Source organism: Python bivittatus, unplaced genomic scaffold (assembly GCF_059951505.1).
Source record: "Python bivittatus isolate LINGU-HERP-01145 unplaced genomic scaffold, Pbiv_v1 ctg000480_np1212, whole genome shotgun sequence".
In the NCBI taxonomy this organism is placed as follows: Eukaryota; Metazoa; Chordata; class Lepidosauria; order Squamata; family Pythonidae; genus Python; species Python bivittatus.
This window is the reverse complement of record NW_028277075.1, coordinates 26,384,945-26,621,868: the sequence shown is the minus strand read 5'-3', so window position 1 is coordinate 26,621,868 and position 236,924 is coordinate 26,384,945. Positions and strand designations below refer to the sequence as shown.

The 236,924-nt window shown below is 38.0% G+C and overlaps 6 protein-coding genes across 12 annotated transcripts; 4 read left to right on the top strand and 2 right to left on the bottom strand.

The window, feature by feature from the left end:
- Nucleotides 1–4,003: 4,003 nt before the first annotated feature.
- ZNF106 (zinc finger protein 106) lies at nt 4,004–51,970 on the top strand. Of its 3 annotated transcripts, XM_088145519.1 has the most exons (23): nt 4,004–4,194; nt 5,757–5,811; nt 11,441–11,526; nt 13,484–13,545; nt 20,717–20,911; nt 23,963–26,053; nt 27,532–28,165; nt 28,897–28,966; nt 29,311–29,465; nt 29,559–29,619; nt 32,790–33,155; nt 33,918–34,707; nt 35,113–35,168; nt 36,117–36,262; nt 37,513–37,647; nt 38,410–38,526; nt 39,047–39,238; nt 40,768–40,830; nt 41,329–41,448; nt 41,989–42,060; nt 43,534–43,605; nt 45,768–45,914; nt 48,147–51,970. In XM_088145519.1, exons 3-23 carry the CDS (start codon nt 11,473–11,475, stop codon nt 48,201–48,203), a joined length of 5,655 nt encoding a protein of 1,884 aa, XP_088001645.1. In that variant the 5' UTR covers nt 4,004–4,194; nt 5,757–5,811; nt 11,441–11,472; the 3' UTR covers nt 48,204–51,970. The 3 variants fall into 3 exon arrangements, with proteins under 3 accessions (XP_088001645.1, XP_088001644.1, XP_088001646.1); XM_088145518.1 differs by lacking the exon at nt 5,757–5,811; XM_088145520.1 differs by lacking the exons at nt 5,757–5,811; nt 20,717–20,911; nt 23,963–26,053 and having other exon boundaries at nt 4,025–4,194.
- A 913-nt stretch (nt 51,971–52,883) lies between these two features.
- CAPN3 (calpain 3) lies at nt 52,884–83,697 on the bottom strand. 2 transcript variants are annotated; one of them, XM_088145511.1, is made up of 23 exons: nt 83,119–83,697; nt 82,002–82,071; nt 81,668–81,786; nt 80,904–81,037; nt 79,951–80,119; nt 77,848–77,970; nt 75,956–76,039; nt 75,512–75,597; nt 72,690–72,767; nt 72,345–72,505; nt 70,809–70,978; nt 69,742–69,753; nt 66,847–67,055; nt 66,118–66,154; nt 65,355–65,468; nt 62,766–62,837; nt 60,897–60,954; nt 59,974–60,038; nt 58,428–58,496; nt 57,849–57,927; nt 57,563–57,679; nt 56,784–56,842; nt 52,884–54,007 (listed from the first exon to the last, which is right to left on the bottom strand). In XM_088145511.1, the coding sequence occupies exons 1-23, from the start codon at nt 83,407–83,409 to the stop codon at nt 53,981–53,983; spliced, it is 2,403 nt and encodes an 800-aa protein (XP_088001637.1). In that variant the 5' UTR covers nt 83,410–83,697; the 3' UTR covers nt 52,884–53,980. The 2 variants fall into 2 exon arrangements, with proteins under 2 accessions (XP_088001637.1, XP_088001638.1); XM_088145512.1 differs by lacking the exon at nt 65,355–65,468.
- An 8,349-nt stretch (nt 83,698–92,046) lies between these two features.
- On the bottom strand, nt 92,047–119,876 carry GANC (glucosidase alpha, neutral C). Its single transcript, XM_007428604.3, has 24 exons — nt 119,729–119,876; nt 118,324–118,386; nt 117,112–117,220; nt 114,505–114,632; nt 112,590–112,772; nt 112,313–112,361; nt 111,901–111,967; nt 110,753–110,849; nt 108,143–108,323; nt 107,738–107,888; nt 106,714–106,952; nt 105,873–105,999; nt 105,432–105,511; nt 104,741–104,884; nt 103,868–103,964; nt 102,121–102,222; nt 101,172–101,415; nt 100,197–100,261; nt 99,680–99,756; nt 97,740–97,814; nt 96,689–96,802; nt 96,222–96,334; nt 95,079–95,182; nt 92,047–92,755 (listed from the first exon to the last, which is right to left on the bottom strand). The coding sequence occupies exons 1-24, from the start codon at nt 119,752–119,754 to the stop codon at nt 92,643–92,645; spliced, it is 2,748 nt and encodes a 915-aa protein (XP_007428666.1). The 5' UTR covers nt 119,755–119,876; the 3' UTR covers nt 92,047–92,642.
- Nucleotides 119,877–122,177: 2,301 nt separating this feature from the next.
- TMEM87A (transmembrane protein 87A) lies at nt 122,178–153,661 on the top strand. Of its 4 annotated transcripts, none has more exons than XM_088145515.1 (20): nt 122,178–122,443; nt 125,227–125,287; nt 126,784–126,881; nt 128,251–128,367; nt 129,887–129,934; nt 130,024–130,071; nt 130,395–130,554; nt 131,906–131,967; nt 134,523–134,706; nt 135,230–135,329; nt 136,227–136,320; nt 137,069–137,144; nt 142,665–142,769; nt 143,307–143,365; nt 143,708–143,811; nt 144,020–144,093; nt 145,461–145,519; nt 146,777–146,832; nt 149,543–149,573; nt 151,501–153,661. In XM_088145515.1, the coding sequence occupies exons 1-20, from the start codon at nt 122,291–122,293 to the stop codon at nt 151,540–151,542; spliced, it is 1,731 nt and encodes a 576-aa protein (XP_088001641.1). In that variant the 5' UTR covers nt 122,178–122,290; the 3' UTR covers nt 151,543–153,661. The 4 variants fall into 4 exon arrangements, with proteins under 4 accessions (XP_088001641.1, XP_088001642.1, XP_088001639.1 ...); XM_088145516.1 differs by lacking the exon at nt 137,069–137,144 and adding an exon at nt 141,215–141,287 and having other exon boundaries at nt 122,191–122,443; XM_088145513.1 differs by having other exon boundaries at nt 122,193–122,443; nt 145,458–145,519.
- A 3,558-nt stretch (nt 153,662–157,219) lies between these two features.
- Nucleotides 157,220–191,554, top strand: VPS39 (VPS39 subunit of HOPS complex). The gene is made up of 25 exons (XM_007428600.4): nt 157,220–157,586; nt 161,299–161,364; nt 162,988–163,052; nt 164,287–164,329; nt 164,817–164,911; nt 166,171–166,269; nt 167,445–167,537; nt 167,905–168,088; nt 169,654–169,774; nt 169,942–170,062; nt 171,406–171,535; nt 176,237–176,379; nt 176,840–176,983; nt 177,753–177,894; nt 180,105–180,191; nt 181,841–181,914; nt 183,113–183,211; nt 183,474–183,591; nt 183,889–184,017; nt 184,874–184,976; nt 185,701–185,746; nt 186,939–187,088; nt 187,653–187,787; nt 187,994–188,085; nt 189,563–191,554. Exons 1-25 carry the CDS (start codon nt 157,514–157,516, stop codon nt 189,636–189,638), a joined length of 2,628 nt encoding a protein of 875 aa, XP_007428662.1. The 5' UTR covers nt 157,220–157,513; the 3' UTR covers nt 189,639–191,554.
- A 9,216-nt stretch (nt 191,555–200,770) lies between these two features.
- On the top strand, nt 200,771–229,225 carry PLA2G4F (phospholipase A2 group IVF). The gene is made up of 20 exons (XM_007428599.4): nt 200,771–201,158; nt 203,232–203,304; nt 205,010–205,146; nt 209,821–209,946; nt 210,559–210,599; nt 211,576–211,618; nt 212,441–212,504; nt 213,938–214,107; nt 214,188–214,301; nt 214,631–214,668; nt 214,909–215,044; nt 216,800–216,936; nt 217,878–218,100; nt 221,253–221,367; nt 221,940–222,077; nt 223,500–223,607; nt 225,288–225,482; nt 225,805–225,971; nt 227,300–227,486; nt 228,280–229,225. The coding sequence occupies exons 1-20, from the start codon at nt 201,048–201,050 to the stop codon at nt 228,504–228,506; spliced, it is 2,550 nt and encodes an 849-aa protein (XP_007428661.1). The 5' UTR covers nt 200,771–201,047; the 3' UTR covers nt 228,507–229,225.
- Nucleotides 229,226–236,924: the final 7,699 nt, after the last annotated feature.

Genomic DNA, 236,924 nt, shown 5'->3' with positions numbered 1-236,924 from the left:
GTCCCTTGATACCACATTATTTCTGCGTATGATCCATTTGAAGCCATCATCTAATCAGCAATCCTATATGCTCCAATGGAATGAGCATCCAATTATGGATCCAACTATTTCTGGCTCTAATATGATGCAAAAACTTAGATCCAAGGCCCTGATTCTCAGGGGCCTATGTGAATTGTTTGCATGTGCTCAACCTGAAGCCACAGATAAATCACAGATTACTTATATCTGTATAGAAAATGAATAGTGAATCAAATCAATGATTTGAAGGTTTCTGGTACAACAGGAACAAAAACATCCTCTTGATGTCACATGTAGGAGTGGAGTGTGGTATTACCAGTATGTGAATGATACCCAGTTGTACATCACCACCTGAACTGTGTCAGAGATGTCAGATTCTGGTTTTGGTGTCTGGAAGCTGTTGAATGGGATGGAACATGTTAAAGCTGACCCCAAACAAGACAGAGTTGTTGTTTGTTCGTTGTGATGCTATGTCAGTCCTGGTACTGTCTCTGGAGGTGGAAGCACCATTCCTGAAGGGACCAATCTGTAATTGGCTATTCTCCTGGATTCATGGCAACTGCTGGATGGACAGGTGGAGATCATAACCAGAGTGCCTTTGGTCAGCTTTGGTTGGTATGCTAGGTGTAGCCCTACCTGGAGTATGAGAGCCTTGTAACAGTTATTTATACTCTTCTCTAAGCTACTGCAATGGGCTCCACATAGGTCTACTTTTGGAGACCATTTGGCAACTATAGTTGGTACAAAATGCAGTGCCCTACTTATTGGCTTGCACTTATCAACATGAGCATATTGATCTATAAAGCCTTCTGTAGGGTTTGATGCCTAGATTCTTGTAGGACTGTCATCTCCAGCTAGAATGGACCCATCCAATATGCTCTTCCCAGGAAAAAACTCGAACTGTGGGAAAGCATTCTCTTAGAAGCTAGACTTGCTTTCTCTTGGCAGCTTTCTATAAATTGGTTAAAATGTAAAAGGCTCTTCTGAAGAGCATATGGTGACTAATTACATTGGTGCTATTTATGTGTATTGATATACTGTTGTCCTTTTTGTGGATCCATTTTATTTATTTTTAACTTTATTTAACTTCTAATTTAACTATGTTATATGTATACTGTAGATGTCTTAATTTCATTATGTATTGATGGTAGCTATTAGGAGTCCCTGAAGATTACAGGAGTATACAAATGTAATAATTAGATAAAAGGACTGGATAATATAAACAGGGAACAATTATTTCATGGTGTCAAAGTACAAATAAATAACATGAAGTGCTGATCCTCGAAGAGCCTCATAATTTTAATAGAGCATGTTTTTAATTCAAGCAATTTTGAATAAGCTAATTGAAAATAATTTTTGAAAAATATTAATCAGCTTCTAATATACCACTTTAAAATGTGGTGCTGGAGTGGATAGTATCCTGGCAACTCCTGGCACTATTAAATAGCAATAATTCTTTTCATTTTTTTCCAATGTGGTTTCCAATCAGAGTTTTGAGCCATAAACTTTTCTGATTGACCTGGAAATACTATATTATATGAGAATGAATGAGGAGGATGTGACTATTTGGTTTCCCTACATCTCTCAGTGATTACTGAATCCCCAATTGCTTTCTCCTTCAGAAGCGTCTTTCTAGATTGGGACCAGGTGTTTAGTATAGCAATGGCTCCAGTCTTTTTTGGAGAACGGGGTTCAGTGGCCATTGTTATTACTGAGGGATTTTTTTTCAACCCTCCAGCGATTAGCACAATGAAAGCTCGTTCAAGATCTCATTTTGTTCACCCTACATGAAATTCTGCTGGGAACTTCATTTGGAAGCTTGGCTTGAGCTCAGCTTCTCTTTGTATCTTCTGATCCCAAACAGATGGCAGAAACATTGAGAGGACAGATCTATCCCAGCGCTATGTACTTCAATATGGAAACTGTATGAATCATGAAATATACAATGTCAACCTCTTGACAATGGCTTCCTTTCAAAAATCTTTTTTTTCTATGACTCCTTTTATTGGCAATTATAGGCTTACAAAGTATTTCAAAGTTGCAGAACTTCAGTATGCTACAGTACCTAGCCAATCTTGGCTGATCTTGAAAAGCTAAGCATGTATGGAGTAAATTAGGACTTCCCGTGTCCACCCTTGTAGGCTGGGCATCCTAGAAGAAAGCAATGGCAAACCACTTCCACATATTGCCAAAGCAAACTACATAGTTCTGCCAATGCAATCATCAGGAGTGGAGATCAATTTCTATGAGTCCACACTTTTGTCTATTAATTTTATTTGTGGTATGTCATTAAAAGAAAATGCAGATTATTTACAGGTACAGAAGAAATGAAACCCAATAGTTTTCCAACCCCATTATGAAAAGACTAAGATAGGGGTTGTTGAGAAGATTAGTTGTTAAATCCATGAGAAAATGGACATTTTCAGGTGAAATTATTTAGAAGGCAGGCATTTGGGGAGGAAATAATGAAATATATGTGCAATTTCTATCTGATCATTTATGGGATAAGTAGGAAGGTGGAACTTACCTGCCCACAGATCAGGTTAAGACAAAAAGGTATCTATGGACAAGTGTTCAATTTATTTAAAAACTTAATTTCTGTGTTTATTAAAGGATTACTGTTAGATAATGATCTGTTCTGCCTTTAAAGTTCTTGCAGAACTTCAGTATGCTACAGTATCTAGCCAGCTAAATTGATGGTCATAATTACAGCAGATAGTAGCAAATTCTACCATTTAACAATAGACAAAGCCAGTGTGGTATAGTGGTTAAGGTGTTCAGCAGGGAGTCCACCCTCAGTGATGCAAGCCCCCTGGATGACTCTGGGCCAGTCACATTCTCTCAGCCTAGCCTATTGCATATGTTGTGGCTATGTGAAAAAATAGGAGGAAGGAGTAGTATATATGCCACCTTGAGTTTCTAAATTAAAAGCAGGATATCAATAAAAATAAGAATAATAATTATACGTCCTGAAAGAAATACTATACTTCACTTTATCAATCCTGAATCTTTCCATATTTATTTTCAGTGGATACCTAATACTCCTTCCTCTTCCTATTTTCCCCACAACAACAACCCTGTGAGGTGAGTTGGGCTGAGAGAGAGTGACTGGCCCAAAGTCACCCAGCTGGCTTTTATGCCTAAGGCAGGACTAGAACTCAGAGTCTCCTGCTTTCTAGCCTGGAGCCTTAACCACTAGACCAAACCACTATAAAGTTGGAAACAATTGCATGTAATCTATCAGTATGTAGGAAATCTCTGCATGACTGTGATTCATACTTCAGTGTTTTGTGTTCACTATGATGTTGGACAAATTAGTTTTATACAAATTGTGTGTATTTCCGTGCTATCTAGTCTGGGCTTGGAAACTAAGCAGGGTCAAGCCAAGCAAGTACACGGACGGATGATCAGCAGGAAATCCCAAAGCTGTAAAATACACTGAGAAATTGAATAAACAGGAAAGGCGATGGCAAACCACTTCCCGCTCGTTGCTAAGATAATTATACAGATGTGTTCATAAAGCGACCGGGAGTTGAACTTAATACAAGGGAGTTTCTCGTTGTATTTAAAAACACTCAAAGGTAACCTGTGTTACTGCTGTGTTAGCGCTAAACCTTTGAGAACTTGCTACATTGATCCATTTTGTCTGGAAAGCCTTCATTTTCATTGCACATTGTCAGCTGCTCTTTAGTTTAAAGCAATGCCTTTTCATTTGGAAATAATCTCCTTTGCTTGCAAGGAGCAAAGGGGATTATTTCCTCTACGTAAATCTCATTCAGAAGCACTCGGAACGGAACTAATTGCCCGATATACAAGCCCAACACAGTACTGCTGCCAAAAGTACCCCCCTAAAAAACTACATTTACCAAAATGCATCACGCTCTGTTTCTTTGATTCACAGGGACTCAGTAGGGCTCATTTCCTGTTTCTATGGTATTGCCAAACCTGCTTCACCGAATTGTAAACTGCTATTCCCAGAATGCATACAAAAAGAGGATTTGGTTCTCTGATTGGTTGAGGCCATGAAGACGCTTCCCGTCCTGTGGCGCGGTTCTCTTTTGGGTCGAGCTTGTAGGTCTGCGGAGGCGGCGGCACCGGCGATGGGCGGGGTCTCGGTAGCCCATCTTGCTGGGTGATGGGCTCGTGCTTCGCGGCTGGATGAGGCGGATACGATCTGTGAGTACCGGGAAGTACGCTGATACTGCTTCGCCCTTCAGCGTGTGAGATAAAAGCTGAGCTTAAGTACCGGACTGGAGGGTTGTTGATTTCTAGCACTTGTGTGTGTGGGTGAAGCTTCCTTTGGAGTAGGTTGGAAAGTAATCATTGAGGATCGGTCGATAAGGAAGCAGCTTCCAAAGTTTGAAAAGCAACCGAGTACCTAATACTGTAGCACAATGAATCTCCGTTTGTGTAAGAAGTTAACGTTCTTCGTTTTTATATCAAAACATTATAGGAAAATACAGTGGCCTTATATAAACTTCAGAAATGTTGCAAAAGTCGGTTTCCTTCCACTGGAACTTTCATAACTTCTGTGCTGCATGCATAGATGGGAGCATCCAAGAAAGAAGAGCACAATAAATGTTTCTATTTGGATTGCAGTAAATCCAACTGCATAAAACTGTGCTGTGGTAAATGATTCTTTGTGCATCCTGTTTCAGAAGTTCTTAGCAAAGCACACTGGAGCCAATTCAGGTGTTTAAGAATACAAAGAAATAGTAGAGGAAATCACTGAAGGGAAGGCAGTAAATACTTAAGAGAAATTCCTTGTATTCCCAGTTCACACAGCAGCATAAATATGGGGATGGTGGTTAGTTTTGCTGGATCACGCTCCCAAAGACTGGTATAATAGCTGAATACAATTTGGAAACTTTCTTTAGAGTTCCATATGGGCTATATTCATGTGATATACTGAAATTAACCAACTTCATTTTTAATTTTACGTGTTGTGTGAATTCAGCCTGTGAGGTTAGTTTATGACTCAGTGTAACTGCAGACTCAGAAAATTAGGTTAATTGAGTCAGTAAAGGACAATGTATCTATGGGTAGGTGACTTGTGTTATAGAATGTGAGGAAGTGCAATCTGGAATAATAGTTTTCAGTGTAACTTATTTCTCCTTGTTTTCAAGAGCATCGTAATCGCAAGGTATGATATAACATTGAACTACTGTGTCATCATAAATTCCAACATCATTAAAAAGTTGCTTGTATATTTAAATATAGCCATATTTTTAAAGATCCTCATTATTTTATATACTTCATTTACAGTTCATACTTTGAAAAGTACTACATAACCCTTTTGAAGTGTGTGCATACTTTAGTATATTTTGATTACCCTCCTCACAGAATATAACTTGAGTGGGTCTAAATAGCAATTTATGTGTGATTATTCAATCTTAGCTGTTACTATGTGTGTGCATTACTGTTTACAAAATCCAGTATGTTAAATACATAAAGGAAAGATTGCCTAAATTCCATTATCATTATAGCCAACCTGCAAAGTATGCTAAGGCAAAAAGTTAATGGGTACGTATGCCACCATTGCATGCTGTATTTTATTAAAAATGTAGACTTACCATGTTGTCCGAATCCCAAACAGCGATTGTACTGTATTGGATTCAGGTGAAACAGTAAATCTCAAATCATTTTAAGTGCAGTGTGTGATAGGCTAAAATGTGGTTCTCTTTCTGTGCTGAGCTCTTTGGCTAAATATGCTGATACTACCATCATTTCTCCTTCAGGAATATCTTTGCATGGTTATTCAAGAGGATGGAAAATCCCATGGTCTAAATATAGGTACTGTAGGGCAGGTTTTTGTATGTTACCAGCACTTTTGTGATCTGAAAAAAATGTTCTATGAGAAGATGCCTTATAGCCTGTTTTTACTTAGGCCCGTGAAGACATTATTGAAGAACTGGAATTGGACAGTTTTGCAAACCCTCTCTTTTATTAAACTTAACAAAAGTGATGGCTGTTCCTACTTCATCAAATGTACATGAAAGATAAATATAAGGATTTGAAAAATACTAAGAGATTCCTCGTCTTCTGGAAATACAAGTGTATTCTCAAAATAAATCAGAACCGTGGAGCCATTAAATTTCCCTTTAAAGGCAGTTGTTTAGGCATAAGATACAGAGCTTATGACCTGTCAGATGTTCTTGAAATGCGTACAACTGCCAGCATCCATCGCTATTAGCCCTGCTGACTGGGGCTGCTGGGAATTGTGCTTTAGAGGGCCACATTTCCTCACTTCTGTCCTAGGCAAATGGTGCTCATAATTTATTGTTCTCTTTTTGTCCCAGGCTTGCAGAATAACTAACCATGACTACCTCATACAAGGATAGTACAGCCTAGACTAGTTCTAGAATAGAAAATGTATAATTGGGTTTTGAACTTGTTCAAAATTTACTCATTAGTTTTTCTTTAAATTTTACTCCGTTGTAGCTGTTCTTTAAGTCAAGCATTAAACATATGTATCCCTTTACATCTCCTTTTTTGTCTATTTAAAAGGAAATGGGGCTAGGCTGCAAAATGTGTCCCAAAACACCATAGTGCCCCACCAAAATAAGGCACCCATGAAATATATAAATATCAGCAGTTAAATGTTTTGTAGAATATAGGAGCTATGCAGGAGTGATTCTAGATCATCCCAGATTTGTCAAGAGTTGGGTGGCATACAGGTTTAATAAATTATTATTATTCTTTGCTCCTTAATTCAGTTGCTGACTGCAGGCTCAGGATTTTTCTATTACTGTTAGGAAATGGCATCTGTCTGCCATTTTTCTTTCTTTTCTTTTTTTATGCTTTCCTCTTTTCTGTTGTTTTTTGCTGTCCCGGTGCTATTCCTGCAGCCCAGGTGGCTTGGAGTCCATTGTATCCATATGTCCTGGGCCTTCCTGATATAGGAAGTGTACCTGTAATATAATTTGGAAGGGTGTCCGATGGACTCATAGGGTATCACAAATAGAGCAAAATTATGTTGTGCAATAGAGCACTTAAGGAAAAAAAAGGGAATAATTTGAACAGCTGAGACCTCTGTTCTCCTTTGCCTTTTTCTGATTTTTGGGGGGAGGGGTGTCAGTTCAGGAATCTGAAAATCAATCTCATACTTTCCAATAAATGATTTGATGATGACTCCATGAAGCACATGCCATCAGTGTACAAGAAGTTTTTAATTTTGCTTCCCTGGCTGCCATCCTTTAATAATAGTGTGTTTTAGATTAATATTTCTTCCTTTCCTTCCTTAAGAGAAGGACAAGTAGATGCCTCTGATGACATGGTTGTGTTTTATGTTACACATTATGGAGCCACAATTTATTTTTCTCTACTGGTGGGTAGACTAGCAAGAGAGTTTGGGAACCTTAATTCTAGAGTGCAGGCTGAGGAATCCCTTTGCAGAGGAAAAAAAATTACTCTTGCTTTTTCATAGTGACAGCCAATAGCAGTTGAATCTGGGTAGTATTTTTAGCCCTCTCTCGTAAGTGGCTGAGGTTGACTGGGCAGCTAATGGAATCCTTAAGCTCTTCTTGCTGTCAGGCATAGTTAGATACACTTGTATTTCTAATTAGCCAAAGCAGGTGTAATTTTAGATCTGCTTGGTAATAGTCACTTCAAATTAGCCTGCCAACTGATGGAATAAGCTAAGCCTACTCTACTGACCTTATTAACCCTTTTAAGCATTTTACTTCCCCACTTGAAGAATTAATGCCTAAATGAATTCCAGGAATGCTGAACCAGTGTTGAGCAACATATGAAGCACATTGATTCATTAACTACAAAGCAATGCTGACATAGGCCATTAAGACAATAGAAGAGATTGTACACCCACGAGGAAATCATCACTACTCCATATCAACATTTTCACCTCTACGTTTAAGAAAAGTTCCATATTCTTTATATTAAAATAATATTCTAATATTTAGAAATTTACAGAGGTGTTTATAATACTGTCACTTGGACAGCATTCATTTTCTTCTGGGAGTCGTGGTACTTCTGCTGTGGAGCTCTTCCTCTCGAAGTTTTTGCTTCTTTGCTTGTGGGAGACGTTTCTCAGTATAAATATGTATATGCATGCTATTATTCAACTTCATAATAAGAACTGTGAGTTTTACTTAATTTAGTACATAGTTTTATTTTTATTGAATGCCCTTTCCATTTATACATCCCTCAGCAATCCTCTATATAAGCATGCTAAAAAAACAAACCCTGAGGCTTGTTCACCCTTTAATAAAGTTTAGCAATACTTTTTAAGTATATTTTGTGGGCATGGGATTATAACTGGTGCTACCCCTTTGTTCCCCCCAAAAATAACGATTGCAGTTTTTCTTGTAAAGAAAAAACAGAACTAATGTTTACTTAATGTATTGTCGAAGGCTTTCACGGCCGGAATACAATGGCTGGTGTGGGTCTTCCGGGCTGGGCAGGGTCACATCATCCTGGGCACAGAGAGAACTGCTCCTGTCTATGCTCCTGCTCTCTGAAGATGCCGGTCACAGATGCTGGCGAAACGTTAGGAAACAAAACTTCCAGAACACGGCCACACAGCCCAGAAGACCCACACCAGCCATAACGTTTACTTACATGAAGTATTTCTTCCTTTTCAGAAACAGCAGTTGCAGTAGCAGGAAATAAATTAAACAGCAAATTTAAACTATTAACTGGTTTACAAAAACTAGGCCATACTTTATCCCTGAGCTTAAGAGCTCAGACATGTGCCTTTTCTTCATAGTGCATGGTGGAGGAGGAAGAGGAAGTGACCTCACAAAGTCATCACCTCCTTCCCCGTGTCCATCCAGGAACACAGGATCTGTGCATTTTGACTGCATTTTTCCCACAAACCCCTTCTCAGTCAAAACAGTTCCTGTAAATTTTTTTTATTAAACTAAACCACCCAGAGTCCCATTTTGACTCGAAGGTTCTCAAAGCTGTCTTTTGGTAGAGGCTTGGTGAGAATGTCTGCAGTCATCTCTTTTGTATGGCAATAAGCCAAGTCCACAAGTCCATCCTGGATGGCTTCACGCACAAAGTGATATTTGACTCCAATGTGCTTCGTTCTTGCATGGAATTTCTCACTCTGTGACAACTTCAGGCAACTCTGGTTGTCTTCCATGAGGCAAACGGGCTTCTTGCGCACTAAACCAAAGTCTTTTGTCAGTTGGTCAAGCCAGGCCATTTCTCTGCAAGCTTCTGTAGCTGCAATGTATTCCGACTCTGTGGAAAACAGGGCTACACAATTTTGTTTATAACTGCCCCAAGAAAAGGGACCATTTGCAAACATAAAGACATAACCACCTGTGGATTTATAGTCTTTTGCATCCCCTGCCCAGTCAGCGTCCATGTAACCTATTAGCTTTGGATCGCTGTCAGCTGGCAGTTTTAATTTGCAGTTTGCGGTACCTCTTAGATATCTGACAACTCTCTTAACAGCTGTCCAGTCACGTTCAGTGGGAGCACTTACTTTTCTGCTTAGAATTCCCACTGCATTCGCTATGTCTGGTCTACATGTTGTGGTTAGGTACAAAAGTTTCCCTATTACTGACCTGTATCTGTTGTTGTCAGGTAAAAGTTCTGATTCTGACTCCCAAACACACGAATGTGCAACAGATTCGGAATTCTCCCATGCCAAAGCTCAAAAGGTGTGTGTGTAGCTCCTTCGGTTGGCAATCCGTTCTGGAGATATACAGCAGTTGCGGCTGCATCTCCCCACATGCGCTGGGGTAGAGATGTGTCTTTTAACATGCATTTTGTCATCTCTATAACGGATCTGAACTTTCTTTCTGCAGTTGAGTTTTGTTGTGGTGTGTATGGAACACTTTTCATATGTTTAATTCCTTCCTCTTCCAAGAAGATTTTCATCTCAGGTGAACAGTACTCACCCCCATTGTTAGTTATGAGAACCAAGGGTTTTCTCTGGAATTTGTTGTTTACCATGGCAAGGTACTTTCTGAACATCTCTTGTGTTTGATTCTTTTCCTTCAGAAAATACACAACACAATATCTTGAAAAATCATCCAGAAATATTAGAATGTACTCAAAGAAATTCTTGTCATGACAAAAATGACTAGAGGCTCCAGAATCTATAATCCATTTGTTTGACTTGGTTTCACAATTGTTGACAGACTCTTTCCTTGTAAAGGAAAACTTCCCTCACTTTTCCCTTTCCTATCATTTGGTCTCTTAAATACAGGGAATCTTTGTGACTTTGGAGCTTTGCAAGCTTTAGCTATATGTCCTTCCTTATTACAATTAAAGCACACAATTTTCTTTTGTGTCACTTTCACCTTCATTTGGAATTTTGACATATAGTTTGAATCATTGGCCTTTTCATTTCTAGTGGGAGGTTCTTGTCTCCTTTCCACACACTCTTCTCTCAGATGGGCAATCTGTGGTGGTTTCCCATCAGTTGTTCCTGGAAGAAGGATTTACAGTGGTACCTCAGGTCATGAACTTAATTCGTTCCGCGACTCTGGTCGCGACCCGAATTGGTCGCGACCTGAATCAAATTTTCCCATAAGGTTCAATGTAATTACAGTTAATCCGTTCTGAACCATATGTATTTTTTTTTTAAACCACAAAAATATGAAACAAAATACAGTACAAAGAGAGAGAATGCTAACCTTGCTTGAGGTGACTTCTGGCATGGAGGAGAGGAAGGCGGGTGGGGAGGCGGTTATTGCTTGGAGGGAGAGTCCCCCTCTCTACAGGAAGCCACGACCACGTGTCATGGCAGGGAAAATGGCCGCGGATCCTGTTCGTCACCCGATGCGGAGTTCGCGGACGGAAGCAAAATTTTGCGAATGGTGCTGTTCGTGACCCGAATTGTTCATGAACAGAAGCATTTGTGACCCGAGGTACCACTGTACTTTGCTGCTTCTTGAAATTGATAAATTGATAAATGTATGACTGGTATATCTGTTGGCATTAGTTATTTACCATGGTTAGATGAACTGTTTATTATTTCTATACTGCAAGGATACGTTTCCTGATTCCCTCAGTTCTTCTTTATCTAATCTTTGCTTTTTCTGTAGAATCAAAAAGAATAAAATAATTACCAGGCAATATTTTAAAAATGTAATTAAATGACATCATCTTTCTTCATTTTTTGTTGTAGGAAGGAAGTTACTGCTAATCTGAATTCTATTTGCTATGTTTAAATTCTTCAATGTATTATTGTTCTTCTAATCAAATCCATGAGGCTCTGAATCCTGACTTCAAGACTGATGGAGAGTTAATATACGAGGCTGCTGTGAAAAACATATCTGAGTCAAGGGGGTGTTTATGTCTTCCTCTAGACATAAAGATGTGAATAAGAAAATGGAAATAAAATAGTTATTGAGCTGAATAGTACTGCCCTCATTATAAGTGATATTTTGAAAAGTTATAAAGTTGGCAAAGAGTTAATGAATATTCTGTTTTCTATTTGTAGGGACAGGATAAGATCTTTCTGAAGAATTCACTATGGTCCGAGAACGAAAATGTATATTGTGCTGCATTGTATACAGCTCAAAAAAGGTAAGCTAAAATTTCAGCACCATTCCAAGAAACCTTCATTTTATATATTGGTTAGAAAATGTAAAGCCTACTTTTCCAGAGTATATTCAAGGTACCTTTTGTTGATCATAACAATTACCTTTTAAGTTCACAACAATAAACAGCAATAATCAATACAGCCATACCATAAGATAGAGGTTTTTATTTTTTTTTCCAGCCCAGGGCCACACTTGATGTTTGGATAACATGCTTGCAGCTGCCCTCCAAAAGTAGGAAGAGGCTTCTATTAATTAAATACAGTTAATACAATCACTCCCTAGATTTCACCTTTTGTCACAATAAAAAATAGAGTTTGATGGCAACTTCTTTAGTGGTTCTCAGAAGCTTTCAAAGGTTGTCTGTATCTCTGGAGCATCCAGTTAAGCATCTGTGCTCTAGAAAACTCAAAATGATATAGAACTAGTGCCTTGCTGGAACAAAACAAGATACAGCAAAGAGGGAAACAAATGTCTCACAGTGCAATGTGTTTCATGTCCTGCCTGCTGCTCAGAGTTTATGTGTTCCTACCAGGCGTAATAAAGATGACAGCAAAACACAGACAAAAATTCTTTTACTGATTTCATTATCTGAGCAAATCATTTAGGAAATGGTTCTGTAGGACTAGCATTACCTAATGTAAATGCAGAAGAAAGGAGATATTAGCAACAGCTCTAATAGGGAATACTAATGTTCAGATTTTCAACCATTCACTTGTATCTTCTTCTCTAACTGGATGGCTCCTGGAACCATCAGCCATGGTATCTTTCTGGCCTGCCTTCAAGGGTTGGGAGTGGGGGGCATTGTATTGTGGGGTTCTCCTTCCTGAGTGGGCAGTGGTGGGTGGAGGAGTCAGTGGTGGATGGAGGAGAGGTCAACCCTGAGGCTTCTTGGGTATGGATGCCTCACAGCTTGGCATCTTCTCTGCTCCTGTCTAACAGCTTCCTGAAACCTGGGGAAGGTCATCCCTCAATATGAGGTTAGTTATCATAAGTATGCTGATGATACCCAGCTTTACATTTTGACCCCAGGTCATCCAGGCAATGCAGTCTTGATACCTAGTCTGGATGGGAAGGACAAGCTTAGGCTCAGTCCCAGCAAGTTAGAATGGCTTTGAGTTAGGAAGCCAGCTGACTCCTTAGTTTTGGATGGGTTTGTGCTCCCCCTTTATTTATTTGTTCAAAATTATTAGCCAAACTGATTTGTAACTTGTGGGATCCTTCTTCACTCACTGCTCTTATTCAAGGAGCAGATGGGCAGCTGTGGCAAGGAGGGCCTTTGGAAAACAACTGGTGTCCAATTATGACTATTCCTGAAGTGGGAGGCCCTTGACTTGGTCAGTCATGCCTTACTCCCCTTGTTTGGACTATTTCAATGCACTCCACATGGGGCTGCCCTTGAAGACCACTGGAATCTACAGGTGGACCAAATGTGGTAGCTTGAGTGGTTATGGGCCTTTCATGATTTGCCCATATAATACCTCTACTTCAGAAGCTACAAATCTTGAGGAATCGTTCTAGCACCCCAAGCCTGTTGATGCTTCCTCCTTGTGCTTATTGTGGGAAAAATGCAGTCAAAATGCACAGATCCTGTGTTCCTGGATGGACACATGGAAGGAGGCGGTGACTTTGTGAGGTCACTTCCTCTTCTTCCTCCTCCACCATGCACTATGAAGAAAAGGCACATGTCTGAGCTCTTAAGCTCAGGGATAAAGTATGGCCTAAAGTATGGCCTAGTTTTTGTAAACCAGTTAATAGTTTAAATTTGCTGTTTAATTTATTTCTTGCTACTGTAACTGCTGTTTCTGAAAAGAAAGAAATACTTCATGTAAGTAAACGTTAGTTCTGTTTCAGAGGAAGAAATGGATATGTAGGTGAGAATTGTTCAGGTACACATAAATAGCTTCCTACCTATTTATGGCTTCTCACTTTGACTGTTTTAGGAGATGGATGAGCACATGAGAAGTATGCTTCATCACCGGGAACTTGAAAACCTCAAGGGGAGGTATGACTATAACAGTGACCATTTCATCTTTCTTCACTTTAATCCAGTACAACACAACTCTTATGATGTGAAATAAAATCTCTATTATAATACTGCTGCAATTAAAATGTGTTTTAAATTTTTTAATATGTCATAATGTTTAAAGTTCCCGTAATTAATTGTGACTGAATGGCCAGGAGATTGTGAGAAGTTGTGAGGAGGCTGAAAAAGAAATAGGAGAAATTCTAGACATAAAGAACCATTAGATGGGATAGAAATTTATTAGCAGCTTATCATATAGACAGTAACTCAGTCAAAGAGACTCCACCTTAATTAACTCAGAAATAAAAGAGGGCTGGAGGTTCCTCTTGCAGTTTTCAGGATTCTGTTTTTAATGCCACAGTACTCAATTTCTTATTGTCAAATGGGCTTCTTCTACTTGGTGCCCTCCAACTGAATTAAAATTCAACTTCTAAAATTGGGCAGGAGTTCTGGGAACTGTAATCCAACACATACTTCAAGTTGGAAACAGAAAAGTATAAAATATTTTTAATAATATAAACATATCTTATAAAAATATAAAACTGAGTCTAAAGTCACTCATTGCACTAACCCAGTGTTTCTCAACTTTGACAACTTTAAGGTGTGTGGACTTCAACTCCCAGTATTTCCCAGCCAGCATGCTGAACCGTAACTCAGTTCAGTACAGAAACTCAGCCTTCCACTATATGTTTTTAAAGTATATTCAGCAACTTGGTGCCTTCCAGATATAGGCATTATGGTGTAAATTCAGGGAGTCATACTCACGATGTATGGGGGGGGGGTACCTAGTTGGGAAAGACAGCTTTAGAGTTAAAAATAAATAAATAGATTTTTTTTTTAAATAGAGTCATCCAACAGTCACCTCTTCTTGAATCCAGAGAAGTCATTTTTGTTCACTCTTGAAACTGAATCTTACAACAGATTGACCTTGTTCTTGGCAATAAGGATCCATCTGTTGCATGGCTGAACAGCTGAAGGGTGAAGGCTCTGATAGCAGTGTCACCAACATTAACTTTAGCTGTGTAACATGAGCTTACAATTCCAGCTAATTTTTAGAATAATAATTTTAAACAACTGGTTCTTATAATTATCAGTTTTAAATTGATTATGTACCATCAAGGTAGTGTTGACTCTTATCAGCCTCATAGATAGTTTTATGCGCTGTGTGTATAATCTAAACAGCAACATCAGGAAAGCTCTTAATTTAGCTTTGTATTTGGGTTTCCCAACTTCTGCAGTTGCTCTCCTCCTATTTAATGTTCAGATTTGGGCAGGTATGAATGTGACCCATTTATATCAGTGGGTGTGGCACATTGGGATGTGCCTGCTTTATAGAGTGCAAGGAGGCCTCTCCATCTAAATCCAGAAGCAATTCAGTTTTCATTAAGTTCTTTGGATATCTGTGATATTTGACAGCACCAACATCTGTGCAGAGAAGATTCTTAAATGAATGAAAAGCCAATCCATTGATAATGCTAGCAAAAATTCACTTTTTCCAGTATCAATTTCCTTAAAAAGTTCATACAATGCTCGCAGCTGAATATTAAATGTGAAACTGGGGAAGATTTGTGTTGGTACATTTCTAGATCACAAAAATCGATAATATTATTTCACTTAGTGTCTGCTTTGTTTAAAATTAATTGAAATGTTATAAATTTAAATATCTCTCAAATACGCATTTGAAATCAATAACATTTCTGAGTTAATTCTATCATTTTGGCTGGGATCAAGATTGTTATTTTTGGTACATTTGGTTCAGGGATATGCCTAATGAAACTTCCTTCTTTTTTTGCTATGAATTTATTTAGACAATTTATATGGCCACTTGTCTTAAAAACAGTATATAACTCTGGGCAGTGAGCAACCCATTTTTTAAAAAAAGAACAGTATAAAAAAAACCCCATAACCAGACAAAGTTAAAATAATCCAAGCAGAGGAAAAAAAGGCATTGTATAGCAAACTCGTAAAACAAACAGCGTATAGTGGGCTCCCCTAATATTTCAGCCTAACGCCTGGGGAAAAAGCGATATCTTCACAGCCTTCCGGAAGGCCAAGAAAGTTAGGGCCCTCTGATTCTCGGGGCGGGGGGAGGCTATTCCATGACAGAAGACGGATCTTCTGACATTTTTTAAAAGAGGCCACCATGCAGATCTCCATGCCATGTCACATCCTGCTGTTGAGATCCTTTTTTTCCTCAAAAAAAGTTGATTTGCTGATTGTGGGGAGTTGCAGTGCAGATCTCCAATCCCATGGGCTTGCAAGTTTGGGATGAACTTAAGAAAACTGAGTGTTTGGTTATATAAGAATTAGCATAATGTATAGAACTCCATTTGAAAGCCTTTTTTAAAAAAGAGGACAGTGCTTTATTTAACTATCAGCTGATCCCTCAGTGAAGCATGTAGTCTCATGTCTTGTGGGTGGGTAAAGGATTTTCCCCCCTTGGTTTGTCTTTCACACTTTCCAAATTGCAGAGGTGGAAGAAGATTCCTAAGCCTGTATTTCCTTTAAGAGAAATTCTTCATAGAATAGTGAAAATGATTGTAGCCCAGGAAATGGGGGCTTCTATCACATCACTAAAGAATGTTCTGGCCAGATGGTTTCGCAGCTGTGCTATGCCCACATAATAAATTAATGCTGGCATGAAGCTTTAAAGTAAAACACAATACCCAAACTATGCTTGTTGTCCCTTTAAAATAGATCAAGAAAACATTTTTAAAAGCTTGGTACAGTGGTTCTCAATACTTAAATATAGAATGTGTAAGAATGTAATCTGTGTTTCGGATACTACTGGTTTCTGAATTTTTTTTCTTCTCTTCAGAAAGGTTTATTTAACCTTGTAATTTTAAATTTGGAGTTCTGAACTCAGTTTCATTTTTACCCCTTGCCATTTGGAAAAAGAAAAGATCACAGAACTCCAATTCACTTTGCAGTAAGCCACCAATTTCTCTCTGAAGATTGTATTCCCCTCCTGCCTACTATCTATCTATCTATCTATCTATCTATCTATCTATCTATCTATCTATCTATCTATCTATCTATCACATTTTTCAACCGCCCATCTCCCCCCAATGGGGGAACTCTGGGCGATTCACAATAAACATTAGAACATAAAATATATAAACACATAAAACCTTAAATTAAATTAACATAACTAAAAAGAAGAAGGAGAGACCAAGGGGATGAAAACCAGAGGCTGAAGGACGAGGCCTCTATGGGGCTAGCCATCCCCATGCTTGAGGAATTCTCACCCCACCCCAGGCCAGGTGGCAGAACCAGGTCTTCAAAGCCTTATGGAAGGCCAGGAGTGTGGGGGCTAATCGCACCTCCAGGGGCAGGATGTTCCAAAGAGCAGGGGCTACCACAGAGAAGGCCCGCCTTCTGGACCCTGCCAGTAGAAGTACTTTCACTGAGAGGGTCCGAAACATGCCCTCTCTGTGTGATCGGGTGGGATGGGTTGAAGTCATAGGGAAGAGGCGGTCCCTTAGATAACCTGGTCCCATGCCATGTAGGGCTTTAAAGGTGATAACCAACACCTTGAATTGGACCCGGAAGCAAACTGGCACCCAATGCAGCTCGTGGAGCAGAGGCATTATATGGACCCTCCTTGGGGCATCAACAATAGCCCATGCGGCTGCATTCTTGGACCAGCTGTAGCTTCCGGATACCCTTCAAGGGTAGCCCCATGTAGAGCGCATTGCAGTAGTCTATCTGGGAGATAACAAAGGCGTGAGTGACTGTTCGAAGGGCATCCCGATCCAGGAAAGGGTGTAACTGATGCACAACCCGAAGTTGTGCAAAGGCCCTCCTTGCCACTGCTGACACCTGCTCTTCAAGCAGGAGCCGTGAGTCTAGGAGGACCCCCAGATTATGCACTGGGTCTGTCTGGGGCAGTGCCACCCCATCCAGCACCAAAGATGACAAAATCCCAGATACAGAGGAGCCATTAACCCACAGCCACTCCGTCTTACCAGGGTTCAGTCAAAACCTGTTGCTCCCCATCCAGACCCTTACAGCCTCCAGAATCCGCAAAAGGGTGGCCACAGCATCACTTACTTCACCAGGGATGGAGATGTATAGCTGCGTATCATCAGCATACTGATGATACCTCACCCCATGATGACGGATGATCTCGCCCAGCAGTTTCATGTAGATGTTGAAAAGGAGCGGAGAGAGAACTGAACCCTGCGGCACCCCACAAAGGAGGGGCCGAGGATGGGACCTCTCGCTCCCTATCACCACCGATTGGGATCGGCCCTGGAGAAAGGAGGCGAACCAGCACAAGACTGTGCCGCCCACCCCCAATTCCCTGAGCCATCCCAACAGGATACCGTGGTCGACAGTATCGAAAGCTGCTGAGAAATCGAGGAGAGCAAGGATGGTCGCACTTCCACCATCCTGCTCCCACCAGAGGTCATCCATAAGTGCGACCAATGCTGTTTCCATTCCATCTGGGCCTGAAACCTGACTGGAAGGGATCCAGATAATCTGTTTCCTCCAGAACCCTTTGGAGCTGTGATGCCACCACTTTCTCAACCACCTTCCCCAAAAAGGGGAGGTGGGAGACTGGACAAAAATTGTCCAGCACAGTAGGATCCAGGGAGGGTTTCTTGAGGAGGAGGTGCACCAATGCCTCCTTAAAAGCAGCTGGAAACACTCCCTCCTGCAAGGATGTAGTAACCATCGCCTGGATCCAACCACATGTCACCTCCCGAGCTGCTTTCACCAGCCAGGAGGGGCATGGGTCAAGATGGCAAGTGGTGGCCTTCACAGTCCCCAGGATCCTGTCCACTTCCTCAGGAGCAACAGGGTCAAACTGTTCCCAGATAACTGGGTAAGAAGAGTCCCTCGGTGTCTCCCCAGACCCTGCCCCACGCTCGGAGTCTAACTTGGAACGAATCCGAGCGACTTTGTCCTGCAGATGCTCTGAAAATTCCTCTGCACGGCCCTGCAAATGAACCCCTCCATCCCCCTTACCAAGGAGGGACCTAGTGATCCTAAACAGGGCCGCCAGGCGGCATTCTGCGGACATGATAAGGGCGGAGAAGTAGAGGCGTTTCACCGCTCTTATTGCCACAAGGTAGGCCTTGAGAGCAGCTCTACCCTGTGTTCGGTCGGATTCAGTCTTTGTTTTCCTCCAGCGGCGCTCTAGACGTCTCTTAACCCTCTTCAGCACCCTCAACTCCTCCGTGAACCACGGGGAGTCTCGGGGCCGATGAGGCAAGAGAGGTCGCATAGGCGCGATCCTGTCCAAGGCCCCGGCCACTTCCCTATTCCAGGCAGCAGCCAAGGCCTCCGCTGGACCGTGCAGCAGATCCGTGGGAATATCCCCCAGCTCCTTCTGAAACCCTGATGGGTCCATCAGGCGCCGGGGGTGGACCAATCGCATGGGTCCAGCCTCCCTGCAGAGGGGGGTGGTATAGGAGAAACTCAGGGTCACCAGGACGTGATCTGACCATGACAACGGGGAAAGCTGTAGATCTCCCCTCAGATCACTTTGCCATTGCTCCGACAAGAAAACCAAATCCGGCATGTGGCCACTATCCCGGGTTGGGTCCCGCACAATTTGAGACAGGCCCATGGTTGCCATGGTAGCCATGAACTCCCGAGCCGCCTCTGAAGACCGCCCTAGGGACGGAAGGTTGAAGTCTCCCAGAGCCATAAGCCTGGGGAACTCCACCACCAGCCCCGAGATGGCCTCCAGCAGCTCAGGCAGGGAGGCTGCCATGCAGGAGGGAGGCTGGTACAATAGCAGAACTCCCAACTGTTCACGGGAGTGTCTCACAGCCAGAAACTCGTGGAGCAATGCCCCTGAAGGCCACTAGAGATTCCTGGATCACAATAGCCACCCCTCCTCCCCTGCCCTGGTCTCTTGGCTGGTGCCACACTGAGAATCCAGCTGGGCACATTTCCAAGAGGAGCCCCAGCCAGGTCTCAGTAATGCATGCCAGGTCTGCCCCCTCAGAATATATGAATATATGGAATTGTGGACTAAGTTTCAATTACGTCTTGATTTTTTGGTAAAAGTATTGCAGACCATAATCACAAAATACACTAATTTTGCTATTCGGCTTTTGTTATTATTTTTGTGAGTAGATTACCAATCGCCGTCCTTGAGCAACATTTTCAGACTTCTGATGTCATTTCATGAGTTTCTGTGATGGGTTGGGTACACTTGCCAAATTTCCTGAAATCTTTTCAGATTTTGCCCAACTCTTGCAGAAGAATACTAATATCCTGCAAGATTTTGGCATTCTCATACGAGATCATAAAATCTCATGAAGTTTTGGAAAATTACAGCCTTAAAAAATTAAAGTTAAAGAAAAAGTTTATTTTAATTTTAATAAGTTATGGGGGCTTCTGGCCCTATTTTGGCAGTGAAGAATGCCCTTTCTTCAAAGCATTACAAGCCTTTCAAGGTTGCTTCTTGCCCTATAAGCTTCCAACTCTGGAAACTAAATATGTAGGATTTTTATTTCTTGGCCACTTGTCTGACAGCTGTCTGTTCCCTCCAGCTGAAATAATTTTGTGTCTTTAGCATAATCCTTGCAAAGTAGAGAATGGACAACTTGCATCTTCTGAACCAAATAAAGTACAGTGAATTGGAGACTCCCTGCAGTCTTTGAATTCCAGGCCACTGTGCCAGTTGTCCCAGATTAGGTTTCACTCTGTTAAGATTGGCTGCAGAAGTTTTCTCTCCCCGCCTCTGCTGAGGAAAGCTGAGACAGAGCTTAATTCTAGATTCTGACACTGGTTTCCCCAGTGCAGCTGGCACCATGGAGGTCCTCTAGGGCAGCTACAGCTAGCTCTACAAGCTCCCTACTCGGCCATCTCCTACTCCACTATGTTTCCTTTCACAAGATTTTGAGTACAGCAATCCAAGAAGAATCCTAGATGACCCATTGCTTATTATCAAGTTTGTTACCTCTTGATTGTTGGAAAAAAATCTGAAATTCACCAAGAAACAGCCAAGTGAATTCAAAAGAAAAAACTTAGAAATCAACAGGTTTTATTTTTAACTTCACCCTAAATTACTAGCTCTTGTGCCTCATTGACTGAGGCATGGTCATTCAGAGGAAACTGAATTAAAATCAGCATTGTTTGCCATGCCTGTGGGAAGAATTGAGTGCCCACCTTCTCCTTCTTTCCCCAGGGAGAGCAATCATAAGTGCCAAGTGTGTAGGGTGACAGTGGTGGGCTTGTCAGCGTATGCCAAGCACATCTCCAGCCAGTTGCACAAAGACAACGTTGAAGTCCATGATGCTGAGGAAGAAAAAGAAGAGGCTGATGAAGAATACTTTGACAAGGAACTTATCCAGTTAATCCAGCAAAGAAACGAGCAAAACCGGTGAGTTTTTCCACATTTCATTAATATGCACCTTATTGAGTTCTTTATGGTTCTTTGAACATAAGGAAATGCTTTTGAAAGCAGAGGGGTGCCTTCTGTGCAGCCTCCAGTTGCATGTAGCTGAGAGAGTTCCAACAACTGACTAACTTGCTATTTTTAGTTTATGATTTTATAAGTGCTTGGTTTTGGAATAATGCTTTCTGAATTAACAACTGAACCTGACTACTATTGATGTAGCTTTCTCTATGTGAAATAGCTGGGGGTTTATTTTTGCCATTTATAGATAAACATACCTAATGTGGATATTAAGATTCTTCTATAAATATGCTCTCCAATCATGCCTGTTGCATTTAACAAACTTTTGTCCAGGTCACAGTAACTAATTCTGCCACATTTATAACCTATTTTATTACATCATAGAAAATAAATTGAAGGTATGCTATGCTTCTGGCTTAAATGCAGAAAGAGATGTTCACCCTTAGTTTTTATATATACGTGAAACCTAGAACTACAAAACTGGCAGGTTTTTTTAGAATTCAGTTAAATTCATTATACGTGTTTCAAGATGTAAATGCATTTCTAATCAATCTCTTTCACTCTAACATTCTGTTCTTTAAGATTTCCTGTAAAACTATGCATCATATTTCAGTCTTTGGAATAGAAGAGCCATGCAACTCATTCAGAGTAATGTTTCAGTGGCGGCAACCCGATGAGTAAAGTGCTGCTTCGCAAAAGATTGAGACAGTTACGTATCCCCCCAGGGTCTGGTGCAGCTCCTCTGCAGGCTTTCCCAGATAGTACATATGCACAGGAAAGTGCAGGTGCTGAATTCTGCTGTGACTGGCATTTAAGCAAAGCCTGGGAAGGCTCTCAGAATTGCTGAGCCAAAACTTCAGGACAATGTGACTGCCTCAGCACTTTACTCTTGACAGTGCCATAAACAAAACATCCTTTCAGACAATTTGCACAGAAAGACTCATGGCTTTCAGTTCATTATGTTTAGTAATATGCAATTTAAAGACTATGTATTTACTTTGGTTAAATTGCAGATCTATATTCTTCTATATGGTAGAAAGAATTTTGTTTGTGTGGTCACCAATTCTCTCCATTGTCCCCTGCTTCAGAGTGTTGGTCCTCCCTCCCTCCCTCCCTCCCTCCCTCCCTTCCTTCCTTCCTTCCTTCCTTCCTTCCTTCCTTCCTTCCTTCCTTCCTTCCTTCGGTTAGAGGAAGAAGGAGGCTATATATGGAAGAGAAGAAATCAATAGTGTACCCAGCAAAGTGAATTTCAACACAAGTCCCTTCCATTTATACAACAGACCTATTATTAAGTTATAAAAGAGCTATCCTGGTCAATCTTGTGCATTTATTTATTTATTTACACTGTTTATATACCCACCCTCTCAAAACAACTGAGGGCAGCATACAGATAGATCAGTGAATAGCAAATATCAACCACAAAGTATAAAATGTAATAAAACTGATATTTTTTAAAAAATCTACCTGACAAAGTGCCTGGATGAAAAACTCTGCACCTCCAATAAGATCTGACAGGGTCCCATCTTTTAAATAATGCCATCTTGGGACCCAGCCAATGTGCCTTTTTTGTTGCTGGGCTTGCCCCCAGAAGTATGGATGATCCTGACCCTGCCTGCTTTTCCTGCCAGGCATTGGGTCAGGAGGATTTGAGTTCCTCCCTGTTGTGATTATCTGTCTCTTGAATAACCTTGGTGGGCTTTTTTGTATCTGGTGTATTTTATTTTAGCATTCAGAACAGTAGCTGGAAGAACACATTTTTCTTACTTCTGTGGATTCAATAAAAGGTGCCAGAATTCTGTTGGTAGAATTAAACACAGGAAATGAGAAAAGAATTAACTTATTTAAATTAAATTAAATATTAAATATTAAATTAAATATTACTGGGCTGTAATTTTTCTAACCTTTGATCTAGTGATCTCCTTGAAATTGCGATGATCCACAGCTAATTGACTCCTATTTATGGAGTCTTCTCAAAGTTAAAAAAGGATATGGAACTTAAGACCTTCAGCATGCCCACAAACAGGGGTTGTCAGATGCCATAGTGCGAAATTTTCTTACTCTTACACCTCCAGTAGGTTATTAGGTTATAGGGAATGAGGGAGATAATGGTGTTGATTTCTTTCTTTCTTTTTTTAACAGTATAATGCGTTTCTGGAATTTGACTTCCTTTTTCAGGGAGGTATTATACTGCCAATGGAGAGAGAACGTTTCCCTTTTGACAGTTATATGATAAACTTACTGAGTGTTTTCTTTCTGGAGGAACCCCTGTCCTGTGGACAACCTGTTAGCACATTCCCACATTATGTGTGGTCTACGCAACTAATTGTTTTCCTATTGGAAAACTAGGGAAAACAGTTGGTTAAACCTGAATTGGCTTCATTTGGAGTCATTTCAGATCTGAGTGCTTTTCCGTAGTTCTTTAAATAGCTATTTAAAGGACATTGTACGCTTCCAGAATCTTTTTCAGTTAACCAGTGTATTGGAAATGGGAGGTGGAGGCAGTATCTCTCTTAAAGATTCACAGTATCTCTCTTTCTGTGCTATTTTCCTGAGTGTCTCAGTAAGGAAACATTTCCATAATACATAGGGTGTTCTTCCATCATTGTCTTGTCACTGATGACAGGTCATCTTAGTTTCATTCAGCAGTGGAATGTAATAATTTTGGAGCAAAGATTTATTTGATATGCTGGGGTAAAAAATAATAGCAGTCAAGGGTGATTTATATATGAAGTGCTGCTTCAAGTTCTGGCATATTTTTTTCCCACTAGAAAGTGAAAGGTAAATTCATGCTGACTTTCATCTGAACTTTAGTCTTTACTTCCTTAGAAGAAACTGTTGCTTGACATTAGTGAGCAAAGAAACTAACAAAGAACATACAACTGGATTCTTTAAAGAGATTTAAGACAGGATCTTACAGTTTTTACAACTTTTTGTTGTTACAAATTTGATCACTAAACCATTAGATGTAAATATTCGTGTTTTGATCACTAGATGTAAATGTTTATGTCTTTGTAGGGCAAGTGAATTTTGTCATGTAAACTGTGAAGCAGAAAGTGATGACAGAAGGCAAAGGCGACAAGATGACAGACTCTCTTATCAAGACCGAGATGCTTATGATACATCATCAAGGTGGCATCATGGACCACCACAGAGAGACTGGAACTGGGAAAAGGATAATTTCTTAAATCCCAAGCAAGGAAAATTCAACCACTGTGCAAGGAACTCTAATAACTCAAACAGACATCTCAGCAGCCAAAGAGGACGACTTGGGTGGCATCAAAGCAGCTCCAGAGGACCTCCAAATCGATACCATAATTATGGAAACACTGGAGGTGTTTGGCATCAGAATGCTAGAGGTGGAACATCAGGTTGGCATCATCGTGGTAGGGGAAGAAGTTCCAGTTGGAATTCTGAAGCAAATAATGTTTTTTCCAACTGGCAATCCAAAAATGCAGGGGGGCACTGGAAACCTGGTCAACAAAATGGAAATGGATGGAACATTGGAAGAAATAGAGTTGTAAACAATAGTTCCCAGATAGACAACATGGATGCTTCCTGGTTAAAAATAAAAAGTATACAGGAGAAATACAGTAGCGAAAATTATAAATGGCAATGGCAGGAGGGTCTGGCAAATTATACAGGTTTTGATAATGAAAATGACAATCCTGACTACTTACTAGATTTCACAAGTGATCAGCTATCTTCAGATCAGTTACTAAATTTTAGTTTTTCTGTGCACTCAGAGAGTAAGAACTCCAAAGTCAGTAGAAAGTGTAGTAGCCCTTCTCGAGAAAAGACTAACCGATGGGCTCCTTATCCTTCCCAGAAAACTGTAGAGCAGCAGCCACTGTCAGAAGAAAATGTAGCTAAAACATCAGAGAAAGCATTGTCTCAGCTGTCTTCAGAATCAGAAGATCCTAAAACTAACCACCCCAAAGTGAAAAAATGGGAAGAGGCTTATTCGGTATCCTCAAATAACAGTGTGGCATCCACTAAAGTTGCACCATGCAAAGGGCCAGTGACCTGTACAAGTGAAAACAAATCAGGTCAAGCTGAAAGCAAAAGTAGCAAGATGCCATCCTTGAAGTCCCCACTTCTGTCTATTCCAGATATTAAGTCTTCTCAGAGAAGAAACCCAAAGAATCTCTTGAAACATGCCCATGTCTTATTATCCTCATCTTCTGGGGAATGCCAGAGTCAACTGAATATGGAGACTAGCAATTCCTCAAATAGATCCAAGCTGACCAATAATGCATGTAATTATAACAGTTTAAAAGGGAACACACCTCTATTTAGCAGCCATGAAAGCCTAAACAAAGCATTACAAAAGGCCAAAGAAGAACTCCAGCACAGCTGTCCTCTTCAAAAGTCTAATTCAAGCTCTTATGGAGATACTCAAACTGATGGGAATGAAGAATGGAGAACTGAAGGTTCCTCACATGCTTTGAAGGTATATGAAGTCCAGATCGAAGGATTAGAGAATAAAAACTACGATGATAAAACAGGAAGCAAAAATACTTCCTCAAATTCTTATTCATCTTGTGGCCTTGCTGAACTTGATCATATCGTAACTAAAAATGGTAACTATTTAGAAGAATTGAATGGTGCTAATAAAAAATACACTGAATTCCAAATGGAGACCCTAGACACTTTGTCAAACTGTCCCAGTGAGTTGGATATTGATTTGAAAACAACTCTGGAAGAAGATGGTGATGAAGATGTTACAAAATCAAATGATGCTCCTGAAAAAGAAGACGATGGAGATAATTCAAATCACGAGCTACTGAAAGGTACTACAGGGCAGTCTGCAGGCCCTCTTCTTCCAGAATTGAGTAAACTTGGGTTCCCAGCTTCTCTCCAAAGAGACCTGACATGGCGCACTAGCTTAAAAAATAAAACTAGTTCTCATTTGCCTGAGCCAAATCTCAACAACGCAAGGCGCATTCGAAATGTGAGTGGTCACCGGAAGAATGAGACAGAAAAAGAATCTGGGCTGAAACCTACTTTGCGGCAGATTATCAGTGTGTCTCGCAGAAATGTAAACTGGGAGCAGGTCATTCAGCAAGTGACAAAGAAAAAACAAGAACAAGGCAAAGGTTTACCAAGGTTTGTGATCTTACCAGAGTTGAACATTCTTGCTGTATAGCATGTTTGCATTAGGTACACATATGCGTCATCTTTCAGTACAAAACTCCAGGGCAAACTAAAAATTTATTGAATAAATGTATTTATGTATTTGTTGCCTAATTCATCCAGTAGCCGAACATCTCTTGACAGATTGCAGTTATTAAAAATATTATAAAAATAGCATAATAAAGTAAATTTAATAAATACTATAGGAAAATTATAAAAGAGTAAAAAGTCACTATCTCAGTATAGTATAGGCACTTAAAATCAAATTGACTATGAAATTATAAAAATAACCTTAGGATTTATTTCCTAAAATCTAGGGAAGATTTAAAGAAATAGTATTATCTAACTAGATTAGGAGTCTAGGAATATGAAATGTATATAATCATAGATAGCTATACTTGATATTTTCCATAATGACATTTATGTTATTCTACCTCTCCTTTAGTTTGATTCACCAATTAACTGAAGGTTAAGAGCACCACTCTTATTGCAAGAGATAGCCTTGTATTTAAATCAGCAGCAAGAGCTGCAGTATAGTCAACCTACTGAGCAAGATTGACTATTTTTTGAATAGGTTTTTAGCATTTAAGATTACAATACTGTATATCCTTCTGCTTATATTGTGTTATAATTACGTAAAATTGATTAAAAGTTTTCAATCTCTGTCCTCCCACCTATTTCAGCAAAAATTAAGATGCTATTTTACTCTTGTATTGAAAAAAACTGTTAGCCCATCAATTGATAGATACAATACAGTGTTTAGACTGATTTATATGCAAGCATCCCTCATGAAATTTAACTTCATGAGGAGAAACTCTAACTGGTGAATCTTCAGTAACATTGGTTTGGTTCACATATAACCCTAGATCATAATGTGGCTTGTTTGCTTTTCCCCTTTAAAAAAACCTCTCTCAAAATGGGCCCTAGCACCACCCACTTTTGGAGGGCAGCCTTGAATGAGCCATAGAAAGCTCTTGAGGAAATGGAAGTTGTACTATTCTATGTTATGGCTTCCGATGATGTATGTGAATGTGGCCAATTCATTGAACAGTGGCTAAAAATATTGACTTGGCTTTATGGGGGGTAATTGTAGGTAAAAGATAAAATAATTGAGCTCCACAGTTTGGGAAATCTTGTAATATTGCTGAAGTATTCATAGATTAAATTAAAGATGCCCTCAAATCCAGCTGTACTCCTTGTAACTTCATGAACACACCCATGTAGCTTTCTGAGCAGCAGCAGGAAGCAGTTTGCCATTGGCTTCTTCTAGAATGCCCTTCTGACTTCACTACAACCAGGAATTTCCATGATGGTCTCCCATCCAATTATTAACCAGGCTTTACCCTGCTTAGCTTTTGATCCCAGACAAGGTTAGCTAGCTGAGAGAAGTGGTTGTGTCTTTTTTTTTTAAAAGAGATTTCACTAATAAGTGTTACATGATTGTGTTTTAGGTTTGGCATTGAGATGGTTCCGCTCATCCAGAATGAACAAGAAGGCCTTGAGTTGGATGAAGAAGCTGACCTCACCAATCTTGAAGGATTCCAGTGGGAAGGGATATCTATAGGTTCCCCAGGAACAGTTAGGAAACGTAGCCTCTCTGAAAGTAGTGTGGCTGTCGATAAGACAGCCAGCGTTTACAGTTTCTTTAATAATCAAGGCACAAGTAAAGAAGACGAGCCGAACAAATCTGGTTCAGTTGCCAACCCTGAGGATATAACATCTGGAATTCAGATATTAGAAGATACTATGCTTACTGTGAAACAGGAGTCATCTTCTCTTCCTTCCTCACCATTCATGTCTGACAGGACTGGTTTAATTTCAAGTAGAAAGAAACTCAGCCTCCAGACGACCCCAAATGTTAATCAACGCACAATCTTTAGTACAAGAGACGGCCAGAGAAGCCCTGACTATAGCATTAATACATCTGAAAACAAAGACATATTGGAATGTTCAGAAGAATGTTACACCATGGTTTCAGGCCTTGCAGACATCAATGCTTTGGATGCAGCTACTGACAGCAGCTATACATCAAGCAATGAGCAGAATGATAGCCAGGGGATGGGGAAAAAAAGAAGAGCAACAGGAGTATGTACTCTGAATATTACTAGAAATTATTTTGTTTTATTCGCAGCCATTGAATTCATGAGCCAGCATATGAAAAACGTCCATAAGCATAATAGTACTTTGGTAAAAGAACTCCATTTAGTATAGTATCTCACCTCAGCATGTTTATTTAAAGAGACTCTGACTAGACATGATAGTTACTAAAACAGCCTTCTCCAGCCTCATAGAGGTATTCAGTTTCACCTTCCCCAATTCCCCAATCATCACAGCCAATTGCCATGTTGAATGAGAGACCATAGGAGTTGAAATCCAGATTACAGAAGCTGGAGTATACTGGGTATTTAGCCTTTTGCTGTGTGTGTGCATAAGCATAACTTTATGCATAAGCATAAATAATTAGGTCATTAAAATATTGTACTGGCCATTCTCATATGGCCTTTATCCCTTTCAAACTAGTTCTTGTCTTTCTTAAATTCTTGCTAGGGAGGATATCAGTAATAAAAAATCAATACAGAGTCCTGGATACATTTGTGTCATAGAAGTGGATTGCCTGTGGATCAAACTGAGATCACACACACACACACACAAAAGTATGACACAATAATTTAATTTAATGATTAGTTTGATAGTTTAATTATTTCACCTGAACTAAATCTCATAGGAAAGAATTGGTACTAATTCTGAACATGATGTATAAAGTCTTAAAGTACAATGGCTTAGCTAACTAGAAATGCTGATCTTTTAATTTTCAGGAGGGATCCTCTCCTGAAATCCCAAGTTTAGAAAGAAAGACTAAACGAAGGAAGATCAAAGGAAGAAAAGGTAGGTGATTACAGTTTGTTAACATCTCATTATTGCCTTCAATTTACATTTTAGGAGATTTGTATAATAATTGTATTTCCTGTAGAGACACAGGCTTAGTTATCTTCATGGCCCTTCATGATTTCAGTAAGATATACACATACTTGTGCTGCAGAATGCATAGGAACAAGGTCTTCCCAAGACTGATAAGGTAAAGTTAACCATTAAGTGTCAGACTCGTCAAACACAATATGATCTGTACATAGCTTAGATGGGGCTCAAACAGCTGACTTACACAATTATCTTCTAAATGTCTCCCAAATGACATGTGTCTGCATCATGTTTTACAACATTTTCTCTTGCAGAGCATTCTCAGGTGGATCAACTGTTGGCTATTTCCCTGAGAGAGGAAGAATTAAGCAAATCATTACAGTGCATAGATGAAAGCCTCCTGCAGGTTCGAGCTGCTCTACAAGCAGCTTATATTGAAGTCCAACGATTGCTTGTACTGAAACAGCAGGTATTTCATAAGTCGGAATCCATTTGCTCTGATTCCCACAAGTTCAGAAGGATGTTATTTGCTGGTCCTTATTTAATCTCTTTTATTTTCTAGATATCAGTAGAAATGGGATCTTTGAGGAGCCAGAGGATTCAGATCCTGCAGGGGTTACAAGGTAACTTTTCTGATGTGGAGCTATGTTTAGCTGTGTTCCATCTGGATCTTGACTTTCGGTCTGGTGTATAGAACACGACAGTGAGATGTTCTGATTCCCATTTTCCTAAGTACATTCCACAGTTTGATAGGGTCACCAGAATTGAAAACCTTTCTGTAGTCAGCGAAGTACATATTTACTTATTTGAGGGATTCTTTGGTTTTTCTCAATTATCCAGTTTTCTGAAGCCAGCTTGAACATCTGGCATCTTCCTTTCCCATGTAGGGTTCTAATCTATGTTAGTCAGTCCTAAGCATTATTTTCCTAGCATGTGAAATTAAGGATATTGTGCAATGGCTTGCACACTGTTAAGTTTTCTTTCTTTGGCATTGGTATGTAGACTGATCTTTTCTAATCTGTTGGTCATTTTGTTATTCTCTAGATTAGTTGGCATAGTTTGGTTTTTACAGATTATTCTTCTTTGGCTTACCATATTTCTGTAGATATTCCATCAATTCTTGTAGCTTTCTGACTTGTTAATGACTATAATGCTGATGTAACTTTGTCTTTTAATACTAGGGGGTTTCATCAGTAGGGAATATCTTCTAAAGTACCTTGGTTGTTGACATCTGTACTGTACAGAATTTCATTCCTTCCATTTTTATCTTATTCAAATCAGCATAAGTGGTATTAGCATACCAATTCTCAGCATATCAATTCAAGTTTGGAATATCCTTCTGAGTTCACAAACCTTTTCTTGTTTTTCTGTGTCCATCTTCCATCTTTAATGCCTTTACAGATGTTGTTGTAATATTGCTTTTTGTCTCTTCTAACAGTTCTCTGAAATGCTTTATTAAGTTCCTTCCTGTTACTTTCATCTTTCTTGGCTTTAGCTTCTCTTCTTAAAAATTTCCACCATTTGTTCTGACATCCATTTTGCTTTCTTCTGTTTTGTTTCTTGGTCTTTGGCAATCTCTTTTCACATTCATCCTTAATAATGTATTTGATTTAATACCATAGTCCTGTGGTTCTCTATCAATAAGCTTCAGGATTTCAAAGCTACTCCTGATGTTACGCTTGAAAATCTTCAGCTCTTCCTCAGTAGCATGTTGAGTGCCATCTGACCTGAAGAGCCCATCGTCCAGCATTATATTGTTCAATATTCTGAATCCTTATATATTTAGTTTCTAAGCTTTCCTGTTACAGTGCGTCTATAATCAAAATATACAACATGTAAAATTATATTACTAAATAAAATAATTGTTTTATCATCAGGTTAATGAACTATTAAGGAGGAAGGGATCTTTTTTAAATCCTAATGTCTATTTAAATCCAAATATATATAATTTGCAAAATTACATAATTGGTATTTTTATATCATTTGTGGTCATTCACATCATCTTATTTATGTAATGGTGCAAATGATGTAAACTGACATGAATGGTGTAAATTCTTTGGACTCCTTTGGAAACAATATACAGTACCTTGTCTGTTGTTTAAAGGTGCAATTCAAAGTATTTGAATGGATTGGATCGAATATCTGCTAAATTGAGGTCCACAGAATCAAGAAACAAAAAATAATTTAAGAACTGTTTAGAATAAGAATATATTTTGAATATTTTAAACATACATATATGGCGGGGAGGCGGGAGGATTCTATACTTGTTTTCTATCTCTGATCTTTATTGGCTGAATAAAGATAAAAAATCTTTAATTGTTTTAAAACAAAAGTTATTTTAAAACAATTTTCTTTTGTGATTTAGTTACTTTGAATTATTCATGCAAAAGTTCTTGAATTCTGCCATAGCAAATCACCCAACATAGTAGTTAAAATCAAGGAAAAGAGATTAGCTAAACATTCTAGGTCAGGGACCTCAACATTTTGGGACATGTGGAATGTTGAAAGCATCCAAGAACTTTGTTACAAAGTCCCTGCTTTAGTGGGCATGTCCTGTCACAAAACACCCATTTACTAGAAAGCAACCAGGTGAGGTTCCTCACCATGATCACCTCTGGCCTCCTAGGATGTTCTCTACCATTTCAGCTTATCCCTGACTTTTTTATGGGGAGATAACTACTTGATATACATAATAAAATTAGCAGCCAGGCTTTACTTGGAAAGCTATTCAATATCAGGAGACAGGATAGGCTTATGGAATTCATGCAGTAATGTGATTCTCAAAGTGCCTTATGCTGAGGACTGTTCATCTGCTATTCAGGTGTATAGTTTACAGTTGAAATGGGAAGCCAAGCTGCTTCATTAGCACATAGTGGAAGGTCCAAGGGCTTTCCAAATTCTTTAGGATTTTTGCTTCTTTTCATGGCAATTTTGGAGATCACCTGAAAATCTACCAGGGACCATCCACTTCACACATATCTGGTTTCAGTCAATACTATTCTCTGATTAGTAATACTCACTGAGATGCCTCATCGTTTAGTAAGTTTCCATCCCTGTAAATAATCTAGTTGTATTTTCTGATTGGAAACAAAGAAAGGAAACAAATGTTTTAAACAAATAAACATTTGCATTCATTGAACATTATATAAACCTCTGTTGCTGTGCTCCTGTATGCTCTTGCACTGACAGTCACTGTGCACACTATCTGTACTCTTGAATTATTTTATTAATGAGTATTTTCAGCCAGCCCTTCTGGCTGAAAATACTCACTAATAAGGACAGGCTCCAGCCCCCTGTCATCTTTATGCTTTTAAGAATGCCTCTGGAGACTATACAGGACCCAGAAGCACCTTTGCAAATAAATGTTACGCTTGAGCCTGATGCTTTGCTTTTCAGCATCTCATTTGTTTTTTGGCTATTTAAAAAATGGAAAAAATATTGAACGAGAAATGACACCAAGGAGGATATCTCTGAGCATATCTGGTATTGATGGGTGCCATATTGGGCGGCCAAGTTCTACCTTTTGTTTTCAGCATGGGGCAGGTGGATGCTTTAAATTCTATAGGTATTTAAAAGTGGAAGGCCGTATAAAAAAAGTGGATCCCACAGCACTGTCAACATTTATGTGAATTAGAAGATGAAAAGAAGCAGATGGACAGGGTACTTCCTGGGAAAATCAGTGTGTATGCAGTGCTAAGTTTGGAAAATGTCAAGGCAGAACCTGGGTCACATAAATATTCTTTGTTAAAGAAAAAGCAGATTTTTAATGTGGAACATATTGCTTCCTTCTTAGACACTTACGAGCCTTCTGAGCAATTGCAACTGCAGCAGCCTCATCATGGCAGCTCAAGTGAAAAAAGGCCTAGCAAATTCCATTTGTCACAGGATCCTACTGCTGATGCAGGTCTTCTTGTTCCTCTTCTGGAAACTGCTCCACCTCTCTCTGCACAGATACCTCCTTCTCCTTTTGCAGCCCCTGTCCAAGAAAGGGCTGAACCTACATTCCAAACTGCTGGCGGAATTGCCCCCATCACAGTCCCGGATTCATCCATACAAATCAAGCAAGAGCCTGTGTCTCCAGAGCTCAGAGAGGACTGGATGAATGTTCCTGAGCAGAGTTCTCCACGTTCCCCACAAGCAGAGCTTCATTTGCAGGATAGTATGTTGGTTTAGTGTATATTAAAAGATAAGTTGATCTCTCTCTCTCTAATTGTGATTGCAGAGTCCTGATTTTGGATGAAAACTGAGCTATATCAATCCTGCTCTATTGCTGGGCTATAAAGTGAGCAAGTCCTAATCTTTAGTGAGTTCAGCATAAATGCAGAAGTGGTAAAGAAGCAAGTTAATGACAATAATTGTGTCACTTTAACCAGTCTGTGACTTTTCACTAATGACTCAGCATGTGGATGAATGAGAGAACAATTCCCAATAATTTAATTGAAGGTATTTTTTTCCTCAGGGATACTATTTATTGAATACTCCCTTTAAATAAATGTGTCAGAACCCCATTCACTCATAGATTGGTATTGTGCTTATATGTCTTGTTCCTGAGAATTTCACAAACAGCCTGGATACCTTTCAGTATTGTGCTAAGCTTGTTGTTTATCAGACCTAATTCTTGCTCATTTCTATCCCAATTCAAGAGACTTACCACATGAGAACAAGCCTCTAGAGGGTTTCATTGTTACCGTTGTCTAGATGCAGAAATCATATTAGGAGAAAATGACTTGGCTCAATCCTATTTACAAGAGTTGGAGCCAGTCCAATATTAGGCCCAGAGAATGAAATATCATCATCCTGATTAAGTGCTTGAACTGATTTCTGTAATTTGCCACTAAATGTCACATATAATAAAGTTCAAGTTGTATAACAATTAATTGTTCAGTTAGGTGAAAATAAATATTCCATCTTCTTTCTTCAGGAAATACAAGTCAACAGTCTTCACTGTACCCAGTTATCTCTGCTAGTATGTCGTTGTCAGGACTTATTGATTTCCAAGAACCAAATCAAGATGGTCAGAAACCTGCTCCAGATACAGGGGGGACAAGGTTATCTGGCCATTCGTCCCCTACTTATTCAGGATCAATATTTTCAGTGAAAAACATTGACAAGACAACTCCAGCAGGCAATACCATCTCTGAACCATGCATTAGCTCATTGGAAAGCCAGTCCTTTCCTTCCAAACTTGCTGCAAATGAAAATAACAAGCAGGTGACTGAACAGCCTGAGCAGATGGCCATCTCTACTCTGGCCTCGACAGAATTCAAAATAAGCAAGAAGAAGAAAAAATTGAAGAAAAAGAAAGCACTCCGAGCGGCCCGTGTCCCTGAGAATAGTGATACAGAACAGGACGTGAGTGACTCAAAACCATTTAGGAAAGTAAAGGCTATCAAGATACCCAAGGGAGAAAAAGTAACAACATCCACCCCTCCGAAGCAAGAAGATGATGAGGCTGCTCAGGAAAGAAAGAGGAAGAATGAGGAGAATGAGAGTGACACATCTGTTGAATTTGTGGAAATCCCTAAATCTCCTCTTGAAGTGGTGGCCATCAACTCATCAGAATCGGAAAGTGAGAAACCAGACAGCCCTTCTAAGAGGGATACCTTGAGCTCCACAGAGAAACTTTTGAGAGAGCCATCTCGGTCTGGCTATGATGAAGTGAGTTCTACTAGTGAGATTGGAGTAAACTATAAAGATGGCATTGGTAGAAGGTGAGTTGGCAAACTGTATGTACACTGATTGCATATCTGCACTATGACGGTTTTTAATCTGGTTATGATATTAGAATTTATGGACTCTTAGTGGCAATAAATTTGGTATTCTTAATATTTGTAGACGTAGGAATCCTTTAGTTGAGAAATGATTTAGAAAACAATGATATGTAAATTTGACATATTGAACCATATTCAGCAAATCATTTATGACAAATAAAAATCTATTTCATATAAAGTTTTGTGATCGTTGAGAAAAGTTTCTTTGTAGTTTCTGTAGAAAGGCTGGTTCCTTTTTCTTAGAAATATTTTTCCAAGAATATCCTAATGTAGTATTGTGTTTTGCCATTATATGCTTTTGTATGAATTTTTTAAATTGCCAATGGCATTCTCTTTCTTCTGTAGCGTGGCTGAGACTCAAACATCCATATCGTCATTAAGAGGATCAAAAAACTCATCAGGTAGATCTGTTTGTATATTTGTTTTCTTAATGGTGGAATAAGTTTAAGATCCTTTGGAGGATAGAGGAAGCTGGAGTTTCTTGGAATTTTTCTGAAAATGTAACTTGAGATTTCTTGTATTTCTTGCTTGTCTTTTGATCTGTTGATGAAAGTTAGATTATCTTTCTTCTAGCCAGTAAATTACTTATTATTTCTTAATGTATTGCTTTTATCTACTCTGTATGTAGAAGGAACTCAAAGGTTACTTTGAGATAAATTTTGGCTTAAGGACTTTGATAATTTGAAACCAACCACTAATTTGAGATGCGCTTCAGGTAAACTTTTGATGAGCTTTAAGGTAATCATCATCTTGAATAGATGGCAATTAAAATATTGTTCAAAGCTAACCATTTTGGTGCTACACTTATTCGTAGCATATATTTAAATATAACTGGAGAATGTTAATTTTCTTATTTTGGTGATGCAGTAAACTTCCTTCTTCCCTCATTCTTAATATACTTACCGTACTCCTGTTGTGACGGTGAGCTCTTTCTGTCTGGTTACAGACTATGCCTGTAAATGTTGGTAGCTCATTTCATACTGTAGTTTTTTCTTGATAAAGTTGCAGTTTGGTTCCTTTTTTCAACTCCTTCAATTAACAGGGTCAAAACACACTTGATTCTTTGCTCAGTTGAAGGGTTAGCATAGGGCAGATGGGAAGACTGGAGGGTGGATCAGGAAGGATTATTAGGAGTTGGGAGAAACAGTGTGGAGGGCTAGTAGCCTTTGGGCAGGCTGGAGGGTGGGTGTGGATAGCACTTGGCTACAGTGGGTGATGGGTGCAAGGAAGAAGAAATGGTTGTGTGGGAAGACAAAGGGGAGTCATTATCCACACCCAGCATGATAGAGGGCCAAGTGCAGTCTTATGAGCAGGATGTTTAATTGCACGCTTTGATTTGTATTTGCCAGAAGTGTCTTCAGAGCCCGGTGAAGATGAGGATCCCACAGAAGGGGTATTTGAGGGACATTCAGCTTCAGTGAACGCCATTCAGATTTTTGGGAATTTGTTGTACACCTGTTCAGCAGACAAAACTGTCCGTGCATATAACTTAGTGGTAAGTAGACCTGCTAGAGAACTTGCAGTTGGGTTGTGACCTCTTTGCCCCAAAAAAAGTCTTGGGGCTGTTAAATGATTGAGAATTAGCAAAGGTGAAAAAGTAAGGCCCTCAAGATTTTTTTGGCTACACCTTTTAACGGCCTTGGGATAAAGGCACCTATTCAGATGAAACTGGAACCTATTCAGTTTTGTGGGTGAGAGATGAAGGAAACTTTAAAATGTTATTAAAACTCTATTTTAGCAATGAATACTTGGGAGCTTTTAATCAAATCTAGTAAACCCCATACCATGTTTAACTTCTTCCTTAGGATAGGAAATCAGTGATGAATATACATTGCTTAATGACTGTTTGTTTAACAACAGTTCAAAGTTACAACAGCGTTGGAAAAAGTTCTTTATGACCTGTACTTGCACTTACGAGTGTTGCAAACTGTTGCATCACCCCCACGGTCACTTGATTATGATTTGTGACCTTTTTTACAACAGTCATTAAGCGAATCAACACCGTCATTAAGTGAATCACGTGGTTAAGCAAATTCTGGCAAAAAAATCCATTGGGACAGCTGGATTTGTTTAACGACCACATGATTCACTTAACAACTGTCATAAAAAAGGTTGTAAAATTGGGTCCAGTCATGTGGTGACTCACTTAATGACCACCCTGCTTAACAGCCAATTTTCTGGTCCTTATTATGGTCGTTAAGTGAGGATTACTGGTACAAAATAATTCAAAATAATAAGAGATGTGACCTCTTGTTCCTAGGTTTATGTAGAACTTATACATGCTGTTTCATGAAAAAGTGGTGTTAAGAGTTTGCTTGTAGAGTTTAAGTTCATGTAAAGTTGCAACTCTTGAAATAATTTTTTGATGATAGGAATGGTGGAGCTTGGTGGAGCTTGCTAGGAGAGAATGTTGAATTTAGACAGGTAGCTTAGGGCTGTATAGTTGTGTATGCACATTAAATTTCTTGTGCCCCTTGGAGCTGCCTCTGATTACAATTGCCAAGAATTGGTGACATGCTTCTCACTTTGGAGGTGGGAAATACACAGAAGGTCAAGTGCAAGCCCCAAAATAATCTTATTAAAACTAGAAACAAACAAAAAACTCCACCCAGAAGCCCTCCCATTTTGCAACATGGTCCCATGCATGATCCTTGACTTCTTTCAAAAAGGGTGATCTCTACTTCTTAAAAGTTGCCCATCCCAATTTAAGTAAAATCTTACGACGTTTCACTCTTCTTTTTGTAGAACAGGAAATGTGTGGGTGTCTTTGAAGGACACATTTCCAAAGTCAACTGCCTCCTGGTAACTCAGACAACAGGGAAAAATGCAGCACTCTATTCTGGCTCCAGTGATCACAATATAAATTGCTATAACATCAAGGTAAGTGTGGAGATAATGTTGATATAACAAATGAACCAGAAGGAAAATACATTTCTTTTTGTAATATGACTGTTATTTTGAATTATACATTGGTTCATTTTTCCCCCCTGTGCCAATGGATCATGAACTTACAGCATTAAGATGGATTGGCTCAGGTACAGGATCCCAGATATTTCAGTCTGATATTTCTTCAGCTCTGTGCATCTAAAGCATTCTCTAAGCATCTAAAAATGTGAGGGTGGCATACAAAAAATAAAAATACTTTTATTTATGCAGTATATCTATAAAATGATAATGCTTGGATTACAACTTAAACAATTGTTTAAGCCAATTTATTTTTATTGTTTTATTGTTTGTATGCATTTTTTAGTTACAGATTAATAACATTCTTAGGAGTGATTTATTTACAGAAGTCAAGGCAATACTGTGTATGCATTACTTCTACATGTGTATGTATTATTATACTAAGAGCATGAAACCATCCAGAAGACTTGAAAGATGCACAGAGTTAAATATATATTTAGAATTCAGTTTTTCATTCTTCCAGTGGTTTTCAAGGGCAGACTTATACCTAGCACAACAGTTTGTTGCTGTATTATAAAGGTAAAAGTTTCATTGTATTTATGTAACAGTCTAGGTTTCCCAAAGTAGAAATGAGTTTCCTAAATAATATGCTTTCAAAGCTAGTTTTCAAACCGCTTCTTAAGGCTGCCAGCCTATACAAAATTATGAGTTTAGTCAATCCTGCTTTTTTCTTAATAGACAAGAGAACTTATTGATCAGTTTAAACTGGATGACCGTGTGCTTTGCCTGCACAGTAGATGGAGGATCCTCTATGCTGGCCTTGCAAATGGAAATGTGGTCACTTTCAATATAAAGGTCAGTATGAGAGATGTAGGCATTGCTCATTCTCAAGAAGAAAAGCTGCTTTATTGCGTGATAACTGGAAAGGATAAATAGTGTTTGAAGTTCAGTGTGCTTCCAACTTCTGTAGTTAACGAAACAAGGAGAAGATCTACCTGGGCATAGTCAGTGGTTAGTTGATGCATAAGCATAATCAGGCATAAAGACTGAAAGTTGCCTGGGAAAGTAGTGACTGTGAAAGGAGCCCATGCACAGTTTTCTGTTTCTCTGAATTATTTTTCTTTTCAAAATTTAAATAGTGTAAATATTTGATTTGGAGCAGAGTATATATTAAACAGATTCACTCCATAAAAAGCACTGTAAACAACACTGTTTCTTAGCTGAAAAACACTTTTTAAAAAGTCCAGTTATGTGGGGATCTGGAATTTGTGGGAAGGCATTCAGATAGTTAGAAGGAGGGATTTAATGCTGTTAGATCTGGAGGCAAATATTGTGTTCATAACTTGTGGTTGGGTTGTATTTTCTTTTTCCCCAGAACAACCGACAATACGATACTTTTGAGTGTCATGGTCCTCGGGCAATTAGCTGTCTTGCTACAGCCCAGGAAGGGGCACGACGACTACTGATTGTGGGATCCTATGATTGTACAATTAGTGTGCGAGATGCCCGAAATGGACTGCTGCTCCGAACCCTGGAAGGTCATAGCAAAACAGTACTGTGTATGAAGGCAAGTACCTTCAAAAAAGACCCTTTATTGAAATATTGCCATTTCCTGAAACAAATCAGAACTTGTAAATGAAACTCCATCCTTTTCTGTTGATGTTATTTTATCAATTCTGAGTAGGAGTAGGATGATAGAAAGTTGCTTTATACATAATCAGAGTTTTGGTTCATCCACCTCAATATTGTTTCAGAGGCTTCTTAGCTCACATAAAAAATGCTGAGAATTGCCTTCTGTAATATATTTTTATCTTTCCCTAAATATTTTTACTAATTGAGCTTTTCCAGAGAAAAACACAGATTTCCACTCATTTCTTCTTCCTCTGTTGAGATCCTTCAAGGGTCTGTTCTCATCCACCTGTTTTTCTTTTGCAGCACAATCATCCACTGTGATTTTCATAAATCCCATTGCTTTCAATATCGCTTTTGCTGATTACACCAATGCTTTGTCTCTATGTAGCTTCTTCAGTTGCCCATTGAATACTTTCTCCTTGGTTATGCCATTACCATCTTATTCAGCCAATTACAAACTTCTCATATTTCTTTCAGAGTCTTCCTTGTATTATATGTTTTAGATCATTGAGTCCAACCCTCTTCTCTAACCTTAATACCCACACACCCAGAAATATCTATCCAGTAAACACATCCAGTAAAGGGAGCTCATAATCTTCCTAGGTAATTTGTTCACCCAATCTTTCTTCATATGACTTAGTTTTCAGTCCCTTACCATCCTCCTTATTTTTTCATTGTATCTGAGTTCTTAGTATATGGCACAGAATTGGGCACAATACTTGAGGTGGGGTTTGACCAGTGTAGACTGGAATGGAACTATTACTTCTGTGATTTGGAAATTATAGTACTGTGCAAAAGTTTTAGGCAGGTGTGAAAAAATGCTGTAAAATAAGAATGCTTTCAAAAACATATATTGTAATCATTTACGTTTATCAATTTACAAAATGCATAGTGAGCAAACAGAAGAGAAATCTAAATCAAATCAATATTTGGTGTGACTACCCTTTGGCTTCAAACCAGCATCAGTTCTTACACTTGCACACTTTGTACACTTGTACAAAGTCAGGGATCTTGTAGGATTAGAGTCAGGTGTATAATTAACCAATTATACCAAGCAGGTGCTAATGATCCTCAATTTCATATGTAGGTTGAAACACAGTCATTAACTGAAACAGAAATATACTGTATGCCAGCTGGGAGAGGATATGGGATTTGGGAGGGAGGCTTTGCTTGATGCTCTGCAAGTCAACCAGCTGGAGATGTAAAAACCTTTCCTGTAATAATAGTAATTTTGAGGTGCAGTTGAACTTGGAATGGGGTAATGACTAGGTCTGTGGGTAATTGGGATTGAGTCCAATTCAGTTCTCTTCCAGCTGGTGCTCAGACTGGTTTTGTAATTCATTCTCTAGAGATGATTCACTCATTGCAATTATATTGTGAGAATTAAATGTGAGGGATGGTAAAGAATGAAGTATTTTTGGTTAAATATTGTGTGTAATCCGGCTGTTGACTCTGTCTTCCAAGGTTGTGAATGATCTGGTCTTCAGTGGTTCCAGTGACCAGTCTGTCCATGCCCACAACATACATGTAAGTTGCTCAAATGTCATTTAATTTTAATCTGTGAAATATGAAGTGCTTCAGACTTTTTTTGACTTCTAACAAAATAGTTTACCTTTAAACTAGTGATAATAATTTACACTAATTTAATTTAATTCCATTTTAAACAAGTGTTAAATTATTAAAAATATATAATTTATAAATTATAAAGAAATTATAAAGAAATAAGTAAATACAAGTTCTGAGATGCATCTTTTTTTCTTTCTTGTGAATGATGGTGGGATAAAGATAAACTTCTATCAAATACACATAAAGATTGATCCCCAGTAGTTGTATGAAAGTGTTCTTCATGCTAGACAGTTAACAGTCTTTCTTACAATGCTCACTTTAGTAACAGTATAAACTGAAGAAGAAAAATCTCCACTTTAAGATTTTGTTCTTAAAAGGAAGGTGTCTACAGGAATTCAGTAGAAACAATCAGTTTGCTTGCTCCATGCATACCTATTTATCCTGATGATCTTGCTGCAGACTGGGGAGCTGGTACGGATATACAAGGGGCATAACCATGCAGTAACTGTTGTGAACATCCTGGGAAAAGTGATGGTAACAGCCTGTTTAGACAAGTGTGTTCGAGTATATGAGTTGCAGGTAAAAAATCTAGTTCATTTTGTTTAAAGTGAAATGTATAATTGTCTTTATAAAGTGTCTTCCTTTGTTTCATGAGATCTGATTTGAAGCAATCCTTCTGGGTCTGAATTGGGTTTTAAGGAAATCCTGTAGAAGTTGCACAGACTTCAGTGTCTAATTTTCTCTAGGAAAAATAGCTGCTGGGTGGTTTGTTCTGTCAGCTGAACTTATCTGCCAGGAGATAACAATTTGTGGTGAAGTACTAGGTAATGTACATCGCCTGCCGTACACTCTGAAGGCGTGTGAGGTTATCTAGATAAATAAATGTCTTTCCCTGTTTGATAACTTTTCTTCTGAGAGAGTCCACTGCTGTCTTTTGTGGCTGGAAACAAGTATTTAAAATGTGTGAACTAGAATTGTGGCACAAAGAAGCAGTTTGTTTTGTTTTTCTTACATTGTCTACATGCAGCTTAACTGCAACGTAATCTTTAGGCATATGTTTATCAGCCTATCACATGTCTGACAAGTTTTCTTTGTTTTTTCCCTTCTTTTTCCACCAAGTCTCATGATCGTTTGCAAGTTTATGGAGGACATTCGGATATGATTATGTGCATGACCATTCATAAGAGCATGGTAACACTTTTTTTCCCCTTTTCATAATATTAGGGATTTTCCTCTTATGATTATGACTATCCAGAACTAGATTATTGTTCTTGCTTGCTATGTAGGTAGTGTTTTACAAGTAACTTCATGCTTGGTTCCTTCTGGTAGGAGAAATAGGACTGTGAAGCAACTATGGGTTTGTCAGAAACTATGCCCAAAGAGCAAAATGTCCTCAAACCCACTACAGCACCCTGTGAGGAGTACCTGTCACCTGGGGGAACATAAGCAGACATTTGTATCCTATATTTAGGAACATCAGACTAGTCATCTGACATCACCACTTCTCCATGTGCGTGCGGAAGAGTATTCTGGATTCTAGCCGGGCTCTAACAAAAGACATAAGTAAATTCCCAGGTCAGAGGAAAGCAACCTGATGGCCTGCAGTTGTATTGGACTCCAGGCTCTCATCTGCCCCTGCCAGCATGGCCAGGGAGTTCAAAACATCTGGAGGGTAATTTAGTATTATTTATACAATTTTGGTACTCCTTTTTTTCATTATTAAAAACGATCCCAAAGTTGGATTGTTTGTTAAAAACAAACTATTAACTGAAGAATGCCAAAATAATACAATTTGTCCAACTCTTTTCGATCTGTGAAAAGTATGAGATAACGTTTCAACCAACTTTAACACTTGAGATGACTAAACCAGCTTGGATCTGAAAAGCACAGCAACGAAAAAACAAAAACAAAAAATCTGTTTAACCAACAGCCTAAGTGACTAGGCAAGGGAGCTGGGCATATCTTTTTGATCACTGTAGTATCCTTAGGTGTTTTTCTGCTTTCTCACTCACTACTTTTTTAATTGGGCACTATCATAGAGTGCCTCCATAGCATGGATGGCATCACTGTAATTTGTTACCACCTTGACTGCATGCAAAACTTATTTCCTGGGAGTGGGCTAGCACCATCCAAGGACTTGGCGATAGTTGAACTGGTAAACCACTTTTTACTTGCAGAACTTAATTTAATAACTCCCTTAGCTGTAACTGAGGGACTTCATTCAACTGATGATCTTAAATGCATCAGTTGCACATTAATGTATATTTTCTAAACATTACTACTGATTTTTTAAAAAAATAGTTTATAGGTCATACTCAGGTTTTATATTCATAGATATACTAGACATTTTGCTATTAGAGTGATTAATATCTCAGAATTTGTTTTAAAAACATTCATACTAAAGGGTTTTCACGTGTTTAGTATACAGCTTTAATGATTGATCTCCTTCCCTTATCCATCCATTATGAAAAAAATAATCAAGGAGCTTACAGAATCAATTTCAACATTTAGTTTTCTCACCCTTAAAATATATAAGCCACTGTACAGTAAACTAAATATTCTGATCATGGTGGAATTCTGAATGTAGCACCAGTGACTGCTGCATTTGACATATTCATGTCCTTTTATTCTTTTAACTCTTGAATTCTTTTTTCCCTCTTTCAGATCTACACTGGTTGTTACGATGGTAGTATCCAAGCAGTGCGGCTTAACCTGATGCAGAATTACCGTTGTTGGGTAAAGAACAAAGCAGTTTTGCTTGTTAGATTCTGACGTTCATGCAGTTGTTTGTAATTCTTGAAACCTGCTTCTTTGCAAAATATGCTCAAGATAACCATAGCAGAATCCACAAAGATGTAAAGCAAATAGGATAAAAACATCAAAAAAGTCTAGTAGAAATGTATAAAAATGGCAGCCAATTGAAACATAGTTAAAATTGGAGTTGGGTGGCTATAACAAATTTGAATAATTAGTTAATTATTTGTTCATTAAAAGGCAGGCTAGGCATAAGGTATCAGATATTATAAATCAACTCTCTAAGCTGAACACCTACTTGAATCAAATTCTTTACCTTCTAATGGAAAGCCATCAATTTAGTCCATTCTGGGTGACAGATAAATCTCAAGTAGCCTTAAAACCCCTAAAAGAAGTCAGAATGCAAGTGGCCAGCTTTCTTATGGCCAGGAGCTGTGCTTTTGGCCTTCACAGAGTTTCATGGGGCTTGACTAGTGATATCATAATGTCCTCAGAGTGGATGGTAGCATACTCTTCTGGGGGATGCTGGGTTGATGAGATTTTTAAAAGATAAATGTTGGGGCAGATGTGGGTTTTTGAGAAGGAAATGGCTGCCTTAAGCCTTTTCACCCATTACTAGCACCCCAACCTGCTCCCCCAATATAAAACATAAATAAGAAGGCTGAAAAGGTTGACTCTGCCCACTCCAAGTATTCTTTAGGGGGCTCAGAAAGATGCTGGGGGTCCATATGCCCATCCCTAGATGCCTTCCATTTGCAGCATAGGGAAGCTGTTGAAAACAGGACTCTTCTTGCTGGTTCATCATCCCCACTGCAAGGGCAAGAAGAGCATTCTTTTCAGATAATGGAACCGTTTGTGTTGTGGAGGCGCCCTGATGGCAATGAGAGTTAAACCCTGCTCTTCCTGGCAGAATCCACTGGGCAAATGTAGGGCTTCTGATACTTTAAGTGATCAAGGGATTCTCAAGGTATACAAACGAGGTGTGGGATGGAAAGTTGAAAAACTAGCAGCAAGAGCTCATGTCCGGCTCCTTCAAGAAATCTTTATGTTAATATGGATGCTTTGAGAGGATAAGCACTTGATCACTCAGTTCTCTCTCATCTTCATCATGAAGGAACATCATGGTTCCTTCATATAGTGTTGTATTTCTGGAGCAGAAAGTGCCCACCTCTGACAACTGATGAAGTGCTTTTTCTGTTTGGATGAAGGGTGCAAAGCAGACACTTGCCCATAGTGTCTTAGAGTGATGAAACAAGCTTGGCACAATTGCCCTCTTCCAGGTTTCTTTTCAGAAAACTCAAGACAGTAAATCTCAGTGTATCTTTCAGAGCAACCAAAAACTTCAAGCTTGTTGTTTGACTTCCTTCTTTTTCCTGTTGAGTTCAGTTTAGGTGTGGACTAAAGTGGTCTTACAGTTTTGGTTACTTCAGTCCTATTCCTACTCCTAGGGTCAGTGGAGGATAGAAAATCTTTGTGTTATACAGAACTGTGAGGTATAGTGGTTAAGACATTGTAAGACCAAGGAGACCCTGAGAGCTCTCTGGATGATTTGGAGTCAGTCACTTTCTCTCAGCCCAACTTGTTTCAGAGCTGATGTTGCTGGGAAAATTGCTGGAGGGAACACTATAGACAAAAATAAATGAATGAATAAATGTATTGTTTTGTGGTTTTACAGAGCTAGCCTTTGCCAAGTCAAGCTAACCATGGTTCATCTGGCTCAGTATTTCCTTTTCTTATTTTTTCTCCTTCATCCATTTTCCCCATCCCATTTATGGGCTGTAGGAAAATGGTCCTGTGATGGAATGGACTTATGAAGGCCAGGCTCAGGGAGATAAGCAGGTTCTTAGCCCCCAACAGGAGCGTGGGAAGTTCAAGAAGATGAGGCTGGCACCTCCCTAAGGGATTCACGGTGTTGTGGCTGGCTAGCTTGGGAACTTGGGTTCAGTCTGGTGAGATTTCTGTCCTGAGGTTGCAGCTAATAAATGCAACAGAACTGTATTTGCATTGTCTCTTGGAGTTCTTTGGGCTGAACCTGACAGGTCCCATTCTTAATGTTTCCACTAGCTTTCTGCCTGTCTTCTGTTACTGCTTTTATGCCATTGCCATTCCCTTTTTCTAATATTTTTCTTCATTCTCTTTACCAGTGGCATGGATGTTCACTTATATTTGGAGTTGTGGACCACTTGAAACAGCATTTGTTAAATGACCACACAAATCCGAATTTTCAAACTCTGAAGTGTCGCTGGAAGAATTGTGATGCGTTCTTCACCTCCCGGAAAAGTTCCAAACAGGTATGTAGCGAAGAAACAGGATAAAAAGTGAAAGGTGAAGGAAGTATTTGGAGTGTAGTTCTTACCTCTTGCGAAGACAGAACCACCTACAAAAACGTCAATATGCCTTTTAAGAAAAAAAGGCATAATGCGCAAGTAAATTGGCAGTCCTGTTGCCACTGTATCATAAGGTAAGAGGGAAATCTGTCCCTGATGTAGGGACAGAAACTTCTGGTGGCCTTGTTACTCTGCTGTTGGTTTTTTATTGGCAGTAACTGGAAAACAGACTAGTTTAAGGGCAGCTTTGATACACTTGGTCTACAATTCTCCCATTCTCTGCAGGCTGTAGAAGTGCTAAAAAGTGTACTAGCTGTTGACATATTTATTTTCCCTCCAGACCCTCCCCCTCTCTCCCCAATTGTTCTGTTCTTTCATTGTGAGCCAAGCAGCACTTTGCATTTGCCTATTCTTTCTACCATTAATTATCTTTCTCAGGCCTTCATCAGATTATGTTTTTCTATCATAAATGTTGCTTGCATAATGGTCATATACAGTACATAAGTTACCCTACTAAATGGCTAGTGATCATATCTTAGAATATTTCACAAAGAGCAATAATATTGAAGCCAAACCTGGTCAGTAATGCAACTAAAAGCATGGGTCTGTCTGTCTGATTTATATAGCTGACCATGTCACATAAAAGGGACTCTGGGCGACATACAACAATTAAAAACAATCAGTACATAAAAACAGTCACAATTAAAAAATAACTATAAAAGCACACAAAACAAGAGGGGATGATATTGGTAAGGGAGCCATTGCAAAATCTCCCTGGTCCCCTGGGACCCCCAGGCCTGTTCACATATCCAGGTCTTGAGGGACTTGCGGAATGTTGAGAGGGATTATTAGAACGTAAAGATGTAAGCAACTTTACATCTTTAAATTCTAATAATTCTAGTTTAATAAGAAACTTGTATCTCTTTCCTAAAATCTCCTCTCAGAGATTTTATTTAATTTATTGCAGCTATTTCTATACTACCACATTTAAAGATGTTTCCTGGCAGTTTACAATAGCAATAAAATCATAAAATGCATTTAAAATGTCAACTTTCTATGCTGCACAGAGCTCTTAGGTGTTCATATAGTTCTACAACTATCTGGGTCCCCCTTTTTTAGTTTTGCCTGTCACATTACATTATTTTTAAAGTTTTGCTAACAAATTTATGTTGTTGGTATGTATGCAATCTCAGTATAATAGGGCTGGATCCCGAGTTTGTCCTATCAGCAGAAGAAAGGAAGTGAATTTGCACCACCTTGAGGTCTCCAAAAATGTTCTCTGCTGTAGAGAATTGATGATTCCTTAGGAACAATGAACGAGCTGTGTAGAAGTTGGGAATTTGCAAAAACAGCATATCTTTCCTTTAGATTCATTTGTGTGATGAGAAGATCTTCTGTGGACAGAATGTCTTTTGGCTGCAGAGGGCTAAGTTAATATCTGACATTATGGTTAAATGCTGCCAGTAGAGTTTGTGGCCAGTGTCAAATTCGCTAGAAATCATAACAAAGTACAGATAGACAATTCATTATAAGCAGAATTTGCATTTCTTGGCCTTCTGTCATCACCACGATGGCATTATATGGAAAGAAAGTTGTTGCTGTTACTGAAAAGAGGCATATATCTCTATGCATATATCTATATTTCCCTGGTTTTGACATGGAAATCAAACTCCTGCCCCCGCTCCACCCTATCATGTCATGGGGCTTGTGGAAATTTGGTTTAGCCCATATTAAAAAAAAAAAAGTGTGAGAAACTGAATTTACCATTGTTGTGATAGAATAGTGAGTTTAGATGGAAAAAGATTAAGATCCTGATTCATTCAGACTCAGCAAAGGGAAGGTGCTGCCCTGGGGTTGAACATGATAAATTCTTTTGAGTGTTAATCTCTAAGTGAAGTACTTTTGTCACTGTCCCACACAACAAAGTAAGATCCCTAGGTCAGAATACACTTTGAAGAATATCATAAGCTGTTCTGTCTCAAGCAGGAAAACATATTTGTGTGGTGCTGAATATCAACAAGGGTACCTCACTCCTGCTTTGTATTGAACTCTGACTAGTGCTGCCCCAAACCTCGGATTTATGTCAGTCCCACACTGGCATGGAATGTACCGTTGATGTGTTTACATTTTTATAGGCTGTAGAAGTACAAAAATCTGAGCTAACTGAAATCAACCCTGTGTTCTTTCTGCCTCTAGGATGCGGTGGGACATATTGAGAAGCACGCAGAGGATGATAGCAAGATTGACTCATGACATTTTTCAGCCTCCCATATTGGGAAGTATTTTTTATACACGAGAAATTTTACATGCCTTGTCCATCTCATTCTTTTCTTTTTCCTCCTATTCATATTTGGAGTGCAAAAAGAACACAAGCCTTTTCTTTTTCTTCTTTTGCTACAGAGACAGCATCCTATTCGCAGCTCTGTAGAGAAAGGAATGACAGAGTCATGCCAAATAAAAGTTTGTACCATTCACTTGTTAGGGAAAAAAAACCCCCCACCCTTCCTCTTACTTGCATTGTGCAAATAAGCACATTGCGCTTATCTATTACTTGGTATTCAGAGGAATGTTTAATGCTTACTTTGGGGCCCTACATATACAGTGGTGTGTTTATCCATCTTGTTTCATGTTATATGCAGGATCCCCTGATATTTTATGTTTTTTGGCTTTGGACTATTTTAATGTTAATCAAAAGAAATTGAACACAAGGTAGAAATACCACCTGATCATTGAGTTCCTTATTTTTTTCTTAATGCAGTCTTTGAGATATTTTAATGGGTGCTGTTGGAGTAAATGAATGGCTCACCTTTTGAATTAGCTTATATTGTGGCTTCAGTTCAAAATGTGAAACCTGCACAATTCATCACCATTGTATTTGATTTTTTTGGTACACTTTAGCTCCAAAGAAACTTATGGTGGCAGAAAACGTACTGTTAAGACAGCAAAATACTTGTATCCTAAACACACTTACTGTAATTTCCCAGTTGTCTTAGAGTGCTAGGCACCATAACACAAACACCAGTAAAGACAATTATATTAAACATTTTCTGTTAGGTTTATACCCAGTGCTCTCTTGCCACAATATTGAGACTGTGTTCCTGATTCTGAGAGTTTCAAGTTATGACCATTGCGGCATTTGAAGTAACTAAATTTCACTATATCTTTACTTGCTTCATCCAGCTAAGCCCGTGGGAATCCTGTTTTTCGCAATTACCTTTGCGATAACTATCTTGTCTCACTATAACCAACTGAATACCTTCAGTTTCTATAATTGCAAATTAAAATGCTATTGGGTGCAAACTGGGGAGATTTAATACCCAAGTAGAAGCTGAGAGTTTTGTATGTATTTTGTGCTGTCAGAGGAGCAAAACCAAGCTGCGTGAAAAGTGCAAGAATTGCAAGAAAAAATAGCGTATGTGTTTGTGTAAAGTGATGTGTATGTGGTCAGTGCTGCTGGGAAGGTTTTGGTGCTGCAATTTGCAGTATACAGAAAGTGGTTTCCTAGTGTTTGTGACATCAGTTCTGTTTTTTTCCACAGGAAAGCTAGAAACCTCATTATTAGTCCAGCAGTATCTGTGAGTTTAATTACACCAGACAGTGTGTACATATTAAAAGAGCAAATGGCATTGTAATCAACCTTTAAAAATAAAAGGTAATTCATGCCTAACTTAGTGATCTCAGCAGCCAGAAGAACAAACCAGTTGGAAGTTGCTCTACATGATTATCTTGGCAACTCAGATAGCTTGGAGATGTTTATATGTTTCGATTCAGGACCCCCCTTTTGATCTTCTGCCATGTTCAGAAATAATGAACAATTCACTAGTAATCTTCTGTTGTCGGAGCATCTTATTCTGCAGCCTGTGTGTGGTTTCTGGGCGATGGTACCTCTTCTTTTCATGACACTGTTGGCAGCTGAAATAAAAGACACTGGAGGAAACCCTCAAATGCTTAGTCAAGAGGCTGTGAGAACATTCACTCTTTAGACAGTAGAGCATTGAGTGGTATTCTAAAATATAGATCATTCTTAACTGAATGTGGTTGGAGTTAAACTGCAGAGGTAGGAAGCATTTTTTGTGAGGAAAAATATATGGAGTGTGTTATTAGTCACGTGGATGAGTGAATTTTAATTTTGCATCCTCTTTGAGTTCCTTCTTCAGTATTTTAACTGGAAGAGGATGGTGACTTGATACGTGATAATGTAAATGTTCTTTTCACATCAGTAGTTGCAAGTGATATATAACTTGGACTGTTTGTGTTTTTCACTGTTTAATAGGTGTGTGTTGGTGTGAGTGTGTGCATTTAAGGTGAGCGTGAAGTCCAATTTTGGGATGTTTTCATAATTTGTATTAAAAGTATTCAGCAATAAAAGTGTGGTCGCATTTTACTCTTAGTTGGTTCTATATGTTTTCCTTTATTTATGAGAAGAACAGTTTCAAATAAAGTTCCATGCACATGATAACTTAGGAAGTTAAATGTCTCCTTTCAGTGTGTTGCCACCGTTCTTTCATTTGGAACGTAGAATGTTCTTCTCTTGCGGTTCAGGAATGTTTGGTTTTGTTTGGTTCTGCTTTCTGTTCTTATACCTCTTTAGCAGGAAATGTATGCATGCTCCTCTAGGTTGTTCTAGGAATCTCGATGCAGGAAGGACAAAATGTAATTTGCTAATGATTAATGGAATGGTAAGGCAGATGCATCAAGGTTATATATTTTGAAGAATGTCAACTTCTGGAAGGTTCCAGGTTTTTGTCTGATTTCCACAAATACGTTGACTTTTACCTTTAGAAGATTTTTATTTTGAAAGAAAGGAGATAGAAATGAAGTTGCTAGGGTGAATTACAGAGTGCGTTCTTGAAATGTGTGGGAAGTATGTTTAGTTTTGTGGGCCGGCTGATGTCTGAGTAAGCCAGTGTTGTCCAAACTTGGCCACTTTAAGATGAGTGGACTTCAACTCCCAGAATTCCCCAGCCAGCCATGCTGGCTGGGGAATTCTGGGAGTTGAAGTCCACTCATCTTAAAGTGGCCAAGTTTGGACAACACTGGAGTAAGCTGTTGAAGGTTGTTTATGCAATGTATTTGGACTGCATGCTAACATACTTCCTCGGTATAAGAGGTGTGAGTTTTTTATATGCCATTAATTTTTTTGGTGAATGTGTTTGTTTATATTAATAGCTCTGCTGTGGGGGAATATTGTATGCATCAACTGCCAGGGAACTCAGGTATTTGGATGTTTGCATCTTTTGCCCCACTAAATAGCAAATGCCTGCAACTGTCCCAGCTTCTGTTTGCCCCTTGAGATACTACCTGGGCTAGGCTGGATCAAAACGTAAAAGCTACAACATCTTAGTTGAAGTAAAGCTGCAAAGCACCCATCTCAAAGAGTCTGGGCTGCATCCTAAATATCTAATGACCATGTTGTTGTTTTTTTTAATGCAAGTTGGGGATATATATTTCACAATGCAAATATATTCAAGGACAGATACGTTAATAATTAGCATTCAGGCAGCCAGCAGCTAACTTGCTCTAAACCAGAGTTTCTCAACCTTGGCAACTTTCAGATGGGTGGACTTCAATTCCCAGAATTCCCCAGCGAGCCCAGTCCACCCATCATCTGTAAGCTGCCAAGGTTGAGAAACAGTGCTCTAAACACTGAGTTTCCTAGATAATCTATTTGTGAGGGGTGGTTTCCACAGAACATATAAGCATATACTACATATAGTACTATGACATTAATACAGCTAGAAGGTCTAAAACGATACATCTTTTAAGGCAGAAACAGATTCCTGTGACTGCAAAAATTCCAGGTGGGAAAATACCATTAAATACTGCGATGTAACTGTTTAGGTAACATCTTTTCTCCGTTTATTTTATTTCAGTGAAATGAGCTGTGGGCTTTTTCACGAATAAAAGTATGTGGCTCATATGTCCAGAATGATTTCGTCTTTCCTTTTTACTACAAAGCTGTGAACTAAATAAAATAAACAAAAAGAAAGCAAAATAAATTTACTTTATCCCAAGAGAAATGTGGTGTCGTCTATTTTTTCAAAATTCACTTAACAATTTAAATACTTTATTTACTTCTGAGGGAAAAAATGGGAAAATGATTGTTCAGCATCTAATTGGATAAAAAATCTTTCTGAAATTTATGTAAGCTGCATCTCATTTTGTAAACTATCTAAGGATTATTAAGTTCTTATTAGTTCTAATGTGGAGTTTCCAAAGCATGCATAGAAGATGTACAGGATTTGAGATGTCTCATTTTTCTAATAGAATAATAACTCTTGGATTATGGATGTACCAAACTACATACTTCCCTAAATTATTTACTGAATGTCAAGCATCTCTGTATGGCAGTGTTTCTCAACCTTGACAACTTTAAGACATGTGGACTTTAATTTCCAGAATTCCCCAGCCAGCATGCTGGCTGGGGAATTCTGGGAATTAAAGTCCACATGTCTTAAAGTTGCCAAGGATGAGAAACACTGCTATACTTTAATTTAGAGGCCATACCAGTAAAGAGCACTTTTTTTTCCCAATGAAGTAGGAATAAGACATTTTGTCGTCGTCTTAAGATCTTTTAAAAACATAATTACTTTGGGCATAGCTCTTAATATTGAAAAAGGCATCAGGCAGAGCAATTTTTAATTTATCCCAAGTTAGTTTCAAAAGGGTTTTGAATGTTAGGCACATAGACACTGACTGGATTATCACATTATAGCAAGTCATTATTTTGAACTGTGGGTTCATGTAACATGCCATACCTAAACCAGACAAACACATCATAAATTAAGGTATGTTTGAATCCAGTTCCACATGCACAGGATTGAAAAGAATATTTCTTTAGTATGAAGTCTGTCTCACTATTCTTTACCTAGCTACTCCATATACCTCAAAGGTCAACTCCCAAAAATCACAAATTCCAAACATAAGCAGAAATATTTATTGGATGGCAATTCCCCCCTACAAATTCATACAAGCATTTGTTCAAGGAAAACTGGACATCAACAAGTAGCATTTTTTCAGAGGTTTTTTAAAATCTTGTTTCATAATTTCAACACAGCACAACCAGTGAAAGAGCTTTCATCTATTTATTAAGCAACTTTTGCCATATTTTCCACAACAATGGAGCCATTGCTTGTATGGTATTTTCTAAAATGGGGGTGGGGGAGTACAGTTTCCAAACAAATGTAGTTACAGCAGTAGATCACAGTTATTCCTATGTGCAAAATGTCTGACATGAAGAAGTCCTAATTTGTTTATACTATATGCAATACAGTACAGATTTCTATGAAAGTTTTACTGTAAGAGAACCAAGAACTTAGTGAATCTGTCAGTTTGTTGCGGCCAGAAAAAAGTTATAATTTGGCTAAAATAACTTTTCCTGTAGCCTAAGAGCAAATTTAATTGGTTCAGCCACAAACCCATCTATATAGTCATTTGATACATTCTGTCTAGTGCGGTATCTGTGTATATTGATATATTCTGTTGCTGGGCGAAATTTAGAAAGCTTTGGCTGCAGGAATAATAACTGATATAACTTATAAGAAAAATCATATGAAAACAATTTAGTGAAATATTTGAGGCACGTTAACTTCAAATATGTTGAATTACTGAAATCAGATGAACCACGTTTTGGCAAGTTTTAGTGTTTAATATTGAGACATTGTTCCGCTGGCCCCTAAATATCTCCCGCTGCAAGACCTGCTGTATTTCAAAGTAAGAATAAGAGTTTTGATTTGCAAAGAAGCTCATGCAAAGAGAGAACTGATTCCAGCAGGAGGGCAGATACCGCTAGTTGTGCACAAAATGCCTTGCCGCTGCTGTTACTTCTCCATAAGCAGCTGAGTAGAACTTAATGACAACTGGTTCATAGATGGAGATCGGTGTTACTTTGGCTTGGACATAAATCTGCTGAATTGTACTTCTCTTTCCATGTGATTTTTAAGAGGGAGAGGCACCAAAGATCAGTATTTTGTAACTGAATGTTGGCTGATTAAGTAGGTGGTCAGAGAGAAGGTGAAAATAGGTGGTATTCAGGCATACATGGTGAGCTGTAGCCACTGGAAGTAGAAAACAAGTATTACAAGATAACCGGCATTCTTTAAACCACAGTATGGTGATCTGTGCAAATCCCCTAAACCCAGTAAAGAAGTTTACTTAAAATGCAAAATAAACATTTTCAGCACCAGACTATAAAATTATTTGTTGACTCCCATTCCAATACTCGGAGAAACTGATGTCCAGATAGGGATTTCCAGGTGTATTAAATCTTGCGACAGCGGTGCATTTGCAAAGCCATATTTTACCAGCTAAATGAGGAATGTATCCCTACTTCAGGCTTGTACTCTCTATCAAAGAGTTGGATTAGAACACCTATAAACATTGGTCACCTTGTGTGAGATGGTCGGCTGTATAAATACGATAAATAAAACATTGAAATATCACTTATTTTTTAATATCCTGAAATGAGGTTTAATATTATACTATACACTGCTAAAGCTAATTTAAGTTGTCGCTATCAGCAGAATAGTCTTTGAAACGATTTCAGACACATTTGTATAATGTATAATGGCAGTAAATGTATAATGGTATATAATGGCTGTAAATGGCTAGCCCCATAGTGGCCAGCTGTCCACAGCCCGATTTTCCATCTTCTTGGATTTTCCTTTTTTAGTATTGTTTTTAATTCTGGATGTATTATGTATTTTATATATATTTATAGTTTTAATGTTTTTTGTAAGTCGCCCAGAGTCCCCTATTGTGGGGGAGATGGGCGGGGGAGAAATCCAAGAAATAAATAAAATAAATAATCCTAGATATGCTGAATAAGTCCTACTAAGTTCAGGAGTGTTCACTCAAAGACTAGCTGGCAGGTAAATGTGGATAGTTCATGAATACTTAAACTTCTGTGTTAAGTACTGTACTGTCTTCTCTATTAAATTTCCACTTATCTCTTTCCTCTGATTCATCCAAAGCATTTGAGCTAATAATTGATAATGTTCCTCCACTATGGAATAAACCTAATACATCTACTTTTTAAAAATAGATATTCTTGAACCTTGCACTCAAATCTGCATGAATACCATGCTTAAACTCTTTTGCCTTTTATGTACTTTTCAGTGGCAATGTTAAACTAAACAACTTTTAAAAATGGGTTCCTTTATTAAGAAGCAATAAATATGAATCTACAGTTTCAATAAAGGCTTTTCTACTGTGATAAGAGTTCACAAATAACAGGCCAGGATACTTGGCAGAATCTATTCAGCTCTTCCTGAGTGATTTCTGCTTCCTTGCAATTCCTACTTGCTTGAAAAGATTTGTGGAAGTGCAAGGAGTTAAGAGGAATGGGAAAATCCATTGTCCAATCAGACTTGTCTCTAAATAATGGATTCCTTCTGTAAGAAAAGCTCTATCAATAACAGCAAACCTTGTATTGTAAATGAAACATTGCAAAGGCTTTCCCAAACTGCAGATGCAAGGAAATAGAGTTACCTATATTAGACAAGCTAAGTGGCAGCATATCTCACCCTAAACCAGTGTTTCTCAACCTTGACAACTTTAAGATGTGTGGACTTCAACTTCCAAAATTCCCCACCTGGCAAGGCTGGCTGGGGAATTCTGGGAGTTGAAGTCCACACATCTTTAAGCTGCCAAGGTTGAGAAACACTGCCCTAGACTATATACATGCCCATGATTACTAATTGCCCACGTCAATAATATGAATAAGTTCTTGAGGAAAGCAAGCACTTCAGTGGTTTCCTTAGAATACAAATATTCTAATGACATTATTTCAGGAAAACCTTCAAAATGTGAAACTGCCCTAAATCTGATCCAGTCGTGAAGCTTGCTATACTCTTGAGTATGACATTTCATTATAATAAGAAACAGCTGAATAGTACAATTCTAACTTGAAGCAGCGCACCAAAATAACAGCAGTTAGAGTATGGCTGAGATGAAACAGACTGCAGTTGAACCCAAGGACAGGGAGCTGCTGTTTGTACATCAAGGTTTCATATTGTCTCTTGAAGGGATGGTACTTCCCCTAAGAGAGGAAGTCCATGTCCTCTGCTCCTCCTAGACTCATAGTTACTGTTTGATGGGTAACTGGAGACCAGGAACAGGACCTTTGCCTAGTTATGGCTGATGTGTCACTTGTGGTCCTACCCAAGGACCTAGCAATAGTAACTCAGGCTCTGATTCCCACCCAGTTGGACTACAGCATTGTGGTTTACATGGGGCTGTCTTTAAAGGTGACTCAGAACCTGTAATGAATAAGAATGCTGTGATTTGTGTGCTAATTAGCACTAGGCACCATGAATGTTTTTCATCTGTGTTGTGAGCCCTGCATTGGATGCCAGGAGGTTTCCAGGTGCAATTTAAGTGCTGGTTTTAACCTATAAAATCCTATATGGCTTGGCACCATGAACCAGCAGGCCTAGCTCTTTCAACCATAATTGTTCCACTGAATGTGAGCAACTTGAGAAAAACTCTTAGCAGTTCCCCATTACCAGGAGTTTAGAGAGGCTGAGAATGGGAGAAAATGCTTCTCTGTTATGGTCTCTTTATCATGGAATAGTTTATCAGCAGAGATTAGACTTGTTCTAACTGTGTGGCGTTTGGGAAAAAAGTTAAAATGGACCTCTTTCAGAGAGTTTGCTTGTTTGTTTTTCTAAAATAGGGCTGTAGAATTGTTTGTTTTCCAGTTTAACAATTTAAATATTTGTTATGATTTTTTTTTATTATTGTATTATAGATCTCCTTCTTTGTAAACTATTCAGAGTGGCCTGATTGTCAGGGTTTAAAAAAAAAAGCCTTAGTAAATACATCAGTAGTTACCTCTAAGACGTTCAGTTTAATAATGCCATCTCCATCTTTATCAAAGGCATGGAATGCACCTAACATGAGAGAAACATAAGGAAGGTCATTCTATATGAAATCAAGAAATTGAAACAATAAGTGCAACACTTTAGAACCACTATTTATTCCCAATATTTTTAACTTTGTCATTTAGATATTAATAGGAAATCCTAGCCACTTTATACCATTCAGTCAGAGGTATGTTAACTTATGTGACAGAATTATATAACCATCGACCATCGGCTGTAAGCATTTCTATCCGTAGCTTTGGAGAGCTTGAGAATTGAGAGAGAAACCAGTTTAGACAAGTAGATTTCTCAAGTGGATAAAAAGTCTAAGTGAGATCATAAGGGGTTAGAATGTTTCAGTTTGATCAAAACCTCCCCAGAATCAGCCTTTCCATGACATGGGCAATAGCTGGCTAATGAAGTGCTGTCCATTTCTGCAAATAATAGCAGGTAATGTTCACGCTGCAAGAGCAAAGGTAGCTAAAGAGACCAGGAATTCTTTGCTTTAGGACAAGAATATTGACACTTCTGCCAGAATAGATGCATTGCTCACTCCTAAGCACCCTTTCCTATGTTACTTATGATGAGGAAGCACTACCTACAAGGCCTAAAGTACAAGCAAAGAAAGGTTTGAGAAGAGCGGCTGAGGCCCAGTTGGAAGACCCTATGTCCTGGTGCCAAATGCTATTCATGAAGCAGGTTCACTGGGATCTTAGGATGGCATGGGGAGATTTAAAGAAATATACTCACGGAACATTCCCTCTAGTCGCACAAAGCAACAGATAAAACTGTCAAATTCAATATTCATGTTCCTGTCAGCATAGCGCATTGTAATGATATCATATAACTGGTTATTCAGTTGAAACCCTGAGGAGAGAAAGAAATTAGAAGGTCCTGGTGGAGAGAGGTCTTCTTTTCTTCTTGATCACTCTTGTGTGAAAAGCTACTTGTTACATACACAAAGACCCAGCTAGATAAAACAAGAAAAGACCCTGCCCCAAATTCTGTCCAAGAAAGCAACGAGCACCATACAAACCTGCATCTTTGACTGCATTACGCATCTCATAGCTGTTAATGGTTCCTGAATGATCGGTGTCATAACGCTTGAAAATTTTCTGGGAAAGCAAAACATGAAATGATCTCGAAGAGTTTGATGTTTGCAGGAAACTTTCCAGCATAAAAAATACACCATCCCAGAAATCCTGCTAAAGCAAATTAGCCTATTCCAAAGGTGGGGTGGGAATAATGATGCAAAACATAAAGGTTGCATCAGACATGTGGGTCAAGTTGTTATTTCCCAGGTTCCCCCACCTAACACCTTTTCCCTTTCTGGCTAGCCTTACTTCGTTGTATATTTACAATATTTGTAACCCTCTCTAACCATTCCAGCTACGAGAGCTGGACAACAAAGCTGAAATACATTTATCTTGGGGCCTTGGAAGGAAAGCACCATATACTGTAATTTCTCTTATATCCTTTAAAATAATATGTGAACAGAGCTCCAAACCCTGCTGAAGATGGTGACCTACTGGTGAATGACCAGCTCTTCTATTTGCACCCTTATTCTATTGTCATGCTATGCCTAGACCATGATTAATTCATAAGACAAGAATACCTGCCAGCTTTTAATCTTAGTCCAAAGGTGGCGAAATTCATCAAGATTTATTTTCCCCGAACCATCTGTCTGTAATATCAGTTCAGTTCAAACTTTCCAGAGATTTTCAAATTGAGAAGTTTTTAAAAATATCCAGAAATGGAACATCTGAGATAAAACTTGTTAATTGCTTAGATAGTGGGATATTAAAGAAGAGACTCTTTGGACGAGCAATACACCAAATTTGGCAGGTTGAGAGCCACAATAAAATGGCACACAGGAAGCCATGCTCCAACGATTGGGCACGGCTAGAACAATGCAAATAAAATCTACATTAAGTAAAAATCAAATTAAATGAATTATGGTATTATGATTAGTTCCCATATTTCATGATCCCACCCTTCTGTTGCATTAAAATTTAACCCTTTGTTAGCAATTTCATAAGCTCACTCATGGCTTTGTGGCCAAATTCAGAGAAGGGCCTCTGGTTGTATAACCTTGCTTTAGATCATCCTTTGTCCATGAAATAGAACTTGTGCTCTACCTTACAGATTGATTGTATAAGAATGAAACAAAATAATGTTAGTACTCTAAAATAGTTATGAAGTGATTAAAAAAACATAGTTATCAGAAATAAAACTCATTGCACTATTTGGCACAGTAATAAGCTGACACTATGTATTTTAAGAATAAAGAGTCCCAAATATAATTTTATCTCACTAACATTGTATTGTCTTGACTCTACCACTATGTATATAATTTCTTTTTGTGCAATAAACATAAATATGCTTCCTATTTGTTTCAGGGTATCTGTATTTTAGAGGTATCACCCTATTACACAAACATAGTATTTTGTGTTTGAGATAATTTCAGAACACTTTCATATTGCTTGTGTTTAATATTGTATACATTCAGCACTGTGAATTGTTCTTTTAGATTTCTAAAAAGTTGTGTTTGGAGTCTATAAATTTTCCATCTTGCAAAGAATGCTCATCTTGCTGTTTTCTGCAGATTCACTGTTTTGTGAATCTTCAAGTTTAACTACTTTTATTATTTGTTATCATACACCACACTTCTACAATAGCTGAGCTTATCACAGTCAAACCACAGCTAATAATAATGCGGATTGCTTCAGTTAAAACAACTCCAACCCCAATGTTTATGGTATAAAATTTAAAATGATCAGATGGTGCTCGCAAACATACAGCGTCATGCATTCCCATCTCACCATCTCAGTGGTCCACCAACTATTTTTATTTTTTTGAAAGCTGTGTACTTCTCTCTCCTAAACAGCCTCCAACATTCTTAACTACTAACGCTAGTACTTCTGTAACAAATAAATGCTTAATTTGGAATGTGTTAAACTGACTGCGTATGCCATCCTGCTAAACTGTGTTTTCCCACTTTGCAAAGGTATAACTATATTGTAGGTCCACTGTCATAATTCTGCAAAGAAATAATGCTACTTTAGAATGAATTAATCTTAGGAAGAGTGGAATAACAGCTTCTTAGAGCAAGGAATTATTATTATTTTGTCTTGTACTTTTATATTCATTAAAAAGGATACATCCATTAAGGCAATCATGCTGCGGCAGGATTCCAGGGCAAAACCTTCTGTCTTCAAGTTTTTGTCTAAAATACAGTGAGATACTCTATTACTATATAATCTTAAATATTGTATTGGCCATTTAAAATGTAAACCAGTTATGAAATTCTGAAACAGCATTGAGAGCCTTTACCAGTCTTCTAAACTGCACCATCAGTATTGCTTCACATCTTTTCCTCTCCCAAACAAGGTAGTAGAAAAGTTGTTAGTATGGGCATTTCAATCTTTTGCAATAAACAGATAAAGCAGCAATTTTTCATCTGAGTTACATGCTGGCTAGATTTATATCTTATCTTAATACATTAATTGCTTTCACTATGGTTTATTGAATGAGCCACATTGGCTAGTTCATAAACCTTGCTGAACTGTAGTTAAAGACCACACAACATACTTAAACCAAAACCAAGCAAACTACATTATGGTTTAATATGGATCCAATCATTGTATTAAACCAGGAAATAGTACTTATTGTTTTGTTATTCGTTTTGCCCAGTTGGCATCATAATAGTAATGTATCATAGCAAGATGTGTATGTGGAATCCTGTTAATGTGAACTGTTCCTTGAATGGCAACAAAATAATGTATGCTTATGAATACTCATCTTTGGAAATAATCAGTCTTGAACCTGCCAGTAGGATATGCTTATATGACAGCAACACAATGGATTTGCAGATGGCTTCTTAATGAATGTGGCTACTTTTGTGCCCCATACTCTGAATAATTATTTTGGTAACGTGAAAAATCCAGGTCTAGCCTTTTGGATTTATCACCATAATAACCTCAACAAATCATAGGAGTAAAATGATACTTATACACAAATCCAGTCTCTGCATCTTTATATTCTCAGAGATTGTAGAGACAGGAAAGAGAGAAGCAGCACTTACGTTTTTTCAGAACATTGTTGAGGACATTCCTTAGTTCATCAGCACTGATCTCCATGTCCTGTAAGTGATAAAAAAAGTAGTAGTAGAAATAGCCATGGAATGAGGAGAAATTGCAAGAATGAGCACATGATGCTTAGATGGGTCACTCTGTCTGGGCCAAGATTTTTTTTAGGTGTTTAGAGACAGATATTAGACATGACAGGGAGTGTATTTGGGGTGAGCAACTTTTTGTGCTCTCTGGTGGATGCCATCTAAACTTGGTGTTTAGCTTACATCCAGTCAGCAACCTCCAATATGTTTTCTTTTATTATCATCCTTGACTGAAGAATGATACATTCCTTCTATCTGGGACAGACCTCCTCTTCCACCAAGTGCCCAGTTTTGGGCAGGATGCACATGGAGTGGTGAGGAAGGAAGGGGTTAGCCAGCCAGATCAACCCAGCTGATTAGTAGGGTGACAGATCTCACCGCCAGACTGCCCTCCCATCCTCTCTTATTACTGTTTCAGCTCCCTTCCTGAGAATATCCATTCAGGACCTGATATCTGCCTTCTTTGCCTCTTCGGCAATGCAGAGAGAAGCAAAGAATTCTTCCTAGCAATCCATATCATTTCCTTTCCATGTCATTCAGCCATTTCCTTGACTTGTTTTCTGCTTCTAATATTGTAAAGTATTATTTGTTACTGGCTTTAATGTTGTTAGCAATATGCTCTTCAACATCTTGAATGGAATGTTGAAAAGAAATTATGTAAAAGGGCTCTGGACTTTATTGCTCTGTCAGCAGGATAATTCTCTAAGACCAGAACTGAGTTAGAGAGAAGCCAACTAAAGAAAAATGGAGTTAGAACATGGGCTGGAAAAGGGGCTAGAAAAGATTCCAGGAAAGAAAATCCCCATAAAAGAGAGGCTGCTAGACAGCACATGGGAATGCTGGTGGCTGCTCCATTCCAAGTCTCCTTTCCCTCTTCCTTCCCAGATGTGTGACCTAGAGCAGGGATGTTTTAAGGGATTGGAAAGAATTCTAGTAATCATGTTCTGTAAGTTTTTCCTAATTTGTTTTTTCCCCCTTGATCCTTGGGTTTTTGAACAGATTATGTTTGACTTTAAGTTCTTGGCTTCTTCCATCCCCAGTTGAACAGTGAAGCCATTTTCATTCTTATCCACAGGAAGAATTCTTTCTGAACTGGATATTCACAAGCATCTGGGAGATTTCTCCCAGAATTATTTCTGAAAACTGCTCTGCCACCTTTAAAAAAAAAAGGCTGGTCAGCAATTCCAAGACTGCAAGCTCACCAGGAATCCCTGTGGCTACCAAAGTAACTCAGGTTAGAGTTTGATTTTGATCATCAACACTCAATGCACAATTCCTAATCTTGCCTCACTCGCAGGAATCTGGAGTCTCTTACTACCGTGACCTAGCAATATATTTTCCCTCAGCCCTAAAAGAGTTTCCATTTCACAGATCAACGTTCTCAGAATCTTATTTGCTTTTTCCACATTACTGGAAAATTTTGTCCATCTCTCTCATCCAAGCGAATAAAAGACAACTTGCCATGTTCCACTTGCAGGTAAAACATCTGGGGAGGGCCCTTTCACTTAAGCCTATTTTTACTTACAGATTACAAAACTGAAAACCCTTTGAAATGTTTTGTGCTTAGCTTTACTTGGCTACAGGTGTTGCATAAGGCAGGGTTCCTCAACCTCAGCAACTTGAAGATGGGTGGACTTAACTCCCAGAATCCCCAGCCAGCTGGCTGGGGAATTCTGGGAGTTAAGTCCACCCATCTTCAAGTTGCTGAGGTTGAGGAACCCTGGCATAAGGTATTTACTTGGATGCTGCCAGTGCCTTAAGAAACAGCTACATACTTACATCCCCAGCAATTTGTCGGAAAATATTTCTGAACTGCTGATCTTCTTCATTATCTGTATCCCTTTCTGCTGGCTGCAAAGACATGGAATGAAAAAGATGAAGTGAAAGGAAAGGCTAATCGATGAGCTTTTAAAAAGTAGAAGTGCTGTTTTGATCTTTATGAGATACTTCATTGCAATTCAGTGTTGAAATTATTTCTGTCTAGATCCCTTTCGAGGGAAAGATCTTCCGTCTTGTTTCTGGGTTGCTTCTTCGGGAGATAAATTATTAATTAATTATTAATTCTAAATTATTCACAGATGCTTCTTTGTGTACAGAAGAATACAGGAACAATACAGGTGGTCCTCTTTTAGTGACCGCAATGCGACCAGCAAGTCGATTGTTAATGGAAGTGGTTGCTACGTGAAAAATCACATGACTGAGACTCTGCTTAGATTTTACTTTAACTTTCCTTTGCTTTACAGCATCACAAAGATATGATCCCAAACAGCCAGGTGAGCCCAATAGTGGGGAAGGTTTCCAGAATTTGACTCACAAGGAAGCTGGGTAAAAGAGCAAATCTCATAGTCCTTTTTTCCCACTCTCTTGCCTTTTGGAATGCTCACCCTGACACTGGGATAATTAACCAGAAGAGAATTAATGTTTGTATTTACATTCATTGGCGAGGAAGGGATTACAAGAAAGTAAGCAGGTACACAGTGGGGAATACACGTAGAAAGGAATGCGCTAGCACCAGCTCTTTTCCTAGCACACTCCTGGCTGTGAACTGGGACGCTTGGGAGGCAAACAAAAGCCTTTAGTGTGAAACTGATAAGGGTCTTCTCAGGGTCAGGCAGCAGCTACAAGCCATCGGGAGGGTTTTCATCAACTGATTAAGGCAGTGTTGTCCAAACTTGGCCACTTTAAGATGAGTGGACTTCAACTCCCAGAATTCCCCAGCCAGCATGGCTGGCTGGGGAATTCTGGGAGTTGAAGTCCACTCATCTTAAAGTGGCCAAGTTTGGACAACATTGGATTAAGGTCACAGAGCTGAGCTTGTTAACTTGCTCTTAGCACTTTTTAGGGAAGCACTGCAAGAAAAGCAGCTCAGGAAGAGATTGCTTGTTTAAGCAACCTCTCTGCCCTGCCAGGGGGCAAAAAAAGGAAAAAAAATGGGTCAGGTGCAGGACAACGCAATACTGTATTAACTGACTATAATGGTAAACAGGTGACAGAGAGAGAGAGAGACTCTGAAAAGGTTGTAAATGCAGGCATTGGTCACTAAATTACTTTTTTGTCACTGTCGTAACTGTGAATGTTTGCTGTCCGTGGAAGTCGCTAAACAAGGACTACCTGTATGGCACTTTCTAAGCTTACCATCCAGTGCACTCTTAGTATTAAGGACTTGGTGGAACTAAAGCAAACCACAAACATGGAACAGAAACAACTCTCATCTGTGAAAATCCACTTTTTCTTTTCCATAGGGTAATTGTTATTTATATCAATGGGAAAGGTCCCTCAAATACTAACAATATATTGTGTTTTGCAGAAAGTTTGCTGCCGATAAATTATAATCAAGTGTTTAATCTAATAAATCGACAGGATCTGTTTCTTGAAGCGGAAAATACTCAACATTGTACAGTAAATAACACGCAGAGCAGCAGCAGCATCTGTGGGGGGGGGGGTAAAAACATCAAGACAGCAGCCACAGCTGTGTAATCAAAGCCCAACCTTTTGTATACACATGCAAAGTCAACACGTATAGAAAAGGGGTGGGGCTTTGATTACACAGCTGTGGCTGCTGCTTGACTTTTTTTACCACCCTGGTGCAAACACCGCTGCCTAGCGAGTTAGTTGCTCCCTGACAATTCACATAGAATGACTTTACAAATCTCAGAGTTGCAACGCAGTGCAAAAGCCAAACAGGCAAAGATCACTTGAAACAAGAAGTGAATAAATTATCCTCTTCTTATAGGAAAGAACAGAAATATTTTCAAGACTCTATACGTTAATCACTCTAGGCGCTTGATAAATAGTTTAAATATATGAGACGTAGAGCTGATCATTCAAAGCACCATTCAGCATAATTCCATTCATCTAATAATGGTTTCATCATTACCATTGAAAGGTTAAAAAAATCCCAATAGAAAGTTTAGTTTCTACTTTTAGTTCCTTGGTTATTTATTTTTATGAAATGCATAACAATAATTCTGAGAGCCATAAATAATTAAAAATACTCTAAAACTCCTGTTGTGTGGGTTTGTCTGTATATAGACACATATATATAAACTTGAGAGAACTGATACATAGACAGTGGGAAGAGCTGCAGCCAGGGGAATGGTCATATAAAAGGCAGCTAAGCCCACAATAGGAATGGGGGTATAGCAAGCATCTCAGAAGGGACCCTCCCTAGTTTCTTGGGCTGTAAAGGTGATGGGGGAGAAGTGTACCTTCAGACTTGCAAGATTCTGTTAATGCAACCTTACAATAAAATACAGTTAGTTCATCGGGGCATGCTTCCTGTCTGGACTACATCACAAGGCTGACACCACTTCCACATGCTGATCGGTTAGAGCACATGCAATTTCCTCATGCTGACAGATGTAAAACCTCAGTGTTCTTCTTTCGTTTATCTGGACTTGGTTTTTCCTTGTCCTTTCTAGGCCCCTCGCCACCTTTCAGATCTTTGTTCTTGTTTGCTCTGTCTGAGACAAAGATGATCGGCTACCGGGAGGAGGAGAAGCAGAGAAGCAGGAGCTAATCAGTTTGTGATAGAGGATGGCGTATTCACAAAAGATATTCCTCTCCCTCTTGTGCTCTCACACACATGGTCATGTACTCAACCAGTAAATAAACAGTGTCATATGCTGAGAGTGAAGAAAGATCAAGAGTCAGGTTCTCATCACTGTAAACTCTATGCAATGCACAGGGGGGTCTGGGGAGGTAAAAAAAGTCAAGATGGTGGTCGGGATCATACAGTTGAAGACTTGTTCATGTGCATCCTGGCTGCCATTTTGAGTTTTTTTAACCCCTCCCTTGGACATCCCTTGCCATGCATTTAGTTAATGTTTGATGAAGATGAGCCATAAATGCTGCAGTGCTGGTTTTAAAGAACTTAAAAAGTTTATATGATTCTTTATTGCAACTATTCCTAAGCACAAATGGCAGCAACAGTTAACTGCTGCAGGCTGGCCTGTATCTTGGGAGCTTGCAATATATATAAATGAACAAATAAATAAATACTATTCTAAACTGTAGCAGTGAAAGCAATAAACATGTAATGAAGGCTGAGAGAACAACAAACCACTTTTCTGGAGCGTCATAAAGAAAAGAACAAACAATTCAAACATAAGACTCCATACTCCATACTCACAGAGATATTTCCTGCTTCAATCTTGCTTTCAACTTCTCTATAAGAAAGGTGAAGAAATGGAAAAAAGAAATAAATATTAAAGTGTCCTGTTCTCTACTTGGCTTGGAAAACATGAAATTAAGTGGCCTCTATTTGTATCTTTAGAGATTGTCACCACAACATTTATAGCCCAGTGGCATCATGTAGTTGTTAAACAGGAGGGATGAGAGCATCAAACCCCAAGGGGCCTACAAATTAGGGGTTTGGGGCTCAACTTCTCTGTGACTAGAACTGGCCACAGAGAAAGGAGGATGAGAACACACTGGGCCTCCCACTTTTAAGTCCAAAGTCTTAAGTAAAATATACCACAATCAATGGTACTGAAGGCAGCTAGAAGCTCAAGGAGAACCAGGATGGCCACACCACCCAACCCCAGCTCCACCAGAAATGAAATGTCCTCAAAATTTCATGTGAGAAGAGAGTTCTTGTAAGATTTTTCTATCCTATGAGATTTTGAATGTTTTAAGGTATTGCAATGTTTGAACATCTATTTTTATTTTGAAGGTCCATGATCACCATCTAGTGGTATCATGGAAATAAGTGTTCCCATGGGTGCTGTCTTGCTGACTCCTGAATTCTAGCTTAATCTTGAACAGGATTGGCACAAAAGGTACTGAAATAAACATATGAAGCAATGTGTGTGTGTGTTTTTGTGGCTGTGGGGGTGTTGGAGGGGGATCTTTTACTTACTCTGATTGACTTCTTTTTTCTGAGAAGACTCTTAGGATAAATTCTCCTTCTTGGTGGGGTTCGTAGGTGGATGGGATGATGACATACTCATTTGGCGGTAGCCGGAAGCGTTCTGCAACTTCTCGCATGTTTATGTAAGACTTGCACTTTACTTTGGAGGCATTGTAAAGGAAAAAATCCTTCTGTAAGTGTTTCTTGTCACCCTGCATCTGTAAACATGAACAGAGTAAAATGTACATATGCCCTGCATACACAGGATGGAGGATATCATATTGGCTGCTTTAAAATAAATTGAAACTAAAACTGTGGGATGTGACACAGAAGAGCCACAATTACCATCTCCCTGTATCCTTGTTGCTTTTCCTGAAATGGGCTTGTGGGTCTGTTTTGGGGGAAGTGATACTGCAACAGATACTATGTGTGAGTGGGTTCTAGTGATGATTAATGCATCTTTGAGTGAGGGGGTTTTCCCCTCACCTCTTAAGGAGGCCTTGGTTCACCCCATCCTCAAGAGGCCATTGCTAGACCCCCACTATACTGGACAATTTTTGTCCAGTATCTAACCTCCCCTTTTTGGAGAAGGTGGTTGCGCAATAGCTTCAAAGGCCTTGGATGAAGCGGATTATCTTTTCAGTCAGGATTCAGGCATGGGTGAAATAGCATTGGTTGTGCTTTTGAATGATCTCTGGCGAGGGCAGGATGGGGGTTGTGCATCCATCCTCGCCCTACTTGACCTCTCAGCGGCTTTTGATACCATCAACCATGGTATCCTTCTGCATCGGCTCAGAGGATTGGGGGTGGGTGGCACTGCGTTGTGCTGGTTCACCTCCTTCCTCCGGGGCCAATTCTAGTTGGTGGTGGTTGGGGAGGAGAGATCCTGCCCTTGGCCCCTGTTATGTGGGGCACTGCAGGGTTCGGTGCTCTCCCCCCTCCTATTTAACTACTACATGAGGCCGCTGGGTGAGCTCATCTGTCGCCATGGAGTGAGGTATCGTCAGTAAGCTGATGTTACCCAATTATATATCTCTGCCTCTGGCGAATTAAGTGATGCTATGCATGTCTTATCCCGGAGCCCAGAGGCTGTGAGGGTCTGGATGGGGAACAACAGGCTTCAGCTGAACCCTGGCAAGACTGAGTGGCTTTGGGTTTTGGGGCCTTCTGGTGGTAGGGCTAGGCCATCTTTGGTACTGAATGGGGTTGCACTGCCCCAGGCAGACCCTGTGCACAATCTGGGGGTCCTCCTGGACTCATGACTCCTGTTCAAAGAGCAGGTGGTAGTCGTAGCTAGGAGGGCCTTTGCACAGCTTTGTGTTGTGCACCAGTTGTGCCCACTCCTAGATCAGAGGGACCTACTCACTGCAACTCATGCCCTAGTCACCTCCTGTTTGGATTTCTGTAATGAGCTCTACATGAGTCTGCCCTTGAAGAGTATCTGGAAGCTTCAGCTGGTGCAAAATGCAGCAGCACAGGTAGTTTTGTGTGCCCCTAGGGTGGTACATGTTACACCTCTGCTCCGTGGGCTTCATTGGTTGCCAGTTTGCTTCTGGGTCCAATTCAAGGTCTGATTTTGATCTTTAAAGCCCTTCATGCCATGGGGCCAGGTTACCTGAGAGACCACCTCTCCCTGATTACATCTGCCTGTGCCATCAGGTCTGGCAGAGAAGGCATGCTGTGGGTCCTGTCTGCCAGAGAATTACATTTGGTGGGTCCCAGGAGATAGGTATTCTCTGCCATGGCACCTGCCTTCTGGAATCTTCTCCCCCTAGAAGTGAGATTAGCTCCATCCCTCTTAACATTCTGCAAGTCCCTTAAGACCTGGCTATGTGATCAGGCCTGGGATATAAATACGATAAATAAATAAAAAATAAAAATATCTATTGTTTCTTTCCCCATACCTGTGGGGTCTCCCTCTCTCTCCCCCCCCCCCCCGCCTTCTCTCTCTCATATTTCTCCTGCATTTTGTTTCACAATGTATGGGATCTTTTCCAGTTCAAGGAAAAATATTTGAGATCTCCTACAATCATATCTGGTTACCCCAAACTTCTTTGTTTTATTGCAACTTTGTCACAATGTCATTCAATTATAGCAGGGGCACAATGAATAAGACATTTGACAAGAATATGAAAATTTAGATAACTTTCCACGGCCTGGTGCTAAGGAAAGTCTCATCTGGGTCAAGCTCAACTTCTGTTGACCTCATAGACATACAATTTTATTGGCAACAGGACAGACATTCTATGGCTCTTTTTAGAGTCCCTGGAGTCCTGGGATTCCCTGATATCTGCCATTGCTTGACAATATTTATATTACCAGTGAGATGGTTGTAGGATAAACTGTCTAAAATATTGTTATAAATTGTAAGGAAGTTTATTTTAATTAATGTGGAAAGTCTATGATAGATTGTGTAGGCCTATAGCATTTTAAGTGATTAGAAGTCATATATTAAAATGATCAACATTATTGTATTTTCTATATATAATGGGCCATGTGCAAATTCTATTTCTATTAATGCACTCTTCAAATGGGCTATGGCATATGGACTATCTGAGTATGTACCTGAATGCATAATTTGGGATACTACATCCAGGTGGAGTCCTTGGGGTTCTCTGAGCTTGGTTGCACTGAAGATGTTACCTAGCCAGGTAATGAAACGTTTGCAAGAAAAGAACCAAGCTCAGAGAACCCCAAGGACTCCACAGTTCAACCCTGAGCTACACATATTCACCGCTATTGGTACTACATCCAGGAAAATGTGCACTTTTAAGACAGAATAGATTTTCACCTAATGTCATTAAGAAACCTAACCTGGAAACTTCTGAACAGTGAAGTACAAAAGGAGTTGATTTCAAAATGTTACGCCAAGCAATTAACAGGTCTTTGAGAGTCTGCTCTTACCTCTTTCGGCACCTGAAAAGAAAGCAAGGTAGAAATACCATTAGGAAAGAATGGAAGATGTCTTATGATTCAAAATCTATGTTCACAGCATATGTTTGCCAAATGCTCAATTTAGACACTTTCCAACACTTATCAAAATTGTATTTACATACAGTAATGGTTAAAAGACTGTAGGTTCCATCAACTCATTAAGAAACCTTAAACCAGGAATGGATAATCTTTATATAAATGGAAGCTACATTTTTTTTCTCCATTATTTTTGAGTATTTTTTGAGTGAGAATCACAGAAGGCATAATGGTGAACATCACGGGAGAGGCTGGGGTTGGAATCTTGGACTCTTTTTTTAAAAAACTTAGGGAGATTTGAGGTATTTTTTGCTTTTAGCAAATAGATGTTGTTAAGTCTATTGAAAGCACAGATAAAATTGAGCTATCAAAATGGGTAATCTACAAAGACATTTTCATTTATAGTTTAATATGTTAAAGGAGCAAAGATTGAGAGATGATTTTTTGTGGTTATTGATATTGTTACATGGTTCTAGTACATAGATCCAAACAGGTTTTAAAATAGCATATCATTTCTAAAAAGCCATAAATTAAAAACAGAAATGTCAAAATGCAGTATATATTCTCTGTCAAACAATGATCAATAATTACATCCATATTTTATTTATTATTCAATAATATATTTACCTGTACTCTTTGGTTAAGGATAATTGCTAACTAGATTTGACTGACTCAATCAGTAACCCATCAAATGGGAAATGTTATTTTATTGCTACCACTGTATCCTCGTGTATCCATATTTTAATTCAACAATGAAACAAGGGCACAGTTTGATTGCTTTTAAGTTTCAGGCAGGACATTTCTAATTTAAGCAGAGCATAGTTACAGTCATACTTAAGTTATGGGGTCTGGTATTTAAAAACAAGTCTAACATTTGCATTTTATATTTTCTTGCCAAGTACAATTAGCTGGCCTATATATAACTGGGCTGGAATCTGACCAGCTCAATTGTAAGTGAGGCGGTAGGATGGGATTAATCAGTAGCCTAGTGACTAACATACCTCATAGATGGCAAAACCAACTGTGAGGAGATTGGCTCCTAGTTTGCGTTCTTTCCTCCTGTTTTTCTGCATCAGGGCCACCAGGAAACTGCATACAACCTCAGCATCTTCTGGATCATCATCTTCTTCCAGGAGTTTCAAGCGATATTGGGGATTGGTCCAAAATGTGTCTGTAAACCGCCCCCAACCCCGGTTTAAATTAAATGTTAGTTTCCTAAAAAATATTTTGACAGTTTCCATACCTCAGTTCCACTAGATATACTTTAAGAAAAAGTCAAAGGCCTGAAGGTACTAGGTTTAAGAAGATTGGTCAAGACATTTCTCTAAGGAAATCTATAAGCTTGTTTTACTCTAAACTGTCCTTAATTGCTATCAATCTTGGTACTATTGCTGTTAGTTTTAGAACAAAAACTGTTTAAAACAAAACCGTTTCAAAGAGCAATTTTATTTATCTGATTATTTTAGACAATTTAATAAGTTTAAAATACTTATCTTCCATTAACATATTTAACAGAAGCAAATTTAGAATAGATAGAATCCTACAGTGTTTAGAAGGATCTGTCATCACTGTTTTGCCCAGAGCTTAACTCAGACAACTGCTCTATAAAATGCCTAGATGAAGTATGGTCTTTTTCAATTGAATCCAAAGCACTGCCCAGATGTATTTACATTTCTTCTTCTACATTCTTCCTATCACAATAAAACAAATTAACCCTCCCCCTCAACATTAATCCGAAGGAGACTCTTCTGTGTGAGATCTGGCTATATTATAGCAATGTCATCAATTAAAGAAACACAGTAACAATTTTGCCACTTTCATCTGTTAATTTATTATACCAGTGTTTCTCACTCTCCACAACTTTAAGAAGCATGCTGACTGGGGAATTCTGGCAGATGAAGCCCACACATCAAAAAGTTGCTGAGGTTGACAAACACTGGATTATACTTGTACCCATGGGAATAGGCTTCCATGGATACAGCAGGACTTCCTATCCACTATTCAAAGGACTGTGCTATAAATCTGCCATAGCAGAAGCATCTGAAAATCCTTTCTTTGCTTTCAAAAATACCGCAAGAGGAAGGCACCACTTTAGAAGATGCATTCTGTCAGCCCTTCGAGGTAGTCCAGACAGGAAACTGAAACCATGAATACTAATACTACTTTTATTGTAAGGTTACAGTAGTAGAATCTTGCAAGTCTAAAAGCATTTCCCCCCTTCTCTGCCTTTACTTTCCAGAGAAGTAGGAAGGGTCCCTTCTGAGATGTTTTCTCCACTCCCATCTCTCCTTTAGACTCAGATTTCTCTTATCAGACCATCGTCTAGGCTGTGGCTCTTCCTCTTGTCTCCCAAGGTTATTCTCATGCCCATTACGCATTCTTTTCTGTGTTTAAGAGATGATGGAAAATCTCTTCTACAATGACTACCACTATTCAGCTTTTAAAAAAGACTTGTATAGAAATAATTATTTGGGGGAAAACCTGCTTATATTCTCAAGCAGTTGAATTAAGCAATGGATCCCTAACACTTTATTTACCTGGATAGTTACGGCAGCCGCCTGCAGTGCTACCTCGCACCCACCGTCCTTCCGTGACAGAAACTGTCCATGTGTGAAGCTTATCGGACACAAGGGTATCGGGTGTGAGATTACAAATCTCCAGCTTTGTGAAATACCTCAGGAAATCTTGGAATGATATCCTACAGAGTGTGAAACAAGAACACAAATGGCATGAAATGTCAAATGCACGGTGGGCTTTATATGATTGCTGCTGTACAGTCTAGTGCAGGAGATCATGTACCTAAGGTTAAAGCAAAGAGATGTAAGGATTCCTCAGAAGGAAATGCATCTCTTTTAAGCAGGCAAAGAAAGTTGAATATTTACCAGAACTCGCCATCCTCTGCAACTTTATGTTGCAAGCGGATCTTCTCGGCGTTGTCAATAACATTCCATTCATCTGAGCTGCAAGAAAAGGAAGAACCTTTTTCAGCTGATAAAAATGGGGTTACTTCTTCAATCATAAAGTAGCAACAGGTTTTTCAGTTCATAATCTATGAACAAAGTTTGTCTTTTATTAATTTAGTAAATACTGAATGTAGTTGAACTGCTTTTTTACTGCATCATCTGAGTATTCAAATTGTTGTTTATTATCTACAGTTGTGTAAATTATGTACTATTGACAGAAAATATTATAAATTATCATCCTCTTAAACATAATGGAGAAGCAGTCTCAATTCATTCAGCTTCTCTGAGATTTGTCTCTCTGGGGAAAAAAAAAAAAAGGACCCAACCCTGAAAATATACTTAAACTTATTTAATATAATTGAAAGGTCCTTATTTGGGGCTGGATTATGTCATTATTTTTGTTAGTAGTTTTCTTGATGGGCATTGGGGAATTCTGCAGTTGGAGGAAACTTTGGGGGGATATGATTTTTTGGCTTGCATGTTTGTTTTCAGGCCACTTGTGATGTTTCTGTGTTTTTCTTTTCCTTTTTTAAGCTTTAAGCTGCTCAGAATTGCTCAGAGTCAGGCTGACTATAAATTGTATCTATGTACAGGTGAAACTCGAAAAATTAGAATATCGTGCAGATGTTCATTTATGTCAGTAAGGCAACTCAAAAGGTGAAACCAATATATGAGATAGACGCATTACATGCAAAGCGAGATATGTCAAGCCTTATTTTGGTATAATTGTGATGTTTATGGTGTACAGCTTATGAAAACCCCAAATTCACAATCTCAGAAAATTAGAATAGTGTGAAAAGGTTCAATATTCTAGGCTCAAAGTGTCCCACTCTAATCAGCTAATGAATCCAGAACACCTGCAAAGGGTTCCTGAGCCTTTAAATGGTCTCTCAGGCTGGTTCAGTAGGAATCACAAGCATGGGAAAGACCGCTGACCTGACAGTTGTGCAGAAAACCATCACTGACACCCTCCATAAGGAGGGAAAGCCCCCAAAGGTAATTGCAAAGGAAGTTGGATGTTCCCAAAGTGCTGTATCAAAGGACATCAATAGAAGGTTGTGTGGAAGGGAAAAGTGTGGTAGAAAAAGGTGCACAAGCAGCAGGGATGACCGCAGCCTGGAGAGGATGGTCAGGAAAAGGCCATTCAAAAGTGTTGGGGACTTTCACAAGGAGTGGACTGAGGCTGGAGTCAGTGCATCAAGAGCCACCACACACAGACGGATCCTGGACACGGGCTTCAAATGTTGTATTCCTCTTGTCAAGCCGCTCCTGAACAACAAACATCGTCAGAAGCATCTTACCTGGGCTACAGACAAAAAGAACTGGTCTGTTGCCCAGTGGTCCAAAGTCCTCTTTTTGGATGAAAGCAACTTTTGCATCTCATTTGGGAACCAAGGACCCAGAGTCTGGAGGAATCAACAGTCTGTGTTGATTTGAGGAGCCATGTCATTTGCTGGTGTTGGTCCACTGTGCTTCATTAAGTCCAGGGTCAACACAGCCGTCTACCAGGAGGTTTTGGAGCACTTCATGCTTCCTTCCGCAGACGAGCTTTATGGGGACGCTAGCTTCATTTTCCAGCAGGACTTGGCACCTGCCCACACTGCCAAAAGTACCAAAACCTGGTTCAGTGACCATGGGATGACTGCTTGATTGGCCAGCAAACTCGCCTGACCTGAACCCCATAGAGAATCGATGGGGCATTGCCAAGAGAAAGATGAGGGACATGAGACCGAACAATGCAGCGGAGCTGAAGGCCGCTATTGAAGCATCCTGGTCTTCCATAACACCTCAGCAGTGCCACAGGCTGATAGCATCCATGCCACGCCACACTGTGGCAGTCATTGCTGCAAAAGGGGCCCAAACCAAGTACTGAGTACATATGCATGCTCATACTTTGCAGAGGTCCGATATTGTTCTATTTCCAATCCTTGTGTTATTGATGTCATGTAATATTCTAATTTTCTGAGATTGTGAATTTGGGGTTTTCATAAGCTGTACGCCATAATCATCCCAATTATACCAAAGTAAGGCTTGACATATCTCGCTTTGCATGTAATGCGTCTATCTCATATATTGGTTTCACCTTTTGAGTTGCCTTACTGACATAAATGAACATTTGCACGATATTCTAATTTTTCGAGTTTCACCTGTATGTATGTATGTATAAATAAATAAATGCTTGAATCATGCAAACTTGTTTCACCTTTCATTCTTAAATATACATGATTCCAATCTTCAACCCATATACTTAAGAGTTAATTTCTCCTCATGAAGTTTATTTTTAGATTTGCACTACATTAGCCTCACTAACTGATTACTCAAGAAATTATGCTTCCCATGGGATCTATATGAGAAAGTGTGGCCTCTCGGATAAGAAAAATATAGAAAAGGTATGTGTGTGTACACTCACAAACATACCACATACTATTCTGGTTTATTTTAAAAAGTGTTATTGAATCATTGAATTAAGAGCATGCAATATGCATATACTTGATCCTGCCATCCTTATCATATTTAAAACTCTTCCAATGTAAAGTAATTGTCAAGCTTTGCTAAAGAACAGCCTTTAAAAAAATAAAAAGAAGAAAAGAAAAGCATTTAATTTCTGACCTTCACATCAGACCAGAAGCAAGATGCTCATTTTTCTGAGCAAACTGAAGAATACAAAGTTTTTTTAGTGGAATTAAGTTATCTTATTCAGTGTATATCAGTGGCTTCCAAGAAGATGGCTTTTCACTCACCGATCACTCCAAGCTCCATTCCATTCTACTTGTCCCCAGGGATTTCTGAGCCGCACCAGTTTTATCTTCTCCCCTTTAAGCATTGTCTTGGTGATAAGATGGGGAAGAAACAATAATTAGAGTCACCCTGAAATTACATAGCACATATCTCCTTACAGATTCTGCCTAATGGCGTGCAGGAGGAAACACCTGGTTAGTCAGCCAAATCAGCCAAACCAACCTGGGAGTCAGCACGGTGACAGATATCACAGCAAAACTGGATGTGGACATTAGTGACATTTCCTTAATATTTCCAATGTTATTCATGTTTCACTACTAGTCGTAAACATCTATTCCTTTTTTTTTTAATAAAGAAGTTGCTTGGCACAAAGTCTTGTATAGAAAGGCACGAATTTATTAATGAACATCAGGCTTGTTGATTAAGAAGCAGAATTCCATACTTACCTCCTCCACTCCTGTGACTGAATAGGCATGGCCTGTGACCAGTCCATTAGTCATGCGCCTTTCAAACAGCAATGGAACGATGGTCTGTAAAAGGCAGAGAAAGCTTGTTGGAAATCACAATGGTGTCCTCTACAGAACTTATAAAAGGCCAACAGTTTACTTCTTGATCAGATGGACTCATAACACTGACTTCTGGGCCCAGTGCAAGGTGCTGGTTATCACCGATAACGCTATGTATCATAGAATCATAGAACCGTAGAGATAGAAGGACCGCAAGCATCATCATGTCCAATGCTCTGCTATGTGTAGGAAAACAAATTAAACTATTCATGTGAGTGGCTGTCCAGCCTCTTCTTAAAAACCTCCTCCGATGGAGAATCCACAACCTCCATATGTATACTGTTCTGCTGCTGTATAGATCGTACCATCATGGAGCTTTTCCTCACTTTTAAAAGAAATCTAGGTAGCTGCAATTTATACTTGTCACTTCTGATCCTAGTTTCTGTGGTTACAGAAAATTGCTCTCGATCACCTTTCCTATAGCTTCCCTATATGTCCCTGAAGATGGTTATCAAGTCTACCATCTGTCTTCTTTTCTCCCAGTGGAACATCCCACATTCCTTCAGCCTGTCCTCACAGGGCGCATCCTGTGGTGCAGTGCTGGGTTACATGGACATCTAGAAACAACCAGCTAAGGGTTCTGCCCCCATGAGAGATAGGAAGGCATAGAGCAGAAAACAGGATCCTCCTAAGGCTGTCCTCATTTCATGGAATATGATGGCTCCTGTGGGGTGTTTAGCCTCATACCATCTGGCGTTCTGAAAGATTCTGATGGCCATTCTTGTTAAATGGACATTGACACCTAGCTATGAACAATGGGTTACCTTTGGTGTATTTTAATTAATTTTATGTTGATGATTTTAACAGATATGGAGCTGATGACTTTATTTGTGTATGCTAACTTTTTGTATGCTACTCTGAGTCTTATGAAAGCTAAATGAAAATGTGATGTGTGTGTGGGTAAACAAACAAACCCCAGGATTTATTTATCCTAACAGTAAAAATAATCTGAATGAGCAGAAAGGACAGCTAGCTATCACTAGGGAAAAATGTTTCTTAAATTAGTCTGCAGAAGAAATGCTTGGGCACAATAGTAGAAAAAGATATACCAACGTTATTCTGCCTGTTTTGCCAGGAAACCTATCTTTCTGAACAATTAAATGTTCAAAATATGCCATGTCTAAGATGTATATTTTCCTTGCAGAAATTTATTTATTTATTAAAGCATTTATGTTTCAACTTTTTTGGGAGATTGCTCAAGGTAGCATACATAGTATGCATACATACATTCCCTCATATTCTCTCCATAAAAACAGTCCTGTAATATAGGATGAACTGACCAAGTGTTTGGCTCAAGAACATACAGTGAACTCTTTACAGTAGATGAATGAAGACTTCAAGCTAGCTTTCATCGGTCCAAGCCCCAAACATTAATTGCCATATTATACTAACTCTTTTCTTGAAACTCTGGTCTATTTTTGGCAGTAATCCTAATTTGTAATCATGATCTAAGCTGATTTTCAGACCCCAGCTTGTTTTAACCATTGTTTATTATTCTTGAATTCACATTCTTGGCTTATAACTGGTGCTTGAGTACTTGATAATACTCTGTATATTCTAGTTTCATTGGAAAAAATTGGCAAAATGGCCCACTAGGTCACATTTAGAAACCAAATGTTTGCCTGCTAATTAATATTAGGTGGAAAATTGCAACTTCATTAATCATCATATTCTAAAATTCCAGTGATACAACCTGAACCCAATGCAAACCTTTCAGGAGATGGCATAATGACTACATGGTTCTTACTGGCTACACATTTGAGTGTACAGACCTGAACTGCCCTGTCTTCAGTTGATTCATTCAAAAATACAGAATCCACCTTCTGCAACATTTGGGTAATGAATTGTCCAATATTAGTTGTAGGAGCACTTCCATAAATAAATCCTGAACTGTCCTAGGAGAGAAAAATAGAAAGGAAAAGTAGGAAGATATTATGAAAAATAAGGCAGTGACACAGCAAAATAAGAATTGAATAATATTAGTATTGAATAAAGTGTACCTTTTTCAGTGATGCCAGCAACATAAAATCTCTTTACAGTTTAATTTTTATGTGTTGCTAAACCAAAACATTTAAATAAATGCAGTGACACTATAAGATCAAATAAGGCACAGTCACGTATCTGAAATCCACCTAACATCCCATCCGAATAGTAATACAAGATGTAGATGCTTGTTTATACCTATCATGAAACCTCCAATTTAATCAGCAATCTCTTCTCTTTCACCTGGCCCTGAGAGACTCTCATCTCTGAAATCCCCATACTGCTTCATTTTAGGCTTATACAGGAGGAAAATCCTTCATTGTGGAGTCCTTGGGTTCTCTGAGCTTGGTTGTTTTCTTGCAAATGTTTCGTTACCCAGCTAGGAAACATCTTCAGTGCTAGAATGGAATAGAAGGACTCCACAGTTCAATCCTGAGCTACACATATCCTCTTCTATTGAAATCCTTCATTCCATGGCAAGTTTTGAAGGAGGCATGGGGTGATAACAGGGAATGCTGATGACAATTTCTCCTTCTCTCTCTCCCTCCCACACTTGCAGTTGTGATCTTTTGCTCAGCTTCAATGCCAATGCTGCCTAAAGGGAACAAACTTCTATTGTGGAGAGAGGGAGAAAACACATATGTAGATATTTTGTTCAAATCTCATCAGAACCGATCCTCCTGAAAGCAAGAGGAAGGAAATATTTTGAACACAAGATTGCTCACTTTTAAGATGAGCAGAACTGGGAAGTCTGTGGTGAACTTGTCCTTGGGCAAGGAGATGCCTGAGGAGTTTCTCTGAATAACCCACATGAGACAGACTCAGTATAAAAGCCCTGACTTCTTGACCAGTTACAGAAGAACTGTAGAGTTGGACAGCCAGCTCTGAGCCCCCTCACCCACTTGCCAGTCTTTGCTTGTCCCAAAGAGAAACCTCTTTGAACTATCTGAAGCCAGGTCTTCCTGAAAGACGACTTGAAACCAGCAGGGTGACTGCAAAATAGGTTCTTCCACTGAATTAAACCTGCAGTCATAGGCCCAAGGAGACTGCCTCTAGTAGCTTGCCACCTTAGACCTCAGAAGCATGACTTCCTGGGTGCCTGAAGAAGCCCTGTTGAGTTGGGTTTTCCAGCCTGGAAATTTTCCCAGCCAGCTTCACTTGATGTTGAGTCAGGTTTCCCAACCAGCTTCACTAGATGTGCTGAATCCAGAGTCAGAGAGAGGAGTGGTAGAGCAAAGCCCACCCTGAACCAAGAAACATACTGAGCTAGCCTGGCCAAAAAACGCTACTATCTATTTTCATATACAGGTTGGCTTTTCATCTCTTTCTGATTTTTTCTTTTCCTCTGTTGTCCTTTCTTTCCCCACCTCCTGCCCACTTTTCTATCAATTAGTTAAGGAGAATGTGCCAGTAACTCCACTCCCCTTGTTTATCCAAAATTTTCTCTTTCCAAGGCAAAGAAAAGAATTTGTACAGAGGATACACTGGATTGGTTCTCTTCCCTAAAAACTGCAGTGTACCTGTTGTTCCATTACTATCCTTCGGGGATTTATTTAAATGCTGTTTTATCATTGAATGCTGTTTACTCTTTTCCCTTTCCTTCCTATTTCCCAATGTCAGGCTTTCATTGTATTATTCCTCAGTACACTCCAATCTGTTTCCCTGAGGCATGTGAGGTCACCATTTTTGAGTTCCACATTTGCTCTGGGATCCACAACTTTTAAATACTCTTCAGTCCAAAGATTTCATTTGCATAGTGATCCCTACTAGACAGTTGCTGTGTAACACTCCCAAGACTCATTCAGTGCCAAGCTATGACCCTGATCTTGTTGTCCTGCATTTCCACACAAGACGAACTAAGACTTATTATAAATATATTATCCAGAATGTACCTCAATGGAGCAAGCCATAAGTGACCCTCTCTCAATGGCGTGCTTCATGATTTTGTATGTATCTTTAGGAGCATCCTTTATCTCATAAAATTCTGTCACTCCTCCTGTGAAATCCTCCATGGCCTCCGTTGTATTGCCTCCTTTTAATGCTTCATAGGACCCATGAAGCCTGAAAAGCAAAAGGAAAAAATTAAATAATTCTCATTATTAGTCTCCATCCATTTATATGTAGATTAGCTTTATCTTCAGATGGCAAAAGCTTATGCTACAAGAACAGCTAGCTTCTCTCAGAGCTGGCTTCATTTATTAGCCTTAACCATAATTAGCTTTATTTGGATTTGACATAATATGTTCTGTGAAGTCAGCCATTGCGGTTTATAAGCCATAATTTATTACTTATTGCCAGACACATTATGCAAAGACCTAGCTCTCTGGAAAAGGCTCTAATGCTGGGAAAGTTGGAAGAAAAGGGAAGAAGAAAATGACCAGCGGCAAGGTGGATAGACATAGGTACAGTAGCAATGAGTGCACCATTGGAAGGACCAGGTGAGGGACAGATCAGCATGGAGGAAATCTGTCTATGTGGTCGCTAGGAATCAACCACGACTTGATGGCATGTAATCATCATCATCAATGTCTGATCCCAGCCATTGTTTAGAAAGTATGGTTCAAACTATTTCATCTGATGGAAACAGTATGCGATTTGGCCAAGAAGCAGAGCTCCCATTTTGCTTTATTGTGCAAAATTACAGAGTGTAAGGAAATACAGTACTTGCACAAACAATGGGACTGATGAATCCTAGGAAAAAATAGAATTATCTTTGTTGTGATCACTATGTATCCATGGCTATTTGTGAAAACTGCCACTGTTTTATATCCACATACTTCAGTCTCAACATGAACAATAAACAGTATGTCATAGATAGAGCAGTGAATGGACAAAATCTCTTTACTTTGCATAAGCTTTTTCCAGTAATGCACTCCAGAATTCATTCTGCTGGGAGGATTTAGTGAAGACCAGACGTTTGCCATATGTTGGTAAACGGTCATCAATGATAACTTCCACCCAACTTCCATAACGCCAGAACTGGAAGATTCGGGAAAAAAAAATTAGAACCCACTGAGACAGAGAGCATAAAAAAAGAAAAAGTTAGGTGTCACTTATGATCAAAAGCTGGTTTATACATTATAAAAAGGACTAGATTATATTGTTTCATGATTAATTCATAGTACCAAAATACACTCACCACCAGGAGGCACTACACGACCAGTTTTGTCCTATTTGGAACTCATCAGAGGTAAGTTATTCTATAGAGTTCAAACTCTCTATCAGAAATTGAACACTTGGACCTTTACACTTTATATAACTATTTACAATGCATTAACTTTAGACACTGTCCAGGTCCTGGTGCTTAGTGGTTGTAGGAAGGGATATATAGAATCTATCAAGGTGGTATATACAGCCCACCTTCCTTTAAGCTCTCAGTGCAGAAAGGTACAGAAGTTATTATTTATGTCATGCCCCCATGTATGGGGCTTTACATACTTCCAAGAAGCCAGTGACAGCATATACTGTATTATTCTGACATTAGCAAAATAGCAATTAAAATAGGCTTTTCATCTCTGAATGCACTTCTGAGTTATTGTATAGTAATTAGTGGAATATAGTGAAAATGCAGAACAGAACATCATCTTGGCTCTCTTTAACAACATATACCTGGAAGTGAAAAATCCCGGCATAATCTTTAAGGAAGGTCTGACCCTCAGGAATGACCCGGAACAGCAACTTTTCATTCAGGGTCAGACAAGCAATGGCAGCCAGAAACCAACAATCCCCTGATAGAAGGCAAACAGGGTTGGACAAGTTCAATGTCAGAAGGAAAAAGGATGCATGCAACTGAATGATTAGACTTTACACAGATAATCATATTTTTGTCCTTCAGAACAACAACTTTTCACTACATGCATTAACGAGAAAGTGGTATCTGATAAATTAATTGGATAAATAAACTATTACAAACCCCAAACAGCTGCAAGAAAGGATTTCATACCTAGTTCCCCTTGACAAATGTCAGACCTATTGGCTCCACCTAGGATAAAGCGTGGATTCTCACAGATTTCCTAGATAAAAGAAATACATGGTTGAGAAAAGAATATACACTTCCGCTTTGATAATTAAAGATATCTATCTATCTATCTATCTATCTATCTATCTATCTATCCATCCATCCATCCATCCATCCATCCATCCATCCATCCATCCATCCATCCATCTGGTGCAAACTTTCTGATGCTTTGTGATCAAAACAGTGGCTCAGATGGGATTCAGTTCATACATCTAAGAGGGTGAGATAAGTAATAACTTTGAAGTTATCTGATAACTCCAAAACATAGCATTCAGTTGTAAAATCAGTTCACAACAGGACTAAAAATATTGTACATGCAAAATTTTCTTGATAGGAGGCTTCGGTTTCTGTATAGGATCATCAAGCTTTTTCACTGTGGTTACTATAAATCTGTCCATGCATCTGTCACATTAACAGAATGTGTCTTCTGGGTATATATCTCCCTGGTGACTTTAGCCCATGCACAGGGGTCTGCTGGATCTTGCTGCATCATGCCTGCATGCTGCAAGCTCTATTCCATTCTTACATCTGACTGACGACCCAAGACATGTACAAAAGGGGCAGGCCTTGCCTCACAACCGCATGCTGCTAAATTTGAGGGAACAAGCAAATACATTACCTCAAATTTTTTCTCAATTACCTCAAATGCTTTCCAGATAGTCTTTTAGAATGATCTATGCTTTCTCACAGAGTTATACCATACAGGGCTCCCCCAAAAACTTGTATGCAACCAAAACATTGCTAACAAAAGGTAATTTTTAACGTGACGGAAGTTGGAAATTATGCAATATGTGGTAAGTAGTCATATTAATGAAATTCAACTGTTAATTAATTTTTTTTTTGTTCTGACCCCAACCTCTTCACTGTCTTCTCCATGCCTAGTTTATTGGCTGTAACATCCCAGCATACAATTCCAAGATCTGTCAAAGATTTTATTTGGAGAAAAAATATTGTGTACTTCTGCTTTTCCATTTGAAATAGAATTAAATAAATGACTTGCAAATATTAAGCAATTTTTATGTCAGACAAGAAGCCTACTTACTGACGGTCTTTTCCACTCAAATTTGACTGGGAGCCTCTGACTGTAGAAAAGGGAGGAGTCATTAGCTGGAAAATCTGGATCCTCATAAAGAATCTTCTTCTCAAGGCACTTCTTATGAAGCTCATGAAAAGTCTTCTCCTTTACTTCAATAATGGGTTGGTTGCGGCTGAGGATAGCAGAATAGATCCCTCCCGTTCCAGCACCTGTTTCAGTAGTTGCGCTGGCATGCTGACAGGGACTTGGTTCAGACCCAGTCTCTTGAACAACAGTGCTGCTGACAGCGGACGGCATCTAGATCAAATTGAAGCAAATCTATCAATTGAATTATAACAGTTGAAACAGAGACTAGGAAGTGAAAAAAAGAAGCACAACGTTGCACAATCTCTTCTGCAGACAAGAGTTTTCTGTCTTCCTTTTCTGCAAGACTTCAGACAAATTTAGGAAGAGCCATGCCACCAAGTTGCATAGATGTCATCTTGAGGTTCTCACAATAGTCACTCTGTCGTTTCATTTCAAAATCCTCATTTTAGCAGGAAGCAAATTGTAGAGTAACTTCCACCTCCAGATTGGCGGTGTGAGGGTGGCTGTGGCATGCTTTGTAAAGGTTGCAGCTCTGACAACTAAAAATAAACCCTTAGGAAGCATATTGGCATGGAGGAGTGGATGAGGAAAGTTTCCTTCTCAGAGATGGTTGTTTCAGAAGGATTGAGATTGCAAATGCAAGTGCAAGTGCAAGAGAGTCTCATGTAACTTATTTATTTATTTATTTATTTATTTATTTATTAAACTTGTATGCCGCCCATCTCCCCCAATGGGTGACTCTGGGCAGCTCACAATAACAAGGAGAAAACACCAATCCCTCCAACAATGGCTAAAATCCTTAAATAATTAAAATAGAAACATACATTAAAAATGTCCTAAAACCCCCCTATAAATTTTTGCCCTAAAATTGATTTGTGCTCAGAGGAAGATTGTCCTCATCGTTTTTAGCCTCTGTTAGCTGTCACTCATTATTTGAGCCTATTTTTTTAATTTGGACTTGCTTCCACACTGGCAAATGCTATTTCTTCCCCATTATGAATGCTTTGTTTGGTTGGCTCTATTCCTTCAGGATTTCAGAGACCGAATCTACTCGGCAGAGGGAGGAGCATCTGTCACTCTTGTCTCGCGATGGGCAACGTACTGCAAGGCCCTTGTACCTTTCCTGATCCTGGCCTGTTGGTAGGCATGCATTTCACCGGTCAACACTTTCCTACAGCTTTCAGATGCATCGTATGGCTAAGACAATATGCAGAAGTATACTATGGCAAGGACGTATCTCTGAATCAAGCCTGTTTGCTGAAGTGCCACTTATGAATATACAGAAGAAAGAAGCAGGTGCTTGAGGAGGCTCCTAGATGTATGGAATGAGGTAACCAGTTTCAGAATTCCAGAAAGCAAATATTTACACACTGAAAGAGGATATTTTATCAACTAGAGTTTGTAGAAAGTTTGATGGTTTCTTGATATAGAAGTTTCTATCATGGTGTCATGTTAGCCAATGTTTTATACAGGAGAGGCTTCCACTTTAACATTTCCTTTTTTTTAAAAAAAAAAAAAGCTGCCCTGCCCAGGCCCAAAGCACCCTCAGGGGAGGGAGCAAGGGACAAGAAATGTATCATGATGTCTGATGCAGGTATCAGGACTTACATAATTGCAGCAGATGTTGTGGTGCAAGCACATAACAGAAGGATTTGCATCCTGACATTACCCTGCACACTGTCATGTTGGTGGTGTGGCTTGCTCTGGACACTGCTGCCCAGCCCAGTACTATCTGAAAGATATATTTCCCAAAGAATAGAGAACAGAGACTTTGAAGTGGCTTATTCCCCAGCAGCTGGGCAGTAGAGTGTGCAGACATGCTGACAAATCACCTGGTAATATACAGATGGGGGGGGATGGACCACCTTTTCCCTGCTGAGGGCTGCGTTTGATGTACAAATGGCATGATGACAGCCCAACATGTGCAGGAGTAGAACTGAAAAGGGGAGGGAGCCAGGGAAGCACATAAAATAGGTGATTATAATTTAAAGTGTAGCTTTTGAATATTTTAGCCTGGAGGGATGGATATTGATTGGTTTTTAAGATTTCAGTACAGCGAAAAGCTTGTTTTACCCCTGGTGCAACAGACCTCAACACAGCGAACCAAATTTCTGCTTCAGTTTACATAAGCAGTGTAATGATGATATGCAAAATGAAAAAAATAGCCTCATTTGCTTCAGTTTACATCTTTTGTTTGTTGATGTCACCAGGCAAATAATGTGATGTGATACACATGATATAATTTGCATTATATGTGTGATGTCATCACACAACTGGCGTAACCCCTGTGATGCCCTACTTTCTTCTTCAACTTACTCCCCTTAATCTTTTAAAACAAGGTTTCACTGTATCTAGGGTTTAATCCACAATTAAAACAAACAAATGCAAACCATTTAAAGAATTATTATTATTATTATTATGGTTGGTCAGCCAGATGTTTAGACTGGATCTGGCATTCTGATCTTTGGAAGTATAGACGCATCCTGGCATCTGAATAGCTTTTCCAAGGCTTCATGGCTACTCTACCAAGGGCTAGTCTACTCTGTATTTCTTGACTTTCTGGTTCTTTTACTGTTTATATTTGATCCTAAAAGGCAGAAACTCTCCAGCACTTGAATATCTATCTTCACTGTCAGTTCTAAGGCTGGTTGCTGTACCTGTTGCCATTAGTTTGGTTTTCTTTATATTTAATCTTTGTCCCATTTTTACTGTGCTCCTTAACTTTCATTACTAGAGCTTGCAGGTCCATTGCATTTTCAGCTATCAAAGTAGTGAATCAGGAAAGCACAGATTATTGAAGTTTCTTCCTCTGGCTTTAAAACCACACTCATTTTCTTCCAAACCCCCTTCCCTCAAGATATATTCCCCATGTAAGCTGAATAAATAAGGAGAAAGGATACGACCTTGTCTCACTCCTTTGCCAACCCAGAACCAGTCTGTTTTGCCATTTCTGTCCATACTGTGACTTATTGACCCGTGTATAGATTATTCATGAGGACAATGGGATGTTCTGGGATTCCCATTTTTCTAAGCACATTCCACAGCCTGACTTGATAGACACAACTGAAGGCTTTCTGTAATCAGTGAAGTACATACAGACCTCTTTTTTTCTAGTCTTAGCTTTCTCAATTATTCAGTGTGCATCAGCAATAATGCCACTTATTCCTCAGCCTTTTCTTGAACCTCTGGCGTCTCCCTCTCCGTGTAGTGCTCTAATCTGCTCTGAATGGTGATAAGCATTATTTTGAAATTAAGGATACTGTACAATAGTTCGCACATTCTGTTCTTTCTTTTTTATTGGTATGTAGACTGACCTCTTCCAATCTGTTGGCTAGCATGGATGTTTGCTTTTTCTGGATAATGGGGATGACTTTCACACACTGGATGACCCTGCTGGGAGTATATTCTCGTGGCGTACTCTCCCAGCATTCTTCACTCATTCCTCCCAGGAACATGGGCCCAGCGCAATGAGGCAGCATATCAGGATTTGAGGGGGTAGGTTGCTGTATTCAGTGTCCGTAGTATTACTATTTGGTTGCAAATGCTTTCCCAACCAACATTTTTTACATCCACATTCTGTTTTCCTCTTGGGTAGCAACTAATTTAGTTATTGCAAGATCCACATACATTACATTTTGGCTGTCTTGCAGCAGGAAATACTAGAAGCAATTTAAGCTCATTGGTATGAGAGGACACAAGTGATTCGGCTTACTACACTGTTAGAACAGCACCAGTGATATATTTCTGCCACTTGTGGAAGACTTTGGGTACTTTCCTTCCCTGATTTATTTTAGTAAAAATTCAAGTAATTCTGGCAGTGGCATAAATGAATGGCTGTCAGTCATTTTGCACTCTCATCTCCCAGCCTCAACGTTAATTGAACACTCTATGGCAGAATACTCATAGCAACTATTTTTAAACATGGTAAGTACTGTGAAATCCCTGTCAACATTTTTTTTTTTGTTAAATACTCTGGCATGCCCTCATGAATCTGATATGATGCCAGTTGGGTATGAATTGGCTTTAAGACCAGAACTAATTCCATACTCACATCTACTAGGGAATAAGTCATACTGGAGCTTTAGAAAGTATGAATAAAGTCTTAAATTCTAGAATTTATAATACCCTCCCTCCCCCTTATTCTTTAACAAGGATCACACTACAAAGGCTTTTTTCAAATTTAAAGTTCAGTTTTATTGGCTACAGATTTGTTCCAATTTGTACAAAAACGTATCTTGAAACAATATTTACCTCAAGAATTAAATTATACAATTGCTATTTAGATGATATCTTTATCATTTGGCAGAGCAATGAATATTTACTTAACTAGTCTGGAAAATTTATTAATACTCTACATGAGATTATTCACAATGCATTATAGGAACAACAGTGAATTTTTGTGGCAAAGAGGTGTTTTTACATTCAGATATCGAAACATATATGCTATTTATAAAAGAGTTCTAAAGTTTGTAGATAATTTAGATTATAAAGATTTAAAGTAATATTTTAAAATTGATAAAGTCGATAATTTATGAAACTCTCCATATGCTGTGAAAATATTTTATGTTACTGTTTCTTCAGTTGTTTTTTTCAAAAACTGACATTTTGAGTATTGAGATTAGCATAATTAATACTACTACTATGATTAAATATATGCAGAAAACCTAAAGATGTTAACTCATTAATGTATGAAAGTCACCATTCATAACACCTTAAGAAAAAAAATTACCTTATTCTTAGTTATTGAGATTAAAAAGAAATGGCCCAACAATTAGGGCAACCAAAATCTTGGAGCAAAAGTTGTTATAGAAAGGCAGTGAAAGGAGACTTACAATGAGTTAAATGTAGAAAAGAGAGCTTTTACTTAATTTATACACTGAACTTACCACCTGGAGTGAGCAAGCATTTTTTTTCTCTTCTGGGATCCAGAGATTTGGTGCTATCCGGGAAGGAGAGTTAAAACAGCCCCACCCTCTCCTTAATTGGAGTTTGTTTGATAAAAAGGGAGCTGAAAACAAGCAGGTGTGTGGGTGTGTCACAAAAGGAGTTATGCCAGAAGGGGGGGGAGGAGTCCATTCACAAGTCTATAAAGGAGCAAAAAGGGTTTTCATGTTCAATGGACAGAGCTGGGCTATAAGAGTTGAAGATCTGGGGAAAAGGGGAAGATTTAGAAACCTAGGAAATAGTGAAGATAAAAAACCATGAGACTATACACATAGGAATAAGAACATAGAAACAGAATATAAGGATAGAAAATTTATAGATTAAATAATAATTAGATAGAAAATAGTTATAGATAATAGTAAGATAGTTTATATTTTGTACAATAAAATAGTGTTGTGTGGAAAAGCAAAATTCTGTCTTGTACTATATTAAGAAAAACCCAAACACACACAAACCCAGCTATACTAAATGCTACAGGATACACCCAGCTGTAAGAATATACTTCTGGTTGCATATAGAGCAGTACAGGTAGTCCTCCTCTAGTAAACTGTTGCTAAGTAAGCCCAGAGAGACTCTGCAAAGATGCTGGTTGCTGCTGTCTCATTCAGATAAAGTTCTCTCATACAGTGTGCTGTGCCTGACCCATTTTCCTCCTCCTTTTCTCCTCTCCCAGTGTGGAGAGATGGCTTACACAAGCTATCTCTTCTAAGCTGCTTTTCTCCCCAGCAGCAGCAATTTAACAAGCTTGTCTCTGTGACCTTAATTAGTTGATTAGAACCCTCCTCCCAGCTTGCAGCAACTGCCTGAAACTGACCAGACATTAATCAGTTTCACACTGAAGGCTTTTGTTGTCCTAAATGCACCCATTGGTCTGAAAATGAATTATTACCATTGTCTTTGCCAATGGTTGCTATCCAAGGTAGTTGCTAAACAAGAACTGCCTGTATTCAAGATCTCTTAGCGCATGGAAAGGTGCATGATAACAAAGTGCAAGTGTGCAAAGAACACTGCAGCCCCAAGCATAAGACAAATACTTTTGTGGTAAATGGACTATTTGCAAAACCTACTTTTCAATTTAAGCAGTTCTATGAATTCTGGTGACACTAGGACCTCTGCTTTAAGGGGACTTTTTTTCAACCTGTGCTTCTCAAGGATTTATCTATACTATTCAGTATCTCTGTAAATTACTGCATGTTAGGCATAACATCCATGGCCATTAGAGCACACAAAGGCGAGCCCTGGAATTGCATTAAAACAGTCTTCAACTCCCTGAGTAAAGGATTATTTAGTGCAGGGGAATATGATGTAGGAGATAAAACCCTGCTGCACTGAGAAGGTTAAATGTGAAGATGGCAACTTCAAAGAACTCTTAAGAAGAGAATGTCATCACATGCTTTAAAAACACAGACCACCTTTGAAGTGAATGGGGAGATTGAGTGGCATCATATGTTGTAATTGAAACAGAGCCAGTTTTCTTTCTCTGTCATTTTTGTCTTGAGGTGGAATTGGTATATGTAGTTTAAGTACTACTGGTACATATGCTGTGTGTTATAATGGTGTTGCTCTGAATACAGTTGTTTTGGCCTAAATAAATACTAAACAAGTTTTGTCATTGCGTTATCAGAAGCATGTGCAGGAATTCACATTTGCCATATGTTCACTGCTATTTCCATAAAGGGAAGTCACAAACCCCTAAAGAAGAAAATAAAATATGTCTGGCTTGGCTGGATCTCCTTTGTGATTTCTATAGTAGTTTTGGCATTCCATTTCATTTGAACTTTCCTGTGGATCAGATATTCAGACTTGATCTCATGTCTCTGTATATGGGCTTAAATGATTTATTTTTGAGAAAAGCATGAGAGAAAGGCACAGCAGAAAGCAACTGTCTACAGGTAGTCCATGGGTTAAGAATGCCTGGGGTACAGATGACCCATAATTGAGAACGGAGCCTATTGTAGCAAAATGTAAGTTAAATACACAATGACTAGAGTTAAATACACAACGGTTCGAATTTATTACACAATACTATTTATACAGTATTATATAATAATACTGTTCCGGCTTACATACAAATTTGACTTAAGGACAGATCTTGGGAACGGAACTCGTTCTTAAAGTGGGGATTATCTGTATTTCATTTTATGTAATTTGAAGTTTTAGCTTTCCCCTCTGTAACAAAAGAGCTATTTTTAAAAGTTCCTCTACATGTCCTCAGTGCACTTCTCTGCTTGGAAGCCAGATGGATCTCAGCTGAGGCTTCCCTGAAGTCTTTCATGTAGAAGTTTGACTTAAATTTGCCCTCATGGAAGGATCGTTGGCCTCCAAAATCCTTAAAGATAATTGTTATCTTCCTGGAAGGAAGGGACAGATGCACATCCTAGGTGCTGAAGCTCCTCAGCCCAGTGCTTGCTCTTGCTGGTTTTGAGAAGAAAACAGCAGCTCTGGGATGTGCGTCAAAAATGGCAAGAAGGCATATGGAGCATCACAGCGCTAGCTCTGCCAGTTTTGGGTGTGTTTTAGGCCAAACAACAAAGCAATTTCATCCAAGCACTCTGTTCAGACATTTGATTCGTAATAGTAGAGAAGGTAAGTATCACTCAACTCAGTAAAGATGTACTGTTAGCATCAGTTTTCAGCAGACATTATTAAACATATATTTGGAACCACAAATGTTTTAAAAGCTGTTCAGATGCCAGATCATATGCAAAGCTCAGGCTTTTTGACATGCCTGCAAAAATGCAAACAACATTTTTATATCTTGCCTATTCTTCATCATGGAACCAAGGCAGAATACATGAGGGTCTTATGCAATCTTCCATCCAGGCTCTGATGGCACCAAAACTCATTAGCTCCCTGAAAGTGGTGGTAGCATGTGCCCTCAAACCAGTCCCAAAATACTTCAATGGAATGAAGTGGGAGAGTTCTCTAAGATTCCATGTAAAGCAGCCTAGCATAGATCAATTTATATTTAGCAGCTTAAAGTGCAGCGCTAGCAATTTCTTTGGACAAACAGGATCTGCCAGACATTCCCTCTCTAGTAAAACAGGCTTCATCTGCTGATTGACCTAAATTCTGTGAAAGCATCCAGTGACAATGTTGGTTGTGCATATTTCTCCATGTGGAAGAAGCTAGTTATTTTCTCTCTATACTTAGGACGTGGTTGCTGCGAATGGAATCTAGAAGCTGCGTTTCTAGGCAGAAGAATCTTGCGGTGGGAAGACATACGTGCTACAGTCTTATAAGGCTTTCAATAAAAGTGAACAAATGAAGAAATGGCTATCGCTCATTCCTATTTCTCAAATTAAAATCTTACAAAACATAATGCTTCATGATGCAGAGTAGATTTTGCGAAAACGCTGCACTATTTTAACTTGTTCTAATAGCTACACCTCTGCTATTTAGGACACACCACCATCCAATGGGAGGAAATAATTTTTTTAAAGGAGTGAAGAGACATGTATATCTGATCTTTATAGACAGACTCCTGATTATATGTCCTGAGACGCTTTCATTAGGCATTCAGTAAGTAGGTATGTTCTGAAAGAAACATTTGTTGTGAACTTTGAGACTGAATGTTCTGGACACTTCTAAAATATGGGCATTTTAATGCTGAAGTGGCAATTATGCTCCTGTCCTCTGCAAACAGAAAATGTTACTTCCTGGAAATTATTTCCATATAAAATATTAATTGCTGAGTAAAACAAAACTTGAATTCGTTGCTTGCCTTCCTTTCTGTGATATTGTTCTGCCATTCACTTAAAATTCATCATACTCTGGTTTATTTTTGTATACAATGGAACATCAGTCCACACAGTTTTATGGGGATTCTATAGTCCAACCCATCTGGGGGGCACCAGCTGAAAGAAAGCTACAAATACATCAACCCAAGACTTTATTTCCCCCATATAAAAAATCCATTTATGTTTTATGCAGCAGAATGTCTCTATGAGAGTTGTATATCTATTACAAATATTATTCTCATTATTTTTTCTTCTATCCAAGAACCTCTTGGCAGAATTAATGTGTCCTATATTGGTAAATAGAACCTACCAGGAAACAGAACAGGACACGAGTTAAAAAGCAGGCAAATAACTTACCCAGAAAGTGTTATAAAAACAAGAGAACCATTGCATGGATATATGAAAAACAACATTTAATCCAGAACTGCAAAATAATTGCTTTTATATGTTAACTATTTTATAGTTTTATTGTACACTGGCCAGAGCGGCTTTTTCTTGAGATGGGTGGCCATATAAATTTGATGAATAAATAAATAAATTCCTGGAAGTGACCAATTTTCCCCAGGAGCAGCTTTTGCAAATAGTATCAGAAAGTTGTCATCCATGAAGAATTTTCTGAATTTGAATCAAATTATACAAACAGTAGTCTAGCACGTCACATTTGAGATTCTATTTCAGAAAGTCCATTTCAAAAGAGCATGCTAAGTTGTCCAAACTATTATTTTTCCATTTTTCATCTGCATCTCTGAAGCTGCACTTTCATTTGATACGAAGCTCCCAGTTATTACCAATGTTTAAGGAAAGTTTTTGAAGTGTCAACACAGAGTTTTTGGTATCATATGCGAAAGCCACTGCCTTGTCGTCTTTTCCATCTGAATTGCAATTAAAGAAATACACATAAACATTTATTTAAAATAAACCATGTATATTAATGTTGTCATATGTCTGTTCAAAACAAAATTCTAGTCCAGTCTTCTGTTCTGAAGCAAATGCATCCAGAGTGAGCAACTGTTAGGACTAATTCTGATTTCCACTTTAGGACAATGCCTTTGTAGGCTTTTGAGATACATTGGTGAAATATGCTAAACTGAGCAACTACTAGTATCCAAGCACTCCTTCTAAACTGCTCTGCAAAACAACTCAGCCCTCCACTTCTAATGAGTGAAGCAAAGCTTCTGAGCTGCTCCAACAACCTGCTGCTTCCTCCAAGTTACTAGGAATGCCAGACTGGGCCACTGGAGTGACGCAAAATGCTCTGACAAGGTGAATCACATCATCCTGGACCTCAGCAGTTAATAGTATTTCCTCTGTGATAGGGGTTGCCTGATGCTTCGCCTTGACTTTGTACTAGAGGAAGTTAGGTAGACTGTACTTGGACTTTATTCTCAAAAACTGTTCTCAGTCATCTTTTAAAAATCATCTGCCTGAATTATAAGAGTAAGACATACATCTTCGTATAAGCCAAATTTTCTTCTGTTTTGCAGTGAGGTTGTGGTTGTATACACAAAAAGCTTAAGTCTTAACATACCATCCTGAATAGTCTTAGTTCATCACTTGTTCTTTTGGAATTTTGGTCCTCCTTTAAATGCTTTAAAAGCCATCATTGTTTCTTCATTGGAACACTCATCTATTTTAAAATGTATCTTAAATATGCCTCACAGAGCTATAGAAGCACAATTTTTGGACTAACAGTTGATACAATTCGGTTTACACAGTACGTATGTCATCATTGGAAAACACATCTATTTTAAATTGTATGTTAAACATGCCTCATTGGGCCACATCATTCTCTGAAGCTCAATCTTTGGATTGCAAGTTGACACAATTCAGTTTACACGCTGGGATTCAGGGATATTGTTTCCTAAAACATGAAACACAGAAAACTGCCAACCAGCTATATCTTGTGGACTGGCTTACAGAGACTGAACAGGTAGAAGTATGCCATGCCAGAATTATCTGTGACATAAGCTGAACAACAGATCCAGATCCAAAAAAATGGCTTTCTTGCTGGCTAGAAAGAAAGCCTAGGAAGGCTGACAAAGGCCATGGAGGGTCAAGAGAATGAGTAACTTACAGAGCACTACATGAGAGAGTATAATGTTTAATGAGACGTCCCATTCCCTTCTGGGCCTCCCTGCATGGCCGCCTTATCTGCATATTGCATTGGCTGGTGTAGGGACTGACCCCTACTGTATGCAAGAAAACAGGCAAGGGACTTTTCTTTTACAAGACTGAGTGGCTGTGGCTGTTTGGATTCCCTGGATTGGGGACATTTTCACCATTGGTCTTCCATGGGGTTGCACTTCCCCGTTTGAGACTGGTGCACGATTTGGGGTCCTCCTGGACTTGACACTGTTGCTCAATGAGCAGGTGGTAGCTGCAGCAAGGAAGGCCTTTGCACAGGTGCAAATTGTGTGCCAGATGCACCCTTTCATCAAGTGAAAGGCCCTTCAGACAGTTACTCAGGCCCTGGTCACCTTGCAACTGGGCTACTGTAGTGCAATTTGGTCTGCATGTGGCAGTGGTTGAAGGCCATCTGGAAGCTGCAGCTGGCTCAAAATGTAGAGGGGCAAGCAGTAACTGGCACTTCTCGTTATGCTACTATGTCACTGATGCTAGGTGAGCTGCATTAGCTACCAGTTGACTTCTGGGTGCAATTCAAGGTGTTGGTCATCACCTATCACTTAAATGTTGTCATCTTATCTTTAGGAAACAATCTTGTTGAATGGAACTTATTACACATTATAGAATAATTTTGATATAGGAAAGCAAATGTACATTATTCTGTGTAGGAGTTCCATTTAATTCAAGGATTGGCATCTAGTGGGACCCAGGAAGTAGCTGCCTTCTGGAATATCATACCTCACAAGATTTGGTTGGCCTCAATTCTGCTCACCTCTTAGAAAACCTTGAAGGTCTAGCTTCAGTGAGCTCACAGTGTTGGTGAATGGTATGTTTGGCAGCCACTTTGTGTTTTAGGTGGGTGTGCAATTTATTTTTTATATTGTTTCTTTACTGTATTTTTAATCTTTGTCAGCCACTCAGAGTCATATTTGTGAGATATTAAACAATTTAAATAAATAAATAGTTTCTGCTAATTACAGAAAAACAATGCTTCAAATGCCCTACAGCATCTAGTGTGGAAGCAAACAGACAAATCAATAAACTGGAGATTGGACTATTTCTGTCTCTTACCAAACTTGGTTGTTGTCACAACAGAGGGCTCCTTTTTTATTCCCAAAATCAATATCTTTTGAACTATACATTTTGTCTGAAATAGCCCTTCTTCACCAGCACATCTGAAAAAACAGAGTGTTTTAATTATTAAAATGACTACTTCTTCTGGCAGTCTGCTTTAGGGAATACCTTCCCTCCTAAACACTGACAGAAAAATTTGAAAACATTTGCTAATTAGCTTTATCTTAATTTTGTACACATGGTGGTGAAGATGCTGCTTTGGAGCTGCCAAGAGAATATCCAACATGCTACACAAAGTCATATTCTATATGAGGCTGTTTGGGAGGGAGAGGAAACAAGTGTAAGTATCTGCCTGAAAGAGATCCTGGCTGGAAGCCAAGATGAAGGAGACCCTCCAGATCTTCTACAGGCTGGATTTATACATCAGTCAGAATGGTTTGTTTGATTTGCACGGGGGGAGGGGTGTATACCAGCCAATTGTGACAGAAAACTAAGCATAGTAAAAGACACTATGATTCAAAATGGGTCAAAGAGGTTAAGTGTAACCAGTCAGCAATGGAAATTGTTTGAGGCTAAATTAGTTTCCCCCCCTCGGTTGTGTTAACTTCTCTCCCTGCTGCTGAAAAAGAGACAAAAATGTTAGAGTGGCCTTGTAAAAAGAAGGCTTCTTTAGGCACTCCATCTCTGCCTCTATTTTAATTCAATTCTCTCCTGCTTCCATGGAGGATAAGAGAAATTTCCCCAGCTCCAGCTACAGTGACACCAACCCTGACCAGCCCACAATGGATGAATTTTGAAACTTTTTTTTTTTTTGATGAAAGGGAAAAAAATAATGATGTGGCAACATCTCATCCTCCTTTGTGACAGCTAGGAGAGCTTCAGCAATAATCACTCCCTATTGAATGGCCTGGTCCATCGAATGCCAGTGCACAGAGAGAGGAAATTACCAGATGAGTGGCTGACTTGGTCACATATGTCATGTGAACAGAGATGAACCATTTGTTTATGACTCAAAGAATCACTGAGTCTTAAAGAGTGCCTATCAGTACCAAACAAATATATACATTTAGTTAACTGCTCAGATTATTGTTGGACAAAGACAATGGAGTATACTTAGAGTATACTTAGAGTATACTTTACCTGGAAGAGAGGACATTATCATAGAAGCTGAACTTTCTGAGCAGGAACTGTTTCTCATGGAGATAATGAAATGAGTGGCCATCATCCAGGTATAGTTCACCAGTTGCACATCCCTATACATCAGGCAAAACACAGAACCATTTTATAATCAAATTCACCATCATTTGGTTGTTTGCCCAGCTGCACATCCGGGCAAGACACACAAACATACACACACCCACACACACTATACAGGGAACTCTCATGGTTCCTCACAGCAAAATTTGACTTGCTTTACTATAGTCTTAGGTGGAAAGCAAGTCCTTGCTAGTTACAGAAATGAAAACGAAAGTCATATTTGCATTAAAATGGAGGATGAGAGCAGATCAGTATTGAAAAATGATACTTATTCATTTTAAATAACTTTATATACATTTAAAATTAATCAAAATAAATAAAATGTGTGTACAAATATAGTTTCAGAGGACCTTGTAATCGAGAGCAGCACGCAGTTCATAAGGAACATCTACCATCCATTCTGTGGATTTTCCTACAGAAATCTTTAGAGGTATAATAGTCCCACCGCGTTGAATTACAGGAATCTGCAGACAGGAAGATAAATAAGTGGCTGGATTCACACATTGCACTAAGCCAAGATTTGTTTAACCATAGCTTATTAAATTAACCATAATTAAATGAGTTCTCACAATACTCTAAGCCATAAATCATGGTTTACAAATCACAGTGTTTCAGTTCATAAAATACACAAAGCCAAAGCCATACCGACTACTTTATGGCTTAAAATGTTGTATAAACCCAGCCAGTAAATAAGTACAACAAACTACTTTTGAATAAAGGAAGCAGACAATGAAATACATTCTTGTAGCTAACTGCTGCTTAGCATTTACTATTTGATTTGAAACATTAAGCCCTATTTTTCTTGAGTACTTAATGAGGCCTGACCATACAGATATGTTAGCAAGAGCAAATGGGGTCACATACCATAGCATTGGTAGAAAAATATCTAGTGGGAGCCCAAGGTATTTTGATAAATTTCTGACTCTTCAAAGAAGTCTGTCTGTATTTACTTTTATATTATTTATCACTATATTCAATGTTCCATAATTAAAGCGATTTTGAAAAATTAATATTTGAGCAAATATATTTCAACAATTTATATATACTGTTGAATAAACTATACCTCCTCCATTTAAAATATTACCAATGTCAATATTTTTAATGCTTGTTTATAAATATTTGAAACACAATACCATCTTAGTTCCAGATTTTACTTCTGCTTTATGTACGTTCTGCTTATGGAACACAAAATCCTGTATATGCGTCATTTTTAAATGACTAAGAAATAAGATATGGTGTAAGATGTTATTAAGTAGTAACAGTTTTGGTAGTTACAAATTCTAGATTTAAGTCAATAGATTTCCCTATGCTAGAATTATACTCTTAACAGAACTCCAGTTTTAATTCAATTAAAATGGAGATAAAGCGTTTTTTAAAAAAATTGTTAAAGCAAACACATACATTGCTCAATGTTACTGGGATCTTCAATATGCCATGCCCTTCTAGATGTCTAAATTTTCGGAAGTCATACCAAATCTGTTGAAAAATAAAAAAGAAAACAAATGAGCAGGAATTAGATTCTAGGTCTAGAGATCCCATATAGATCCTTATAGAAAATCAAATCAATAAATAATTCATGAATCCTGACAAACATAGATATAGCAAACAACACATAAAATAACAGTAAGTTGAGAGTTGTAAATTATCACTAAAATAGCTATAAATCAATGAATATAAATCAATAAAACCCTCTACATTTTTCTCAAAAACTGATGCACATTTATTCAATTCAAAGCTCCCATTCAGCAATTGAATCAATTGGCCAGAAATGGGAATCCAGAAAGCAATAACATTAGTCTCCTCAACCCCTCCCTGAAGTAGTAGCAGACTCTCCTGGTTCAGAGTTGGTGAGTAGAGCAGGGGACTCTGCACAGAGTTGCTTTTGGAAGAGGAAGAGCAAATCACTGCCTTAAGAATAATCTGGGTTCCTTTCTGTAAGGGAAACTACTGTAAGGCTACTAGTGTTGTTGCCAAACTAGTATGATAAAGATAGGCTGCACAGAACACAGTTTCATATTAGTATATGTGATGGAATGGAATTATGAAGGCCAGACTCAGGGAGAAAAGCATTTTATTTCATCTCCTGAGGCGAGAGGGAGAGATAAGAGGATGAGACTGGCACCTCCCTGAGGAATTCACAGTGTTGTGGCTGGCATTACTTGGGAACTGGGGTTTCAGTCTGGGAAGCTTCTTGCTAGAGGTTGTAGCTAATAAACATTGCTGGACTGAATTTACATGGTCTCTTGGAGTTTCTTAGGCTAGGCCTGACAGTATATTTTCTATTCATTTCAAAGACAGGAGGAAAGCGTATTTCAATCTGTGTGGTTGAGCTCCCAGAGGTATTGGAGGTTGTAATCCAGCCATGTCTGGAGTGCAAAAACCTGCCTATCCTGAGAAGTAATCATGAAAAAGACACTGAGCTTCTCTGTTGTTGACACCTTTAATAGGTGAGAGGTGTCTCATGGAATAAGCAGGGTCAAGCTATAAAGAGCTTCAAAGAGTCAAAAACTCATCTTGAATTGGGCCCAGAAACAAAGTGGTGTCATCAGAAGCGTTTCCAAGTCAGTAGTGATGGTGGGCATAAGGTATTACATTGATTGCTGTTCAGTAGTTAATATCTTGTTCAAATATCAAGCAATATTGTCTGAGGAGTCACAATTCTGCATCTATATCTCCCAGAATATTCTAGAAAAACCATATGGGTCCATAAATAATTTAGTTAATGTTATCTAGAAAAAGATAATCTAAGATTAGTGGGATGGAACATTGAAGGAACATTGACTCTACTTTTCAATCTTGATTTTTTAAAAAAATATGGCCAAACATTGCATAGGTTTCTTGACAGAAAAACAAACATTTGCATTAGATTATTGGTATAATAGTGCAAGCTACTATTTGTGCACTGATACTTTAGCTGTATCTTTACAGAAATGCCTAGCTGATCAAGTGTGATGGAATGGTTTGGTGAAGGCCGCGCTCGGGGAGATAAGCATTTCCTTAGCCCCCAGAAAGAGCGTGGGAAGGTGAAGCGGATGAGACTGGCACCACCCTAAGGAATTCGCAGTGTTTGCTTGCTGGCTTGGGAAGTTTAGATTCAGTCTGGCAAGATTCTGTCTTGAAGGTGAAAGCTAATAAATGCTATAGAACTATATCTGTACTGGCTTGTGGAGTTCTTTGGGCTGAACCTGACATCAAGTTTGGTCCAGATTTTAATTAAAAAACTATGTATATGTGTTTGGTGTGTGTGTGTGTGTGTGTGTGTGTGTGTGTGAGAGAGAGAGAGAGAGAGAGAGAGAGAGAGAGAGAGAGAGAAGGAAATTAATTAACTCCATTTCTCTTACCTCTTGTGGGCCTGGAAGAAAGATATTGACTGTACTGATTTTTGGAGCAGTGACTGGATGCACCAACAAAGCACTTCCTAAATTAAAAATATCAGAAAATTCATCCGTTTCACATCTCTTCTCCTATAATTAGCAGATTTTTAAATAGATGTTTGTAAGTGTGATCTATGTCCTCAGGAAAGATTTTTATGTTCAGGTCCCATGCCCATCACTGAATGTCTTGTGCTAATTAATTAACTCTGCCACCCAAGGAGACTGGCTGTAAAAAACAGAAAAAACAACTTTATATCTGTAATATAGAATACAGAGCGTGCTGAAACAGCAATACCTCAGCCAACTCAGAGCCTTATAGAGGACCCTTAATCAATACAGTACAATGATATACATCTCCTCCAATACTTATAGAACTGGCTATATAAATTGGAATAATAAATAAACAAGTTAGAAAAAAAAGATGTGGTGCACAATGCTGCAATTTCAGAATAAATAGTTGTCATTATGGATAATTTAAATTTACCAAGCATATATTCATCTTCAATGCCAAAAGTTTCTAATTCCTTTGGAAATTCCACCCAGAGAGGCCTATGAAAAACAAAGGTATTTTACTGTTCATATCAAATGCTAAAGAGCATAATTTTCCATTTTTCTCTCCTATACTGCATCTATTTATGGTCTCCTAAGATCATGCTTAGGATGTGGGCATTGAAGTTGCTATCTTAACTATTTAAAATATTTTGGTGTGATTTCAGTTTAAAAGATGCACTGACCAACAGTGAGAACAGATGAACAACAACCTTTTCAATAGATTGGGTTGAGAGAGCCCAAAGTCATCCAGTGAGCTTCTGTGGTTGAGGGTGGAGTAAAAGCTGGGTTTCCTCGCTCCTGGTCCAATTAACCACTACATGACATGAGCTCTAATAACTATAAAATTATAATACACATGATATAAGGGGAAACTCATTAAATGCGTAAGAAATAATCATAAATGGTATTTTATTAACTTTATTTAAATATTTAAACAAATCAAATTTAGCTTTGGTTCTCTCCTCTCCCATGACTTTTCCTGGCTCAACCAATTTTTTGGAATGTGGTCCCTTATGCCAGTCAAAGACCAAGGGAAGTCATCAGTCACCACAAAGCTAATTTATAGTGGTCCCAAGAGCACAAAGCTGAAAGATGATTAAAACATCCTTAGTTACCACTTCCTGTAACAAAATTCTGGGAAGCTGTATAAGTAGAGACTAAGGAAGATAACCTTGATTGGTATATGCAAGCTCTGTTGCCAAAGCAATAAGGGGTAAAACATTTTTAAGTCCAGAATGTCCAGAAGACATTTGGAAGGGACTCAGACACCTTCCTAATTCACTGAACTAAAAATAGGAGGAAAAGGTACAACACAATCAGACTTGCAAGATTGATATCAGCCCCACTTGGTAGACCAGACCAAGAAATCAATTATAGCAGAAATTAGTTTTTTAAATGACCAGCTTACCTCATAACTGGTTCGGCCACGCTGTGTGCCCGGTAGAACAGCGTATAAAGGTAAGGAAGCAGAGAATAACGCTCCTTAATAGCTTCCCTGATGATCTTGGTATTCTTGTCCCCAAACAGCCAGGGTTCACGACGCTCGGTACCCATATTGGCGTGGCCTCTGAAGAAAGGCTGCAAAGCCCCAGCCTGATACCATCGAACCAGTAGTTCTGGCTCTGGATTTCCAATAAAGCCACCTACATCCGCTGGATGTCAGAAAAAGATTGCTTGCTTTGTCAGAAATTGGTGAGAAATTCAAGCTTCTTGGATTGTTCACATTTGTTAATAGAATTACTTGCTATGTCCTAAGACCAAGTGGTCTAATTTTTAGAAAAACAATTTAGAGAAGTTGAGGTAAGTATACATATCTGAACCCCCTAATCTGAAATCACTGTAGGATGTGGGCTGAGATGAATGTTTTGAAGGTCAGTGGTCCTTGATTCAGCCTCTAACAAATGCAGAAAAGGCTGGGATACACCTTTTCAGGGCTGCTGGCAGTCAGAGTGAACAAAATTCAGGTAAATGACTCAATGGTCTGATTTGTTGTACAGTAACATGGTTCTCAGGTTCCCAATGGATGGATCCCTGCTTAAGAATAGTTACAGCTCATGATATGAATAGCTTCCCTACAAAGGCCCACCTGGTGCTGAAGTTGTAATCCTTTCTTACCTAGGCACTGCAACCAGTTAAAAATGGGTTTAAATTATTACAGTGAATTGTTCTTGATTGTGTACTGCATGTATAAATGTTTTAATTAAAAATGAATTGAACAACTTTTGAAGTTTCTGAAGTCTCTTTTAAGTCTACTTTTTGTTTTATTTTATTTTAATGGAGCATAGTATACCTTCTGCAAGAGGAAAGGGGGCCATTTGCCTAGTTAAATGGAGACGATAAAGAAATATATATCTTACCTCCACAGAAAGAAATTCCCGCAATGCTGATTGTCAGCAACATTGGAATGGAGATTTTCAAGTAACTCCAATCTGCTTTATTGTCTCCAGTCCATACCGCACCTGGAGATCACACAGCAAAATCTTAATCCCATCTGTATTTAGTTATAAGTCCAACTGAAATGACTGGGCTTTACTTCCAAATATATCTGCTTTAATATCATACTTTATGTCACTACAGATATATGTTGCTGGCCTTATACTGATAAAATGTTAATGACTCACTGGAAATTGAATATTGCCATGAATCAGTTTCTATACAATTACAAAAGCGTAAGTTACTTACAACACTGTTCCTGATTTAAGAAGAAGCTGTATCCTACAGTTCTTTATACTTTGAATTTTAACACATATTTCATGTAATGTGCTATGAGTTCACATATGTCTTTAAGATAGTACAGTAACTGTATTTTGCAATATAATTAAGTAGAGGCATCTGTGCGTGTTTGTGTATCAAAAGCAGTGTCATGCTGATATGACACAAGCTCCACCCCTTTTGTATGTGTGACACGACCCAGATGCAGATGAAATGGTAGAGCTTGCATTGCATAAGATCCTGTGGATGTTATATAATTCTATATAACTAAGTGAATTACAGTTCAGTCTTTCACTCTCTTAAAAATCTGGCCATCCTGAAAGTTTGGAACTTATTGCCCATTATTGTTTATTATTGCCATTATTTACCTCCTCTTCTTTAGGTTCAGAAAAGATAACCTTCTTTAAAAAAAATTAATTAATTTGCCCAGGCTGAATACGTCCTTTAACCAGGTTTATCTGGTTCCTGGTAGGCTTTCTGTGCTAAAGCTGTGCTAAATCCCATCTCCTATGTTTCTGAGACTTTTTATTCCCAAATAATTAAAGAATAGCTATTCTTTATTCTCTGCCTCAGGAAGTAAAAAAAAAAAAGAGAGAGAGAGAGAGAGAGAGAAAGAAATTGTAAAAGGTTTACAGAGCAGAAATGTGGAAAAGTGTACAGTAGTTGCCTTTGTTTTTGGAGTAATTTCTTCCAGTTTCTTTTTTCTTTATAGCAGTATGGAGGTCCTCCTATTTCTATATTTTCTTTCATATCACCTGACACAGTAACATTAGGTAAATAACCAATCCCGGTTTAAGAACCACTGGCTTAATGTCTACAGGGCATGGGGCCAAGTTACCTGAGGGACCACCTCTCCCCACGATTTCAACCCGTCCCACCCGATCACACAGACAGGGCATGCTCCGGACCCCTTCGGCAAAAGAGCTCCGACTAGCGGGGTCCAGAAGGCGGGCCTTCTCTGCTGTAGCCCCCGCCCTTTGGAACATCTTGCCCCCAGAGGTGAGACAGGCCCCCTCACTCCCGGCCTTTCGGAGGGACTTGAAGACCTGGCTCTGCCACCTGGCCTGGGGTGGGGAGGGAGGTCATCAGATATGGGGTTGGCTAGCCCCCTAGAGGCCTGGTGTTGCTTCCATCGGCCTCCTGGATTTTTCCTCTTCCTTTTATTCTTTGTAAATGTCTCCTCTTATAAATTTTAACTGTATATTTATTTATTGTTTTAATATGTTGTAAGCCACCCAGAGTCCCCCATTGGGGGGAGATGGGTGGGGATAAGTTAAATAAATAAATAAATAAGGGAATCTGAATGACAGTGAGCATTGGCAAAGCATGTCTTTGTCTTTTCTGCAGCTGGTTTCTAAAAGAGCCATACAAGACAAAATCAGCCACACTTACCATACTTCTGTGATCCAGCAAAGAAAGAGCGGGTGAGAACAAAGGGCCTTTCCAGCCCTCCACTTCGTTTCACCAGCCCTTCTGCAGTTGCCATTTGCTGAAAAAAGTTATTATTGCTATTATTGTTGTTATACTGTTATTGTATTAGATATACCATCTTTATTTTGAACAACTCAAGGTGGTATATTTTCCTCACAACAACCTTGTGAGGTGGGTTGGGCTGAGAGAGAGTGACTGGCCCAAAGTCACCCAGCTGGCTTTCATGCTTAAGGAAGGCCTAGAACTCATGATCTCCTAGTTTCTGACCAGCACCTTAATCATTATGCACCACAGCCGTTGCAAACAAAACATTTTTAGCAAACATTGCAATGGGATTAGAATTACACAAAAGTGAAGGCCAGGAATGATAAAATACAGCAAAACATGTTGAAATAAGAAACACAGAGTGGCATACCTTAGACAGGAACAGAAGGAAAGGGAAGAATGGCATAATATGAAATAATCTCTCTACAAAATTGGTTTGTGAAAACCTGAGCCCTTCATAATAGAAATGTTATTCAAGGCATTAGAATTTCAATATGCCATGGGGGTTGGGGAGGTTATCTGATTCTGAGATAATGTTTGTAATGTTTTGGAGGAAAATGTGGTATTGGGACATATACTTTGCTGAACTTCATTTTAAATAAAGTTAACAGCTACAAAATTTTTAAAATAAATTATTATTGTGATTATAATGGCATTATTTTATTTATTTATGAATGTATAAACCACTTTAGTCAAGGCAACACTAATCAGAGTGCAAGATCAACAGCCACAGCCCATGCAATAATTAGAACTACTAGTGTTCAAATGTTTCAATTGCAAATGTCCTACCTGGTAAAAGCCATACAGATTATGAACATCTCGATGTTCCCATTTGCCATAATGAACAGCATCTTTTGACATGGTTAGTTCTATCCCTCTGAAGACTGAAGGCTCATTCATATCATTCCAGACAAAAACGATTTCAGAAGAACCCTACAGGCCAACGATTGAGTTTCTTTAATACATTAGTTCAGTACAAGAACTGTATCTAAATACTTGTACTAATTTATTTCTTCACACTGCTTTGAAAAATGTGCTTTTTCCTTTCCTTGACCTCCTTGCCTGACTCCTGTGCCGAGGATCAGAGCGAGCAGAGAATCTTCACCAGATATGAAGGTTTCTTTCCTGGAGGTTATTCAAAATGGGAACATCTCACATACCTTCTCAGTTCAAACAGATGTTAAACCAGATAAAGTGTTTAAGATGGCACAGTCGTCTTACTTCCAACTTTATCTCCAATGGAATTTGCATGAGCTAAGAAGTCCCTAGATTTCTTATGCAGAGATGACTGTGCAGAAGGTGTCCTGCTTTAGTCTGTCATTTTATATTCTGGATGGATTCTATTTATAGTTGCCAACGCTATTTAGATTTATGTCCCTTTTCCATATTTCCAAAATTATGCAATTGAGGTTGTATAGAAATCATATTAATAGATAGTAATGTTTTATGGATCCTGACCATATCATTACAGAACACAAACCTTGTATGTTTTGAAGTCAAATTGATCAGCGTACCATTGTCGGACTTCAGGATTGGTGAAATCCAGGTAAGATGAGAGACCTGCAGATGTTAGGATTGTATTATATTTGCAGGAAAAAAAAAACCAAAACTGGCTTCTTCTTTGTTGTGATATCCAAATACAACGATAGAAAATATTAATATTCAAGCTAATATAATGATACTTGAGACAAATGCCATGGCAACCTACGCTGTTATTGTCATTTCTGGTGTTGACAAATGTAAGATAGAAATAATTAAAGAGAGAGGCAGAGAAAGAGAGAAACCCGTCAATAGTGAAGAAAAGGAACTTAGACTATCAATTTACTTCAAATAAGTCAGTTACAATTACGAGGAAATCCATTCTGATCTAACTCTATGTGCTTCTTCAAAGTGATTTGTAAAAACAAAGAGAGTTAATTACCTGGCCAGCAGATGCCCTCAAAATCTTCACCATTACGATCTTTTACAAAGAATCCTCTCTCTTTTGCTTGTGAGTATATAGTATAAAGAGGATCAATCTTAATATGGGGGTCCACAATAACAACCAGCTGCCAACATGGGAGACAATAACATAGCCTTACTGTTGACTAAAAAAGATGCTGCAAGAATGTTTAGACTACCCTTCCGTAAGCTGATATTCTCTTTTAGATGCTTTGGGTTTACAACTGCCAAAATTCCCAGTTAGACTGGCTTTCAGCAAATTGACACAGATGGAAAAGCATACGTAACAAGCCAATAGTCTTCCCAAGTTAGCTCGGGAAAAACAGAATGCTTTAGACCAGGGGTCCTCAAACTTTTTAAACAGGGGGCCAGTTCACGGTCCCTCAGAATGTTAGGGAGCCGGACTATAGTTTGAGGAGAGGAGGAGAGCCGCTGGACCCGGCATACCTGTCACGTAGAATAGTCCAGCTCTGTGATCTCTCTCCTCGTGCATCGCCTGCATCTCCCGACACAGCCCCGACACTTCCGCTTCTGACAGACAGCAGCGGCGGCCAATCAGGCGGGCGGGCCAGATAAATGACCCTGGTGGGCCATATCCGGCCCACGGGCTGTACTTTGAGAACCCCTGCTTTAGACTATTAAAGGGAATTTGCTAGTGTGATTGTTTTCTCCCACAGGTTTATTTCTTTCCAAAGAACAGAATTTATTTGAAAATTTGCAAGGAAATTGATGTTTTCAGTAGGCACTGATGAATACAAAAGCTGCACGGGCAAAATAGACTTCCACATCACTTTCCCCCCTACTTTTACTGCATTATGTACCTTGCGTTTTTTCTTCATAAGTATCTGCTTCTGCATCTTCTCAGGATTGGAGAATCTCTTCTTATCCCATGTGAAGTACCGCTTGCCATCAGTGTGCTCAATGTCTAACCATATAACATCATAAGGGATGTCAAAGGTATCAAAACCTGCATCCACCTTTTCTACATCTTCCTCATCTTCATAATTCCAGCGGCACTGATGGTACCCAAGAGAGAAGAGTGGAGGCAAAGCCTGTGTGCCTACCAAAGAAAGAAAGAAAAAGAAAGAAATTATGCTGCCATTCAAAATATAGCCGAGAGCACATTAAGTGATAAATATTTCATTTTTAATCTTATTCTTCCACTTACTGTAAGTCATCAGGACAGGTTTCCACACCATATATAGCTTGGCAGATTAATTACTAGAGTACTATAAGAGAAGCATTTGTCAACTAAGTTTGCAAGGTAGCCCTCTTAACGTGTCTGAAATCATGACATCATGATTATCATCACACAAATGATGTAATTTGCATCACTGATGACTAATACAAACAGCATAATTTGCATAATTTGCATGATGACATTATAACATGCATGATATCACATCCCCTGCATTGCCCTGTAGATGCTCATGCCTTTTAACAGATGCAGACCACCACGAGAAGCAAAAGTTGATATATACAGTAAATGTAACAAAAGAAGGAACTCAAAGAAAAGTTAAGTAGCAGTTATATTGGGTAACAATATGCCCTACGAGATATAGAATATATATGCAGATATAGAAATTAATTAGTTTGCTGTCTACTAGTTATTAAAATATTTATCTCTATGACTGAATTAACAATGACTTTGTATCAAAACTAAATGTATGTGTGTGTATGTGTACACATGCATTTATTTATTTATTTAATTTGTATGCCGCCCATCTCCCCCAGCCTGAACTTTGTAATTTTTGTAGAAATAAAAAGAGCCATCATTTTTATTATCAACTTCCCTTTTAAGGTGACTGAAGAGAGACTAAATGAAATTTCTTCATAAGCCAATACCTGTTAGCTGTGCATACTGCTTAAAAATATCAAAAGGACAGGGCCCCTTTAGGATGAAAACATCAATTATTCCACTTTCTGACATCCAGCGCACATCAGTTTGAGGCACTACCCTCTGCTTGGAGATGTCTGGAGTTTTGGAAGGTAAAACCTTTAAAACAAATATACATATATATACAGTACTTAGAAAGATAATAGTGTTAAATGAGCTGTTTCAGTGAAAAATGTGCAGCAAAAAGATTTTCCACCATTAATTATAACTTCCAGTGACCATGATGGGTAGAGGTGATGGCTGATGTAGTCTAACACAACAGAAGACTTTCAGGTTGGGGGAAGATAATTTAGAATGTTATTAATTCTCACACAATGCAGCTATACTTCCATGCAGAACACATTCCATCTCACCTTCACTGCAGCTTTTGTAGAAATCTCCACCAATGTTTCTGAGGAATTCAGCCAGAAGACTCCAATTGTCTGATCAGGCTTATGTGCTAAGAGTAAGGGCACTGAACCATAAATGCCCATTTTGCTGTGGATGGTATATCCAAAGACATCCACATTATAAAGCCGGTAGACATCATCATCACTGGAACACAAAGATAGACGCATTGCTTGTAGAGATGTTATTTTACTTCATCCAAAGCGAGAATAGGGCATTATAATACAGAAACTGCCTCGTGGTACCACAGAATAAGTTATCCATAGTAATAGTTTATACCAGTTCTCTTTGTCCTGATGTGTTCCAGTTTTGTTGCACTTCAATTACCATAACGATTAATGCAGAATGTGGCAGCCAGATTGCCGAGTAAACTATCTGGCTGTGTCCAACCATCCATCTGTCCACCCATTTGGATTTATTTCCTAACTTTCTATGTCTGTTGAAGCAACTGCACTGGCTTTCAGTATTTACCTCCTCAGTATTTACCTCCTGAGACCACTTTTATGCAACATGCCTGTATTTGCTCCTCTCCTTGCTTGCTCATAGCAAATCACATGGTGTCAGCCTGATTATGAGGCTCCTTGCAGCAGCGGGCACTCATGTCCTTTGGAGCAACTCATTCAGCTGATGATGGCTGTGTGGCTCATGCTGGCTTCTCCATTCCACTTGGATCTTTGATGATGGAAGGGTCTTGCAACCCAATTACTGGATGCTATTGCTGGCTGCAGATTGCTCACGGCTCAGTCCAATCACTGAAGCAGTCTGCGAGCAAAACTAGCATCCAGTAGTGCAATCGAAAGACCCTCCACCAAGATTATGAGCGAACCCAGAGGGATGATCTCTTTCATCGCCAGCTGAGTTTTTCCCAAAAAGAATAATACTGGCTGCTGTATTATTGTGCCCTGTGACAGTGCAATATTTGCAATAGAGAAGATGGAGGAACTGGTACATTCTGCAGACAACTTAACCCTAACCCTTAATAAATACACTTTGTTTTTTTGTTTATTATAGCCCATCTACCATTTTGTGCACACTTAAAGTATCAAAAAAAGGCCCAAAACCTGAATGTGTATACTGAGGTCTGCTCTTTATTTATCAATAGCAGGTAAGTAAAACTGTAGATAACGAGACTGTGGAAAATGAGGATCACCTCTTCCTTTTAACATATTACTGTTGTGTACTTCATGTTTTGTAAATTGCTTTGATATGCTTTTGTATGGAAGTGGCACAAATTATATTAAATAATATCAGCTAGGGATTATACAAGTTGATATCCTATGTGTTTGGAGGTTAGCAGGATGGGAAAGGGTAGTATATACTATAAATAGCATATTATGTTGTTCAATGAACAGTTCAATGTCATCAGCATCTCATGTCACTGCACGGCTGAATACTGTTTATACTCTGTGCTCTTCTGCAACCGCCAGAACTGAGATCAGATTATAGTTGGCTGGATGTAGTCCTGGCTATCAGAGAGATCGCTGCTGTTCTGGTTTAACAATCCAATTATAATTCAGAAATAAATCTCATTTTGTTCAATGAGACTTGCTTCCTAGCAAATATACTTAGGATAACAATCTTGGAATTGTACACAGCCCCTTTTTTTCCCTTGTAAAAACTTATACATGTCTAGGCCTTTGTAGGTTTTATAAAGGTATCTGCATATTATATATTTTGCTGAGCACTGAACCCTGCAGTGGATGTAAAAGGAAGGGTAGAACAAGCTGAAGGGGAAATGGCATTAGATAAACCTGTTCTCAATCCTGTTTTTCTCGTATGGGATATTTGAAAGGAAATATTTATGTAACTCTTGAGAAAACATTGTAACTGCATAGAAAGCAAAAGTCACCTTCAGTCACTGACTGCCCTGAGGCTTTATACTGAAGAAAACAGGAGAGGCTGAGCAAGATGCAGGAAAAGCAGAAGCTGTGGGCATGGGAACACCTGGGGGATTAGGCTGTTTGAGTCTAAATGGCTTCAGTAAATGAGGAAGGTGCTTAAAATCCAGGGAAGGGGAAGCTGACTGGAAACATTTATGTATTGTTAGCTTTATATCCCATCCTTTCCCCAGGAGCTCAAGGTGGTATATATAGCACCCCTTCTCCTATTTTGCTCTCTCCCCCAAGCAACAAACGTGAGAGATAGATTGGCAAAGTGACCTTCAAAGTCACCCAGTGAGCTTCCACAACGAAGGTGAATGTGAGTTTTGGTCTCCCCCTCCTAATACAACACCTTCACCATTGCACCATGCTGGCTTTCAGGAAAGGATCAGATTAATAGATTAGCAACGCTGTCTAGGGAAGCTGCGTGATATTCTAAATGTTAGGAGAGAGATTGCTGAGCATTCTCAGCTACTTCCTCCTGGTAGTGAATGTGGAGCACAGAGAATGTTTTGTTTCACTCCATGCTATGCCATTAATTTGGCATAGTTGTGACTGTTGGTGGCCAAAAACCAGTGTAAATGGAGGAAGTAAGTCCATGTAATCTGAAGTAAGCCTCCAGATCTCGGATTCAAAGTCCTGAGTTACTGTGACATTCAGAAATCTTGCTGTCTTTTTTGGTGCCTATTTCCTTACCTGGTGTTTTTCAAGAGGAGGGTCTCTGCATGCTGAGGTATTCCATAGACATGTTCGAATCCATGCAAAGAAACATCTAGACCTACACTGCTGGGACCTGTATTAAGACAGAGTAGCACCGTGAGGGCAGGGCTGGGGGGGAAATACAGGGCAGCACGAAAGAGTAGCTGATTCAATACTAACCTCCACTGAGGCTCTTTGTGGCTCCCTACATAGAGAAATATTGTGTCCATGGCTCACTGTGAGAAGACAGAATGAGGACTAAAGAAAGACTCCCATTTTAAGGATTCAAACAGCCTAGTCTAAATCTGCAAAGACAGATTCTGTATCCCCCAACCAAAAATTAAAAGGAAGCCATCTAAGCTGCAGTATAAAACAAGCAATGGAACTATGGCAATAGTTGATTCCTATGAGTAAGCCAAGCCATGTGCAGCTAGGGAAAAACCAACCATTACTGGTGTGTATATGTTTTTATGCATGTGTGAGTTTGTGTGTGCGTGTGTATCTCTCTCCCTCTCTGTCTGTCTGTCTGTCTGTGGGTCTGAAGACATGGCTTTGCCATCTGGCCTGGGGATCTGGCAGTAGTAGTGTAGAGCCTGCAAAATGGTTGTAAGTGAGACTAATTGGGCTCTCCTGCAGGTTATGTTTCTTTATGATTTTAATAGTTTTATAGTTTTAATTGTCTTTTGTTATTATTTTGGTTATTTTTGTATTTTTTTTGTGTGTTTTTAACTCTGTAAGCCACTCAGAGTCACGTGTGTGAGATGCATGGCTATATAAATTGAGCAAATAAATAAATAAATACAATTTAAGGGGAAAAAACCCACGGCAATTAAATATACATTAACAGGATAACTAAGAGAAAGGACAAAATGTTCAATTATTAGACAATAGATAGATGCTGGCAACATGTCATGCTGTCCTCAATATCCCTAGGTGGCAGGCAATGATCCCCAATATTTTTATAATTACTTTTACAAAAATGCAAATGCCCCATTCCTGTGAGAGAGCCAAATCTTGCATGATACCTGAGTTTTCACATGAGATTTCAATCATTTTTTTTTTCAAAAAGGAATATCATGACATCATACAGAACTGCACTACAGAGCTTGCGATCTAAAAAGAATGCTGGTCTCTGAGCCACTTACCATTAGCTTTGATGTCTAAAAAGCTGCTGATTTTTTCTTCCCAGAGACCTAAATCTTCTTCATTTTCCTTAAATAAAAGGGACAGAGATGTAAATCTATCATGAGCTAACCAACAGAACTTAGCATTGTCTGACAATATAATCAGTTGGCAATCTTCTTCTGGGTTACAACTAATTCAAACCAATGTTCTACAATGAAATCACTGTACAATTCAGACCACACCCTTGTTATTAATTGTCAGTAACTGGCTTATTTCTGTTGTGGCCAAATAATGCACTGATTCCCTCCAGAATCATATTATTATTGTTTAAGGCATTTTTTACAATCAAAACTTACTGTTCCTACCACAGGACTGATGTGTCTCTTGGACAAACTGACCAGACAAGAATCCATAAATCTAGACTAAATTTACCTTAGAAGAGTCAGCCAATCCACTTTCCTTTTCTTGTGAAGTAGATTTCCTTTAAAAAATCAAACATATTCAGTGTATAATTACAAGCGGATACTCTCAAAAGAATTTATTTTTGAGTAAGAATGTTAATTACCCCAACCTACAATAATTTATCTGTACTTAGAGATCAGTACAGATGCTGATATTATTTTCTATATGTTTCATATCTTTTTTCTGTTTGTTCCTTTTCTTCTTTTTGTTTTTTTCTCTTCTTTTGTATATTAAAGCAACATCACACCTGTTTTGGGGTGGTGACTGTAGGTGTTCCAAATACAACAGGCCACTGGAATTCATGCTCAGTAAAATTTCATCCTTAGAAATAAGCTGTATCTGAAAAGGTTTTGCCATTATATGAATCTGCTGCTCTTGCTCAGGACCTGTCAGCACAAGTTTGTCTGCATCTTTCTCTGATATCTTCAGTCTGGGAAATGGAAAAAGGAAAAAGACAGGCACAGAGAAAACCCTTGAAAGCATTTTTTCAAATTATAAATAATTTTACTAATATCAATCAGTTATATGCATCAAGTTAACCCTGTCAACATACATTTCTGGCACAAACTCCTATATGCATCTCTGGACATTTGTATCCAGATATTTTTGCCATTTCCTTTTAAAAGAGGAGAAAAGCATATTGCGATGGGAATTGCTAAAACTATATATATAAAAAAGCTATCAATTATAGCATGAGACACACGAAGTATGGAGTGTAGCAAAGATTATTTTTATGACAGAAAATCTGCTCATGAACTGTTTATCAACCTAATGGGAAGACTGACTAAGATTATTCTCCGTAGTCAAGGTTTAATGCTAGGTTTAATAACTGGACTGTTTTCTGTATGGTTGATAATGTGGGGGGTTTTTTGGTTTGTTTTCTGTTGGTTCTTTTTTTCTTTCTGTATTTTTTCTCTCTTTGTATCTTAGAGCAAATAAAAATTTAAAAAGTTAAAGCACAACGAAAGGACAAAAGTTCCTCACTACTGGTAGATAAGTTCATTTTTGCTATATTCCATAAAAAGATAACATGTAATCAAATAAAGTATGCCAGATTCTGCTTGGCTGCAAGGCCTTCCAAACCTGATATCTTTCAGATATCCTGAACTACAGCACCCATTATGTAAACCATAAGGCTGCTCTAGATCCTCAGTAAACCTATTTGCTTGATTTTATTTATTATATCAAACTAATTAATAGAAGACAAAATAGATATAACAGAATTCAGACTACTATGTTATCTGAAAATTAATAATCTTGCTATTATTTAAAAAGAAAGGGAAAAAGAAAGAAAAGATAAAAACTTAGAAATGTTCTTTATAAACAGAACTACAAAATTGAGTTACTTTGCCCCATACCCTTCTAAAAATAAAAGAAATTCAAATATTTACTAACAATACTTATCAACACTCCACTGCTGTAAAGAAAGTATCAACTTCTTTCACTGTCCTATAATAATTCTTTTACTCAGCCCCCAAGCTTGAAAAGTTCACAGTCTTGATTTCTTGAAAGATTCAAATATTAGGGATACAGCCAAAATGAATATACATCTTCAATATATAGTGTTTGATGCAAAGTTATATTAATAACATTTCTTTCAGCCCAAAATGTGACAATAATAGAACAAATCCAAAGTTAGTATTCTAACTCCTGAGCAAGGTAACTGTAACCAATCTTTATTACCCATTCTCTGAGATGTCCAAATATCTACAAAACAATTTTTATTAATCTCATTTTAAGATCACAGGAAGCTAATTTCATTTTATTTAAAGCAATTTAAATGGTGGTGGTGCTAAATAGGAAAAAAATACTAAAATGCTAAATGTGAAAAGAATCTCAAAATAGTGCTTTATATTTTATTTTATTTTGGGAGAATTATTCTTCCTGTAAAGCAAAGACCATAGATATATGCTATAAGAACCCTAGTTATGTGTACTGTTCAGTGATAAACAACAATGTTCATTTGAGTGATAAAGATCCAGGAGGAACCTGTCCATAGGTAGTAAAGTATCTGACAGAATGTTCCTTCAAAAAGGTTCTCCCAATGTTTCTTTTCCAAACCAGAGAGCTAAAGACACAACGTATACAAATGCCCCTAATGGCAAAAAGAGGACTGGTCTCCAGTCTATACCTGATCTAAGATATCACTTTCCATAACTTACCTCAAGCTAGCTGGTTCTTTTATGAGAACATCAGGGACTTCATATCTTGGCTTGAGTGGATTTACCTCATTTATTTTAAGCCTGAAAATATTGCCCTCTATTTCATAAATTTCTACTGCAAGAGGTACCTAGTAATTGAATAAACATAGGAAAACTATTAGAGAATCTAATATGTTATACTAGACAAAACACACTAATTTTCCACAAAAGAAATAGCTCCTTCTTACTCAAAATAAAGAGAGACAGTTTCAGCAGAGGTTCTCCACTGAAAAGAGTGTGAAGAATCATGTGCTGAGTAGGGCGGCTATATAAATTGAATGAAGGAACAAATGAATGAATGAATCTAGAAATGAAATCTTTTTTGATGGATCATTTCCCTGAGAATTCTGAAATATTCCTGAAAACAGCTTTACCAAGGACTACAAAGGGAGGAAGAACTTAGGAAAATTTGTGCCTACCTATTCCAGCAGATGATGATGATGATGATGATGATGATGATGATGATGATGATGATGATGATGATGATGATCATCATCATCATCATCATCATCATCATCATCCTGCCCAACTCCCAATAACTCTGGGCAGTCATAAATAAAAACATTAAAAACAAGAAAAAATACGATAGACAAAAACGAAGAGTAAAGATGGGAAAGGATGACCCCCCCCCAAAAAAGACAGGAATGAAAGAAACAGACCCACACAATCCAAAGGGGGCTTGTGAACCTCTGCTGGTAGGAAATTTTAACTGATCCTGCTTTTGATTTAATCTCTTATTTGTGAGTGTTTTGAACACTTGCTAGCAAAACAGATTAGAAACAAAGTAGTAATAATGAAATAGCTAATGGCTTTCTAAACTGCTTTCAGTAAGGAAGTTTGCACTGAAAATTTTCCTCTTCTGACCACCCTATATTAAATGGTAATAATTATGTAATTCATCATTCTAGGTGATTAAGGTTATGATCCTCTATATATTCATCCAGGAGTGTGACTAATTCAATTGACTAAACATCTGAATGGATATGTACTGAATTGCATAGGATATTTTGAATTTCTAGTGTACTAGATGTTACAAAGTATATATAATCAGTTTATTTATTTGATATACATAGCTGTCCATCTTACATTCGTGACTGTGTTTCCCACAGTAACTCAGGGAAGATTCTCCCTGCAATTAAACAGGGCAAAGGATGATCAGCTGAAGGCACCATTCATGGTTTTAATAGACTTAAGTCAGGAACATCTCATGAATTCCCTGTCCTCTTCTACTTTCAGAGCTAAATATGCTCTGCCCACAGCCTTCTTTGACAAGAGAAGCCCGGCATCCGAAGGAAGTCCCTGGCTGCACCGGTGCTTCTTTTGTACCAGCACAGCCAGGGCTTTCTTTCACGCACCAGGCTTCTTTCATGAAAGAAGGCCCTGGGCAGGACACAAACGGAGGCCCTGGGCGGGGCGCAAGAGAAGCCCCATCTGCACCAGCGTGAAAGAAGGCGACATGAAAGAAGGCCCTGGCTGGTACAGTAGTGGTGTGTGGTGAAACTGTTGCCTTTAAAACTCAGGCACCCGAGCTTGGCGAGGAGCTGATAAAAACTTAATTCCTGAATTTGGGAGAGACTAAGTGGTTTTTTCGCCTCACCCGACAGCATGAATCATGAGTACTTCAGGCAAAATGAAAAGCATTTATTAAGGTGGGTCTAGTCTTTACATAAGGTACAGAAATTAATGATACATACATCCGGTATATGTAATGTGTCAGAAAGAAACAAATCAAACAGTAAAAGACATTAATTAGATGTGAGAATTAAACAATAGAAAACATTGATCTGAGATAACATTCTACAAGTGGCAAATTTATGGGTTATGTCACCCCCTTTCCCACTCGAGTTTGTATCTTTCTTAGTACTTGCAAGTGTATTCAAGGACTTCCAGAATATGCTCCCTATTGTTTAGTTGCTGAAAAGGCTAGTTCTTGCATATCAAAAGAAGAAATGGCTTTGGCTAAAAAGAAAACATGGTTTCCTGAACTTCAAAAGGAAGAATGGATGCTGTGCTAAAATGCTAATATCACATTTATTAAAAAGCTAATAATGAAACTTAAAATACCAGGTAACAAAAATGGGTGTGGTGGTGGGAGACAGGGCCGGGCAGCAGAGGCAGCTGGCTGCAGCAGTTAGGTGGGCACCAAAAGGCAGTTGTAAATGTGGGTGGGCCCAAATGGGCCTGAATTTTATTCACATGACTGCAGGGGCGCTGCAACGGCTAGAACTTTGAGGTTGTAAGTCCTTTCCTTCAGCATTGTTGTAACTTTGAACAGTCACTGAACAAATGGACGTTAAGTGAGGACTATATATATGTTTATCTAGCTTCATGGCAGAAGCATTTGAAGGATTGAAAATAAATTGGTTTATAAATAAAATAATGTAAAGTTAATTATCTATGGAAGGAGAAACTTCTGACATATTACATAATACCACTGCACCCTTTTCATGCAAAATTCTCAAAGCTAAATAAATACTTTCTAAAATTAAATACTTCCCAACATAATGTAAAATACTATCTAACATCTACCAGATGTTCTTGATCAATTACATTAAGAGGTATTCCTACCTTGCTCTCTTCATTGATAATTTGGAATTTGAGATTGCTGTTGGATAGTTCCACAGTTTTCAGTAAGGTTTGGTATGGGGACTTTCCAGGACATAAATGTTTCTGACGCCTGATATACACAAAAAAGAACATAAACATTTACATTTATCTGTGTAGTAGATGAGGATGTAATCATATTCAAAACTTTTGACTAAATCCCATTGACCAATGGGTTTAAATGACATAATTTCAAATTGATATTAACTAGAGACTTATGGAATAAATTACCTGCTTTCCATTTTTATATATACAGAGTGTACCAAAGGTCAGGCCCCATAGACCCATTACAATATGTTTATTTATATGTTTTATTTTTTTTTCCAGAAAAATGTTACTCTACTACTTAGGAACATTCAAAGGTCATGCATCAAACAAGGAATGCTTCTGCCCTTTTAATTTTCTGAATATTTTCCTGGAGGCCATTTCCATGACTCTTTACAATTAAGGTGGGCCCTGACCTGATCCAGCAAGGCTATTCTTACAATTAAATGGATGGGTGGGAGAAAATGGTGAAAATATGCTATTTGTACCAAGAGCTGCTGAATCCCACTTGGTGGCTCCTTGTGGGCAGGCCTTCTCTAAGGTGAAGCACATGCTCTTCCTGGGGGTGCTCTTCCCCATGAAATTCAGAAGACACCTACCATAATATTTCTCTGAGGCTTCTTGAAGACTTATCTGTTTACCAAAGCTTTCCCAGGGTGAATGTTGGAAGACTTTTTTTCCTCTTTTCTCCCCCTGCCATTTTTAATTAATGTTTGATTAAAAATGCTTTTATATTGTTATTTTATATTGTTTTCAGAATTGCTTTATTGTGTGTTTCACAGTTATTTTTATTGTAAACCATCTTGAGATGCTTTGGTACTTGAAGAAACACATAAAGGGATTAAACACATTAATGAAACAAATTTAAAATTAGAGCTAGCAGATCCTGGCTGAAAAAAAACTGGACCAACACTAAATGGCAGCAAGAGTTTTGTATTTTCTCCTTGCTGCCATCTAGCAGTCTCATGGATTTTTTGCAGCACAGATCTAGGTGCCCTTATAAAATTCCTCTTAATGCAAACTTAGCCCTGTAAGATGTATTGTTGCAATATCTCTTCAACGTAAGTTGTGCTGTATGTTGTGATGTTATATACATCATATTGCAAATAACAAAATACTCATAATCTTTACCTGTAAAAGGCAATTTGCTTGCATGTCTTAAATTGGCTTTTGTCCACAGCCTCATCTTGGACACTAAATACAAGAAAATATAACATTTCTAAAATGTATAGTGAAGAAACAAAGATGATTTCCTCCTGAACTATAGACACTGGAACAAGCTTATTCCGATGCATATAATGGAAAGGTTCTGAAAGAGTACAGTAGTGTATTTTAATTGCATCCTCCTGGTCATACTAAGCAGGTACACTAGAAATGGATTCCACAATACATATAATATTTAAAAGAATTACTTTTATCAATATTATTCCAGAATAAGTGACCATCTTTATTGCCAGTTGACTGAGGAAAACCCAAGTTAATTGACGATATCCTTATGATTTCCTTTTTAAATTTTCAAAAAGACTGTCTTCCTTAAGTAGATATTGGTTACTTATTCCAATTCCCAGGTATGCAAAACTTCAAAAGACAGCTCAACTGATAAAGGGAACTTCTAAGGTTGGTATAATGCTCTTTCTAAAATTAAGCAATGAACTAATCCATTTCATAATGGTTTTTTTAATGGTAACATGTTTTTAATATTGTTATTTTTTGGTGTTGTATTGTATGCTGCCCAGAGTCACGTTCTGCAAGATGACAACCATATAAATATGATAAATAAATAAATATCATGTATCTTCACAATCAGGTCAAATAGTATAAACAGTCACACAAAATAAACAGTAGTTCAATATAATAAAACTAACTGTTGCAGGACAGTAAAATGTATGTTTTCTTAGTGCAAGCAGCACTAATTCTACTACAATTAAATCTAAGGTGCTGCCTCCGGAATTCATTATGCACATATAGAAAACATTCTAACACTGCTACCTACAGTTCAACAAGCCACGCTTGCTTAAAATAGGTAAATATGAATAAATAACTGAACTTCTGCACCCCAAAACAGCTTTAGATAACTTCAAATCATACATCTGTCCATTCAGGAGAAAGCTCTTGATATCAAATGACTGCATACAGCCCCTCCCAAAAATGTTTGTATTCATATGACAACATTAATCAAGGTGCAACAAGGCTATCTGATTGAAAACAGGTAAAACAATAATTAGGTTTACATTCACTTTCTTGATTAAGCTGCCTTTCCATGTGTCCTATGACTGACTTTGTATTTCCGGAACTCCTTCACTTTATACTTGCCAGTATAATTACACTATTACATACATTACTGTAAATGCTGTAAATTTATGATTTGTGTTCTTCTATATTTTGATTCCCTGCTCTGTAGGTGTGTAGTGTTAATTTCTGCATGAATTCAAGCGTAACATTTTAGAACCAAAAAATTATTTGGGTTCTTTTAGAATCATGCATTGTGCTTAAGTAAGATTTGCAAACCAGTTACTGCAAAATGATACATATTTACCTGATTTCTTGACTGCTCGATTCCATGATCCCGAGCGAGCTATTTTTGAACCATTGGTTAGGAAATGAAGAGGAAATTCCCTAGCCAGTAAGTTTCGAGTTCACATTCTCTTGTTGCATGCTGGGAAATGGAGTTTTATTTCTGATAGCCCAGCCCACCTGACCAATAGTGTGGCCGGGACTACAGTATACATATGCTTTGATGTTAGTATTTCGGTACTGCTCAGAGAGCAGCATTCAGGATAGAACTGAAGAAGTATTACTTCCTATTACTGTTTTGTTCTTAAATCGGTTTAATAAAATTGTACAGGGGTAAAGTAAGTTTTACTGGTGGAGTTAGGCCAATTCCTAGTTCAGAAAAGACAAGGAGATAAAAAAGATGAATTAAAACTAAGATCTGCTTAATATTAATCTTTGAATAAATTAATATTAAGGAGATCTCTTAGTTTTTATTCATCTTTTTTATCTCCTTGTCTAATTCTATTGTGGCTCCCCCTCCCCCTTCTGACAAATTTTCAAGTAATTTCTCTTTGTCACTTTTGGCACTTTTAAAGAGACCAACTGCTATCAACATTTTAGAAAGACAATTTTCACTGTACTACCTAAATGCAAAGGTATCCATTATATTCTAAGTAAGGTATGATGGTTTGAAACTGAGGGCTAGTATTCTCTTTAAACCTACCATAAAAATACTGAATGGGATTAAATACCCAGCTGTGTCAGCATTTATACAATAAGTCAGTAAAATACAGTTTGTTGTAGAGACAATACTTGGCTTTGTTAAAATTTGACTACAATTCTTAAATACTTTTAGACTGAGTGAGTATAACTTGCTTATTCACCAAATAAACGTGCAGAGGGTCATGTTGTGTTTTCAGATTTGGTAGGATTGAATCAAAAGTTTCTCCCTATCCAGGCCTGCACACCTTCCATGTGCTGGGAGAGGACCTTGACAACCTCACTTTCTAGCCTGGGGTTCAAAGATATAATTGGACTAGTAGATGACCTCACCCAGTGGTTTCATGTAGATATTAAGCAGGAGGGGAGAGAGGGCTAAGCCCTGTGGCGCTCCCAAAGGAGGGGTCTAGGGAGTGAGCTCTCCCTTTGCCATCATCAACTGGAACTGGCCCCAAAGGAAGGAAGAGAATCACTATAAAATATGGCCACAATTCCCAACCCCCAGAGCCAGTCCAGAGGGATACCATGGTCAACAGTATCAAAAGCCACTGAGAGGACAAGCAGCACAAGGATGGATGTACCACTTTGATCCCAGCTCCACCAGTCATCAACAAGCGCAATCAAGGCTGTCTCCATACAGAATCCCAGTCTGAAACCTGACTGAAATGAAGTGCACTAAGCCAGTGGTTCTTAAACGGTTTGACTCAATTACCCCTTTTCCTGGCCTTGAATAACATCATTGTCCCTGCAAAAAAACCCAAAAAACCCAGGCTGTTTTGTACAGTTGTCTCAGCAGCAGCAGTCCCAAATTGGATCCTCAAGTCACAAACAAGCAATTACTTATTTATTTATTTATTTATTCATTATTAAACTTGTATGCCCATTGCATATACAGTTGCTCCATTACCCCAGGATAGGCCCATATGACCACCAAACCTGATTATGGATTAGGCACTGCACTAAGTCAGCCATTTAAAGCTTCATTGCAAGGTTTGAGTGGTCAGCTGAATGCCTCGAGTTGGAAATGGTGTGTTCAAAATTCCTCTCTTTAGAATTAGCAGAGAGTATTTTATAAGAACAGATAGACCAGCTGCTATTTTGCACTCTATTAAACTTAATTCTGGCTCCAGACCAAAGCTATGCTCTAGAACAGCCTACTGTAAATAAATCTCCTTTGGGTCCAGCCTGATTCCTTGTGACTTCATGGGTACATCCAAGTAGTTTTCCTAACAACAATACTTCAGTGGTAGACATTCCCTTCTTCTGAGGTACTTTTCATTTTCTACTCTAGCCCGTAGCCCTAATATTTTGTAGTGTTCTCTCATCCAAATGCTACCAGGTGCAACTCTGTTTAGCTTTTGGAGAACTAAAGTTGGTTGGGAGGGACCTCGGAGTAGCTACATAAGCATGGGTTTTATTCAGTTTGCCTCTAATACGGTACAGATGAAGCTAACACGCCAAACGGTCCTCCTGAAAACAACGTATTTATAAGAATTGAATCTACTCTTAAATGACGTACATCCAAAGAATCTGCTTTTTTATCGAACAAATAGTAGCAAGGATGCAAAGCCAGCATTTCCCAGTACCCTGCTGCGAGTAAGTTTAACACGGGACCAGAATACGGTACACCCGCGCTCACCCGCCTGCCGCAGAAACTGCACGGAAAGAAGAACAAGCTCGCTCGCCCGCCCCCTCCTCTCTCGCGGGCGACGCGGAAGAGGCGGCTGTGCGGAAGAGCTCTGCTCCCCGCCCGCTTCGCCTGGGCGCTGGAGCCAATCCGGCGGCGCCCCATCACCCGCCCTCGGCCCGGAGCCTCGGCCGTGGAGCGGAAGAGGCGGCGAGCGCGCCGGAGCGCGTCTTTCCTTGTCGATTTCGCGGAGGAGTGATGGCGGTGCCGGGCGCGTTGGGGAGGATGCTGCAGCCGCGGGGGCGCCTCTCTGTGGGACTGACCCTGCTGCTCCTCCAGCTCCTCTTTGCGGGGCTGCCGAGCCCGGCTGGAGCCAGCCAGCTCTCCAAGTGGGAACTGTCGGTGCCCCTGGTGAGCTCGCAGGGCAGCCTACCCCGCCACGCCGTCCCGTTGAGTGGGCAGGGCGAAGAGGAAGGAGGGTGGCCTGGATCTTAGGGGGCTGGGCGCCGGGGCCCGGGCAGGGTTGCCGGCATGGAAGGGGTCGGTTGGAGGCTCCACCGCCTGGAGCGTTTCCATCTTCCCTGCCTCCCGTTGCTCCAGGGAGGCTGCCTCCCGGCTGAGGCGGTTTGTGGAGCGTGCCGTTGGTTTTGGTGTCCGGTTTGACCCATCCGGACAAGGTTTTGCCTATATCTCAGTTTTTGATAACTGAGATTAACTGGTTCACCGGCGACTACCCATTTTTCAAGGTTCTTCAATGCGATAATAATAATAATATGTAACAGTTTGTATTATTGTATTGTATTAATAATAACCGGGAAAGCAGGCCCTGAACCTCCATACATTATTTTTATCTCAGCACCGGTACATACATATGTGGGATGGGAGATTCGGTTAAAGAGGAAAACAATCCTGAGGTTGAAAGGTTGCCCATCACTACTGTAGTCTGATTCCTTTAGAAGGCCAGAAGTGAGGCAGTCATGAAATTGTTCAGAAAATCTATTAATAAAGAGCCAGTTTTGTATTTTATTGCTGAAGAGATTCATCTAGCAGTGAGAAAGATCTCAGCACCTACTTCTGTTTTATTCATGAGAGTGACTGCTAAAATAATCTGGGAGTTTTCCCAGTCTTAATTTCTTGCACAAGAAATTGTGTAAGAGGTAGATCTTGAAAGTAATTACCTTGTTATTCTTGTAGGTAATTACCCTGTTATTCAAAGTACTTAGCACATCATGCACATATATATGCTTAGCTAAAGCAAATTTTCTGTTTTAATCAGGTGCCATTTTTAATATGTTGCATGTACAAAGATCCCTCCCCCCTTCCCCAAAAAGGTCAGATACACATAGTATTTTTCTCGAAGTTATGTTAATACAAACAAATCCTAATTCAATGTCAGAGTTCAACTGAACTATTCAGTGTTCAATGGGACTTGCTTCTAAGTAAGTATGAATGGAATTATAGCCTCAGTATGTGTAATAATGTGAGAACATGTGCTTATAAGAGAACTTCATGTGCTTCGTTTCAGTAATGCATTTACCATGTGATTTCATATGAAAAATCCTGTCAGTGAGTGATAGGTTTGCCTAAGCTACTCATAAATTCTTGGTTAAGAGGAGATTTGAAAACAAATATGTTGTTAGGGGGACTAGACAAAAACTGGTCCCCAGTTTAAGAAGGAGTTCTGTTCCCAAGGTCTGTCCTTAAGTCAAATTTGTATGTAAGCCAGAACAGGATTATTGTATAATACTGTATAAGTAGTATTGTGTCTGTAACTCGAATCGTTGTGTATTTAACTTGAATTTTGCTATAATAGGCTCCGTTCTTAACTATAGGTTGTCCTTAAACCGGGTGTTCTTAACCCGGGGACTACCTGTATATGTTTAATTGAACTCTGCCCCCCCGTTTCACTGAATATATCACCTTCAGTATTTCAGGATATTTCATACAGGCATGTTTCTTAGTTTTTGGCTGCAGCAACCATAATGTGATTTGCTGCAGGTTTTAAATGTGGTTCATCAAGCACTAAATAATCAAATGATAACATGTGAATGAATTTGTGTAGCCTTACCTCTCTTTGTTTACTTAGAGGTAAGTCCAGCTAATGACAGGTTTATTCCCAGCAGTTGCAGATAAGATAGCAACATTCATGTTTACCTTTCATGTCAATGTGGTAACATTAATGGAAGAGTATATCTATGATTTGTACAGGTGTATTTTAGGCCAGCGGTTCCCAATTTTTGTGGTTGAACAATTGATGGTCTGCAGAGGTACTGCCAGTGATCCTTGTTTGTTGTACAGCCATTCAGTCACTTCTGATTCTTGTAGTACATGTTTGTGCCATCAGTGATAGTATCCAGCCATCATGTTTCTGTCAGCCTCTTTTTCAATTACCTTCAATTTTTCCAGGCATTGGATTTTTTGCTAATGACTGCTGCCTTCAGATTATGTGTCTGAAATATTTAAGCTTTAATTTCATTATTAGTGCTTCCAGTGAGCAGCCTGGCTTTATTTCATTTAGTGTTGTACTTGCAATCCACAACAATTCAAAGGCATCACTTTTTCTTTATTCAGCCTTTCTGATGGTCTAGCTTTCCCAGCCACATATGTTACAACTGAAAAAAACCATGACCTTGATAATATGTGCGTTTACTGTTAGTGTCATCCCTTTGTAGTTTAACATTTTGTCTGGGAGTGTCATAGTCTTTTCTTAAGCAGACATCTATTTATGGCTACAGTTGCTATTCCTTTGAGTGTAGGAAGTTAAAGTCTGTTACTACTTCAACTTCTCTGCCTATATGCATTGGGTTGCCTGTTGACATAATCTTATTTTTTAAAAAGTATTAGTTTTTTAAATATTGAGTATCAGACTGGCTTTTGCATATTTGTCTTTCACCTTCAATAAGAGATTCCTTAAATTTTCTATGCTTGAAATCATCAGGGTGCTGTAGGTTTTGGGTTATTGATATTTCTCCCAGCAATTTTAATTCAAAATTCTTTTCTTCTCATGATTAATAATGTTTTTCCCAACAATCAAAATCTCAAAAGATTGCCAAATGTTGTAAGATTTTGGCATTCTTGCTTGAATTCTTGGGGACACACATATTTATTTAGTAGTATTAAGTATATGGTTATTCCCAATATTGATGAACTTCCATATCTAGATGCCATTTCTCTTTGTTTCCTTTCTCTTATAGGAGAAGAATTTTTTTCACTTTGGAAAGATTCTCTTTAGCAATACTACCATTTTCCTAAAGTGTAAGTACATTCATACTGTACCTTGAAATGTAATATCCCATTCTTTTATAATGACTGTGTTAGAGCAGGCCTTATTTAGGATGACTTAATGACTTGGGCCTATAAAACTGCAGAGCACATCAATGATCTTTTTATAACTTTTGCTCTCTCCAATCTGCTTTATCTCAGTGGTTGAGACTACAGTGTCATATCAACATAGTTTCACAAAGGAATCATAATACTAATGGTGATGAACTTCTATGCCAATAGGCCATGGTCTAATGATTTGCTACAGTATCCTGACATTTTGCTAGCAGCTGTGGCTGGCATCTTCATAGATGCAAGTGGTCGGCTTTGTAGCATGCTTCTTGTTCCCTGTGAGCTTGGTTAAAAATGGCAAGTTAGCATGATGTGTAACTTAGTGAATGTATGCAAATGAATGTATACATTTGGAGAGATACTATGTATGTTGGATCATATACTAGAGTTCTGCCAGATTTGGCAGCAAAATTCCAGATGGTCGATGGATAGTAACAAAGAGATATATCCTTGTTACTATATAAAGGCTGTCTAGATTTGTGCAGCCCTAGTTCCAAAGTACAGTATCTCAGTATCTATTATTCTCATACTTACGCCTATTTCTAGATTGCCTTAAAAATCTAAAGCTGCTGTCCTGTATATACTTATATGGAAGTAAGTCCCATTTATTCAGTGGGACTTAGTTCTTAGTAGAACTATATAAAATTCTATGTAAGAGTTCTTTATAAAATAATGTGTGTGTCATTTTGAATGCAGAGGTTTACTAAAAAGAAGGGGACTAGACAATTAAACAATGTCATTGTGAACATTGTGATGACTTCTTTTCAGATAGTACCTGAACACTAGAATTTATTGGAAATTACTTTTGGATTTCTGGACTCACAACACTGTTGACTAGCTTTATAAGATAGTTTTTAAAATTTAACTAATATAAAAAAGTAGGTTACTTCCAAATCTAAACTATACTGTTAGTTATAATTGTTTGCAAGCCTCTGTTGTCTTGTACATTTTTTCCTCTAATTTTCTGTAAAAAATTGACAGGGCTATTCTGTACTTTCCTATTAAAATGTAATAATATATTAATAATAATGATGATAATAATAATGATAATAACAACCCAGTGTTTATGATTATCTTTTGGATTTGATTAGGCACTTTATTATTCATTGATTGCTATGAGATTAATGCAGTTGGGAACATGAAGTAGTCTATGAAATTTTCTCCCATAATAGAGGTGTGCAGTATTTGGGTCTGAAGCAGGAAAGGTGCTTTAGATTCGGCTAAGCGTGCTTCTTGTATCTGTTGGTGGTACAGCCTTTTACCCATACTGGATACAAAGCACCTTTCCTGCTTCACATTCTGAATATTGCATACTTCTAGCTGTAATAAATGCTTTAATCATTAAGGTGCTGCAAAACTTACTGTTAGTTGGTAACAGTATATCCTGCATTTCTTACATATTTTTCTTATTTGTTTAGTTAATGGCAGTGAAGCTGCATGTGATCCTTCTCAAAGTTACACTATACGGTGGTACTTAAGATACTCCTATTGCTACAATGAGGTCTTCAATTTTGTGGTAAGAAATTGGTATTAAAAGGTACTTTAGCTTTCCACATTGTGGTCCATACCACAGGAAAATATTGCTGATCCTTTATGAATAGTAAAGGATCTCCGTTATTTTTGTTTGCTTTTCTCCTCAACAGCCGTTTTGGCTGGGAGTTCTAATCCAACATACATGAGCCACATCAGGAAAGACTGCTCTGATACATTTGGAAAATGGTGATGTTTTGATTTAGCCTATGGTTTACTAATATCTAAACATATACAGTGGTACCTTGGTTCATGAACTTAATTTGTTCCGCGACTCTGGTCGCAAACCGAATTGGTCGTGAACCAAATCAAATTTTCCCATAAGATTCAATGTAAATACGGTTAATCCGTTCTGACCCCTCCGAATTTGGTCGCCAACCGATTTTTGATTGTGTCCCGAATCAAATTTCCCCATAAGGTTCAATGTAATTACGGTTAATCCGTTCTGAACCATATGTTTTTTTTTTTTAAACCGCAAAAATATGACACAAAGTACAGTACGAAGAGAGAGAACGCTAACCTTGCTCGATGCGACTTCTGGCGTGGAGGACAGGAAGGCGGGTGGGGAGGCGGATATTGCTTGGAGGGAGAGTCCCCCTCCCTACAGGAAGCCGCGACCACATGTCATGGGAGGGAAAATGGCCACGGATCCTGTTCGTAACCCGATCCGGCGTTCGCGAATGGAGGCAAAATTTTGCAGCCGGAACTGTTCGTGAACCGAATTGTTCATGAACAGAAGCGTTCGTGAACCGAGGTACCACTGTAATTAGCTCCTAGAATAACAATAGATATAGTATTTAAGAACATGGATTTTTTACTTTCTCAGTTTGTACGTACCATGTTCTTTCACAGAGATATGCAGCGTTTTGCAAAGCCAAAAAGAACTTCAGAGTGGGTCTGGGAGCTCATGCTATGCCTGTCAGCACCTCCTTAGTTAACACACACCGAGTTAAGGAGGTCCTTCTTCTCATATTTTCTTGGGATTGACCAGCTATATAAGAAGGAGCCAACATGTTTAGTGTATGCACCCATGCCTGCTCCAAAACATCTCTTTGGTTTTAGATTTAAGGTGCTGCATGTCTGCTCCTCAGCAATGTCAAGCAGGAGTATGCGAAATGGCCATATGTCATTGAATTATCTGTGTATTTTTTCCTAATATTGTCTCCACTGACTGAGACTTTTCAAGGCTGGAAAGAGAAGTTTTTCATACAGTGCTATTTGCTCTCTTTAATTAGAGATGCTCTGAATCATTATTTTTAGTGAGAAATACTGTTATCTTTCTTTTCAGTTTTCTGTTTACTGACTTCTTTGTCCCTTAATATAGCTAGTTGAAATCATGTCATGTGTCTTGACAGGATAATCAGACAAATCTATATTTTCAAAGCACTTCAGAACAACATACAGGTTGGTCAGGATACTACGCTATGTCTGAATTCCACTTCCCCAACTGTAGTGAGCTCTTCAAGCCACAGGTATGATATAGGGACGGTGCAGAGCTTATGGCAGTTTTATTGAGGGGTGCATTTGTTACTTAAATCTTTCTGGTGAATTAAGGCTACATATATTAGCTTTTTCCACTGGTGTTTGCCTATTTGTCTGAAAATCCATGCCCTGCTTTTTTTACAAGAAGATATCTTGAAATACTGAAGCATATGAGCTTCTCAGGAGGTGAAAAGATACAAGTGAAATAAAACTTTCATATTTGTAGGGTTTGTTTAACTGAAGTTTATGTTTGCAAGATTATTTGGATCTGTTTGATTTGCATTTTAATACTTCTGAGCCCAAGAATTATTATTAAAAGTACCATATATGTGTCATTATAATCAACTAAATAACATATTTATATATGAAATATATCACAAATTATTTCCTGAACTGACCAAACCTAATTTATGATCAACCCCTGTTGAAATCCTTCCATCCTCTATAAGGTGTCAGCACATATTTAATATATTTAATATCACATTGTCAGTGATCCAGAACTGTGAAGCTCCATTGCATTTGCCAGGGATTACATAATTTTGGATTCAGCCTAAAATCTCATAACTTGCTTCTGTCTCTTTGGCTATGATTGTATTAATGTCCATTGATTGATTCATTCATTGTTGTGTTTGTCCTTGCTTGTTACCTGTTATTACCTGGTTATCTTTTCACAGCAGATTTTAAAAATTCTGCAGCTGATCAAGTCAGGGGTGGCCAACTTCTTATGGCTATAAGGATTTTAGAGGTCAGAAGGCTCAGGGACCAGATTCCTTTTTTCTGATTACAACATCTGCATTTTCCCCTTGTCTCTAGTTGATCCTGATTTGAGAAATAGGTACTATAAATCTGTCCAGAGACTGGGATGGAGGCTTCTTTAATTAAGAAATTAAAGAAATGCCTGCCATATGCAAAAGTTGAATACTTGAAATTGGGAAGGATGTTCCTAGTCTGTTAGTTATCCTTGTTCTACAGTACACATTCAGTTGTATACACATGCAATACTCTTCTGTGCCTGTGCAGTGCAAAGAAGGATCAGGAGAGGTGGGCAAAATATGACTGCAGCAACTGATCTATTTATGGTTAAATTTCCAATTAACCCCAGAGACTTCAGTTGAAAAAGCCTGGTTCTACAATATGAAAATCTTTTATAGAGTAAAAATCAGTTTAAATGTGATGACATATAAGTCAAAATGGTTGATAGAGGGGATGAATACTCTCATGTAGAAGCTATGGTTCAGGATGCATCTTTTATTCCTAATTTATTAGCAGTGCATTCCTTGATTGATTGTGAGTACATGCTAGGTGGTAGGACTGTTACCTCAGAACAACATTTCATTTTGTATCATCAGATTTAGAATACATACATGAACATAAACAGACTTATTTCCTGAATTCAGTTCCTTGTCCTTTGACATTGTAATCTCAGAGATGTTATATTCTGCCTATTTGCTATATGTATATATATACACATATCAATATAACTAAAAACAATTGTTGATCTTTTCTTAGCGTTTCTACAGTGAATTTGTTCATCCAGCTGCCTTAGGCAGAAAAGAGGTATTTATAAAAAATTATTAATGCATGTGAATTTTAATTTACAAATATATTTTTGGTCTTTTGACCAAATCTACTTTTGCCTTAAATAGGATAGGAAAGAGAATGGAACAAACACTACTACACTAGCAGAGAATGTTGTAAGTATGTGAAAGGTGATGTATTTGCAATATAGTGGACAGAGTTGTCATATTTGTGTTTGGTTGAGTAACTCTCCTGTCTGCATGATTCATTGACTGAGTAGGAGATGCATCCCATAACTTCTGTGCTTCATACTTTCCTATTAAAATCAGAGTATGAAAATGTTTAATGTTGACATTATAGAACACAGAATAACACAAACAGTATTGTTTTGTGGTTCAGATTACATCTAATTTGTTGAAGTAATGTTGTTGACACAGGAGAAATGTATATTCCTTGCAATCTTGCATTGTGTGGTAACTTACAATTATGTGCTTTTTAGGCAATGAATGCTGTAATGCAAACATGGCAAGATGGGCCATATATCTTTATTGTAAAGGTTGATATTTCATCTTCAAAGGATGGAGCGAATATTAAAGGAACAAACGATGAGTTGACAAATGTTATGGCTTCTAATGATCAACCAAAAGCACCATTTACCAGTGAGCCATGTGTAGTTCATTTATTTTGGAACTTTGTTTATTAAGTTAGATGTTACATGCTGATGTTTAAGAGTGTGTCTTAGAGTCACTGCTAGTGCAGTTAGGGATACCAGCTCTTGTCTGATTATCTGTAGAAGGGGAAATAGGCAAGATCTTTTATTTATTTCAAACCAGACTATAGGCACTTATAAGTAGCAATAGCTGCAGATTGTTTTTCCCCTGGAGAGTGGGGCCAACCCAGCAGTGCAGCAACACACGTTTTTCCATGCTCCTGCCCTTTTCAATTTTATATTATTTTTGTATATTTTAACTACTTTTGTTTTCTTTTAGTTAGTTATAGTTAAATAAGTATATTAGGTTACTATAGATTCTAATAAGCTTTTTACTGTTTCCCCCCTGTTTTCTCCATGTGAGGCTCCCTTTTATCTCTAAGCAAGAGAGAGATTCTTAACCCAATAGTGAATTAAAGAAGACTCCCAGATTTTTTTTTTAAAATTGATGCTTATAATGGAATGTCTAGAAAAAGCTCCTTATACTAATCACACCCTTGGCAGTCCATTGCACATTTTGAGTCTTAAGGCTGGCAATAATAAGTAGAATTTTCACCATGCCTCCAGTGATTTTTAAAAGAAAATTCCATAGCAAGAAAAGGGACAGAAAAAGGAAATCAAAATTATCACGTGTCTGGAGTAACTTTCCCATGGGAAGCCAGCTACACACTTGGGGCTTTTAGTTCAGAGAAAAAAATGAAGTGGTAATATATTGTCGAAGGCTTTGACATGAGGTGGTAAGATTTTATTCTATCATGCACAGTGAGGAAAAAGTGAATATGATGAATCCTTCTTAGCTGGTACCCCAGCATTGGAGAAGGTCATAGGGAGGTAATCTTAGCAATTGCTTGTACTGTTCATAAATATCCCCCCTCCTTCCCCCCTCCCCATCTCAGGAGGAGCTAAATAAACTGAATAGTCAGAGATTCCAGATCCCAAAAGCCATGTATCTACTAAAGAAAATACATTATTCAGCCTGTGGAACTTAGAACCACAACATAGGATGATGATCACCAATTCAGATGGTTTTAAAATATGAATTGGTCAGATTAATTGGAGATAAGGCTATTAGTGGCTAGTACACATAATAGCCATATAATATCACCATTGTCAGAGACATCATGTGTTTGAAGTTGCTGACATTGGGAGAGGTCTACTCCCTTATGTGTTTCCCAGTGGCATTTATTTGCTGCTTTGGGAAACTGGGTGCCGTATTTAAAAGGCGTGGGGGTTACCATCAAGCAAAGCTGTTCTTCTATAGTCCTAATTTCTTGTTCTCTTCCCTGGTTGTTTTCTGACAGTGACTGTGGAAGTGATTGGACCATATGAATACCTTTCTCTAGCAGATTATCCTCTTATGATTGTAAGTTAATGCAATTATTTGCTGTAAATGATGTGTAGTTGGATTCAAGTACAAGCAGAAGTTACTGTGACTTTTTAATTGGTAGTGAAGCCTTTTTTTCATAAATCTGAATGACTTGCTCCTTGGTGCCACCTCTGCCAAAATCATCTCAACAGACTACAGTGAAAGATACAGCATTGGGATAGGGATGGAAAGGGGATAAGCTAGGGATCAGAATCTATAGCTATTACTAGTTAATGTTTATGTAGTATCAGTGTTAGTCAATGTGAGGGGAGCACAGAAATGAGGGGAGGGGTTGGCTTAGACAGTTTACTGCCTGTTTCAAATGCACAGAAAATTTGGGATTGATTAGAGGTTACAGTGAATGATTAGAATAGCAAATGGAAAAAAAGGTAAGCGGGAGCTAGAGAGGAGTATTATGGAAATAAGTTGTCTCAACGGATTTTGTAATAGGATGAGGAAAGCATGCAGAGCATGGCTTCTGGAATTCTTTTCAAAGCTTCAATAATAATGCCGCTTTTGGTCACATGATAAGGAGGGCTTAGAACGGAAGAGGTGGTAATTGATCAATTGCCTCTCCCATAGGGATGCATGGGGGGGGGTTCTGAATTTTTTTTTCTTTCCCTGCAGCCCCCAGCCGGATACAGCCCATTTATGATTTCAGTCTTTATTTTGCTGGTTTCTCCCCACCCACCACATTCGGTCCAATTCCTTTTGAATTTTGGAAAGTATCTTGCTGATGGACAGACAGTAGAGATAGTTCCAGGCCTTGTTCCGTAATTTCTTTCCAACATTCCTTTGGATTGGAAAGAATAAAAACAAGCAGCTTGCGAAATGAAAAACCTGAAGTTCTTACAGAGGTCCACATTGTAGTTCCTTTTCTATATTGTCTCTGAAAATCTGCTTCATTTCCAAGCTGATTTTTTCTGTCATAAAATGCCATTTCCTCCATGTTATATAATGAGCACATTACTGTGCTATATCTCTTTTGTGCGCAAAGAAGTGGTCAACAAAATGTGGCCCCAGCTACTTTCTCTTTCACCCTGTAGAGGCTTGGGATACCCATCAGTCTTTTCTTCATCAATTGGACATCAGCTACCTGAAGAATAGATTCCAGTCACCCTGCTGTAATAGCAGTGGAGAGACAGTCTGATCTTCCCCTCTGCCCTCTCAGTGATCCTTAGCAAGGCTGCTGCTTGTCCACAGTCTTCCCTGCATTGGGATCATTCCTCCCCCAGCAATCTTGAGTGTGTGCATATATAGAGAGAACGAGTAGGGCATACAAGTACATGTGGGAGGATACGTCTTGCCATTGTCTAAGTCCCCAGGTTGGCCCTTTTGTGTAGCCCTCAAAGAGTCCCATAAAGGCCAGTGCAGTTTCTTGTCTTTTTAATGCCTCTTCTCTAAATGCTGGTTTGTTCTGCTATCAGATAATAGCAATAGAAGATTTACTTCTTTTTTCTTAGGCAAATAAGAAGGTGATACAGATCTTCCTGGGGAAAAGGTGAACTATACAAGAGAAGGTAGAGGGAATCTTTTGTAGTAGGGATTATGCCCCCACCACTAATGAGCCCTATCAGCAGCATCACTGAAGGATCACTGAACCTTTATATTGGCCCTGACTTTACCTGTTTGATAAATTTAGCTAAAATGTTTTTGAAGGAGATAATTTTTTTTCTGTGACAGATTTTTTTTAACTTCCTGTGTAAATAAACTCTTAAAGTTGTTGTTATGAGTAGTTCTGAATGCTACTCAAAAAAATGTTGGAAGATTAGTCAGCAGAAGGCAACATTTTTCAAATGTGGTAGACTTATGAAAAAAAATTGGCACTTTTCTGGAAGAAAAGTTTGAAGAATTGAGAATATTTTTATTTTTATAATGATTGTTTTTATATAATTGTTGTTTCATTTGATTGTTATACACTGCCCAGAGTCACTTCTTGTAAGATGGGTGGCTATATAAATTCGATAGACAGATGGATGGATGGATGGATGGATGGATAGATAGAATTATAATTAAATAAATTAAATAAATAGTACAATAAATAGTAGATCATCTCAGGACTGGGATTATCACATTTTCAAGGGAGTTGATGATAAATTATGTAATAAGGATCTTTTAATATTTTTACTTCTGGCAACTAAATTAATAATTGTCCAACAGTGGAAGTACCTAAATAATTTAACAATTGAAAATGGATACTAAAGTATGGTCAGTTGCTCTTCTTGGAAAAGTTACTGATAAAATTTGAATATTAAGCTCACAGAGGGATGAATTGCATTTTTACCAGATCTGGAAAGATTATATGTATTACATTAATAAGAATAGTAGCTCTAATTCTGCTGAATCTTGTGATCTATGAAACCTATAAATGAACTTTGGTGTTATTGAATGTAACAAATTTAAATAAAAATAAAATACAATAAAATAAAATTTCTGTAAGTATCAGAATTAAAGAAATCTAGGAGGAATCTGTTCATATAAATAAACAGCTAGAAAAGAGCAGCTTGCAACAATCCTTTAAACTGCATCTCATGTTTTTCTTTCTCTAATAGTTCTTCATGGTGATGTGTATTGTATATGTGTTGTTTGGCGTTCTATGGTTTGCATGGTCAGCCTGCTACTGGCGGGACCTCCTAAGGATACAGTTTTGGATTGGTACAGTTATCTTACTTGGAATGTTGGAGAAAGCTGTATTCTATGCAGAATTCCAGAATATTCGGTATACAGGAAAATCTGGTATGTGTACAGAGCATCTTTAAATATATGTATGAGTGCAAGAATATGAATGATTTTCTATCACTAATACAGTGGCATTGTATTATTGATAGAAAATATTTTCCATCATCCTCTCTAGGTCATATCTGTCAAATGGAACACGTTTAATTGATCAAAGTAGTTAGAATATGCATTAAAGCAAATAAAAATATTTCTGAAGCTAGTTTTTCATTAGCTCAATCTCAGTGCAACACATGACTGAGATAATTGGTCTAAAAAATTAATTCCAAATGAGAATCATTTAGTTCAGTTGAATATGTTTCATCTTTAAAGAATTTTAGCCATTGCACAAATGTAGTTCTCATATTTTCTGTATTTTTCTAATGTTATTCAAAAAGACATGATTTTTCTCATTTATTTTGTCTTTAATATTCAGCTTTTCTTGAATTAAGAATTAATATATAATATCTGTTGCATTTTGGTGCAAGTTTTAAATGCTAAACAATATGTTCAGGAAATGTCCTGTCTATGTGTTTATTTGCAGTCCGAGGGGCATTGATCCTGGCTGAGCTACTTTCGGCATTGAAACGTTCCCTTGCTCGAATTCTTGTTATCATAGTGAGTCTGGGATATGGCATAGTAAAGTGAGTAATCCTTGTGCCCTAAAATGCTTTATTTCCTTCAAGTGACACATGTGGAATCCCTCAAGTGGCATCTCCAAATGCTTTACTTGCAATGATAAAACAACAAAATGTCAGCCATCCTCTTTTGCTAGCTTTTCAAGGGAATGCATACAGACATACATCACATCTTGCAAAGAGGGAGGGAGTAACCGGCAGGATAATCTGTTATAATCAATCTCTTCTCCAGTAGGAAATTATGTTATTTTTTTTTCTGTTCTTTTTGGTGGGGGAAATGCTGTTTGAGCGGGATATGCAAAATTTGATGATTTAGGAACAAAACATTTTGGAGAACTCTGGACTATGGTGAGTTTTCTCCTGAATCACAGTATTGTGGGGGCAAGTGTGGAAACAAATTCAGAAGTTTCTGGAAACAACTGAAAGTGATTTACTTCTGGAAACTGCTGAATCACCCCTGGAATGGCATTGTCTGAGTGGAGGTTCAGCATGGTCCAAAGGGTAATGGAATTTCCATTTCTGGATTGATGGATTTTGCATATCCCTACACTTTAACATTGTCTCTGGGCCCAACCTTGTGTGTCCTCTATTATCTCTTCTGGGGAGAGGAATATAGGATGCAGAAATGGGCAGGTTGAGTGTAGGCAGCCTGCCTGAGATAAGCTTACCACATTTGTTCAGTGCCCAGCATGCTTCTATTAAACGGAGCCTCTTTTAAAGTTTCTCACTAAATATCAGCAAAGTTAGAAAAATAACTCAAATTACAAATAATGTAACAGGCTCACATTTCCTTGATGGGCAAATGCTAGATACATTATACATTAGATAAGCAACATCAGCTGTCATTTGAGAAACCAGTATATGGTTTCACCTTCTTTTAAACTTCTTTTATTCCCATTACAGACCTCGCCTGGGAGTCACTCTTCATAAAGTAATTGCAGCTGGAGCCCTTTATTTATTATTTTCTGGTATGGAAGGTGTCCTCAGAGTTACTGGGGTTAGTAATCATTTTTGCTAGCTTTGTATCTCTCATATGCATGAAGTTGATGGGCTTAGCTTGCTGCAAAAGTTTTGGATAATGTAAAATAACAGATTTGTTGAATAATTATTGATGGTTTACATTCTTCAGGGTGGCACCTTTTTGTGGAATAATGTCCTCTCTGCAGTATCAACATGAGCACCAATAAGTTGCTCGCGATTCTCAGAAATTGATCTTTTTGGTTGGCTTTTCTCAACCATTAATTCCCTACCAGTTCTGTTTTAATAGAATGTTTTTAATCATTTTAGTCTTGTTTTTATTCCTTTCTATCTTGTATTTATTAAGAAATAATTTTGTGGACATTTTAAATACCTTTCAAATTTTCATTAAGACTGATAATACTTCCTATTAAGAGGAGTTTAAAAAGAGTATCCCTTTTTGTATTTCATGGGCTATCAGATGTTGGACAAGTTAATTCTGACTATATTGTTAGTTTGTGTAGTTGAACTCTGCCTTCTGGGTCCACTAACATTCCCAAGTCTGGGTGTCTAGTGGATGAGTTTTTCTAAGCCACATGGCAATCCCTGGCCTGGTTGTTATTTCTGCATATTGTTCAGTATACAATATGTATATTAAGTTCTATTGAGTTTTATTTTGTATCTAGTAGGACTATTATTTCTTGTTCCTATGCTGATTCATGTTTAAAAATCCTTTTTTAAATCATGTTTGTAATATAAAACCAATTCTCTTTCTAATGCCTTTTCAGTCTTTCCATGATATTACAGCTGTTGTAGCTAACTTCGGACTGTCTATCATTGACTCCTGTATTATTTATTGGATATCCTTTCAGAAATTATGTCTTATGTTTCTAATTTATATCATAGCAATATGTATCCTGGATTTTTAATGCATCAGAGAAAAACCCTACTGTAGATGTATTTGGAAAAAAAAGTGAACAAATAGTTAAATTATCTGCAGATCATCCCTTCCCTGTTTTTAGGATTCAGTTTTGGAAAAGCCATCTTCTGACTTGCTAATACGATGAGCGTTAAAAAGAGGACCCCTCTCACAAATCTGAATATCATCAGAGTATAAATCTCATTCTCAGCTGTACACTGAAATTCCATTGATTTCAGTACAACTTGAGACTACTTTGCTTTCCTCCAACTGTGTTTGCTGTAAATGGTTAGTTTATGGTGAGTTGTATGCTCTATGTGATTGAGGTTATCCTTGTAAAACAGCTCAGTCTTATGCATCTATTTAGTAATAAATCCTAATAAGTTATTATTCACCCATCTATAGCATTATTAAATTTTTATTCATATGTCTGTAGCATTGCAGCTTATCTGTTTCCGCTTCCTTGCAATATTGGTAGGTTGATAGAAGTAATTTGATATAGATCAACAGAAAGCGCAAATTGTATATAGGCCATATATGTTTTTTACTATAGAAGTAAGTGATTTAAGGCCTGGATCCAATTATATGAGTGTGCTGATAAACCAGTATCTTCATGTGAAAGACATTTTCCCTTTCATCATATCCCTGCATACCCTCCAAATCTGCTCTCAAACAGTATGGGATTCTTTAGAGCAGCCTTTGGTATATTCACGGGATGCAAGTTGAAGTCCTAGTCCATGAGCAAATAGCAAGTCATGTGACATGGCAATTAATGCTAGGGTTTTTTTTTTTTTAAATCAGAGTGATGTAAATATAAATTTGGATAATTTTATACAGTACATTTTTTTGGCAGTTCAGATATTTAACTTCCAGTCTCTTAATTGTTTAGGGCAGGATGCAATACGAACTGATATTGGCAGTTTAATTTAATATTGCAGGTTATTGCAATATGAAATATTACAACACATGTTGCTTCAATAAGAACATTGAACTCTTCTAAAGAAAAAGCTCCATATAGTTCCAGTTACAGTGAAATCACTCATGCGTGACTCTGTTCAATACTGAATAATTATTGCAAGTTGCCGTTAGTTTATTTGAAAAATTAGGTAAAAATATTTTAATCATAATAATCTGTTTTACTAAAAGCCCCAGATGAAAACCTAGGAATATTTTTGGCAGATTATTAGGACCAAGCTAGGTTTGACAGTACAGTAACTGAGTTATGTTGCAATAATATTGCAAAGAGGATAGTAGCAGTAGAGTTTGATTTTTACCACTAAAGAAGCATTTGGATAGGAAATCTCTACACTCTGCTCGTATTTTTCTTTCTGACTTCTAAAGCTGGGGATGAGAATGATTTGGAGGAAACACTGTGGGGCAGGCATGGAAAAAGGTTAGATTTTCTTCAAAAATGCTAGTTTTGCCTAAAATATAACCTGTTTAATCTTTTAAGGCACACATAAGTGTGACACATCACAATACAACTAGAAGTGAGAGATATTTTGATAACAAGGGTCACGTTGCCTAGGCAATAAACCGTCAGTGGATGTATTTGGGCAGGAGAACCAAAACAGACAAGGCCAATCCACGTTCCTCCTCTTTTTACTACTTCTTGCTGTCATCTTCTCTCCCTCCTGGGTAGTCTTTTAGAAAAAGGGAGATGATTCTTGTCAGAGGTGTTGCTTGCAGAGAGTTTTTGAACTAAGTCATAGGTTAAAAATCCCTGGGTTTTTAAAAAAAATCTATTTCATCTCATTTTTCAGGCAAAAGTATGTCAGTAAGTTTCTGTCTTTATCAAGCCACTTGTGCCTTATTTATTTAGAACAAACGTCTCATTGAATCATAGAATGCAAGAGTTGAGTCTTTGGAGATCATTGAGTCCAGCACCCCACCCAATGCAGGGATCCACTATTGCAGCATCCTTGACAGATAGTCATCCTGCCTCTGCCTAAATATCTCCAGTGGACGAATGTCCAACTATTCCTCACCAGTGTTTTTGCTTCCAGGACACTTACCATCTTGGGTACTGTGCTCTGGACATGCTTCACTTTGTCAGTGTTCTTCCTAAAATGTGGGGCCTAGATTTGCTCATTATTACAGGTAGTTCTCAACTTATGACCACAATAGGGACCGGAAAATTTGTTAAGCAGTGCGGTCATTAACCAAGGCATCATGTGACTGCACCTGATTCTACAACATTTTTGCGGCAGCCATTAAGAGAATCAGTGCAATCATTAAGTGAATCACATGGTTCCTCATAGATCTTGCATGTTGGAAGCCGGTTGGGAAGGTCACAAATGGCAATCACATGACCCTGGAATGCTGCAACCATTGTAAATACATGCCGGTTGCCAAGCACCCAAATTTTGATCACGTGACCATGGGGACCCTGCAACAGTTGTAAGTGTGAGGACTGGCCGTAAATCACTTTTACAGTGCCTTTGTAACTGAACGGTTCCTAGACGAATGGTCATAAATCGAAAACTACCTATATAGATGTGGTCTGACCAATACAGAATAGAGAGAAACTATGACTTCTCTTGTTCTTGACACTCTACTTCTGTTGCTGTAGCCAACAACTACATTTGCTTTTTTTGCTCCTAGATCATCCTCTTAGGCTGGGTTTAGCTTGTAATGCCTAGATTCTTAAATCCTTTTTACATGTATATGTAGCATTATGCCTACATTGTTAGGCCTTTAACTAGGCAGGCCTTCCAAAATCATTGTTGGTGACTGAAAGCATCTGTAGCAGAACTGTGAAGCCCATTGGGTGGAAGGCTGGAGATCTGAGAACTCCTTTCTCAGGTGCCCTCAGGGTCCTCACATTGGTCCTGCTGCAATCATCTGTCTTCCAAGGTCATCACACCTGGCATTCTCTTCCTAGCTCTGGAATGTGACATCAGTTGAAAGAAGTGGTTCTTTGTTGGTTTAGGAAGATGTGTACATGTCTGAACATGCTGGGCTTCCCCTTTTTTCCTAAGGTTAATTCAACCTTTCATAGATCACAGGAGAATATCCTGCCCAGTTTCATCTCACTCAGGCAAGATGTACACATGTTGCTTTGGCTGTACCTAAAATGTACTCTGGATGCTCACTTCTGATAGCCTGTTTGTTCCCTACAAGCTAATGGATCAAAACAGGAAAGTGTCTAGGCAGCATATTGTTGGTTTACAAGGCTTGTTTAACATCTATTCCAGCAGGTATCATTTTTCATTTTGTAATGAAAAGCTAGTGCCTCTGCAGCTCTAGAGCTAAGATATTCCTTCTGGACATTTGTAAGGCTGCTGCTGAGGCCAACCACTCTATGGTTATGAAGCTTATAAACCAGATATATTTGCCTCCTTGGATGTGGCCCTTAGCCACACAGTTCAGTAGAAGGTTTTGTAATGTGCTTCTGGTCACTTTGTAGAGATACTGTTCTAGGACATCTGTTCGTATCAGTTCTCCTTCACTGATAGAGAATGAAAGTTTGTGCTTACTGTGAAGTGTCATTCCAGTCTGCAGAAGATGGAGCCAGAAGTGCTTCCCTTCTGCTTGGGGGTTAGGTAGCAGCAGTGACATTTGTCGTTCTCAGCATTCTTTCTCCTATCTGTTGATCCAGCATTAATGATTGCAGTTCCTTTTAGGTATGGATTTTGTGTAGCTGAACCTAAGTCCTAGGACTGACATGTACTCTTCTTAAGGGAAAGAATAAAATCCAGTAAAATAAAATATGTAAAGTATACATATGTGTGTGATACATATATATATATACACATACACGCACACACATACACATTTCTGTACATATATATATATAAATAAAGAGAGAGTGAGTGTGTGAATAGACAGCATTTTATATTAGAATAATGTAATAACTGGCCCTATTCTTTAGGAATAAAGCAAAAAAAAATGTGTTCAGTAGATAGTAACGTAAGAAGTCTATGCTTTAGGGTGCAGTCTTTTCAAACTTACCTTTGTAGGCATGCTTCCAGTCTGCCTTGATCTCAATGCCTTTTTCTCTTTGTCTCTCTAGGCACAGAATGATCTTGCCTCCTTGGCTTTTATTCCACTGGCTTTCCTAGATACTGCCCTTTGTTGGTGGATATCCTTCCTCACTGGTTTATTTGGTGGAGTGCTAATTTATTTGGAGCTGGGTTTTCATGTTGGGTGGTATTCTACTTTAGATGTTCTGCCAGCTTTTGTTGTTATTTGATTTATTTCCCAAATATAATGCTTCAAGATTTTGCTCCTATGTACCTTTACTAGGGCACTTCAATTAGGTGCCATCCAAATGTGTTGGATTTCAACATTCTTATCCCTTACTCAGCATGACAAGTTTTGAATTTCAATACATCTGGAAGGCAGTAGTTGGGGAACAGCTGTAGTACAAAACAATTGAGCTCAGTGGATTTTTTTTCTGGGTGAAAATGCTCAGCAGCTCACTGCAAGTCTGGTGACCAAAGAAGCTAGTGAAAGCTAAATCTTCAGAATGATTAACACAATCTATGAAGTAGTTACCAGTCTTGGAAATGATCTTGTTGCAGTAGAGCCATTGAGTTCTAGTAGGTGATACATACAGTAACTGTAATCTGAATGTCTGCAAAGAGTATAGCAGCACTTGTAGAAAAACATCTAAGCTTAATTTAGGTACCCACCGGATGTGTGGATTTCAGTGGTCATGGTAGTTGGGAATTCTGAAATCTGAAGTTCCACATCACCCAGTTGGGAAAGACAGCCTGAGGATTTCCAAGTTGGACTGGAAAATCTCCTGTCTAAAATACTAGAGAGCTGCTGTTAGTCAACATAAGCAATATTAGGCTAGATGGGCCATGGTCTCACAGTAATTGGATTCAACATTGCACTAAGCAATAACTTATTTGATTTGGGGCTTTGTATGTTATGCAATCAATCTAATTCTACTGATTATGCTTAAGCAAACCATGGCTTAGAACAATGGATGAAAGGGAACTGCTGTGCTCATTTCAGTAATCCTCCAATGAGTTTACATACACTTGACCTTTACGCCAGAGATGGAACTCTCTAAGAAAACTTCATTTTTTCCCTTGGCATACTCTCTATAAAACTTGATGAAAACAGTGTTCATAAGGACAATATTTTACACTGGCACTATAAAGTTTGGAAATAGGGTGCCATGTGACTAGTCTCTCTTCTATTAGTGCATATTTCATGTAGGCAGGATTATTCATTATTTTTAACAGCCTTTGGAGCAATACCAGATCTAAATGTCTTTAATAACATCTGTGTCAGGGATTTAAGGTGATAACTGATCACTGAGGCAGGGTGTAAGATAGGTAGAATATTATTTAGATTTCTATGAGTTGTTTATTATATGCATCACTACCCTAGGATTAATTGGGTAATAATATGTCTGGTGATGTCAAATAAGATATGAAGAGAAACCAGAGTATGATTATGTCATAAATGTATATATACTGAATCTTTCCTTGACTTTCTATACATATTTATCAGTTTAACTCAAACAATGAAATTGCTGAAACTTAGGAGGAACGTTGTGAAGCTCTCTCTTTACCGGCACTTCACCAATACACTCATCTTGGCAATAGCAGGTGAGTTTTAGAAATTATTCCTAATTTTAAAAATAAACATTGTTGAACCAGATATCCTGGGGTACTTAGCATTTCATGCTCAATCTGTCTTGGGGTGTGCGCCTGTTTATTATATAAATAAATAATAATGGTGCTTAAATGAAGCAGATAAAGGAAGTAAAAATTGTGCCAGAAAGGAGATTAAAACATTGCATTCTTATGGCTTACTGATACTTTCCAATCTTTTGGACAAAATTTACTTATTTCTTATTTTATAATTCTAGGATGCAGAAGTAACCTTAGGTCTATTGAACTGAATAGGAAGTTAAGGGTAAAATTGTTTTTGTAAAACTTTTCATTCTTCTTGATTTTTATTTTCAGTGAATAAAGAGCAGGGTTCAAGAAATGCAAGCTGATGACCACAAGTATAATAATATGAATTGGTTATAGATGATAGGGAATAATTACATAAAATACTTCATTGAGGAGTTTTGCAATTTAGTCTCATTTGCTAACATTTTACTATGTGTGTGTTCTTATTTTTTAAAAAACTTTTAGCATCTGTTGTTTTTATCATCTGGACAACTTTGAAATTCAAGCTGATGGATTGTCAGTCGGTGAGTTTGTCTCTTTTTTGTCAGGTCTACTCTGGTTTTGCTAATTAGGTAGCTAGGAATTGAATAACCTTTTTCAGCTTGGAAGCTAAGCTGGGTCAGACCTGGATGGATGTGATAGGGAATATCAGCGCTGTAGGCTGGTCTGGGAAGGCAAGAGCACATCTTGGGAGAAGGCAGGTGCAAACAAAAACACTTCTTTATTGTTGCTAAGCAGACAACATGGACATGTCCATGAAGTCATTAGGAGTCAAATTTAACTTTATCTTTGCCTTGCTGAAAATGTTGGCATTTCTTTTCAAAAATGGATCTTTTTATCATTTAATATCTTACATCTGTTAACAGGATTGGCAGGAGCTATGGGTTGATGATGCCATCTGGCGGCTGTTATTCTCAATGATTCTTTTTGTCATCATGATTCTTTGGAGGCCATCTGCCAACAACCAGCGGTATTACAGTATCTTCATTTATACTATAACATTGGTAGATAGAACTGTGGAGCTATCAGTCCAAGGAATCTGTTTATTGTTGCTCTCCAGTACTTTCAGATTTAGATAGTAGAAACAATCTTAAATATATCACAAGTTTAAAGAAACTGTAAAAACATTCTATATTTAATCTGATGGAACCATTATTTGTTACTTTGTTTTCTGAAAGGTTTGCTTTTTCACCATTGTCTGAAGAAGATGAGGAGGATGAACAGAAAGAGCCGATGCTGAACGAGAGTTTTGGTAAGAAAAATGTATCTCCATTTTATGAATGTAACTTTTATTCTAAAAGGGTGGATCTGTAACTTTATATATAATCACTATTATCCATTTACCCTACTCTGGGTTTTAATTAGCTTTCATTATTGCAGTCTTCTGTGGGCTACAGGGGCCACCAATAATATTACAAACAATTTTCTTGCACTCTTGTCCCCAAGAGACATAATTTTATTTCATGGGGTAGTCCCTCCAGCCTTTGCACTGACACTGGAATTCAAGCAGCAGCTGAAAACATAGTTATATTTGAGTCACACATCTATGAAATGAATGAGATAGACTGGATTCACACATCATGCTGAACTAGGTTTTAATAACTGCATAATACACCACTGGCTGCATCTGCACATATTAAATTAAAACCAAAAATATCATATTATGATTTATCATGTCATGTGAACCAGGGAACAGTAAACTTCTAAAGTTTATCATACTGATCAGCAACTAAGAAATACATCCTTATATCTTCAGGAAAGCTGTTTGGATACACAATGGAACTGGGACAGATTAAAACAGATCCCTCATTTTTTCTCACCTGTCTCCACATAGAACTGTTTAGTATGTCTGGCAGGCTTTTATTTCTCTAATTCCATGTCAGTGCCTCTGGTGATAGGCAAGTTGGATACTTCCTTAGGCCCTTGTGATGGATAGCAACAGAGAGCAAGGCTATTGTGATGGATAGCAACAGAGAGCAAGGATAGCAACAGAGAGCAAGAAGGAGGGGGTGCATTCCAGGAAGGGAGAGGAGACAAAAGACAACACAGTCCATAGGGGGAGCATGGGAAATATAAGAAGTTCAAGATAGCCACTCCCTAGAATATCCCAAGGTATATCCACTAGTTGCAGTAGTATAGATTTAGTCTGGCAAGATTCTCTCTATAAGGAACTTAACTCAACTGGACTGTTTCACCGTTGTTCTTGGGCTGGGCCTGACAGTCCTAGATGCTGAGCTTCTATTCCTAAGGTAGCTGAAGTGGGCCAACAACATTGCTAGACCTGTGGTTTCTGTGCAGTTTAGGCAGCTTTTGTCCCTTTGAAGATCTCATACTGGTTATAGAAGCAATCATAGCAGCAAGTCAGAAGATAAGCAGAATTGAAAGCCAGGCCTTAAGACTGAATAATTTTGCCTGTGTTACCTTTCTCATGAGTTGCCTCCACAGAAGCCCATTCTATTCTACCTTTCTATAAAACAGTTGAGTTTTTAAGCCTGTTCTGAGTGTGGGAAATAGATTAAACATTGAGGAATGTATATTATATATTATATTTTATATACTCAACGTTACTAAGTGTTGCATTCTTGAGTAAGATTCCTCCCCCAATATTTTACACAGAAGGGATGAAAATGAGAACTTCAAAACAAGAATCAAATGGAAATCCTAAAACCAGCAAAGCAGTAAGTTCTTAGCTAATATTTTCTTAGCTAAAGCTGGAAAAATGGAAGAGATAAGAATAATGTGTTAAGATGCTCATTAGTGAAATGTTACTTCTAATAAACTGCAGCAATTATGTTTTGAGTGATGTCAGTTGTTGAAAGAGCATTGGGATTAATCTAAGATATGCTAAAAAAAGGGAGATGCAAAGACGAGTCCCTTTTAACTTACACTTAGACTCATGGTTTTTTAAATGTCTTATGGCAAGAATATGTTATGCTAACTCTTAGAAAGTATCTTCCATCCCTAGTATGTGTAATGAAAAAAATACAACTATATGAATAAACTGTAATGTCCAAATTACTAATTATTTTAGAATTAAAGGTATTATTTAATGGAAATTATCCAAAGAATAAATTAAAGCACTTTGGATGCTATACAGGTAGTCCTCATTTAACAATGGTAATTGAGACCGGCAATTCTGTTGCTAAGTGATGGAGTCATAAAGTGTGACTTCATGTGACTATGCTGATTTAACGGCAGTTGCAGCAGTCCCAGTTGCTGCTGTTAGGCAAATCTTACATGGTTGCAGCGTCCTGTGGTCACGTGATTGCCATATACGACCTCCCACCGGCTTCTCTGTTGACTGTGCTTGTTGGAAGATGACAGTGAAGATTGCAAATGATAATCATATGACCGGGGGACACTGCAATGTTGTAATTGCAAGCTGGTCGCCAAGCCCCCAGATCACGATCACGTGAACACGGGGACGCTGCGATGGCTGAAACTACAAAGACCCGTCTTAAGTCCCCCTTGTTCAGCACTGTCATAATTTTGAATGGTCACTGAATGAATGGACATTAAACAGGGACTATCTGTATATGAATAACCTGTAATGTCCAAATTACTAATTATTTTAGAATTAAAGGTGTTATTTAATGGAAATTGTCTAATGAATAATAAATTAAAGCACTTTGGATACTATATGTTCTTTAACATGCTTTAAAAGGAAACAATAATTCAATTAAGCATATATTTTTAAAATGATGGGTTATTTTAAATATAATGTAATAAAGTAGAATGTTTACGGGCTCTTCTGAAATAGAAAGAGGTGAAGAGGTGTCAGATATAGTTAATGAGATGTTCTATTTGAAAAATCTATGGGGGAGATACTTTTTGGCTTTGTATTGTTAGAATGAATGTAAACATCACAGAAAAAAAGTACCATAATTTTTAATTGCACAATCATCCACTAATCACCTGACTTTTAAAAACTGTAGCAAGAAGATGATCTGAAATGGGTAGAAGAGAATGTTCCTTCTTCTGTGACTGATGTGTAAGTATCTATAGTTTGAGTTACACATAAGAATTACACTTAAAGGAAAAGCACTAAAGTAGTAATTTTGAAAATAAAGGAAATATCGCAAGTTGCAATATCCAGAATGGGTGTAGCTTCTGGATTTTGCCTTTTAGGCTGCCAGTTACAGTGGGGCAAAAAAGTATTTAGTCAGCCACCAATTGTGCAAGTTCTCCCACTTAAAAAGATGAGAGAGGCCTGTAATTTTCATCATAGGTATACCTCAACTATGAGAGACAAAATGGGGAAAAAAATCCAGAAAATCACATTGTCTGATTTTTAAAGAATTTATTTGCAAATCATGGTGGAAAATAAGTATTTGGTCACCTACAAACAAGCAAGATGTCTGGCTCTCACAGACCTGTAACTACTTCTTTAAGAGGCTCCTCTGTCCTCCACTCGTTACCTGTGGTAATGGCACCTGTTTGACCTTGTTATCAGTATAAAAGACACCTCAAACAGTCACACTCCAAACTCCACTATGGCCAAGACCAAAGAGCTGTCGAAGGACACCAGAAACAAAATTGTAGACCTGCACCAGGCTGGGAAGACTGAATCTGCAATAGGCAAACAGCTTGGTGTGAAGAAATCAATTGTGGGAGCAATAATTAGAAAATGGAAGACATACAAGACCACTGATAATCTCCCTCAATCTGGGGCTCCACGCAAGATCTCACCCTGTGGGGTCAAAATGATCACAAGAACGGTGAGCAAAAATCCCAGAACCACATGGGGGGACCTAGTGAATGACCTGCAGAGAGCTGGGACCAAAGTAACAAAGGCTACCATCAGTAACACAGTAGGCCGCCAGGGACTCAAATCCTGCAGTGCCAGACGCGTCCCCCTGCTTAAGCCAGTACATGTCTGGGCCTGTCTGAAGTTTGCTAGAGAGCATTTGGATGATCCAGAAGAGGATTGGGAGAATGTCATATGTTCAGATGAAACCAAAGTAGAACGTTTTGGTCTAAACTCAACTTGTCGTGTTTGGAGGAGAGAGAATGCTGAGTTGCATCCAAAGAACACCATACCTACTGTGAAGCATGGGGGTGGAAACATCATGCTTTGGGGCTGTTTTTCTGCAAAGGGACCAGGACGACTGATCCGTGTACAGGAAAGAATGAATGGGGCCATGTATCGTGAGATTTTGAGTGAACACCTCCTTCCATCAGCAAGGGCACTGAAGATGAAACATGGCTGGGTCTTTCAGCATGACAATGATCCCAAACACACCGCCCGGGCAACGAAGGAGTGGCTTCATAAGAAGCATTTCAAGGTCCTGGAGTGGCCTAGCCAGTCTCCAGATTTCAACCCCATGGAAAACCTTTGGAGGGAGTTGAAAGTCCGTGTTGCCCAGTGACAGCCCCAAAACATCACTGCTCTAGAGGAGATCTCCATGGAGGAATGGGCCAAAATACCAGCAACAGTGTGTGAAAACCTTGTGAAGACTTACAGAAAACGTTTGACCTCTGTCATTGCCAACAAAGGATATATAACAAAGTATTGAGATGAACTTTTGATATTGACCAAATACTTATTTTCCACCATGATTTGCAAATAAATTCTTTAAAAATCAGACAATGTGATTTTCTGGATTTTTTTTCCCATTTTGTCTCTCATAGTTGAGGTATACCTATGATGAAAATTACAGGCCTCTCTCATCTTTTTAAGTGGGAGAACTTGCACAATTGGTGGCTGACTAAATACTTTTTTGCCCCACTGTATCAGATTCTAATATAGACTGTAAATTTGTCCTTGTTCTTGTTTAAGCTTGCTTTTACTTGATGAAACAAACTTTGGGAGGCTTTTTGGAATCCTGGCGGTCTTTGTTAGAGCTGGACAATATCCCCTGGGTTGGGTGCTGTAACTTTTTGCCCCACATTTTGTAGTGTTATGATGATGTTGCCAAAAGAGATGGGATGAAATCATGCAGCCCTTATTATTTTGAAGATTTGAAGCAGGTTAAAGCAGGAACAGAAAGCCTATCATTCTTACCACTAAACTCCCAAACCCTGCCTACAGTGGATCAAAATCATGCTGCCAAAATTCAGCCATTTTGGCAGCATCATTCTGAGTTGTGTGGAGGGTAGGGTGGCAATGGAAGCACTTTTATTTTCCAGAGGCCCCCTGCTCCCATCCCCACCTTATTTTTGAAATAATTAGGCCATTTTGCAGCCCTATTTTTGCAATGTGACCTCAGGATGCTCCATGCCCAAGAGGTCACAGATACTCAGCCTGAGGTCTAAAGGCCACATGTGACTCCCTGAAGGTTTGGGTGCATCCCCAAGCGTTAACCACCAAATTGGTGAAGGAAGGAAAAATGAATAAACACACAAACAGAAATATTTATTATATTTAATTATTTTCATTTTTAATTAAATCAAATATAATTCTCTTTCTGGGCTTACCTATTATTTTGTTCCACCCATGTGGCACCCAGTGGTCAAGTGCAGCCCTGGGCCTGAAAAAAAAAATCCTTGTCTATGTGGCTAATATGGATTATTGCTAATTTTGCTTAATGTTCAGTGAAAGAAAATTTCAAGGTTTTCTCTAATTTTGTGCTTTTTCTTTTCCTGCGTTCTGAATCACAATTTTGGTGAGCATACATACTTCATGCTAGCATGACAGCAATCACGGCTAGCATGAATCTCTCTTTGTTATACTGTGTTTTTTCTTTCCCTCTCAATTGCAGGGCTCTGCCAGCACTACTGGATTCAGATGAGGTCAGTAAATAACCCTTAAGCAACAGCTCAGGTCCTGTGACATGACTGAAGAGTCATGAGCCAAGAATTAAGCAAACGACTCCAGTAATTTCTTTAGAAATGGAATGCTTTAACTGTTTCAGTTAGTGCAACAGGGAACTACTAAACATAAAAAGGAAATTCTATTTAATACTTTAGCCAAAGATTTCATAAGAGATACCTGTTTTGAGGTCTATATGCAGAAAACCTGTGAGTGGCATGCTTTAGCCCTCCCCTGCAACTCCCCCTTGACACCCAACCACTAGTTATTTTTACAACAAACCTTAATTTTCTCTGTGTCTGGGTGTGTGTGGTGGGGAGAGAATTAAATCTGAACCGGAATAAGTCTAATATATCTTAGACTCCATGTTAGCTTTCTGTGAAAAACATCAAATTGAGAATGTTATTTCACTCAAAATGTCTAATACCAGCCTTTAGAATTGTAAATATGAATTGTCCATCCTATGATGAGCAGAAACGGATACCTGGCAGTTGCCAACTGCTGGTAGGGGAAGACTTGTTTGCATTATTTAACATAAATAAACCTGGTATTTGATGGATAGGATACAGAATATAGTACAGTATTGAGACTATTTTTAATGTGAATTTATTGTGAGAATTTTTTGCATGCTGTTTGGAAAGTGCTGGGGCTAATAAGGAGATAAGCATTCTAAATGATAATCCAAATCATATTTCCCATAATCTTAAAGATATAGAGCTGTTGCTACTGTTTTATATTAGACAGTATCACCAGTGCCCCTGGAGCTTTAAAGGATCATAGTCCCTTCTAAGGCAAACCTAGATTTCTCATTTCTCTGCTTCTTAGGATAAATGGGAATACTTGGGGGCAGACAGCACATGGAAAAAGGGAAAGGAAGGCTAGTATGTCAAGTTGCAGTGATGCTGAAGACCGGAATTATAGATAATGTGAATAATTGCAGTTTAAAATACAGAATATCAGTTTCAACTGGAGAATGAGGAATAAGAAACAGTTCAGCCAAGTGACTTGTGGACTTTTTCTGAGAAGGGATTTGAAGAGAATTTGGAGAGCTCTAGTTATAATGCAGTTTTTCTTAAGGGTGTCCATTAGATGTGTACTGAAGTAAAACTCCCATAATTCCCAGTCAGCACATATTTACTGAAATATCAGCTGGGGGTTATGGGAGTTGATTGAGGAAAGTTGGTGCAATGAATGGAAAGGAAAATGTATAGAATTTTTTGAGAGTCAATGCCATTTAGGTAGGTTATAATGGTGGATGGACAGGGATAGGAATATGATGACAATATTTGCATAGATATAGTGGGGCAGTGCTGTGGAGATATTTCAAGATAATGACAATGAATATGTGAGATGTGGAAAATGGGAAGACACTGCAGGAATTGAAGAATGCAGCTCAAATTATGATTTATAAATGATTTGTGGTTTGCATATTTTCCAGTGTGCCATTAAAAAGCAGTTATTATGCATTCTTAGCAATTTTTTTTCATTCTCTGTTTCTGATATGAAGCAAATAGCAATAGAGTTGGCATTGCTATTGTATGCTACAGTTTTTAATTTCATGTCCCATTGCAATGTGATTTTTTACCTGTTTCATGTGATATTTCTTTTGAACAAATCATTGGGCTTAGTTCTGCAGTTTTCTAGGTCTGAAAGGCTTTATCTTTAAGTCAATGTTTAGAACATGCTAACTTTAACTTGCACCTAGAAGAGCACACTCAAACAAAATGTACATCCCATGTATGATAAAAGTTGCATTGTGCTGACTTTACTGTGCTGAAATAGAATGTATGCAAACTGACAACTTTACTATAGGAGCAGCAGCATTTAGTTTAATAATGTTTGCTTGCTTTTTAATTTCAGAAAAGTAAAATGTTATACTTTATTGGGTTCCATTTGTTAATCTTGCAGGAGAGAATGATCACACACTTTGAAAGATCCAAAATGGAATGAAAAATGAAACAACTTGCAGGAGAAGCTATCTGAGTGTTCGAGAAAGGAAGAAACCTTGTCTCCCTTGCAATGTTCCAGTGCTGCTTTCTCTGATGTGTTCCATGAACTTTGGAACTATAGATTGTTGTCAGAGGGAATTTTTTGTGGGATCAGCATGGAGGGAATTTCAGTCATGAAAAGATTTGCATTTGCACTGTTTGCTGCCAGTGTGGTATTTAAACCATGGAAATGTCTTTTATTGCAGCAAATTCTTTTAAAGTATTTAAGTTAAAACTCATTAACAACTGGCCCAGCAACTTTTAATTCATCACTAGATCTAAATCCCATGATTTACCTATGATGGGGTGGGAGAAAATAGGAAGTTTCTCCAAACCAGTGAGGATGATTCATGTGCAGAAGTTTCTTCAAACAAGCCAAAAACGACCTCTGCTTGTAGATAATTTCCAGCACAGTGTATTCAGTAAGATGCTGCAAATAATAACTCCAGTATCCAATATCTGGGACCTGGGACTATAAATGGGGTTTTGATTCCTATCCCTATCCACTTTCCTTGGAGGACTTACACTGTCAGAGCTGACAGAATCATCAACCATCTGTAAAAGTGCTTTGCATACAGAAATATGTATGCAACATCCTGCTGGGTGCAAGAAATCTGTGAATCAGGATCAGTGCCTTTTCTCTTAGATGCAGTAGCTATTGTCTGAAGATTCTGCTGTCTGGCTAGGAAAAAGAAGAGAGTTTTTGAAGGAAAGCTTTTGCTTATGGAAAACAACAAACTCCAAAAGAAGTATTTGGGAGAAATTATGATGCTTAATATTCTTAGCAAAATTAAGTGCACTTTTTTTCATTCCACAGTGTAGAAAAAATATTAGTTTCAATTTAATGTACTTAGAAGCTGTGATTACTTAATTCCCAGTTTGTTACTATCTCATTGCTGGCAATGAGGTGTGAGCATGAGCAGTTAACTATTTGAATTGGAACAGTAATTGAATGAAAACACCATTGAACATCACAGAACTTACTATTGTATTGCAGCTTGTCAAAAGCTGGAACCTTCTTGATTTGAAATTCCTTGTAAGCAGCAAGCTGCTGTTGGGCTATGTTTGGCTTTGAATGATTACATTACTTTACTTGATTAACTTGTGCTAGATTTGCTTGGGTATGATCTATGTAAAAAGAAGTAGGTATAAACGGGAGGTATTCTTTTTTGCAGTTCTTGAATGGGCCTGGTGTTAAGTGGCATTCTTGGTTGCACTTGGCTGATATCCCAACTCCCCACCCCTGCCAATACATCAGCCTTTTAACACTCTTGAAGTACCATTCCTCTGAGGCCCAATCAGGTATTTAAAATAGCTACTTTACAGCCAGCTGTTCACTGCTTTAGGTAAAACCATAGCCAAGGCTCACAAAAGAAGAGATCTTTCTCAACTGTTCCTTCAGATCTGGAGCTGGCTGTAGCGCACAGTAAAAATGGAGACCAGCTTAGTCCTCAAGTCACTTTAACCAAAGGCCAGAAGGATCTTGTTACAGTATCAGTAGCTCTATACCTTCCACAGTTCTACATCCTACCTCCCCTCCAACCATAATCTGCACCAAGAGACATTTTTAACTATACACTTGTATAATTATATTTAGATACTCAAATATTTGAGAGGTTTTTTTTTTAAAGAGACTACCAGGAAAACTGAGCCTGTTACTGGGAGGATAAACAACTCTTGCAACAGAAACAAATTCAGGTTAACCTAATGACAAATACTCTTCTGCAATAATTTATGCAAGTATGTGTGCTGAACCTTTCTTTACAATTGCCTGGAGTAGTGGGAGAGAAGGTAGATTTTTTTTTTTAATTTAAATTGTGTTTTTCTAAGTTTAGTGCCAAAACATGAGTCTTACAGATGTTTGATATAGTTATTTCTTCTGGAAAAACTGGACTTGGGTTTTCACATGGAATTTACTACTGGCTTAATTCTGCTTCCTGGGCTTGTTTTAGTTGTACTTACAGTGTATAAGTGGTTTGGTTAATAGGGTGTCCTCTATCTTACAGGAACTTTTTCATTTGATTCAGTCTGAATTAGCAGATTTATGTTCTGTATAATAAAATTGTTTTTTGCCTCTTAAACACTGGAAATCAGCTAAATGTATCTTTCTGATATTGATTTGAAATGTCTTATTTTTTTATGGTAAAATAGCAGGAATGGGGTTCAGATAGTGAGTGGCTTCTGTATTCTAACACATCTGTCACTGGTTGGATGAGTCAAAATGCTGGGAGCAGGAAGTCAGCATACACATTGCTCATCCTTAATAATTTTAGCTTTTCGTTATTCTTGAATGCGGCCACGGACCATTTAGAGGTTGATATGTATGCTAAGACAAAGTGAAAAAAACCTGTTAGATCTTAGGACTATGTATCATGCCTTTCAAACTGTTAGGTGACTTCAGACTTGCTGTAACTGGGTGTGCATGGACAGGAAATGGGGTAAATTGGGTGCCACTGCTGCCCATGAGCGGTGTCCAAACCTTCCTTCCTGCTGAGCCCTCCTCACATCTGGAGGAAAGCCAACTGTATACTGCCAGGTATATACGGGAAGGTGTGCTGAAGAGTAGAATAAGCACCTCTGCTTTATTAAGAATTTAAATTATTGTATTTAACAAGGTCAGAGATGTAAAATAAAGTTAAAAGAAGAACAGATGAATAAGTGCTGTCTGAAGAGGCCAATTGAGGGATGGTGTGGTCTTTCAGCCCCAGGAATGGGGTCCCTCTGTCTCTCTCACATGCAGACCCACCAGACCAAGATTAGCCCAGATTTCGATCTGGGAAATAAGTCTGTCTATACCAGAAGTAGCTTCATTGGTCCTGACCTGCTGTTCACTAGATCCAGCCCTGTTGCTATCAGTTGGGGATTTCCCCTTCCTTTTAGCCGGTCTTGAGAAGAAAAGACAAAGCAGAGTCTGTATTCTCTTCTGCATTTGAGTCTTCTGGATCAGGGCAAACTAACTGTGTTAACCCTTTCAGTGTCCAAACCTCTTAAAATGGAAACTCCTCTTTTACTATGCTTACATTATCCATAATTTTAGAATCAATCATTTTTAATTATTAGAGTTTGGGTGAAATATGAAATAAATATTGGTGTATATTTTGTATACACATGAAGGACCTATGTCAAGATAATGGTTAACAATGCACAATATTATTGGAAGCAGCTGGAGCTCCATAGATATGCATATGCTACATTTGTACAACTTGAGATATCAGAGGCAGGTTGCACACAATCTTTAGAAATCACTAAACTTGTTGCTAAATTATAATTTCTAATGTGATAGAGAAAACTATTAAGACATAACTATGCTCAATTTTAAATGAAGTTAATTTTTGCCCTGGCATTTAAAACGTCAAAAACCTGGTGCAGTTGTTAACCCAGAAACAGGCATGTATGTACTGGAAGGTTTCTGGTCCAAAATTTCTCACATCTTCAGTTGGAAAATCCTAAGGAGCATTCCTTAGAAGAATCCTAGAAGTCCTGGGGAGGCTTTTCTGTGAAAAGCTGGAGAACCACTAGCAGTAAGAATAGAAAATATTAGATGTAACACTTTAATATTTTAAGTTTCCAGAATTATGTCTTAATGAAAATATTTCCTCAGCCATTTATCACATTTTCTCAAAAACATGACCCTGAATTTTAGATGATTCTGTCCTCCCCTCCCCACAAAAGATCAGTGAGTAAAAACTTACTTGCCTGCATTGCCCATATTCTAATCCAAAATGGTTTTTATTTTAAAATTAACATCTAGGTGGAAAAACTCCTGGTCTATGAGGCAAGTACAATAGCCTATAATTCATTCCCTTATTAAACTCTGTATTCAGGAGTTTACCGTCTTTGGTTCTGGATGGGGTGGCACTGCCCCAGACAGACCTGGGGCGGAACCTGGAGGTCCTCCTGGACTCGCTACTCCTGCTCAAGGAGCAGATGGCAGTTGTGGCCAGGAGGGCTTTTGCTCAACTTCGTGTTGTGCGCCAGTTGCACCCTGTCCTGGATCAGGAGGCCCCCTGGTCAGTCACTCATGCCCTAGTCATCTCCTGGCCTTCTGGAAAGGGGTGAAGACCTGGCTCTGCCAACTTGCATGGGGCAAGAAGGGATATAACCAATCCTGGGGGTGGCTGGCGCCTAGAAGATGCTCCCTGAGTCTAATAACTTCTGGTTAACATCAGCTTCTTGGAAGACGTTTATTATTTGTATAGGAAATTGTTGAAATGTATTTCAATTAATATTTATTCTATTTTATTTATTCTGTTTACTGTAAACCACTCAAGAGTTGCTCTGCAGTGAGATGGACAGTGACAAACTTGAAATATAAATAAATAAACCATTTAATGTCTTAAATAATTTTTAAACTAAGAATGTTTTTAATATTGTTGAATATTGCCTTTGGTCCCAAGCCTGGGGTTAATGTATTTTTGAGGCCCCTATTACATTTTTTTGTTGCCCTTATGATTGTTTTAGTCCAGGCTGTTTGTGTGGTTTTACGTTTTTAATTTTTACTGCATTTTTATTGTTTTGTACGCTACCCAGAGTCCATCCGAATTGGGTGGCCATAACAAATTTGACTTTTTTAATTAACTACTTCATCCTTTAGTTAAATGTCATGACTCAATCTAATTTAATTAATTCTTGATCAAGCAGCGTATGTAAATAATTATTGCTCCCTCTATACATTCTATATTCTATACATTGTTGTCAATACTCAGAAATGGAAATATAGTATTTCCTTGTTGCTTCCACAAAGTTTAATTGTTTAAGTTGTCTCATTCACATAATTTACAGGAGTCCATCAGTTTTCATGTTCCATTCTTAATCCTTCCATGTTTTCTCACTGCAATTTTTTCTTATTTCTGGTTGGTTACTATTATCTCAGTTGCACAACCAGGGAGATTGATAACTTGCAACTATACATTACATACATTTAAAGAGGAATCCAAATACTGCCTTTTAGAAATCGGCCAGTTAAAAAATTTCACTTCATCTTTTAAAATTCAGAATAAAAAGGCCAGCAATCTACTTACAGAGGTGCATTACAGTACTTGCTTTTTAAAATATTCGTTACACTGCAGCACATATCTCTGACCCTGAGGATGGTAAAGTGATGCTAAACACAGGAATTCAGACACTATACTAGGAGAATTTATTTAAGAAATCAAAAAACTCCAACGTAAGTTCTTCTATAGCTGAGTGAAATAATTGCATGTACCCGGGAGAAGGAAAAAAGGCAGAAGCTCTGGAGACCAGCCGTTATGTAAAAAGATGTTTCTTTATGATCCACCCACAGTTGTGGGCGAGTTACAGTGGATTTCCTTGGAATATACTTGCAGGAATGAATTGTACGGACAAGACGCTAAAGCTAGTTTACACTAAACGCACAAACGATAATTCGGGACAGAAAAGCAGTGGCTTAATGTTCAAAAGGTTTATTGCAGAATCCCATTCGGATCACGCAGGGGTACACACTATCCTACAGTCCGTGCGTTTGCGAGTTAGAGTCGCCAAGTCGCCTTTTTGCTGCAGGCTCGCTCAGTCCCACGACACACCCCCATTCTCCCCAATGCCTGCTTTGACCCCAAGATGGGCTCCACCAAGAACTACTCAAAGGTGGCTGCTTAACGTAATCGCCGGGGCTGGAACCTGGAGCTGTGGGCTCTGGTCCGCGAAGGGGAGCACCCCGCGGCCCTCGGGCGCCCAAGCGGCCGGCCCTGCTCGCAGAAGGAAGCCGGGGAAAAACCGGCCTGCGAGACTTGCTCGGAGGTGGAGCCTGGCTACGGAAGTGAAGAGGAAGCCGGAAACGTTGCAGCGGCCCGGGCTCGGCTGTTGTAGCTGGCTGGGCTTAGCGGCACGGTGGTCGTCCGGGCCCTCCTCGGTGGCCCGCAGACAACTGCGCGTCCTTTCCGAGGAGAAGCGACCGAGGCCAGGCTGTCGCCATCATGCACGACGCCTTCGAGCCGGTGCCGATCCTGGAAAAACTGCCGCTGCAGATCGACTGCTTGGCGGCTTGGGGTGAGTGTAGGGCGCCCCTCCTGATTCGGCCCCCGCTTGTCCCCTCTCGCGCTTCCGTGGCATTAGCGTCCTGTCACAAGCACAAGGTCACCCACGCGTCTTGCTCCACCGGGGCCCGTTTTCCACTGCCCCCCCCCCCCGCCATGTCTTGTTGTCTTGAGTGAACTAATTAAACGTCGGCGCCGATAAGGGCGAAATCATCCTGGATTCCTCCGCGCGTTGATAAATGATGCTGGGAAAGGTTAAGGAGCGCTTTGCGTTTTGTGCTTTTTAAACGTGACCGTCACGTGAGTCATGAGAAGGAGCGCTCTGCGTGTCTGCCCCAGGTACAGCTAATGTTGGTCTAGAAAGGGAGACGTAGGTTCAAATGCAGCCTGAACCGTGGACATCCTTTGGGATGTTACTCGGTTTCTCAGCCCATCCTGTTTCACAGGGTTGTGTTGTGGGGGTAAAATGGAGAGATCCCCATGTTATCTTACTGGGGCGCCTGGAGAAAAGCGACATTCACATCCAACAAATCAACATGGATGCTGAGTGCCTGTGGCTTCTGGTTTTACTGCATTGTTTTAAGAAAGTCTGATGTGGTGTGTAACTTGTAGCTTGCCTTTTCTTCCTCTCTGGGAAGAGTGCATCACAAGTGGGTTAGTGGAGGTGAGGATTACAACCGTGTTTGGTCATTCCAGTACAGTATGTTGCTTTTCCAACGTTGTGAGGTAGGAGTGGTTGTTCTCATGTTTGTGTTAGTTCGTGTTGCTGCAAAAAAAGCATGAAGGGTTTTTGCTTGTTGTGAAATAAAACATTAAAGGTGTACTTGACAGCCAGAACTGGCTTAGCTCCCAAGGGAATATTTATTGTGTGTAAATTGGAATGGACTTCAGATGTGACAGCAGATTTGTGGGAATGGAAATATAAGAGATTTATCTTTGATAAACCACAGAGCAGATCTGTTTTACCTCTTAGGTACAGGGCTATAACATTCCTTATTAAACATGGAGTTAGAATATTATATAATTACAACTGAAATCTTAGTAAGTACTGTAGAAATTTTCTGTTTCTGGCTGAAAAGTTTAAAACCCTGTTACTCCACAGCAGGATACCACTAAAATAGTACAGATCTTCTGTCTTTTTCCTCTCAATCTATAAAAAAACTACATGAGTTATATTCATATAATATACTACTAAGCTGAAAAACTTGAGTAATGGGCATGTCTGTACCAGACTCTTAGTCCTGTCACAAGCTCCACTTGTGAATACAAAGCAGGCACCATTTTGGGTATTTGGATATTTGAAAGGGCAGCTGTTTCACGTTTATATGACATGCTTATCTATAAAGGTTGGATTAACTGAAGTGCATAACAGGTAAAATAGGCTTGTGTGTCATACAAGCAGCAATTATCAGAATTTTTTTCCCATACTAAGCTTCTTTTTAGCATTTACTTTACTACCTTATTGCTACTTTACTACAAGATAAGTCAAGTACGGTTTCTGAAACACATAATTGGAGGATAGAGTGATTAGACGCATACAAGTGTATTTGTCCATGCATACAAGTGTATTGGTGTGGTTTGTTGTGGTTTGCAAGTAGCCCTGTTCTCTTACAAAATATGTTAAGTACAAGTGTGTTTTAAAATTAAAGGCATCTTCAAAGGCCTGCAAGGTATGACCTTTCAAGTAATATTGGTCTTTCTTGTATGAGAGCAGTAGGCTGAAAGAAATGTTAGAATGATGTATTATTTTATTTCATTATAAATTTAATAGTGTTCATTTTGTTACTTTATACAATGACTTTGTAGGGTGGTAGTAAAAAAGAACTCAGAGATAATCTCCATTTCACATTGATACAGTTGATTGCAGTGAATATATTTGCTTTAGTTCTAGTCTTTCAAAGTAGGCTTTGACAAGCAGAAATAAACTGCTCACAGGTATGATTGAGGAGAGGTAGAGTTTTTATTTCCTATATATTTGGGAAGCAATTGTAGGAAAAAAGTGTACAAACTGTTTACAGTCGTATATAGCAATTTCATGTATATATTGCATGTACATCCACATTCAAACTATTTTAGGCTATAAAAGGCTATAAATTATTGGGGGGTACCCTGTTGTATGTTCCCCTTTGGCTTTTTATTCTTTCCAGCTTAACAGAATATTGGAAAGAAATTATGCAGTTATGCTGTTTGTCCATTAGCAGGATTAATTTTGAAAGGTGAACATATTTGGTTTATGGAGAGAATCTAGCAAAAGAAAGATTGAGTTTGAAAACAAAGCAGATAAGGGCATTGGCTGCAGAGATAATTGAAAAAAAAAATCCCCAGTCCATCCTATGAGTAGCAGCTCTGGATGCTTCCAGTTGCTCCATTTTAAGCCCCATCCTTCCCAGTAGAATTGATGATATACAGCTTGTCCTGTGCTTTCCAATGGTGAAAAAAGCTAACAAAAGAAGGTTTGAGCTAAAAAATGGGCTAGATCCTGCAAGAGCTGGGGAGAAAAAACAATCCCATAAAACAATTCCCCAGTGCAGTTCTACAGGTGAGGCAGTTGAGCAGTAACTTGGAGGCTGCCCATTGCTCCATTCTTAGCTTCCTTTCCTCTTCCCTCCTGCTTACTCAACTCAAAGTGGTGCTGCTATTAACAGGTTGGAAAGAATTCTATGTTTTCCTTACCTTGTTCATATGTGTTCAAGATCTTGATCTAGAAAATTAATAATTTTCCAGTGCCCCCATTGTGCTAGGCTCTGCGCTTCCAGACTGGGACTGCAGAGTCACCTCCGTGTCCACAGATGAACTGCACAACAGTGTGTCTTCTTTGAACCCGAAGGACTACCACTCTTGATTTTAGAAAGTTATCTCAGTTTATAAATGTATTAACATTTAAGTTATAAATTGCTGCAGGGTGGTTAAAATGAACAGTATTTTTTCTTCATAACCTGAATATTTGAGAAAGCTTAAAACTGGGGATGTTGTTTTCCAAGCGCTATATATATATATATTTTTTTTTACTGCTGTGTCTTATAGAGAAATGCTGAAATAAAATCATGCAGACAGTGAAAAATACTTTTCAGAAAACAATTCTGAAAGTTTGGAATAGTTCTCCTATGATTGTGGCTTTTAAGACTTTTATGTTCAAACAATGATTACGTTTATTTGCTCATATTTTTAATGCTATTCTGAATCATTATGAAAATAAATATATAAAATTAAAAGCCAGATTTTTAATAAAGATTGTGCTTCTTGGCATTTGTAATTAGTAATGATGTAATTTTTCTAGAAAATTTGAAAATGAAAACATTATCCAAACTGTTATGTCCTAAATTCAGTGAGATCAGATTTATTATGGTTTTATGTTTGATAAACAAAACTTAAAATTACAACATATCAAATATGTACTGTATAACACCCCTAAATGTTTTCCAATAAAAAAAAATAATGAAACATTTCATTATAAAAAAAACACAGTAAAGTTCATTTATAAAGCAATGCTACACATTTCTTCTAAGAGGTACGTTGTATTTATTTCTAGAGTAAAGTTCTACACATACTTTCCCAGGAATAAACCCAGTTGGACCTGGTAATATGGGCAGGGTTGTCCTGTAAATTTGACCTTTGAAAATATCTGTTTACTTGAAAATTATTTTTATTGAAATATTAATAAAACTGTAAATTTCTTAGAAAAATAGAATATTATTAGTGCAAATAAATTGTTTTCTCTTTTGTAGAAGAATGGCTCTTAGTTGGGACTAAACAAGGACATCTTCTACTTTATAGAATTAGAAAAGAAACTGGTAAGTTTGTAATGATTTAGCCAAGCTTCTGCATATTGGCAAAATAGGAGCAACTGAGGACAGTTGAGAACCATCTGTAACTTCATTGCATTTTATGGCAGGCTCATACAAGACGGGTCTTGTACATAGTTGTGGCAGAATATATGCAAGAACCAAAAACTTGTTTAGCCTCATGCTGGCTGGGTTTACATATTGTGCTAATTTATGATGTGTTTTTTTTTGTTTTAGATTTAGTGTGTTATATGAACCCAGCCATTTTGCTTTGTAAACTGTAGTTTGTGCCATAGCATTATGTGTGAACCCTTCCAGTTAAAGCTTATTCAACAAATAAACTTAATGTTATTTATAATCCAATCACTGTTTATAAAACCTCTATGATAAAAAGCTTTATTGACTGACCTGAAGTGTCCTATGTTCCTTGTAGCATGCTTAATTTCCATGCAAATTTTTTCTCACAAAGTTTAGACAAACACAAATATTTACTTTCCAAACTTTAATTATTCAGATTGGGTTGTTATACTACTCAATATCTTCTTGATTGAAGACAAAGTACATTGTGCAAGCATGGGTTCAATTTGTGGAGTTAGTACCAGAGACCAGACTAGATATAATGAAGATCACACAATTGGGAGATGTAACTTAAAAAAATATATATTTAGCAAATAAAAATTATGAGGATTCAGATTACAATTAGGGTAAAGTAATTGCCACCTTCAGCTGTTACATCGTGAACAAAAAATAGATATGAAACGTTCAGTTACAGATTTATTGTGACAACTAGTTTGACCCTTGCTGCCCCCAAAAACTAACATATGGAATGGACAGGTTGTTATTTAAATAATTTCAGAGCTATTTTTTATTTCAGCTTGGCATCAATGAGAAACAATTTGTGCTTTAAATATCCCAGAGCAGCTGCGTGTTCCGTTTCTTATTTGGGTGTCTTTTCCACTTCAATTAATTTGTGAGATTTCACTAAAATTAACATTGAGTTAATGCATAAGTCAGTGTCAGATTCATACCTGATTCCTTTGTCTTGAAGTTGGTAAAATGTGAATTAGAATAGAAATCTGTATGAATTGCAGTTTGTCAAAAAGTATTCTCTCCCCTAGATCAACAGCTCGAAAGGATAATTAGAGCTAGTTGTGCTACATCTTCATTATATGATCATGACTGATTTGGGTCAATCCTGTCCTGTATAAATCTCACAAACTTGGGAACTCCCCATCACAGTAACATTCTTACTACACAGACTGAAAATGTTCTCTCTGTAAAAAGATAATTTGATGGCCATTAGTCTGGAAAAGGTTGCAAAACCATTTCTAAACTTCTGGGAGTCCACTAATCCACAGTCACAGAGATTGTCTTGAAATGAAAATGATTTGGGACAATAGTGGATTCTTCCTAATAGTGGGATAATCAATACTAATTTACTGAGAAGATAACTGGATATATTGTAATGTGCAGTTCAATTTTTTGCAGTCTTCAGATGGAGTTGTGAGACTTGCAGCTCCTCTAATCTCAGTACAGAAGTTTATATGACATTTTTTCTTAGCTGATAAATTCAGGTTGATTAAATAGTTTAAAACACGTCTGATGTAAATGAACCCCTATATTGTTTGATAGGTTGCAACAGGTTTGAAGTCACATTAGAAAAATCAAACAAGAACTTCTCCAAGAAGATTCAGCAGGTAGGTGTGGTAATTTCAGGTTCGACTAAGTTTGTTAATTTCTATGAACTCTGGGCTTCATTTTAAGGAGGTTGGTGGGATTGGAAATGGTTGTACAACTGAGCTTGGCTTCTAGAATATTTTAATTACTTTCATATTGAAATATTGAAATTATTTTCATATGGAGCCAGTTTGGTCTAGTGGTTAAGGCACCAGGCTAGAAAACAGGAGGCTGTGAGCTCTAGTCCCGCCTTAGGCATGAAGGTCGGCTGGGTGACTTTGGGCCAGTCACTCTCTCTCAGCCCAACTCACCTCACGGGGTGGTTGTTGTAGGGAAAATAGGAAGAGGAAGGAGTATTAGGTATGTTTGCCACCTTGAGTTATTTATAAAAATAATAAAGGCAGGATTAAAAAAAAAAAGCAAATTTACTGTACTGTTAAGGAAATTAAGTGTGATGTGTGTTTGTGATTGCTACCTCGGAATAAGAAACTACTTCAGATCATAACATGTTGCTGGATATTTTGAAATATCTTTTCTATTAAGTTCTCATTTACTTGAGTTATCAAGTAAAAAAAAAGGAAAATACAAAATGTATGCATATAGGAAGAGAAGGAAGTTAGCATTTCTTTATTTTTAAAATGTGTGGACTTTTTAAAACATGACTGTCATGGTTACTTCAAATTTAATTGGAATACAGCTATATTCAAGTTGCAAACAAAACAGGAGCTTTAAAACAAATGGCAAACATGTCCAGAATGAGAACAAAATTTCAACATAAACTGCTTGGAAAAAAGCACCAGCCAGTTACTTTGGAGCATGAGTTTTAAAAAATAATGCTGTTAAAATGAGATGAGAGAAACTCATGCTGTCTTTGTGCCATCTGTCGTTCAGGAAGTTAATTATAGGCATATCATTTATAAATTGTATGTGGTATGTATTACTATGGAATTTAATATTTTTCTAGATGTTGATATGCTAAGTCATACAGTTATGCTTGTTAAGGGATCTAAAAAACCCTGCTCAATCAGAAATAATTTGCTTTGGGAGAAGTCAGGCTAGTTGGGATTTAATGTTTTCCTAAGTTATGAATTAGAGTTTATTTCATCAGATATTCCATAGTTATCACTAGAAGGTTGCCTGGAGATGAGGATCTGCATATAAATCAGTTACGTTTTATAGTCATTTGGGGCAAGTGAACTTTTACAAACTTATTCTGAAGCTTATTTACAAGATTTTTATTTTTATTTTTAATAGATCCATGTTGTATCCCAGTTTAAAATTTTGGTCAGTTTATTAGGTAAGTGAAATAATTATTCAAGTTAATTTTGTTTTGAAACAAGGTGTGGCAGCCACTGCAGGGCTATGGAATTTCTTTAAGAGTTAAGTCTCCTTGAACTCAGTGGAATTTATTTCTGAGTTAGGAGTGCATAAAATTGTTCTGTTAACTTGAATTTCAATGCTTTGCTTTACTTACTCTTATTTTAATTTTTTAAAGGGCACATTAATTTTAAAAAACACTTCACATTTTGTTATCTTCTTTAAGCATTATTTAGCTTTAATCCACAGTTCTTACATTGTTCATCCCTCGTTAGTATGCAGTGTGTTTGAGATCATTGTAGAATCAACAAAACCCTGGAAAATATTTGTAAATTTCCCATTTCATTTGAAAATAAAATAATGTTTGCTGCTTCGTTTATTTCATTATGAGAAAGCTGTAGAAATTTGAATTAGGTCATGTGCATAGTTTAATTTAAGCAGTAATTTGTGTATTTTGTCCCGAACAGAAAACAACATTTATGTTCATGATCTGTTGACCTTTCAACAGATCACAACAGTTTCTAAGGCAAAAGGTGCAACTCTCTTCACTTGTGACCTGAAGGTATGTATTGAAAAGAGGACACAGGCTTGCCTTCTTGAACATTTGGTATGTTAGATTAAAATGAAAAGGATTTGTTACTAGATGAATGCTCAGGAAATGCAGGGGGAAAGATGGTGATCATTCACTACTTCTGAAAATCACATTTTAGAGAAGAGACTTAAAGTACGGTAGTCTTGGATGTAAGGGCAATCTGGTTGCAATATCTGTCATCCCACTGATTGCCAGGGTTGATTCAACTGATCTGACTGGCTAGGTGGGTGTCCCCTTCCTTCCTCACCACTCAATGTGCGTCCCTCCTGAAGCTGCGTGCTTGGTGGAAGAGGATGACCATCCCAGATAGGAGTGTACTGATCTTCGGTCAAGGGTATACAATAGCTGCGCTCCCCTGCTAGAACCTCCAAACAAGCTCAAGTACAGGTAGTCTTCACTTACCGACAGCATTTGGGACCAGCAAGTTCATCACTAAGTGATGTGGTCGTAAAGTGAAGTCATGTGACTGCATCCGACTTACGATATCAGTTTGTCAGTTCTGGCTGCAGTCATTAAGTGAATCACCACGGATTCTTAAGCACAGTGCCATGTGACCATGATTTTCAACTTCCTGCTAGCTTCCTCATTAACTTTGCTTGTCAGAAGCCAGCTATGAAGGTCGCAAATGGCGATCACATGACTGTGGGATGCTACAACTCATAAATGTGTGTCGGTTGCCAAGCACCTGAATCACAATCATGTGACTGTGGGAATGCTGCGACAGCTGCAACGTTGAAGACTGATTGTAAGTCTCCTCTTTCTGTACCATCGTAACTTTGGTTGTTGGTCAGTAAGTGGTCGGTAAGTTAGGACTACCTGTAGTTCTGTCCTTCTCAGTAAGTGATTTGATATTAAAGGTGGGTATTATTGGTCTACTGAGAAGTGGGTTTTATTTAAGAATAGACTGGAATAAAACCTCTAAGAATAGAGACTGAAAATCACCAAGGAAGGAATGACAGGAAGAGGCTAGAAACAAGCCAAAAATATGAGTTTGCATATACATTGGGCTTACATAACACACTAATGAGGTTTGTTTATTTGTGGCACAGCTTGAGGGAATGCAACTGTAGTGGTTTGCAAGCCAGGGTTTATCACTTAGCATACTGCAGGACAGCAGTTGTGGTTTACTGAATAAGCCATGTTTAAGCAAACGATGTAGCATTGTGTATGGGCACAGCCTAATATTATGTTTTCCAGTTTGATGCTTAGAGAGAAATTTGTTTTTACAGCACTCTGATACTGGGGAAGAAGTCCTGAGAATGTGCGTGGCAGTGAGAAAGAAGCTACAGCTGTTTTACTGGAAGGACCGAAAGTTCCATGAGCTGCAGGTGCTGTATTAGTGTTCTTAATAGATCCACTGCCATGTTAAGGTACTGGTTTTGGTTCAGTGCTTTGAGAGGGTCATTGACTTTTCATACAGAAAACATTTTCAAAAATAATTTGAATGATTTAGTTCTTAAGCCCAATTTAATAGTTACTTAGCCTCACTTTCAGAGTTTTCTTGGTAAAGTATAACATTAATTTAACAAAAAAAGAGAAAGATAGAATTCTACAAAACTCAGGGAGATATATATTGTTGACGTTAGTTGCTGTTTATAAAGGAAATATCAGCAGTAGTAAATACAACTTTTCTAAAAAGCAAGACCGGCTGTCTTTAATTTGTACCCCTTCAGCTGGAACGTCATGGAACAAAAATTAATGGCTTATGGGTTATCATCACGGTTTCTATGGACCTTGGGTTATATCAAGCACACACTTCTCCTGAGATTTAAAGACATTGGATTTCAGGCAGAAGTAAATAGTTTGCCACAGAGAAACAGAATTTGGGTGACAAAGGGTTTGGGAAATGACCAATTATTTCTCTTTAGTGACATTCCCCATATTAAGGAAAGCTTTCTTCTGGGCAAGGCGCAATATTTAATATTTGGGCAATACTGTAGGGAAGATATTCTAAAATCTCATTTGAGAAACATATTTGCCTGGTTGGAACTGGAGATGTTCAAACAACATGTGCTATTTTCCTATAATCTGCCTCTTTTACATCGGTCCCTGGGTGATCTGACAGTACTTACATGTCCATTCTTTTTTCAGAATGTAAATCATTTATAACTCAGACCATAGCAAAATACTGTGCAGTAGCCATGAAAATCAGGCATCAATTGCTGAAAAGTCTTTCACAGTTCTAACATACTTTTCATATCAATACCTCAATTGCCTGTATTACTCTACTTTTTCTTGCTTTTAATTGTTTTTAGAGATACCTTTTATCTCTGGCCTTTGGCTGTAATAAAAATGTATTCATTCAGCTGTCTTTAATTTTATAATTTTTTTCCTTTTGAATGAAAAATGGAGATACCTCTTAGGAACATGCTTTGTTTTATTTATATATATATATATATATAGAGAGAGAGAGAGAGAGATGGAGGGAGGGAGGGAGGGAGGGAGAAAATATACAGCTTCCTTAATTGTAGCTAATTAGACATTTTTTCTTCTTGATCTCCAGGGAGATTTCAGTGTGCCAGATGTACCCAAGTCAATGGCATGGTGTAAAGATTCAATCTGTGTTGGTTTCAAAAGGGATTATTATCTAATAAAGGTAAAAGAGATTTTAGACTAAGATGGAAGAAAGATTGATTTTTCTGGATATGTAAGGGAATGAATGATTGGAGTATGAATTATGAATTCACTAGTTCCTGTACTGAATAAGCTCACTAAATATAGTGAGACTTCTGAGAAAAGAGGCACTTGATCGTACTATACATTTGCTGTGACGTCAGTGGTAGAAGTTGATCATTGCTTGGGAATTCCCTGAACCATTTGCGTGTGTTTTGGTCTCTGGGGTTAGCGAAGTAAGCTTTAGTGAAAGGGATACTGGGTAAGAGGAACAGCTTTTTCTAATAATAATGAGTAACTTGATATGGCTTTTTGTATGGGGTGACCAGCTTTTTTTATCCCATTCACAGGTGGATGGGAAGGGATCGATTAAGGAACTCTTCCCCACAGGAAAGCAGCTTGAGCCACTAGTAGTCCCATTGGCAGATGGCAAAGTTGTTGTAGGCCAAGATGATTTAACTGTTGTGTTAAATGAAGAAGGAATCTGTACGCAGAAATGTGCCTTCAACTGGACAGATATCCCAATAGTCATGGGTAAGAACGAGTAACTGTTTTCATTTCCTTTCTTTTTTTCTTTTGATGTGCAAAAAAGAAAGAAAAAGGGAAAAAATTGGAAAAAAATCATATCTCTAAAAAGAAAGTGTTGCACCCAGTGTATAATTATCTTCATTTTTAAATGAATAACCACATGAGATGATAGCTATCAGTCTTTCTGCTGCATTGATAGAATGCCAGTTTGTAAGTAGAAAGTGTATCTGCAATTCAAGTTTGTGAGTCTGAAGTAACTCTGTCTTCTCTACTTGAATAATTATTTTCTTTGCTCAAATGGTAAATCTAAAATTTTTTATATAGTGATAAATTTTTGGCACATATTCCCATTCCTTAAACAACAGTGATCTTTGTAACACCATGTTACAATTTGGTGAATATCAACCCATAGTGAAATATTAAAGAAACCCATGGGTAAGGATTCCATCAGTGTTGATACTAGCTTTTTTGTATATTTTCTGAGGAATTTGGTAAATACGGAAAATACTTTTCTGTTGAATTAGTTTCTTTTTAAATTCGTAGAAATTATATTTAATATTTTAAAGACACTTTATAATATATACTAGCTCTTTATTCCAAAGTTTTTCAAGATAACAAAAAACCATGTTAGTAACAACCTTAATTGCTTATAGAAATTTGATTTAGGTTTAGATGTAACTAAAATGCATTCTAGTAATAGTAATTCGGAAGGTTTATTTGCAGTGAATGCATCCAGGCCACTATAGGAGATATTTAATTGAATCTACTGTCATTCCATATTTTAAGCAGCTCAAATTCCTCCTTTAATAAGTCAGTTGGCTTAAATATTGGTTTTGTCATAATCTGATTTAAAGTATTAATGACATTAATGACACATGGCTTCCAAAAAAGAAAGGCTTACCAGCTATTTTCATACCTGAATTATCCCAGAGTGTTAGTTTATTATGTGAATAATAAAGGGTGGAATTTTATCTGTGTCTCAACATCTTCTAAAGGTTTATTGTGACCTTTAATGCTGAAAACTCCATAGAACTGTGTCTAAAAGTAGAGCCAAGCTACTTCAGAAAGGTCACATAATACATTTCTAGTTATGACCATAATGGACTGTTGAGGATGAGTTCCGTGGAACTACTTAATGGGTGACAAACAAAATCCCATTTACAATAACCCTAATGTAAATAATGCTATATCAATGCCATGTATTAATTCAGTTGATAAAAACTTGAAAAAGTCCATGTTTAGGCAAAACTTCTTTCAAGAATTTCTAGTGTAACATGTCCGAAGGCTTCTTGTATCCTGTTAGTCCGCTGACTACAGGATTTCTGAATGTACTGAATATCCAAAGATACCAGTTAGTAATCTAATATCAGATATTTGTCAACCTATTATAAATCAGATTGTGGAGGCTGAATAATTAAAGGTAGTGTCATTTGGTGTGATGGTAGAACATGAAATGACTACAAAGCCCAGTGGCACAAAGAAAGTAATAAAACACTTGCTGTTCCTGAATGGAGAATTGAATGAGAATTTAGGTCTATATCCTGTTGCTGATTGTTTTGTTTCCATAATAGAACATCAGCCTCCATATGTTGTAGCAGTATTGCCAAGATATGTAGAGATTCGTACGTTTGAGCCCCGTCTCCTGGTTCAGAGTATTGAGCTGCAGCGGCCACGCTTCATTACTTCGGGAGGGTAGGAAAGTTTTAATTGCCCCAATTCCCCCTGTTCTGCATCTATCATACGTAATGCTGTATAAATACCGCTGAACTATTAATTTTAAAGAGTTGTTGAGCAAAGAGGAATGAATCCTTTATTTTTATTAAGGTACATTGCTGACTAATATCTTTTTCCTTTTTTAGTCCTAATATTGTATATGTGGCCAGCAATCATTTTGTCTGGCGCCTCATTCCAGTTTCCATTGCAACCCAGATCCAGCAGCTTCTCCAAGATAAACAGTTTGAACTGGCTTTGCAGTTGGCGGTAAGTGAAAGGTTGAACATGTTTTCAGTCTGTAGCTGGGTTCCTGAGTTGTATTTGGTTTAGTATGATGTGTGAACCTAGTCAATTGTGTTTTAAACAGCTAATTAGGACTCACAACGCCATAAATTAATATGTTGATGAAACGTGACTGATGACGTGTTGATGATTATCTGTGACAAATAATTATATTTATAAGCTGCTATCTAGTAAAAGTGCTCTCTCAAGACTAAATCATCTGTTAATTAGGCCTCTAATAATGAGTAACTGCAGAATTTAGTGCTTATTCTCTAAATTTGTAAAATTTGGTTTTAGTTTTTATCATGGTATTAGTATTGCTCTTTACACTCTTTATGTTAACACATTGATTATAATTAATTTTGGTTGTAAGTACAGTGGAGATGAACAAACCAGTAAGTATTTCACTAAATAGGAAAGTGTGGTTACATTTTGGGAACAAGCCACAATATTAAGCTATTCTGGCTTGTTTTGAAGTCTGTAACCATATTCTTCAAATTTGGAACAAAATTAAAATGAAAAACTATAGTTCAGTGGAAGATTTGACTACTTTGTCCTCTTATGCAAAATAAGTACAATCAAATTAATAAACTCACCTATGAAGAAGGCTGCAAAAACATTTAAATGGTAGTTAATACTGGTATTTCTTGTTTGCAAGAATCAATCATGTGAGCACTTCCTTATACCAAGAGTGCACAACCTTTTTGAAATAACAGCATTACTTGCCTTACATTTACTTAATTGAATAATGTTAATATTATTGCTCCTCATGGATTTAATATTTTTCTCCTTCTGTCAGCATTAATGTTTGGAGGGGTTTTGAGGGCTGTGCTCAAGGCTTTGGGGTGCAGCCCTGGGACTGCGGATTGTGTACTGAGAACACTAACTGTGAGCTATGTAATTCTCTCATTCATTCAGTGCAATTATATTTTTGAATGCACTGGTTTTCTGTATTTCTCATTTAAGCCTACCATACATCACTGAGATACTTATTATGGGTCTCAGTGTTCATGGACTACAGGTGCCACAATAAAGTTTACCATGCACAAGAGATGCTTATTTGTGTTCTTATTCTTGGATAGCGTAACTGAAATAGAAATATGTCTTCTGGCTTGCATGAACAATTTTTACCACTTGTATATTCAAACATATATTCATAATAGTGAATAAACATAAAAGTATATTCACTATTGAGGATCAATTTCTTTAAGATCCAGTATGCTATTTCTTAAGGTTTGCATTTTTGAGTTCTTTATTTATTATTTTTCTTTTATACTTTGGAGTTTATGGTGAATAAAGTATTTTTCTGCTTCTGTTTAAACTGTTAGGATATGAAAGATGATTCCGACAATGAAAAACAGCAACAGATCCATCATATTAAGAATCTTTATGCCTTCAACCTTTTCTGCCAAAAGCGCTTTGATGAATCAATGCAAGTCTTTGCTAAACTTGGGACAGGTAGATTTTCCTTTTCAATCTGGCTTTAAATTATGTATGGGGAATTAAACACCACTAAAATACATATCTCTGGGGGAGATGGGCGGCATATAAATTTAATAAATGAATGAATAATAAATCTATATTTTGCTATACGGACTCTATGACTCTATGGGAGTTTTCATCTGGAGAGGCCCGCCAGTACTTTGGGGTGTTGGGGAATTAGTAGTGGCTGGATGAGGGGGATAGCAGTGGAGTGGCAATCTGCTGTGGACCCTTCCCCTGCCCCCCCCCCGCAGAGCCTTTTTCTCTGATACTCCAAAGAGAGGGAGAGGAGTATCGTTCCCCGACCTTGTCAGCCAAGTGCTTTGTTTGCATGTATCCCCTCTCAGGATGACAGCCTGAGAAGGGAGTTGATTTGGTGGGGTGGATAAGAGAACTATTACCAGTGGGTGATTGTGGCTGGGAGGGGCCCTTTGGGTATTAGGTTGGGCGTTTCTGTGTATGTGTGCATGTATACTTGTTTTCTGAGTGGGCGGAGGTGGGGACCAGGTGCCTAAAGGTGCTGAGAGCCCCTGAAGCTGAAGTACCTCAGGGTGCTTGGTTTCCCTCTCCTGGGGGATGGATGCAGTTGATTGTTATGGGAGCCCCCGGGCCTTTGGAATTGAGGGGCCTGGAGAAAACTATGATGTGGCCACTGCGGAGATCTGCATGGGCCATAATATTGTGGTGACGAGCATGGGGAGATATGGTAGGAGACGAGTAGAAGCTGCCCCAGGGAACACGGACCGATGTTTTATACCTGTTCTGCGTTCTAGCTCCTTGGTGTCATCCTCTGTACCCGGACAGCAGACCATCAGAGGTCCTGGCTTCCGGCTGTTGCTCTTAAATGCCAGGTCAGTCTGTAATAAGGCCTCCCTCATCTGCGATTTGATCATGGATGAGAGGGCCGACCTGGCATGTATTACTGAAACCTGGCTGGGCCCGGAAGGGGGTGGTGCCCTCTCAGAGATGTGCCCAGCTGGGTTTCGAGTGTGGCATCAGCTGAGAACCCGGGGCAGGGGTGGTGGTGTGGCAGTTGTCATCCGAGAATCACTTACGGCTTTCAGGGTCACACACCACATCTGGTGTTCCTGTTGGAGCAGTGGCTATGTGATCTGCACTTGGGGGAGTTGTGTCCCCCTTGTGATGGTCAGGTCATGTCCTGACTACCATGGGATTTTCTGGCGCTGCTATCCACTGCAGCGAGGCTGGACCCATTAGACTGGTCCGCCTCCAGTGACTTATGGATCCAGAGGGGTTCCAAAGGGAACTGGGGCCTGTTCCTGCTGGTCTGCTACTCAGCCCATCCAAAGCCTTGGTTGCTGCCTGGAATAAAAGGGTGATTGAAGCTTTGGATCAGATTACACCTGTGTGACCTCTCCCCTCCTGTGCATCCTGTCACTCCCTGTGGTTTACGGAGGGGTTGAGGGAGATGAAATGAGAGACGAGATGTCTAAAGCGTCGCTGGCACTCATCTAAGGATGAACTCGGCCAAACATGGGTTAGAGCTGCTATTGAGGCCTACCAAGTGGCAGTAAGGGCAGCGAAGTGAAAAGAACTCCTCCGCCCTTATTGCATCTGCAGGTTGCCACCCTGCAGCCCTGTTTTGGATGATACAAGCCCTCTTGAGTACAGGGGACCCGGACAACCTTTTGCAGGGTCGTGTGGAGGAATTTGCTCAGCATCTGCTGGATAAAATCATTCGGATTTGTTCGCAGTTGGATGCTGGCTTTGATGCAGGTCTGTAAGAGATGCCTAGGGTGGAGTCTTGTCTGGTTACCTGGGAACTTGTTGGACCTGAGGAAGTGGACAGGATCCTTAGGACTGTGAGCTCAGCCACCTGCTCTCTAGATTCATGCCCCTCCTGGCTTGTGAAAGCAGCCCAGGGGATGTTGTGTGGGTGGGTTCTGGTGATGGTGATTTTTTCCTTGAGTGACGGGGTTGTTCCTGCACCTCTTAAGGAGGCTTTGGTTGACTCCCTCCTCAAGAAGCCATTACTGGACCCCACAATACTGGACAATTTTTGTCCAGTATCCAACCTCCCCTTTCTGGGGAAGGTGATTGAGAAGCTGGTTGGGCAGCAGCTTCAGAGCACCTTGGATGAAACGGATTATCTGGATTCTTTTCAGTCAGGGTTCAGACCTGGTTATGGCACAGAAACAGCTTTGGTCACCCTTTTGGATGATCTCTGGCGTGGGCGGGATGATGGTTGTGCATTGCCTTACTTGACCTCTTGGCAGCTTTCAATATCATCAGCCATGGTATCCTTCTGGACTGACTCAGAGAATTGGGGGTGGGTGGCACAGTATTGTGCTGGTTCACCTCCTTCCTCCAGGGTTGGTTTCAGTCGGTGGTGATTGGGGAGGAGAGATCCCGCCCCCTGCCGCAGGGGTCAGTGCTCTCACCTCTCCAATTTAACATCTACATGAGACCTCTGGGTGAGCTCATCCGCCACCATGGGGTGAAGTACCATCAGTATGCTGATGATACTCAATTGTACATCTCCGCCCCTGGCAACTTAAGCGATGCTGTGGACATCCTATCTCAGTATTTGGAGGCTGTGAGGATCTGGATGGGGCACAACAGGCTTCAACTGAACCCTGGCAAGACTGAGTGGCTTTGGGCTTTGAGCCTCTCTGGTTCTCGGATTTTACCATCTTTGGTATTGGATGGGGTCGCACTGCCCCAAGCAGACCCTGCGTGCAATCTGGGGATCCTCCTGGACTCATGACTCCTGCTCAAAGAGCAGGTGGCAGTTGTGGCTAGGAGGGCCTTTGCACAACTTCGTATTGTGCCAGTTGTGCTTATTCCTAGATAAGAGGGGCCTCCTCACAGTTACTCATGTCCTGGTTACCTGGTTAGACTACTGCAATGCGCTCTACATGGGGCTGCCCTTGAAGAGTATCCGGAAACTTCAGCTGGTGCAAAATGCAGTGGCGCAAGCAGTTGTGTGTGTTTCTAGTAGGGCACACATTACACCTCTGCTTTGCGAACTGCATTGGTTACCAGTTTGCTTCCAGGTCCAATTCAAAGTGGTGGTGTTAACTTTTAAAGCCCTTCTAGGCATGGGGCCGGGCTATCTGAGGAACCGCCTCTCCCCGATTTCATCTGCATGTCCTATCAGATCCAGCAGAGAGGGCATGTTATGGGTTCCATTGCTTAGGGAGCTGCATTTGGCGGGCCCCAGGTGGCAGGCCTGTCTGTCTGCACTGTGGAATCTTCCTCCTGAGGTGAGGTTGGCCTCATCATTGAGCTTCTGGAGGTCCTTTAAGACTTGGTTATGCCAGCAGGCCTGGAGACCCTGGGGGACAGGGGAATAAGTGAGGCGGTCCCCTTATTTTTATCATCCTTTTATTCTCTGTTTTATTTTGCTTTTTATATTTTTAATGTATTTATTGACTGTTTTTAGCTTTGTTGTACACTGCCCAGAGTCACCTGTGGTGGGATGGGCAGCTGTATAAATTGGTTTAATAAATAAATAAATTAGTGTAAATTATTTTAATTTAGGAAAGAAACAAAATAATAGAACTAGAGTGGGCCATTTAGATCATCGAGTCTGATCTCCCATTCCATGCAGGAAACTAAATTAAAGAATCAGTGACAAATGGGTATCCAACCTCTACTTATTTATATCTAGCGAAGGGTGTCTATTACCTCTCTGGATAATTGGTTCCACTGTGAAACTATTACTATTGTTAGAATGTTTGTTTTTTTAACATTCAACTGGCATCTGTTTTTCTGTCACTTAAATCTATTATTCCATGTCCTGCCCTCTAGGGTGATAGAGAACAGGCTTTGTCTTTCTTCTGTTTGACATCCTTTCAGGCATTGGAAAAATGTGATCATGTCTCCCCTCAGCCTTCTCTTCTCAGGACTAAACATGCCCAGTTTCTTCAGTCTCAAAGGACTTAATTTTGACCTTCTAGTCTGCATTATTCTTTTCTTGACTAGTTCAATTTGTCTAAGTTTTCTTCGAGGGATTATCTAAAACAGGATGCAGTAGTCAACAAGGCTTTGACTAATGCAAAATCCAGTAAAGCTATTGCTTCCCCTGCTTTGGTAACTATACTTTTCTTGATGAAGCCTAAAACTGCAGTTGCCGTTTTTGCAGCCACATTGTACTGCTGACTCAGTTTATAATCCACTACTACTGTGAGGCCTTTTTAATTACTACCAAGCCAGGAATCTCCCATCTTACCCCTGCATGTTTGATTTTTGTTTCCTAGGTGAAAAATTCTTTGTTTCTGTTAAATGTCACTGTTATTTACAACCCATTTGTCTAATCCATAAGGTTATTTTGAGTAGTGTATCTGTTATCAGCTATAATACCCACATTTGTATTGTCTGCAATTTTGATATGCATTGCCTCAACTTCCTCACCCAAGTTAATTATAAAAATATTGAAGAATACAAAGCCCAGGATTAAACTTGATGAAACTCACTTGATATTTCTTTCCAATTTAATGGATACCACCTGAGTATGATTTTCAAGCCAGCTATGTATCTACTCATACCATTCAATCCATAATATTTTGCTGCTTATATATATATCTTAGTCAAATTAGTTTCTTTACTATCTTTGTGATAAAAGAGATTGCTTTGAATTTAAATTTAAATTTGGTTATATTTTGCATTTTTGTTAAAGATATTTTGACCTACCACACTTGTGTTTGTTTTCAGATCCCACACATGTGATAGGTCTCTATCCTGAACTGTTGCCCAGTGATTACAAGAAGCAGCTCCAGTATCCAAATGCAGTGCCAGTTCTCTCTGCAGCGGAATTGGAGAAAGCACATCTAGCACTTATAGACTACCTAACTCAGGTAAGCATTTCACTCTTTATTGTGTCTTCCCAATGGCTGCTTATGTTGGACACCACCTCCAGAATTGTTTAAAATGTATAGAACGCCATGTTCTGGTTTTATTTAACATTTAAAAGGAATTGGGGGGAAGATAAGCTGTGATCTTCTGGTTATGTTAGAGCTTTGATATGAGAAGTCACCATGCCAAGAAAATGGTGGTTTCTCTGAATGAGCACCTTTCACTGTCTTGCTCCGTGTGGTGCAGAAGGTGGGTCCCTGTCTCAGGAAGCTTGTGATCAAGATCTTGGCCATTAGAGGGAATGGGAAATCAAATGTAACAAAACACTGGAAAAAGGAGAAGACAGAGGGACCTGAGTAAAAGAATTAAAGAGCACAGAGAAAGTAGGAGAATGAGGCTTCATTGGTTTTTATCTTGGGTAATGTGGGCATGGTATAGCTTAACTTTATTTCCTTTTTACAGAAAAGATGTCAATTAGTGAAGAAGCTATATGATTCTGACCATCAGTCCACCACATCCCCCCTCATGGAAGGAACTCCTACCATCAAATCCAAAAAGAAATTGATACAGATAATTGATACTACCCTGTTGAAATGCTTCCTCCATGTGAGTACTCTTCATCTTTTGAATTGGGAATTCAGAGCAGAAGTAGAGTTTAATGTTATGGTGAAATATCATTTGGGGCAGGAGACTGCTTTAGAAATTTCTTTCTTTTTCAGTTAATTCCAAACAAATCCTTTATCTTCAAGGGGAAGCTCTAAAATATGGTTGAATATTGTTGGCATTAACGTACTGATGGGATTCCATGTCTAGTATTGAACTAAAATATTTTTTTGTCCCAGTCCCTGATGGAATTGCACTTAAAAATAATTTTAAAATGTAATATGGAGGTGAGCGAAGAATCATATGAAACTGAACGGGCAGTGTTCATAAAAATGTTTAAAATCAGAAAATATATTTAATTGTGGCTGAACCATTCTTCAACCATTCTTTTGTGAAATTGTCATTCATACAGATATCATTAACTTCAGTTGTGAAACCAAGAGGATTTGCTGAGGACCATGTTGTTTACTTTCTTTATATTACATCTGCCTTCATCCTAAATGAAAATAAGTATATATGCCCTGCAACTTTTACTGTTCATAAGTTAATGGGCAAAAGGACATTGCAGGGTTTGTGACAGTACCTTAATGTTGTTACTGAATTTGCCAAAAACAGAATGTTTATAAGTGAGAAGAATAGATGGCCATCCAATTCCTTGTTGGTGGCACAACCTCATTATTTGCAAAAAACATACATTATTTCATTTCCTTGATTCACATTTCCTTTTGGTTTTGTGAAATTGTTTCTGATTCCATTAAATTGCTTATTACAGACAAATGTAGCTCTAGTGGCACCATTATTGAGATTGGAGAACAATCATTGCCATATTGAGGAAAGTGAGCATGTGCTCAAGAAAGCTCACAAATACAGTGAATTAATCATACTATACGAGAAGAAAGGTCTCCATGAAAAGGGTAAGTGCTGTGACAAGGAAGAAGGAACCAAAGGGGTTTCCATATCACTTTAAGTTGTTCATTTTGGGTAGTATAATGTGTGAGCAAGTTCTGCAAATGAGTGAGATACAAAGTAAAATCAGATTTTTTTTGGTGGGGGGAGGGTAATACTGATTGCAGTGTGCTGTTCATTCAGGTAGTCCTTGACATACGACCATAATTGGGACTGGAACTTCCATCACTAAGTGATGCGGTTGTTAAGTGAGTTGCACCTGATTTTTTGATCTTTTTTGCTGCAGTCCTTAAGCAGATCACCGTCGTTAAGCAACTTACATGCTTGTTAAGCAAATCCAGCTTCCCCCAAGGACTTTGCTTGTTGGAAGCCCCCTAGGAAGGTCACAAATGGTGATCACTACACCCCAGGATGCTGCAACCGTCATAAATACATGCTGATTGCCAAGCGCCCTAATTTTAATCACGTGTCTCCGGGGATGCTGCGATAGTCATAAGTACGAGGACCAGTCATAAGTCACTTTTTTCAGCGCTGTCGTAACTTTGAATGGTCATCAAACAAATGGTCATAAGTCAAGAACTACCTGTACTGGGCTATGTAGTTTATAGTTATCTGGTTTATTTTTATGAATTCAGAGAGGTACAAAGAAGACTAATAAGAACTACAGTGCCTGGATAGCAAGACAAGCCAGAAATTGGCCAGACAAGCCATGCTTGCTTTGTTTATTTGCCAGTTTTATTTCAGCTTTTTGGCTAATTTATCAAAACATTTCTTAGGGCACAGTATGATTGCAATCAATATGCAAGTTATCACCCAGATCCTATAGATATATCTAGTTTAACCCTAAGTCTGGTTAAAAATAAAGCCTGTATTTAATTATCAGTGCCATCCCTGCACTTTTAAAAAAGCATGGTTATTCTTTTTGGGGGGCAGTGGCCCCTGTTTAAAGCAATATTTATATTTTTATGCAGTTATTCCTCTGTTGATGGTTGATCTGAGGATCACGTATAATCTATTCAATTATATATGTTGGGAAAGGTTAACTTGCACTTGGAAAAATAAAACTGACTACTTACTTGTTAATAGCAAGTGTCCAGGATTTGAGTAGAAGAGATTAGAGCTGTTCCTTTAAATTGAGAGAGGGATCAGGATAAAGAATCTACAGGTAGTCCTCACTTAATGACCACAATTGAGACCGGAAAATTCGTTGTTAGGTGGACAGTTAAGCGAGTCATGCCTGATTTTACTACCTTTTTTGCAGCGGTCGTTAAGCAAATCACACAGTTCCCCATTGATTTTGCTTGCCAGTAGCTGGTTGGGAAGATTGCAAATGGCAATCATGTGATCCCGGGACGTTGCAACCGTTGTAAGTGCGAGCTGGTTGCCAAACATCCGGATTGCAATCACATGACCATGGGAGTGCTGCGATGGTTGTAAGTGTGAGGACCGGTTATAAGTCCCTTGGTTCAGCACCGTTGTAACTTTGAATGGTCACTGAACAAATGGTTAAGTGAGGACTACCTGCAATAGAAGAATGAACATGCAAGGAGTATGTAACATAGTTGTATATGTTTCTGTGTTATAAGCATAGGGACAGTAAAAAAAGCTAAAGTGCACTCATACCAACATGAGCCAGTGTTTTATTTACATCTGTCTTCATTGGTATGCTAGCACATTAGGGGTATGCAAAACACTTTGTGCTTAAAACAGTCTGAGCTCAGGTGAGCAACAGGTTATTGCAATCATTTTGGAAGTTGAGTTTGCAACATTTCAAATGATTGAAACACCCTGTTTCACACTTGCAGTTCAGATTCAAAACATGTTGCAGATCTGTGTAGAATATCTACAAGAAAATTGACAATTGGTACTGTAGTAGTAGAAAATACTTTATTGCCTATGGAATATTAGTTATTTGTTATTACTAAAGTAATCAAAGGCTTGGCAAAAGCATTAGTGGAGCAAACCAAATTTGTTCTTTGATGTGACAGTTTTCCCAGATTTGTGAAAAGTGGTATTTGGCATGCACATGTATGTTCAGAACATTGTGGATGGCCCTTAAAGCAGCACAGCTATGTTGAGCCATCAAGAGGACTTCATGCTGTGATGCTTTGAACAGCAGGTTTGGACAGGTGCTTCACAGAGTGGTCCTCCAAATGGTTTTGCACTATCCTATTGTTTAACCTAAAAGATAATGCAGTAGAGTTCTGTTTTGCTAAAGCCTTGCAGGTGCTAGTGGATCAGTCCAAGAAAGCTAATTCTCCTTTGAAGGGCCATGAAAGAACTGTTGAGTATTTACAACATTTGGGTGAGTGAAGTTGATTTAATTTCTTTGTAGCTGGTATCATGCTATATCATATCATATCATATATCCAGAAAAATGGTTAACAGTTATCACAAAAATAATCAAGCATGCAAAATATAATGCCTGGGTTCACTCCAGTCAGTAACAATGTTCAAGATCACTTTATAAAATAAGAAATTAGACTGAGAAAATAATGATTGTATGAAAACCAATGAATGGCACTTTTTGCTCAGAAGCTTGAGTGAATGTTTTCCTAAAACAAGGTATGTCCGGCAAGGTTTTTAGACAGCATCTTCAGAAATCATGGTGATAATCATGGTATGTGTAGCAGTAGGAAAGTTGTGACCTAAAAATCTGTGGTGGGGGGGAGAGTTTATTCTTTAGAGCTTCTTTGGATTGCACCATAGAATTTAATTTTTCTGCCATTTTGAGGAAGCAAGCATGGAAACTGTAGCATATACCTCACATAATCTTAAAAAAAACCCTCCATCCCAAGAGAACAGAAAACTCTTCCATGTAGTAGATGCAGCACTATCTACTTGCACCATCACCTCACCTGCTGCTACTTTTCTCTTCCCTCCCTCAAAAAATTACTTGAGAGGCTGCCTGTCTCCCAGAGTATCTGCCCGGCTGACTTGATCAGGCAGGGTTGGCATGCTCTGGGTTCCTTCAGTTTAGCAACGCCATCTATCAGGGCCCTAGAAGTACGCCTTCACTGTAGCTGTGTCCATCCCTGAAACAGGGTTCCCCCTGAGATCTGAATGACCCCCCACCCTGTGGTGTTTTGAAGGGTCTTGAAGATGTGGCTCTTTGCCCCAGCCTTTGGCGTGGATGACTGATGTTTCCTTTTAACCTAGGTTGTTATCTTAGTTCCCATCTGTTTTTGTCATCCTGCCATCTTTACCCTTCCTTTTGTTCCTTGTTGATTTTCTTGTTTTAAATATTTCAAACAATTTGTGAACTGCCCAGAGTTGCTGGGAGTTAGGTGGTGGTGGCATCATCATCATCATCGCCTTAGCACATACAGTAACACCTCATAAGATCTTCCAGGAGTGGTGTGAGGCTCATGCAGACAATGCATTTTAAAATAAATACTGTGAATTGTTCTTTTAAAGACATAGTCAATTATATGTTTTCCAGCAAGTGAATTGTACTATTTTACTCCAGAGTAAGACATGCTTTGTGAATGTATGTAATAGATTGCAGAAACTGAGAATGAAAGTGGAGTATCTCTAGACACAGTCAGTCAGTAGATGAGAGATCTACAGGCTTACAAATAAATAGACACTTAGTTCATCATGCAAATATACTGGGCAAAAAAAGTTTCAAAAGCTTCAGAGGCCCTGCCTTAGTTAACTTGCTAATAAAGGAGGGCTGGAAAGTTCCTTTCCCAGTTCTCAAGATTCTGTACTCTAACAGCTAATTCTTGGCATTAAAACTAATGAAAGAAAGTATCTGTGAATCTTGCTTCCTTGATTGTGCTCTGCAGTTAAGGAGCTTGATGGTGTGCATGTGTGATAAAACCATGTTTTCTCTCTGTGTGTATATATTTTTTTTCTCCTTAAAAAGGATGTGTCTAGTCACCTGCACCATACTCCATCATCAAAGAACTTTGTAGTTTTTTAATTTGCCTTCTGTGTTTCTTACTGTAGGAACAGAGAACTTGAACTTAATATTTTCCTATTCGGTTTGGGTGCTTAGGGATTTTCCTGAAGATGGATTAAAAGTAAGTACACTTGGATACATTTAAAAACAGAGAGGAGGAAGGGATCTCTTCACTGATCATTGTGATAGTAAAGCAAATAGTCTTAGGCAGATTGTTGCCACTTTGGCTAATATTCCTAAAGCTATGTTCAATTTAAATAAGTTAAGGATTACTTTTACTCCATACTCCACATGGGGACTACTCTAAATAACAATTGCCCCTCAAAGAAAGCTGCTGATATTGTAATCTGTCCAAAAAGAATGAAACAACTGTTTGGCAGGCAGTGAATTTCAACTATGTAGCATCTAATTGTCTGAGCTCAGCAGTGATATTTGCATAGTTAATCTCAGGTTTTCACAAGATATTTTGCTTATTGGCACATGACACTAATTTTGGATTAGATTACTGACAATAAAAGGAAACCAAAAAATTATATAAAAAAGAAGGCCCCAAGGCTTTTTGGAGTAGTCAGGTCACTTGGAATTTGGGGACCATGTTATGGGCAGTCTTATACCATGGCAATCACAGAATATTTTCATGATGCAAACAACTGACTAACCACTGTTTCATTTTCTTAGAATGGATTACTCTTGAAGCAAGTGCTTTGTGTTCCAATATGCTAATTTCCCATTCTTTTTTTTTTTAATTCAAATAATCTAAAACAATTTGAGCAAAGAGCTTGACAGAGCTAAAAATGTGATGGTAGGTGCATTGTTAACCCCAGGCACTGCATTGAGGTCCTAAGATAAATAGGGTTCATCAGCTCCATAATAGCAAATCAAGGATTAACAGAAAACACAAAGAAAATGATGTATTGATTGGGAAAATATTGATTAGTCTTTGAAAAGGTTCAAGAAAACTTAATTGCAGCTACTTGATCAGAGAGTATTGTATATTTTATTTACTTGTTACATTTATACCCTTCTTCTGGGAGCTCAAAGTGGCTTACTAAACATTCCTTCCTTCCTATTTTTGCCCAGTCCTATTCCTATTCCTTCCTTCCTATTTTTGCCCATGGGGCAGGTTGAATTGAAATTATAGTCAACCACCCAGAATCACCCAGTGAGCTTTCAGGGCTAGGGTAGACTAACCTTAGCATCCCACATCCTATTCCAATATGGCAGCCCTTATAATGCAGTGGTCTTGTTATCTGAACTTTAGTAAAATCAGGGTAAATATGTAAGCATCAGCTTTGGAAATTCAACCTTTTGTTTTGCAGATATTTACAGAAGATCTACCTGAGGTGGAAACCCTCCCACGAAAAAGGATTCTGAACTTCTTGTTAGAGAACTTTAAAAACTTGGCTATTCCTTACTTGGTAAGAACTCAGACTGTAATAATCTACTTTTTTATGGTAAAATAATAAAAAAGTATAAATCTCAGATATATTTCTCAGTCTATCTAAATTATTTATGAAAGTGAATAATTTTAGCTATGATTTTTGTTTAAAAATCAGTTTGTAATAGTTAAATAAGGAGATGCATAGTCATTTTGAGTTCCTGGTGATCACATTTTGAAATATTACAGAACTTCTAGAGATACATACCATTAATTTTTGTGATATATACATACATTTCCAGGAGCATGTAATTGATATCTGGAAAGAGGCTGGTTCAGAGTTCCACAATTGCCTGATTCAGCTCTACTGTGAGAAAGTGCAAGGCCTGATGAAAGAATATCTCAGCTCTTTCCCTCCAGGTATTTTCACCCATGATCTATTTCATTATGCAAAACTAGGAGCAAGAGTAGAGCAGGGATTGCTGCAGAGGAGTCCCAAGGACGATTCTGCAGTTTATAGGTAGCACTGTTTGGGTTGCTCGCTTCTACAAATAAGCGAACATTTATAGGAGGTGTACAGAAATATTGACTTTCTGTTAATTATTTGGGGTCAAGGAAGAAAAAATGATTATGTGCTAGTAGAATATTAAAGATAGCCCAACAAAAAAGGAGAAGCAGTAAAATGCATTACTCGTGTATGCAATTCTTTTCTGACAGACAAAGCACCGGTGCCAGCTGGAGAGGAAGAGGGGGAGCTTGGAGAATACCGGAAAAAACTTCTTTCCTTTCTTGAGAATTCCAGTTATTACAGTGCTGAGCAACTCATCAGTGACTTTCCCTTTGACGGTAAGAAGTAGTCAGGTAGCACTGCTGTCTCTCATGGTGGGCACAGGCAGCAACATTTATTGCAGTTTTTTTTTTTTTTAAGTATTTCCCTAAGAGGATTCCCATTTATGACTATATCTGCCTGTTATTTAAGAGCTGTTCCATAAAAATCAAATGCTTTAGTTTGTAGAACAACAACAGCAAAAAAAGCCCCTGCAGTCTTTGATTAAGAACCACATATGAAAAGTGGTTCTATGGGTGCTCAGGTTGTTAACACAGTAGAATAAACAAATGAGTGTGTTGCAAATAATTTCTAAAATAGTTAAAAGCATAGAATTGTGGAGTTAGAAGGATCATCTAGCCTGACCCTCTACCATGTTAGCAACTTATATAAGAGAAAGAGAGAGAGAGAGAGAGAGAGAATTTATATTGTATTTTTTAATCCTTGTTAACCACCCAGAGTTGCATTTGTGAGACGGGCAGCCATATAAATTGATTTAAATGAATAAATAAACTTGTTGTTTATCTCCAGGCACTAAAGTAACGCAACTAGGCATGCCTGCAGAAATAATCAATAGTTTTCTGATCTGTGATTGTAATAAAAGATTTTGATTAATCTTGATTAATTGGTAGTAATTCCTGAAGTAGTTATGCAAGCTTAGAAAAAGGCAGGGCAGTTTTGAAGATTTGAAGAGCAGTGCTTTGCAGAGCACCTCTTTTGAATGATTTGTGCAATCCTTTAAATAGCAATTTATATTATATTCCAAGTTCCTCCATTGTTTCTTTCCTTCTTTCTTCTTCACTACTGTACACATTCTTATAGACTGCTTTATAAATTATATTGCCACTGAGTGCTATTTTTCTCCTACGTGCTCAGGCCTCCTAGAAGAACGTGCGCTGCTCTTGGGACGGATGGGGAATCATGAACAAGCTCTATTTATATATGTTCACATCCTGAAGGATACCAAGATAGCTGAAACGTATGAGCCTGCTTTGTAATCTTTGAAAGTGATAACTATCAGTTTATTGGCAACTGTTATTAGACCATCTTATTTTCAACAACATGGCTTCTCTACTTGGTTGTTGATGCAAAACTAAATTGAAAGTTCATATAATAATACAATGCGTAATAATAACAATTTTAATGTCACTGTAATGAGCAAGAAGGCTTTGGTAATCTTGGCAGTTTACTCCAATACAGTCTAGAAATATTAACAATTTGCATACAGTTTTAAGAAAGTGTAGCCAACCTTTATGGGTTCAGTATCAATTTCTGATGATACGGATTTGAGAGTCTGTGCAACAAACAGTTACAGGCAAATTCAGGTTAAAATCTAAAATCCTCCTCCAAGATTTTTGAAGTCTTTCAAGAGAGTTGATTATGAAAAATTTATATAACAAGAGATTTTGAACTTGTTTCATTTGAAATCATGCTGGAACTTATAAGGAGGTCTTATAAGTAGGTCTTCTGTAAAATGTATTCAGCAGAACTAACCAAATTTCTAATTTTATAAAATTGCCTATTCTCCATTTACTCTTATTTCTTCCAAAGTAGTCAGACATGTCTTCAGTGTCTTTTGCCAAATGGGGAATCTGTTTGAGTACCTTTAGCATTTGCTATCAACTGACTGATTAAAATTCAAATATGTAGTTTTTATGATATTCTTCAAGGTGACTCTGAATTTCTTGTTGATATTGTTTCAGTTATTGTCACACACACTATGATCGAAGCAAAGATGGCAACAAAGATGTGAGTTATATTTTTCTTTATTTTAAAGTTAATGCCCTGTGTTTATGAAACATACCTTGGGCAAAACTACACCTGACATTCACTGCATAGTTAGATGCAGATAATAGATATGTGCTATTAAAAATAATAAATAGCCAGCTGGGAATGTGGAAGGAGCAAGTTCAGTACAAAATGAGAGAGAGTCTTTAAACTTTTGTCCTTCTTGCACTCCTAATTATAATTGCTCCAACTACTTTTCCACTTGTTATTTGGGATGGAAGTAAAGCATCTGATCTATCAACATGTGATTTTGTGGGAATAAATTTGCAGATTGAGACTGAACCCACATTCTGGAAGTTTGAAAAGCCACTATGCAACAATTAGATAAAAATGGTGAACTAGATAGTGGAATTTTTAATTTAATGCCAATATTTGGCAAATCAGGGAATATAATTTTTCATTGGATTAAAAAGTTGCTTAAGTGCAAGAAAGAACATAATAATGGATTGTTATTATTTGGTTGGCTGCTTTTTTGCATTGGCATTTAGGGTCCAATCTGGAAGCCAATACAGTTTATAAAATCAATGTTACATATTCCATGCTATCTTTGTAAGTTCCTGGCAGCTGTGTTCTGCATTAATATACTTCATGAATAGCTCCATATAGAATTGTAGACCAGTGCCAATGTCATTTTCCTCCTCAGTTCTGCTATGGGTGCTTTATCCTAATTTACTGAATGAAACCATTGGTTTCACACACTTTAAGCTAGGGAGGCTTATGGCTATATGGAGCCAGCTAGCATCCATTTTGCAGCCCCCAGAGTGGGCGGTGTCTGAAATTGTCAGACTTTTTTTTCATTTTGGCAGTTTGGGATAGATTTATTTATTTTCAGCATTCTTATATTGGCCAGTTGCATATTATGATGCTTATATTACTGTAATTTTGAAGGCTGGGAAGGATCATACTTAGTTCACAAGTTACCTTCTGACACCTTTGTTAAATGTTGATGCTAAGATGTTAACAGCTATAGTACAAGGATGGTTTAAATACTGCATATAAAATCATATTCTGACCCCATAATCTGTAGCCCCACTTTTTATACAAGTGTATAGGATTGTTGTTGGATACGTTTCCTATGTTGTGGAAAGGCATACTTACAGCTAGATATTTTGGATGGTTTTTTAAACACAATGGTTTGTTTTGTGTGAAACAGGTATATTTGTCTCTGCTCCGGATGTATCTTTCACCGCCTAGTGTTCATTGCTTGGGACCAATCAAGATGGAACTCTTAGAGCCACAAGCCAATCTTCAAGCTGCATTACAGGTTTTGGAACTTCATCACAGCAAATTGGACACTACTAAAGTAAGGTTTTCTTATTTTCTTGTTTAGATGGGATGCCTTTTAGATTGAAGTGCTGCATGAAAAGTATGCTGTTCTAGTTGAAATGCTTTTTCTCCATCTACAAGCAACCTCAAAAAGAGCTCTTTCTGAAGGAGATTATGATACATTCAGATACTCTGTTCTATGGACACACAACTTGTGACTGAAGATTTCCCCTGTGTTCATAAGTATGCTTGGTATTAATGTAAAACAAAATGCAAGTACATAGTTAGAAAATTGGAACCATATATTTATTTATTTATATGCAGAGTCCTTGGTGCTCTCTGAGCTTGGTTGTTTGCTTGCAGACGTTTCATTACCTGACTAGGTAACATCATCAGTATGATTATGATGTTACCTAGTCAGGTAATGAAACGTCTGCAAGCAAACAACCAAGCTCAGAGAGCACCAAGGACTCCACAGGTCAGCCCTGAGCTACATATATTCTCTTTTATTTATATGCATATTTCTATCCTATGTTTGATTTTGGAAGAACTTTAACTTATGTGATTTCTTCTGTCCATTATCTTTTTATTGTATTTCTAGGCAATAAATCTCCTTCCAGCAAATACTCAAATTAGTGAGATCCGAATATTCTTGGAAAAAGTCCTTGAAGAAAATGCCCAAAAGAAACGATTCAATCAGATACTTAAAAAGCTTCTCCATGCTGAATTCTTACGAGTATGTGTCAAGTGTTTTTTTCTCATCTACGATTATCAAAAGGAAAGTTAAAACTTAGTACAGGGTGTATATCAATGAGTGTTATTCCAGAGATGTGGCAAAGAAATCCTCAAATCCCCATACTAGTTAAAAGACCATATCTGTTTTTCCCTCAGATGATTTCGAAGGAATTATTCTTTTCTAAAATTATTCTTATTTTGCCAAAGGTTCAGGAAGAACGGATTTTACATCAGCAGGTGAAATGTATAATCACAGAAGAAAAAGTTTGCGGTGTATGTAAAAAGAAGATTGGAAATAGGTATGAGAAATAGATATCTTAGGGAACTAGTAGAAATTGCTTCCCAATCTGTTTTTGCAGAGTTTGTCCAGTTCTGACAGTGCAGTCCTTCCTTGGTTACTCACACGTAATTCTCAGTGAATGCTGCGAGATTGGCTTCCTTGTATGTAGTTTCATAACTGTTCTTGTAAAACAGCAGTCTTTCTCACTTGGAAGCAGTGCAGGATATAAGCCTTTTAAATTTAATTATATATGAAATATGTGATTCAGGTGAGGGAAGTTAATGGCCTTAGATTTGGTATTCTTTTTAAAATGAAGTTGACCCTTTAATTTTGAAATAAAATTTACTTAAATGACTCTTTTCAAGGTCTTATGCCTGCACATCTCTAATATTTCTTATTTTATATCAGAGACATGCCTCAAATATGTTCAGATTTACAGCCCAGTCAAAAATGGATGCTTATTCCAAAGAATTATGTGTAGATTACTGCGTTAAAATGTTCCTGTATGAGTCAGTTACTTAATAAGTAGTACAGCTACTTTAACTAACTTTATGTCCTCTGATTAGTCCACATTCTTTTCTGATATTTATTTAGTAAAAGCTAAAGGTTCCTTCAGATCAATCTCAGCTCCTGGTAACTCCTGTACATGTTCATATAGGAATTTTGGGGCAACACTATGGAACTTGCTGTTGGTTTCTGGGATGTTTTTTTCAACTTCCTAGCCTAGTCTGTAGTGCAGGATTTCCTCATGGTCTCCCATCTAAATACTAACCAGGTACAACCTTATTTAACTTCAAAGCCCAGACAGGATAAGCGAGATGCTGTGACCTGTTTAGGCTATTGCTATGTAACTTTTAGTATTTTTACTTTCAAAAAATGTTCTAGCTTCACCACAGTATTCTTTATTTTTGGGGTGTTTGTCCTTGGTTGAGTTTTGCCTTCCTCCTGTGTCCTATATGGGCTTCTATTTTCACCTTGTGTTCAGTTTTTTAATCTGATTGTCCAGTTAGAAATCCCTCTTCTGTCCTTCCATCTTCTTTTATACAGTCCAGTTTCACAACATTCTAGCTTCCCACCTTTTTTAAAGTGCATAGTTTCATGAAGTTGGCAGTATCTATATGGGATCCTAGCTATCTTGCAAATAGCTTTGTAGTTTAAAACAGTACTGTAATCTGAGTGCTATCAATACTAGATAAAGCTTTTATTTGCAACAAAAGAAGGAAAGCACTTACATAGCGCTTTACGTAAACACAAAGGGACAAAGACATTAGAGTAAAGCATTAAGAACTTCAGCATAACAAGATATCATTGCATACAGTATATAGCCTTGGAAAAAGATTGATTTATGTAAGAGGTATCTATCCTTTGATCTAAAAATAGCAAAACAAAACAGTGCTTACTTACTATTTTGTATAAGTTCTACTTATAAGGAGGATAGAAATAATTAACATAAAGTATATTTAAACTGATAAATTGTCTTTTTTTTCTGCTTGTAGTGCCTTTGCCCGGTTTCCTAATGCCGTTGTTGTGCATTATTTCTGCTCCAAAGATGTTGGCTCTATGGACACCTGAAAGCATTGCCACGCATTACAGGGACTGCGTAGTCATGATGTTCATATGGAAGGAGAAAGAACATTTGATAAGCGGTTGATTTCTCTAAAGAACCTTCCCAGGCATGTTGCTTGCAAACAGCTTGAGCCCTCCATTGCTTCACTGGATGACTTGTAATTTGCCCAGTGTGGACTGAGTAAAAAAAAAAAGATTTAAACTATAGTTAGATACACTTAGCAGCAGGTTAACCTCATAGCGCTTCAGCTTGAGGAAGAATGCAAACTAAATATTAGTGGGTTACTGTTATACTCCAGAATTGTAGGAATTCCTACTCAAAGAAAACTGATGCTGAAAACTAATAAGAGAAGCAAATTGCATTTTGGGTAAAATTCACCATTCAGATCCAAGGTGAGAAAAAAATCTTATATTTTATCAGTGTTGTATTGAAATCTACTTTAATCGGCCATTTGGAGGCAGGTACTACCAAAAAGGCTGTACTTAGATTTTCTTTCCTTCTAACAGTGAAAATAACTAGGTACTGATAAGAAAACTTTGTATCTGAAGAGGTTATCAGCAGTAATAGTTCCAAAGGAACTAATCTCATACAATATGATCAGAATTGGTATTTTTTAGTTCAATTTTTTGAAAATACAAATGGGCTTACGATTTGCACTGTGTTTAGTCACTACCATTATGAGTGTAATGAAAATGGCAACCATTTTTTGAAGGAAAACTAGCACTTGCACTTTTACAAAAAAGAGAAAAAAGTAATCTCTTAAGACTTTAAAGAGGGCATGTTTTCATATTGCTGGAACATCTGATCTCTGTTTAAAGACAGCATTTTACTGAAATGTTTAAGCCTTTTGTGCATTCCCCCCTTCAGGTAGAGCAGACACTTGTTTAATTGTCAGTATTTTGAGTTTCCTATACCCGTTCAGATTGGTGCTCTTTGGTTGCTTGAGGTACCTAAATCACGTTTTTATATTGGAAGAAACTAGTTTGCAAAATACATAATCGTATGATGTCGTATTCTTGTCTGACACTCTCTTCTTTAAGGCTTTGTTGTGAAGGAGATAAGGTTATAAGCATCCACATAAAAATAAACCCAGGAGCATTGGGGAATTACCTCAGCTTAGTTCAATGTTGTTATTTTACTTTATTGTATTTTGTAAATTTGATAATGCAACTTGAAGCATATGATCCATTTACTGATCTGGCCTAAAATGTAAAGATGGCCCAAGAAAAGTTGGTTAATTTTTTTTTTAAATAATGTTTGAATTTCAATTATAATATATGTTAGGGTTACAAGGGGACAAGGATCGGTTTAGTACATAATACACTGCAAAAACAGCTTGGTGTTTTGTAATTTTTGTTTTCCTGATAACCTTTATTCTATTTCCAGTGGAATCTATTCTGGGGGCGTATGTCTTTCTGATATGTGCAATAAATTGCATATTACTGCAGGTTTTAGGATTCATTCATTAGTGAGATTGAGTACTTTTTTGGGGGTGGGGGTGGGGGGGTGGAACAAAGTAATTCTCTTCTTCACATGGAAGAAATACAGTGCTGTAGGATTTTGTGCATTTATTCAAGAACCTTTATAAAGTAGGGCAGATAACTGCCATTGGAGATTAAATGAGATATGTAATGGATAATGGACAGTTACTGCAAAACAAATTATGAACTCTGCTGATCGTTCTGACACACTGTAAGATGTGTTTGCTGCCAAGAAAGTAGTGAGCCACTGAGGCTTCTGGTAGATATTTTGTTTTTCCTTCACAGCAAAGTTTTTATGTGCCTTGGTTCAGCTTTCTGTATCTTTGGAGGAGATGTTGCTTGTGTTGTCAGTGCCTGCTGATAATCTTGTATAAGAATCTGGGACTCACCAACTGTACAGCGGGCTTATCTAAAGCAATAAAGTATAACATTTTGAGAAATTGGCATTGCTACCTGTTTTTCCCTGAATAAAAGTATTTCCTCTTTGAAATGTGTGTATGAATACTGTCCAACATTTTAGTGTGAGATGAATGGTGCTGACAGTACAATTCTAAAAGGAGGCATTGGTTCGGGACTATACCCTCTCCTTGTTTAGTGACTGCATTCCATTCCAACAACTTGGTTGTTAAACTAATGGTTGCTAAGTGAACATGTGACAGAGAGAGAGAGAGACACGCTGCAAAGATCACTGGGCGCCGCATCTCATTCAGATAAAGTTCTCTTGTACTCTGTCCTGTACCTGACACTTTTTCCCCCTTTTTTTGCCCCCTGGCAGGGTGGAGAGGTTGCTTAAATAAGCTATCTCTTCCTGAGCTGCTTTTCTCCACAGCACAGCACTTCCCTAAAAAGTGCTAATGCAAGTTAACAAGTTCAGCTCTGTGGCCTTAGTTGATTAGAACCCTAGGCTGCCTGAAACTGACAGGCCTTCACTTTCACATTGAAGGTTTTTGTTGTCAGGCACATGAAATTTGGTTGGGTACGTTGGTTGGAAAATGATTTTTTACTACCGTCATATTTGCGAATGGTCGCTAACCAAGGTTGCTATATGAGAGGCTGTACCACATTTTTTAAATTTTAAATTGTACAGGTTTAGGAAGTTCAGTTTAACTTGTTCTAGATAAAAAGATAAAATCTTATTCAAGTTGAACTCAACTGCTGTTGGTCTCATAGACATGTCTGGCCTTTTTTTCTCAGCATCAGTATAGAAGTGGGTTGCTGCTACCATCTTTTGGGATGATTTTCACCTTCTCAGTCTAACCTAAAGCCCTGGTATACTTTGAGATTACATTTAATTGAAAGCAAACTAAACATTGTTACACAGATAGACACACATGCATAAAGTTTAGGAACCAAGTAAATATTCCATGGGACCTCCCAATTATTAACCAGCCTGATCCTGCTTAGATTCTGAGCTCAGATAAGGGCAGCTATTTAGTGTGTACCATTTATATTTTTAAGCATAGCTTTATTAATTTTTTTAACAGATCTTGTTGATCTTTGAAAATATAACCTGAAGGAAACATTTCCTTTACATTTTTAAACTAGGTTTTATCTTAATATAGAAGAGCGGGAGAAAATAACGTATTCCAGTTGGTAATGATGCTATTCTAGGCAGCCTGTTGATCTAGTGGGTCCAGTAATTCGGGGGAAATGGGCTGAGACCTTCAGGCAAAATACTATGATTTCTGTTGTGTCCTGTCTAGAGCATTTAGTGTGCATAAATGTAGTAAAGATGTCATTTCTTACTGTACTGACCTTGTATTAGTTCTATAATAAAAAGTTCTATATTAAAAAAAAGAAAGGTCAGGCTCTGTTTTTAGAGACTGAGGGTACGTTGAAAGAAAGTAAAAGAGCAATCGGCCATTACGGCGCTGTTTGGAAATACAAAGTGGACCCCCTCTGTTCATACCCTGTAATGAAGTGAACAAGCTGGAGTTTCTCTTCACCTGAAAAATGAGATCTCATGTTATTAATTATTCTAGCACAGGGTCACTCTATTTTGTTTCTTTTTTCTTTTTCCACTAGAAAAAAAAGCCTCTCAGTTTCTATTTACAAATGGATTTTGAAAAACCAACTGCTAAGTCTGATTCATGTTCCCCAATCACTTCCCTATGCTTGGGATATGCTAACCAAGTGAGGTGGTATATCTGAGCACTGTGTAGCACCTCAGGTTCAGCGAAGCGGAAAAAGTGGAGTATGAGGAGTGCTGGTGTGGCACCTGTTGACGACTCCTTAAAGCAACTGCTGCCATGTAATGCTGGGAAAATATGTGCTTGGTTTAAGGAGCTGTTGACAGGTGCTCTTTTCATGCCCGCAAGTGCTCCGAAGAACATTTTTCCCTTGGAATCTGAAGCACTGCATAGCCCTATGTGTCTCATTCGCTAACTTATCTTTTCTTGCTCTTGTATTCTGGGATTCGAGGAGAATGCATGTAAACATGGCAACTGGAGAACACTAATTTCTGGCACAAATGGGAGGATCAATTCTAGGTGCAGCCCAGTTTCTAAAGTAGACACACAGCAGTTGTTATGTGACACTAACATGCTTGTGGTTCAGCTGTTCCAGTTTTTTCTCTCCAGTGGAGATTAGATGCTTCAAAAGTAGTGCCGTGGAATAAGTAGCTTCAGAATAAATGATGATGAATAACTTAATGAATCTGATAAGCAGAAGCCTAAGTTATAAATCTCTATTTTCATTGTATTCTGAAGAGGTGAATGCATCTTTGCAGTTGCTGCTCTTGCTGAAACTATTTCACAGTCAAGACAAACTATGTGGCTATGTTTATACCAAAATAACTTAGTGGCTTCAGAAGCTATAGGCACTAGTGAAGAGTATCAAAGCAAAATATTTTCATTGATTTCCTTGATGTGCCTATAAATGACTTTTTTTCTCCCAGTCTAACAGCTAGTTGAAAACTGAAGTATGTTGTGCATTATATAATAAACATATTATTGTGGTTTACAAAAGTAGTGTTAATATTTTCACATTTCACACTATTAGGTTCATACATCCCACTATGCCAAAGTGTTTTTTGTTTAGTTTTGACTGCCTTGTGTGAACTTGGCTACTGTGGTTTAGATAATGGTTTATGATTTATTGTATTATGTTAACCCAGCCACTTGTATTTTGTTTAGTAAACTAGTTGGCAAATTATGACTTAATGTGCTGTGTGAATCCAGGCACTATCGGATTATCTGATTTCTAAAATTAATTGTTCACATTGCCTAAATATAAATATGGAATATAGAGTTCTACAAGTATATGGTCAGTTATAAGCAACATTTCCATTATTTAAATGTAATGAATAATTACTAAGATAGTAATTGCTCAAGGTAAATTGTAATTTTAAGCATAATAGAAGTAGGCCAATATAAGTGAACCTGTATAAATTATTCAGTATAAATTTTAAAATGTTCTTCAGAATGCATTGACTAACTTGGAGGGTCAACTTGTTGTAACTTCAAGCAATGCCATCACTGGACTTCTCCAATGAAGTCATTGCTCCCTTAAAGGTGTTGACTCATCATATTGCAGTGAGATGGTGCAAGTATTAACATGCACTTCTATCTTTGTCACATGGGAAATTCTTGAATGAGGTAACAGCATTGCCTTTTGCATTTCTTTGTGTGTTATTTTTGCATCACTGTATATAGATTTTAGTTTTGAAGATGTATGACTGCCTCAATGGTACAAATGTTTTTACAGATATGGAGCATGGTAATATGACTTGATTTAAGGAGGCAGCAAAGCACAAAGGCCAGGTTTCAAACAAATACATTGAACAGTATTTCAATTTGTTTCAAACAAATACACTGAACAGTAAGGCAAGTAGAAATGGGCTTCTGTTTGTACAAGAACAGTAAACTCTCTGTAACTTTATTTATCAGCTTCCCCATTGCATTTATAAGAAACAGGTATGTTCTTCACATTATAGTAATAGTGTAAAAATGAAATTGAATATATTTAAAAAAATTAAAGTAACCTTTGGCAGTCTCTAGATTTTTATATAAAGCCAAATTATTACTGTTATTTTAAAATATAATCTACTCCCCATCCTTGTACTGCAACCTTCTGATTAAACTTATTTCTGATGTTTTGCTTTTTGTTGACCAAATTTAATAACTAACTTATTTTATTTTGCATATTAATATATTACATATTTTATGTTTTATGGATATGCTTTATATTGCTGTTGCTAGTTTGAAATTCGTTTGATTATAGGTTTTTAAAATGTTTTGTAAGCCATCCTGAAAAAAAAATCTTAAGTAAAATAATATTTTTGAAGAGAAGAAAATGTGAAGATAAAAATATTCTGGATCTAGAATAAAAAGGCAATAAATATGTATAATTTATTAGAATGTTTCCATTTTTTAAAAACAAAACATCCACAAGTTGGCTATTACAATTTTAAAATCACGGATATAAAAAGAACAAATACCAAATAATATGGCAGATACAACTAATGGCTATAGCACCCTAATATTCCCAAGCATCCTAAAAGTATTTAAATTATTCAAATCTATTTGAGTCAGAAAAATCAGGAAAGAATGGGGCAAATTATGGAGGAGAGAAAACTATTACCTTTGGACCCTCCACTGAAAAGACCTTATCCCAGTGTTTCTCAACCTTGGCAACTTTAAGACGTGTGGACTTCCCCATATGCTGGCTGGGGAATTCTGGGAATCGAAGTCCACACGTCTTAAGTTGCCAAAGTTGAGAAACCTTGCCTTATCCTAAACAACTAATCACTGAGCGTTTGATGTCAACAGATCAGTGAAAGCCTCTGGGGAAAATCTTCCTCTCCAATTAGTTTGTTTTTTTTTTAATAGAAAATGTGTTTTATCAGATATCCTGATATTCAGATCATTTAGGGCTGTGAAGGCTTATATTGGCATTTGGGGTCCAGTCTGCATTTTTATAAGATCAGTGTTACATATTCCAAGCTATCTATGAAGTTGTAAACACTTCACAAGCAGTTTTGTTAGCGCCAGGGTCAATTTTCTCAGTTCTGACCGGGCATGATTGCTTTATCTCAATTTACTGCATAAAACATTGGGTTCACGTGCTTTAATCTAGGGACGTCTATTGGATCTCTTGTGTTTGATATAGCCAGTCTGACTTTGGAATAAAGAGTTGCTTGCCCATTCCAGACAGCTTTGTCAAGAACTACCACATAGGCGATAGCCTGCTTTTTCTACTCAAGATAGCTAAAAATAAAAATAATTGAAATCTGATGAAACGTATCTTGGGGAGCACATTCAAATAGGTATGGATAATTTACTGCATTTAAGTGGCTGAGGAAAGCTCTCTTAAATGTTATTGTGCAAAGCCACTTCTTGCCACTACCACGACCTGAGAATCTAGAGACTGCTAGGGGAAAAGCAGCACTCCCGGGCTATAGACATACTCCTTTAAGGAGAATGCAGTCACATCCAGAACAGGTTGAACTACAGTCCTGAAGTCCACCTTCTTACAGCACCTCCATCTTTCTGGATTTAATTCAGCTGGCCTACCTTCAGTGTATTATTGAGCTGAAACACCAGGCGCGGGAATCACCTCCTTCTGAGTTGTACAGCTAGGAGTAGTAGATATGTGGGGTATCGGAACTCCAGTACATTTGGACTTGACTCCTTGGTTTTTGAACAGTATCCAGTTATGAACATCTTTTCCAGAGAAGTTGCTGGGCAGTGTTACTGTGATGTTTTGAAAAGATGGATTTTCAAGGACTTGGGTATAGTCACTGAAGAAAGTGCATTAAAAAAAGTGCAACAGAAAATAGCTTTGAAAATGACTGTGACTCATGGTGTATAATATTCTGTTTCACAAGAATAATGTGAAACTCTGTGTGGGCCGTTTCAAGATTTCCTGGAAAATCAGGGCAGTGAGTTCACTAAAGCAGTCATCACCAATCCCTTCCCTTCCATGAATGGCTGACTGAGTCCAATGGCCCTAGTGTTTAGGAAGGAACCTAACATTCTTGTGAGATCATTTTCTAAGGCCTTGAGTTAATTTCTGATATTAGCTATTTATAAACTGATTAATAAATTATTGGCCCAGGGACCCTAGTAATAACATAGATTCTCACCATTACCACAAGAGCACATGATTCCAGGAAGTGAACCCTTTTAAACTTACTTTGGACAATATTGTTCTTGAAGGAACCTATACAGGGGTGATATGTTTGGCTTCAATTTAATTTGAATTAAAAACAAACATTCTCAATAATAGGCTATCTGCCAAGTATGTTTTTAGCTCCCTAGGCAAGTATTAATATTAATATTAATATATTAATATTACTACTTGCCTAGCTCATTCTTTTTCAGTGCTTGGGAAGGTGAGTTCTTTTTGAGCTGCTGAATCCATTTATTTACAAGTTGTAGTATGAATGAGCTAGTATTTTCCAAAGACAGGAGATAGAAGGAGCTACTCCTTGAATTGCATTTGCTTAAAAAAAATCAGCTGGTAAAGCAATACCTCTTTAAAAATATCCCTCACCCTGTCTTTGGGCTTCAGACTTCACCCATGTACTCATATGCCTTTGTGTGTGTTTATGAATGGAGGAAACAACAATAGATGTCCTGACTCTAGAATAAGAGATTTCCTTTCTTCTCTTCTTCACCCTAATTATAGTAGATTTTTAGAGGACTTGCCATCAGCAGTTTGTATTCCAGTATTCCAGGTATTGTGACATTCTTTCACTCATAGCCTTTGGGTAGTTAACATTTTGTACTGATTTTAATTTTCTGTTTTTTTTTTAAGCCCTACATTTCCATATTGACTAATGATGTCTTCCAATTGCTATTTAATAATCTAAGTTCTGATTCCATTGCTTAGATAATATATTGTTTTTCATGCAGTGCAAAATTGTATTTGAGAGTCATTTTAATGCTTATTGCTAACTAGACACTATGCCAGTGTTGTCCAAACTTGGCCACTTTAAGATGAGTGGACTTCAACTCCCAGAATTCCCCAGCCAGCCATGCTGGCTGGGGAATTCTGGGAGTTGAAGTCCACTCATCTTAAAGTGGCCAAGTTTGGACAACACTGCACTATGCTGTTTAATGTGCAGTCTTCTCTCTTTCAATGTCTGGTTTTTGAGCTGGTCTAGTTTAAAATGGGGTCACTCAATGGTCTTCACACATCCAAGACCTTAGATTGCTTTGTTTGCCTTTTTTCTCAGGCCATTGTCTAAATACTGTGCTGCTACATTCAGACAGAGTCCATACATTTTATAATATCTGCAACACCCTTATGCATTTTGGAAGAGATAAAAGAGTTAAAGTATAGCATAGCTTCCAAATCAAATCCAAATGTTTGTTTCAGGAATTAGGCAGTGGTTAAAAGCTAGCATGCAAAACCCTAAGGATTTAAAAACTATTATACTTGCTGAATGGGTTCATACGTTGTGTTTTATGCCATGGTTTATTTAACCAGATTTTATCAAATCATGATTAGCTGGGTCAGGATTCAGCCTGGTCATAGGACAGAAACAAATTGGTTGCTGTGGATGACCTTTGTCAGGGCCTAGATGAGGAAAGTGACCCTCCTGGTCCTATTATACCACTTAATAGCATTTGATACGATCAACCATAGTATCTTTCTGGATTGATTGCAGGAGTTGGAGGTTGGAGTAGTAGTTCCTGCAGTAGTTCTCTTATCTGCATGGGTTCTAGCTGATAGGGGGAAGAGTGATTGAGCCCATGGTTGCTACACTTTGGAATACTTCAGGGCTCAGATCTTTCCTCTGTGTTATTTAATATATTTATGAAACCACTAAGAAAGGTAATATGTTTGCTGGGGTGAGGTAACATCAGTGTCTGAAGATATTCAACTACACGTCACCATCCCATGCTGGGCTGGAGAGGCTCTGAGGACTGAATTGGTAAAGGGTTGGGTGGGAAGGAACAAGCTCATATGAAGTCTTAGCAAGATGCAAGTTCTGTTCATCCATAAATATCTTTGCTCTCCTGAAATATCAGATCTGGTCATTGAGAAAAGGTCATGCTCCCCCAGAAAGAGCAGGCTTGGGTCACTATTTGTTTCAGTTCCCAAATCTAAGCTGCCAAATCTTCAAGACTCAACATTGGGTTATAACAATATATTAAAAATACAATGAAAATATCTGCAATAAACAAAAACCACACAACACGATACCCATAACAATCAATAATATACCAGTTATTAGTTAATAGCTAATATAGTTAATATAATATAATATAATATTAATATAATATAGTTAATAGTTAATTGCTAATAGTTATTAAATAAGGTCTGAGTAAAGATGGCAAATAATCACTCTCTAAAGGCCCACTGGAGACTGGTCCTTAAAAACTTCTGGAAGGTCATCACAGGAGGGGACCAGTTTAATTTCTAGAATGAGGTGGGTTCATAATATAAACACCATGACAGAAAAGCATCAGCCACCCCAGTCATCAGTCATTCCTCCCTTCAAGAAAGTAGGATACTATGAACAGTTTTTCCTGGCAGGACTTTCTTGGATCCATTAAATCCTGTTGGAATAGGTGAGCTTTATAAGTAAAAACTAACTCTTTTAATTGCTTTTGGAAACTTACTGATAGCCAATACAGGACCTGCAATACAGGACCCGTATAATACAATCAAAGAGACTAGTGTCAAGTCAACAAGCAACTGCTGTATTTTGAACCAATCCCAGGTTCTGAGAGGTCTTTAAGATCAGCCCCATGTAGAATGCGCTGCAATGATCTATCACATGATGATAAGGTTATTAATCACTATAGCTAGGTAACTTGGGGATGTTTCTGTACTTGCTCCTGCTTTTTTTGTAAAGAGCTTTTATCTCACCTTTGAACAGCAGGTAGAAGCTGTGGCCAAGGGTTTCTTTGTCCAGCTATGGCTGGCACATGAGTTAGGCCATAAGTGGATCCGAAAGGATCAGCAATGGTTATTCATGCCCTGATCACCACGACTGGACTACTGCAACACACACTACGTGTGGTTGCTTTTGAAGAAGACTTGAAAGTACCAATTGGTACAGAGTGCTGCAGCCAAACCTCAAACCAGGGGAAATCTGCAACTACAGAATAATGCCTATTTTGTGGTCATCATACTGGTTTCCAGGAGGCTTCCAAGCCTAGTTCAAAGGGCTAGTTATCACCTGTAATGCCCTATACAATGTGGCGTCCAATATTTCAAGGTCCACCTTATGCAACAAAGTAACGTCTGTCTGATTCGACAGCCTCAGATCCCATTCTGTGAAAGAGAAGAGCATTTGGGCCAGAAGGCGGGACTTCGCTGGGGTGGCTCACTCCCATATTATGAAATATGTTGCCCTCCCCAGATACACTTGTCCAACTCATTTCTTGCCTTCTGGAAGGCACTGAAAATCATATTTTCTTTAGTTGGTCTTTGGGTCTCTAACAATGAATAATAACCAACCTTTTAGTTATATTAATTCTATTTAATTTTTTAATGAGAGTTAGGGAATGGTGATTAATGCTGTAATTTATTGATGGTGCATTGTATTCCGCCCACAATCTGTGGATCCAGCCTAGAAATGTTGTAAAATAAACGTGTGTGTGTGTGTGTGTGTAATGACATCTTGCAAACATCGCAACGCTCCTTTTATCTTGAATTATCTCATGACGCTCATGAATCAAAACTTCCGGGGAGGTGGCTGTTTTACAGGAAAGGTGAAACACCGAAGCACTAAGTTGCCCAAACTCTGGCAGAACAAGCTTTGCGAAGAGGAAAGAAGGTGAAAGGGAGGACCGGCATTCCCTCCTCCGTCTCTCTCGCGCGCGCTTCCCCACTGAAGCCGAGCGCGCCGGCAAGAGCGAACCTGCATCTGCCCTGCTTGAAACCGGCCCCGCCTCCGCGCTTGGAGTCCGGCCGCCGCTGCGAAGTCGGGCGAGAAACGCAGGTGGCGAAGACGGAGACAACCACAATCTCGTCATGTTCCGCCGAGCGCTGCCGGGCCGCCTGCCGCCCCGAATGTTGCCCCTCGTGGCCGCAGCCCTCCTCGAAGGGAAGGAAAGAAAGGAGACTGGCCTTTATCACTGGCGGGTAATGTGGGCTGCGATGCGAGAGGCGGCCTTTCCCAAGCAAAAGTCCGCACGGGCGTAAGAAGTTGGCGGCCGCGTCGGTCGTCGTCCTCCTCCTGTTTTTAGTTTTTTTCGCCGAAAGCCTTCGCTTTTTTGAGTCGAAGGAAGCGGATAAAACTGAGGCAGCCTGAGAGAAAGGCAATGAGCCTTTAGGTTCAGGGGCAAACAAAGGCTTGTCTTATACGTCAGACTGGACCCCAACCCAGCCAGTCTCCTTTTGGCCTCGCGCGTTGCGCGAACCCCCCTTTATCTTAGCTGAGGGTTGAGCGTGTCATGCGCATTGAAGAAATTGGATTAGGTGAGCGAGTTGTGCGATCGCAGCCTTTCGTGTTTCTAGGTGACTAGATGCAAAAGAGGACGAGGCTCCTTCACTTCTAACTTGTGGGATTGACCTGACAAGCCAGAAACTGCACTTGCTGCTGAAGGGCCCGGTCCTTTTTTGCATCTAGTCAACTGAGATTATGTTGTTATGTTTCTCGGACTGTCAAAACAACACGTGTCAGCTGCCTCGTTCACTACCATAGGGATGGGGTCCAGCTAGGCAAAAGACACCCTCTTTCTGTAACCTTCCCTGCCCTCCCACTGCTTTGATTCCCCCCCCCCCTTTCAGAAACGTATTTTCAAGAGGGAAAATATTGCCTCTATATAGTACTGTCTTTCTGTTTTGGTGGGAAAGTTTGCCTTTCCAGTTAGGTTTGTTTGGGGAAGCCGTAGACCTTTCACCCGTAAGAGATTGCCATCTTCTTTAGTCTGTCGGGATTTTTGTTTGCAAAACCTTGTAAAGATTACAAGTTGGGTGATGGCTGCTGTTGACAGTCAGCATGTCAAAACCTGACTGAGTCTTCATACAGCCTCCACTGGTTCATACTTTACAAGCAGTGCACTTTTAAAAATACTTCCTTATGTGTCCAACACAGTTTTTGTTTTATACATTGGGCAGTTACATAATCCTTCATAATTCATAACCTTCAGTACAGAAGCCCTTTTTTATGCTAAATTTAATGAAGGTTACTAGTAGCCAATAGTTAAGGAAGGCTCCTTCACAAATTGCTGTTTGCCCACCATTTTGGCTGGTGTCACCACCATTCTTCCCAGTGGTTGTCCGGTCACCAAAATGGGGCCCTGGTGTATTTGCTATTCCCAACTCAGGGAATGAAATTGAGGCATGAAATGGGGGGAGGCCTACCTTTTTTCAGTCCTTTCCATAGGTCATAAAGTAATACAAGTAAATGTATTCCTTTACAACAAGATAGGAGGATTTCCATCTATTTGGGAGTGTTCAGTTTTGTTTAGGTAAATGATTGACCAATCATAACTTTCACAATGACTAAACAGTATGTAAATGGTAAAGTGTCCCTTAGGTTAAGGTTGAATTTTGGTGACTGTATAGACATCCTTGTAGTTTTCTTAACAGCAATATAGAAGTGGGTTGCCACTGTTTTTTCAGGGAATTTTTTCAACTTTCCTGTCTAGCTTCATGGTACCCCATCCTGGTATCACTGTGGTCCAACTATGCTTATCTTTATGGGGGGGGGGGGGGTTACTTAAATCTGGGAAGATGCTGCCACCTGCTGCAGCAAACTCTTGAAAGGAGACAAGTAAAATAGGTATGGTAAAATATAAATAGAATTAGTGACAGGAAAGTAAATTAAGAATACATGGCCATGAATAAGTCCAAGGAATGTTCATCACTGTTGCAATATACAGTATAGATTTCCCTGCCTTGGAATATAAATAAGTGGATTTTGGAAATCTTTGAAAGATGTGTACGCACTTGGTCTATTCTTGCTCTGCATGTTTTTAAACATCTGATGGTTGGAAGTTAGGAAAAAATAGCAGGGTTGATATTGCATCTCTCTCTCTCTCTCTCTCTCTCTCTCTCTCTCTCTCTCTCTCTCTGTGTGTGTGTGTGTGTGTGTGTGTGTGTGTGTGCAGGTGTTGTTTTCTACTGAGAGGCTGCAGGTCTGTAAGATAATTAAGGTCACCAGAAATGACAGCCCTTACTTGTTAATATTTGGACTAATTATTTTTGCAGCGTGAGAAGCACCCTTATTACAATCTCACTGTAAAAGTCCTCAGAGCCAGGAACATTAAAGGAACAGATTTATGTAAGTATCTGGAGATGATAAGTTTCTCATTCGGATGCAATCTTTATAATGCATTTAGTAGAATACCAACTGTGATCAGCGGTGAATGGTTCCTTAAACCAGTAGCCCCAGACATGGCCAATAGTGAGGGATAAGTACTTTCCTGGGATTGCACAGCTATTGTGTGACCCCAAGGAAAGGCAGAGCTTTTTTAAGAAGGTCCAACAGGTGTACCATGCTTGCCCCTGTGTGTGGGTGCCTTTGAGTCAGTTTTTGATTCTTGGCGACTGCCTGGACCAGTCCCTATAGTTTTCTTGCCAAAGTTTTTTGGAAGTGGTTTGCTATTGCCTCCTTCCTAGGGCTGAGAGAAAGTGACTGACTCAAGGCTACCCAGCTGGCTTTGTGCCTAGGCAGGACTAGAACTCACTGTCTCCCAGTTTCTAGCCTGCTGCCTTAACCACTACACCAAACTGGCTCTCTGTTTGTTTGTTTGTTTGTTTATTTGTTAGCCTATACCTGCTCTGAAAGCATGCTTTTGGCTTCTTATCTGAAGCACAGTATAGGAATAGGGAAGCATTGTTAGCCTGAGAACTGGTTGGACATCAGGGACATCAGGTACCATGTACAGGAGTAAGCATGGTCATTCTGCCCTAAACTTAGTCTGGAACATGAATATATCTCTTTGGCTCAAAGCTATCTTTATCGTTACTTTTCAAAAAGTAAAAAGTGCTAGGTCATAAGCCTTTCTGGAAGTCCTGTCCCTTTTATATCAAAATATTTTTTTCTAATGATGGGCTGGCTACTATGTTTCTTTTCTTTTAGAGTGTTCACACACTGTATACTTTTTTTTAATCTATGCCCTTTCCTTTAAGAATAATCCAACACTTAAATACTGCAAAAATGTACTTAAATAAAGAATAAAGTGTACAGGTTAAAAAAAGAAAAAAATGTAAATGTGCTTTATATAAGTTTGATTATTTAAGTATGCCTTTTTCTGGTGCTAAGCCATGGTGAACAAATGTGGAATAGAAGTATTTTTTTTTCCTGTAACAGTAGAGTCACACTATCAGAGGATATTTATATTTGACTACTAAAAAAAGATGAGTTTTAAAGAATACAGTATATTTCAAATGTTTATTTAAGAAAATGCCCCACTTTTCCACTCTACCCAAAAATAAGTTACTCACACTGGCTTAGAAAATACAGAAAGCATAAAAACAGGTTTAATGCAAGCAAAAAGCAGTAGGAAAAGCAGAGAACTAAAATTACCAGCCAATAAATAAAATTAATATATTCAATGCTTATTTAAGGAGAATTTTTTTCAATTGTCAATAGAATACAACTGAAGAGGCAAATAAGATACTATAATTGATTGGATTTAACACTTCTGAAAGACTCAGTAGAAGCAACAGAGATGTACTCTCCTTTTCTAGCTCTGGGAAAAGATAATCTTTTAGGATTCCAAAACTAGGCTGTAATCTAAATTGAACAGAATCCAGATGAGTGTGATATAGCAATTAGTGAGAATTGAATCACTGCCTGTTTGTATCATCCACAAATGGTATGTTGCTGCAAGTTATTCAAAAAGTGTTTTGAAGAGTTAACAGTTTTCCTTACACAACTACCCTCCTTTTGTCTGTCTGTATAAGTTCAGAAGGATCAAGTGTAAAAGTGGATGACTTTCCTAATTTGACAATCCTGTCCATATCTGTTCTTTCCCATTTAGTGTCCAAAGCTGACTGTTACGTGGAATTGCGTCTGCCAACTGCATCACCTGTTATTTACCGAACTCGAGTTATTGACAACTCCAGTGATCCAGAATGGAATGAAACTTTCCAGTACAGGATAAATGATGCAATCAAAGTAAAGGATTCCACTCTTGAAATGGAACAATAAGTAGGGGGAAAAATCTTATATTTTTGGAAACCAAAAAGTCTTTGTAGGAAATCACAATTCAGTAGCCACCACCCCTGGTGGTTTTGCTGTCTTGTGACTGTTTCTCTCCTTCATTTTGCTGTTGCAAAGTTGCTCTTGGGTCAAGTCATGAGCCATTATAACTAAGTCAGACAGTCTTGATAGGTCAGGGCTGTTCTTTTAAGCAGAAGAAAGAGCAGGTGGGATAGGTCTGAACTGGCTATTTATCCCAGGCAAATAGCAGGCAAAACTAATGTTACACACATTGTTTTGCCATCTCTTATTTGCCCCAGTGATTTCAACTTTCACATAAGTAAAAAGTTTACATATGTGCAAAACCATTTAGAGTTAAACAAGGGAGAAAAATTTATAGTATATTGTGTGTTTTAGAAAAAAGATAACAAAAGAGTAAATTTGCTTCTTATTTAACACACATTTAGGTTCACATTCTGATAGCATCATAGATGGTCATGATGGAATAAACTAGCAAAGACTTTAATTTTTGCTACAAACCATTAAAAACAAGCTTTCCCAAGTATGATTTGCCTAGTTCACCCATCTAAACATACTGTACCCTATTACATTGATCAGGTTGCCATATAGCTATATAGGAAAGTTTGCCTGCTTCTAAGTGTGCACTGTAATACAAAGGTGTAGTAATATGTTACAATTGTGTTTGAATTATTTTCTTATTGTTGTCTAATTGTACTTTAAAATTCTGTTGCTATGGAGTGGGAACCTGTTCCCTTGTCTGTAATGGTAGTCATTGGTGAATGTTCTGGTTTGTTTTCATAGGGAAGAGATTTTAGCAGGACTTGATTTATGGTCAAAGACTAGCTGTTGGTCACATAATGCAAATGTTCAAAGAAACAATAAAAGACAAAAGATACAATTCTCATGCAATACGTACATTCAAGTAAATAATGTATTGCTTTCACATGGTTTAGAATTAATCAGAAAGGTTTAGATCAAAATCAAGTTTATATCAGAAAACTCTGAACTGTAATAACTGCAGAACAGTACTTTGGAACTTTCTGGAGAAATCTGGAGACAAATCAATAAATAAAAAGATAATTTAACATGGAGCCAAAGCATTTAATCTGGCCAAAGAGAAGGCTGTCCTGTGAAACAAGCATAAAATATTTGTCAGATAATTAGCTCGAATGAAAATAGGTTACCAACACAAGTTAGGAAGAGTTTATGCTCCAGCCTTTCTTGGCAGCAATTTAACAGACACATTGCTTCAACTCCATTATGGCTTTTTGAGAAATAAAGGGGTTAGAGACCACAGAATCTGATAACCAATTCAGTGATATTCTTTTGATAAAAAAAGTTTTCTGTCAGAATCAGAGACATCAGGAAATTTTCAGTAAAAAACAATTTTAGCCAGAATTTAAGGCAGCAAAATCACATGTGAGCTTTTAAAGAAACAGACTAGCTTCCATGTGCAATAATGAGTTGGAAACATGTTGTGGGATCTGGAGCTTGGCTTTCAAAATGTTAACTGGACTGCTTTGAGAGATCATAGATCTGAATTGGTACAGATCTGTAAGCCATACAATAGGAGGCTAATCACCTTAGTTTTAAAGATGTTTATACCAATGTATTGTTTAAATACATTCTTTTTTTTTGTAGTAAGTTTATTAAAGGTTATGTTATACAAATAAAAGTAATACTGTCTACATAGACTAAAAATATATAGAAAAGAAAAAAGGGAAAAATTTAAAGTAAAAAAGTGCAGAAAAAAGAAAAAAAGAAAGAAGAAGAAACCTTCCCTTTCCTCCCCAGCAAGTATAATCAACATTAATAGTTTATCACCATCTCTTAAAAAAAACTACCTCTTCATCCCATATCACATCCGTTCTCTATAATCAACTCTTTAAGGTTTCATCACTTCATCTTAAACAGCAAAAGCCCATTAAAGGTTATCAGAAATAACAATGTACTATACAAATTACATTAATAGATCTACTTTGAATCCTTCTTTTTACATTTGTATCTCATTTTCTGTTTAAGCAATCCCCCCATCTCACTTTCAAATAAAAATATTAAAGCATTGTCATCTAATTGTAATGAAAAATCCATTAAACCTCACCAGAGATAACATTCCATCTCCATAAACACAATCCTTAAAGCATCATCATACAGTCTTAATCAATAAGAATCCATTAAACATTACAAAAAATAGCAACCCATTTATAATAACCTGATCAAATAAACTGATTTTGTACTATTTTTTCTTTCTCCCAGGATTCATTAATTCCCCCAAACCAAGTCCAAATATCTGCTTTTTCAGAGTCTCTTTATTTCTCCTCTCAGAATTGTTGGCATCCTTATCATACCTCTTTTGTAATTCCAGTAACAAAAAATTATGCACATCACTGTTCATATTCTCACTATCACTTCTCACAAAATCTTTGACAGTTCCAACAAGTCCTTTTTGTAAATCCATTATAGAGAAGTTATCTACATCAGTCTTCTGGGTTGATATTTGTACATCTTTTGTAGTTATTAAATTAGCATCCAGTTTCATTTGTAAATCCGTTATTCCCATCTCTTTCTTATAAGCTGTCATTTTTATATCCATATTCAAATCTATTTCAGTTTTACTCAGTGGAACTTGCTCTTCATGAATATCATCTTGCAATGCAATAATAGCAGATAACTTTATAATTACGTCTTTAGCCCATTCATCAAATATTTCATTTAATGATACCATTGATACATTTGTTTCCTTCTAGCACCCTCTAGTGTCCAATCTTCAAAGCTGTCTTTTTTTTAATAATAATTTTTATTAAAGTTTAAAAATAAAGAGATAAAAAACTAATACGAATTAAGAAAAATATCAAAGTCTTATTGGTTGTTTAGAAATAATTTTTCCCCATGAGAGAGGATTCTTTTAATTAAAGCTTTTCTTTAATTCAAATGTAACTGAACGTTTAATCTGTTTAAAACTTTCTAAAATCAACATTGTAATCACTCTTTTGCTGTGCATTCCAAAAACAAAAACAAAAAAATCTTACAAAACTTTAAACTTGTAATTTTTCTTTCTTAAAGGGTTGAAGGAGAACTCACCCAGCAAATACAACCAAACTTGTAGTTCCAAAGGTATTTAATCTTAACAAGCATTAAAACAAACAAACAAACAGACAAACTCCAAAGTGATTAAAAAGTGAGATTTGGTTGAATCCTGAGTCCATAAAAGGCAACATTAATGGCTCTGAGCTCATTGGAATCCTGTGAGTCCCAGTTGTTTGCAAGAGACTGCAAAAACATCAGTTTATGCCATATTCTCACAAAAAACCCCCAGCTGTCCAGAGTACTTATGGGTGATCTCAAATAGATCTCTCTTTTCTGTGGAGAGAATTTGGCAGACCGGACCCAGCCTCCAGCTGCCTTTCAGTTATAATATTTCTTGCTATTCAGCGGGGCGTCACTTCGCCATTCCTCACTGGAAGCTTCTCCAGATTGTTTAATACAGTCTCATAGTCATAAGCTATTATCCCTTGCCTTATTTTTAAACCTTCAAAATAAGTGACTGAAGCAACTAGTGTATTATTTTAGATTATCAATGAATATTAAATGATTCTTTTTAAAGCCATTGGAATGTCATATTGATAATTAAGATGGAAAAAGAAATCTTAGAATAGTGTTTTATGGATACCTTAAAATCAGGACCAATCACGTAAATATTCAAGCACATTATTTACATACAACTAACTCACAATACAAGGATGCACAGAACTTTAAATTCAGAGTTATTTCCTCAGAAAACTACAAATAATTTTTAAAATTATACATTTGATAATATTTCAAAAAGAAAACCAAAAACCAAAACCAGAAATGGGGAAAAATATCTATTTTTTTAAAAAAAACAATCTTATTTATAGTCATGTGTACAAATGGCCTACCATATGGTAAAAACTATTTTTTATATTTGTATACTGTTAAATTGAATTGGTTCTTTGCTTTGAGCACTGAACTGAATTGAATTGACTCAACTCATTCAAAAAGATCCAACAGCATTCTGAGAGGATGAGAAATGAAGGGCAGAAACTAGAGTTTGAGCTTTACAGCAAAGCTTTTTAAATATTGGCTCTTGTAGAACAGAACATTTATTCTGGCTTTAGGCAGTAGTAAAATGTTCTAGGCCAGTACTAGCCACCTGCTAAGAATCAAATTATCAAGTAATGATTTGGGGAAGTCTTGAAAAAGTCTCCAGATTTTCTCACATTATGTGTGGTAAGGAAAAAAAAAATCTCTCTGCAACTTCTTTAACATAGTCTAAGACCCTGTTGTGGAAAACCATATAACTTGATTGCTTGTATTTGGTGGATATTGTGCCTTAGCTGGCGCATCTAAATGATCTTATATTTGATTAGAAGAACAAATACTTGGATCTTCAAAGTTTAATAAATATATATTATATTGGCTTTTAATAAAACAAACCTGTTTTATTAAAAAGCCCAAAGCTATAATGAGTATGTAAAATTGGCAATTTGGTATATTAGCAATGAATTTTTTAAAAGTCAGAACATTTTACTTTTTTCCATGAACATCCGATATAATGCACACCATTCTTCCTCTATTGTTTTAGTGTTTCTCTTTCTCCTGTTTTTTTAGAATACGCTTGAACTGACTCTGTTTGATGAAGATGTTCTTATAAGTGATGAGCTTACTTCCGTCGTGTTTGATGTCACAGGGATTGAGGCAGGCCATTTGCTGAAAAACACTTTCAAACTAAAAGAGGTTAGGTTTTTTGCTGCTTGGTCCATTACAAAAATCAGGCTTAAACTTGGTTTTGGTTCTGAATACAGGCTGGCTTTTACTAATTAATATTTTAACCAGTTACATTAGCTGTCTTCCTCCTGTTGCAGGGAGTAATCTATAACTGAATAAGAAGATCCTGTAATTTTTGATGAGGAGTTTTGATGCTGGGAGAACCATATGGGATCCCTCAATTTGGATGTTCATTTATACTATTTGGAAACTGTGCAACCCTACAGATTTTTTCTAATCTTTCCATGTCGGCAGCTCTTGGGTTGATTCAAATCTCAGGGAATATAAACCTGAGAACAACACCTGCATTTTACTGTCTTAAGTTTATTTGCACCCTTATTAAATTTGCAATTGATGTTGCATAATACATTTGGCAGAGAAATGAAACTTTTGCTGGATTTTTTTTTTTACTGAAAACTTATTTATTTATTTATTTATTCATCAAATTTATTTTATCCTTTGGATCAGACTAGCCTGAAAATGATACGAATATGTTCTGAATTATGTTATAGTCCTTAAGTGTAATATGATGATGATGATGCTCACATATAATATATTAATCTAATACTTATTTATTTCTAGGATAAGGAAGAACTGGATATAGAATTTTTTATGGAGAAAAGGTAAGAATTATTGTATTTTCCAGTCACACAATCCAGAGTTCTAAATGTGATCTAGGAAATGCCCTAATAAATTCAATTGTGCCTTGCACCTAAAAGATTAATAGGATTAGCTTAATTTTTAAACTAATTTTGAGGTTTTTCGAATCTCACTTGGTTTCTCTAAAAAAAAAAGGTGTTTAAGCAGACAACCTTTATGAAACAGAATTGTGAAGTGATGCCCCACTTTTAAACAGAAGGACAAATGTATTGTTTCACTGGGTAATAATGGCTTCTGTGCTCCTGGTATCAAAGCAAAGTACTTTGTTGAAACAAATTGGCTTTGTTTCGATCTTTGTCAAAAGATATTGCTGAAGCAAATCGTGACTGATCTGTATAGGCTAAGTTAAAAAGCAGTGTTTGCCAAAGTAAAATAATAGGACACATGTGCTTATGTTGCATGTGCAGATAAGCCTTTGTCTGTGGGAAGAATGGAAAAAAATAATATTATGGTTCCTCCTTCTTCTGAGGCTAAAGTAAGGGGTATCTTAACTACTTGCAAATGGCAGAGGATTGCTATTAGGGCTTGTGGTTCCCCCCCCCCATAACATATCTTAACTGTATCTCCAGTTTTTCTGGAAGAGAGGTAACTAGATGATAGGTCCTTTCATAGAAAACAGTCTTCAAGTTTGATTTGTGCAGATCCTCAATATACAGTATCCACACATTTTTTTAAAATTGTTCATGGCAAAACAGTTGTAGGAAATTAAAGACTCTTAGCCAGTTTTTGCAAATGCAATTTCATTGATGTCAAGAATAGGAAACTGGAATTTTGGACTACAGTGTCTGTCATCCCTAAATATTTTACATGCTGGCTGGGACTTAATGGGGTTATCATTCATGGGAAACAACTATCCCAACCAAGTTATAAATTAAGGAACTGAATAATATATGTACAATATTTCTGTTGCTGTTCATGGCAATACTTTTATATTTATAGTTCTGATGCTTCTGGTGAAGTTATCACAAATGGAGTCCTCGTGGTGAGTATTTAATACATTGGAGAAGTACTTGCTTTATAACTATCGTTTATTGTGGAATTGTAAAGGTAGGGTTTGCAGTCTTGCAAGGGTTTGCAGGAGAATATTTATCATATTCAAGTCATTTTTCATCTGCTGAAGATGTTAAAATATTTTGTCAAGGGCTCTGAAATGTATAAAATTCATAGTAAAATCAGGATATTTATTGTCAGCTAAAAATGGAAAACTTGTAATATTAATAAAGCATTACAGGATAGTAAATTGATTACCAAAACCCTTTCTAGGTCTTTTCTACCTTCACACAACTCTTTCTAGATTGACTTGTCTGCTCTACAAAACTTGGGTACTAATAAAAAATTCTGGGACATGATTTATTTGAATAGTCAGTTCACTTAGAATGGCATCCCTATTAAGTGTCTCAATAAACCAAGCTTCCACAGAACACAAGATGAAAACCATTGCTCTATAAATGAGTTTTTCCAAGAAATTGAATTATATTTCATACAGACACAGATAAACTTTCCTTTCTCTTAATTGAATGTTATTTTAGTAGGCTTTTTTCCAAATGCAGAGCACTGCATTGTGTTGCCTGTGCCTGATAGCTGTCTTTTTTTTTGAAGTACAAAAAAACCTGAGAAGAGTAAACATTATTTTCAGTTATTTTTAAATATAATTAGCTAGCCAGTGAAAAAACACAGTTACTTTGAATTCCAAAACATGACAATTCAAACCATTTTATTCTGCATTAACTATTCTAGAACTTAACCAAATGGAGACCCAGTTTGCAAAACCAGTATTTGTTTCTGATTACTTCTTTCCACATAGGCTTGTCGTTGCCTTTACCTGCAAGGGACAATTAAGGATCAGAATACAAAGATGAGAGAACAAGGTAGGTCTATTTTGTTATGTTTCCTCTTTCCTCATAATTTTATGATAGATAAAATCATTACTAGGTTTGTATCTGGGAATTCAGTGAACTACTAGAGGTGCAGAACTTTAAGTAAAATGAAATTGAAGTCTGAATTCAAGTCTGGTGATTCTAAAAAGCAACAGTGGAATCAGATCAAATCAGGTATAGTTTTATTGGTTACGTGGAGTTTTCTCAGACTGATCTAGAAAGCAGGCAGATGAGTGAATAGAAATTTGAAATATATATGAGGAAGAGAAGACAATTTGTGCTCAGTTATTTTTGTGGATATATGAAATTTTGTTTAGAATCAAAGTTATGTTTTAGTGGGCTTCTTCCTTTTAAAGCTATGAGGTAACTGGCGGAGTCTGGATGAATTGCTTCCCTAAAATTTCCATCATGTCACTCCTCCCCCAATCTATAAGATAGAGATGATCTTATTTTGTTATTTATTTTGCATGGATGTGTGATTTTTTTTAATGGTTCTTCTTCCCTTTCCGGGTGATGTATTTCCCCCCACTTAGGAATTAATGAAATGCTATATAAACATGGAAGATAGAAGATAACCCATATATTTTAGAGAAAACCTCAAAATGTATAAATTTGATGCTATTTTTTCTTGAATATAACACCCTTAGAAAATAATGTTAGTTAACAGAATTAGCTTCCAGCTTTAATCAAATTTAAATGTTGTTTCTTTATTTCAAGCATAGTGAACATTTCAATTCATAATATTTCAGTTATGTATTTTAGAAATTAATGTTCTGTATAATGTAACAGAATGCCTCAGGAAACCTTTCTCAATCTTTTTACCCTGAAGAAACACTTGAAATAATTTTCAGGTCTCAGGGAACCCTTGCATAAAAATTGCAAAAAATATGAAAACTTCACAATATGATTCACTTCTAATCTGCACAATCCATGTTTTATGATCACAAGAACAGCAAAGCAGCAGGCTGGCAGCTAAGATGTGATGTGTAAAAATCCCCAGCACTGTGTGTACTAGCTAACTTCACAGTTGGCAAAGTTAAAAAAATGATGTGTTTTTTTTCCTAATTACAATCTCTCATGGAACCCCTAGCAACCTCTTGTTGATCCCCATTTGAGAAAGGTTGCCTCAGGAGGTGGCCCATTCTCTTTCAGTGGAAGTGTTTAAACACAGGCTGAATGGCCATGTGTCAAGGATGCTGTAGTAACTGAGGTTGGCACTAGGCAGTGTGTTGTACTAGGTGATCTCCAAGGTCCCTTCCCACCCTTACATCTATGATTGTATGATCAATTAAGTAGAGGTTAAGATCAGATCTATAATATAAGAGGGTGGCATTTTCCTCTTCCTTCTTTGGATTCCCTCCTGTTTATAGCCTATCCTATTTTTTCTGAATCACATATATTCTAAATTCTTACTGTCATTTTAGAAAGCAGCCAGTTCAGGCTTTCACTTCCTGGATCTTATGAGAAACAGTTAAGCAAGCCATGCAAGCCAGACTCCAATCAGACCTGTGGGATCCCATTTGCCTTTCACATAGGCAAAGAGATGTGCTCAGAATTGAGCATGGAGCTGGAAAGAACAATTACAGTTCTTCAGGTGAGAAATGGATACACATTCAGTTTTAAGGATGCTTACAAATATGCTTTCCATATGAAATATGCTGTGTCTGTTTTCAGGATGGAGTGAGTCCTGATTTTGAAGAACACAGTACTGTTCTTGGATCAGGGACTGTTCCATTTCATTCACTACCTCTGGGAAAGGAAGTTGACATAACTGTATCACTTGGAAAGGTAGCATTTATTTTTTTTTCTATTATAGTATTTTTCATAGATTGCACTACCCTGTCAGCAATTTATTTATTTATTCATTTAACAAATTTATATGGCTGCCCATCGTAACCAATATATTCTGGATGATGAACAGGAACTTAAAAACACAGTGAATAGACAAAAACCAATGAAAAGCTTAGTTGAGGGACCCTTAAAAATATCTCTAACAGCATAAAACACACACAGGCTGGGCTCTACTAACATTCTGGAAAATTAATTAATTAATTAATTACTAAATCAGGGGTTTTTTCCTTGTAACCTCTTTCAGAAACTTTTGTCTTTCCTTTTAGGGACTAAGTGTGGATCTAAAGGTGAAAGCTGAAGAAATGTGAGTGAATCCTTCTTTGCAGATGGGGGCTGGCTTGTGCTTACAAACTTTCCTTAGAGATTGTTCTGGGATTTCATTTTCATTTGTTTTTTGGATTTACAGCTGTAAGTCAAAGAAAAGTTGCTGGGAGTTGGGTGGCATATAAATAATAATAATAATAATAATAATAATAATAATAATAATAATAATACACTCGTGCTTATCCTATCCCCTCTTTCTGACACTTTTCTCTTAAACTAGCACAAAGGATCTTGATGTACGTCTTGGTTTTGACCTTTGTAAAGAAGAGCGAGAATTTCTGGAAAAGAGGAAGAAAGTCGCATCTAAGGCACTAAAGAGCATATTCAAATTGAGAGAGGATCCCAGTAAAGATGAGGTGTGTGACTTATCAGAATTTAGTGAACTATGTATGCTCATTTATAATTAGATATAGTTTAAGTGAGATGCTGGCTCTTAAAAATACTACCTTTTGTAAAAGTTCTTCAAATGTCTATCATAGTTAGTGTATTAATAGGAGGTGTCTTTACACTGTGTGCACAATTATTAGGCAAGTGAGTATTTTGACCATATCATCATTTTTATGCATATTTTCCACCTCCAAGCTGTATAAACCTGAATGCTTATTGGATATAAGCATATCAGGTGATGTGTATTTGTGTAATGAGGGAGGGTGTGGCCTAAGGAGATCAACACCCTATATCAAGGTGTGCATAATTATTAGGCAGCTTCTTTTCCTCAGGCAAAAAGGGCCAAAAAAGAGATTTAACTGACTCTGAAAAGTCAAAAATTGTAAAAAGTCTTTCAGAGGGATGCAGCACTCTTGAAATTGCTAAGATATTGGGGTGTGACCACAGAACCATCAAACGTTTTGTTGCAAATAGTCAACAGGATTGCAAGAAACGTGTTGAGAAAAAAACACGCAAATTAACTGCCAAAGATTTGAGAAGAATCAAACGTGAAGCTACCAGGAACCCATTATCCTCCAGTGCTATCATATTCCAGAACTGCAACCTACCTGGAGTGCCCAGAAGTACAAGGTGTTCAGTGCTCAGAGACATGGCCAAGGTAAGGAAGGCTGAAACTCAACCACCACTGAACAAGACACATAAGTTGAAACGGCAAGACTGGGCCAAGAAATAGCTGAAGACAGATTTTTCAAAGGTTTTATGGACTGATGAGATGAGAGTGACTCTTGACGGACCAGATGGATGGGCCTGTGGCTGGATCAGTAACGGGCACAGAGCTCCACTTTGACTCAGACGCCAGCAAGGTAGAGGTGGGGTACTGGTATGGGCTGGTATTATTACAGATGAGCTAGCTGGACCTTTTCGGGTTGAAGATGGACTCAAAATCAACTCCCAAACCTACTGCCAGTTTTTGGAAGACACTTTCTTCAAGCAGTGGTATAGGAAAAAGTCTGCATCTTTCAAGACCATGATGTTTATGCAGGACAGTACTCCATCGCATACATCGAAGTACTCCACTGCGTGGCTAGCCAGTAAAGGCCTCAAAGATGAAAGAATAATGACATGGCCCCCTTCCTCACCTGACCTAAACCCTATTGAGAACTTGTGGGCCCTTCTCAAATGGGAGATTTACGGTGAAGGAAAACAGTACACCTTTCTGAACAGTGTGTGGGAGGCTGTGGTTGCTGCTGCACAAAAAATTGATTGTTAACAGATCAAGAAACTGACAGACTCTATGAATGGAAGGCTTATGACTGTTATTGCAAAGAAGGGTGGCTATATTGGTCACTGATCTTTTGTTTGAAATGTCAGAAATGTTTATTTGTAAATTTTGAGTTTGTTTATTCTTCTCACATTAATAGATAAAAATAAACAAGTGAGATGGGGGAATTTTCATTTTTCATTTAGTTGCATAATAATTCTGCACACTAACAGTTGCCCAATAATTGTGCACACATAGATATGCTCCTAAGAAAGCCAAAACCTCACTTTTACTTTCTTAAAATTCAGTTTGAGGTTTATTAACATTTTGGATTGACCGAGAGAACTGTAGTTGTTCAATAATGAAATTCATCCTCAAAAATACAACTTGCCTAATTGTGCACGCAGTGTATTGTCTTTTACATAATAATTTGAGCTTCCTCCCCTCTCCTTTTTGTCTTAAGGTGCCTGTTGTAGCAGTCCTAGGATCTGGGGGAGGGATAAGAGCACTGTCATCATTTTATGGAAGTTTGCTTGGTCTTCAGCAGCTAAATCTTCTGGATTGTATTACGTATCTTTCAGGGATTTCTGGTTCTACATGGTATGTATCTATGGTAGGTATTTCTTATATTGAAAATAAAGTAACAATTAAGATATTGTTTTGCTCTTTGGAGTATTTGCTAAAATCATGTTTCATTCTCCTGTTTGAACAAGTAGATAGCACGAAAACAGATTCTTACAATAATAAGGTTCCTTTTTCTTGTCTGATCATTGTTCAGATATGCCTATCACACAATTATGTACCTTTATATGCACTATCTGCCTGGGTTTGGAAAAGTTATTAATTTTCTTTCTTTTTAGTTCTTATTTCTCTATTTTTACCTGTTTTATTGTTTCTTGATTGCTGGCCTTATGACTGTAATAAACATTTGATAATAAGGACATTTCAGTATCTCCTTTTTTAGATCAACTACAATGATAAAAAACTAATACAAACTAAAAATAATAAGAAAGGAAGGTGCAGAAAAGAAAAAGAAAATAGAAAAAAATTGAAAATAAAGAAAAAAATATGAATATAAAGAAATTCTTCCTTAAAGAAAAGGAAAAGAAATTATAAAGAAGTGACTTCCCCCTTCATCACAAGTATCAACAATTTTAGTAACTTATAACTTCTCTTAAAATACAACAAATGATCTCTTCTTCCCATATCCCATTTTTTATCTATAAACAAATCCTAAACACCAAATGTGCACAAGACCTGGCAAGAGCATTGTCTTAATGGATAGTAAAAATTTAGTCACAGATGTTTTTCAGAAGCTCAGTAGTAAGCAAAGCAAGTATAGGTATAGTAACAAAAGGTTAAAATAGTTGTGTAGATTCATTTTATTTCTTCTAAGAATCTTAGGATTAGTCTCTTTACTTGGATATTAGTCTTCACGAGGTTTTTTTCAAAGAAGGTACTTATATCTCTCCCGCATCTTTATTTATTAAATAGCTACAGTTCAATGCTGTTGTACTGAATTGTCATCAAAATTTTTACAGGTGTTTATCAGTTTTGTATCAGGACCATGAATGGTCACAGAAGGACCTCAAGGCTCCAATCAGCAATGCACAGGATAAAATATCCAGCAGTAAAGTGGCAGCTTTCTCCTCAGAGCAGATGAAGTACTACTTCCAGGAACTGAACACTATGGAAAATACTGGGCGGAAAGTATCTTTCACTGATCTGTGGGGCCTTATTGTTGAGTACTTCCTGCAACAGAAGGTGAGACTTTCTAAATTTGGAATCTTTATTATTTACCTTCTTAGAAAGCTTAGTGTTTTAAATTCCTTCACATTTGTTCCTGCTTGATCCATACTAATAATCTTTTCTCCTTGAAATCCTAAAACAAATAGAGATTCCATTACATATTTATTAAAAAATACTAATCTCAAATAGCAGCCCAGTCCTGGGCTGAGCATTTAAATGATTGAAGGCAGGAGATAAGCATGAGTGTGAAGAAAACAACTTTTGCCTTGGAGTGTGTTCCTTCATTGTGATGCAAGACTTGTCTCTGCCTCTATATGCCCAAAGAGCAAGAACACGATAGATTGGACAAGATAGATGGAACAAGGCTTTTGGATCTGTGTCTTGTTGAGCACTGCCTGTTGAAAAAGTGCTGATTTTCATTAGACGTGTTCTGCTGCTTTATTTATTAATGCAGAGAACATTGCAAAGTCACTGCTAAATCTCCAGACATTTTTTTTCCATCTAAAGGAATGTTCTTAGAGAGCACACAGCAGTATTAACTACCTATATTACCACTGATTCTTACCCTATTTGCTACAGTTCATATGATCACTGTTTAACTTCATGACTGTTGTGAGTGTATCCTTATCTGTAGACACACTCAGATGCTCAATACACATAGAATTCACATTTTCCTGAAGTAGAGATGGCCTTTCTTTCATGTAGGCACAGAGAGATATCTCTAGTCTTTCCATTGGCAAGAGACAGAAATTTTGAGTGCTCTTAAAACAAAGGAAGAACTGGAAAAAGGGCAGAACGTGCTGGATTAAGACTGAAAATTTATGGGATTATCTCACCACAGCCTCAGATTTAAGTGAAGAATTTCCAGGAAAAAGGGAAATCCGGAAATAGAAGCAGATACATCATTTTGTATCAGAAAGCCTGTGATTTGGAAGAAATAGATGAATGTTCTAATCAGAAGTTTATGTCATCTGTTTTCTGTGTAGTGTTTAAGTCTCAAGGTCTCCTGTCTTAAATTTTTCTGTCTAGTGTAGAAAACTGGGTTTTATCTCAGCCTTCCATTCAGGCTGTGCATGATGGTTTAAAATTTCTTTAGAATATTCTTGGAAATAATATATTAATTTGGAACCTCTTTACGCAGAATTGCCCCTAGGTATTTGTAGCAGGCCAGCACCACCTTGTTGTCTGTCCAAAACCTTATATTTGATTTTATATCTTCTATCTAAATTTGTATTCAGTTGCTGTCTGATATTTGAACCCACTGTATTTTATTTCCTTCACTATAGAATGGTTTGCATTTTAATATTTAAGCTTAAAAGGGGATTTTACATTTTCCATCTTTTTTAAAAAAATAAGTTTGATTTTATTTTTTTCTTGTGAGATTGATCTATTTCCTGGTGTTGTGGGGAAGGGGACCAAAGAGGGCCTGATTTATCTAATCACTCACCTTGATGCTTTATGACCATGAGATGCTGTTACAGAAATTATTTTGATAGAGCAATTAGAGGAACTTGGTAAGTTTAGCCTAAAGAAAAGAAGGCCAAGGAGAGACATGATAGCAGTTTCCAATATATGAAGGGATGTCACAGGGAAAAGGGTAAGGATTTATTTTCCAGGGCACCTGAAGCATCAAGTGGGTGATGAGACAAGAACCAGTGGGTGGAAGCTTTCCAGTGAGAGATCCAAACTTGAAATAAGGATGGATTTCCTGACTGTGAGAGCTGTTAAGTAATCGAACAGCCTGTCTCCTGAGGTTGTAGGATGCTTCATCGTTGGAGGTTTTCAAGAATTGTTTGGGTGACCATTTGTTTGAGATGGTATGAAGGTTCCTGCCCTGGGCAGGGGGTTGGATTAAAAAACCTCCAAGGTTTCTTCCAACCCTATGATTATAACAATAACAACAACAAAAGTTTTATTTAATTATTCACAGACCCAGAAAAACATAATGGCAGACATTTTAAGATGAGGAAAATTAAAAATGACATGGCTAGGAAGAATATTTATTCTCATGAAGGTGAATGCACAAAAATATTTGACCAGTGGAGAAATAATAATTAATACAGACTGTAAAACATACTTATTAAGAGAAAGATAAGATATTTCAAGATTCTTTTCTTTGGAATGAAAGAATCACCTTACTTGTTTCAACATCTTCAAATAAGCAGGATAGTCCAAAAGAAATCACAAAAGTAGTATGAAATACTTACATTTGAAGAACCTATAACTTAAAGCTCAGAACATTCTGGGGGGCTTATTTACAAGTTGTTAATGAAACATGGCTCAAAAACCAAACATGTTGAAGACTGTATGATTAAATGGGTGCATATCACAGAGACATCTGGTACAAGATTTTTTATTATTGGGATACTCCAGTATTGATTGCCAAAATAAGTAGCACATTTTCAAAAAATTGTTGGAAGTGCAATAATCAGAATCATTTTTTCACATTTGGGTACAATGTTTTCTTTGATTCATTAAATAAGGATAGAATTTCTAGACTATACAGGAACCTTTGTTAATTTTTAATGTTGATTTATGATTCATATTATACTGGCTACTGTTTTTAATTATTGAATATTGGACATTTAATAGTGTGCTGAAGTCTTAAATTGATACAAGATATTTTAATATGCAGCACTATCTAATGTTGTTTCAAATTTTTATTTGATTTTATATTGCTTGTAAATATTTTCCTTGGTTTTTCTTTTTTCTGATTCTCTTTTTGGTTCTTTTTAAATATCTACTAAAACTAAAAAAAAAGAAAGAAATTATTTTGCTTTTTGATCTTTTTATAGACATAAAGGTAACATAGGTTATGAAAACACTCTGGGGTTAGGCAGAGGACACCTGATAAGGTGTCCTCTGGAAGATACGTGGTAGCAGGGCTTCTGAGCAAGGGAGTTTAAGACCAAGGGAGTGTTCCATTCTACGTGCTCAGCCAGGTTCCTCTACCATAGCTCATAATGTAGAATGAATAACATAAACACACACACACACAAGATAAATGTTGTCAAATTATAGCCATCTAATCAGTAGGAACATACTGGGCATGCTTTGTTCTCTTATTGAGAATGTAGGGGTCTAAAATATATGCATAAGTTATAAACTCTAATTTCATTGTAATGTTTATCCTGTGATATATCCTGTGATTCTTTTCTTCTATTTAGGAAGACCAGTCAAAATTGTCTGACCAGCAGGAAGCTGTGAAATATGGGCAGAATCCCTACCCAATCTATGCAGCTATTAATGTGAGGCCCAATGTTCGTGGTGATGACTTTGCAGGTATAATAAGGCAGGTGTATTTCATTCTTATAAAACCTGGGGCTACTTTATTCTTCTAGGATGTCCTTAGTGTTAGCAATTTCATAACAGTTACACAATACTGCATAATGGTCTTACTGAATAGCCTTTATGACTTCTCCAGTTTTCTAATGAACATGTGAATGCTGAAAATGTAAGTACAGTAGAGTCTTGTTTAACCAACCTTCGCTTATCCGACATTCCATCTTATCCGACGCCCCTAAAAAAAACACAACACGCATAAATTGGCAACGAGAAAAGTGTGCCGCTTGTTTGCAAGCGTGAGTGTACTCTTTCTTGTTGCTCCTGACGGTGCAGCACCGCAATGCAAAAATCGATTGCAACAGGTGCAGTGGATCGTTTTTTTTTTTTTTTTACCGCACTCAATCGTTACTGTGTGTTATCTGACATTTTTGCTTATCCGACGTTCTGCCGGCCCATTTATGTCGGATAAGCGAGACTCTACTGTATCTCAATTAGACTCTTTGCTTGAATGAGAACATAGTGGTTTTGCTTAAATGTTTTCAGTATGCTGACAGTGTTTTTCTTTTTAGAGTGGTGTGAGTTCACACCATATGAGGTTGGATTCCGGAAATATGGTGCTTTTGTTCGAACAGAAGACTTTGATAGTGAGTTTTTCATGGGGCGGCTGATTAAAAAGCATCCTGAGCCCCGGATCTGCTACTTGCAGGGTATGTATTTCAGAACTTACTGTAGATAATCCAAAGGCAAATACATTCATAAAGCCTATTTTGTGATACTCTTCTAAAACTTTACTTCTGGCACAGAGAAGTTCTATTGAATGGATTTTTCAGGATTGGATATTTCAAATTGAAAAGAAATAACTTTGCAGATCATATTGTCAGTGATACGATTTACTTGCTGTTACAATCTATTTTATTATCAACATTGTAACAAAGAGTCCTCTGACAACATAATCTTATCAGCACACATGGTAATATGAATAATGTATGTTGACCTGTTATGGATGGGTGAATTCATAATTCTTTTTGAGAGTTGGTAGGAGTGTCTCTTTTAGCTCTATAATTTAAAGATTAGCTTTCTCTGAGGCTTAGCCTCAGAAACACTTGCCAACACATATAGCATATCCTTGGTCAATTGACATTCTGTATCCCTTCTTCATTTACCCCCAAATGATATTTTTTAGTTCTGAGCTAGGTTCATATATTGCATTAAGCCATGATGTAGTTTATTTGATTTCATCTGATTAATAAACTGTAGTTAAAATAAATCATGGGTTAGTAGAGTGTGTGGAAACTAGCCAGATATTAAAACCTGAAGGCTGAACCTCATTCCAACTATAGCTTCTGGATAGTTTTCAGCACTTCACCAGACATCATAAACGATCCTTCATCACCCTGTTAAAATTAAACAAACCAGAAAGCACTTTTCACATTGTTTTATAACAACACAACAACAGCAACATGATTCTAATGGCCTGCATGGTACATGGTAAATAAATGTTGTGTTTGAGAATAAAAACAATTTATTTGATGTAGAAGACATGAGTGAAACTCACACAAAGTATTTCTCAGTATTATTTGATTTTAAAACTGTTCTTTATTAAACAAAACAAAATCCAGTATGTGAAGATGATGAGAATTGTAATTCCAATATTTGGAGAGTGAAGTTGAGGAAGGGTAATAAAATTATACAACTGTCAGGGATAAACCTCAAATTGAATCTAATTCTTTATATCACTTTTTAAGCTTGAGCATTTCACTTTTTATAATAATGGCTACTGGTAGACTTTTTGTTATCCCTTCACCAATAAATAATATTGCATATTTTAGATAGTGTAATCTGCATTTATTTTCTGAAATATAAACATGGTAGGATACATAGTCTTTTAAATTAATCAGGCAGCTAGTTACATCCAGTGCCAGGCATTATCCAGTGCCAGGCAGTATCTTCAAAGCCATTTGCTGAAAACACAAATTTGTTGTAATCTTTGTGCTAATTTATCTCTGCTCTTTGGAAACAATCTTGTATACTAACTCTTGAGGCTACATACATAGATTAAATTAAAAGTCTAGTACTCAATGCCACTTATAGCATGCCTAGGTTCAAACCCTGTTTTGTGTACTCTACAGGGATGTGGGGTAGTGCCTTTGCTGCCAGTCTGGATGATGTCTGTCTGAAGGTAGTTGGCTCAGGATTCAGCTTTCTGGAATCACTGGGTGATGTTGTCAAAGTAATTGGTAAGTAAGGAGCTAATTTGCACGCCAATTCATACTGTTATGCTAGATTTTTTTTTTTTTTGGATACATGAACTTTTTCATAACTATAACTTTACTATGGTCATGGGCTGATGTGAATTATCCAAGTAGAAAAGAGGCATACATCTATGGAATAGTTGACCCTTTTTTTCTATCAAGTAATCCAAATGGAACTTGCCCCCAGCCAAACAGCTCTGATCCTATGATTTTGAGAAAAACAGGAGCAATGCTCTAAATCATTGCTCCCATGTTTGTTTTCTAAGAAAACAGAATGTTAATTTTGTTTCTTTTTATTTAATATCATTCTTGAAAAACTGCTCCCACTTCCACCCTTTTACCTCTAAGTCCCTCCCCCCCATGCTCCCAAATACACAACTGAAATTTGACATTTTCATTGTTCACCATTTATGAGGAAAGCTTTTTGCTCTTGAATTTTGGTGGCATAATTTTGGGTCATATTTCTACTCTCATTTTACTTCCCAAAGGACTTCTATTCTCTTACAACTGGCCAAAGTGTGTGTGTGTGTGTTGGGGGAAGGTTGAAAATTTGGCTTCAATTCTTAAGCTGGTTGGGGAAGGATTTTGTCTTTCTAAACCCAGAAATTGCCAATCCCTGCTGATGTGGACGATGCAGCTGAAATTCAGTTGTTGGAGTCCTTCATAAAAATCTTCATATTGTTACAGTATATATGTATGTTGCTTTTATATCAGCTTTCTCAGTTCTACAAGGAATGTTTCTTATTCAACAATAAGAATATACTGTTTTTAGTAACAATAAATGTGTGTATGTTTTAGTAACATATTCAACAATATGGAATATACTGTAGTAACAAATCAAATGGCAGTGTAATGTTTACATTGGTACAAAATGAAATGGTTGTTTTACTCATAAGCAGTGAAGAACAAATAATAGAACTCCAAATTTGATTATAGTTCTGAATTATTTTACATGATCAGAAAGAACCTCTTGAAACTTCCATTAGCAAATACACTGCAATCCATTAGTGTCCTTATTAACATGTTTTAAACTTTTTTTACAATAGTTTTGTGGACTTCAGTCATTTCAACTCTAAACTGTTTAAAAAATCAGTAATATAATGAATACAATAATATTGAAAACACCAAGAATATCGTCAAACCATCTGTCGCAACAGTCAATCAATAAGCATTCTATATTCTGTTTCTGCTTTTTAAGTTTTGTGAATTGCCTAAGGTACTCTCCCCCAATCCTGTAGGTAGAAAGGCAAGGGATAAATAATAATTTTAAAAACCTAGAACAAATAATGTAAAAAGATAAAAATGTACTCAAGTCAAGCTTGACTCCTGGTGACTAAACAGGCACAACCATGTAGTTTTCTTGGCAGTGGTATGGAAGTGTCTTCCATTATCTTCTTCCAGGATGGATTTTGCATCCCAGGGTAGCCTTTAGCCTTAGGATTCTGTGTTGGAATTGCATCCAAAGCTGGGTCTGCTAAGCTTCCAAGTCCAGATGAGATCAGAAAATGATTTGCTCACAAAAATCATTATAAAGGATCACAAAATGTAAATAGTTTCATACTAATTGAAATACCTGATTACTCCAAAGCTATTAACATCTCACAGGGTAGGCTCAATAAATAGATTTGTACTGTTTTACCATATTTAGTATTGTCATGATTGCAGATGACTGTCGACGATTCCATTTCCGGGATCCTATGAGGTTGAAGACTCGTCTGGTTATACCAGGAGGACCATTACTACAAATTTTCCAGGACTTCTTCAAGTCTCGTGTAACTGCTGGTGAAACGTTTAATTTCATGCACGGTTTATACCTTCACAGAGATTATATCAGCCTCAAGAAGTTTGTCATCTCAAAAGGTAATTTTGGATTAATAAGCCTCCATAGGTTTGTGGTATAAAAATTATGTTTTGGAGTGTGTGTGTGTGTGCGGGTGGGGGGAAGAGAGCAATACGAATAATCCAACGTTTTCAAATTAAATATGAAATACATGTACAGTAGGCAAATCATCTTATTAATGAGATAATTAGATCTAAAATTTAGCCAGTTAACCCCCCCTCAAAAAAGAAATAGCTTTTATTCAGTTCTAAAATATTTTAGATTCCATAGATTGTAGTTTTTGCTTCATTTCACTGGTAAGACTGAAGTATGAAAATGTTCTATTATGTTGCTTTTTTCCAGAAACTCACCTAGATGCCTTTCCTAACATGCTGACTCCAATGGAAGAGAATCTTTACCTAGTAGATGGTGGCTTTTCTATTAATTCTCCCTTTCCATTGGTAATTCAGCCAGAAAGAGATGTTGATGTGATTTTATCATTTAATTATTCTTGGGAAGCACCATTTGAGGTAAGATGCATAAGTACAAAGGGAATTGTTCTTTGCTCCAGTCTCTGGGTAAAGATTCCAATATTCATCCATCCCAAGATACTTCATCTCAAGATCCATTATCCTTCAAGATGCTAATTTGTATATTCAAATTGGGTTAAAGTCAGAATGCATATCTATTAAACATTTTGAGTTGCAGTTTACTTATTTTTTAATAAGTTTTTACTTATTAAAAATATTTTATTGAACATTTTAAGAACAATATATAAATAGAAAAACTGCTATTTATATATTGTAAATATGGGAGAAAAGTGTAGAATCAGGTGAATAAACAAGGGATATATGGGTATCATAAAAGTTAAGTGGTTAAAAGCAGTGTTTCTCAACCTTGGCAACTTTAAGATGTGTGAACTTCAACTCCCAGAATTTCCCAACCAGCATGCTGGCTGGGGAATTCTGGGAGTTGAAGTCCACACATTTTAAAGTTACCAAGGTTGAGAAACACTGGGTTATAGGTAACTAAGTATATTATATTAGGGGAGGAGGAGGAGTATATTATATTGTTTTAAAAACCTGAAAATCACTACTAAACTGTAAGCAAAAATACAGATATCAGTAACAGTGGATAATAAATTACGTCCATACTACTAGAAGTCTTTTCTAATTTAAGGAGTCCTATAAATATTAAGACTTTTCTAGAGAGGAACCCACATTTTGGATGTGGTACAAATCCATATATTAAATGATAAGTCTAAAAATGGCTTCCAAATTAAATGAAATTCAGTGTTAGGTTTTCTTTTAAGATACAAGTTGTTCTAGACATTGAAGTCTGCTCCCACAATTTAGTTAGCCATTCTTCCTTTCCAATAAGAGGCATAAAGTATCTTTGCAGCACTTCACATATACAAAGCCAGTTCAGTATACTTTGTAGGAATATATTGTTTAATGAAACTTATTAAGAACATTGCAGTTTGAAAAGTAAATTCAACTTTTAAGATTTGTTTCATTCTAGTATAAATTATTCTCCAGAACTGCTGAGCTTTGTATACAGCTCCTTTGGCTTTACAGCTCCTTTTCTAGCTTAGGTTCATTGGAGGTATTCAGGGAATAATGTATATTCTAGTTCAGGAGAATGATACTGGTTGAGTCCTCTCTATAGACAGTTATTACTGTGAAAATCACTTTGGAAGGTAGGTGACTGTCAAAAGACACATAGTATCAACAGGTGAATTAAAATCCTTTAAAAAAAACTCAGTTCCAGTTATTCCCTTTTGCAGGGGTTTGCTTGGTATTGTGGTCAGATATGGGGAAAAACCCTTATAGTTTGCTTAAAAACTGTGTGACTACAGGTCTTGGAGTTAACTCAGAAATATTGCAGAGAACGAGACATTCCTTTCCCACAAATAAATTTTAATAAAGAAGATGAAGAAAGTCCTAAGGAATGTTACATGTTTATGGATGCTGAGAACCCAAAGGCTCCCATAGTCCTCCACTTCCCTCTGGTTAATGATACATTCCGTAAATACAAAGTGCCAGGTACGAAATCTTTAAATATCTTCCATTTTAAATGTATCTTGCTATCAGTAGTAGCAGAACTTTGGATTGGTTGAATATTTTGAACTTAGATTTTGGTGTTGTCATGAATTTATTGTAGAAAACATCAAAGGCTTTCTATTTGGAGGAGGAGATAAACTGGGTGTCATCACAGGATTCTTTTACAAAGCTGGAAATTCGCAAATCCAAATAGAAGATCTTGTGTAAATAAGGCTCTAACAACAGTTCTACCACACATGCTGATTATGGATTTATTATTTCAGCTGTTTATAATTAACTAATGAGACGTTCCAAAGCAACATTTTCCAATCTTTGGTGTTAAAATTGACATTGGACTACAGCTCCCATGACCCCATCTTCCATATGCTGACTGGGAATAAAAAATTATAGTTCAGTATTTGGGGAATTGAGGCGATTAAAGGCTGTTCTAAAAGCACCAGTATTTGCATATTATAAAGAATCTATCCCATATACCTTTTAACTTTACAATATGAACAGGTTTGTTTTATAAAGCAGAACCAAGTGTGGGCCACAGGGAAATTCCTTCCTTGCAAAGAATGAAACTATGAGATTTTCAGTGTTGTTTTATGAATGATGTGCTTTAATTAGGCACATTGTTGTCTTGGGAAACTGGAGTAAGGATGACACTTGCTCCACTTGAAGTAAATATGGGTGTGCATTGAGCGATAGATCTAGGCACAGGATATCCACCTCTCAGAACAAAACTAATACTTAATACTCACAGAGTGTATGTTATTCCTTCCACTACTTACAGGAATAGAACGTGAATCAGAAGAGGAAAAGTCCTTTGCTGATTTTCAAATTGAAGGAAAAGATTCACCATACAGGACACTGAACTTTACCTATGCATCTGATGAATTTGACAGACTAGTACAATTGAATTGCTATAATGTACTGAATAACATGGATGCAATTTTGAAAGCATTAAGTCTGGGTTTAAGCAGACGAAAGCTAAAAAGCAGGACCCAAGTGCTTCCTTGAAAACATGTCATGAACGAATTGCAGTTCTTTATGGAAGATTTAAGAAGGCCTAACAAATTTACAAAGTATCCTTTTATGTGAAAGGATATTGCACATTTACTTATTCCATTGGAGTAAAAGTTCCTTTTATATACTGAAGAAAATCCAGAGACATATGTCAGCTGCAGCTAATTATTGGGTACATGTAAGGTATACTGTATTATTCAGCGATAGTTTTTTTCTGAACATCTCCTAGAAGCTCAATTAAGATATTTCTCTTCTCATGTGATCTATAAAGTCTTGTTTTCTAACCAACAGTTGAAATATAATTAAAACTGACACTTTGTTTCCTGAGCTTCCCATGATCAAAATGTGAAGAACATTTGTTTAAGGCAGTTTTAATGAATAGGAAATCCAGTGTAACTATGAATAACCATATTATGGTTATGATTTGTGAAGATGCTACTCATGTTGGATCATGGAATACAACTACTACTCTTAGAAGGTTGAAATCTTTGATGAAACATTCATATTATCAAATGTAACTGTATTGTTATTTTAAGCAATTTTTGATTCTTGAGCCATTGGGAGAGAAATCTCAACACTCTTCTTGAAAGTTAAAGGAAATGAATGACACTTCGCTTTTCATAAGAAGCCATATTTCATGTTTTCCACAAAGCATTGTTTATTTTATTAAAAATCTAAGAGTACTTTTTCTACATAATAAAATTATTTTTATAAGTGCCAACTGTTATTGTGAATATTTGCTGAACGTATTTTCATTCAGTGGATTTACATCAGAGATGCACAGTCTGAAGCCTTAGTCCTGCAAATGGCTTGAGGGCAATGTGTTAAATACATTTGGAGGATAATTATGCTAAATACAGTACTGTGCAAAAGTTTTAGGCAGGTGTGAAAAAATGCTGTAAAGTAAGAATGCTTTCAAAAATATATACTGTAATTGTTTATGTTTATCAATTTATAAAATGCAAAGTGAGTGAACAGAAGAGAAATCCAAATCAAATCAATATTTGGTATGACCACCCTTTGCCTTCAAAACAGCATCAGTTCTAGGTACACTTGCACACAGTTTTTGAAGGAACTCGGCAGGTAGGTTGTTCCAAACATCTTGGAGAACTAACCACAGATCTCCTGTGGATATAGGGTGCCTCAAATCCTTTTGTCTATTCATGTAATCCCAGACAGATTTGATGATCTTGAGGTCAGGGCTCTGTGGGGGCCAAACCATCACTTCCAGGACTCCTTGTTCTTTATGCTGAAAATAGTTCTTAATGACATTGGCTGTATGTTTGGGGTCATTGTCCTGCTGCAGAATAAATTTGGGGCCAATCACACGCCTCCCTGATGGTATGGCATGATGGATAAGTATCCACCTGTATTTCTCAGCACTGAGAACACCATTGATCCTAACCAAATTTCCAACTCCATTTGCAGAAATACAGCCCCAAAGGAACCTCCACCATGCTTCACTGTTGCCTGCAGACACTCATTATTGTACCACTCTCCAGCCCTTTGGTGAACAAACTGCCTCCTGCTACAGCCAAATATTTCAAATTTTGACTCACCAGTACAGAGCGCCTGCTGCCATTTTTCTGCACCCCAGTTCCTATGTTTTCATGCATAGTTGAGTCGCTTAGCCTTGTTTCCACATGGGAGGTATGGCTTTTTGGCTGCAGTTCTTCCATGAAGACCACTTCTGGCCAGACTTCTCTGGGCAGGAGTTGGGTGTACCTGGGTCCCACTGGTTTCTGCCAATTCTGTGCTGATGGCACTGCTGGACATCTTCCAATGTCAAAGGGAAGTAAGCATGATATGTCTTCCATCTGCTGTATTAAGTTTCCTTGGCCAACCACTGTCTACGGTCCTCAACATTGCCCGTTTCTTTGTGCTTCTAAAGAGCTTGTACAGCACATCTTGAAACTCCAGTCTACTTTGAAATTCTTGCCTGGGAGAGAACTTGCTGATGCAGTATAACTACCTTGTGTCTTGTTGCTGTGCTCAGTCTTGCCATGGTGTATCACCTGTGACATGAAACTGTCTTCCACAACCTCACCTTAGTAGCAGAGTTTGGCTGTTTCTCACCCAGTTTTAAGCCTCCTACACAGCTGTTTCTGTTTCAGTTAATGTGTTTCAACCTACATATGAAATTGATGATCATTAGCACCTGCTTGGTATAATTGGTTAATCATACACCTGACTCTAATCCTACAAGATCCCTGACTTTGTGCAAGTGTACAAGTGTAAGAACTGATGCTGGTTTGAAGCCAAAGGGTAGTTACACCAAATATTGATTTGATTTAGATTTCTCTTCTGTTCACTCACTTTGCATTTTGTAAATTGATAAACATGAACAATTACAATATATATTTTTGAAAGCACTCTTACTTTACAGCATTTTTTCACACCTGCCTAAAACTTTTGCGCAGTACTGTATATTTAATTTTAATTAAATGTAAATGTAAATTGGATTTTGTTTTTGTCCAGGTTCCACCCACTACATTTTAGAGTATGGCTCCCAGCAAACTAATCAAAGGCCAAGTCAACATTTTCTCACCCAGAAAAAACTGAGCATCCTTGATGCATGTGGAAAACTATTCCAGCTGCAGCTTTTAATGGTTGTATTCATATTTTTCAAAAACAGACATTACTGTTCGGGTTTAGCTGGTCTGAGACCCTGTGAGATGGTGGGCAGCTGAGGCTGTAAGCAACTGCCTTTCTACAGTAGTCACTGAGCTCAGTGGTTTGACTTGGCAAATCTTAAAGTGGAGCAAGCAAACAGTTAATGCAAAAAAGAGTATAAAAGCAATGTTTCATTACTAATACTTGGGGGGGGGGGCGCAGGCTTTTTACACTGCTGTGCTGAACATTTCTCCATCCATTCTTGAACTGGCAGATAACAATACCAGCATGAAATTCACTGCCTCAGTTGCCAGTTCTATCCTGCCTATCCTGTGTTTGTTCTGATACTGTCCTGGATGTACATTTGCAGCCTGTGATGAGCAAAGCAATTGGTTGATTCCTCTGCCTTTGCTGCCCTCCCTCTTCAACCTCTCACCAGCCAATCGGCAAAGCGACTGCCAACTATGGCACGGCAGCAGGAATGGGGTGGGTCTGGCTGCTGGACCCTGTCCAGTATCTCTAGGTCTTTGAGATTTGAATATTCTCTGTTATAGATCACGGCTGCTCCCTAGGTTAGTTCCAGGCCCCAGGGATTTGTAATTCAAGATCCAGCTTCCTTTCAGCCAGGAGGAACAAAGCCTGTATTAAATCTCAGTGCTTAATGACCCGTCAGGAATGTAATAGGTGTGGCATCTGTCAACAACAACAAGAGAATTACAGCAAAATAATATGTCCTCAGATACTACCATTGTTTTGCTTTCTCCAGTACTCTGCTTTGCCTTCTTGGGTGTGAATTAATTCATTTTTATATATTTAAATATTCATGCTCTCTTTCAGTTCTTATTTATTTATACAGTTATTTGTAGCCTACCCTATTCAGCAAAGGACTCAAGATAGTTTACAGTCAAACATAGGCATTAAAACAAACTCAAATAAAATCTGATTAATCCAGCCAGCCCTTATACCATCAGGGCCCATATGCCTTGCAGAACAATGAAATTGTTAAAGATGCCTTAAGGATTAGAAGGTTGGGGGCATTCCTAATCTTGGGTGCTAGGGTGTTCCAAATCGTGGAAGCTACCACATTTTGGAGATAGTACTTCATCAGGTCTCAACCTTCCTCACCTCTTGCAGAGTAAGGATACTCAGAATATCTGTCTTCAGTGATTGGATGGAGTGGGCAAAGAGTTAAGTGGGAAAGGTGTTCCCGTAGGAACCCTGGCACCCTGCCATTCAGGGCTTTAAAAGTGATTATCAGCATCTTGAATTAGACTCAGAACCAGAGCCTGCCAATATAGCATCTTCAATATAAGTGTAATACTGCTGAATCTGTTACTTCTAGTTAACAGACAAGCCCTGCATTTTGGACCAATTTAAGTTCCAAGTCATCTTCAAGGGGACTTCCCATTTAAAGTGCATTACTGTCAGCTTTGTGAAGTAGTCCAGACAAGAAGCATGCCCAGATGAACTAATTCTACTTTATTGGAATGTTACATTAACAGAATCTTGCAAGTCTGAAAGCATGTTTCTTCCCTGTTGCCTTTACAGCCCAAGAAACTAGGGAGGGTCCCTTCTGAGATGTTTGCCAAGCCCACATTCCTGGTACGGGCTAGGCTGCCTCTTATCTGACCATTTCCCTAGCTCTGGCTCTTCCCTCTGTCTCCCAAGGTCACTCCCACATATCATTACAGTTATAGTAGTCTATACATGAGATGACAAAGGCATGAGTTCCTGTTGCCAGGGCATCTCAGGCTAAAAAGCCTGCAATTGTTGCATCACCTGGAGCTAGTAAAGGCCCCTTGGCCATAGCTTCCACCTGCTGCTTTTGTAAGGGCTTCAGTGGGAGTGGGACCCCATCCAGAGACAAAGTTGGAACCAGGATCAAGCCAGATTGATTACTGACAAAGAATAGGTCTGTCTTGTTGGGATTTAATGTGAGCTTGTTTCAACCCAAGTGGGTTCTCCCAGTTCAAGGAACTGAGCCAGGACTTTCACAATATCCCCAGTCCAGCCCTGGGGTGAAGATATACACCTGACTATCATAAGCATTAGAACCTCTGATTGGAGTAACTACATCAACTAGAAATGCCACTTAAGAAGGAGTGGAAGCGCTGCAGTACAGTGCCCCAAACTCCAACTCTTGCAGGTGGTCCAGAAGGATACCATGGTGGATGGCACTGAAAACCACCAAGAGGTCTAATAATGTCTTAAGGGGCACCTTAAGGCATTTAATTAGGCCCCTTAAACCATTTGACAGTAAACATTCATTCTAAAATTACAAACAAAAATACAATATTAAATACTAACCTCATAAAACACTCCAAACATAAGATAACTATGACAGTTATGGTGATAGGGGAAAGCCAAACAATTTCTGTGAAAGGTAGTTTTGCAGAGAAGGCCAATAATGCTGCACTTGCCCTCCAGGAACAGAGCAGTGTCAGACTCCTTCATTGGCATTAAAGTGCAGAAGGAAAGATTTTAAACAGTGTCACCCATGACAATTCCAGTCATATCTGAGATGGGGATTGAGCTTAGCTGCAGTTAAGTTGGGACGGATGCTTACAGTTGGGGCATGAAAGCTAATTTGGGACAGGAATAATGTCCACAGAAGCCTCATAATCCTTTGCTTGCTGCCTGATCCCTGTTTATGTTTCTAGACTCTATCACCACTGTCCTTTGACTGGAAAGGATTGATTACTGGCTTTTTAGTCTTGTAGGATTCATGGATCCCCTCTAATAATTAGGATTCTCAGAGGCTGAAAATGCCATTGATCCAAAATGAGATGTTGATAAATACCGCAATTACAAATACAGCCAGTGGGTGGCAACTGACAAATGGTAAAAACTCAGTTACAATCCACTGGTTGATCTAGTGTAAAGATCCCTGCATCCATTAAAAAAAAAAAAAAAAAATCAAACCGTTTTTAATCAGTTTTGAGATCTGGATTATCCACAGCATCAATTTAGTAGAAAAAAAAGGAGCAAAATGCAATTTTGCAGAAATAATATACCACAGTTTTCAAATCAATATAACAGTAACAGGAGATATAATAAATCAATTATATTTTGAATTCCAAACAGTCCAATTAATTAAAGGTGTTGCATGCAACTATTATTCTAAATAGGCCAGGGAGGAGAATTTGTAGCATATGAAGATATCCAAAATTTGGTACTAGTCAAAAGGTGTGCATAATGGTATAATTCAAGATTCAGAAAATTGAAATCCCCATCTTTAACTGACAATTGCATCTTTTTCAAAGATACCTTTGGAACTGAAGAATCCCATACAAATTTATGAAATGGTATACTGAGTTTCTGAAAATATTCTCTCTCTCTCTCTCTCTCTCTGAATTCCACACAAAATATAAAGTATCCTGGGATTTATATTAATCTGCAAAGGCTTTTTTTTATTAGGATCATGATTGAAAGAGTTAAATTGTCCCTCCTACTGCATTGTGATAGAAATTGTCCTATATCTATGACCAAGCTTTAAAACTTTCTGATTGGTCTGCATTTGTCCAATTGGGATAACAACAACAACAAGAAGTTGTCATAGTAGTCAGGCCTTTTCAGTTGAGTGTGTGGACTAAGGAATTTACCGGTACTGATAAAAAATTGGACAATATTTGCTCTATACACAGGGCAACCCAAGGAAACCTACTGAGGCCACCAGCGAAGAGACCATGGAGTTACCTGAGTATACAGACAGCTCAACCACTTTATAATGAGTCATTTTGACAACTACCTCAGAATGACACATGTAGTGATACCAGTGGAATGGCAAGTTGCTCTAGGAAGCAGCAAATTAAGAGGGTAACATGGTATCTACAGGGCAGGCAAGGTGGGGCAAATGACACATGGTTGATGATTTCATCATGCAAACGCAATGACCAACATACTCAGAGAAGACGTCATGATGCAAATACACAACTGTGGTATTTGCATGATGATGATATCCCTCATAAAGTCCTTTAGGTGGCATTGCAGTCTGTTACGGGTGCCGTTGCAGGCTGGTGATTGGGAGCTTGGCCAATGAGTTGGCTGCTTTATTACACCTAGTGGGTTGGCAGACCCTGCCCATGTGGACCTCTGAAGCCCACCCAGATTATTAATAATAGGATATATTTATTATTCATGCTTTCCATGATCAAAGCCATTTCCCCACCTTTGACATTTGAACGATGACAGTTAGAATTTCAGCGACGGTAGTCTTCTCTTAGAACTACCTACGGAGAACCAATTTCAGTTAAGAAGCCCTGAACCAACCCAATCCCAGGCACTTCTCTCTTAAGGTCTGTTGTTTCACTTTGTGGTCTAAGCCAGGTTTACCCAATAAGATGAGTATTAACAGTACTGGTATTGTTGCCTTTAAAACTCAGGCACCCCGAGTGGCATGGAGCTGAAAACCTATTCCCTGAATTTGGGAGAGAAAACCATTTTACCTTTGCAAAGGTGGCTTCTTAGCCTACCTGAAAATACGAACCACCCAGTAATTCAGGCAAAGCAAAAAGTGTTTATTAAGGGGTGGGGAGGTCAAGTTTTTTTATAGGATGCAGAAACAAAATTCCAGGTAACAGTATTATAACTAGATTGAAGCATTTATCACGAACAGTTTCCAATATTGTGGTTTTTATTAAACTCATTTTTTGGTGAGTGCAAGGTATTTTCTCTCCTCAACTAATCAGGACCCTTACTTTTTGCTGATACCCCTCTCCCACTTACTGTGAACCTCTATGCCAAATCCCAAACTGCAGGAACACCTTTTGCATGTAGTGGGGACAGCACTGAGTAAGAGAATTAGGAACCTTCCAGTGTAAATAAGTAGAATTGCTTTCCATTACTGCAGAAGTACATTCAGATATAAGGTTCCTCATTTTAAACACTGCCTGCAGTAGTTCCATTAGAAATGTTTGTGAACTGTCAAGCCACTGTTGGAAGTCACTGTAGGATTTAGTTCATCTTAAAGAGGACTCTTTGAACAAAATAGTTGAAACCAGCTGGTACAGCTCTCAAATATCTGGGAGTCCAGCAGAATTTCAAACTGGTGGTTCTCAAATTTTAATTTGGTCTGTACTGAATTCTCTTTTTAATTTCAGAACTATAGTTAGAAGATTTCACAAAACACTAGTCCACCTGGATGTCAAAGTCTGGTTCGCCCTATCAAAAATAGATATTAATGTGGCTCTGTGAATTGGTCTTCTGCAGTATAATTGTATGTTTAAACTTAGCTTGATTTTGATTACTTATTTGGTGAGAAATATATATTATAATTTTATCTTATTTATCTTATTTATATATACAAAAATATAGTCTTTGTTACAAAACACACAGCCATTAAGAGTGTGATCTTAACATGCAATTTAGATATTTTTAAAATTTGTATCAGTGAGTTTATAGTGAATATAAAGGTATGTAAACAGATTCAGTTAATTAGGTATATTTCAGACTAGTCGTTCAATAATGACACACACATTTTTTGTGAACACAATGCCACTGATTCCTTCTTTTTTTACAGATACTGGCACTCTCCAACTGCTGTCTGTGATCGTTTCAGTTCCCCTCCACTACATGACCATATGGGTTGAAAAAGGGAGCTGGTGGATTACTGATTGAGTCATCTTGGTTCACGTGATACCAGCACAGGGAGAATGGCCATCTGGCTGGGGGAAGGAATGACTCAATCAGCAATGTCATGTGAACACGGCCACCATGTCTTACTTTCTGGTTTCCTCCTACTCTTAAATTGGACTAGTAGATTAAACAACTTCACGTCTTTAAATTGCTTGCATGTGTGTA

Coding starts and splice junctions, on each gene's coding strand:
- VPS39 (XM_007428600.4), top strand. CDS start 157,514: ATGCACGACGCCTTCGAGCCGGTGCCGATCCTGGAAAAACTGCCGCTG. Junction 183,212..183,473: donor ACTTGGCTATTCCTTACTTG/GTAAGAACTCAG, acceptor ATACATTTCCAG/GAGCATGTAATTGATATCTG. Junction 183,592..183,888: donor TCTCAGCTCTTTCCCTCCAG/GTATTTTCACCC, acceptor CTTTTCTGACAG/ACAAAGCACCGGTGCCAGCT.
- CAPN3 (XM_088145511.1), bottom strand. CDS start 83,409: ATGCCGTCCGCTGTCAGCAGCACTGTTGTTCAAGAGACTGGGTCTGAA. Junction 76,040..77,847: donor CTGAAGACAGGGCAGTTCAG/GTCTGTACACTC, acceptor TGCCTTTTACAG/ACCATCGTTCCATTGCTGTT. Junction 66,155..66,846: donor GAAAAAAGAAGTCAATCAGA/GTAAGTAAAAGA, acceptor CCTTTCTTATAG/AGAAGTTGAAAGCAAGATTG.
- TMEM87A (XM_088145513.1), top strand. CDS start 122,291: ATGGCGGTGCCGGGCGCGTTGGGGAGGATGCTGCAGCCGCGGGGGCGC. Junction 135,330..136,226: donor CTGGGATATGGCATAGTAAA/GTGAGTAATCCT, acceptor TTCCCATTACAG/ACCTCGCCTGGGAGTCACTC. Junction 142,770..143,306: donor ACTCATCTTGGCAATAGCAG/GTGAGTTTTAGA, acceptor AAAAACTTTTAG/CATCTGTTGTTTTTATCATC.
- GANC (XM_007428604.3), bottom strand. CDS start 119,754: ATGGAATCGAGCAGTCAAGAAATCAG. Junction 111,968..112,312: donor GATTGGCTGACTCTTCTAAG/GTAAATTTAGTC, acceptor CTTTTATTTAAG/GAAAATGAAGAAGATTTAGG. Junction 96,803..97,739: donor TCCCAGTAACATTGAGCAAT/GTATGTGTTTGC, acceptor TCCTGTCTGCAG/ATTCCTGTAATTCAACGCGG.
- PLA2G4F (XM_007428599.4), top strand. CDS start 201,048: ATGTTCCGCCGAGCGCTGCCGGGCCGCCTGCCGCCCCGAATGTTGCCC. Junction 215,045..216,799: donor AGGATCCCAGTAAAGATGAG/GTGTGTGACTTA, acceptor TTTTGTCTTAAG/GTGCCTGTTGTAGCAGTCCT. Junction 218,101..221,252: donor AGTACTTCCTGCAACAGAAG/GTGAGACTTTCT, acceptor TCTTCTATTTAG/GAAGACCAGTCAAAATTGTC.
- ZNF106 (XM_088145518.1), top strand. CDS start 11,473: ATGGTCCGAGAACGAAAATGTATATTGTGCTGCATTGTATACAGCTCA. Junction 28,967..29,310: donor GAAGATCAAAGGAAGAAAAG/GTAGGTGATTAC, acceptor TTTCTCTTGCAG/AGCATTCTCAGGTGGATCAA. Junction 36,263..37,512: donor TCCGTGCATATAACTTAGTG/GTAAGTAGACCT, acceptor TTCTTTTTGTAG/AACAGGAAATGTGTGGGTGT.